The sequence below is a fragment of the Hippoglossus hippoglossus genome, chromosome 1 (genome assembly GCF_009819705.1).
Source record: "Hippoglossus hippoglossus isolate fHipHip1 chromosome 1, fHipHip1.pri, whole genome shotgun sequence".
NCBI lineage: Eukaryota > Metazoa > Chordata > Actinopteri > Pleuronectiformes > Pleuronectidae > Hippoglossus > Hippoglossus hippoglossus.
Window position 1 is genome coordinate 8,640,429 of NC_047151.1, and position 210,935 is coordinate 8,851,363.

The window sequence follows — 210,935 nt, forward strand, 5'->3', positions numbered from 1 at the left end:
TCCTTCAAACATGAAAGAGAACCTGTGGTAGACTTCAGTTGTCATAACAACTCAAAACATGTTTAGTTTGTCCAGTTTGGACTACAGTAAAAAAATTAAATGGCAGCCTCCACAGAGAGGACCCGCTCCTGATGTCAATATAAAGTATTTAAATATAAAGGGCCCATTCTAGGGTAATGAAAACCACAATTCGTACAATTTAGATGAAACACACTAGTAAAAACATCGCTAGGATTATTTCATATTCAACTTCTGTCAATAGATCTCTTTAACTTAAATCTTACACACTGAACCTTTTGTGCTCAGGAGCTACTTCAGATGTATTCCTTCTAATTATGAAGTCCTCCTCAAGAAGTCCTACAATACACGGTTACTTTATTTATTGTTTGTGTGCTGGACATTGTGTGCAGAGCTATTTATTAACAGTCTATGGTGTAGAGTGAAGTTAGAAATCGTTGCGTTCATCCTACCTGGTTTATCTCCAATGAAGATTTCACTGTCAATATTTTGCACACTGCACTTCCCTGGGCCTATAAGATGCCAAGTGTAAAGCCAATACCATGAGCAGTTTGTAAGATATGCGTTCCACATACAGACAGACAGACAGACAGACATTTGTGTAAATCAGATTTACAGTCAGTTACATTGAGATATCCTGCCTCTAACTTGCCCAACATGTCATTATTCTGTATGTATATGAGGGTAATGGACCCTCCTGAAGAAATTGAGCGAGGCTCAATACCAGCAACTGGTCACATGCAGATGCAATAGATCTCACAGAAGTTGATTTAGTTACATACAGTATCTCAACCAGGCCTGTTTCTTTAAGAAAAGACTCCTACAAGCCTGATCTGTCTGATTGTTATGGTTGTCTTTGTGAGAACATCTGTAGTTATTTTAGCTATCTACCTACTTTATCTGGATCTTCTAAAACTAGCATGGACTCCCACATGTGACTCGAGCAAATGCTGGGCTATTTTAACCAGAGAGCCAAGTACCAAACCTGTTTGAGAATGTGCAAACACGCATGCATGCACGCACGCGCACACGCACACGCACACACACACACACACACACACACACATACAAATACACACAAAACACACATGTTTGCTCAGCTATCCTTATTAGGACTTTGAATTGTCTTCCATGCATTGTGGACAACCTAACTGAAACATTTCCCATCCTTGACCATGACCAATTCATGCCTAACCATAACCTTAACTTAACCACAAGTCACACATTAACCCTGACCTTAACCAGGGCCTCAGAAATTAAGGTTCGCCTCATTAGGACCAGGTTTTGGACCCCAAGAGGACTACTGGTCCTGACAAGGTCAGTATTCATGCAAGAAGGAAGGACCTAAAAAAGTAACAAACACAAACACACACACACACACACACACACACACGATCTGACTGAAACACATGCCTCTGGTCTTGTTGAGTACAAACTGATTGAGTCTCTGTCTCCCTCTAGTGGTGAAAGTCTGAATGGACTGAAGGTTCTTACTGTAATCATCTGGTCCAAAGGGTCTCTTTAAACTTTAGTGGAAATATTAATACAATCCAAAAACTTAAAGCCTTAGATATGAAAGTATAATTCAGAATCCAAATGGCAGATTCTTCTAACCATAGCTTTATGTTCTATTGGATTGAATGTGTCTCTGTACGATGTTGCTTGTCAAACAGGTCAAAAAATATTTGTCAAGTTAAATCTTTTAATAAGTTTGATAAATCATGTGATTTTTGGGCAGAACCAGCATAATTAAAAGTTAAAAAGAGCTTTAATTCTTCTACTTTATGTTCCTGGCTCACTTTTACACTAACCTAAGTCTTCTGTCTATAAATACTACAGTCACAATAATATTTTAATACACTAAGTACAGAGTATCTCTCTCCTGGTACAGGTGGTTCACTGCAGCTCTACTGTCCACTGATAACAAATATTCTTCAGTGGACAGCCAACACTACCATCTCTGTGTGTCTTCCATTTCTAGTTGATGATTAATAATTTACAACAGCCTCCATCAATCCACTGAGCTAGTGGTCTGCTCCAGGCCACTTCCTCTCACAAGGACAATGGGGCCATTTCCTGCGGGGTGCAAGGCAAAGCATTACAGAGAGCAAAACAGGCGAGTATTGTGAAGCAGGGACATCATACTATCAGTGTTTCCTGCCCTTGGAATGAAATACACACTTGACCACAGTGAGATTCAGGCTTGTTTGCAGGGATACTGGAGCCAAGTCAGCCAGACACCAGTGCAGACATTCGTTTGACTCCTGCCTACAGGATATCCAGAGACTCTCTCCGGACAGTTGTCTGACTTTGTGAAAATATGGTGTGTTTTAATAGAGACAGAGGGGAAACCTCTAACTTATTCTCATTGAGACAGAACAGCTTTGACACACACACACAAACACACAAAAGGACAGCAGCAAGTCCACATTATGAAAAAGTGAATATTGAATCAGTGCTGAAACCGAGAAGACAGGTAATTTTGGCAGGGTCCCAGTGAGCAACAGTCCCACATGAATCCCACTTTGTTCATTCTGGGCTAATTTTCAAAAATAAAGACGCCGCTGTGCTGAAAAACAATGGCACCATTTATGTTACTGCAGCGCCTGTGTCCACTATTTCTGGAAACTGTGAGGAAGCCAAAACAAGTCAATGACAGGAGTCAAAGATAAAGGGGAGAGTCACAGGTTTGAGAGCAAAAGGTAGATTCAGATGGTCAGGTTTGTGGATAGGAAAGCACTGTCCCAAAATATACATTAGGACCCTCAAGTCACATATGAAAGCCCATGAGGGTCAATAAGGCCTGAAGCTATTTTTAAATGAAGGGCTGTCAGTCCCCACAGATATAATGGCCGACTGTACATAACCAGCAGCAGCTTTACTGGCCTCGTCCCCCTCCATCGCTGTCTCTTTTAACAGGCGCAGACGATGACTGTCACAATGGCCACATTAGAAAGAGCCGTGACATTATGCCTCAGGGCAGGACATAGAATGTGACCTGACCTATCTGAGCCTGTCACAGGCAGCCAAACACACTTAGTTGTTGTTTTAGACGTACATGCTCCACCAGTGAGTATGCTGTGTCATAATCAAGTTTTTAATTTTGAGTGCAGGAGGGGACATGATATATTCACAGTGATGCGCTGGAGACTGTCCTCAATAATAATAGTAATATATATATTTTTTTTTTCAAATCGACCTAGCCTCAGTTATGGGATCTCTCTGAACTTTGCTTGTGCATTAAGCCCCATTGGCACATGTTTTGGAAATAACTATATAAAGAAATAGTTCTTCCCACACACACACACACACACACACACACACACACACACACACACAGAGACACACAGACACACAGACACACACAATTCTTAGGTTTGCCACCAAATGCTTTTAACTCAGGCAACCCACATGCAAATATTTTGTTGCCTATACAGTTTGATTAATCCGTTTTTCATGTTCTGTAAAAGTGAACTGAATATATTAGTGTTGGTGTGAGAAAACAAGCATTTTGAATTAACCTCGGCTCAATATTCTTTTTTGTATTTCCTGATATTTTATGGATCAAACAATCCATTGAGAAAGTGATTTGCAGACTGTAAGTGTAAGTAACCATTCTTTCCAGGTCTTGTCAGTAGGGCCCATGTTTAACTCTCCTTATTTAGGCAAGGTGGAAATGAGATCATTACAGCACACATGACCCAGACCCACATAATCAAAACACTGATACGTCTTTGTCAGTGAATTGTGAGACACAGCCTCAGTCAGAGAGCGAACCGTTGGCTGCAGTGACTCATGGTTTCGTGTTGTAAATCAAGGTGTGGCCTCACAGGTGCTCCAGAGTGACTGTGAGAACAAGGAGCCTTCGTAGTGTCATAACACAAAGTGAATAGAAAACACTTTCAATTATTATAACATACCCACTTTGCAATTTATGTTTTCTTTTCTTGTTCAGCGTTAGTTTATTATATATAAATCTCTGGAAAGAGCTTTGTACTTTGCTCTTCTCCTGCCGGGCTGGACTGTGTTGTGTTGTGTTTGTTGTTGCGTGTTGAACATACTGTGTAGGGCCTAAGTGTTTATTTCAAAGGGCTTTAAAGGGATAGTTCACCCAAAAATGAAAAGTGTTCGCCATTTACTTCAGTTGCATTGGATTTGGCTGCAACGCTGTTTACTCCTGAAACTCCTAAAGCGTTTTGCGGACTCAAACACTTCACCCGCCCCTCCATCGGCACAGTGGTGAGTAGACAATGAGTGGATTTTCATTTTTGGGGTGAACTATCCCTTTAAATACACAGTTGCTGCCAACCTTTGAAGTTGTGCTTTGAGGATTCTCTTTCAAACTCACCACAACATAAACAAAAACAACCTTTTGTGACTCATTACTTACTGACTCGGGCTGGGAGGTTCCCCAGCAGCACAGTGGTGTGTGTGGAGCGCGGAGCAGGGGCAGGGTGGGGTCGGGCTGATGAAGGCGGAGTCTGGGGCTGAGGTGACGCTTCTTTCCCTCAGTTCAGTCCGGAGCGAATCGAGCAGCAGCAGCAGCAGCAGCACCGAGCGGAGCTGGAGGGAAGAGGACACACACACACGCACACACACGCACAGAGGAGACTGATCCGTCCTGAGGAAACACAGCACTGACCTGGGATTTAATACCACCTCTCCGTGTGGTTCGACAGGTAAGATTCACTGGATGTGCGTTTTCCTTTCTCCCAGCGTCTTTAAACGCCTCTACGGAGTCTTTGTCACTGTTGATGTTCCTCCTCGTTTTCCTGTGGTCGTTTCTATCCCGCTTCGCAGAAAGTGTGAATCCTCACCGGGTTCATTCTGAAAGTGTCCAACTCACCTGGCTGTGAGTCGAACCCTCACTAATGTTCCGTCTGTGGTTGAACCGTGTGTGTGGAGTTCATTTCCGCATGCCTCTCCAACTGGCCCCCGCCGCACCGCCGCGCTGCCGCTCCGCGCCGCTCAAAAGTTTGTTTAATGACCGTAAACTCCCATGTTTTTACCCTTCAAACTATCGGACAGATGTTCAGCAGATGTTTGGTCCCCGGTATCGATCACTCGACGTCACTTGTCAATAGAGGGGCCTGCAAGTTTCTGTGCGCGTGCATGTTGGTGCGTCCGCGTGCGAGAGAAGCTCAGGTCCCTTTTTTTTATCAGTGTCGTAAAGAGAGTTTTCCTTTGTTCCAGCTAACGTATAAATATAACAAGTGATTTTAAAGATCACTCGAAGTAAAGTTGAAACAATTATTCCAAACAATAGATTGACAGGACATTAATTGGCTTTTTTCTTCTTCGGGAAACTCGATTTATTGTCATTGTTAAGTTAAAATGCCAGAAAATTACGCTTAAATGTAAAAATGTGCTGTTTTTCCTTATTCATCCATAATTTAGTATATATTTATAAATATCAGATTTACAGAGCGATTTATAAAAAGGTTTTTAAAAACCATACTATACTAGAATGGCAGTAGAATGCATACCTCCACCAAGGCCCAACAGTCTCATGAACTCAATCAAGGAGCGTGGAATTATACGCACCTATAGATATCAGTTTCCTACAATTCTTTAATCAAGATCAGCGAATATTTTCTGAGAAATCAGTGAATAAAACAAAAACACCCTATCTCGTAATTTCCTGGATCCGCCCCCTGACACAAACCCATACCACATCCTTCCACAAAGTTACATGGTAATCCGTCCTGTAGGTTTTGCTCTAGTGTTGCCTGTAAACAAACCGACAGACAGACAGGGGTGAGAACATAACCTCAGAACAGAACTCTGTGTTGCAGCCCTAAATAAGTGAGCTTATTGTGTATGGGGGGGAATGAGGGCTAGTTTTCCTGCACATCTGTAATGCGTGACAGTGAATATGAATCATAGCCCTTCAAATGTTGCTGGGGGTTACTTTAGCTCCCATCCCCTCCCACTCTGCTGTTCCTGCCAGCATTGATGTCTCCAGGTGTTGCCAAATCTTCCATGATGTCATTACCTTTGCAGATGCTCTGGATTTGACAGAACAGTCGAGCCTGCTTTTGTAAACGCAGGGGGACAATTATCTTTTCATCTGATTTCATGAGTAAATCCACTCCAGTCAGCATCCAGGTGCAATGACTTTTATTTAGTTTTTTTTCCTGCAATAAGTAATTTGCTGTGTCCTCTACCGTCAACTTTAACATCCGAAGTCAAAGTCAAATTGGACATGGGGCACATCAGAATTGGAAGTTGAACCGAGCTTCTGCTTCCCTAAACACTGAGTCACTAAACCTAGTGTTTCATTGTTTGAATTATTAGCAAGTCGCACCCTGACAAAGCACCGACAACATCTCCAAACAAGCCTGTGGTGGTTTCGGCGACCAACACGTCCAGCTGAGCTCGGTGAATGTGTGTCAGGTTGAATACGACAGGGCGCCAATACTTTCTGCCAGACAGGCCTCACTGAGCTCACCCCGTGCCATCAAGTAGTCCATCGGCCGACAGCGCCCTGGCTGGAAAGCTGTTCCCATCTGGCCTCAGGGAAGAGGGTGAATGGGTGGTGGGATGGCGGTGAGAGAGAGGGGGGGTGACTTACTGTAGATTTCGCAGCTACAGCTGTGGTTGCGCGCTGATAATCCCCCCCCCCCCCCCCCCCCCCCCCCCCTGCTTAATTCCCTGATACTGTCCTACATTAGCAGAGCAAGAGGCCAGGAGATCCTTCAGTTTATAAATAGGACTACACTTTCAAAAGGGGATTACTGTATGGAATACACCCTAACCTCTTTGTGTGTCTGGAAGTTTTTTCGGTTTCTGTGGATTCACTGTCTTACCTCGCCTCGGACCGGCGTCCAGTGGTGCATGACTGAGTACTTTCCAGGGGCTCGGTTACAGCCACTTGGTGTGCACGTCGTCCGACCTGCTATGTGTTTGTGTATCACCCTTCTATTGTGTTTTACTGTTCCCATGGAGAGGGAGACGCAGAGAGATAATGTTTCCTGTCAGCGACGATAGGGGTCATTGTGGTTTAAGTCAAAGGGAAGGTAGTGTGACGGCATCAAAATCTCGTTGGGGTTAACTTCCAGAGGCTTAGAAGGAAATTTTCATCAGACAACACCGTCCTTAAGCCAAAGCAGATTTATTCAACCCTGCAGCCTCCAAGACACCCGGTGTTTGATTCCTTATGATTATCTCTGACCAGCAAGAAATCAGTTAATTTACTTTTGTAACCTTTGTAAACTGATGTCTTAAGCTTTAATGTATAAAAGTAAACAGAGCAAGTGCAACCAAGCATTAGATTGAGTCTCATTGTTTAAATAATTGGCAGCATTGTCGGAAAATACGCAGTCATGCAAAAGATTTCTGCAGTCACAGACAAAACATAAAATCAGGAGCCTCCAGCAGAGCGCTGTGGCAAAATGCTGAGCAAGTGAAGCTGGCACTGCCCAGCTGAACACTACCCATGGCAGTCACTGGAATTAATTATTTACCTTCAACAGTTCACGTGGCTGGATCAAATGAGGGCAAGAAAACGTCCCTTACTTAAGATGTCGAAGGCCTAACGGATGTTTCCTCCCATCACTCGCACTTTTAAAGGCTGTTTGAAACTCTGCCAGCTTGGTCATTTCAAGTCAGGTCACATCAGTCTAACAGCACACTGGAAGGAGCTGAATCCGTTTGTTTTCTCCATGAATACATTACCATGGATAATTTTTTCATTACCGACGACGTATCCAAGCAGGGATGGAGTGAACTAGATTCCAGCACTGACTCAAAAGAGAATGTTTTCACAGTTGGATGATTTGGCTGAGCAGTACTTCTCAGCATAGTGACTCTGATGAGTCCTGTGGTGTCTGGTTTTTCTTCTTCTTCTCCTCCTCCTCCCTGTCCCTTAATTACACTTCAATCTCTCTATGAGAGATTGAGGAAAGTGGGGACCGCAAGGGTGTGGCTGAAAAATGAGAGTAAATCACCAGGGAAGCTCGACGCAACTTGACGTCAGCCTTTCACAGGAAAGTTAATTTTGCCTGTCGTCACTGTTGAGTGAATAATTTCACAACTCGGTTTTTGTTTGTTTTTCTATGGTTTCTTTGGTTTGGGGGGATGTCATGCTGAGTTGTGCAACACTGGGGCCTGTGAATACTTATCAAAACAGCGGATAATCTGAAAAATGCATGGGCGTTTAAACAATCAAGGCTTATTCTTCCTCTTTCAGCATATGTCCTTAAACTTGGACATTTTAGAGGCGTTTCACCTCAAAATAGCTATATATACATACATCTAAAACAATTGATATGGCTGTTGGCAATACAAGTCACTTAATTTTTAATAAAGCTAGCTTTTCACTCTTATTTTTGTGATTTCCATGTAGAAGAACAAACGGTGAACTTGTCAGCTGAACTCGCTTTATTCTTCAGGGTCCCTGTAGACGTTTGCACTGCTCTCCAAAGCACCCTCCTCCCCGCTCCCTCGTGCCTCTAATCTCCCTGAAAAATTAATCATCTGTCACATCGCCTCAGCGCTCAGCCGCACACCGATGCGTATTGGTGGCGGTTCAAAGTTTTTATTAAAAACTCCTGGTCAGGCCTTAAACAGGGCTTTGGATGCAGTGTTGGCCACCAAACTTGGCCCGTGAACAGGCAGAGCCATCTTGATGTGCCTCAGCGTCTTTGGTGGCATCCAGTGGGGACACTTGAGACCCGGCTTCCTTTTCACTATGACAGTAGTCAATGGGACAATGCGGTCAGTCTTTTCCTCTTTACCCCAAACAAAGTAACACAGAAGCTCTCTGTGCCGTATTTTGGTTCATCCTCTTCCATCATACCATGGAGCATGAAGGGGGGCACATCCTTCTTACTGTAGGTCCAAAGACAAAAACACATTCCTATAAGCATTCTTTACATCGCAAACGCCAAGAATAAAACGTTTCTAATTTTGGATTCAATCGTTTTTCAAAAAAAGACAAAAGTGGAATCTCCACATCCTCTATGATTCACTTTGGATGACAGTATGTGATGTGTGAAGGACAGTTTTGTGAACTTTGTTGTTGTGTATTTTATTGGGATATGCCACACTCTTGTTTTTACTCATTCACTTCTTTATCAGCTTTGTGTAACTTGATCCTGCTCAGTGCTCAGTCACCTCCTCCGAGACAGCTCACATTTCCTTTGATTCACAGCGAGGTCCCACAGAGAGTAAACAGCTTCGTACCAGATTACATTCACAGTACTGCATCCACTGGCCTAATTCAACTCGTATAACAAGTAGCAGCAGTGAATCAAGCGGCCATTATCCATTCTGCTGTTTATTTTATTCATTGGCTGTGGTTGAGTCTGTTATTGGGAATTTTGCTTGATGAGACGAGGAAGGGGGTGCATGCTGTGCTGCATCTGCCACATTAAGACAAACTCAGTTTGTGTGTTGCACAAGTGCACTCCAGCAGTATCTCACTGTCTGTTTCTCTGTGGGCTCTTGGCTTAGCCACGTTGCCATGGTCTGGATTTTATCAACTGCCTGTTACAGTCAATTGACAAATGCTCTCCATTTCTCCCTCGCAACGAGTGAGTGGTTTTATAAAATGTAGAGGTCAAGCTTGTTCCTCATTTTAGTGCATGACGCGATAGAGACAACAAGAGTCTGTCACCATAGTTTCGTAGTCACCATACTTTTGCGTACACAGTTCGTAGGGAGAGTTGTGAAAGTACAGCTTTGCCTAATAAACCTCCCCTCGCTGACCAGACAGCCCCCCAGTGTTTGGTGAGTCAGATAATGTTGACCACCACATCCTGTCACCCATCACAATAAATCCATTAGCTGTGCACCACTTCACATCCTCCCTTATTGATTTTATAACATACCAGCTATCCAGTTAGCCCCCGCTGCCTCCATTGCATCGCCATAACAGCTATTGTTGGACAAGTGGGGGGGGAAGGGACGTGTGGTTTGTGGACCAGAAAGGTTAGTGAGGGTGTTGAGCTGTATCCCAGTGGGGCGGCTGCACCCCATCTATGCAGAGTGAAGATACAGAGAGCACAATGCAACTGTAGAGGCTCAGCTGGCTGCACTGGTCATTTAGGGTGTCGGGAGGATTGGCCTGTGTGAGTGCACGGTGTTGTGTTAAAGCCATGTGGGTGTTTATAGTAAGAGGAGGGTGGGTTGCATGTCAGGGGACATATATGTGACTGTGTGCGTGTGTGTAGGGCTGGGATATGCTGTATGGTAAATAGTCTGTGTCTGGGCAGATGGTGCAGGAAGCTTTTTACAGATGTGTGGAGACATAATCTGCTTTATTTGCATGTCAAACCTAAACATGACATTAGCAAGCCTGTTAGAAATCACAAGCCCCCAGATGGGGTCACATTTCTACGACAAATCCCCAGTGTTCTGATAACTATGGGAGCGTATAATTAACATAAACAAATAAAACCGCCCTGCTGGCAAAAATGTTTTAGCTCAACATTGTGTGAAATATGCTCATATTTTCTTGCTGAGAGTTACATTAGAGAGAAAATTGTTACCACACTCGTGTGACTGTAGATAGGAAGCTACAGCCAGGAGATAGTTTGTTTAACATCAATCTAGGAGCCCATCGGCTAGCGTCTGATGACGGATAAGCCTCTGGGGGCCACTGCCAATATTTTGGGGCTTCCAGTGTAGACAGTGGATGTCTGGGCCCATTCTCTGTTAGCCAGCACTGGTTACAGCTATATGTTTATGAATGCAGATAGATTAAAAAATCGATAGTAAATGCATTTCAGTCAATGTTGCTCTCCACACTGTTTACCTGTTGGCGACCTGCATCTCAAACGTGATTGGTCTAAAAAGCAACCGAAACCAGGAAGTCTCTGGATTCAAAATCATGTCCTTCACCTACAGATTCATATTCAGATGCAGGTAAACTGTGGTTAGCCTAAGGGTTTGAGTGACACATTCTAATTTCCGAACAATGTGACTGTTCAGTTTTTGTAAGGATGACACATATAAATTCTCTATTAATGAGCGTTCGATGTGCTGGTAAGTGCATTTTGTTTATTTTGGAGAGAGCCACACGCGCTGTTTCCATTCCTGCTAAGATAAGATAATGGCAGCTGGCTGTTGCTTAATAGTTACCATACAGACATGAGAGTGACATCCATTTTGTCATTTAGCTCTTGGAAAGAATTCCAGAAAGCATATTTCTCTATAATTTCCAACTATTTCTTTAATTTCGATACCACTTTTGCAAACTTAATCGTCTCAAGCAGGAGTTTAAAAGTCAAGCAGAACAAACGACACAAAGCTGGGGCCGTGTTATTTACACCCCTCCCTGCCAAACAGGCATGCAGCTAAACAACAAATCACTGCAAACACTGCGACGTATATTAGGAGCCGCTCTGGAATACGAGTTCATCTCCAGCCCCCTGGGCCTCTTCCCTGACCTGATTCATTCCTGCTGTGATACAAAGAAGAGCTTAGGCCCACAAAGTCAAAATCTGGCTCGCTGGAATGTTTTTCGTAGCTAGACTTGGTTTGCAGCAGCAGCTAAACTTATTAATTATTTGGAGGATATCCTCAGGAGAATCAAATGTCAGATGTACTGTTGAGCCCCTCTGGCCATAAGGTGTTTTCAGCCTCACCCGCTTTGCTCACCAACACGTTCTGCCGCCACGCCCTTGTTGAGAGCTTGTCACTGCTGGGGAGACACTCCCTGTCTGACATGCCTGTGGGGGGGGGGGGGGGCAGGATAGTCAATCTGTTCTCATGACTGACATCCAACTCATCCATTGTCACAATAGCAATTAACTGCTGGTATCTGTTGGTTTTATTAATTTATGAATGAGTCAGAGAGTTACTTTTAGTGTAGCGTTGAAAGTGTAAAATATTACACTTTTTTTTTCAGCTCAAGATTGACGGTCAAACACAGGACACATTGAATATACTATGTTAGTGTGGAATGTCACACTGGTGTTTCAGCATCAGGCGCTGAACAGTATCCATCCCTGCTTTTCTGTTTCAACCCGCTAACTGGCTGCTTTCACTGATACGCATTCCTGGTTTTACTGAGCAGGGTTTTTATTTTCTTTTTTTGGAAGAAGCCCACTAAAGTCATCCACAGAGACCGTTGCTAAACAAGATAGTGGGAGGTGGCGGGTGTGAGACGTGTGTTTTCCTGAGGTAAAAGGGGTGGCTTCTATGTTACTGCTGCAAATGTGTGTGTGGGTGGATGGAGGAGGGTGGTGGTAATGACGGTGATGGAGCAAAGTACAGCGGGAGTGAAAGGAGGCATCACTCATTAACTGTAAGGGACCAAAGTCCAGTGAGAAGTGCACAATACAAATAGCAGTACTGAGGAGGGATCAGCAGACTGGGACATTAACCTCAATACTGACTTTTACTTTCACCATACTTCACAAAAACAGATGATTTCTATGCTGTTTTTTTTTTTTAAACTTTTCTGTTTAATTATTTTAAGCCAAAACTTTTGATATTTCTTCTTTGCTTGGACTAAGATCACAAGCACTGTGGGTGAGGCGGGGGGGAAATGGGAAATTATGGGAGAACCCAAGAGGGAAGGACATTTAGCAGTAAACAAGTGAGAATGGCTTCAGACATCAGATGGGTCAGCAGATAACCCCCCCCCCCACAGTACAGTGCCTTAGTGGAGTTTCGGTTACCTAGGCGATATGCGGGGCGTGTCGCAGGATTGCAACAGTTGGCTGAACCCGCTGCCTCGCCCAGGAAAACAAAGACTAGCCAAACAGTGTCCCTGATTTACAGAGAGCAGGAAGGTTCTGTGTGGACCCTGTGAATACTGTCTGTTAAAACAAAACGTTCATTCTCCGCATCCACAAGTGGATCAAAAGTATTTTTCAGTCCCGTTTGAAAACACGGAAGTTAAGCTGTGGTGAGCCTGACGCTTGATTTCTCACTGCTATTTGTCTGCCAGTCACTCACCTTCTTGCTGGACAAACCTTACTGCTTGTGTTGAAAACAGGCCACACCTTTTAGTCAGAAGGGAGGGGTTACGCATTGTTCTATTGCGTGCTTGTGAGCATAGTTTCTGTCTGAGGCCTGATGAGTCAGTGTATTATCTGTAAGGTAACATGTAGCTGCAAGCACAGACAGTCCTCTGTGGCCTGGTCCTGCAGGATCTCATGCCAGACTGACTGCAGCTGAAACTCAACTGTGATAGTTAGAGCTAGATGAAGACAAAAGACATGTTGGGACTGAACATCAGGTTCAGGTGAACATATCTTTTGCACATTTGCATATAAGAAGTAAACGGCACTTGGAAGACCAGAGAAAACGTGGCGACAGAGCTGATGATAGACTAATAAGGAACATGTGGTGCACACACTCACACTCACTATTGTCAGTTTCTTCTTCATACAAATTATATGGAAATCAAAGCTCCCTGACGGAGCTACATGATGTGTGCGCGCACATTCTGGTGCCTGGGGGAGAAAAGGTGGGCTGGGCCCACTGAGGGACTGAAACACAACACGAAACAACCTTATGCAAAGCCAGAGGACAAAAAGATGAGGGAGGGGAGATTTTACTGTTGCATCACGAACAGCCCCAGTGAAAGGCACAGAGACAAAGCAGTTCATCTTTACACAGATTCCTGGTCCTTGCCTCCAAACAAATTGTTCAACTCCAATTACAGCACTACTCATTTTGTAAGGCTGTGCCTGTGTGAATTCATTCTATGTGGTTTAAACGTAATTTACGTTTTAACAGCTCGTTTTGTGCCAACATAGATGCTTGACATGCTGGATTTGAGCCTCAACTCGTTTTAGAGAAGATGAGCATAGCTTATTCTAGAGAATCAAACTGTGAGGTATAACCAGCTGTCACACAACAGAGCTTCACGGCTTGAACTATTTTCCCTTTCTTTCGGTTGAATCGTTGACTTTGCTGTGTGTGGAGTGTCGTGGTTCTTCCAGTGCATCTGCAGAAAATGGAAAACGCCCTCTAACGTGTGTACACACACACACACACAAAAGCACAAGGCACCCCAGCAACGTGCTCGGCAAAGACTCCTGTCAGTAACATTCAAACATCTGAAAACACTTGTAGCACATTGAATGCATTGTACCATTAGTCACATGTCATATACAGCAGCAGGCATCTATTACAAATGCAGAGCTTTTTTTGTGATGAAGAGGATTTCTGTGGTTGATGATGTGGAAGATAGAAAATGATTTAATGTGGAGATGGAAAACATCCATGAAACGTCTGACAGTTATTTGGTTGTGTGGAGCTGCAGCCAAGGATCATCTGTTTTTTATGTTTGGTCTCTATTTTAATACAAATATGTGCACAGAGGATACAACATAGTTTATTTAATAATTATCATACTTAATATTTTACATGTTATCTTACATTGTCCTGACAGGAAGTAACAGCCTTTTTCTTAATCTTTTGCACAGTCAGTGTTTGTACAGTCAGTGTCTGGAATTCACATGTTCAAAGCAGATTATTTGACTTGATTATTCTACAGTGATCACTTGGATTTGAAATGATAGAAACATATATTTAAGTTTCAGGCATTTCTCTCTCACACACACACACACACACACACACACACACACACACACACACACTCACAGTAGGTTCCTCACTGGGGTCGAAAACCTGACGAGCAAGTTCCTCAGTGCCATGCGTCAGCAGCAGGCTGCTCCCACGGCTGTATGGGCGGAGGCCTGGGGTGAAAGGTCACCTGGGCTGAGTAGCATTCCTGCCTTACAGCTGTCTCTCCACTCACTTTGCCTTCTCTCCCCTGTGAGTCGCTGCTGCTGCTCTGTGTTGTCATTTTAAGGTCAGGGTGCAGAGGCTGGGGGTTGAAGGGGGTGTAAGTCTGAGCTGATGAGCTGTCATACTACGTAAAAAACAAGTGACAGTTGTGCAAGAGAGTGAAAACCTCACTGGAACCCAATATGTATTAATTCATGAGAAAATGTAGATATGTAGTGAAGCCAATCATTGTCCAATTCTGACTTAAGCTTTTTCTCTTTTTTTTGCAGGTTTTTTTTTGTTGTGGTGAGAACAGGAGGCAAGGATAACCATGGAAAGTAAGTGTATCACTCATATCGTATATCATGTTGCTCCCTTTTCCCTCTTCCTCCTTTTGTTGGTAATTTTATTTGAACAATATAGAAATTTTATGTTGACTTTTGTTGAGATCACCTTCTGTTGATTTTTTTTTTTTAGATCTTTTGTTGAGATCACCTTCTTCTCCAGCTTTTAGAGGAGAGTCGGTTAAATATTTTCTTCATGACCCTTCCGACTTCCAGCTATTGTATTGATGTGTTTATACTGAGGTCACTTCCTTGTCCTCCTTTATTTGGCTTTGAAGAAAAACAGTCGTCCTTCGTTAGAAAATGGGGGAGAAAATTGGAATAAGGATTAATAATGTTGAATTACCCCCAAAATATATTCAAAGCCACCACCGTATCTGGATCACACCTGTTAAAGAAATGACTGTTGAATAATGATTTAGTCCAATAATTCTGACTTCCCACAATTCCTGTCTTTGTGCTTGGTAGTGGGTGATCTTGATGGCATGGTGAAGGTGGCAAAGTGGCAGGACACAATGTATGGCATAGACTCGGGCATCCAGTCCGGAGCCAACACAGTCAAAGACGACGACGATTACACCACCACCAAGCACTACACCATGACCACCACTGTCACCAGTGATCAGCCTGGTAAGTCTTAAAACAAGGGTCAATATGCAGACATATAAATGCATATATATTACACCTTTTGTCAAAATTACACATGGTCTGTTTTATAATGGTCGTCTCACTTCTCCTTAACTGTAGAAACCCAGTACAGTCTAACCAGAGCTCAGCGGGTGCGGGCTGCAATGTTCCCAGAGACGTTGGAAGAAGGCATGACCATCTTGTCGACTCAGACGGACCCTGCCCAGATGACAAACGTCCAGCGGCTGGCAGAGCCCTCCCAGATGCTCAAGACCGCCATCATCCATCTGATCAACTACCAAGATGACGCCGAGCTGGCCACACGCGCTGTGCCCGAGCTCACCAAACTGCTCAACGATGAAGACCAGGTGATGAAGGGAGAATGTCTGAACTCGTGCTCCTGCAGAGGTTTTTCGACAGGACTATTTCTTCCCCTGGCATAGTGAAGACAAGAGTTTAGGAAATGACCGCACCCGGTTTATACTAAGCTAAGCTAACAGACTGTTTGCTGTAGCTTCATGTTCATCAATCCTCTCTTTTCACTCTGCAAGAAAGCTAATGAAAGTAAACAAGAAAGCAAGAATGTAAACCATTAATTAATTATTTCTGAATGAATCATCACATCTATCATAGATTAAAGGAATACTTCCACATTTGAAAGTGGAAGTATTCCTTCAATCAACAACAGATGATGAGTCAATTAATTGTTCACATATTTTTTTTAATTACTTTGGAGTAAAATATTTTGGAGTTTTTTTTTAATTGATTTACACTGAAAATATTATCACGCTATCATTTAAAAAAGGCGGTAACTTAAATTTCCACCAGTAAAAAAATAACTCCTCTTTTCCCCACATCTTTCACCAGGTGGTGGTCGGCAAGGCCGCGCAGATTGTCAACCAGCTTACACGCAAAGAGGCATCTCGCCGCGCGCTGATGCAGTCCCCTCAGATGGTGGCGGCAGTGGTGCGGGCCATGCAAAACACAAGTGACATGGAGACCGCACGGGCCACCGCCAGCATCCTCCACAACCTGTCCCACCAGAGAGAGGGCCTGCTCTCCATCTTCAAGTCTGGAGGCATCCCTGCTCTTGTTCGCATGCTCAGGTGAGCAAATTATATTCTAGATTTCACCTAACCACACTTTGACATTACAGTCATATTTTTTTATATAAATGTTGAATAATGTGCCCTTTGTTTTAGTTGGGGTATGAAAGGGGGCAATGTCGGTTCCATTTTTAGACCCATTTTGCTGAAACTAATCCTTGTTTAAACATGTTACACACAGACCCTGAAGTCATGTTGAATCACTTTCCAGCGCAGCTTCAGTGCTGTTCAGTTGAGGAAGAAAACAAGCACTTCTCACTCACCAGTTTGTACTGACATCTAGTTGATGCAGCAGGCACATTCTTGGGCTACATCCATACCACTACATTTTCGTTTGAATACACATCAACTCTGCTACGGATACGTCTGCCGTCCACACTACTATGGAGTTTAATATCCTTTGTTTGTTTGAAAACTCCAAGGCTGCATTTTTGGTCTGGACGGGCAGAAACGGAGACGTTTGGAAACAATTACGTAGACTCTCACAACCGCTTGCTGATTGGGTCTTTTCAGTCGAGATCACATGACCGCCTTCCTGAAGAAAACAACCAGCAGTAGCCTCGGCTTCCAGTGTAGAACGCAGCATGGAGACTCATGTAGAAAAGAAGAAACTCATGCTAAAGCTAGTTAGTTAGTATCTAACAGTGAGCTTATCCAATGGGGACAGTGTTCATATGTGTGGCTACATGGTGTGCCATTGGTTTTGTGATACACTCTCATCCCACCTGTTTCTCTCCACCAGTTCTCCCATGGAGTCTGTGCTCTTCTACGCCATCACCACGCTCCACAACCTGCTGCTGCACCAGGAGGGAGCTAAGATGGCCGTGCGTCTGGCTGATGGCCTGCAGAGGATGGTTCCCCTGCTGAAGAAGAGCAACCCCAAGTTCCTGGCCATCACCACCGACTGTCTGCAGCTTCTGTCCTACGGCAACCAGGAGAGCAAGGTGTGTGTGGAGTTTGTGAATGTGAAATAGTAGCTGGTACAACAGCTCTTACGTGAGACGTTGAAGTTGTTCTGCTTGTGTGTACACGTTTTGTTGTGGGTGCGGCATGTGAACAGAGTTGTTCAGGTGCTGGAACAGAGAGGGTGTGGTTGTAGTTATTTGTTAAGAGTAGTAAAATGAGAGGATTAACTATCTGTAGTGATAATCTGCCTGGACAAGTCACGGCTTTGCTAAAAGTGGTGCGTTGTGAAACGTAAGGGGTTATTTCACAAAGGGTACCTGGAGATTAAAAAGTAAAAGTTGTTCTCCCGTAATCTGCTCCTTGCATACTCACACAGTTCCTGTGTTTCACAGCTGATCATCCTGGCCAACGGTGGTCCTGAGGGTCTAGTTCACATCATGAGAAACTACAGCTATGAGAAGCTGCTGTGGACCACAAGCCGTGTGCTCAAAGTGCTTTCTGTGTGCCCCAGCAACAAACCCGCCATTGTGGAGGCTGGTATGTGATATGTGTTTTCTCTGTCAGCACACACCTGTGAGTACAAAGCAGTCATACAGGTGTGGCAACTTTTTCTTCCCTGTAAAGTGGCTGTTGGCCTCTTGTCAACCACAGCACAGCATGACAGCACGCTTTATGAGATGTTGCTGAGTTATTCTCTGACCCTGCAGGTGGGATGCAGGCTCTGGGAAACCACCTCACAGGTTCCAGCCAGCGTCTGATGCAAAACTGCCTGTGGACACTCAGGAACCTGTCGGACGCTGCTACCAAGCAGGTACACATTTACTGATCATATTAACTTGTCTTCCTCTTTTTTTTTTTTCAGAATTGTTTTGTTTCCCTTATTTAAAAACACAGAACTGTCTGTAACCACTGTGTTACTGTTTTCAGGAGGGTATGGACAGCCTGCTGCAGGAGCTGGTGGGCCTGCTCAGCTCAGATGACATCAACATGCTAACGTGTGCCACCGGCATCCTGTCTAACCTCACATGCAACAACGCCCACAATAAAACCCTGGTCACCCAGACCAATGGGGTCGAGGCACTGATCCACGCCATACTGCGCGCTGGTGAGAAGGAGGATGTGACCGAACCTGCCGTGTGCGCCCTGCGCCACCTGACTTCACGGCACCAGAATGCCGAGATGGCACAGAATGCTGTGAGGAATCACTACGGCATCCCCGCCATCGTCAAGCTGCTCAACCAGCCCTACTACTGGCCCGTCATCAAGGTAGAGTGAGGGAGGGACAGAGGGCGAAGGGACTAGACTGGAGAAATGTGCTGCTAAAGAGATGATGTGTGGTGGTTTCAGGAAGATGTGGGAAAGGGTGGTAGACTGCAAAGCAGGGCATTTGAGGAAAATTTAAGTGAATGACGTTGAGGAGTCATTGGTTTGTTCCGAAGATGAGAATGGGGGGGAATGGGGAGAAGTGGACAGATGGTCAAAGAGGATGGCAGATAGGGAAGAAAGCCAGAGCCCCAGTCTGCCCAAAAGAGCATGAAGTGCTCATGACAGCAGGAACAGTATGTTTTACAGAACCAGACTTTAGATGGGAAACATGACATTACAAAAATTGTTACATTTATCGACTTCAAGTCTTAAAGTTGTTTGTTAGCTTAGTTTTATTTGTGCACCTGTAACAGTGAACAGTATCGTGATCGTATCTTTGCATCTGCTCCCTATCCAAAGGCTGCGGTCGGCCTGATCCGTAACCTGGCCCTCTGCCCAGAGAACCAGGCCCCTCTGAGGGACGCGGGATCCATCCCCTGCCTCGTCAACCTGCTGCTCAAAGCTCACCAGGACGCGCAGAAACATGGCTCATCTGCCCAGCAGACATACCAGGTACATGACAGGCTAGTGTCAAAGGATGCTTATCATCACTGTGTGCCTTTTAAGAGATACTGCACTTAAATGTGTTTTTTTTTTTTGAGCCGTAAAATGGTTTGTTTTTTGATGAAATACATTAATTCTGGTTTTAAAATCACATGTATTACAAAATAAAGTAACAATCTACATTTAAAGGTTGAACATTGCTCATAATGCCACCTAGTGTTTCAGGGCCAGGGCCGATAGATTCAACCATTTGGTGGCATCTCTATGTCATGACATTTTAATATATTTGAAAAGGTTAACACCCGCAAATCAGAGGTAGGCAGCCCCCACATCACCAACGACTGCTCGTGGGTGGGATTCTGGAAAGCTGCGCTAATTTTTAAAACCTATGCTGAAACTAAACCCGCAAACCAACATGTGGTCCACCAATCAGAGATGTCCCCCATCCTCAGCCAAGGCCTTGGGATGAAATTATAGTTTTAGGGTTAGTGGAAATTAGTAGTTGCGTTTTATTCATATTTCTATTGTGTTCATATTTGTTCTCAGGATGGAGTGAGGATGGAGGAGATTGTTGAGGGCTGCACAGGAGCACTGCACATCCTGGCCAGAGATCCCATCAACAGAGCCGAGATCGCCAACATGCAGACTATTCCGCTCTTTGTGCAGGTAAGACGCCGTCAGTGTCTCGATAGTTAACTTGATTATTTTGGTTTCGTTTTTGAATTAATACAAATTTTCTTCCTCCTCAGCTGCTCTACTCTCCAGTGGACAACGTGAAGCGTGTGGCGGCTGGCATCCTGTGCGAGCTGGCCCTGGACAAACCATCAGCAGAGGTCATCGACAGCGAGGGAGCGTCGGCTCCACTGATGGAGCTGCTGCACTCCAATAACGAGGGCATTGGTAGGACCTCCAGATAATGTGCTGTGATTAGCTTACTGTAATGTAGCATGGAGTCATATTTAAAGTGCTGTTCTCTCTCTAAGTGCAGTTTGCCGGTACTTGCACTGGACATGACTGTGTCCACTTAGTCCTAGTCCCTTTAATTTTTATTTATTACAGGTTATTTAAATATTGACCTGTTTCTTATCTCATTGTTGTTTTTTATCTTACTGTCAATTTCTTGCCAAGTTTTGGACAAGAAGATAAATACAACTCTTGAGTCTGTGCAGTAAATATGAAACCACCCAAAGTTATCTTAGCTTAGCTAGCATAAACATTTAGTTTTTGAAGGGATTAAACCATTTTTGTACACCGCTGAATGTGTCCTGCTCTGTTTCCCCTCAGCTACATACGCTGCAGCTGTGCTCTTCAGAATCTCCGAGGACAAGAACCTTGACTACAAGAAGCGAGTGTCTGTGGAACTCACACACTCTCTGTTCAGACACGACGCCCAGGCCTGGGAGATGGTGAGTGTCTGGCGCCCTCCGCTGATACGAGAGCTCAACCTTAAAAGTTGATTTTGAGACATTTGTTTATTGCCTTTAATTTCTTTTTCAATTATTATATAACAAAAGCAAGACTAAGGATTGTATAGGACTGGACATGAAGTAAAGTAAATTTAAGAAACGGACTCTTTGTAATAAAATATATTCAAAATGATGCTCTGAGGACTATTAATAAGCTTTCTATATACAAGTTGTCGGTTTTATGTGACCTCTGCTCTCTTTTGACCTCTGCAGGCCCACAACAGTGTCCCCATGGAAGCAAACTATACAGATGGTGAGTAATTATGGCTGAAATGTGCACATGCAGCACATTCCTCAGCACTAGGTCACTGCACCACATGGTGTTAACATGCTGTCATGTATTAGCAGGTTGACTCCAGGCTGCTGCTCATTTACCACCATCGTTTGGTCGTCAGACTAGTTAAAATTACTCAGTAACTCAAATTACACAGGCCTACATTACATAGATTTCAGTTCTCCTTGTAACTTTCATTTCCTCCTCAAATCAATCATTACTTTGGCCTCTACCGTCTGTTCAGTTTCACAATTCGTTGCTTTCTTTTTCTCTTGTCACATTTCACCAATTGATCCAAATAGATGTATCACACGTTACTACGTAGCCTGATTCTTTTCTCACTTACCTCAGACTTTTCTTTCATCTTAGAAAAGTTCTTATTCTTTATTCGGTCTTTTTTCTCTCAGCACATCCCAACCTATCCCTCATTGCCAAGTCTGTCTAACAGCTTTTCTCTCCATCAAGCTCCACCCTGGTGTTTCCATATCTGTGTTTGCATCGTTCAGATCTTTCTCTTAATTCCTGTTCTTTCCGTCTCTTGGCTTTTCTCCTTTTATGGCGTTGGTATTTTCTGTCTCCTACTCTGTGCAGCAGGACTCAGAGAAAAGGGATCAGCTTCTCCTCTATGATCAAAATGTTTCAGAGATCTGCCTAAAATGTGTAGAAATGTTGATGTTTTCCAGTCGCATGTTCAGTTTTCTAACAAGCAGTGACCACAGCAGTAAATAAACCCTCAGACTATGCTACGCAGGAAGCTAAATGACATAATCAGTTGGTCCTGTATATAACTTGTGAAAAAACTAATTTTGCTATCTCTTGCAGAGCTGGATGGTGGTTTCCAGGGTTACGGGGGATATCCAGCTGACATGGAAGGCATGGGGGGAAATATGATGCCTGATGAATACGCAAGCACCTTCGAGAGACAGCAGTACCCTTATTAAAGGTCAGCGCATGCTTGGATTGTTCATAACTTTGGTCATAACTTTCTTGATCTTTGTCATTAATGTTACTGAGCACAATGCAAAACCAGAAGCAAAAACAATCCGTAGTTGGTATTTATTATGAGTTTGGTGTGGTGTGATCACATTAGATTGACAGTGACCTGGAAACAAACAAACAGTCCTTTTATTTTTTCCCATTGATTCAAATGCTTTATTCAACAACTAGAATGGGATGGTCAGAGTTCATACCTCCGCCAGGGCCCAACAGTCTCCTTAAATCCAATCAAGCCGCACCACACTGCACTAACTCATCGATATCAGTTTCCTAAATATGCCAGATTTTTTATTTATTCCCTGGATCCTCTTCCTGATCCAGATCTACCCCAACACATACCACACCTTTCCACCGAGTTTCATGGTAATCTGTCTCATGTAATCTTGCTCGCAAACAAACAGACAGGGGTGAAAACATTGGCGGAGGTAATTAGGTGATGTCACATGATGAGGAGGACAAAGGTCTGCTGATAACATAGTAAAATTGAACAATATAACTAACCCTAACCCTTTTTCTTTCTCTCATCTTCTTATAGACGCAGAAGAAAGAGAGAAGTGACAGAGGAGGTGACATTGGACATAATGGGACAAAGAAGAAGAGAATATAGAGATTCCAGTAGAGATGCTTCCCTCTGCTCTCAGCCTGATGTAATATATGCAATTATCACCGAGTATGGACTCATAATCTTAACAGGGCTCTACTTTGTTTTATAGCCTAATTTTTCTGATTATAATTCTGACGATGGCAAAGCTTGTAGGTTTCTGTTAGAGAACCTTCTGAGTGTGTGTGTGTGTGTGTGTGTGTGCAAGTGAGTATGTGTGTGAGAGCGTGTGTGTTTGTGCTTTTGGGTGGGTATTCTATGCCAAAGAGATTTTATTTTGTGACGATAATCATGTAGCTTCCTTTTTTTTTTTCTTTTCTTTTTTTTATAAGAAAAAGAAACAAAAAAAACAGAATAATAGTTGAAAACACTGCCAGAGGTGGCTCAACGTGCTCGGTGCACCTGCTCACCGCTCTTTCTTTCTTTTCTTTTCTTAATGCCTTTGTAACGGACGCTGCTGTCTATGCTGTGGTTTTGACGCTATATTCTGTCAACTTTCTCTGCCGCTGTGACCCAGGAGTCGCAGAAGAGTTGGTTAACACAGAGTCGTTCTTCTTCTCGGGCACTAATTCAGTAGGAGTGAACAAACAGGGGGGGTTGTGGATGTCGTGGATAGATGCGTGAGAGAGCAGTGTAGGGCTGCACCCACTGTGACGTCATCAGCTGAAATGTGGATTATTAAGTCAACAAGATGGTTGTCCGTGTTTTTTATGAATTGTTTCTCATCTTTTATAAGTTATTTACTGGGAAAGGTTCACATTACCAGAATATTAACATACGTTTGATTAGAAACTGAACTTAAAGAGGTGATCTTTTGTGACTATAATGATTAGCAGGACAACAGTGTGGGTAACGTGTTTTTAAAGACTTGTCTAACAGATGAGATAGTGTAGTTGGGGACGGCCCTACAGCTAGAGAAAAAACTACTGACAGGGAAATTTGTCTTTCTACTTAATAAGAGTTTTTACTGAAATTTTGTTTAATAAAAATAAAGGATATATTAAGCATATTATTGTGTCCATGTTTATTAAATGTTCTATCTGTTTCTAGCCTTTGCAGATACACTGCTCCACCGGTGCAACACTCAGGCCTTGGTATTTGTACCTAGTTTGGTCTGTTTCTATCTGTGCAAAACATAATATTTATGAAGCTGAGCTAAATTCAGTTCCTATACTATGCAGCCCCACTTTCTTTCAACCTTGATGCATGGCAAGGAATTTAGCTCCTGATGGAGCTATCTCAGTATAACTGACATAGAACTGGTGCAGACCTGTAGCTCCTCCGCCCACCTCTACTACTACTACTACTACTACCACTACTACTACAGGCCTTTTATTCCCTGTTTATGTCAAAAGGGAAAGAAAAACAGCTTTGCACCTCTGTAAAATTTCAAAAGTTAACATTCAACTCCTCCATCCATTCTCCATTTTTTTATTTTTTTGACTGGATTCTGTTTTTTTTATTTTCCAGACATGTTTCTTGCCAGCTTATCCCACATTCATAACTGGTAACTTCAGATTTGTACGTTATTGACTCCAGCTCTCTCTTTTTCTCTCCAGTTTTCAGATCAGTGTCTTGCAGCTTATTTTACATCAGTCTCTCACTCACTAAACATTAAATCATTTTTTTTGTCTTTTTCATTTGTTGTTTTTCTGCTCTGCATAAAAGACAAACTCTAGTTTGTTCATTTTTCCTATAGTAGCCCAATCTCACTTCAAAGCATTATTAAGCTGGATGTTCGCTTTGCCTTCAAACTATTTAAAGGTTCTTATGTGTCGCTGTCTCTTTCATCTGACATGTTTCAGACAGCAAAATGCAAATAGGGAGACAAATACATTAAGTGTGGATCACTGAAAATTGATAAACCAGCTAAAATGGCACTCAGCAGAACGCACATCTCAACCAAGGCCCAACAGTCTCTTTAGATTTAATCAAGTTGCACCGAGATCCATTAATTGTCCCCTGGAAAATAAGTGAAATGTTTAAAAAAAATGCCCTAACCCGTTAAAGAAAGTGGGGGGGAAAAAAAATCATAGACATGCACCAAAATTGAATGGGTTCTTCTCTGACTCATACCACATCCTTCCACCGAATTTCGTAGTCATCCTTCCAGTAGTCTTTGTGTAATCCTGCTAACTAACAGACAAACTGAGATAAATAGACTTTGGTTTGCATTCCACACAAACAAAACCCTCGGGGAGAGTTCATAGCTGGCAGAATAATAAAATCTGTATAAAACACTGAGGATGACCTCAGTCCCTGACGTCTGGAGACATTATGGACGACTGTGGCTTCAGTGTGTTGTAGTATTCTGGTCAATAATATATTGATTGTTTGCGTTTGCATAGGGACAGTGTGGTTTTATTCAACTTCACCATGTCCATATAGAAAATATATTCACACTTTAACTAAACATCTCATTGGCCAGTGAAAACCGACACATCATGCAGTCACAACATACAGTCATAATAAACGTGAGGCGTGAACCCGACACAAAGGAGAAGATTTGATAACATGTTACTTAAAGATTATTGCTAGAATTCAATATTATAGTATAACTCTGAGTATAGAAAGTGTGTGTGAGACTTTACAACATTATGGGCTTTATTCCATTTGTTCCTTGTGTCTGCTCATTCAGTCGCTCATGTGTTTCATACATGCAACAGAGAAATAATCATCATCGCGGTGAAGAAGTCCCAGGATGTTCAAACTGCCGTCGCCTTATGTGAAAATCTGCTGTTTTCTTCATGCATCTGTCCATTGATGCGTTTTGATGTTGAGCTTCTATCAATATCTTGAAATACCAGAATCCACCTTTCATTCCCTTCACTCATTCCAAAAAAAGAAATTATGCATGAGTCAAGTCATTTTGGAGCGAGACTTCACCTCCTTCCCTCAACCCAATCCGATCACCGATATAATAAAAGAAAAGCTGGTTTGAGGTTTATATATATATATATATACAGTATATATATCCTCAGGTCTCCACTCTCAGAGACACCACCCACTCCGTCCACAGGGCTGAAGAACTGAACTACAGAGGAGCTCCAAGCAGGAGAGAAATCCACGTCCAATCAGCTTTAGATCACGTTATCAAACATGTGCATGGACTGCATGATGTTTTCATCCTGGACAAGAGGAACAAAAATTCGAATTATTTCAATAACTGTGGGTGAAAGTGTAGTTTACATTAGTCACATCCTTAAATGTGTGTGTGATGAATTATTGATATTATTCAAAATTCAATCGACCTTTTGACACGTCTCCAGGAACTCGTCAATGGTGACCACCCCGTCTTTGTTCCTGTCCATTTTCTGAAGAAAAGCAAAACATGATCACTGGAGACTGTATGTGAAGATGGACGACAGAGAAGCCCAAGTGTCGATCGCCACCTGGTGGCTGGCTGCAGTATAGGTCATAAACCCTGCCTCCTCCATGTTAGTGGATGGGACATGGACCAAAGTAAAAAGTCTCAAAACAAATATATTTCTCTCAAAGATGGTTTCAGTTTTTTTTTTTCATCATACTGATGTTTGTTCAAGTTCATTTTAATTTGATGCTATAAAAAGAAAGTGACACATTGACAGCTGAGACCTTGCTACCGTGGCTCCATCCCCTGATTGCTACAGTGCAGATTCTGGTTCCAATATACTTCCTTTCTGGATAGTGGGAGGAAATGGAGATGGGTCGTCCATTTTTATATACTAATATACTATATATACTTCTCTACTAAGTGACACTCTGTGAGTTTTACCTGGAAGAAGATGTCCACATGATCCTTGGGGGCGCAGTCCCTCATGTTGGGGTACGTATAGTTCCCCATCATGTCATAGATGGAGTTCATGATGTCTGTCATCTCCTGCACAAAACAGGGAGAAGAAGGGAAAAGTAAAAACATGAGCTGACAACATGAGACTGTTCACACTAACAAGGGATGGAAGCGGCACCTCTCTGGTGATGCAGCCGTCCTTGTTGAGATCGTACAGATTAAAAGCCCAGTTGAGTTTGTCAATGGTGGAGCCTCTCAAGATGATGGACAGACTGATAACAAAGTCCTGCAGCAGAGACAAGAACAGAAAGAGTTGACAGAGAGCAGGGGAGAATACCAACATCAGCAAAACAACAAAGTAAAAGTGCTTCGGTATAATAGGGAAAATGAGTTCCTGACTGGGAAAAGTCTGCAAAAAGTTTGGTACAGAAGTTGCCGACGTCATCAATTATTAACCAAGAAACATAATTTGAAAATTAGCTCTAAAATAGAAGCTTTTAATGTGAACTTTTTTAATTTCAATTTTTAACTATTTATATGCCTGTTTCACCTGATCCTGTTTCTTTGCACTTCGTTAAAATGCTAATATTGAAAAGAGGTGTCAAGAGGTTGTTTTTTTTTTTTTTCATATTCTGACTTCAAATAACATGAACACACCAAAGTTGACTTCACGTCACAGGAAGTGGGAGCTTCCGAGGAGCACGTGAATGCACACTCATAGTGCACAGGAAAGTGAAAGAGAGAAGAAGAAGACTGTTTATCCACTGGTGGAGACCACATTAGGTTTTAGGACAGTTTCTGATGAGAGAGTGTTTCTCACCTCAAAGTTAACCGCTCCATTGTTGTGGGTGTCGAAAGCTTCAAACAGGAAATGCGCGTACATACTGGAATCTGAAAGGAGGACAAGACAAAGTGAAAAACAAAATATCTCTGTGTTTCTTTGTGGTCTTCACACTTATGTACAATACAGTTGAAGTTGTGTCCTTATTGCCTCAACTGATGAGAAACATAAAACATAATTTTTATATATCATATTTTATATACTGTTTTTATATCATACTTCATAAATTTCCAAATCAATATTTGTGACTTTGCTCATAAATTGTAACAAGGAAACAACAAAAACTGAAGCCACATACGCACATACACACCTAAATTCGAAATTTTAACTTTGGCCCTGCTTGGGGCTGTGAAAGGTTCGTTTTCACTTCACTTTTCTCGATTCAAAAATCTTTCTGTCACTAAAAATACATATTTCCAATCTCGTCTCTGGTAGAGACAACAGTAGGTGACCTTTCCATTGAGTAGAGCTCAAAGTTAAAAGTATGGACTGAAAGTGGGTTATTATCTGATGCAGCGTTTGACTGGACTAAAACCCTGTGGTCATGACAAGTGATGGTAAACTGCACCTCTGGGTTTAATCACACTGAAGGTGAAGTATACAGGATCTCACTTCATGTTGAGATTCCTCAGGTTTGACATATTCATAATATAATTAATGTTTGGAGAAATTGTTGAAGTAGATGGATGTAAGGATGTGAGTCTGACTGACCTCCCTGAGGGAAGAAATGGGAGTAGATGCTTTTAAATGTCTCTTCGTTCACCACACCGCTCGGACACTCCTGTAAGAAAAATCACACACATACATGATGAAAATAGACATGAATCTACTGTATTAAGATATTGTATATTCATATACATGCTTATCCAAGGAAGATCAATAATGCAAAGGAGGCTCGGACTGACGCTCTTGAATCCTCGGTAAAGGACCTGCAGCTCCTTCTTGTTGAAGCTGGTCTGCTGTACAAGACGGTCGAGCCCCTCCGGTCTGTAACGCACTGTTGACAGTTCTCCATCATCAGCTATACTTCCTGCACGGAGGGAGGGATGAATGAAAGAGTTACTCGCTCAGATGCACAAGTATCCTTGAAGACTTGTGTCCTGAGGGAAAAATGTGACAGTGCAGAAAATATAATGAGGAAAAGAAAAAAAAGTGACAAGATATGAAGTTAGTGTGTAAAAGGATGAGGTGCTGTTGTGACTAAATGATTGAATTCATATCAGGGGAATGTGTGTGATATCCGTGTGTGTGATATCCGTGTGTGTGCGTGTGTGTGCGTGTGTGTGTGTGTGTGTGTGTGCGTGTGTGTCCGGACACTTGCTTGGATTGTCTGAAGCGTTGGACCCAGAGCGACAGCAGGGGAGCAGTTTGAGGAGCCGCTGCTTTATGGTCTTTTTATTGGATTTGTATGGAGGATTACCTGTAAACAACCAATCACAGCAGAGATTAGAGGCAGATAGAGCGGCCCACATAGTGGAGACCATGTTAAATGGATGAAACATGAGCCAAACTCCACTCAAATACTTGGAATCACATGTCCAAGCAACTTGGTTCGAGCAAATTAGATTGCTGACCTGGCTTTGAACCAGCGTGACCCGACAGACGAAAACAGTTTGAAGAGCATCAGCATGTGAGGCCCAGAGAAATGACATGTGACTGAAGCTGAGTCTGAGAGGCCAGACACTGTTTTAAATGTTTTATTTAACTAGGTTAACTAGGGAAGGCATGTTTTTTTAAATCCTCAATTTAACCAGTAGGTAATTTGTAATAAAACCTCTCTTCTACAAGGTGGGCCTGCACACTAATTTAGTTGGTTGTAAAATTACATTATTTTAACTGAATCAGTTTAGATCAACAGCAGCTTCTTTACTCTACTAAATTAAATCCAATCCATCCAATATCTGTTGAAATAATTGTGTCTGGTTCAAAGAAGAGGACCGTCTGACCAACACCAGACCAACTTCTATAACATACAGTTTCCTATAAGTGACTAAACCAATGTTTAAATCATTTTATTTCTTTCACACTGGTAGTTTCATATATATTTTTATTATCTTGTTCCAGCTCTTCATTGAAGCTATCTGATCTTTACACCGGGTAGAATAATCAAGCCAGACTCCATGTTTTTATGGATGTGCCACTGACTTAAGTGGAATGGAAATCAAGTGTATCAACACACACACACACACACACACACACACACACACACACACACACACACACACACACATACACACACACACACACACACACACACACACACACACACACACACACACACACACACACACACACACACACACACACACACACACAGAGAAGTGAGTAGTTGTGGTAGAGGAAATGCTGAAAGTGTTTCCGAAAGGTCAAGTGAGTCTAGTTGTGACATCTATAAATGCCAGTGGACCATGGTTGTCTGTCTGTCTGTCTCTGTCTGTTTCTCTGTCTGTCTGTCTGTCTGTCTGTCTGTCTGTCTGTCTCGCTCTCTCTCTGTCTGTATCTCTGTCTGTCTGTCTGTCTCTCTCTCTCTGTCCGTCTCTCTGTCTCTGTCTGTATCTCTGTCTGTCTGTCTGTCTGTCTGTCTCTGTCTGTCCAATGTAAATCAAGCTACATCTGTAATTTCAGATACCATAAAACTAACCATAGCTGACACAGAGCTTCACTTCAAGTTATAATTCAGTTCACCCACTAAATATCACCAACATCATTCTACATTACTTCCCACAGGAACCTGAAAGAAATTTAATAAGTAAAATATTTGTGCAGGTTATATGGAGGAGGATGAGGTGTCTGTATTGATAGTAACTACAGTAAATGACAGGAAAACACCCCATGCTTCATCTGTAACACCTTCCACTTGTTCCCTCTGACCTCTGACCTCTGACCTGACAGTACCCGTTGACCTGTTGACAGTGTGACACTGCAGACATGTCCGCTCATCTTCAACAGGCCATTGTATATCATGTATCTCTGGTCTGTGCTGAACACGTTTGTCTCTGTTTCTTCAGTTTTCCGTCCTCGTCATGTTGCATCTGATGAGCCTCTCTCTCTTCCTCTGGAATCAGTTTGTCGACTCATGTTCTGTGAGTTGTGATGCTCTTCTTTTCCTCTTTTGTCCTTCCTCACAGTTTGAATCCAATCTTGTGTCCATTAGACATTTGCCAGCTAATGACTTGTTCCAGAGCGGCATGTCTTGCCATCTTATGATGGATTACACTCTCTCTTTCCATTTTCATCAAGCTGATGATCCAATAAAACACAAATAAGTTTTCCTTCCCCTTCACCGCTCCTCCTCTCCTCCAGCAGGAGCAGCAGAGCGCAGACACACAAAGTAAAACACAAAGCTTGCCTTCATCCTCTCGCTCGTCTGTTCTCAGACTTCGGCTGCTCCTTAATTCTCTTTGTGCTGTTTCCTGGTGTCTGATGCTTCAGGTTCCTAAAGGCATCTCCATTATGTAGTCTCTCTGAACCAAAGCCTGGCACAGAGACTTTAGATAGACACAAAACAGCCAGAGAACAAAGTCATGTAGATGTGAGTATTGTCTTCATCTCTTGCCTCTAAAGTTTCACCTCCTCGCCTCGTCTCAGATTGATTCCGACTCTCCTCCAGTCATGTCACAGCCTTCAGTTCAGTCAACTCCTCTCGCATCTACAACAACTACAATAACTTCTATATATAAACGTAACTTCATCCAACAAAGTACATTTACACAGTTATTGTACTTAAGAACATTTGTCATGTATCTTTACTTAAGTAGATGTATTTTCAGGTAATTTTCACTTTTAGTCCACTAAATATATCAACAAATATCAGTACTTCAGAGCGGCCAGGTACACATTAGTTTCATATCAATGGATTTGTAAGAAACTGAAACTCAGCCATAATAACGTAGTAGACTGTGGCACTAGGAGCTAGCCTACACTCAGCAAGTACTTTTAATATTTGAAGTATATTTAAAGGCAAGCACTTACTTACTTTTACTCCAGTAGAAAAGTGAATGTGGTACTTTTACTTGAGTGAGCTACATTTTGTCATGTTTAAGAAATAAAGAAATATAATATAATATTTCCTGGACACAAATCACAAATTGAAAAGATATTCAAACAAGATATTGCAATGGATACAGAATTCAAGTCGATCATGAATAGTAACACTTTCAAATATCGATTAAGTAAAGGCTTAAACTTGGTATAATCACAGTTAAAGGAACCGACACTGATGTGAATGAATCAAAACTATATAATTTGCCAAACTAACACTTGGGTTAGGGTTGCAAATAAAAAACTACCTTTTGTTCATTTATTTGTACCTTTACCTGTCAGTTAAATGTTTGAGTACTTCCTCAGCCACTGACAACAGGGAGGGCGTCTCCAGATGTGCATGTGTCCCTCCAGCCACTAGAGGGCAGTGTTGAACCACAGAATTCAATTCTGAATCCAATTCAGAGAAAACATAAACGAGGTATCTCAGTATCTCACTGTGAGAAATAGTGAATTTCCCCCGATGTGTGGATGAATAAAGTTCTATCTAATCTAACAATAAACATGCATCTCAGGTAGATTTAAATATTTATTCAAAACGTAATCTTTGGAATCACATAACCATAACAATAACTTATTATAGTCTAATTATTTTAGAATAAAGCAGCTGCTTCTCCTCTCTTGGCTGGTCCTCACAAATTCAAAGGGCTGTTTGAGGTTTAAGACGAGTGGGTCAATGAGTGTCCGCAAATCTATAGAGAGACGTGCATGTGTGCGTCTTTGTTCTAGTAGTTTATAGTGTATTCCTCACTGACATAACTGGCCGTGGATATTGAGGACACGTCAATCAAACTATCATGGAAAAGCAAACAACGTTCACAGAACCTCACACACACACACACACACACACACACACACACACACACACACACACACACACACACACACGGCACCTCAGCCGTCTGAGACTCAAAATGTAAAACTAAGTAAGAAGATAAAAGAGACAGAAAACAAAGAAAGCTTCCCTGCTGTTTTCTTTCTTTTCCAGCGGACATGTTTCGACGTGACAGAGCACAGGGTGTTGATCACAGACAGTGACGAGCCTGAGGCCAGCAGTGTGACGTGACCTGTTCACACAGAAAACAGGGTGAGGTGTTGTTCTTAGAGACGACGCCGATTATAAACGATGAGCTCAGCTGAAGCATTATTCCATGAAGTGATGTGATTCACATGGGACATGAATGTGTTTCCTCCATATGTTCATAATGTCAGAGTAAAACACAACCAGCTTGTTTAATTCAACTCTATGGAGGCACTTTCTGCTTCTGGGATAACTTAGTGATAATAAGAAAAAAGTAATAAAGAAATATAACCTTCAAAGTGTTCCACAGCACAAAGTGAACAGTGCCCATCTGACTCAACAGTTAATATCCCAGCAGCTCATCCTCAGTTCAGCTCAGGGTCAATCAGGGTGACTTTGATTCAAATCAATGAGTACAAATGCAGCCCTCCAAGGCCGATCGATACACTCTCTCACTCCCCTGCTGTTATAAACACTTTTAGAGTCTCTTTTAGCAAACGACTCCAGCTCAAAGTATCTCAACTGTGGAAGAGTCACTGAGACAAGTTCATAAGAAAACTTGAAGGGCACTCAGGAGGGTGCATTCCTCCGCCAGGGCCTGACAGTCCCCTTATGAAACCACATTTAAATTCACTAAATCCAGATGTTAATTTGAATCTGGAACAAATTGCACACATTCATAAATATCAGACACCTCAATGTGACTTATGTTTTCATCAAGATCCATGAATTATTTTCAGAGAAATTAGCAGTTTTTGTGTAATCCTGCTAACAAACCAACAAACATTCACTCCTTAGCAAAGGGAAAAGAACAAAACATGACTGAAGGGCATTGAAACAGTTCTGAGGGTCACAAGTTTCACAAAGGATTTTAATTATTAAGGATTTTGCAAAGGCCCATAATCAGATTTAGTCTTTTGAAGCCTAAGACATCGCCTTTAAGTTTTTTCCTAACTTGTGAAGTAAAGTCTAATCAATGGGCTTTAGAAATAAAAGTTTAAGAGCTTGAAAACATTGACTTAGAAGATAAAACAAATCACAGTGGAGGGATTAAAGCCTTTGAAAGTGGAAGCTGCATGTATATGCTTTATGCATAATGACTGTTTCTTGGTTTTCTCATTTGGCCTTGTGAAGACAAATCAAAACCTTCTTCCCAAAACTCTGAAAAAGTTTTTTAAAAAGTTTACATTGAAATTGAAATTGGCGATGTTCATTATATTTTTACCCTGCCCTCGCTCTGTGTGTGTGTGTGTGTGTGTGTGTGTGTGTGTGTGTGTGTGTGTGTGTGTGTGTGTGTGTGTGTGTGTGTGTGTGGGAGGTCATGGCAGCTTAAGGAAGGTCATACGGTGCAAAATGAATGTTTGTAAGTTAATATTACTCATGGAGCTGCTTCTGTGCTGACTATAATCCTTCAGAAGGACACGGCTCAGATTATATACAGACATTTTACACACACACACTCACACACACACACAATTGAAGTCACACACTCTTTTTCTTCCTGCTGACAACAGAGAGGGTCCTCACACAGAGACGGACGTCACCTCATAAGTTACGCAGCGTCTTCCTTGATATTTTTGTCACACAACATCTATCTCAATATGACAGCAGTCAACAGACTAAAGCTGTTTCCATTTGGCACCTACAACTTGAAAACTATTAGGCTTTTATTTTGAAATAAGCTAAACATATTGTGTTATTATTCCTGTTAAAAGGACAAGCTAAATAATAAATTATGATCAGAGGTGGTGAAGATTCACGTGTATACTGTTAAGTAAATTAATCTGACAGCTGTAGTTACGTTGTAGATTTAAATTATTGATACAAAATGTAATCGTGTATTTTTATAGATTAAAGAACCAGCACTATGTCAATAATTAATCTTTACCTGCTGTAACATTAAAACAACACTATGTGGGCTACATTTTGCAGAACAACAGCGACCTCTGCTGCCTCAAGAGGCAAGTTTCCTCACTTAACATTGGACTTAAATGGTGTTTTTTTATGTTTTCTAAGTCTTTGAACTGATTTACAGTGTGACATTAATCTACTCCTGAACTCACTGGGCCTGAATGTGGCAGTTAAAGCCACTGACTGTCAGTTAGACACGACTCAGCGGCACCGCACTACATAAAGACATTGTACCAATAAATTAATTATGAAGCTTTTATTTTGAGATAAAATAGTTGCATAATGCTTAAACATTAACGTATCTATAGTTATAATTCAACAATATAACACAAATGATGCTGAAATGTCAAATTCTGCAAAATAAATACTTTTATTTTGGTACATTAAGTACATTTCCATACTAATACTTCCGGTAAATGTTGCAGTATTTTACAGAATGTAGCACTTTTTCTTGAACAGAGTATATGAGCTCGTAGCTGCTGTTACTTTTATGTAAGGGAAAAGATGTGAGCATTTCTCCCAACACTGCACCTGCATGCAAAAACCCTTTCAGTTATAAATGCAGGAGCAGTGGACATGATCCTGAAATGATGATTATACTGTACAAGAGGATATCATCACAGCAAAGAGGAAGACTGTGTCATTACCAGATTAAACTCTAAGCCCCAAATAAGTAAAAACAAAAACATGAACCTTGAAGGAAGCGTTCCAGGAAATTTACCTAATTGCTTCCTTGTTGAGAGTTTAGATAAGAAGACTGTTACCACTGTGTGTATGTGAATGTGAATGTGTATATGTATGTGTATGTGTATGTGTATACAGTATGTGTATGTGTATGTGTATGTGTATGTGTATGTGTATGTGTATGTGTGTATGTGTATGTGTATGTGTATACAGTATGTGTATGTGTATGTGTATGTGTATGTGTATACAGTATGTGTATGTGTATGTGTATGTGTATGTGTGTATGTGTATGTGTATGTGTATGTGTATGTGTATACAGTATGTGTATGTGTATGTGTATGTGTATGTGTGTATGTGTATGTGTATGTGTATGTGTATACAGTATGTGTATGTGTATGTGTATGTGTATGTGTATGTGTATACAGTATGTGTATGTGTATGTGTATGTGTATGTGTATGTGTATGTGTATGTGTATATGCTTGTGTATGTGCATGTGTATGTATGCATGCAAATAGCTGAGCATAAAGACTGTAAACATGGAAACAGTTTGACTGCCTCTGTACAAAAGTAACAAAATCCTCCTGCTCCTGTTTCCAGTCTTAATGCTAAGCTAAGCTAACCGGCTGCTCTTGCTGGCTGATATGAGAATGGTGTCAATCTTCTCAGCCAAAAGAAAATACGTGTCACACTATTCCTATGATTCTCTAATATTACAGTGAGTCTACATGGCTGTAGAAAGTGATGACTGGACAACCAGTATGAATAATGTATGAACACAGCAGAAAAAACAACAAGGTGATTTCAGCAGCTTCACAGCAGAGCAGCTGATAGACCATTTAAAAACCCCTTCTGACAGACCTCCTCACAAACATAGCTATTGGTTCATCAATATACGTTTGACTGTTCGGTCTGTATATGACACACACAGTTGAACAGCACAGTTCTATGCCTCAGGTTGTTGGACACTAAAAAGGTTTGTTTTTGTGAACGCCTCCTAAAGCCTCAGTGTTCATGCACCTGTTCACTGTTTGTTTAACCTGCTGCTGAATGGCCACCACACGCTATTGTGCCGGCAACAACTACAGCCTCCACCCGTCTGTACATCCCTCCCCTTTATGATACTCCACTTTAGAAATGACAGAAAACGCTGTGCTGCTCTTCGTGTAATTTCAAAGGAGTTGTTCTTATTTGGTTATTTTTAATAGAAACGTCTATTTCGGGAAGTTGTCCATGAACCTTACAAAGCACCAAATGTATGTGTGTGTGTGTGTGTGTGTGTGTGTGTGTGTGTGTGTGTGTGTGTGTGTGTGTGTGTGTGTGTGTGTGTGTGTGTGTGTGTGTGTGTGTGTGTGTGTGTGTGTGCCTCACTGATCTAAACACATCATTTTAGATGACAAGAAATGAACAGGACTCTTCTTTTGTTGTGTCTCGTTTCTTCAGGCCTCACCAGTGTATTTATTTGAACTATTCCCATGATGGTAACAGATGACAGTTGTTTTTCTAACAGTTGTTTTTCTAACGTCTTTGTCAAACTCTTCAGCTTTGAACTTGTTTTTTTCCCATTTTCTCACTGCACTAAATTTTTCAGAGCTGACGGCACGAACACAAACACATAAAATACCAATACCAAGATACCAATTTTGATTTATTTGCTGAAATGTTATGGCTGTCACTAATTATTTGTGTCCTCCATCAAGCTCTTGAATTATTTTGCAATCAATCAATTTCTTGTTCAGTCTATAAAATGTCCAGAACCGAGGGCGACATCTTCAAGTCCTAAATTAATCTTTATGTACATTTAGGATTCAAACAGAAATAATAGCAAATCATCAGAGATCATTTAGATTTTTTGTTGAAATTAAAAAATATATAATTTTGAATTTTGAATTTTTTATTAATTAATATTGTTGCCAAATCGCATTTCACATTCAGAGTCATTCATACATTCACTCCTTTAAGTGCCTATGACTTTACACCCAAACTCATGTGTGTGTCTCTGAGTCTCATTCACTTTTGCACATATATTGTTATTTAAAACTTTTTTTAAACACATCTGTAACATCACTGAGATGAAGCTGCTGTTTGGAGCAGCTGCAGTCTTCAGTGTCCACAGTCACACTGAGGGAATGTTGAATTTAAAGTAAACCTGACCTCCCCTGTCACTTTTTATATTTCATATTTTTGACATTATATTTCAATATAATATTGCACAGATAGATTTCAGCTCTTTAAAAAGTTGTGTACATTTACTGGTGTGGCAGCTGACAGAATTAAAACCCTTCAAGTCAAACAGTGTTATCAGTGAGCCTGAGTGGTCTCCTGCTCACAGCAGTTTAACAGATACTCTTGGTTTGTAGGTAACTTTCCTCACAGTGACTGCAGATGTGCAGGTCAGCAAACAGCAAACAGCAAACCAGCCATCAGTTGTGAAGAAGAGACGGGCCGTGTCCTTGCAGCCTGCACCTACCTGTGAGCGGGTCGTGAGATCTGTCCAGCTCTGTGGACTCTGACAAACTCTGATCCTGACTCCGGGATTTCATCTTTTGTTCCGGAGCACCGAGCTGAGCCTGCGGGATCCGTGCGCGCGTGGCAGCCGCAGCTCATCTACCACTTGTCTTCATCACTGCCCCGCAAACTCACTGCTCCTCACGCACCAGCCCGCGTGAGCTGCGGGCACAGCAGCGACACGCGGGGGGAAAGTTGAACAGAGCGCGTCTCTCCGCGTCCCCGGCTCCAAACCTCAGTATCAGTGCGCGCTCACGTCCACAGAGGATCCTGAGGGGTCAAGGTTCACATGTAGGGATGATATTCTGATGCTGACTTCACATCTGTAAACATCAGCTGACAGCTGGAACATCTGTATCTCTGCAGCTGTGAGGGGAAGAGAGAGATGGTGGGGGAGAGAGAGAGAGAGAGAGAGAGAGAGAGAGAGAGAGAGAGAGAGGGAGAGGGAGGGAAGGAAGGAGAGAGAGAGAGAGAGAGAGAGAGAGAGAGAGAGAGAGAGAGAGAGAGGGAGAGGGAGAGGGAGGGAAGGAAGGAGAGAGAGAGAGAGAGAAAGAGAGAAAGAGAGAGAGAGAGAGAGGGGGGAGGGAGGGAGAGAGGGGGGGGACAGAGACAGAGAGAGGAAACCCTAGAGCTGAGAGGATTGATAGAATAAGAGAGAGGGGTGGAACAGACACACAAACACACACACACACACTCTTAGACAGACAGACACAAACAGACACATACTAATACACACACAGAGATGTGTGAGTGACTGTATATATGGGTTTATATACAAGTCTATATATATATATATATATATATATATATATGCTCTGATGTCCTCTGACGGATGGTCTCACCTTGTCTCTGGACTTGGAGCAGGTAGGAAGACATAATACCTGCGGATCAATACCTTGTCTGCTCCACGTCCTTGAGGTGGTTGAGCACAGTTAACTGATGACTCTCATATTTCAGAAAAGATAAGCAGCAAGGCCACGAAAGGAGGCAGAAAAATCATTTAAATAATATAAATAGCCTACCCACAATAATCTGTATAGAGACAGGGGAGGCCACAGGCTGGTTTATGGGATACAAGTTTAAGATTTCAGCAGCTTTGTTTCCCATCAGAAACTTGTGTTTAAAACACCGACATGTCAGACTTTGGAGACGTCATGAAGGATTAAAGTGCGGGAGTAGCTTTTTGATGTTAGGCTATATTTAATTCTTCATTTGAGTACATCTAAGAAGCAGTGGCCTCATTCTACTTTCTCTCCCACTTTCTGGTGATGTTTAATTCTGTTGGATGGACATGAATTTACATACAAGGTTGTTTTCAAAGAAACAAAAAGTCATTCCTAACAGTGCCCCGCCCCCCCCCCCCCAAAAAAAAATTATCTATTGGACTTCGAGATGCTGCAACTTCTTGTAAGAGCTTTTCATGTTGTTTAATGACCCAGACTGATTTTTATTCCTCAAGTTCAAGTTTCTTTGCAAAGAAAATGAGGTTTTCATTAAAATGGAAATGTATCACAAGGTGAAATAACCGGAGGCGGATATAGGAAGATGTGTTATTACATTTCATCGAGTGTATGTGTATCAAATACCACGACAGCTCTTCCATAGCTGTCAACATATTTCGTTCAGAACCAGAAACAACAACGTCTTCAACCAGAAACTCTAAATAAATATGGAGGACACGTCTCCAATTCCTCCCACTTTCCACAAATGAAGTCAAAATATCCCGGAAGCAAACGCTGCCATGTTTCGCATTTGGAGCCAGAGTCTGCGCATCAACGTTCAGGGGATGAAGCCACGCGGTCCCACGGATACACCTCCTTCAATTGTAATAGTTATTAATCTGAGCTGTCAATCATCACGTTTAACCCAACTTTTATAACAGCAAATAACTAATTAAAGCCTCATCAGAAATATGAACATTTGAACAAACATCAGTGTGATAAGAACTACTCAAAAATGGCAGAGACCATCTTTGAAAAAATATATTTGACATGTACTTGATGCTCGGGCTTCACTTTTTCGGAAGCAGAAATGTCGTCCATCTTATTTTCAGGCTATGGTCTTAAACCTACGGAACCAAAAATGTATGTACAAAAGTGCTGGATGAAGTCAGGGATCACAAATGTTGGTAGGATTCATCCTCTAGTGACCATCAATGTCTATATAAAGTTTCAGGGCAATCCCATCCAATAATTTTTGGGAGGCTTCAATCTGAACAAAGAAGTGGAACGACCCACAGACCCATTTATACATCGGACAGTTTAAATTTCTTTAATCCCAATTTAAACCCAAGTCAAACTAAGATGGCACTCATTAGCATATACCTCCACCAAGGCCTAAACTCAATAGATTTTATTTGGAGCTGCTCCAAATTACTCACACTTGTAAATATCAGTCCCCTAAACATGACAAGTTCCTCAAAATCCATGAATTATTCTGTGGGAAATCAAGGAACATTTTTGAAACAGTCCTATATCACGATGTTGATCCTGCATCCGCCCCCTGATCCTGAGCCACACCACATCCGCAGTAATGAGTCGCAGTGGTTTTTGTGTAATGCTACTAACTAAAAGAAAAAGAAACGCAGATGAAAACATAAAATCTCCTTGGCAGAGGTAATAATTATTCAGCTACAAAACCTTTCAGTTTTTCCAACTCAGCCCAGGACAGATACATACATAAGATAAAATCCTACATAACAAGTGTTTTAATGTGCTGACCTTTAAAATTATTCTCAAACTTTCACTCTGGAGTTTAAAAAAATTTAACAAATTTTGCTAAGAAAAGCTGAACTGTGCTCGTTGGGGATAAATGGTGCGGTGAAGCTTCCTTTAAGATGGGCAGACAAGTGAGGGATTACCATGTCCTCCGTCAGGAGACTGATGGAGGAGAAAATATATCTGCTGCTGCTGCTTGGAGGAAGAGCAGGAAGAAGAAGAAAGGAAGAAAGGGAGGAAGAGGAAGCTGGTGAAGTTTAAAATTGAAGATGAGCGTGAAGACAATCTGATAGAAAAATGAAACAGAGGAGAGAGGGAATACAGCGGAGAGGTATTTGAATGGATTACAGCTCACAGTGTTGATGGTGTTTATCTCCCTGCAGGCCGAGAGGTGGAGCCGACAGATAACCAGTAATGAGCTGTGATTGATGCCTGAAGTTATAAACAGTGTGGGGCCATGATCACACAGGTGACAAATAACACACACACACACACACAGATACAGTAGAAGAACCGCAGGTGAGTCGGCACAGGAACACAGAAGATAATATTCAGTTGGAGACATTTTAATGAAAATAGTGCCACACATCCTCAGGAATTTCGTCTCTGCTCGTGTGTATCCTTGGAAAAATGCATTTTCTTCTCTTTTTTTTTTCATTTTGTGCAGACACAGATACAGGCGACGATGCACAGATAAAGAAATGAAGGGGTAAGGGGGTGACGGAGGGAGGGGGGGAGGTTGAGCCAAGACAAAGTAGGCAATCCCCCCTCAAATGAATATTTGATGAGGAGGCTGGTATGCGTAAATGAAACGTTATAAATACACCACATGCATTAATGGATTGTCACACAGTAAAATAGCAGGTCTTGGCTCAGTCTGAGCATCTAAGCTGTTGTCTGCACCGACACACACACACACACACACAAACACATATTGCACAGATTATGTACGGAAGTTGATATACTGCCTTATATTCAGTATAGCCAACAAAAGTAAAAGATTTAGAATAGATTCTTGTCAAGGGATTTAGATCGACCAAATTACGAAGACATTGCATAAAGTAATCTCTGAAAAACACTTTTACGGTAGCACACACACACACATACACAAACACACACACACACACACACACACACACACGCCCACTTCCCATTCCACAGCCATTATTCCCAGTCACATTATAGCACATTATCATCTCTAAAACTGAATTATTGCACAAATATGTTATCATTTTCTTCAGCAAATACACACACACACACACACACACACAAACCCAAGTGAGTGTGTGAGAGAAAGAGAGATACAAAAGCAAAAAGGGGAAAAGGAGAGTAAGGTTGTAATCATGTTTACCGTCTCACTGCTGCTGCGCTGACGGAGGCCACAGGTGGATCTGCATGTCGTCCCATCAACTAGAAATGAATGAACAAGTACTTTTTATTGTTGAGGTCATACAGACACGAGAAGAGGCTCCTTTGCTTTCAACTTCTTCAGGACTTAAAGGTCGAACAAGAAAGGTTGTATTGACACAAACGGGGGGGATTGGTCGGGGAAACGTATTCCTTTTTGTGGCACGTGTCTCAACATTAGAATTTCCTTTCTGTAATCCTCTACCTCTCTCAGCCCATGAGAGGAGGGCCCTGTCGGTGTCTGTTTGAAGAGTGCAGGACCAAGAGATGGCAGATCTGGCTGTTCCCTGTTTGAAATCGGCTGTCGAGGCTTCAAAGCCAAATCTACATGGCAGCTGCTGTCAGCTCTCCGCCTGGACGGAGAGAGCAAGCACCAAGCAGCTCGTGTGGGAGGGTGGAGGAGGCAGAGCGAGCCTCCTGCTGGCTGTGGATGAGGCAAGACGAGGGAAGCTGGGAGTCAGGAGCTGATGGGCAGTGGTTTGGCCACCACTGCAGGCCCCCAGACTGAGAACTGCTCAGTAATGAAGACAGGATTTCTAAATAACTCATATCTCATTTAAATCATTTGCATTTTCATACATATGATCAATTAAAATTCAATGTCTAGGAGTCAAATTTGATTTGTATTGTTCGGTGGCCAAGAGAGCTCAACGCACTGCAAATTAAGAAAACACATGCACAAGGAAACAACACAAATCTTCATCAATTTGACATCACATGCGCTGCAGAAAGTAACAACGCAATGCAAATTCAATGCTTTGTGAAATGATTGAAGACTGCTACTCGTCAGTGGTGATTGAACTTCACAAAGCATTGAACTACAGCCAGGTTCGTCCCTTTTCTGGGTCCCCTGGAAACATTCCCAGTGTCGTTTTTGCAATTTGCAGCACGTTTCTATTTGCATGTGTTGTGACATTTTGCAGATCATGTGTCGTCAAATCGAGCGTTGAACTCTCTCTGCCACCGTAGTATTGTCCATATTCACAAATCACAGTCTGACGTCCAACAGTCTCTACAAGGTGTGACATCCTCTGACCTTAACCTTCGACTAGAGGGAGGGAAGACTTCCAGGGAAACTTTTAACTGGGAGAAAACATGTAGAAGACTGAGAGAGATCTGCCAGTGAGGGACAACTCTCCTTGGATGAGAAGGTGTCATATGATAGAGTACATCAACAAACTAACAATATCTACAACATTCATCAGAAAAGACAGTGTCTAACATACACAGAGAGGTGTATCAAAAAATGTTTTAACTTTTCACTGATTTAAATCAGATTTTAGGGTGAAGTGTTGCTCGCCAACTTCTTCAGTTGACCAATGGCAATTCAGCATCGGTTTAAATCCTTCTGTTTTGTTACCTAATGTGTAACTAACTAGCTTCCAAAAGAGAAGAATGCAAAGACAATGTGGATCTATCTACCTCTATTCCACAGCAATTAGTCCAAAATCAGACCTCAGACCTTCTCCGTCCGGCTGTATTCGCCTCTGATTGAGTTTATTTCATCCCTTCTTCTGACCTCTGCGCGTATTTTTCCCACATCCAAGAGATCGAGTTACTTTGAGCAGCTTCCGACAAACAAAGGGGTTCAGTGTGTGTTGCCTGTGTGCACCTGAGGGAGCAGACATCATTAGTGAGAGGCTGGAGGACAAAGTTTATCAGAGATACAGGCTAATTACTTTCACAACAGGGTGGGGGGGGGTAGATGGAGGAGCAGCCAGTCTGAGGGAAGAGAGCAACAAGATAGTTTCCCACTTTTCTCAGAGCGAAGTCACCTCATCAGCGACCATGACCCCGGCACTGACAGTTCCCATCTACTCACTTAAATATTGAATTTATCGATTCAAATATTTAGTCAAGGTGCACTTGCAGTTAGTGAGGAGCAGAATACTGATTCTAGCTCCTCCCTCAGTTTTACCTGCAGTCTCCCAGTTTGGACGTCCAGACTTCTTTAATGCAGAGTTAACACATAATGTACAGTGAATATAAAGTCATGCACACAGAGAGACCCTCATATTTTCAGTTCCACTTATTCACCCAATAAAGAAATAATGGAAAGCTTTAATTTATTGCTTTTACACAGTATTCATTGAGTCTAGTAATCAAGTATTTTACTGTTATAAAAATATATATAGTCCCACACGTTGCCTTCTTTAAAGGGCCTGTTGTTTTTAGTGATTCAGGCGGATGTCGGCCAGAGTTACGTTGCAAATAACACATGGTCATCAATTCACCAATCACACTGCCCTGACAAATACAACTTCAATGTCAATCAGGGACAGTCTGCAGACAGACCTGAGAGCAGCAGGAGAAAGAGAAAACAAGTGTAGGTGAACCATGACTGTGCAGGAGCTTCTTTTAAAAAAAATTTGAATATACTGTAAGAAGTTCTGCTGTAATAATGTGTTTCCTCTTGTAACATGTGTTCAGGTTGATGTGTTTAGAAGTGTAGAAGAGTACTCAGGCATAAAAACGTTAGTTTGCATTTTGAGAGTAAAGTTGAAATGTCAAGAAAAAAGATGTGTTGCCTTGGTGTCAGATTTGAGACATAATGTTGAAGAGGCAAAAAAACTGTTTTGTGAGGCCACTTTGACCTTTGATCACCCAAATCTAATCAGTTCATCCACTAATGGAAATGAGCATTTGTGCAAAAAATTTGTAAGGATTTCTCTCGAGCCGTTTTTAAGATAACATGTTCATGAGCCAAAAATAACGTTTTGTGACTTTTGACCACAAACATCTTATCAGTTTGTCTCTTAGTCCCTAATTGTGCTCCGGAGATACAGTGTTCAGTGCGGCCAAACTGTGCAAATGTCTTATTCTCTCCCCAAAAATATTCCATCAACTGTTTTAAGCTGCATCACTTCTTAGTCACCAAGTCATAACTCACAGCTCATATTTGCCTCGACAGGAAACGAGAAGTAAAGAAATGATGTAAGACAAACCATTTGTTATCGAAGAGCATATTCATTGAATGATAAGTGGTCTTTCACTTCTGCAGTGCATCAGCGTAGGAGCTCAAACCTCATACTGACACCTGATGTAGCAGAACCTGACTCTGCAACGTCAGCAGAGGATAGTGTGTGTGTGTAGATTGATGAGGACGACTGGTGGTACACTTTGATACAAAGAATGTGAAAGAAAACTTATTTCACACACTTTGATACAAAGAATGTGAAAGAAAACTTATTTTGATGTTACACATATAGGAGTAGGTTTCAAAAAAGGAATCACTCGTAGTGTAGTAGGAAACCAATCTTTATTAAAAAAAAAAAAGACCAGAAACATAAATAACTAACAGGAATTAGAGATGAAGAGAATGAAGAGACTACGCTTAAAGAAATTGCATAATTAAGATCCACTTCCAGTTAAAAACAACAACAAAAAAATCATTTCAAATGTTCTGAATGATAAAAGGAGGAGTTCCAATAGATGTCAGGATCATTTCCTTCACATGCACCAGAAACACCAGCGATAATGGTGACATTAGTTTTCCATCCGACTGGCCACTCACTTCCAAACATTCAGATCAAATTGTTAAAGCTAATTCAGAAAGAACCTGTGTGCTGTACAGTAGTGAATGTTGATCATGGCTTGGTTCAAAAACAAAAAAAAAACAAAAAAAACAAAAACAATAAAAAGGGTTTTAATCACTTCAGAGCATTTGCAACTCAAATGTTCTACCACTCCGCAAAGATGATGATATAGAAACACTTTTGTTGTGCACATGTGGAGAATTGTTAACATTCAAACAGAAACAGAAAGCATTCTTCTGCAGAGGAAACAAACGAATGATCTAATTCAGGAGGATTTACAGTAAGATTCAAATTCAAAAGGCTCATTATCACCTACGCTTAAATCCACAATCTGAAATAATTTCAGGAGAGATGATTAATAAATCATGAACTGTGGCAGCAGGAGTTACTTACAACGTCATCAGTGGCTGAAAAGGTAGAGATGATGATCTGGGTTCGAAAATACTTTTGTTTGAATATTAAATTCAAACCGAATGGGTCTGTTAACAGTCCGGCCAATACTGCAGCTTGCACACCAGGATCCAGTGCAATACGGTTTCCCTAAAGGATCTCACACACACACACACAACCTATCACAAAGGAATTGTGGAAAGTTTTCAGGATGAAGGTGCATCCAGCCTGTCAGTGTGTCCGTCTCTGTTTCCACTGTTCGCTTTACAGGAGACAAGAGGGTGAGAAGTGGAGACGACTGATGGAGAGAACAAGTAAAGATTGTGTAAGTATGTGTACATGTCCACACGCACATTAAATTCACTGTCTGTGTCCATCTGAGGGGTGTGTGTGTGTGTGTGTGTGTGTGTGTGTGTCTCAGGAGATGGTGGAGAACTCTTTGAGCAGGACGTCCTGACTCATTGTGTTCAAAGAGACATTCTTCCTCACATTCAGACTGATGGAGCGAACCTGGGGAGACAGACAGAGACATTTAATACACGTGCAATGTTATCAACCTCTACTCACCACATCCTCTCCACCGTGGACTCTTTCATGACTCATTTTGACTTGTTATGTGCCCACAAATCAATAAAAGGAGCATCAAACCCCTATACTCCCACAATGCACTGCTCTTCATCTTACCAGCTCCTTGAAGAAAGCCGCCTCTTTGGGCTGCTCCGAGTATCTCTCAAACTGGTCCAGACCATCCTGCAGCTTGAGGGTTAGTGTGTCATAGTTGGTTTTAACCACCTCCAACACCTAATGACAACAGAAAGAAATATCTAAACGACTGTGGCATAACTTCCAACTGCACAACACGCACGACTGTCTAATGCATCTTACAGTGAACTCAAACAGTCAAATATAATTAGTGTTTAATACTTTAATAGAACATTTGTATTCATGAGAGATCATATGGAGGGTTGCAATACTGGAGCAACACATCTGGTCCCTCCAACTCACTCGATCAGTGTGTGTGTGTGTGTGTGTGGTATGCACAGGATACTTGCCTGAAGTAAAGTTAGCAGAGAGATAAGGCGTTTGAATCCCTGTCATTTTACCATTCAGTGGGGAAATAGCCCCCGAGCAGAGCTTTCATTATTTTATTAATGGCCCTGCAACACTCCGCACAGCATGAGACACTCGCAGCGAGATGCATGAGCCGCGTCTTGTCATGCTTCCCTGAGCACCGCAAGACACACGCGCACACGTGTCCAGCTCTTATCACTCTACATATTCTCCTCTGGCCCTTGCAGTGTATCTTAGGTGCAGCTAAATCATAATTTTTTTTGATTTATTGACAGAGGATGAAGAAGAGTAAAACATTCTTCATTCTCCCTTTTATTTGACTCTAATAATTATACAGCTCTGCTCAGGAATAAAATGTCTGTTATTTATATTCAACCTCTGATGTACGCTGATGAAAAATTCATACGCATACCTCTCTCTCCCTCTCTCAGTTCTAAATCACCCACCCCCATCTCTCTCTCTCTGTGTGTGGAAATGTGGAGGCAGGTTTGAATCGTAACCTCAACTAATGTGTGTTAAAGTTTGTTGCTCATTAGCAACAAATGGAAAGGAGGGGGGGAAAAGAGAAGCAGAGGGGGTAAAGGAAGAGGAAGCTATGACGAATTGGTTAGAAGCGAGAGATTAAAATAAAGTAAAAGTAAAAAGGAGAATTAAAGAAAAGCCGTCGTCTCTGTTTCAGGCTGTTTCCTCTCTGCATCACCGGGCAGATAGAATTACGTGCACACAGCTGGCATTGTGTGTATCTTGAAGCGTGGATACAAAAGCAGCCTTGTGTGCTGAAGTGTGCTCTGACTCTGATGTTGTATATGCTGTGTCTGACAGACAGACAGACTACAGCAGCCTGTTTTAATGCTGTGTGTTTCTGGAGGCCATCCATCTTCTGGTGTCACTGTCGGGAACGAGCGTGCCGCCGGCGCTTGGCTTGCAGGTGGCTTGTATGTCAAAAGACACGTAATGAAAATGCAAAGTCTGTATCACATTCACTTCATTAAAAAACAAGGATGGAGGGAGGCAGACGGCAGAAAAACAAAAGGCTTAGTGGAAAGTGACAATGTGAACGTGCCTTAAACTGATTTATTCATCATCTCTGCTCGACTTCTCATTGTTCTGCTCTATCGTACAGGTTCAAATCCACAGCCACAAGCTGCTCTGGATAGTTTGACGTAATCAGTGGAATGCAAGAAGCGAGATGAACATTTGATTATTTTATACGTTTTTTTATTTTGTATTATGTGTGTGATTTTGCAGAGTGCAATTCTTTTCTAAATTTTACCTTTACATTTTACATTTTATGAATCTAAAAGTTTCAAAACAACAGATTATTATCATTTAAAGCCATAACAATTATTGTTGCCATTATACCATCTTAATAAATCACACAAATTATATTTGTATAGCCCATATTCACAAATCACAATTTGTCTCATAGAGCTCAACAAGGTGTGATATCCTCTGTCTGTCTCTTTCCTTACTCAACACGAGTAAGTACTTTATAATCATTACCCTCCAAAAGAAAATCAATAGGCATTAATTCAGTGTGAAATTACTGCAGTTTAAGAACATTTTTTTTTTAAATTTGTTTCTTGATCCAAATCACTTAATAATCACTATCTGTCAAAAATGACTTCTATATTTCCTACATATTAAAGCCACAGTGTGATTGGCCGACAATAAAATGAGTACAACCGTTAACAATGAGATATTTGAGTGCTCGACATTTGGTCAAGCAGTGTTCGGTACAATCTTTGTGTAGAGATTGTGTCAGAAGGTTAAGAAAGGTTTTATCACTGAACCACACTGTGGATATGTTTAAATCTTAAAACTCCTGGCTACTGTTTATTCCAGGGATGGAGATCCTCCAGCCTCCCGGCAATTTACAGCCATGACAGAGTTTGATTCTGCTGGCAGGACAAATCATAAACACATAAAATAAACTCAGAAATACAAACAAAATCTCATGAAAGTTATTAACTTTTTCCGCAATAGTAGAAAGAAGTAGACTAATGTTGTTCAGGGACGGGTGTCAGGTCACAGTCAGGGTGAATGAAAGACATATATGTGATATTTAGTATTTATGTGTCATCGCAAAAAGACACTATGGCGACAGAAAAGTTGATGCAGAATGTTGCATTTTCCAAAAGGAAAAGTACAAACTTATTTCTTGTTGTTGAAATAAAAGTTTCCAGTGTCCCTAGTTTGCTAGAATATGGTTACAGTGATGAAAAAGTCCAATCTCAACATCTTTGCAGCTGAAAACCTCCAACTAAACTGAACGAGTTACAGGGACAAACACTCTTGATGAATTCAAAGATCTTCGGTGGAATTAGTGTGTCAACACACAGATTCAACAAGACCACATTGTGACAGACATCGAAAGAAAAGTGCATTCCCTTCTCTCTGGCCCGCGATGAAACAACAGATATGATCAATATTGTCCAACAAGCCATTTTTTTTGTAGGTTTACTGCCATATGGATACGAGGGAGGACTTACTGTATTTGAAACCCATGCATGGCTCAACCAAATGTGAGGATTTACAACAATGTCTCTGGCAAAGACTCTTCTCAAAATCCTGAGTCAGACTGACCCTGACCTGGGAAACCAGCTGCTAATAGTATCATCACACGGGCTGTAAGCAGGTGCAGCCTGTTGCATGTGCAAAACGCAGTAAAACCCAGAACAAATTATTTTTGTTGCATCTGGACTGGATTGAACTTAACTGTGTTGGGCTTGTTGTTGTTTTAATAAAACCTAGAAATTCACACACACACACACACACACACACACACACACACACACACACACACACACACACACACACACACACACACACACACACACACACACACACACACACACACACACACACACACACAACCTTCTGACAACAGGCACCCGGCTGAATTTACGAGGTTCTAGCCCTGGAATTAGAGAGGTTAATCTAACATATGTGTTAAATAATGTAGCATGTCCCTTGAAAGATTGAAACAGCCTGCTATAGGAAAAGGTTTCCCAGCCCTGGGTCATTTGTTCATGCTGCTCTCTGTTTTATTTTAGCACAAAGTGTTAGAAAACAGACCATGTCTTATAGGTAACATAAGATATGATCAAGTTTGTATGGTTTTATCTATGGTTTATATTTTTGGTTATCCTGTCATTAGGTTGTTCATGTTTTTTCTAAATCCTCCTTTACAATAACGCTCTACATGTTAACACTCTGGTGAGGATACTCAAAATATCCAATAACTAAGATGAGTGTATATAAGGAAATAGGGGCATTGGAATACCGGGTTACAGTTTTGCCCCAATGGTTTGCTCGTCTATATCATTGTGGAATGGCCTGGTTAGATGCATTTTAAACCATTTTCTGTTAATACTCAATTTACTGCCAGTATTCAGCAGCTCCATGAAGACTTCTACTAAAGAAACGTGCTGGGACCCACCAACTCTCAAAAACAAAGTCACTTTATCTAATGAGTTAATATCACAAGTGGAAAATCATATAAAAGCACTGGCAGCTCATTGACACTGAAGCCAACTTCTTCCTTCCCTCTTTGTTGTGAATAAATCTAGCAGATAAAAGTGGAGAGGTAATTGGGGAGTTTAATGACCAAATCCATCACTCTCTTATCACCTTGTTAAAAAAAGGGACTCCTGGCGGCTTTCCTTTCCTCTCCGATTTGACATAAATGATAAAGGATCTAAAGTGGCGCTCACAGCACTATCAGTATCGGTTCAGCTTCCCTCCAGTCCACACTCAACTTTTTCTACTAATGATAAAGGAATAACTTCAAGCATTTCAAAAGCTGTCCAGATGCTTAATGAGACACTTCGCACTCTGTGTGTTTTGCAGCGGGACTCCTACTGCGTGCTTCGTTATTTCAACGAGAGCGTCAGAGAAACTGCAACAATGACTGTTCTCTAAATATATACCACAAACATCTATAATCACAATAAATCAAACTGTCTTTTTGGGCTAATGTTTTAAATACACAGTGGGAGGTGAATTCTGTGTGTGTTTAGTAAAAACTGTATCAAATCTGTTGCGTTTCAGTGTCTCCAGAAGTGACAACAACCAAAATGTGTGTGTCAGGAACTGGATTTTTGTATGAGAAGTTTCCTCCCAATTGATTGCAGTGATGAGTTTTAAGATCAGTGGTGTGTGTGTGTGTGTGTGTGTGTGTGTGTGTGTGTGTGTGTGTGTGTGTGTGTGTGTGTGTGTGTGTGTGTGTGTGTGTGTGTGTGTGTGTGTGTGTGTGTGTGTGTGTATCCATGTGTACATGTAAAACAGAGCATCTTGGAAACATGATGTCACAGCTCACTTCACAAATGCCTATTGCTGCTTTGTGTAATGAGCATGTGCCAGAAACAACAACAATAGTGGCTATATAACGGTTTCTCTAGGTTTGGTCAGCACTGCTTTATCTAATTATAAGTTTGCAGCTAGAATTAGCATCACTGCAACACATTAGCAGCATTCACAGGTGCCTTGCCCAATATTACTTATACCACTGCATTCTTCTCTGATATTTAATTGATGTGTCACCAACTACTGGCCTGGCATGCTTGTTTGAGTGTTTGTAGTCATTTCTGTGTTTTTGTCAGGACAGAGATATTTTGTAAAATGAAGGTTGTGTGGACAGAGATTATTTTTTTAAATGGAGTAAAAAAAAAACCTGCTGTATTGCAGACAAGCCCTGAATCGTTCATCTTGGCCACAGAGCTGTTACTACTACTTTTTTTTTTTAAAGTAAAATCTATTGAACTTCCTCTCAAACACTTTGAACTAGTGAGTCTTTTCTTTTTTGTACTAAAAAATGAGATTTACTTTTCAAATGACAGGAGTGAGGTTTCAGGAGAGTTCAGCCCGGATGGCCCTGAGATGTTGGTGAAGTTTATTTTTATTTCCTTGAGTGTAAGTTTGAGTCTGGCATGTTTACCTGTTCCTCTGACAGCTGGGAGATGTGGTTCACGGCAGCGTACGACTCAATCTTGGGGTTAAAATGGTTGACGATGGCCCTTAAAGACAAAAGCACAGGCACTTCTGAAATGATACAGAAATGACTTTGAATACCTTTGATTTTTACTCACTCATTTTTTTGCCATGGATTTTGTGGAACACTTTGTAACCTTGTTTAGATAAGTGCTCTACAAATAAAATAAAAATATTTATTTATTTATATATATATATATATATATACACACACCACTCTACGAAGTGCAAGACTACACATTGGACTGGCTACGGTAGCATTGTAGACTTTCACCCATTTTAATGCTTTCTGGAAAAGCTATATGTGGAGTAAGTTCTTGTTTAGGAGCAAATTAAGAATATAATTCAAAAAAATTATTATAAAAGGTGTTGACCCTTTTTAACTTGATCTTTGACAAGCAATGTTTTAACAGCCTGTTTAACACTAAACTCATTTCTATTCATTCCCATTCCATTCTATCTCGGGGAATTTCAGATGTAAATTCAGATGCAATGTCTTCCAGCATCACCATTCATCTCTCAGAAATAAACAGCTTTATAGCACAAATAAAAGCTGATGCAATAAGCACAGCAGTGAGATGAAATGGCTTATTTAGTCCTGGGTTAGAAAGAGTAATACATCAAATAAATTATAGTGACAAAAATGCAGAGAACTCTCTGTCGTGGTATTTCTGCTGTCATTTCCACATGGAGGATAAAACTAATGGAATAAAAAATGGAATTGGTCCCTTCATTTGAGATGATTTCAACACTGTCTCTCTGGGTTCTTTATACCACTCTACCTTAATTCATTTATTCATCTGTTCATTATTCTTTCCCTCTCCTTCCTGCCTTCCCTGAACCCTTGTGACTGCCGATTTAAACAGTGCAGACGACTCCATCAGGAGACCAGCTGAGTTGCTGAATCCAGGGGGAGTATACCCACTCGCTCGGGTGCCCTCAGGGGCCTCCGAGCCAGGGTGACCTCAGAGGATCATCTTGTCAGAGAAGATGGAGGAGGAGGAGAGAGAGATTATGGGAATAGGAAACTGTCGGAGAGGAACAGTGAGTGTGTGGAGTCCGTTTGGGGTGAAGGAGATAAAGGCTTTAAAATGATCGAGTAGACAAGCCCTGGGACGAAAAAAAAAAAAAAGAAGCAGGCTAGGGATGGAGAAATTATAGTTCCAAAGCCTTTACTTCATTCACTTTATTTTGACCTTCCTCTGACACGTTCTTGTTTGCAATTTTCGTGCAATCCAATTTGACCCTTTTCTCCCTCTTAGTGTACAGTATTTGTAAGCTAAGTGTGTGTGTGTATGTGTTTTTACCTAACATTGACAAGGGCGTGCGTGACTTTGCTGGCTGGCTCTTTCCACTGGCCCGTGTTGGTTGATACTCTCAAAACTAGAAGGCAGAGAATGACAGAAACAAACAGAATCAGATGCATGTGCAGTCACACATGTAGGTTTAAGGCTGCAACTATTGATTATTTTCACTGTCGATTTATCTGACAATTATTATCTCAATTTACCAATTGATTGTTTGCTCCTTCAAAATGCCAGAAAAGTTTCCCAGGGCCCAAGTTTACATTTTCAAATATCTTGTTTGAGCCAAACTAGTTGAATGGTGGTCATGTTACATGTAGGTACTTAAAGGGAAAAAGTCAGGAATACAAATTTGACCTTTAAGGCACCTCAGAGACAGACTTTGGCCTTTGACACACTAAAGAACAGGGAAAACCTGAAAAGCGTAGTATGCACACTTTAAATTCTGCTGGGCTCAGAGTCTGAACTGCTGAAGGTTATTGAAGTAGTGCATCTCTTGAAGCTAAAAGCACCTGTACAGAAAACAGAGCCTATTAATCGCTCTTGGAACAAATAAAAAAATCATCATCTCAGGCCACTCACATCAGCATTTGGCTAATCTGAATTTCCGAAAACATCTGATGCTTGGAGCTCGTCTCTTCACCTTTGCTATTATGTCCATACTAACAATACAGAGCTGTCTTCTTAAAGTTAGCTGAAGACCCACAGTTGGTGGCATGTGACATAGTACTACTAAAGTATAACAGTCTTTCTTACCCATACAGTAGAGGTTGTCGAAGACCTGGTGCATTCGGACGATTTCATAGTACAGCTCGTCGTAGCTGTTGGAGGTGGGCAGGAACGTGTCGCCGTACGTTATGAACATGTTGAATAGGTTCACTACCTGGATGAGGAAACACAAACACATTAAGTGTGAATTTACCTACAACACTTTCACACTCAAAGCGATAAGAACAAAGAGATTTTGATCTGAAACATCAGTAATGTGATTTGAAACTTATTTTGTAACTTATTATTCTTTTTAGAAAATACATTTTAGTATATCAATAATTTTTTATGCCTTAACTAAACATACACTGATCAGCTAAAGCATTAAAACGGGTAACTGGTCTTTATGTTGTGGCTGATCTGTGTAAATTCATGCTCTGACAGATTTTACAAACACAGTGAGTTGTTTTTTTTTCACCTCCTCTACAAAAATGAATAAAGAAAGACTATTTAAACAATTTTAAGTGTTTGATTTCATGTGCACAGCTGGAAGACAAGCTGCACATTTACTTCATCCCGTCGTCTTTCTACAAGACAATACACGCATCTCTGTGAAAACAATCAGCAATGTGGACTTAACTCTGTCAGGCTCTGGTCTGCGTGTGTATGTGTATGTGTGAGTGTGGTGTTTCTCACCAGTAAGGCCAGATGAAAGATGTTGTGCTTGGCCAGCAGTGTGGTCTCATTTGACAGCAGGAACTTCAGCAGGTTGATGAGAGCTGTGCAGGGGCAGATATGTTGGCATTAATGAAATAATCTGAAGAGCTGATAGTCGTCTACCAGCAGAGGCAGGTGGCAGCAGTCTGCTTCCCTCAGTGTGTTTCTTTATTAAGGCAGATAATGGAAACACAGGAGGGGGGGGGGAAACCTTTCAACGCCAAATCAAGTCCCTTCACAAGCTATAATTGAAGAAAACAAAAGAACCAATACGCGACGCACAAAAAAAGGCTTTTAACAACCTCCAACATGAGCTGGCACAACAACACAATGAAGAAGATAAACACATCCGTTTCTTTAATTTGGCTAATTTTTTCTCTCCAGTCCTATTTCAGGGTTTACCATTATCACCACCAGGAGGAGAGGGCCGTGTTATTCAGGGAATTAAGCAGATAATTGGTCTGATTAGAGAAAATGTGTATTCTAATGAGACACGGTGCGATGGGGCCATTACAAGCTGAAACGTTCTCCTATTGTGTGTTGACCAGGCTGAAAGCAAGGCCACTAGGATGGATTGTACTTTCTTTAGAGGCTCATTATCCGGTCTCAATGATGCAATACATTTACACAATAACAGGCCCAACGACTTCAAAAAGAGATTGGTTTAGTTTTGTGAAAGCAGGAACTCTTTACTCAACTGTAGAGGCGATGTTTTTTCAATTAGGTTCTAAACTGTCCCGTCATGAAACCGCGAAAAGACAAGTTATATAATGCTGCTTGAAAATATCTCATAAATAAGTGTAAAATTCAACATCAATCATTACAACGAATTATCACTCATTAATCTGCTGTACCTAACCTAAAGTGAGCTGTCCTTACCTGACCAGAGCTCTCTCCAGGTGTAGTGTAATCGGATTCTGCATTTCTTCTGGTAGCACAGGAGTTTGTGGATGATCTGTACACAGCGCCTGCACAAATAAAAAACATGTGAAACGGTGACAAACAGCGCAGATGTCTGTATAAGACTAGCATTTGAATAATGTGTGAGTGTAATGCGTGTGTGCTCTCACAAGTATAAATCCATGGGGAATTCCTTCATCATATGAGTGACAATAAACTCCACCATCAGGTCTAAACAAAGAGGTACAGGAGAGACAGAGACAGAAAAACAAAGGTTACAGCTGTAAAGCAAAAGCAGACAAAGCTTTCAGCAGGAGTCTGTTGAGGGAAAAACAATTACAGGAAAAAACATTCAAAACCAACAAGTATCTGGAAAATATCTAATGAATAAATATGTAGAAAATATTAATCTTTGACAACGATACAATGCAATTAAGTGTCAATAGCCATAAAGGATTAAAAGTGGGAGGACATATACATGAAACTTAAACTAATTTACAGTATGTCCTCAACTTTAAAATAAAAAGATTTGGTTTCCTGCCAAACCCGTTGCCAGGGGAGACTCAGAAAGCTAATAAGAGGTTATAGTGGACTAACTAGCATTCAAAAATATCAATGATCAGTTATTACCAGTGCACAGAAAACCCCAGTTATAAATCTGCCTCATACCTAGAACAGCACACACCAGCGGCCGTGAAGGGATGCTCTTGTCCACTGGTTTTTTTCTGTGCCTCATGGGCTGAAAAAGATAAATTAGGTAAAAAAAGAACATTTTTGTAGGACTTTACTCACTTACTGGGAATTGTACAGAGCTCTCTGCCACATTTTATCTCTTTATCTGTGGCTTTTATTCAATTATCATGGACGATCATTCAGTTGTTATCATCTGACCAATATTGCATGATAAAGGTGTTTAATAGGTGGCCATAAACCAATAAAGCAACCAATGTGTCTTAATCACATGACTAAAATGATTACAAACAACTATTACACAACAATTTCCATGACAACCAGGAAAATACTGATAATGAAAAGTGTGTGTGTGTGTGTGTGTGTGTGTGTGTGTGTGTGTGTGTGTGAGAGGATACAGTCATAATACAAGTGAGGGACCAGTGTATCAGAATACTGTCAGTATATATTAGCTTTAATTAGTGATAATTTATGGAAGATTAACATTTTTATTGACAGAGTTTAACGCTGACAGCTGAAAGTGTCTGCATATGTTTTATGATTAACTCACCATTCTGTGGAGATTGACTCTGAAGTTCATATTGTCATCATGAAGAAAGGCATCAGCATACTGGTCCTATCACACACACACACAGGTGGATTTAGAACATAGACCGTGTCAATCAAAGACCTGGTTCAGACCTGGTATTGACATCCATCCTGAGTGATCCGATCACAAATGGTCAGCTCTAAGTGGTCTGAACAGACCCACGTGTCCTCACTGCGTCTTGAGATCCGATCACTCAGTCCCACCACATTCGGAGGTGATTATTTGTATATAGAGTGAGGAAGTGACATCTCATCACAAATGTCCACAGTAGACGCATTCAGGACACATTTTAATGTCAGTTGTGAACACACGTGCATGTGTCCTCTTGTGATCAGATCACTCAGGACGGATGTAAATACTGGGTCTCAACAGGGCCACGGACGGATTGTTGGAGAACATGGAAGCATGCGCTGTTCATACCTCTGCTATGCAGGTGAGGATGATTAGGCACAGTCTGGCACTGTTGAGTCTATGCTCATCTGGAAACACAAACATGGGACTCTTAAAAGATTAAAAATATAATAATGTTATACAGTCTGATAACTATTTAGGGGGAAAGAAGAGACAAAGGAGCGGATGTGAAGGTTTCCGTTTACCTTTAGTGTCCTGCATTACAATGGAGGCGTACTTGAGGAAGGTGATGAGGAGGTTGCTGGTCCCCAGGTTGGGATCCAGGGGCAGTTCTGGGTTGTTCATCACTATAAAGGACAAGTACATATAAAACTTCAAACACAATCACTGCAAGTTAAATTCTTACAAATAATCTTTCTACATCTTATGGAGAAAGAGGATTTACTATATATGTGGAATAAACAGAGAGAACATAATTATAATTAAACTGATCTTTAAATCAAAAAATGTACAGGAAGTTTGTCATTTTATAAAAGATATTGTCCCAAAAGCCGTCCCTACAGCCTAATTATACGAATAAACGAGTAAAAAAGTATGCGTTTGTCCCAATACTGCCTTACTGCAGCTTGCTGTGTTGTCTAGACAATCAGGTTCATCCATTTAAAAATCTCTGTACTCTGAATCACACGTTCTGTATCATGGATAAATGATAAGCCATTTCTGTCCCCCTCCACCCCACAGACCCTCATTTATCTCCTTCTTTGTCAGATCACTGCAGGACTGGTGGGAAAGAAGATCTCACACTGTCAGGAAACATATCATCACGCAGGGGAAAAAACATGGAAGGAACAAAGTATATTCCTGACGTGATGCAGGCATGTGTGTGCAACTGTTTCTGGTCCGAGCACAGGACCCGGTAAGTGCTGAGGCTCCCATCACATGTCATAATGCACCCTGCATGTGAAACATTCATCTGTATCTGAAGCTGGAGGTAAATATTTTATATAGAAAATGGCTCTTAGGTTCAAAGCAATGGAGGGAGAACTAGCCAGGGATAGAAACATGCACCTTTAGACAGTTACAGCGTGTGTGCATGCTAAATGACCTGGTCTTGAATGTGCCTGCAACATAACCTGAAGTGAAAGCCATGCACCAGTTTCAGAAATGAGTAAGTACTTGGGCTACAGTAATCATTTTAACATTGAACTGTCATAAAGCCACATTAGAAGTGTGTTTTCAGTGTATCACTTCTTCCATATGAACTTAAAATCGAGTGAATACTTGAAAAGGTGGTGCTGGTGTAGGTGTACTGTATGTGTGTGAGTTTCTGCTCAAGGCAGCAATGAAAGGGAGTTGCCATATTCGGAGGGGTTATCAAAAATGTATGTACACTGTTAGGATTAAATAAGAGCAAAGAGAAGAGACCCTAGTTGCCATAAGTTTTAAAGAGCCTCGACTCCCTTTAACCTCTCTTAGGGTAGATAGTTCCATTTTGCTCACAGTTGAGGAGGACATATAAAACATTTGTGATCACACAGAGCAGATGGGCTAAAGCTCTCCTCCTCAACAAAGCTCTGTTGTCACCCCAAAAATATATAAACATTAGTTAATGTCACAGACATGACATGCATGTTTTCTGAGTCTGACCGTCAGAGTTAAAATATTAAAAAAAATAATGGATTACTGTCTAGGGAGGGCGGCGTTGTGCCGAGTGGGGATGTCGGTGTCATTGGAGTAGGGGTGGTAGGTGTGGTTGGGATGTCAATCTCAGGGTGGCTCTGTTGAAAAAAAAAAAAAAAAAGAACACACATGAAATGTAATAGTCGATAACTGACCCTTCTATCCTGTCACAAACTGAAATAACAAAACAGGTTGTACAGCAGAAACAAACAAAGGACAGAGAGAATGGAGCAGCAGGCCTGTGCAATAAATCACATTCTTTGGTACAATATTGTTCATCCACAGATGTAGGTGGGAAATTTGCATGAAGGCCACAAAATGAAACACAGAGGAGAGTGAATGTGACACATCAGGATAATTCTGGACAGGAGTTGAAAGATCATGGGTACTATGACAAGTTACATCTGGAAAAACAAGGCCTCAATTTGCACCGTCAATACTTTGTCAAATTATTGTTCATATCGCACAGCCCTCTTAGTAGTGCAAAATAATTACACAGAAGTTAACATTAATCATTGATGCTCACTGATCTTAACGGCCTTGACAGCAGCACAGTTGTTTAGTGACTTAGAATGAGGGGGTAAGTTCTGCGTGTGATATTAAAACAACATCTGACCTGGCTACACCTTAGAGTGAGTTGCTCAGCAGTAAATGTGTATGAATGTCACTGTGCGGATCAATAAAGACAGTGATGAAGTGGTTTTCACCTTTCAAGAGACACTGATACCAACACAGTATCAACTCTACTGCTGACACTGAGTATCTACTGATAAAATAGTGCATTTAACAGTCAGAAGAATCAAGGTCTGTCTCCTCCTTTCTAACCACTGTCCAGGGTTTTATATCTTTATTTGATGTCAGTTCACATTGCAGATGTCATGATTGGCAGTAGATTAGAAGGCAAAGGAATACAAAACCTTTTAAGATTAAGATTTTAATATTCCAAAAAGCATTGAGAAATGCTTTTGCCAAATATCAGGATAATCTTAAATTGAGTGTTTTGATGTCTGGCCAATTATAATTAGTAGAGTATGAAGACCTTTAACAAGCATGTAAATGCTCTTATTTTGGAAAATCTATTGTGAGAAAAACATACATTTTCCCCAGGTGAAACTTTATTTTGGGTAACAACAGAGGTGAAGAGACTTAGGGAAATGATCTCTAACTGGGCCTCTATCCATGTTTTTAACAACAGTAAAAACAGGGGAGAAAGAGTAAAAGCAGAGCATCTTACCTGAGCTAATACAGTGATGAAGTTGCGGTTAAGGTGCACGGCTTCATACAGTGCCAGCAGAATCGCCTCATTTGTCCTGAGATGAGAGAAGTTGATGAAGTCAAATCGTCACATAAGATTGGACTGAGCTGTTAAAATCATTCAAGGCTTTGGTCCAGTCATGTGTCAGCAGGTCACTTTAATTTTCTGTGTCATTAGCTAAAGCATAATGTGTGTAGCTACTAATAAATCATCTAAAAAAGTTCCTATGCATTCAATTTAAATTTTGATAAATATACTGCAGTGAAATTAAAAATGTAAAACAACAGTGAGTCTCATTTACGGATACAAATATTACCACGACTCATTTTTCAATAAATTACAGTAAAATCTAAAGAAATGGAGCAGAAATTTAACAACAAACTTTTAAGTGAGTGTGTGCTAGTCTTATCTGTTCTAGATTTCTTTCTAGATTTTTCTGGGGGGGTTTCTGGAGAAATCAGAAATTAAAATGATTCTGCAGTATTTAACATCTAAAAACAACTTGTATGAAGCCTGGTCAGCCAGAAGGATTTTCTGTGACCTATGACACCACCTTTCACCCCTTCAATTCTGAGTCAAGATCATCTGTGAATTTGCTAGTTCATCAAAATGGATCACATGAAGACGAAAATAGCCAGTGGTGAATACGTTCTTAACATTTTTTTAAAGTGCCAAAATGTATTTGCTTTTGATGGCCACAAGCCAGGCACATTATCACAGAGGAAACACACCGACAGCTGCAGCAGCACAGGGAGGACAAGGAGGCCATAACCCATTCCATGTGAGTATCTGTGTATGTAGCTCGTGTGTTTCATCACAGGTGAACAGGTCATAACGTGTCCGGGTAGATCCGGTACAGAACGGGACTCTGGCCTGTCCCTCTCAAGAACTTTATATTAATAATATAATAATATTTTCTATAACACCACATTGCCTTGATCAACATGTGAAAATGTTACACCAACAAATGCTGAAGTTATGCTTGGACCAATCAAATTAGAATCTATACTGTAACAGTTACCGATTTCTCTAAGTATTCTTCAAAAACATTCAAAACACACAATTTATATTCCCCACTGTGGTATTAAATTCATTCAAACTTTGATTTACTGTAAGACATTGCATGACAAAACAGCAGGCAAAAAGAAAACACTGTGGTTTTAATGGATCCTCAGTCAAAGTGTAGAAAACGATGCAATTACGTTTGACTGATGGGTAGGAACTAAAATCACTTTGCACTTACTGCACAGAGAGTTTCTCATCGGCGTCTGCTATAAACATGCTGCCCACCTATAGACAACACAACGATGGATTTATCAGTAAAAGACAGCAAAACATCCACATACAAGGCATCATATGAAACTCTTAAAATACAAAATAAAAGATCAAAATTGACGAAATATAGATCAATTTAAGAAACAAACAAAAAGAGCTTACCATACTGGTTAGTGTAGAGAAGAAACCACCCTGGTTGTCCTCCTCCTTATCTTTGTACTGCCTGAAAGGTGGAGAAAAAGACGAGGGACATAAAGGAAAGGAAAAAAAAAAGGAAGAGAATGAAAAATCGAAGACAGGAAGGGCCACAAAACAGCAGAGGCAGAGACATTTTCACTTAAACACAGAACTTGTAACCTAACACACAATCATTTACCTAACATCTCCTCCCTGCTATTCATTATCTGCGGGGCATTCGGTTTATACACAAAAACAATGAACTGTACAAAGCTGTCATCCATCACTGTGACTCGTCTGTCTACACACATGCAGACAGACCAGACCTTCTTCACAAACAGCATTTTTATTTTCCAAATCTTGCCTCGTCCAAAATACATTAACGACCGCCAAAGAAAACTGTCAGATATAAATAACTAAAAGAATAAAAAGCCTGTTGTTTTTTCCAGGAGAATAGAAATAGAACATTTGTGGGAGACATCAAACCAAACTGCTGACGCCAGTGGCCTCCGAACACAATGCAGTGGATCATTAAAAAACAACACTTGGACAGATTTAGCTCTCACCTGTTATATTCTGTCAGAGCGTGGTGGACAACCATCCCCATTCCCTGAGAAATAAAACACATGCGGGGGTTCAATCAAACCTGTGACAATGTACTTGAAGTGGAAGCCAGCGCCTACATCAGATCAGCTATATTCTTATTCTGCAGGTAAGAAGATACGGTGACAACATACTTACATCCAGTGTTGGCTCATCGTCAACGATGGACAGCTTCACAATGTATGGATTCACGGACTAACAGAGAAATCAGAGAGTTTTATACCTGTTAAATATCTGGCACTCATTTCATAATCATTTATCATCAACCCACTTTACCACTGGTCCAAAAACCATTAACATCCACTAACGTCTGGCTTTTGTCTGCAGTGAGAATGCATACAATCGGCATTCACTCCCGGGTCAAATGACTCTGCAGTAAAAGCACAGGCTTTCATTGGCTTATTTCACTTGACAGGAAGGTGACAGCGCCTCTTTTGATGGTGTATTCGTGATGTCCAAAACAGAAAGGCAAGCTTATCTACTGGCAGTGGGAAAGGAGTTATTAGCTTTTTTTAAAGGCAATGAATGTTGCAACAGATTTCAGCCTAGCACATAAGTAAATGCAAAGACTGCATTTTGAGTTGTTGCCCAGATTGCTTATTTACAGTATGAGGTTACATCCACACACGTCCACATCCACAGGCTACATGTTTTGTTTGAAAACAGCCTTTTCATACTAAAACTATCTCGGCCCACACAAACGTTCTAGCTCCACATCAGATATAATCCCTCTCAATACTAACCCGCCTAAAAACGTATATCATGTGACTATTTCCGTTCACTAGGCATGTTCGTGCCGGTGTAAACAGGAAGTAGATTGTCTTATCTGCAGTTGATTGCTTAGTAAAATAAAATAAAAAGCAATATGAGGGATTTCTTTTCTTTGAGGGAAGACGAGGTGGAACTGATACTGCACCATCAGTGTTTATTCTGCAGCTAACAACAATTGTATTGCACCACTCTGCTGCCCAAAAGGCTAAATATCATATAAACAAGTTCAGTCACCTAGTCATCACATGTGTATAATACATAGACTGTATGTACACACCTCATATTTCCTGTAGTTGACCAGAAGGGCCAGAAGCACCACAGCATCATAACCATGCTGCCCTCTACTGGAGACATCAGACAAAATCTGAGGAGAACAGAGAGGAAAGATTGTTTATAATAATACAAATAAAAACTCCAGAAAAAAGAATGACACACAGTCGTCCACTCATCACTTACTTGTAGAATGGCTTCAAAGATGCTGTTGATCATCACATATTCCAGTATGGTGTTCTGACTGATATTGTCTGTTACCTGTGGACAGATTTCAAATATTCTGTCGTGTTTTGTAGGACAACAAACTTTTCCCGAAGCTCATCAGGTTATAAATCCTCTATTCTCACCGTCACCAGACACAGAAGCAGTTTGAGACAAAGGCTCTTGAGACTCTCTGAGCCGTCGCCACACAGAAGACTGTCCAGTCTCTCCATCAGGTCCTACAGGAGACACACAAGAAAATGATTTTCCTTTTATCATCAATCTCATTCACTCCTTTCTTCCACTCCCACGTTGTTTTCTTCACATACTTTCATCCTTTGCTCAGCCTTGTCGAACCCCATGAGCATATTGATGATATCAAAGCCAGACGTCGATTTGTTCTTCTGATGAACCCCTCGGAAAAGTGCACACAGAGTCTGCGGATAGAGGATAGAAGAGCACAAAAATGTGAATAAATTCCAATCACTCAGATCAGATGAGTCAAGGTTCATTTGACTACAGTTACAGTCTTGTTATCATCCTTAAGGGCAGAGCTCCAGACCAACTTTTTACTGGGAGCACTGAAGCCCCTTACTGAAAATGTTAGGAGCACAAGCAGAATATTTAGGGGCGGGCACACCTTAAAATCGACCTGCAACGCAATTTTTAACATTTCCCCCCATAAATAGACAACTCATAGAAATTACAATGTGCTGTTCACATTGTCACATGTTAATTGAAATGGTGCCTTTTTTGAATCAGAAAATTTAATGTAAAGATAAGGTATGTGGTCAGTAACCTTCCTGTCATTATAGGAATCTGTGATGGGAAGACGGTCAAAAATCTAGGTGACCCCCCCCAGGAGCTGTGATTACCTGCAGGGCGTTGACCACTTTGATCTGATGCTCCTCACCCAGAGCCTGAACACAGTGGTGGAACAGGGAGTTGATGTTGTCTTGAATTCGCTGAACTTCTTCCCCATCGACACTCTCCAACTTAGTCTCAAGGTACTCAAGGTTCACCTAGAACATGACAGAAGGACACAAAAGAACCATGAGAGAGTTCCTGTTATGCCACAAACATTTCTCCTCAAGTATCTTTCTCTTTCTTTTACCTTCATAAGAAACAGCTCATCCCAGAAGCGAGGGTTGTTTTTGGCTGGATCCTCTTTCTAAATCAGAGCAGACAGGACACTGCTTACACTTGAACGTGACTTTATTTCTCAAAACATTTACCACTGACTTTCTTTTATTGTGATACTCACAGCAAAAATCTCATCATACATCAGCACCACCTTCTCTTTCAAGGGTTTTTTAGAGGACGACGTCCTTCTCAGCAACCCGGCCTTCTTCTCCACCTGAGACATGACTGAGTCTGAAAACAGACACAATGAGTGAGAAAAGTACTAATCCAAAGCAAGTTCAAATACCATCACACTTCGAGGCACATTCATTCCTAAGGATGTTAATCTTTATAAAATAGGTCAAGATTAAATACTTTAGTATAAATTTAAATAAATAAATATATTCCTGAAACATGGTCACTGTGGTAGCAAAGGCTATTAAAGCAGGAGTTAATATCGTATTTGAGCCGTGGAGTAGCTGCAAATACAGTTGTTTGCAGAGAGAGGACACAGTATAAGGAATTCAATTCAATTCAATATGAACAATATCGCCTGTGTACATAACGATATCTCAGCAACGACTCAGAAACCAAAAAACTTTCCGGAGGTCTTCTTGATGACATTACATATATTAACTTTACATTACATGTATACAATTTTACCAACTTTGACTGTTATAATGACTCATAATGAACATTTTCAACAAGATCTGTGACAGTGCAAAACAATAGTGTGATGATTTGACACAGAATGACTCAGTGGTGTAACGCTGTATTCTATTATTAATAATAATAATGAAACATTCACACCGCCTCTATACACCTACGGACACCTTACAATATATCATTAGTAAACACATAGAATTAAAGCCGAGGTTTAAATCGGGTTAGGAGGCAAAGACCCCCAGGAGATGGACAACAGATTTAACTGTATGACATAGAGATAAAAGCTGCACAGACGATATTTGCCACAGGGATCAACTCTGTTAGTTTGGGTTGTTTCATAGGATTTGTTGGTGATTTCTCTGTTTTGCCTGCTCCAGGATCAGAGGGTCACCTCAGCCGTGAAGCCACATTATCAAGTAGCTCAGTGACAGTGATCGAGAGGTTTTCTGTCACTGATTACATTAACTTGTGGCCTGTGCCATTGAGCCTCTGTGTCAGTCTGCTGTTCACAGCTGGACTCTCCTGTCATGACGGACCTGAGACACAAAGCGAGTCATTCTGCTGTGTAATCTTAATGGTAAACATCTGTCACAACCACTGTTTAAACAGCTACTTTCAGAACTATTCTCCTGGCTTCGCTCAGACTAGCACACACTGGGTCTGTACTGGGCTGGTCGAGATGTAACACTTCAAATCACTGACATGTTGAGCAGTGGACAGTAAACATGAAGGTCACGTTAGCAGAGAAAAACAACATTTGAATGCTGTGAGTAGCTCTGTTAGATTTACTGAATAAAACCAGCTGACATTAGTTAAAGCCGATGGCACATGATACGACCTGCTAGCTAGCTAGCTAGCATGAGCTAACAGAACCCATCGTTACCTCCCGGGGTTTCACCGGTAAACAGCAGAATGTTCCCTTTCACAAACACGTGTTGTTGTTCAGTCGACACCAGATAAACACTCAGTGTGTTTATCAGCAGTTTGGTCTCCACACGGAAAAACACCGTCACGTTCAGTCCCTCCAGCTAAAGCTACAGCTACAGCTAACTAGCTAACGCCTGTCAGACACTGATTTCTGGTTAGCTGTCAAATGTGTGGCTGCGGTCACTGACAACATGGATGTGTTAGATTGTTCAAACAGGTCCCAGTTCAGTGGAGAGTGTTTTCATTCTTACCTCAATGGAAGAATTCAAATGTGTGAATCCTTGTGACAACACTAGCCTCTGTTAGCATACTGCTGCTGCCCGTGGCCCCCTGCTGCTCAGCCACAGATAATACACACACGTTCTCTCTGACACACAACAAATCTCATTTCAACCACATCATTTTTTTTTCAATATAATAATAATAATAATAATGTGATATGACTAATCATCCAAATTATGCATCCACACTTTTCTAAATGAAATAATTTAATAGTGTAGAATAAAAGTACCAAATAAGGAAATATAATCCTATAATACTATTTATAATTTAAGATACATAAGATACACACCTCACTTGACAAAGTCCATAAAATAATGTATTGAAAATGATAATAATAAGTAGAAGAAGAAGATTAGATTTGCCTGTTGATGCCTTTTAATAATGTATATATTAACGAAATGAATTAAATATCAAACAGCTTGATTTATCAACCGTGTGACATTCTGTGAGATGATGTCAAAAGTATCCACATGTTACGTAATAAAATAATTCACTGATTCATGAGTATAATAGTATCAAATAAGAAAATAAAGTCCTTGTGTTAATATTTATCATTTAAGATACATTATGACAAAATCCTTCTTAAACTAAAGAATTATAATATTTGCTTAAAACCTGAGAGAAAAGAACAATAGTAGTGGCTGCTAAATGTGGACTGGTCCTGCTATCATAGATATGTGATTAGATTTCTGTTCACAACTAAAAAAAATCCAAGACAAATAGAAAACAGGAGTATTGAAAGGTTTGATTGATGGTAAAGCAGATAGAAACAGAGTTATAGGAGATTCATGAGTGACTACAACCTGCAGGCAGGTCTCGCAGCGTGAAGAGCAGCGTGAGCCATGATTCATGTAGGGCCGGGGATTAGAACAATATGGACAATTTCCATCAATAGCAACATATCAAAAGTTCACTATATATCGATATATGGCCCATGCACGGTGTATGCACAGTCAGGAGGTATAACACATCATCTTTAAATGAACTTTTTTATCTTGATCAAACTTTTGGCCAAGATTCGTGTAGTTTTCTCTAAATCTCCTGGTTTTCAAATGTCTCTCGCCCTGTGTCAATTTTCTTTTTTAAAGAGAATGACTTCAGACTGTATCTTTGTTATTATTGTCTCTCCTTCATTGGCAGCTCATGCAGACCTTAATCAATATGTCCCCGCAACAGTCTGAGCATCAGCATGAGTAGTTTCATCTGTAATCTGTGGATCTGAATACACTGAGTGCTGCGTCTGTATCTCCATGGAGACACAGGCCTCAAGTGATTAGACGGTTTGTGTGTCATCATGCAGTTAAATGTCTCGTCATTTACGGGGGAGAGTTTTGGGATTCTGTCTAGAATCGCTGGCGGATGTTTGACAGCAGCGCGCCTCAAAGCAAAGTGTTGTGCACTTTGTGTTCCCATTAACACTGGTGATTGAAAACTGGTTGATTCCAGCAGAGAAGAATGATAGTGATAAACCATCTGCGTCCTGTCGAGGAGGCTGAACATCTGCCGGTGCAATGTTTTCCTCTAATGTAGAGAAAATCATCAGGGCAGAGCTGGGTATACAAAATGCTGCCGAGACATGAATTATGGAGGGGCTGCACACATGGAAGTGATTGAAGAGTCCCTTGTCTCTGTAATATGTGGCCACTTGTTGCTGATTTGAAGCACACAGAAAATAACCAGGATTTCTGTTTGAGCTGCTCCTCCTCACAAATGCGCACATGAGTCACCTTCAATTTTATTCAGGAAATCAAAATGACGGAGCTTAATCTCATCCCAGATACTCCTTTTTCTAGGAGCTTGAGTTTTAATGGTAGTTTTCTGGCATTTACATGATCAAACGCAGACAGTAAGCTAGAAGAGTCATCCAGATACAAAATCACATGCTTTTTATCTACAGCAGATTGTTGATTCACATTTGTCGACGTCTGTGAACAAGAATTATTGTCTACATTTCTGTTCTCTGCACTTAGCTCATACTGTAAAGTGCCTGATGGTTTTAGCTTCAGTTTAAAGCAACAGTTGATGTTTGCCTGTTTTGACCTTGTGCCTTCCCGGGTAAATTAACTTAACTACCAGGGGTGCAATATTTCTGCTACAGACTACGCAGAGCGCCTCAATTTCCGGAATAAATGAGACGAGCTTTGCTTTTATTGTGTCATTAGACAGAGAGGGAAATGAGAGGAGGCAGGAGAGGGGAAGAAGAACAGAGTATAATGAGAGAGAAGTAAAAACAGAGGAATAGCAGTGTGGGCAGGAGTGAGAGGGAACATTAATGTGTTACACACGAACCATCTTTACATACAAACAAACACGCACAGTCTGAACATTCACCTGCCAGGTTGAGGTTTATTTGAACCTTTCTCTGAGTGTAACATTTGCTTATGCTTGTGAATAACGTGATACACTCAGAACTTAAACAGGAAAACACGTCAGACCCAAAGAGCATAGGCCTATACCATGAGGAATGTATGATCCTGCTGGTGAAACCTAAACAGTTAAAGTCAGAACGGTTCGATAGCTCTGTCGCTGTGCACGGTCCCGTTCCACTACATTTCACACTGCAGCACTAACTTTAACTCAACTTGTGACCAACACCAGACAAATACATATGTCTGTATTTATAACTGTCTGCATACAGTAAGTACAACAGTAGTAATACAATCTTTGTGTGCACTAACCTGAAGCTATTTCACATAACACAAGCACCCTTTACGTTTACGATTTTACGATCTTTACGATAAAACTCCCGACCTTCCTTAAGTTCTGTTTCTTAAATGCATGTAATTGCACTTTCGGTGAGAGTTATGACAAAGAGGAAGTGGCCCTGCGAGATATGATTTCTCCCTGATGTGCACTTTGTTGTGATTTATGTCTCCCTGATGTGCATACTCTGAGTTTGAGAACGTAAACGCTTCCTTAGAAGTTCCTCAAATGAAACACATCAGTGCAGCTCTTCTCCAACATCACACTTCATCACCCGAACATTTACAGCCATTTCGCCGTCACTGTAGAATTAGGATCAACGCTGGGCACTAAATCAAAGACATTAAAATATTAACAGACAAATAGTTTTAGTTTCTCTTCATTTTTTCACTTGACAAACTGAAATAGCCTGTGAATTATCTCTGTGATGGTGTCACTACTTGTTTCTTATAACTCCAGAGACTTTAGTTGATGCAAAACATAAACAGTTTTATCTGAGAATGGCAGAAAAATGGAAATACTCATTCCTGAAATCTGTACATGGATATAGAGAATTCATATTAGAAATGTAAAATGATACCAGGAAGTGTTTATTTGTTTCTTTGGAGCAACAGCTGATAACAGTAGGTGGACACCTACAGGCTGTACACTGTGTGTTTGGAAGGAGGTGACTGCAACAGCATCATCTGTGGTCGTAAGCCTGTTCAGGGCCTGAGGTTTCATGTATGAGCAGTTGGAGTTGGATCGAGATCCTCATACTTGCTATTGCTATATCCTCAAATAGATGATAGAGTAAGAAGAACAAGTTCTCTAACAAATTCAGAAAAGACCATGGAAGGACAACAACTAGATTCTTAAAATGCTGGGAAAGGAAGACAATAGAGTGCTGAATCAGTTGTGCTGGAAATTGGTCAATAAACGAGGTTCTGAGACAAGTTGTCTTTTTAAGTTTATTTGCAAAAGCTTTCTGCAGAAAGGATCACACAGGCAAGGTGGATATAGCGAGTGAGATGAAAAATTGAAGTGTCTGTGCCCATATTTAAGTGACTCTGTGTGGGTTACGCCCTGACCAAAAACACACAGGGGGGGGTGAATGTATTGTTCTGAGTCTGGAACATATAGTCTGTAAAGGCGTGACTTATGGGCTGCATCCTAAATGTGTTGGAGAGGAAATGTGTCATGTGTGGCAAAGGTGCTTGTCAGTCAGCTGAGTTCCTCGAACAAAGGATAAACAGAGTTCAACCAGAGTACAGCAATAGGTCACCATAGAGTTCAGGTGACCTCAGGATCAACTTCTGCAAGACATGAATAGACAATGTCGAGCTGCACCCCAGATGGAAATGTCTGCTATAAGCATAAGTAGTTATTAAGTAAAGGAAGTAGTTATTAAGTAGATTTCCATTACACACCATGATCCAGAAGGACAACAAAGAGTGTCTGTCAATGTCGGAGTCGCTCAGTGTTTCCGGCAGCTGGGAGTCTCACCCACAGCTCCGCAGCTACACTGTGACACAGTGAGCGCAGTAAATGCCTGAATAGAGAGTGTGATAGTTGGCAGGTGGGATGTATGTGTGACGCAGACTGGTGTGGAGGGTTGTGGATGGAGCACAGTGTCAAAGAGATTCTCACCTACTGCTGCTCGTCCTCCTCACTTTGTAGGTTTGAAAAATGAAGAAGTGTTTGATTCAGACAGGAGTAGACGGCCCAAACATAAGGACTCAGGGCACAAACCATGGCCTGTGTGGTTTTGTGGTTATTACAGAATGAATGGAATGAATTTATGTAGCACTTTTCTGGTCATAACACTCACTCAAACTGCTTTGTGGTACAAGTCGTATTCTGTCACACATTATTTTACATACCGCCAGGAATTTTCAGTGGGGTTCAGGATATTTGCGGACTGGAGAAGGCGGAGATTGAACCAGTAGAATTCTGGTTAGTGGACAACCCGCTCTACCTCCTTTGCCACAGGCCACCACGTTCAGCAAAACTGACAATAAAGCATTTGCATGCAAGGATAAAAATATCTTTCCAGGTCAGTCATACACACACTGGGCCACACTTTGCTGTGCCGCAATGACAGAACTGTTAGATGCGTTCTCAAGCTGCACCAGCTGTGACATGTTCTTCACAACACATAGTTTAAGAAGGAGAAGGAGGAAACTAACAGTATCCTGAGTGAATGTGAGAATCCAATCAAGGCCTCAGAGCACTGGTCTGCAATCTGCCCTCGAGAGGCTCCTTGTGTTCCCATTCTCTTCTCAGTGGAGCTGTTTCTTTTTTCTTCCAGGACTGATGTAGACCTGGATCAACAGGAGGAAGCAATTTACCACCCAGCTAGAAGCGCAGAGTAGCAGCATGTGTCTGTGCCTTCAGGGGGAGATCTGAGGAGCTCCGGGACAGCCTGCAGCACAGCCTCCAGCCTGTCTTCACACAGCTTCACTTCCCTGACGGGTCACAACAGCCACACTGCAGAGAGGTGTCACTGCACAGAGGTGAGAGGTAGAGTCGAGTCACATGCGGCGCATCACTCGTCCGTGTGTGATGAGGCATGAATGCAGCTGTTTACCACCGGCACTCCACTCCACACATCAAGCTCTGTTCCCTTACGCCTTCTTGTTCAAGAAGACTCACTTTGAGAACTGGTCTCAGCTGGGCCTTTAGACTGAAAATAATGCTTTGCAAACATTTTGGGTATATGTTCTGTGTTTTTGAAGCCTGACCCCAGACTAGGAAGCAAAGTAAGGTTATCTCAGCCTCTGCACACACTTTTTTTTTTAATCTTTGCTGTATTTGTTTCCAGGTCCTTTAAAAGTGTTTGGTAAATGGACTCTATTAACAGCATGTAGCGTTCTTGTAGTCTCAAAGTGCTTTACAGTACAAATCACATCCACACACACACTCATTTAGCACATCTATACATAGCGCTTTTTCTATCAACCATCATTGACACCCTGGTGACACTGCCGTCAGGGGCATGTGAGCGTTTGCTGTCTTGCCCAAGGACACTTTGGCACGCAGACTGGAACCTTCAGGTTAGTGGATGACCCTCTCTACCTCACTCCTACTTTGACTCCCAGCCAGTCGGACCATCTCTCCACCACACTCTCACCCTGTCTCCAGGCTCTTCTTTACTGTGACTATCAAAATAAATGCAGAAGGTAAAAACAAGGTATTCAACCTTATGATGGCAATTTAAGGTACAATTATTCAATGTAAGTGAAGTAGTCACACTGTTAGTATTGCTTGCTGTATTTAAAGGACCCCATATTGTCCTCAAATGTCTGATTTTTAACATGTGTATCCACAGAGGGGATTCATCCATGGGATTTTTAACGGTCACAGCTACAGAGGAGCAGAGGGAACCCTTAAAAAAACCTCAAGTTCCAGTTTTCCCATTATTTCCATTAGTTGAAGGATAGGTTTACATATTTCAAAGCTGAACATAACAGTATAGGTAACCCTGCTGACATTGGAACATAGTTTGCCTGCTGTAACAAATGTATTAAGATATCTCTTCTTCAGTAATACAATCCAGTCAGACAAATCTAGTGGGCAAAATGTTGCTTCCCTTACTTCCCTCCACCATATTTCTGTTTATTGTTCATAAGTGCACCTGACATTTGTTGTAAGATTGGGAAAATTAACATGAACCTAAACTTAGAGTCAATGTTAAAAATGACCAAAACCCAGAAACACTACTGATCAACAAACTCATCAGGTGTGTGGTCATAACAAAGACACAGTCTTTTAAAGTGAAAATGTATCTTTTTATTTGTACCATACATTAATTATCAAGGGCAGAAACTAACCAAATCAAAAAATATATATCAAACAATGATTTTTTCTACAGGGTTTGGAGAAGGTACAAGTCACCATTCAAACTCAATCAGAGCAGTTTCTGGAATCAACTGTAACAAAATGGAAATGTACAAAAATAATAACAGAGCTTCAGCTGTATTTAGTCAGACTTTACAGATTTGCTACCTAATTGCTGCCAACTGAACTTAATGTTAAGCTGGTTTAAGAAGATGTGTATGATTGATGGTTTCAAACAGTTGGTTATGAGAATTCACAGAAATGAAGATGATTTAGACAAATATTAAATTAAATAAAAATCTCTGTTTCAGCCAGTGACAAAACATGAAATCAACTGGTTAAATGAGCACGTTTACTTGACATCAGTATGCAAAACTGGGATGATCAGAAAGTGAAAAAATCACTTCCTGTATAGACTAAAAACATGAATGAATTTCTGCCAAAATAAATTAGAAAAAGAAAGAAAAAAAAAATCAGCGGAAACGGTAAAACCGTCTCTCCATGGTGCCACTGTACCCCCTGGGGATTTTTGTAATTTAATTTACATAAGTTTTAAAAAAGAGGGAGGAGGAAAGAGAGCAGATGGAAGATAGAGGGGACGGGTTCATGAGTGTTTTTTCTCCTTTTTCCTATTTTTGTTTTCTTTACATTAGATCGGGATGGCTTTAGGTAAATCTAAGTAAGAATACATTTTATTACAGTCAGACAGAACTTTGCTACTACCTTAAATATACAAGCACAAATACACAAAAATTCAAATCTCCAAAAACGGAACAGAAGACAAAATAAAAACATCCACACTAAATTATTTCTCTTTTATAAACATAAAAGATAAAAACAATATATTTTAGGGGGGGAGGGATAAAAGTCCTGTGTTGCTCCTTGGTCTGTAGCTTTTCAGTATTGGTAGAAAATAAAAAAGTAACAATTGAAATGAAGGCGTTTAATACAAATTAAAAAACATTCTAGGGAAATATATACTGTATAAAAACTCTTAAAATGTGTAACTGTGTGTGTCTGTGTGCGTGTGTATTCGCATGTGTTGTAAATGATCTGTTTGAAAGACTGCATTTACTGTAGTCCAATCAGAGATGGCTTGGGCACTGCGGGACAAAATCCTTCAATTGTCATGTTTATTTGGGCGTGTGTGTGTATGCGATGTTTCCCTCGTGCCACATTGAAGGTGTCCTACTCGTGTGTGAATGTCAATGGTTTTAGAGACGGATTCTAAATTCTGGTCCATCTGCTTTAGCAAAAGCCACAAAGAAGCTCACACTGCCTCTTTTCTCTCCTCACGCGTACACTCACACACATTCGCATACACACTTATACTCTATTAACAAACAGTACGAGTGACATGCGCGTCAACAGAGCGGACCAGAACTGAGAGACATGTTTAGAGAAACGGGTGGACAAGTCATCCCTAAGCAACTCTCCACCATCGCCAAAGCCCCACTGCCCTGAATCCCCTGCACCCCGCCCCTTCCTATATGTAAAACTTCAGCGTGGAGAGGTCAGTGTGCACAGTTCTTCCCTGGATTTAACCGCCACTCCTGCTTGGCCACATCTACCAGGTCACTGTCCAAACAGAAAATAAGCAAGAGCAGATGAGACGTTTTGTGTATGAGATGAGGAAAGGGAGATGGAGGTGGGACACAGTGCCTAAATATTAAAAACTTGTAAAACTCCCTCTGGCACAGGAGGACAGAACGAGCTCCCTTGGGCTACCTGTGTGTGTGTAAGTGTGTGTGTTGAATCTGAGCTCTACAGTGATGTCTCGGTTGGTGAGCAGACGATGGACTGTTGCTGTTGCACTCGTGGCTGTTGGGGGCGGGGCGGGGTGGGGGCCGAGGAGTGACAGACAAGGGCTTGTGTTGAGGTTGCGGGGCTCTGGGGCTCTACTGCGATGCCTGTGAGGTGGGGTTGTCGCTCTTGCTCTCCTGGCTGGATGGGGCCTTGTTGTTCCAGGGCGAGTTGGAGCCCAGCGCCGGGGAGTTGTTGAAGCTGTCCTCGTCGTCGATGCCATTGGCCGCGTCGAACTGCGTATTCTCCAGCCGCGTGATCAGACGCTCGTCCTCATCCCCGAACTCGCCTCCCATCAGAGTGGGTTCTCCCACCACCATCACATCCTGCAGGGATAAAGTTAGTGAGTTATTTGAGTGTGGAGGTATGGTGCAACAAATATCATGACAAAAAGGGGGTGAACTGATGTTTTTCGTGTAAATTGTTTGTTTGTTTGTTTGTTTATACTGACTGTGCCTTTGTCTTCATTGTGTAGTTTCTGCCAGGAAATTGACCAACTGTTAGACCTTCATAATAACAGTCGTATTTATTCCTAAATAACTTGTCACACTTCATTCCAATCAAGTTATCTCCATTATCTTACTTATATAATAACTATTTTTGTTAAATAGTAAGTCCAAGTGGGACTACTTGTTATAGGCAATGTACATACAAAGCATTGCATTACATACTGTGTGTCCCACTTTCAACCCAGCAACAACTCTATTTATGTTGTCATTTTGTTTCAATGTGACATGAGAATTTCCCTCACTAAACCAATGAAGCAGTGTTTCAGTGAATAGCAGAGAGCTGACACTAGATGGTAGTGAAGTACTCACTGGGACTTGGCTGGACAGAGGGAAGCCGCTGCCAGGGCTCTTCTTTTTGTTGTTGTTGTTGTTATTAGTTCCTCCTCCTCCGCTGATGGTGCTGCCCCCTGACATCTTGCGCTTCCGCCGTTTGTTAGGGGCCTGTCTCGATGGCTCAGCTGCGGGGGAGAGAAAAAGAGTGACTTACAAAATACATATAGGCAAAACTGTTTGGGTCTGCGTGTCAGTGTGTGTGGTTCACCTACCGGGTGGTGCTACCATCCTCTGCCACTTCTGGAAGAGGCAAGTCTTGAGGCAGTCTCTGGGGCTGAGGCTGTATGTCTTGTGTCTGGACATCAGCTCCTGCATGGGCTCAAGGATCACACACAGCTGGAGGAGGGAACAGAGAGAGGCAGCAGGTTAAAGGTTGCACATTGTTTAAGATCACAAGATATGCTCTAACTGATTTGGTCTTGATACTATTGGCTGGTGTTCTAAACAAATGACATCACCAGTGGATCTTGAAATCCTCAGGTAAGAAAAATAAATGTTCATTTGTATTTCTATCAATCTCCTGTGGACCTGAGTTGTTGGTGAATGCGTTTAAACTGTGTAGGACTCCAGGCGCAGACGTGCAAACAGTATTTTGACAGCTAGTACCTGTTTGGCACTGAGGCGTGTGTCATCGTAGCTTCTGATTTCTGGATGTTTCAGACTTTAAATAAACACAGTTTGAGGCCCGTGTCTGAATCCCACTTTGAGCAGCAGCCTAAACTTTTACTTAAACTACTGACTGAACTGGGTTTACCACCAACACTGCTGAACTGGCCAGTAGATTTAATAGGCATCACAGACAGAGGTAAAATGGTTTTACAATTGTAAGACTTAGGTTCAGTGTCTGTGCTGAATGAACCCGAAAGAAATTATGCCAGGTGTCTTTCATGGTCAGGAAAACAAACAATACAATATGAATATCAGTAACATGTTCAAATGTAATGTTAAAAACCGAGGCTGTGCATAATAGCTATGCAGGTGGGTGACAAACATGAAATCTACTTTGGACATTTGAGTCAGGTACTGCTGTAGTTTGAAAGCCTATAATGATAAGAGATATTTAGTCAAAGCCGTTACTAAATGATGACTGGACCATGATACAAACACAATGAAAAGAAAAACATTCAAGTAGCATAGTTATTCTTAAGTTAAAATGTTGAATGTGTGCTCAACTTACTCGGAGGTAGTTAAGGGTGGAGTTCGACAGGCCACATCTTGTTATATTTTTGGACAGCTGGTCCAGCATCTGTGGGTCCTGGGCCTGGGAAATTAATTAAAAACAGTTATAAAAACACTGGCATTTCTTTCCTGGGGACTTACCCTAACCACTTCTTGACCAATCTCCGAGCCCTCTGGCCCTGACAAATTAGCTCTATCTTCCGTTCACCGTTTACAGTCTTACTAGTTTCTTTAACACAAGCTGAAAGTTTCTCCACACAAAAAAACAGCAATACTTTTTGTAGGTGTTTTAGGTCTAGAAAACATTTTGGCTCATTTCTTTTAACCAGCTAATAGCCAATGCATTTCCCTCAATGTGTTCCGCCTACTCAAACGTGATGAGTCAAACTCGAAACAGAAACCAGAGGGCTACCGGCCCCAGAATCAAAGTCTCTCACCTGCAGATTCAGCAGATTCACATGCATAATCGGTTTATAAAGATTAGTACTTGAATGACCCGTACCTAACCATAACCAATGTCGCAAAAATCGGCCATTTCCCAATGTGGGACATGGGACACAGCTCTTGTTCCCAATTCACTGGTCTTTAGTCTGAACTTCGTCCCCAAATGTAGCCTACGACAGACACAGTTCATGTGTGCCAGTGTGCATTCACTCACATGCATGGCCAGTATACTGCGGGGGATGAGTTCACGGTGTTGTCTGATGCTGAAGTGCCACGTCTTTATCCTCATCATGTCGTCAAACATGAACTCCAGATACAAGCGCCCCTCTACACACACCTAAAGAAGGGCAAAGCACTGTGGTCAGTAAAAAGCAGGTGAGCAGAAAAATCGGAACAAGGAACAGGACATGCTGCACTTCTATTGAGAGATTTAGTTACAGTTAGAAGTTACAACTGAACACGTGGACATAGAGTATTGTATCAACATCCCCTTTAAATCTGAAACCAGCAAGATTTTTCTCATTACAGAGACAGATTATTTGTCATGACTGTTATGTGTCTAATCCCTGTGCATGGACAAATACACACCTGTGTGAACATGGGCTTTCCATTCTGAGTGACCATGGTGCACTGATCACAATCGAGGGAGACAAAGTTATTGTGGAAGGATTCCTTGGGATGTTTCAGCACGTAGTAGAGTTCAGTGGCACCGCCCTCAAATATACTCCGGAAGTACCGTGGAATCAACGTCCGGCCAATTGCTGGTGAAGAGGGAGAAACAAGGTGTATGAGAAAAGTAATTTGGCACAAAACACAGTCCATTCATGACTAAAGGTATGATATGCAACAGGGACAGAAAGACTATATGTTGCTGTGACTTTGCTTCTTACTGTAACGTTTGGGTCCATCCTCCAGACAGAAAGTAATGGTCAACATGGCATCATCTTCAAAGAACTCTGTAGTAAATGCGTCCCACCACAGGTTATCACACTCCTACAGGAAGAAGAGGGGACAAACAATCAGTCACCAACACCATCTGGATTGTGTGTGTGTATAACATGTGGCTGTGTGTGCCTACTAACCTCTGTCCAGTTCTGTAGCCGTTTGTTAAGTTCAAATATTCTGTAGTCTGTCTGGTTGCCATATGGTGTGTGCCTCCTGTTCGACCATGGAAAGACAGGGGAGGAAGAGGAGGAATCAAAAGCAGGACAGCATTTAGCTTTTGGCAAACACTGAAGTGAAATAAAGAAAACATTCTGATCACTATATGGTTATTGCTCTCAAGGCTTTTGTACTTTTAGGGCTGTTTCAGCACTTAGTCGAGCCTTGTCGCGGACTAAACTAAAAAGATAAGAACACAACTTCCCACGACCTTATCTATACTTGTGTAATTATTGCGGTTTTCACACCGGCTGGAGATAGGGGGGGATAATGTAGCTCTTACCCTATTCCTGGCTCCAGGTATGTGGGAGGATACATTGGGGTGGGACTGGAGAAACAAGAGACAAGGAGATTATTACACTCAGCTGTAGATCTAATATGCACTGCTTCCGGAGCCTGTCCATCTTTATGACCCTGGGACGTGAGCCAAGCAAGGAGCAAATTAGATGATACAAGGAGACAGTAAATAGAAACACTTCTCAAATACACATACATCAACTGTCGCTGATTTGCTTACTGCAAAGACAAGCTGTGAAATATTGCGCACAAGTCTGTAGTCACAAGCCTTAACCATACCAAGCCATGCAAGTCCAGTTAAATCAATTTCAGCATTAAATATAAGTCTCACGCAGCCGGTCTACAATTTTTTACTTTGTCCTTCAAGCTCAACAAGCATTTACCTGGATAATGGGCGGTGTTAATAGTAGGAGATCAAAACTAAACAGGCTATGGGAGCCACTTTTCACCAACCTTTGCTAAAATATCACCAATAAACCTTCCTGCACCAACAGGCACAAACAACATCTGTCTAAACTATTCACTGAAAGTTTGACATGAGAAACAGCTCCTAAAACGTGAGATTCATCTCAACATCTTCAGGGTTTTTTCATGATCTGCTGAACAAATACAGTCACTCTCAGTTTACAAAACCAACTCCATCTAAACCACTTCCTATAGTTTGTTGACTGGTCAGCCAACCAGATACCAAGCTGATTATCAGTGAGTCTTTTCCAGACACACATCTTGTTGCAGAAACAGAGCTCATGCAATAAGACCAACATGTGTAGAAGACAGAACAATAACTTGTTTAAATGGATACCAATACTCCAATTTAAACCTGAATAAGACAACAAGCTGAAGAAGACACTTTCATGTAACCAGCATTTTCTGATTCTAAGATCATTGATAATCAATATTCTCAACTCAGCAATAATCGAATTAAGACATGGGGAGTATTCTGACATATTGTCATATTATGTAGACATGTATGTATTAATCGCATTATTCAAGTTTTCACGGCATTTTGCAACATCATCATACAGCAGTTACAAACTGCTAGATGACATATGCTCTGGGTGATGGAAAAATTTAAAGGAGTGGTAGCTTTTGCTAAATTAGAAAGAAAACACCCAAAATGGTAAGTGTAGCATCATAAATTAAACTATTTCAGGTTGGATTTTTAAAACTGACAGAATCATGGTGGATGTAATGCCTTAGTGGACATAATGAAGTGAGTCATAATCGGGCTATGCTATGTAACACGTAAATAGACATATTAATGAAATATTCTATTGGCAACTCATGTAAACACCTTAATCAAAATAATGTCTTATTCTAAATAAGGTTGGAATATTGGTGTCAGTGAGCTCCTCATCTAGAGCAGACTCTGAAACACAGCAAACAGACAAGCAACTCACCCCACGTCTCTGTCCAGCATGGTGCCGGGGTGGAAAGGGGGGAAAGTGCTACCGTTGGGGGGCTCCTTGGGGGAGTACAGCTTGAATGACTTGGAGGAACAGCCTGGAAGACAGAATATGAGACAGAACATGAATTTCAATGTTTATGTTAATGTTATCGCTTGAGAGGTTACTAAAAAAGGGTAATAAAAATGACAGATTACACCTAAGAAAACCTAACCGGTGTGAGAGCTTAAGTAGACATAATAGGATTACACTTCCAAATATAAGAAAAACATCTATAGTGATGCACAGATTTAATGACTGACACTGCAAATATTTAACATTTAAAGAAAACCAGCTCGCTTTGAGCTGTAAATAAAGATCGAAATTATAAGATAAAAAGAAGGAACGAGTGTGGCAGTACAGGTGCCAAAACTTGCTACACTCCCAGGTGATACTTTTAGGGTTAGTTGTTTATTTGTGGAGTGAAACCTACACAAACTGACTGTATTATGTGACGGATGGAGGCAAAAACAGCCTAAACAAGCCAGTATGGCCCTGTTTCAGTTGGCTGCACTCACTTACTGGTCATCCCAGTACACCAATCTTGTCAAATGAAGACCCAAAATTATTAGCCAATCATTATTTAAAAAAAAAAAACTATGAAATACCAAACCACGAAAGACCAATTCAGACTCCATTCACACAAAGAGCACTGATGAATCTCTCTCACACTCAATCACCATCACACACAGCTCCATCCCTTGTTGTACTCTAATTGCCCAGCTCTCCCATAAAGGCCATCCACGCATAGCAGTCTCTAGGTCACGACCCCGGCCGTCACCATGGTGAAGCCCCGCCTCATTTATGTCTCCCCGTCTTGTCTCTGCATATTAAACATATCTGCGTGTGTGTTTAAGGGAGATGTATATCTGGAGATATACAAAGAGGGAAAGGCTTACATTGTATTAAAGGGATGTTTTTACACAGGGGAAATTGAGACTTGAAAGCACAGCAGTGATGGGAAGTATATTTAAGATATATGTTTAGACAATTTTAGAAACATTTCAGATGTATCCGGATCTCCATGTTTGGGTTGGATTCCACCCAGCACAACATTGAACTGGGAGGAGACACACATAAAGCTGGTGTTCATAAAGCACTCCTCCTAGCAGCAGTTATGACCCTTCTAGTTTATAGACTAGTTGGTTTCTACTGTGTGTGTCAAAGCAGCCACATAAGCCTGTTATAGTCCATACAAACCTTGAGGTAAAATAAACGGTAAGAGAAGTTTTTATTGAATAGCAAAGACAATCAGAGCCGCATTTGCTCCTGTGTGCATGGAAAGTACCCTGCCTTCACTTTGTGGGAAACAAACAAGTTGTTTACTGTGCATCAACACTACACTATGGGCTGGATGCAGCACCAGAGGAAAACAAATGGGGTTGATAAATAAATAAATAATCGATGGTTATGTGTCCATTAGTTGTTGAGAGCTCCATTAGCTCCTCTCCTCTCCTGTTAGCGGTTAATGACAGGCAGTCCCAATCACATCAACTGGACTCCACTTCCTCCACTGGGAATCATGTTCCCCTCTTCCCTCTCAGTACACTGTACACATGCACACATTATACATGCACACATCCTCCTGGCTTTGAGATATGCTCGACGAACCTTCAGAGCCAATCTCCACCTCTGACGTTCAGAGATGGAAGCTTAAAAAGACACCAGATCTCATTCAAACACACGATGTCCACCAAGCATTATATGATCTGATCGGAATAAGAATAACCTGTCGTGTTTGGGAGCTCTGCCACCATGGCTGTGAGGGGGACGAGTCAACTATCCGAAGGGGATGCAGGCTAGAGCTAGGTTTTAATCACGCATTGACCCGTGTTAGAAAACTTTTATAAACAAAATACGACTTCGATGTGGAGTTGTTATATATAACTACACTTTAAATGACATTTAAAGCACCCGTGAAGCTCATACGCGTAAAAATCAAAGCACATTTAACGAGGAGTTGGCTGGTTACAAAGGCAATTAGAAAGGCAACAAGCGCATAATGCTAACACTTAGCTTGTAGCAAAGCTAAACCTAAAACAGGTGATCCAGGAGCTTCGCTTAAAACATAAACATGCACCGATTTAAAAAACAACCGACAGCCATGTAAACACAGACAAAGCACCATGACTGACCCCATATCCAACCTCCGAAACACCGACACTACACTGGCTCTTAGGCCGAGCTAGCGTTAGCGAGCCACTGCACAGTTAGTAGCCCGTTAGCCTTCTTGCTAACGCCTTAGCGTTAAATCCCCTTTCAACGCGAAAGCACCGACACAAGAGGAGAAAGTCCCCCAGCGGCGGCCCCGGAGCCACGGCCACTGCCTCCAGCAGCTGGCCGGTGGGCTCAAAGTGCGTGTGTGTGCGGGGGAAAGCGACTCTTTTACCTGCGAAGAAGTCCGGTCAGAAAAATTGGTGTTTACAGATCCGTGATGATGGACCGTGTGTACGCTCCGTGCGTAAAGACGGAGAGGCCCGCTGGACGGCGGTTGGCTGGACGCGACGCACCGACACAATACGTCCCGCTGAAGGGGATCAATTAAAAACTGAGACGGAACACGGCCTGGATCACGGGAGTCGCTCGGTTATGTTTTGTCCCGCATGAGGCCTTGTCAGTGGGCTGAAGCCTGCTGTGGGTTTACATACGGACCCCGATGAGCCCTTTGTTCACGGGAGGACATGAACAATAGCTGTGGGCCCTCCTCCTCCTCCTCTCCCTCCGCAATGCATTTACTCCTCTCTCCTCTGCCCAGCACCGCCAGCCGCCCTCTCTGTCCCCACTACTCCTCCCCCACTAATGCACAACTGCACATAAAGCTTGTCTGCTAAGCATTTTCCCCTCTTCCTTCCTCCTCCCTGCATCCCATCATTTCCCTGTAACTGACACAGATGAGAATTGGCCAAACGCAGCCGAGTGGAGACGTATGTGTGTGTATGTGTGTGTGTATGTATGGATGTGTGTGTGTGTGCAGAAACAACGATCATGCTGCCTGCAAAGTGCTTTTCATGTTAGCCTAATTAGAGCACATCAGCTTGCTGCAAACAGCTGAAGTCAGACAGTGACAGCCTGGTCACAGTCAAATGCTAAATATACAACACACACACTCACATATATATACACACACACACACACACACACTCACACACATTTGTTTTACACTGTGCCCTTTTTACAGTATTTTATTTAAATGTGCTTATTGCTTGTACTGCATTGCTGGGCTGACCAGTCCTGATCCTATAATCTAAACCTAATTATAACGCATAACTCTAAAATCAAGTCTAGACCCTCAATCAGCCCTTTGAAAGTGGGTCGGAAAGTGAGGACAAGGCCAAAATGTTCTTACTTTCCCAAAATGTCCGCAGGTCTAGGCTAAAAATGTTCCTCCCCAGGATATCTGTACAAGTACAAGTACACACACACGCACACACACACACACACACACACACAAACTTCAGAGGACATTGACTTACATTGATTTACTCCAACCTTAATCCTAGTTACTACTTGCCTAACCCTAACTCCTAACCCTAAAACATGTTTTCACCTGGGACTTGATTTTTGTCTCTTTAAGGAAGACAAGTCCCCATAATGTGACTGCTTGAACAGATTTAGATCCCCACTACATAATACCTGGACCCACCCCCCCACGCACACACACACACACGCACACACGCACACGCACACACCACTGATCAGAGCCTAAAATTAGACACAAGTAAATTAAGATCCTATAAATGAATTTTCATGTAAGGACAACACACTGGGGTTGTTTACATGTAATCGTGTTTTTGAGTTTGTACACTGAATCTGTCTCCAGGGCAGGCCAGTAAATCCAATATCACTGAGAATCTCTGCCTCTGTCCCTCTCTATCTCTCTCCTCTACACACACACACACGCATGCACGCACGCACACACACACACACTCAGGAAGCACTAAGCCAAAAGGAGAATCCGATAGGCCTCTAAATCTGCTTAAATCGCCTCAAATTATAATCAGATATTCAGATCACAGCCAGCAAGGACTCACCCATATGTCCAAAGTTGGGATATAAAAAGAACAAGTAGTATTAGGTCAAGTCAGGAGCTTCACAGATATTTATGCAAGTGCACTTTAGAATATTTGCTAATTTGTTATTGTCATTCAAGGAGGGAACTGACTCCAGCATTGTTGACTGGTGATCCTCCACTTAGGTTGAAAAATACTTCCCTCTCTAACACAGAGGCAGGTACCTTCCCCTGCTGGTGGTTATTTAAAGATGTGGAAGCCACCAGTATGAACATAGTCCAGATTTATACACTACCCTTGTACAGAGGGAGTGAAAACACAATGTTTCATAAATGATGTATTCACTAATTAAGCTGCTCTCGTGAGCCGCTCTGTGGAAACAGTAACCTGGCTTTCACAGAGGCTTTCACTGGAGCAGATCGGTAATGTTATTACAACATAATTCAACATAATGTTAGGTGCACAATTTAAACCACCGTGACCCATAGTTATATGGTGTATGCTCAAGACCTGTTCTAATTCAAAAAAATATCTAGTTCCCAGGGATTGTAATGAGGATCATAATCTGAAACATCGCAAAACAAAATGCGTTTTATCAATGTGAAATGATGATTGAATCTAGTATAACAAATTGTGGCCCAGAGCATTTCAAGAATCAGCTCCACTGGGTGTGACATTTAAGAATCAGGATATTGGGAGCATGATATGATTTGGGAATTATGATGTACTGTATTGCAAAAATGTACGATACATTTCTGATTAACCTGTATTGAAATATGTCCCCAGTTTGACCATATATTTACAATTTTTTACAGAAAAAAAGGAAAGAAAAACATGTAAAAAGAAAAAACTGTCATATGCATTTGTTCATTTTTTTACTGGACCACACTAACAATGAAAACAGCAATGACTAGAATGTCACTGAGTAGAGCACATACCTCCGCCAAGGCCCAACAGTCCCCTTACATTCAATCAAGCAGCACCAAATTTCACTCAGTCATAGATATCAGTTCCCTAAATGTGCCCGATTTTCTCATCAAGATCCATGAAGTATTCCCTGTGGAAATGTAAAAAAAGTGGCCTGTTGCTCTAAAATTCCTAGATATTTCTACTTATATATATATATATTGTTGTTTTTATGTCCGATGCACCAACCACACCAAGTCAATTTCCTGTATGTGAAAATATACTTGGCCAATAAAATAATAATTCTGATTCTGATTCTGATGCACCTGATCTGGATCTGCAACAAAATGTAATGAACCATGCTGCATCCATCCTTCCTTTTTGTGTAATGCTGCTGACCAACAAACAGACAGATGATATGCACTCTCTGAGCATAACTTCCTTACGTGTGCAAAATGAAGATTTCAGCCCAAATGTGGACCTCTTCACAGACTCTGATGTGTGAAATCTGGAGTATGGTGAAGTGCTATGTCTCTAGGAGCCAGACATGTAGAGAGGATAAGCTGCTCCGAGGCATGTCTCTCACCCGACCAGCAACAAAGATGGTGATGGGAGTTTATATATATTGGTTTGACCATAGTAAGCCTGTGGCATGAGCACTTCACTGCTCACAAGGCTCCTGTCAGTCTTTTTGCAGCATCTTTGTGTGTCCAGCACCAGGGGGAGGTGTAGTCAGTGGTAGCTTAGAGTGTCTGTTGTGGGTGACTTATGTGGATTTGCCTATCTTACATTCTCTGGCCCCTGTAGCCATGGCAACACGAGCAGTCAATGTTGTCACAACGTGAGAGAGAGAGGCTAAGAATCATCCATGGAAGTGGACACACAAGGGTTAATCCTGTGTGTGTGTGTGTGTGTGTGTGTGTGTGTGTGTGTGAGTGTGAGTGTGTCTCCAAAGCTCACCCATTGAAATGGTACATGACAGGGTTAATCCCCAGTGCACGTGTGTGTGTGTGTGTGTGTGTGCGTGTGTGTGAGCGATTGTGATGGGGTGATTGAGAGGAGGTGGGGGTGGGAGGTGTATCAGGATAAGGCTTGGAGGGCTTACACACACCGTCTCTTTTGCTCTCTGGCATAGGGCAGGCCTTATCTTCAACCAGCACCGCGGCCAGCCTCACACTCACACACACAGACACACACACACACACACAGACACACCTAGCTGCCTAACCTTCACGTCACCAGCACGGTGCCTCATTTCCTCACTTGCAGTCACACATTCACACCTAAAGCCATAAGTCCATGTATAATATGTGATTAAAGCCGGAGTGTGCAGTGCCTGAATAAACTCCCTTAAATGCACAGTGGGTTTTTTTCACTAAGCTTACACTTAAACCTACAAGTGCGACTTGTTAAGTTCACCTTTGTCAAAGTCAGTTAAAAAACGCGAAGGGCCGAACTTGTACAGCATTTCTCTGCAACAAACAGCAAGATACCTCAGAAAGACATTTTCTTTTTTTCCCTGCTGTTTTTGTTGTTGCTTGACCTCTGTTTTTTTTTGGTTGATGAATCAGGTACAGTATGAGAAAGACAAAAAAGGAAAAGGTCAGCGAGATAAACTTACCGTCCCCGAGTTTTAGCTGTTCTGACATCGCCATTTTGTCACCTACAAATGCACTTTCACAGCCAAACACTGCTCTGACTCACAGGCTGGGTCTCTGTTTTCATGCCTGTTCCCCGCTCTGATATCTCCCATGTCCAGACTGTCAGGCTCAGGGGCACGAGGAGGGGGGAGGAAGATGCCTACGGTCTGTGTGTGTGTGTGTGTGTGTGTGTGTGTGTGTGTGCGTGTTCATGTGCAAATGTGTGCAGCGGGCCACTTCCACTCACTAGTCAACAGGAAACCGAACGGCACACACATCTGCCAGAGTTCTGATAACAACCGTCCCAGACGCCCTCCCCTCGAGAAGAGTCTTCAACACTGATCTGAGAACAGTGTTGGTACGACTGCAGAAAAGTCCCTAATTGAACTGATCCAAGCTCAACCACAAGAGCTCACTTTTTAATGACAGTGACATCAGCTGAGTGTTATTTCTCCCCCCCAAACAGGGAAAAAACAAAGCCACTCCTGTTTTCATTGATTAGATTCACATTTCTCTCCCCCAGTGTAATGTTTCATAGCTTGTACCACTTGATAGTATTTGTCAATATGACAGCTTGGCCCGCTCCTTGATAAGAAAGCTGCCCACACATCCACTCAGTGATCACTGTCAGACAGATTTTATACGTTTGGTAGCTCAGCGTCTTTGCTCCGTTAGTGGATCAGATGGAAGGACACAGATCTATCTGCCTGATTCAGCTCCGAGGAACGATCCAACTCACAAGCTGTCACTTTCTTGGAGGCATCAGCTTTAATTTAAAGAGAACGGGCCAGCAGTAGCTCAGTCAGAGTCACAGACAATTGTTTGATGTGGAACCTTAATTTACTTGAGTACTTCCATTTTACTTTATACCTTTAGTTGTATTCATCACAGAGGCAATATTTTACCTTATATACACTCCACCACATTTAACTGGCAGCTGCATAGCTACTTGTGCAACAAATGCAACACTACGAAATGAGAATTGAACTCAGTAGAGCAGTGTTTCTCAAATCCATGGCACACAGATTCATCCATTAAAATGATTGATGTATGGGTATTGTGCTTTGACATGGTGAAAATATATTTTTTTGTCTCATATCTTTCTAAGACAATATTTTTGTAGTTTTCTTTCACGTAACTATATGTAGAATTCATTCCAAGTGGGTCCCTGCAATATGTATGATTACAAATCTTGGAGGGGGGTCCTTGACTGAGAAATAATTGAGAACCCCTGCAATAGGGCACATACCTTTACCAAGGTCCAACAGTCCTTTCCTTATATCCTTATACAAATTACTTTGCTTAGCTTCACATTGATGGAAGTTACACAGTTTTTGTTACCATACAGTAGCTGAAAAAATACAACCACCAGAAACCACATTATCATTTTATTTTGATCGGCACAAAATTGCACACACTCATCAGTATCAGTCCTCTAAATATCAATTCCAGAGTCCTTCCCCTGATCCAGACCTGCACCAAAATTGAAAGGGTCCTTCCACCAAGTTTAGTTGTAATCCCTCCAGCAACTTGCAAACTAACAGACAAACAAACGGATGGAAACAGAACCTTCTTGGCTGAGGTAACAATCTTCTGTAAAAGTATTTTTACCTCAGTTAACAACATGAAAAAGCTACTTACAAGTTAATTACTGATAGGATCAATTTGATGATATATCACTGCCCCACAAAGAAAAACTGCTCTAACTGCATTTGTAGTCAAAACAGTCACGAGCAGATAAAACTACAGAGACCAACTCAGGTAAAGTTAGCTGACGAGAGACAGTCATCACCAACATCTTTCCCATTTGATTTGTTGTCCCACTTTAACAAGGATGCAGCTGGCTCCAGTCATGGCGAGTGAAAATAACTCAACTAAATAGAGATAATGATCTCCGTCAATGATTTGTCATTATAAAGTAATGAGTCTAAAAGTACATTAAATTAAGGTATCACTTCATGTGTTTTCACCCTGAAAACTTAAAACCCCTTTTCTTCCAACTTCATATTATCTTTGAAAGCAATGCTCTCTGCCATCGTGGGACAGTAAAACCACAAGACGATGTTAATGTGTCCGTCAGTGTTGTTCCCTCTGTGTTTATTCCATGGAATTTAGTCCTTGAAGACTCCACTGTTTGATATATGGACATAGGAAAACAATATGGAAAACAAAAGAAAGTGAAATGTGAAAAAGACAACAGACATTTATTGCTATAGGGACAGGAGAAAAGGAAAGCAAATGATTCTATGAAATGTACAAAGTTTACAATAAAATGTATGTTTTAACAAAGCTGGTGAGAGTGGTTATCCCTTTTATTTTCTTAGTGTTGAATCTTTTTACGAATATAACAGCACTTTGATTAATTCTGAACCATCATTGACTAATGACTGACTAATTTGTTTTCGCATCTTCAAAACCAGGAGAAATATTTTATAATAATAAATTGATACTTGTCACCTTGACGTCCTGTCAAACATGAAGTTGAAAATTGAATTTGGCACTGTGGGCTGTCATGGAGGAGGCGTATCCATCTTGGCTGATATTTACAACTGCAAACACTGCTCTCATGGCCTGTTTGACTCGTTTTACAATTACTTTATTAACAAGCCATCAATTGATTGAAAGCCATAACGACTACCTAATGGATTGCATTGATTTATTATTGTTTTAATATCCGGATTAGTCAAACACACAAATTCCTGTAAGGTTGCTTGAGCCATAAATATTTCTCCATAGATTTTTCAGAAAATGTAGTAAATTAACATACTGTCACTTTTGTGGTTAAAAAATCTATATATACAGTGATAAAGGATTATATTTCAACAATACATTGACTACCATAGTGAATAATAAAAAATATATAATATACCATCACACTCACAGGGGCTCTTTTTATGCATAATGCTTTCTTATAGGCTACTTTAAGTATTTTATTTACAACCTTAGTTTAAGGGCTTTTACTTGCAGTTAGGTATTTTTGACAGTATTGTATTAATACTTTTACTCAAGAATCTAAACTGCACAACTCAACCATTAGAGTTTTTAATAAGCAAATAAAATAACAACTTTACATAAAACAATGCCAATCTCAGCTGTTGTGCAAATGTGGATTCGAAGTTAAAGTTTATGCAAATGATGCTGTTGTAATTCAACAGAGGAGCATCAACATAGAAGGGACCCACAATCAGAGGTAGTCCTTTGACGGCAGCGTCCTCTTGTGGCCGCAGTGTGTTAGTGTGTTTGTTTTCATCCTGTCTATCAGTATTTGCTCACTGGGTGAATTCCCTACTCAGGGTTTTCTCTGGCAGGCGAACACAGGCTCACTGCAACAAGGGAACTTCAGAGGGCCAGAGCATCACATGTTGTTATAACAGGCTGATGGCTGAAGGGATTAAATAAAAGAGAAGGCTGGTATGTGTCAGTGTGTCATTAATACATGTGTGTGTATCATAAGTGTTTCTCAAAAATCCACATTATAGCAACTCTTAATCATTATTATTATTAATATTACTATATATATATATATATATATCAATATGATTATGCTTCAGATTTTTCCCCTCATGCTGGCATTTTACAGGTGGCTGAGTGTGTGAGATTTTGTGTATGTGTGTGTGTGTGTGTGTGTGTGTGTGTGTGTGTGTGTGGCGGCTGGTGTCTGCTGACAGCTGTGTGAGGGGGAGATGACAGTGCCCTGATGCTGCGTTCTCTGTTCTCTGGGAGCCATTTTGTCTGTCTCTGATCTCAGAGTCAGGTCTGCCCCCCCCACACATCCATCCCTCCACCCCCCCAGCCAATCACGTCACCGCTCAGCCTTGCAGAAAACATAAAAACACAGTCTGATCACTCTCTCACTCTCTGTCTCACCCACACTCCCTCCCTCACTCACTCACTCCTACTCCTCCTGCGCTCCTACAGTGCTCATCTCCCACTTGCCTCTCTCTCTCTCTACACCCCCCCGTCACCTCACGTACGTTTCTCCTGTTTTCTCTTCCTCCCCACCTCCTCTTCTCCTCCTCTCTTAATCCACATCTTTCCTCAGTATCATCTCTCCCTCGCTCTCTCTTTCTCTCTCTCTCTCTCGCTCTCTCCTCCCCTCCGTCACACCCTCCTCCTCTTCAGGCTCCCTTGTGTTGTGCAACCCGCTTCTAAACAGCTCAGCCTTTGTGCGTTTTTGTCTGTTGCCATTTCAGCCGGAGCTGCAGTCTTTACTCATTTTCTTCCAATCAGGGACACCATGTGACTCTCTGCATGAGAGGGCACAGTCCCTTCCCCCTTCTCTCCTCCCTCTCTCTCCTTCTCCCTCGCCTCCTCCCTCCTCAATCTAGCCAGCCAGCCAGCCAGCCAGGGAACATACGCTAGCAATCAGAGGAGTCAAAGAGAAAGAGGGAGTGAGAGGAGGGAGGGAGGAAGAGAGGATAGAAGTGAAAGAGTGAGTAAGTGGGGGTGTAATGTGAGGTCTGGGTAGGTCAGCGCAGAAAGTGATTGACCACAAAGCACGAAACATCTGTATCTTCAGAGAGCTTAATGTACAGCAACGTCTTTTTGTTAATGTATCGCTGATGAGAGAGAGAACACACACACACACACACACACACACACACACACACACACACACACACACACACACACACTTTATGTCATCCACATGTTGGAGCACATGCTGTGTGCGTGTACGTCCACACACACACAAACCCGGAGCCCACACAAGAAGGGGGAGGATCCCTCTGTGTTGAACACGCCTCTGGAATGTAAACAAGCGAGAGCGACTTAAGAGAGAGTGACTCTGAAGTCTCACATTTTCTATTCTATTTTCTTTGACAGCCAGTCAGAGCAGCATCCCCTGACTCTCTCTGACTAAATGTATAAAGACAGCGGAGGGAGATAACCTGGCAGTAAATGTACCAGCATCACTGCAGGGTCAAGCTTTGGGTTCATCTGAAGTTGACTTAAGTGAATGGAAGTGATGGTTCCATATTTGGAGGCAGTGTTTACATTGGGTTTTAGTGACCTCATGTTGTGTACGTGTGAGTGCAAGTATTGTTTAAGGCCCGCAGACTGAAACACTTGTACCGCAGCAGGTCTTTGTGAAAGTTAAAAACATACTTGTGTGGTCTTTTTTACAGTTTGACAAAATCTGTGTTGAAATCTCCAACAAAGCCAGAGAAACCAGCAGTTGAGAAAGATCAAAAGGAACTCAATTTCAAGAGGAGCAAGTCTGATCTGCTTTTTTACTGTAAATGGAGAAAAGAAACCAAGCAGACAAACGGAGAGAAGAGAGAGAACAATATGAGAGCAAAAGTGGAGTGCAGAACAGTGTGGTCATATGTCTTTTTGGAAATTTCCATGACCACGTTGATTAAGTATGCAATCTGACCGCAAGATAGCTCAGGCCCGGTTCTAAACAAACGCTCCCGCCTCTGCAGGCTTGTTTAACGGCTGAGGTGGCAGCGTTTGCCTTCGTAGCATTGGGCGCTGCGTAGAGATTGAAAACACACACACACTTGTGTGAGTGCAGTCACAGTGAACAGAGGTACATCATGTTTCCCTTTGCCATTGTGTGCTCCATCCATGCTGTGTGCATTCACAGAAATACAGCACACACAGATCATGTGGTGCGTCTAGAGTTTGTCCTTGCCGATACCAGATCCATCTAGTTTGATATCACACACACACACACACACACACACACACACACACACACACACACACACACACACACACACACACACACACACACACACACACACACACACACACCTTCTTCAGTCCTGTGTCATTCCATCATCCACTCGTCAGTCTAGAAAGCTTTAGCTTGTGTTTTAGCCCAGCATGAGTTGGCATTGTCTCTTAATTTGTTCCTCTGAAACTTTCTGCCCACAAAACAATCTGCCATTTTAAGACTTTCCAAACCGCAAAAACATGGGACCACTTAGTGCTTCCATCTTTCTAATGATTAAAGGCGAGATTGGCATTGGGGGAAATCTGATCCTCGATGCGTGGTTGGCTGAATTTCTCTATCCACATCCCGGCCGTTTGAGGGTCGACCACAGCGGCCACTGTGGGCTGGTAGGCAGTGGAGAGGAGAGGAGGCCACGTCAGGGTGAAACAGCACCACACACACACACACACACACACACACAGTGAACTCTATCACACTTCCTTCCTCCTCTCCTGCTCCTGAATAAAGTATGGCAGCAGATTCTGAGTACATCTATCATGATTATGAATGCATTCTCAGCTATAGGATTATATTTTATGTTCTACACATCCTATCAGAAGTGCAACATAAATCGCTGTAACACTTAATAATATATCGCCTGAAGCTCAGCGGCGCAGGGTTTATTTCTAGACCTTGATTCCTCTTTTTCTTTCCTCCTCTATCTGATTAAAGTCAATAAAATAAGAAGAATTATCTGTTTGCTGTCAGGCGCTCAACACCCAAACACACAACTGGTCGGCGGCTGCGGGGAGTTCCTCGGCTCTTGCAGAAGTGGAACACCTCTCAATATGGTGGTCTAATATGACGGATATTAGTCCCTACAGGTTGCTCCCTGTGGCTCTGCTCCCAGAAGCCCCCGCGGCTGTTACTCAACTTTAACCAGTTTTATTAAAGGTTCAGTGTGTAAGATTTAGGTGAAAGGGATCTATTGGCATAAAATTTATATAAAATAATCCGAGTGATGTTTTCACTAGTGAGTTTCATCTAAATTGTGCAAATTGTTGCTTTCTTTACCCCAGAATGTGCCCTTATATTTAAATACTTCATATTTACATCTGGAACGGGTCCTCTCTACGGAGGTTACCATGTTTTTTTAACACCTTTTGAGTTTTTATAACAACTGTAGGCTACCACAGGTTCTCTCTCATGTTTGGAGGGTGAGGGGTATTCAGCTGCAACATGCAACTTCACCACTAGATGTCACTAATTCCTAAACACTGAACCTTTAAGAAGGACGACAAGACAAAACCTTGACCCCTAAGTAGTTTTGTCATCATCATGTTGCCAATTTGCTTTCACATTAGGCAAGAAATGAAGCCAGGTTGACTGTCTGATATCTCTTCCTCCTCCTGAAAACCGCAGCGGGTCAAAGAAATGTAATGCAAAGGTCTCTGCTGTTCTACCTCTCAGGTGTGCATTCACTGACCTCCTGCAGGATCCCAAGAAGAAAGGAGTATTGGGTAAAAGAAAATCGAAAAGCTCGTTATAAATATCTGTCACGCTTGAGGAACAGTGAGAGTTACGTCTTAAGGGATGTTAAACGCATATACCACTGACACTCAAACAAATGTAGTGATGCACATTTCCACTGTGATATTTGTGACAAAAACTGCTTCAACACGTGAATAGGAAGCATCACCATCCTCATTAAGCTCCCCATTCATCCTAAATGATGACACTCCTGTGTGAGCTGTGAAATATTAAATGTTCATTAATAACTCTCATGTGGGAAGAGGTGCAGAATCAATCATGCAAGCTTCTGATCGGAGCCGATGATCTTTGCCCTTTAAATGTCACACTTTGATCCTTCTTTTTCTGCAGGAGAGGATCGTCAGACTTCCTCAGGATGACCACTGTGGTTCGGTGAGTGCAACATCTGTGCCGACCTTAAAAGAACTGCTGTGAGCCAGAAATCAGCAGCAGCAGAAACTACGAGAACAAAAACAAACTGGCGGAGGGAGAGATGAAGTAGCATTAGTGGTGCCATAGCAACAACTTCATGCACAGATGTCTGCGCCACCAGTGAAAGATCTTTTTCCTCCTCAAACTCAACAACAAACTGTGAAGAGCAGAGAGTAAATGAAAAAGTGAGAATGGAACAAGAAAACTACATGTTGATCCATCTATTCTGCTTTTTCTTTGCTCTCCGTCCTCTCAGCTATCACAGAGGGCAACCTCCCATGAGCCTTTGCAAACAGAACCCCAGGGCCCCAGGGCACCTCTCTCCCTGTCTCTCTCTCTCTCTGCCCCAGTCACGCCACAGCAGCGGCTGCACTCACTGACCAAAATACCACAACAACAACAACGACCAGAAAAAGTCAGAGACTGGCAACAGCAGCAGGAGCAGCAGGGCTGTTGTTAACGGCAACCATCACCAGGACAGCTACTTACCGGGACACGCGCAGCCGCCCACGGACATCTTCTCACATGTCTGGTGTGAATCCGATCAGAACGATGGTGGCGGTGGCTCTGTTATCCCTGCTCTCTTCCTCTCCTCTTTCTCGCCAGTCACTGCTGCCGCCACTGAGGCTGCTCACATGAGCGTCTGTTATCCCCACGGTTCACACACACAGGCACACACAGACACATACACACCACCAGGGAGCAAATAGAGAGAGAGGGGGGGGGGGAGGGAGAGAGGGAGGGAGAAGAGAGTGACGACAAGGGAGAAAAAGGGGAAGAAGAGGTTAAAAAAAAAAGAGCGCACACACAAAGGATCGGATTCTCTCAGTTGTACTGTAGCTGTGCACTGTGAATCACACAGTCTGTGTAAGCGCGCGTGTGTGTGTGCGTGTGTGTAACAGAGTGAGGAGAATTCTGCTCCTGCCTCTGCTCTGCCCTCACCCTCATCAGTCCTGCAAATTACAGCTCAGGTGGGAGGAGAGAGGGAGAAAGGGAGGAAGGGAAAGGGAGGGAATGAGAGGCTGAGTGCTTGAGAGAGAGAGAGAGAGAGAGAGAGAGAGAGAGAGAGAGAGAGAGAGAGAGAGAGAGAGTGTGCGAGAGAGAGAGAGGACTGTCAAAGTGACCTGAGAGGCAGATTTGAGAGAATAACAACCATGTGATGTGGGTCCTTTTTTCCCCCTTTAAATATGTAGAGGCTGTTTTTCTACCACTGCTGCGCCAATGACACACACACACACACACACACACACACACACAGTCTGAGTGGCTTGTTACCATCCAGGGAAGGTCTGCTACATGGCAGGGGAGGGCAGGGGGAGAGGAAAAAGGGGGGAGGAAAAAGGGAGGAGGAGAGAGGAGGAGAGAGGAGGGGGCGATTGACGTGCCTCGGCTCTCGCTCTCTCTCTCCGTCGTCTCCTTTTCTCGCCCAGTCATTCTCTCGCTCCGTTAGTCTTTCTGTCTGCAGTATGTCACACTGTGTTGCTCTCTCGCTTCACTCATCTTCCTGTCTACTCAGCCATTTATCTCCCCTGCTCTCCCTCCCTCCCTCACTGTCTCTCCCTCTGTCCTTATTACTCTTTCTTCCGCTCCACCTTTCCCTCCCACTGTCTCCATCTCACTCTCATCTTTCTTCCATCACTATGTCATTTGTCTTTCCCCGTTTGATGCACAAATTTGTGTGTCTGGGTGTGTGGATGAAAGAGGGGGAATAGTTAGATCCAGGTTATATACAGTACACGCCGACACCTGAAGAATAAGTGGTGATATTTTACATCAATTACCATGAAAAGATCAAAATCAACAATGAACCCAATAATAAGGACTCCTAGTATAGTACACATCAGTCACTCACACTGTTGCACTGGGCATCATGTTCCTTCATTACTTTGAACATGGACGATGTTATCTGTTAGGAGTCAGACCCACCTACACAAATGGGTTTGAAGCCAAAGCAGAAAATGGTAGAGTTAAAGAAGACATTAGTATCTTAATGCAGTGGTGGATCTAGGATATTTCTAAATCAGGGGCCATAAAGTGGCTACAATTTACACTTTAAATGGACAATTTTTTGTCTAACATCCATGTCCTGATTCAGTAAGGTGTACATTTAAGTCATTCCTTGTTTACTGTTACCATTTAAACCTTCGATTCAAAGCCACTCATCATTGAGTATATTTTGAAAAGAATTACTTGTTAGAGCACATTGTGTACTTCAAAAAAGCTTAGAAAATAAATATGTATTGTTTGTGAGTGACTGGTCTATGTTTGTTTGTTCAGTTTTTTTTTTAAAGATTACTGACAAGACAGGGGCACTTTCAGGGCCAGAATTCGGCTGGGGTCAGTGCCCCCTGGCCCCATTCCTGGATCCGTCCCTGTTTGAATGGACATTAAATCAACTTTGTGGCTAAGTGCAATATACAGGATATGGGCAAGTTGGAGAGTAGCATATTGGGAGACAGACATATTATAGATGTTGGTGTTTTCATTAGATTGTTTGACAGTAAGAAAAGTATAATAATGATATTGACAGCTTTATCCTTTAAATTATTGGTTTTCCAAATCGGGGGTCAGTACCTGGTACCCACGTGGATTGAGACCTTAATGTGTTGACGCACAGCTTGTTTGGTTGTTTTGTACACGTGGCATGCTTCATTAAAAAAGGTGTCACAAAGTCAGACAAAATGTAACAAAAACACACCACATCCCTCAGGCTCAAAAATGATGCACACACCTCTTATTAGTCTCACACTTAAGTAGACTATTGGGGCTACTCACAGCGGCAGTCACTGAAAAAGCTCCAACATGACCCTCGTGTCTCGACGCTAAGCTACCACCAACAGCTCACTCTATACGATGCTGCAGGAAGTAGTTGCACATCTCCCCCAAGAAGTCCCCAAAAGTTTATTATCACACACTGCAACACAAATTCTGCTCATTCAGGGATTTGAGAAATCCTATCAAAGGTCATGACCCCAACCAAGCCAACTGCTTGCATATACATCACAGTACACACATGCACATGTCTGAGACAGAAAGCTATGTGTACAAATATTTCTATGTGTAACCTCTGTATATGCAGTTTCCCTCCAAAATGACATTGCGGTTTTGTCAGATCAGCTTCTCTCTTAACATGCAAAGAGGAACACAAGTCTGGATAGATCGCCTCCCCCACATATTTCTACTTCCCTTTTTTTTTTTAAAGACACTTGCTCTTTGTCTCCCTCTCTCTCTTCCTCACCCTCTGTCTCATTACGAGAGTGTTAAGCCAATCAGAGAGGGGAAGAAAGAGCAGCAGAAGGAGGGAGATGGAGAGAGAAGAGAGACGGAGAGGTTGCGAGAGGAAGAGGGCAGAGATGTAGGGAGTGGGAGGGATGGAGAGAGAGAGAGAGAGAGAGAGAGAGAGAGAGAGAGAGAGAGAGAGGGGGGAAAAGAGAGGGTAATGGATGGATGGATGGATGGAAGGAGGGGGGAGGGAGGGGAGGGAGGGAAGAGAGAATAAATAGCTCTGGCGCACTCGTCCCCCATTACCCCGGGAGGGCACTGTCGCCATGGCAATGTGGCAGAAAAAAGGATAGCACAAGCATGATGAGCTTACACACACACACACAGACACACACTTATACATGAAAACTGTGATTCACACATACAGAATATCTGCCCACATTAACAGTTTCATAGAGGCAGTTTTGACAAGTTCATACTTTCAAGCCGATGTGTGCACAAAGCAGAGTCTTACACCTCACCATAATTATTTATATACGAGCGTGCGGGTGCATGTGCACACACACATGAACATTAACAGTTTGCGGAAAGTCAAAACCCACATAAAAACAGATAACGGAGGCACAGAAAGCCGTGGAGGGAGATTAAAGTAAAAAGACAGACGGTATAAACACAAACAAAACAAGGAGGTGAAGAAAAAGGAGTTAGGATAAGAAAAGTGAAGAAGGAGCACATTAAGAACAGGAAAGCAAATGCTGGCATATTTCAAGTTTTCTTCCTGTCAGATTAAGTTGTTCTCTCTTTCTTCCGTCCTTGACCCTTCAAGTATTTATCTATAAAACAGCGTAATAAACCTGATTAAATTGATGTATTTCAAGGAATCCCATTTCATTTGTGTAGTCCATATTCACATATCAATTTCCTCATAGGGCTTAACAATCTGTGCAAACCATTGACTAGGGTGACGAAAAACTACCCAAACATCTTTTTTAAAGGGGGAAAAAAAAAACTGAAACCTCAGGGAGTGACCCAAGATAGGGGTCACATCGATGTCATGTGTAACAGAGGTTCTTCTATAAAATAAAAAAATATTTAAAACATTCAAGTCATAAATAGATTGATGCATCAGGACATTATAACGTTGCTGTGGATAATGTGTGGCAGTGGCTAATTATGCACTCATCAGTTACACCAACATTAGCTCCCATTTAAAATCATTTCTGGCTCCACGTGATGTACGTTGGTCAAATGTTCACCTCCTTTATGCTCTGGTTTAGTCTCTACTAACTCCAGAGGGAAATATCTGATTCTGTAGCTGCCAATGCTCCACTGTGTCCAGCAGCTTGTTGCTCACTGCGTTTCTCTGCTGTACAGGTGGTGTACAGTGGGTTTATCAGTTAATTGGCAGATGAGAGCAGCAAGACTGAATCATTACAGTAAAGTGGTAGTCTGTAAAAAGACAGAAGCTAAAATGCACGGTGTTAGGTGATCACACCACGAGATTCACACTATATATAACCGGATGTCAGTATATCTGCTAAGCAACTGATGTTTAGCAGATTTACCAGCTTACTAAAGTAAGCATGATAATATTCACTAATTTTGCAGATATTTGGTCACAAAAACTGAAGTAATGGACAAATTGATATTTGAACGTGATGATTGTATTAATGAAAAGTTAAGTGATTCAGGCAGGTAATACAATTGATCACAAGGAAACAGTAATGTTTGTGCCAGATTTGTGTTATGATCAATCCAATAGAGGATACTTCACTCAAAACCACAAATGTGAACCTTGTGTTGGTGCTTAAGGAAAAATCTGAGTATCAGTAAATTCAGCAGGATATATCCTCCTGGGAACATGAATGTCTAAACTATATTTCGTTGCCTGTAGATGTTGAAATATTTCAATCTGGACCAGTAGTGGACCGACAAAATGGCTAACAATCCTGCTGCTAGCATCTAATTCCACAAACGCCCGAGAGTCTGACCTATAAAATCTTCACTGCAGATAAACCAGGTAGGAGGAACACAAACTTCACCCTACATCATAGACTGTATATAAAAAGCTCAGGGCACAATATCCAACACAAGCAGGTTTAGAAAGGGCACTGCTCTAGCGGTTGAAAATGTTAATGAGGCGGATTTTTCGTCTAAGTGTGTTTCACAATTTGATTATTCCCACAGTATCAAGCCTATCAGATGTAAATTACAGCTCCTGCTGAACTTGCACCACGTCTCTGAGACCTGGAGGAACAATGTGATTTGGTTCATCAGGTTGGACCCGTTTGTCCTGCACAGAGTTCATGTTTCTGCTCATTGATGTTGAAGGACAAAATAACTATGCCTGCTACAAACAAGCCTGTTGTCGATAACGTAAGCTCCAGAAAATTAGGAACTAGTGTAGAACACACAGCTAAGAGAATGGTTCCATAGAGTGCAACAAATAACCTAAAGTGAGTAGGCCGAGTTTAAAAATGGCTTTAGCGGCACTCCTGTGCATTTGTTGCTGCACACTTGAAAAGTTGTTTGGACTGTTAATCAGCTCAAGAAATCTTGTGTGCATCCAGCCTGAGGGCAGAGAATGAAATAGGTTGTTCTCAGCCAGCCAGCTCTCTGTGAACTCTTATGTAAGGAAGAATCTGCATCCTGTTTCTCTCGGCTGCATTATTGATGCAGGCTTCTGTTACCACGCTGAGTGTGTGTGTTTGTGAACGTGTACACCTGTAAGTCACTACACCATCCGCTGGAATATCTCTCACCTCTGCCGTTGTGTAGGAAGGGTGGTCTCCTCCACCTGAAGTCTTGTCACTCTTTCTTCTCCTCTTTGCATGCTCCCTTGTTCCTTCTTCACCTCTGTTCTTTTTTCCCCCCCTGTATTAAACTAAGTCCCCTCTCTCTCTTTTCTCTCAGGCTTTCATTTCTCACTAGCAGATGTTCTCTGCACCATGTGGGAGGGCATTCCTCATCTCCGCTGTGAAAGAAAAAGAAAAAGACATACTTGAAGCAGAGAGAAATCAAACAAGGTCGACGGCAACACAACTCTGTAACGGCTCCGCTCTTGTGCGCGCTGCGTTCCTCTGTAGAGACGGTGTCAAGTTAAAGATCAGAGTGCTATTGCTTTTTTGTAACACAACGTTCCCATCATTATGCAATATGTGAAAGGTCATAGAAGTGCATAAACACACAAGCACTAAGCAGCCAAGATAGACTCAAAGTTATATAGAAAAATGCTCACATATACAAACACAAATAGCAGCAAGTGGTGGGGGCAGAGAGAGTGAAGCATATACCCGAAGACCTCATGGGTTCTTTAAAAATTCAAACATGCCAAAAGAGCACCATGGGAGTCATCCTGCAGGTCAAGAGTGAGGCCGGGATGAGAGGCAGACGGGAGGTGGGACATGAAAGGAAAGCGGGACAGAGACGGGGTTTTTTCTTCCTCTTCTCTTGTCCCCAGGAAAGGGAGTAAAGTCTGGCACACTAAAACTGAGTGGTAGAGTGAATTTTTCATTTCCTGCCAAAAAACGTGGCCCGAGCTGAAGAAGTACGGAGTGTGGGTTAAGTGTGTGTCTGTTTGTGCGTGTGGGGCCGTGTACTGACATGGTGGTTGGATGCTGGATGCTGCATTAAGTTGACCCACTTACAGGGACACCCACCCCCCACACACACACACACACACACACACACACATACATAGCTCTGCACACCCCTGAAGACACCTCACCCGCCGCAGACTGGAGGACACTTTGGCCCCATTTTATACAGTAATGTGCTTCGAGAGTGGAGTGAGATGAGGTGGGAGGTGGTGGTGCTGCATGTGTGTGTGTGTGTGTGTGTGCGCGCGCGCGCCAGTGTTAAGACTCTTGCAGTGCCTGTTTAGAAACTGACTGTTTGCTTGGCCTGTGTTAATGCTCCTGAGCTACTTCAGAATTATTCATTAGTGAGTCCTCCTGGAACAGTTCTATAATGTACTGTCACTTTTTATTATTTGTATGCTGCACATGAGACAGACATTATAGATGTTGCAACAGTAGAGAAGAAGATATGTAATTAAAAGAAACAAAAAGACTCGAAGGAATGGGGTAGATGCATGGTGGGGAAGATGAACATGGGAAGTATACACCAGGTGACCCTTTGGATCAAAATAAATCAAAGGGACTACGTGGTGCCTTGGCTGTCTTTGCACATCTTTCCCTCCCCAGTAATCTAGTATCCCCATTGACTCGATGTACCACCATGACATTCAGCAAAAAGGTCAACTCCTGGCTGGTATTCACGAGATAAGAGGCCAGGCACATCTACGGTCCTCCGCAGAAAAACTTGTGAGATAACACGAGATAATGCCACACAAATGAAGCTCTGTTTCATTCATGTATGAATATCTGATTGGCCTCCACTGTGAATAGGTGGCTCGCATGGAGCAATCAGCTCACTGGGAATGAACTCATTCACAACTTTTTAAAATAACAGCGCGTATGGAACTAATTAGGTGATACAGATATATCACCATCTAGTGGAGAGAATAAATAACAGCAGATATATTTGCAGAGTTTGCTGAACATAATATGTCCACTTGTCCACAGTAAATTATGACACAGGAGACATTTCAACTCTCAATATATCAAAGGATGTCATCAGTCTGCATCTACAATTGTCTGGGCTGCTTTACGAGTGTTATAATTTCAAGCACCTTCCTCCATCGAAGGGCCAAGGCTCTTTTGAGTGACGCGTCAACAGCTAGTACATTAAAGAAAAGAAAAGGAAAACAAAAAGTGTGAGGCACGACAGGTCTAATACACATTATCATCATCTGCACCTATGAAGCAAAACATTTGCATACGAGACGGCTCACACGCAGCAAGGCTCTGTTCAGATGAAAAAGGATGAACAAAGCCCACCTACTACTATCTCCAATAATGACTACAAAAAGTGGATTAATTAATGATTGTGGATTAAAAAGTTCATTATAATTTGTTAATTACAGAGCCTTAGAGGTGCCGGGAGTATATGTTGTTATTTTTAGGCAGAGCCAGGTCAGCAGTTTCCAGAGAGACCGGAGAGACCATTAACAAAAGATTTACGTCAATTAGATTTTTAATTTGCTCTAGTGTGATTTGTTTTTTTGTATTTTATTGAAAACCTTTTTTTAGAGGTTTAAAAACGCTACTGATCAGCCTCGCCTGGTTAAGATGAGGCTATAAAATGGCATAGTATGATGTGTGTCTTCCATGTTAGACTGGTCTGACCGGATTCAGCTCTAAGACACACTCCAGCAGAAATGATTTACTTTGGAGAGAACAACTTCAGCATCACTGCACAATTGGAATCGGGGTAGTTTAACGGCTAGAGCAGTCCGGGGGAAGAGAGGAAAACACTTGGCTGCTGTGCTGAATATGTTAATGTAATCAACCATCCAAAGATCATCATATAATTTTTCCGTGGATCATGAGGTTTGGTGCTGCTGCGGGTCTTCATCAGCTGGAGAGAGAAACGCAACCACTGGTTCAGACATCCGTATTTATTATTCAGGTGTATAGAATAATTATTCTCCATATATCAGGAAACAGTGTGGAGCTGCACAGGAGGAAGTGAGAAAAAAACATGATTTGTTATGAATCAGCCCTGCTTCTGATTCATGTGATTGCAGAGTCACGCAGGGTTTCGGCAATACAGTAAGTCATGTGAACACGACCAATAAACGCATTCAAATGTGTTCAATCATAATGATCTAGTGCACGGTACAAATGCCTTCTGAGGCCAGAGCACATTTAAATTCATGTGAGGACTTCAAACTGGGCCTCGCTGGGCGCCATTTCTCACCAAGGGTCTGGCGCCATTGTTAGACCCCAACAGCAAGGCGGCGAGTACACACGTTAATCAGGAACGTCAACACATCAATATTGCAATGTCTGAGCATGCAGGTAATCTCTGTCTGATCTGGGGATGAGGCAGACCCCAGGAAGCAGAAACGCTCTCTGCTCGGCCATACAACGCCACTTCAGAGATTGACTTGCCACTGACTGTTCTGCATAAGATACTAAGATACTGATGCAGGCTCTCAGCAGTGGGAGATAATGTAGCACCTGGGAGCATTTAACAGCTTTACACAGCGTAACTTCCAATTTCAAGATAACTCCCAGTTACACTGTTGGTGCCGTTTCTATTAAAGCCTCCTGCCATAAAGGGAAAAAAACTGATTCACACAAATCATTAAATTCATAATGTGTTAGACACTCCGAGCAGAGCATCTGTCTGCTATTACCATTATTTTCCTGCATTTTTAATAAACGGAAAAAACATGGAGGGCCGTTTTAGCCTACAGATGCGTTCTTGTAAAATCTGCTTCTACTCAATCAATTTGTACCAGGAATTTCTTTTTAATGACTTCATTTTTAAATTAAATTTTTCTATCTATTCATTTTCCACTTTTAACAAACGCAGAATCGGCAGACATAAGAAAGGAAAAGGTCGAAGAAACATCCCCCTTCCAAAGAAAAAATATCATGGTCATGATACATTATTTTCTGCATTGAGTTGGATTTTTTTTAAATATATATATTTCATAGTATGGGAAAATCGCACTCTTATATAAAGCCCGAGGTGATGCCATGTGGCTGCTCAGCTTGTAGTTCAGTCACTTGGACGTTAGGTGTCACTTTTGAGCCAAATATTTTTACAAAAATTATATTCTGGGAATTTAGGATTTCTGGAAATATGTTCAAAAAGAGATCGCTTTAGATCCAAAACTTTGCATTCTAGGCATATTCCCTGAATACTCTATTTTCTATTTAACTTCTAGTGCGCTTTACACTTTGTAATATTCATTTCTATTCTTTTTTCACTCCTGTTTAGATTTAATACTCTATTGTCTTATTCACTGTATTATATATTGTGTATTGCAATCAAGGTGCAAGTTGGCATCTCCTCTTATCTCACATCTCCATATGTATTTTGTCTTATTGTGTTAAAATCAATTAAAGTAAAGTAGAAGAAATAAAAATGTAAAAACCCTTTGTATAAATTCTTAGTTATGTGACTAAACACCAGTGACATGATATGAAAAAAGCCCAGTGTTAAGCATGTGTTGATTATCTCAAAAGAAATGGAAAAACTAATTAAATTAAACACATAATAAGAACACAAACAGCCGCTTCGTTGATCAGTGTCTTTGCAGTAAAATAATAAGTTTTAAAGATTAAAGCGTTAACGATAGATGTAGCTGACCTTGGATCAGATTAATATCCCTCTCCTCACTTTCCATCGTGGGTCTGGTGGTTACACACTGATCCTGGGTCGGTGTCTCTCCCCCACGTGCTTCCAGCCGGGGACCACGTGTCTCCGTCCGGCCTGCCAGGGGACCATGTGGTGCAGCAAGATGGCGGCGCGGTGGATGGGGAGAGAAGCGGAATTAAACGCCGACGGCAGCGACTTCCTGACCCACAGCTTTCACCACGAGGTACCGGGTCACTGTCTTTATCTGCTTGGGTTTCCTGATCACCGCGCGCGGGCGGGTTTGGGCGACAGGAAGTGGGTCACCGGCGCAGGCGAAGGCCACATGTGCGCCGGGCGACACGTGGCTGAATGAGGGTGGTTAGCAGAGCTCAGGCCGGTGATCGGGAGGTTTGGAGGGTGTCAGGACAGAAACACATGAATAATGATTTGGTTCACATCATCGGGTCTGTGTCCATGTCCCACATCACGCCCAGGACAGAGAATGATCGTGTTAGAGCTGACAGGGAGCGGTCATTAGCCTCGGGAGTACACCGTGTTCACATCCGGCCGCTGCCTCTGTCCTGATCACTAGTCTGACCACCTCCCGAGTCACTGCTCTTTCTTTACCCTCCTGCCTCTGCTGTCCCCAGTTTCATCTTAGTTTGTCTACAGGCTGGTCAACCGATCTACTGCTTTACTGTCACGTGAAGACATGTAACTGTCCCAGGTCAGGTCCTCTGAGCTCCACTTTCTCTGCAGCAGGGATGCTCAGGTTGTGACAGCTGAGGCCTGTTGAAGCGCGCCCCCCCCCCCCTGTCTCCTGCACACCTCTGTCCTAATAAACTTTACATGAACTCTCTTCTTACTTTACTTAGAAATGGACTTGAAGCCTCGCATTGCAAACTTTAAAAAAAATAGTTAGACTCTTTGATGGTGTCAGTTTTTATCCTGATCTTTACAGACTAAACACTTGTGGCTCATGTTTAGATGTTATGTCCCTGAGGCAGTTGTATTAATTGATTTAAATACAATAGAAGAGCTGCAGTAAGTAAATTGATCAATTCGTCGACTACTGTGACAATCAAATAATACATTTTCTAAGGTAGAATGACACTGTCGCTGCTTTGTCGTACGTGACAGTAAAATAATAATAAATACTAATAATTTTTTATAATTTTTTATCATTGATAACTAAAATGTCACTAAGTAGAGGACATACCTCCACCAACAGTTCCCTCACTAGCACCAAATTGCACACATATAGATGTCAGCCCCTAAATATGATTTGATTTTGCTTTTAAATCAAGATTCACAAATTATTTTCTAATGAATCAATAAAATCTCACAATGTTAAAGAAAGTGAAATAAATTCCTGCATTTCCCCGACCCATACTGCATCCTTCCACCAAGTTCCGTGATAATCTGTCCTGTAGTTTTTGCGTAATCTTAATTAAAAACTAACTACAGGTCAATACCACACACTGCAATTGTTACTATTTTGCAATAGTCATGCGCTTTTAAAATACACAAACAGTTATAATTAAACTACCAGAACACGTTCATGGTGCACTGGTTTTATAGTATTGCAGATGTATGTGTATATGTCCAAATAGGTCTGCAGCTGAGTTTTAGTGATGAACGGAGGAGTGGAGAGATGAAAAATTCAACAGCAGCAGTTCTGATAATAAATTGATATTTAAAATAAAAATCCCTGGTTCCAGTCTGTCCAATGTGTGTCTAGTACTTAGTGATAGTAAACTCAATACATTTGAGTTTGGCCCTGTGAGTATAACAAATTATGACATTTTAATATGTCAATGTAGGCTGTAAGTGATTTTGATCTGTTTTATTTTTACCTTCTGGCCCTTTACCAAATAAAAAAAAAAAAAACTTGATAAACCTAAATAGTTTATCAAGGGAAAAAAAGAATTGATGCATTACAGTTGTTTGGTACCTTTTATATTTGTTGACAGGCTAATTTAGGAGTTTATCTCAGCGGCAGGGTCTCAAACATGAAGTAAACCTCAGCCTCACTAGTTTTTTTATGGCTGTGTTTGCAGCATGTTCAGGGAGCTTTTCCTGTTTATGCTGAGAAAGTTAATTTTCAAGCTCATTGCGTCCTGTGCCTCAGTCTGTGCTCCCACCCAGAAGAAGGAGTGTGTTGTAAAACTGCAGGAGGTAAAAATAGACAGGATCATTGTGCGTGCACATTCTTTATTGTACACAACGTGGGTTTTGATGTCGTTTTTTCTGTTTGTGTCTCTGCAGTCGCTCCTGAGCAGAGGTGATGTTGATGTCATGGACTCACAGTCCTGTACGGATCACTCCATCCTGTCCATTTTTGAGGACCCCACAGTCACAACAGAGGTCAGTGTTAAACCTTTTAAATCTGAACGACTCCCCATCATCAGTGTTCAGACGTGCAAAACACATGTCAGAGTTTTGATAGAGTTAAATAAATCAGTACATTTGGACTGCGCTGGGTCTTCACAGGATAAGAGTGGAGTGGAGGAAGAGAGCGAGTCCCTGCTGTCGGCCCTAACTGAGATGCTGGACAGCGTGGGGGATGACGAGGGGACTCTGTCTCCCTTCGATGTTCTGCCTGACACTAAGCTCCTCTCCCACCAGAGGTGCCGGGACAACCCAGTGGTGAGTACACACACTGGAGCAACAAATTAAAAGACATATCTGTTGATCTAGTGCTTCATGAACATGAGCATTAGTCTGAGACGACTCAACACCATCTTTAATGTGTCTGGTAAAAGACATTTTGTCAGGACTACTATGGTGTATGATAACATAACATTTTATCCCGATTTTCCTATCGCCAACAAAAGCCCCCGATCGGAGCCAAATTGGCATTCGGTCGTCAGTCAATAATCGCTGTGTGAGAGACACAATGCGAGAGGCCCAACGTCACATCTCCCTCTAGATTTCTAGCAGGAAAAATATGCAGGCGAATCGCAGCTTATACAGCAAATCAGAGTGCAGGACGGGATAAATGATGTAAATGTAATGGTGAGGTGCCCCCTGACTTAGGAATATTGCTTTTGTGCAAAGTATAGAAATAAAAGTAGTAGAAGGCTAAGTTCTTGTATGAGTCACAAATAGTGTGTTATTTTCAGATATTAAAAGCAGGGTTGGTAATATGTTTCTGATACAGTTTTTATATTCTTTGTTGGAATCCTCTTCATCTCCTGATAGCCATCTATACATAAAGTTGTCTGAAGAAAAAGTTGCTGTCTGTGGCCCTCGCAGGACTGTGATAAACCCAACCAATCATTTCACTCAGGCCAAACGAAATGATTGGCTCGCGTACCGTTCTAATAAATAAAAGAATGGTTCATTAATCGTAATCGAGGAAACAGTTTGAAATAATCATGATATTTATTTGGAGTCATTTGTAGCCCATCATGATCACATAAAGGCAAGTTGTGTAATATGAACCGCGCAGGGATCCATAGACTTGGAATCTTGTGCAACATGAACTTGGTATTATTTAGATAACTGGACATGCTGAATAGAGACATTGACTTTTCTGGTTCTCAAAGCTTGGAAACTAAAGATTTAAACTTTCCCCTCCTTCTCTTTAGGTCATATCACTCAGACCCACAGCAAGACCCACATCACCAAAGGTAACCTTCTCTATAAAGACGGATGGAAAAAAGGAAGATGAGAGCAATATTCAGCTGCTCACACATCAAAGTCAAATATCGTTAAAGTCCAAGTCAAAAGCAGAGAATGAAGTCGAGATCTTCACCTCCACGTCTTTGGTCAACCTGGTGAGGCTCATGCACCCCTACTGTCTGAAGCTGTACGTGGAGGAGGGGAGTAAAGAGAGGAAAGACCACACGCTGTTCTCCCAAGAGGAGGTGTGGCGGTACGAGAGGCCCACCGAAGGGAGCGATGAAGAGATAAATGTGGTGTCTGACGATGAGGAACCTGTGAAAGGGGAGAGAGGGGAGAAAAGAGAGGATGGGACACTCCTGAAGAGTGTGTTGCTGAATGGAAAGAGAGCACCACCATCCAGAGAGAGGAAAAGAGTGAGCTTTGGCCCAGTTCAAGTGACTTCTTTTAAGGAACCAGTGGAAATGGGACTGATTGAGACAAATCTAACAAGTGGGAACACAAGTGAGACTGTGTCGGTTCCATTAAAAAGCAGTAAAGCACTTGGAAACTTAGCAGGATCGACACTTGAACCTCAGACAGCAGCGTCTGCAGAAATGAACAGTGACAAGGCAAACGTCGTGCCACCTAAAGGTGAGACGAAGGCCAAATCACTGAGCCTCCAACAGTACAGACAGCTGCGCCAGAAGAGACAGCCCCTGGTGGAGAAACAGGGAAGCAACACAACTAAGTGGCCCTCTGTTTCTGAGCCCCCCAAGGAGTTGACCCCCATCTTCAATTTACATGGACAAAGTCAAAGCACCTGTGGACCAAAGACCAGAAGCAGCACTGATCATCTGCATAAACCTGGCTTCAAGACTGTGTCCCATCATGCATCTCTGTCGAAGAGGCCCTCGGAGGCAAAACCATCCTCTCATCTACATCACAGAGGATTAAAGCGCCCGAGACCTGAATCCAAAACCATCTCGCCTGCCAGTCCACTGCCAGACAACACGACTCACCCAAATGGGAAGGTGCCTGAAAGCACAAGAAGTCCAGCAAAGAAACCAACATTGATTAGTATTGATCCCCCCAATCCTGTCTTCGTTACCCTGCGGGTTAGCCAAACAGCACCACCATCCACTGCCCCCTCCTCCTCAGAGTCCAAAGTGGAGTTCCACAGCACCGACTCCGACCTCCACTGCACCACACACAAAAGCCAAAAAGAATCCTCAGCAGCACCTCTTCAAAGACAGCCATCCTCTTCAGAGCCAAAGCCCCGGGTGTTGTTCTTAAGCCAGGACGGCACCGCGCGGCTTCAGGAATTTAAAAACAACTTTACCCAGATCGTTTCAGATCTCTCCTCTGCACCTCTATCACTGTGTCCTCAAACAACACAAACCGAACCTGCCTCAGAGTGCCACACACCACAGCCACCAACACCCGGTCCGACTAAACAAACCGAGCTGGAACCAAAGACTCCTCAGGCACCAAGTGAAGACACGGAGAGGCAAATAACGTGTCCTTCCTTCACGCCACACTCCGCTCTGCCACCCTCTCAAATAGATGTTCTCACACCGATAAAGAAGAAGGTACCAGAGATATCCCAGAGTACCTCTTCTCCAGAGGAAACTCCACCCTCGCCTCAGGTTGGCTGCAGAGCGCAGAGTGCAGCTTCCGACTCAGGTAAACCATAAGAGATGTGGTCAGCAAATCCGGCACAATAAATAATAGATAATAAAAAAATTTTTAAAGTTTATATATATGTAGCACCTTTCAAAACACAGTTACAAGCTCTTTTACAGGGGAAAATACAAAAATGAAGGCAAACAATAGGAAACCTATAGGAGTGTGCAATTTGAAGATCACACAGCAATAGAGCACAGATTCAGGCCTTAAAAGTCAGCAGTAAAATCCTAAAATGGCACTAAAGCTATGAATTAAGCTGCTGCATTGAGTAAATATTACTGTTGTTCCTCTACTTCAGTGATTGAAGCCCCTGATGTGACCAGTCTGCTGGAACAGTTCGAGGAAACACAAGGTGAGTGATCAGATGACTGGTGCACTTTATTTAGATGCTGATAAACCGTCGTTTAACCTCTTTTAATTCTTCCTGCTCCAGCTAAAGAGGACAGAGTTTGTGAGAAGGAGCCCGATCTCATCAGCACTACTCCACCTTCCAACCTGCCAACAGATGGATGCATGCAGCCGGACAGAAACCCGCCTGTAGGACCAAAATCCAGATTACTCCCGACCCCCTCTGTGGAAGCACTTGAACCTTTAAGTAATTCTGAATCCTCCAGGACTCTGAAACCCCTCAGGAATCAGCCACAACTCCAGACCTCGGAGCGCGTGGACATCCCAGAGCCCCTCGGCACTGAAATCATCCTTAGCACTCAGGAGCAGCCTGCAAGACGCAAAAATCCTCCATCTAAGGCCATTCAGATCATAGATCCCCGTCCTCTACGGTCCAGGAAGACTCACATCAGCACTTCAGAGGCCCCTGCCGCTCACACCTCCCTTCACATGTATTTAATTGTATGCTCTGATCACGATTACTGTGGCTCTGTGGATCCTTTAGTAACAAGTGCTGCTCAGCCTAACAGAGTTAGGCCCTCTTCACTCAAGGATATTTCTGAAATAACTCATGAATTGCAGGTGACTCCTCTCAACTCAGGTGCTGCTGCTGAATCAAAAACACAGACCTCGACTGGACAAACAAAACCGGTGTGGCAGCATCACTCTGAGCAACACACCACCAGTTCAGAAACAAACCCATCCACAGACACAGCTCTGCAGTTTTCAGATGGTGGTGCAAGTGAAGAGCAGGCGGACCCATACACCCTCCCTACACCTCCACCCAGTCCTCCTGACAGAGGAAGGGACAAGAGGAGGTATATGAGACGATCACCCCATTCTGACTCCAGCTCCAGCTCATGTCGCTCCTCCTCCTCCTCCTCCTCGTCTTCCTCCTCCAGCTCTGCGTCGCGCTCTCCAAAGAGACAGAGGTAATCATCCTCTGTTAACCACGCTCATTGTTGCTCTCTTATTTGTCATCTGTGCATCATTCCCAATTCTCAATTCTCAGGCTCCATCACAGGCGTTCCGAGAGCAGTTCGTGTTCATCGTCCCCCTGCCGATCCATTTCTCACTCACCGCCTCGCCGCTACAGGCTGTCTTACTCCAGATCGAGATGCAGCAGGTCAAGATCTAGATCGTGGTCCCAGTCCAGGTCCCCATCCAGATCCCGATCACCATCCCTGCAGATTTGCCGTAGGCAGTGGAAAGATGTTTACAGGTTAGTTAATGTAATTGTAATTTTATTGTCGTCTGATATGCAGGTGTTTTCTGTCTCTTTCTGTCTTTAATTATGGATGCACCTTTGTGATCTTGTTTTTCCCCTCCCACCTTCATCACTGCAGCAGCAGAGAGTCCAGGAGTCTGAGGAGGGAGCACGAGATCAGAATCCAGAAACTTAAAGCCATAGTGAGTAAAAGATTACACTTAGTGTTGTTTTTACCTAGATAAGCAATGAATGGTGAGTGATTGTAAAGCTCTCCAACAGGACGAGCGCAGGGTGGTGTACGTCGGCCGTATCCGCAGGTCGATGACACAGGAAGAACTGAGAGAGCGCTTCTCTCAGTTAGGAGAGGTGGAGTGTGTGTCGCTTCACTTCAGAGAAAGAGGGTACGTATAGAATTCAAAACATGTCTCTATTGTCTTCACTGTTACTTGTGTATTTTTCTATCTTTTATCACTATATCAGTATTTCAATCGTGCACCTTTGGTTCCCATAGCGACCACTACGGCTTCGTCACATTCTACAACATGGAAGCTGCCTTTGCAGCCATTGAGAACGGCGGCAAACTACGGAAGCCTGATGAGCTGCCGTTTGACATCTGCTTCGGTGGAAGAAGACAGTTCTGTAATTCAAACTACTCTGATCTAGGTGAGACAAACAAGTACATCACTACACTGAAGAAAACAGTTTCCTTTATGTCTTTGCACAACTATTCCTGCCCATTCACAGGGATTTTTAGTGAACAGCATCAGAGGAACCATAATATATGTTGCAGGGGACTTCACAGGCTTTATCATAGTTTTTTGTCACGTCCACATACACATACATGCATGGTCAGGAACCACATGAACACCCTCAGGCTACAGCCACACTACTACATTTTAGTTGAAAAATAAAAAGCACTGTTTCTACGTTGGCGCCTGACGTCCTGGCGAGTTTTTGAGCGCCTAAAACAGTTAAGTTGGGAAAAACCGGCAACCAACGCTCTGGACCATCGTCGATCAGGACAACAGCTCATTCATCACAACAGCAACAATAACTGATTCTCCACTTCGGGGTTCTGTGTAGCACCTCAGAATGTACAGATGCTTTGAACACTTCAGTGACAGTGTCAACAAAACCTAAACATTTGTTTTAGCACCCCCCCTATTCTGAGCCTGTAAATGTCCCTCTCTTCCTCAGACGCGAACAGAGACGCAGACCCGTCTCCTGCCAAGAGCAGGTTTGAGGACCTGGACTTTGACTCGTTGCTGAAACAGGCCCAGAAAGGATTGAAGAGGTAGCAGAGCACCGAGCCCAGGATGTGCCGACGACAAAAAGAACGTGTTTTTTTTTTTTCATGAACCTCAGAGCTTTTCAGAGCTTTTTCTTATGTAGCAAACCTTCATATGTTACTGTTGTTTTTTATGTTGTGACTCTAATATGCATGCTGGTTTTATCAATGCAGTAAATATGCACTCTTAATTTGAAATCATGTGTTAATGGAACAAGTTAAAGTCTTTCATGCATTCCATAACACTGATAAAGTTTTGTATATATATAAAAGAATAAAGTTTGTTTCTTGAAGAGCTACAAGTAAACTTTCTTTAAAGCGGCATCCGTCCTGAGAGAACCAAACAGAAGTGAACAGTTCGTCCGGTCACACCTGGTATTTATGAGTCCTGAATGTGTGACTTGTGATCAGATGTCACTTCCCACATTTATATGTATAATATCATACTTAATACTTTATGTAGTTGTTCTTACTCGTCGGAGTTTACAGATGGTTTGATGACAATGTTTGTGTGTTGGCACGAGCAAGAGAGACACGAGTCAGAAGGGGCTGAAGGAATCTCGTGCAGCTGTTGAAGAAAGATTTGACCAATTTAAGAAAAGTATCGGCCATTATGTGGTGATCAGTGTTGATGTAGCCACAAACAAATCAATGTATGGTCACTGAGAAGAGTAAAAATACATTTGATTCAAAGTGAAACTAGCAGGTCAGAGATGTCAGCTGAGTGGGCGGTCCTTCATATATGTCCCAGGATGCATTTGTGTCCACACAACGAAAATAATGTGGCCACATGCATTGAAGAAGAAGAATTTTGATGTGTTCAGACCTGAACTTGTGATTGAGTCACTCAGGATGGATGTTAATACCAGGTCTGAACAGGGTCTCCGACTTGTGATTTGAAGGAAAGGCATGAGAGTAGTTTATCACACATTGAATTTCGCAGTCCCAGTCAGGACCATTTCAAAGTACTTCGGTGGTCCCAGCTTAAAGGGCCCTACTCTGATCGAAACCAGAAACACGCCAGTCAAGAAAACATGATACCAAACCACATTATTTCAATAATCAAATGATCCATAGTGTGCATTCACATAAATAATAGTAAAGTTAAAGTGCAAACCATATCTCAGCTTTTGGCAGGAAGTCAGTGACAGAAGGCCTTGTTAGGGGGTTTCTGACCACAGTGTCGTAGACTCCTGCAGTCTTTCATAGAGTTTAACAAAAATTGTCATTGCTGTTGGTTAATGTAATCAGCTGTTGTGGGGGGGCTCTTAACTCTGCACCTTAGCCCCTGCTGCATGGGACAATAACTTATAATAATAACAATAAATCCACCCCTTCATTGCCCTTCATCCCTCTGTGTGCAAGTACCCACATAAAAGTAGTCACAATACTCATATTTCCAAATCTACAAAGAGTCTCAAATATCAGTTAGGCACAATACTACCGGTACAGTAGGGATATAACTTTTCTGATATAACAAGTCTGGTTACTTTTATACTGCTCCACGCGAAACACTCCCTCTCGGCCCCTTCACTCTCCCAACATGGGAGATTCTATGTGAGCTGAGCGTCAAACCACACACCCAAAAAAGCCTGCTCTATTCTTTGTCCATACAACCAGACTCTCTGTTAACTTCTGCTTGCTTAACCCCAGTTTCCAACTATATGGCCAGGTCCATGGTCCTCTCCTTAATCCACTCTGATGAAGAGATAAGATTCCTCTGTTTTGCATATAAAATGCTAGTCTTTCTGTAATCATTTTTCCAATTACTTTTCCAATGTGATGTCAGTGCTAATGGCCTATAGTTCATTTGATTTGATGGATCGTTCCCGGGTTTCCTGATAGGAACAATCTCTGCTTCTCTCCAACCAACTGGCAAATTCCCATACTTTATTGCACAAACCTAACTATGTACAGACCTATGATGCTACAATACCTAACTGCTTTAGCATTGCATAACTGATTTCACCCTTCCCTGGAGATGTTAGGCCACATCTATTTATTGCTTTCCACATTTCTTCCAAAGTGAATGGAGCATCCATTGTCAGTATTGTCCCTTCTCTCAAGATTTCCAGGATAAGCTGATCATCAGTCAAGTAATCAGAACTATGGATTTGAATAAATGCTTTCGCTATCATCTCTGCCTTCTCTTCATCAGACAATAATGCATCCTCCCACATCTTTGGTACTGGATACTGCCATTCCCTTCTGATTCCCCTCATGCTCCTTATCATGCCCCAAACATCTCCCAATTTTATTACAAAAAGATGGCCGATGTTGCCTTTTTGCTTTTCGTACTATTTTCCTAACCCTTGCATGCACTTGTTTCTACTTAGTTAAATTATGCATAGTAGGAGTTCTTCTTAAGATCCTCAGAGCTTTCAAACAACAAACAGAAAATGCCTCCATACTGCTCCTGTGGTGTCATCCAAGTGTCTTTAAAACCCGACAAATCCAAAACAGCATCAGGTACACCATGTTTTTAGGCTCCTACTTACTGCTGTCGAGAGCAAGTTACTGCTGCAGTTACTAGGTGGAGGATATCAGAGGAAATTTAGGCTAAAAACATGGTGTATATTATGCCGATTGGAGTTGAATTTAAATGTCGGGGCTAACAGGACATTGTCAGTTTTTTTTTCTGTTGTTTTTTACGTCTTAAGTAGTGGTCGCCATTTACTTTGGCTGCAACGCTGTCTACCAGTGAAAAAATCTTTTGTGGACTCAAACACCCACCCCTCTATCGGCAAAGTGGTGAGTAGATAATGAGTGAATTTTCATTTTGGGTGAACTATCCATTTAAGGCCACTGCTGACATCCTGCTTCAGTTGCTTGATCTGTTCCCAGTCTTCTGCTTCTTCTTCTTCTTTCGGTTTATTGGCGGGTGGAAACCAACATCAAGGTGCATTACCGCCATCTACTGAGTTGGTGCACCATTCCTGGAATACTAGGTTGATGTGTAGAGTGGACGAAGCAAGCCCCTATTCCATCTCAATGTTCTAAAAATCTACTAAATAAAATGTTGTTCCTTAAGATCCAGCAAAGATCATCATTCCACATTAATCTTCTTCTTATTATCTCTTCTTTATTGGCGGGGGGAAACCAACGCCAAGGTGCATTACCGCCATCTACTGTGACAACTGTACCTCCATATCAGAGCCTGACTATGAGAGACAAGGTGCTACATTTGACAGGTGTCGTGTTTAAGAGTGTGTTCAAACCCCAACGCAGAGACAGAACACAGAGCACTACGCAGAATGGAAAGTTCAAGGGTGTTTATTGTCCGATCAAAGATGGCACAAGGTTGAGATGAGGAAGCGGAGAGCGAATGATTTCGCTCGCAGGATTTTACGATTCATTTTCAGGATTTAGTATGATATATTATTTCATATGCAAATATTGACGTAGTCTCTTTGGCTGGGTGTCAATATCTGGTTTCCTCAGTGCGATACATTCTGTCATTCTTCCAGGTGTTCCTTGTATCTCTGAAGGATTCCTCCACCTCATCATAATTAAAAAGGATTTGCTGCCGATGGTTTGTTTCAGTATTAACTGCAGACCTCTGTGGCTTGGCAGCCTTACGTCTGGGAGCCCAGTCTTCTTCTGTGTCAGTCTTGAATGAGAGCTTATCTACTCCCTGCTTAGCAGCAAAACTTGAATCCTGGCAGTGAGCATCCTGCTCAACCCTGAAGCTCAAAACTTTCTGTTGCTTTTGCTCTTCTTCTGTCGGAGCCCTGATTTTATTCCGAAGGTCACTCTTCAGGTGCCGCTGCTTCACTGTGGGGATCAGAGCCTGTGAAGATGTCTGTCTCTTCCATCCTTGTGTGTATCTTTCCTTATCAGCTTGTAGCTCAGTCACCACCTCCATGGGGTTGGTAGTTTTAGAGTCCCTGTGCATCATCCTCTGCTTGTACAGGGGTGTTCTAGGTCTTCTTTTCCTATTGATGAGCTGTTCATTCAGGGATTTCTCTTTTTCCAACTGTTGTTGGGTCTCCAGCAGATCATTACAGGCCTGGATTCTCCACTCTCGTTCATTTTGAGCGTTGTCCCTCTCGTTGTTCAACAGGTCTTTCAGATGTCTGACCTCTTTTTGAAGGCCCTGGTACTCATTCATGTTGTACCAATATCTTTCTCTCTTTCTCCGTTCAGAGGTCCACTTGTATCGTGACATGGTGGGACAACTTTCTTCCTGTGGTTGAACCAGGCTGAATCGTGACATGGTGGCAGAACTTGCTCTTTCTTCCAGGGGTTGAATCAGGTTGAATTAGCAGTAATCTTGCTGTTTGATTTTGCTGTAAGCTGTAAGATCTTCAGAATGATCAAAGCTGGTTTATTGGCAATGATTATAGTCAAGAGCTGCATGACACATCAAAGCAACAGAATGTCTTTAATCTTAGAACATTCAATTCGTCTATGATTTTTTTGCATTGTTTACATTCTAAATCACAATCTGTGATTCAAATTTAAACATAAGAGATTATAATATTTAAAACATGGTTAATTGATCCTAAAGTGATTGACAGGCCGAGCACACAATTACACACCGTTTCTATCAATGATCAATTGAAATGTTGATGTCACACCTTGTTTTGCTGAGATCAGCTTCTTGTTCAGCGACTCTACACAAGAGGCGTCGCAGCTCTAGTTTTTACTTGTCCATCTCAAACAAGTGTGATGCATAAAAATACACATCCATATATTTACACCTCAACTCTCTGTGCACTGAGCTCTGAGTGATGCCAAAGTGCAGATGACCTACAGTCAGCACAGTATCTGAAGGCATCCTGTACAGACAGAGATGAAGCACTAACTAACTTTAAGCTTTTCCCCCTTTTAGTTCATAATATGTATTTGATCATTATTATCTAATATTATATTTAGTTATTTATCTTTACAGTACTGCTCAGCACTTGTAGAAATAATGCCATGAACAGTTTGTATTTATCAGTCATGGAAAAAACCTAAATGTAATTAATAGACCACCAGCTCTCCTCTGCACGCATTTTAAAAATACGTGTTCAGTGTTTCTGTCTCTTCAAATGATCCCACTGACCCCATGATGCTGAGATCATGGCTCTGTGGGCCCAGATCATCTGATGGGGAACTCCATGTATTGATTTCGCCTGTGTGTTTGTGTGTGTGTATTGCCCACTTCCAACTGATACTACAAACATTCTGACATCTAGTGTTCACAGACCAATCAGACAAAGACATTTTCACATCTTTTAAAGAATTTAGTTGCAACGCTCACCGAAGGTTTGGCTCCAAAGGGCCCACCGGAGCCTCCAGGTGGCTCGAAATTAAGTCCTCCACAAATCTGGAATATGTCATGATAATGACCACCTCTCCATCCACATCCACCGACTCAAACACGTCACCCAACCCTCCATCGGTATATAGTGGTGAGGAGATAATGAGCGAATTTCCATTTTGGGGTGAACTATCCCTTTAAGCCATAGGGACAAGGGCCCTTTAAGACGGTCACCCGGTAGTCAGAGCGTCTATGGAGCACGTTCAGTCAACTTGCGCCGTGACGTGAGGTGAACTTCAGTCCTCTCGCAACAGGAGCTGCTTCTTCTACAGCTTTTACACCAACACACTGTTTGTGCGCAGGCGCGAGAGGACGGCGCAATAAGAGGGAATCAAATAAAAGGACACGAGTGTCAGTGGCACTGTGTCACAACCAGGAGCTGCTGGATACACACTCTGAACTATTGTCAGTGAACCATGGCGACATCCAGCAGAGCCAGGAGCCAGGAGGGACGCTTCATCTCCGGAGTGGTGGAAGGTGAGCAAGCCCGGGACCAGGGGCCCCGACCTGGCCCCCCTGACCCCCCTGCTACAGCCATGTAAACAGGCTACCTGCTCCAACCGCCACACGGTGTAAATGCAGCCTGGCTGTCGCTCGTGATCACCTGTAACACATCATCTTGTGGGGAATAACTTGACCTTTGCTTGATGCAGGTTTTTATGGGCGACCGTGGACTATGGAGCAAAGAACCGAGCTCTTTAAAAGGTGTGTGAGTATAACTGCACAGATGAAAGTGTCTTTTTAGCGTCATTCTACGTGTTGTCATTTGTTGGTGTTCATGTTCACTTTCAAGATTAGAAAAGATTAAATGAATTCCTTTGCTCACTGTGATCAGATCCTCCCCGATCCAGTAGCTTAGTTTGAGGTTTCACTTTTAAAATCACTGTGTGGAAAACTCCTCACCATCACTTCTGTCCACATGACACCTGACACACTGTTGCTGTGTGGTGGGGCTTCACAGGGAGCAGAAGTGGGGTCTGAACACGTACCTGTACGCCCCCAAGGACGACTACAAACACAGGATGTACTGGAGAGACATGTACTCTGCGGAGGAGGCCGGTGGGTTTATTCCCTCACATGTTCACACTGAAATCACATGTGTTTTTTACATATAGTTATTTCATCCTTCTTATTGTTTGTGCTCTCAGACGCCTTACTCTTCCACCCTGCCAACTTCAATTTAAAAAAAAAAAAGGTTATTCTTCGCACTTAGTTTATTATCCTATCAGAAGCCTTTGTACCAACCACACACTATGGACTCTGCTGTGGCCAGGATCCACCGTCCAGTTGATAATAACAATGATATTAATAATAATAAACTGTATCTTTTATCCCTTTTCAAAACACAGTTACAAATTGCTTCACAATAAGCAAGACAACAATTGTGTGAGAAATAAATGAAAATGTAAATAAAAAAACACCCTTTCTCTCAATGTTCAGGAAAGTGAAATTATTCCTGGATCTGCCTCCTGATCTGGATTTGCACCAAATTTTACTGGCTTCTTCCTTAGCTTCGGTTTTATCGGTTTTATTCTTTTTGTGTAATCTTGCTTACAAAAAAAATTAAACAAATATACAAACCAACCAACCAACAAAACGACAGGGGTGGAAACATGTCCTCCTTGGTAGAGGTAAAAACAGCCAACACCACACTGAGCTCAGGTAGTATTTGTATCTCGAAGAACATCTGAATTCCTCTTTTATGATTTGTGTAGAATCAGTGCAAATACAAATTGAACCAAAACAACAAATTAAAAGACACATAGGAGTGTTCACATTTTGTATCCGTGTCTCATTCTGAGTCTTCAGTATCTGCTCAGAGACGGTGTTTTAATAGCTCAGGTTGGTCTGTCTCTGTTGGTTGATTAGATGTTATCAGTACTGTTACAGACTGAAGGGCAGTGAAGATGACTTGAAGTTTGACCTATTAAAACTATCATGTCTCCGATGACTCTTGAGTGCAGACGCTATCAGCGGACATTGGGCAAATCAAAACAAATCATCCATCCATCCATTATCTTTACTGGACCTATGCACATTGAAGGGCAGGGACGTCCCAGAACAGAGGCAAACTGCCAAATATAACTGTTGCAATCACTGAAGAGAAATGAATTTTTGACGAAAGTGGTCTGAAGGCTGAACTAAAGTCAATCTAGAGTCGGAGTACCCAGAGAAATATGTGTATAATAATATATTATTCAAATAAATATAATTATCTTTATTCTAGAGCTTGGTCTTTCAGAGCAGGACATATTGATTTGATGTTCGGATTTTGTAATACTTTCATTCAAAACCATTTACGCGCACTGAAATACCCCCTGCTTGTGCTTTGATTTGCTCTGCTTGTGCTCACACTGTGCGCTTGTGCTCAGATATTTTGTTGCTCAGACAGATTTCCTGCTTGAGCTCTTCTCCTCGGGCTCACGCTGCTCCTGTGCACATCTGAAACATCTGCTCTGGGATTTCTCCTCTGCTCTTGGATTTTTTTTCTTCTGCTCTTGGATTTTTCTTGGAGTCTGTCAAAATTCCCCAACCAATAGATTTTGACAAATGAAATTGTCCCACCCTTATTGTCGTTATGGAAGTGAATGAACCAGATTAACGTAACCGCCTGTACGGGACCTTCTAAGATTTCTTGTGCTGTTATGGCCGTTTTGTTTGGACGCTGCACAAAGCATTAAGCTAAAGTTTCCAACATAGGACCATGTGAGCTGGGAGCTGTTTAATGCTCATTAATCCAAACCCTTGAACTTGTTCATTTTAACTTCCTCATCAACATGTTTTGTTCTTTTCCCCAGAACAACTCGTGGCCTTGATTTCAGCAGCGAAGCAGCACGGCGTCGATTTCATCTACGCAATCTCTCCAGGTCTGGATATTACTTTTTCCAACCCCAAAGAGGTCGCTGCCCTGAAGAGGAAATTAGATCAGGTAGGACTTTGTATGCGGAGAGACAGAGGGTGGAGCACGAGAGATAATTTAATCTCAGCTGTATTAAGTTTTATGGCTCTCTGAGGGTTTGTTTCAACACCACATTACTTTGTATGAAACAGGCAGCAGTAAAATAGAAACATCTCGTGTGCAGCAAGTAGGTCAACAGGCATCTGATGGCCCTGACACCGCTGCAGGTAATGGGTTTAATTCCCAGTGGAATGACCCTTTTGAGGAAACTTTGTGCACAAGCAAAGAAATATCTCCAGCAGGTGAAGCTAATATTTAGACTCTAGCTGACCCTGTTTGTTCAAGTGTTTAAATAAATTATTGATGATCATCAAGCAGTTTTTTTTGTTTTTCGGCAGGTGAAGGAGTTTGGCTGCAGGTCCTTCTCTTTGCTGTTTGACGACATTGAGACTGAGATGTGTCCGGCCGATAAAGAGGCGTTCAGCTCCTTCGCCCACGCTCAGGTGGCCGTCACTAATGAGGTGTACCAGCACCTGGGGGAACCCGACACCTTCCTCTTCTGTCCGACAGGTCAGAGAGTGGAGCTGCATAAAAACGACACTGAAGGGAACATGAATACATTATATTTACAGTCAGTTTAAAAACAACCAGAAAGTTAAAACATTTTCTGATACTTATACTTGTATCAAACCAGTGCTCCTGTGTACTACCACTTACATGTATGTCCAAATTGATAGTTTCGTGGTAATTGGTCCAGTAGTTTTTGTGTAATCCTGCAAACTAACAGACAAACACAGATGAAAACATAACCTTCTTGGTGGAGTTAACAATGTTAAACATGTTTGTCACTTTAAGTTACATTTTTGTCACAGTTCCTTTATTGAATATTCTGTTGTGTATCCCCAGATTACTGTGCAAGATTCTGCAAGCCCAATGTGTCCCAGTCGTCTTACCTGCGCACTGTGGGAGAGAAGCTGCTGCCTGGTGTGGACATACTGTGGACTGGTAAGCTCACACTGAACCACAGCCTCATAGCCTGACAGGTGCAATCACTGTTATAGTTTTAAAAATGTATATTTCATTAGCAGACTTTTATTTATGCCCTTTCTTTTTATTATTTAGGTCCTAAAGTGGTGTCTCACAAAATCTCAGTTGAGTCCATAGAAGAGGTGTCTTCTGTCCTGAAGAGGGCGCCAGTCATCTGGGACAACATCCACGCAAACGATTACGACCCCCAAAGAATTTTCCTTGGGCCCTTTAAGGTGAATATATGCCTGCCAACACTGGCATTAGTAAAAGATGGTCTTATAAGAATGTGCCCCGGTCCAGCCCCTGGATCAGTTTCCTAACACATTCATTAAATATTGTCCTCTGTGAAAAGGACCGACCCACTGAGCTGATTCCCAAACTGAGAGGAGTGCTCACCAATCCTAACTGCGAGTTCTACCCGAACTTTGTGGCTATCCACACTTTGGCGACATGGTGCAAAGCAACTGCTGATGAAGGACCCAGGGATGTGAAAATGGGTCAGTGTGAAAGTTTGACACAAAGTACAAACCTAAAAAACAAGCCTGTGCAGTGTCTCACTGTCCCTGATCTTCATCAGCAGGCGATGAGGAGCAGGACCCCTGCTACAGCCCCAACAAAGCCCTGACCCTGGCCCTCACTGACTGGCTGCAGGAGTTCCTGAGCACGGATCAACCTGGAGGTAGAGTCTCATGACAGAACACGTCTCAGTAAACTTTACACAGTTAAATGTGTTGTTACGATTGTTGAGGAATTTTTGCCCATCCTCACACATGACTGTATATGCCTGTCTAAATTCCACAGAGACCTTCTCTCTCTATGCAGTACCCACGGTCAGGTTATAGATAAAGGGCCAACCAGCAGTACATTGTGGTATCTACTCTTAGGGACTTTCATGTCTAGCTCAGATGTGCCAGACAGAGAAGCACCAACTTCAACTCTCACCAACTTTAACTCTTTTGCGTATTTCACCAGTGGCAAGACGTAAAGACACAATGTGATTTAGGAATGCATATTTAGACTTCCAATAGGATGGGAACACCTACATGTAACATAGAAAGTGACAGCAATTCTATGGTTCCCTTCACATTCTTTCAGGCCCGTGTTGTCCTCCAGCTCGTCTGAAGAAGGACTCAACGGAGGAGGAGCCCATGCAGACAGACAAGGGAGACCGCTCCTATGTTCCTGGACCTGGAGAGAACCCACTGTACACAGCAGAACCTCTGACCCTGGACGACCTGAAGCTGCTGTCAGACCTCTTCTACCTGCCGTACGAGCACGGGAGCACAGCCAGGACCATGCTACAGCAGCTGGACTGGCTCACGAACAACAGCCGCGCTGCTACTGCAGAGACAGACCAGGTAATGCTGTGTGTATCTGCAGTATTCTTTAAAATGCAAATGATGGGTTGCACATGCTTTTTCACACAACTCCCGGTGTTTTCCAGACAGCGGAGTGGTGCTCACGAGCGCAGCAGTTTGATGACATGTGTGAAGCGGTGGTGCAGATGTTTAACCGCCTGTCAAACGCCCCCAACCGCAGCATTCTGTACGACCTCTACAACTTCATCTGTGACATTAAGAGTGGAGTCGGCCTGGCCCGAGCCTATGTGAAAACACTGGGTGAGAAAATGGAAGTCTTCTAATGATGATCAAACTACACAGGCTGGTGGATACCAGCCTGGTCAGAGAAAAAGCTCCTGTAGGTATAAAGTATTCAAAAGACAAGAGGATCAAATCTGTCCTACTCCATCTACACGCACTTACTCAGATCACTGGCAGGAGGTGGTATAGGACTTCCTCCTGTTCACAGCAAATTTGCTTGTATGGAGCATGTCATGGTGCAGAAGAAAGATACTCAGCTGTTGAAGTGTTGATTTGATCAGTGATCTAAAGCCATTTTCAGAGCATGCAGGAAGCAGAACATAACGGACAAATTCCGCCGCGGAAATCAAATGTTTGTATCTACAGCACATCGACACCAGCGTTGATTCTTATCACCAAAAAAGTAGATTTTTTCAGTGTCTTCTACATGTGTGGCTCCACTTTTATCTTTTTTGTTTTTTTAAGTTTTGCATGTTCCTCTTGCATTCTCACATGGGCTCACTGAGACATTTTGCAGCATTTTACTGGAGAGACTGGGAGAAAAACTCAGGAGAATGTTCTGTTCCACTGAATCGGACATATGTGTTCTCGAATACAACCTAAGAGAAGTTTCGGGAGAATCTTCAGAGTTCAGTGGAAGCCTGAAAGCAGCTTTAGAGAAATCTGTAAATAACATGCACAATGATGTATTAGGCCTGTCAGTTTTAGCATTAGCCCCTGTCTAAATCTGCACCGTTTATTAGGTTTCTAATAACTTTATATCAGATATATGAAATGTGTCGCCAGTCCTATAAAAACCAATGTCTATAACAAGAAGCATTCCTTTCATCAGGGTTCCCTCATGAACCCAGAACACGTAAATGTCCCATGCACGTGTCACACTTTGTGCTCCAGGCAGAAACTGTACTCAGGCAGGAATGTTTGAGATTAAAACGACAGGACAGAAAGGTTAGCAAGAAACGTGGACTGAAGGTGGTGGCTACTGGTCATTGACTTCCAAATGTGATTATACCAAAATGAAAAGCGTTGTTTCTGCTTTCCATAGGAGGACGGGGGCGACCCTCCGCCCAGCTTATGAATGACGACCCTGAACCCTGGGACTTCAGAGGAGGACTCTCTGGAGAGTTCCAGGTAATCAAACAGAATCAAAACAGATTCATTCATTATTCAAACTAAATATGCCATTTTCCCATTAAATAAACCATGATAATTGTCAATAATGGGTCGATACAACTAGTAAATATTGTTATTGTTATCTAAGATTTCTGAATGTTTGTCTTCATTAATATGAACATACTGTACACTTGCACTGACAGAGAATGCTGCCTGGACACGGTAACAGGGACCTGTTCAGACATCCTCCCATGACGGCAGTATACTGCATACGACCATGCTGCCCTGAGGACAAGGTAAAGAAGGCAGATCCTCAGACGTCCTGATGCATTTTGGTTAAAATTCCGCAGTTATGTTGCATAGTTTTGTTTCCTGTCTTAGGTGGAGGTGCAGAGGATTTTCAGAGAGATGCAGAAAGCTGAAGAGGGCAACGTTCCCCCGAAGGCACAGCCACCACTTATCTGTGATAGGTTAGAAATAATCAATTACTCTAATCGCTGACTCTATCCTGAGAATTGATGTATTAATACCATCTTAACCCCTGCTCTGCCTCACGGCAGCTTGTCAACAGGTGACATCTCCCCTTCCCCTCAGTGTGCTCTCGTCCTGGAGGATGAGATCGGCATGTGCGGTTACGCACTGGCACTCACTGATGCCAAATCAGCTGCAGCCAAGATTCAGGTGAGCTAATGTGCAAGAATCATTTTCCAGAACATGAGCCAACGGAAAAAATGCAATCTTATTTCATTGTATGTTTTCTCCAACCTCTAGAGGGCAACAAGTGACTCAGTGTTTGAGGAATTCCCATCCGTGATCACTGTGCAAATGCTGCCTCGGGTCACTGACCCCTCTCCAGCCAAGCGTATGATTGGTCAGCTATTGTCCTCCATCAGGAGCACTGGTAGGTCCAGGCCGTGCACAATGCCTGTGATTATTCTGAGATGTGCCTCATCTCCAAGTTTAATAGGCTGCATAACAGTTGTACACATGCCAACAGTAGATGTTATATATACAGTCTATGCAGACAATATGTGCCTTTTTATTTAACAGTCAATGTAATATCTGTGTATACCCTGCATGTGTCGGTGGTGATCCAGACAAAGAAAGTAATAACTGCTGTAACTGTAATACTGATCCAGTGTAAAGCTGAAGCTTCTGTTATTTTTACACATCTTAAATACAATCCATGCGACTCGTTTTTGGATAGTTTGAACTTTTTTCTTTATATTTCATCCAAAAAAGATAAAATCTCAAACACCATCTTGTTTTCCCTCTCAGGTTCCAGAGGAGCGTTCTGTGAGTTGAGGCACAGCGATCGGAGGAGGCTCGACTTCTACACTAAACTGGGCTCCTTCAAACCCGTTAAAGTGGCCGGTCTTTCTCAAGACATCCTCGCCATGGCAACAAGCCTGTGAACAAAGCCGCTCACCGATATTTTACTCAGGTTTGAACTGTTGAGATCAAACTGTTGTGTGAATAATCACTGAGTTAAATTTGTCTTACAAACTCTTGTATGATTAAAAGTGGAATGCAAAATGAATGATTTTTGTAGCCATGAAAATTGTCAAAAGTATAGTGATTGTGATTTAGAGAAAATAGTTTTAACTGAAAATAATAAACATTTTAATATCATATGGTGTGTTTACAACGTTTTCATTCTTAAACAGCGGAAACTGTGTATAGTGTTCACTTCTTATCAGGTAAAAGTATCATTATTAGTTTTCCATTTTCTCAATTTGTTACGCAGACTACCATGTTTTGTAATTTTTATATTTATTACATAAATGTAATTACTGCCCCAAGTCTGAATGGTCAGGGTGAAAACATTACACATTATTTACCTAACACATGTAACCTGCTACTGTTAGAGAGCAAAGACATTAATAACAGACTGTAAAAGTCCCAAAACGCAAACAGAGAGGGTTGTTTGCACCAGTGGAGAACAGTGAGTATTAGAGCTGGGCCTTCACATCAATTCACCTGTTTCGTGCCTTCTGTCCTAGTCATAAGGTCAAATAACTCTTTCTCTATTTAGACAATGACAAAGAACAATCTGATCTGTTTGGGTTTTAGGACATTAACCCTTTGTTAACTATTTAGTGAGATTAAACGTAACATTTAAAATGTAGATTTGTTTGGCCTCCTCTGAAGGACAAGAAGGCCCTGAGCAATTTTCCACTAGTGTGCACGTATAAATTCAACACAAAACAAGCAGGAAGGAGCAGTTGCTGCACATTAGCAGTTCAAAACCCTGAATAAGTTAGAACCTAATAATGTGACAACAGCTTAAAAGGAATTTTCCATGTGTTATGTTTGAAAAGACCCCAAATGAAAACTAATCAAATTATTTTGAAGGAATTTGTACAAGAATGAGGTGTCCCTAGCTTTGTGACCCATATGACCAGTTGATCACTATAAACAGTTTGCACTGTAAATCAAACAGGTGTCTGTAGGTGGTACACACAAACATAACAAGTCGCTTAAAGAAAAGAAGACATTTTAATATGTATTTTCAGATGATACAAAATGAATATATTAATTGTTTATCTTTGTATAAAGTCGCTGGTTTTTCAGTCTACTGGCTTAAAAAGCTGATAATATTCAGTTTATTAAAATGTGAGTGAACAAATGAGCAGGACCTGCCCAGAATAATTTATCATGTTTAACAGAGCAGAGGTTTCTATAATGACAATGATAATGGCTGTACCCATTAATATATAAATCAATACAAAATTAATAAGAGAAACGTCAGTGTCTTAAAAGGTCAAAGTAAAATACAAAAGCAACGAATAAGCTCAATATTTCAAGTCATTTAAGGACATTCATTTCTATTTGTTTTGGAACATGCTGTTTCACCTTGTTCCCCTGAGTGTTTAGCCACCAGCAGAGTTCAGCTGCAGTGGAGGAGGTCCACATTGATCTGGTGTATGACAGAAACATAAGCAAACCTTTCTATGTCAGAAGTGTCTCATCAAACCAGGAGGTTTAATGCAGGACTCACAAGTATGTGTTGAAATATTTTATGGCAATGCTGTGGGTGGGGCACTTGTTGGCGATCTGCATTGTGGTTTTGTTGCTACATGTTTATTGTGCTGTGTGTGGTTGTGTAGCCCTAAACTTTTTATGTGGCAGTGAAGGCACCAGCCAATCAAATCAGTTTAATACTGTTTGTATGTTAATGTTAATTCAAAGAGGCAGAGGCAGCTGGTGACCCTGGTGTACCTTCATCTGGTTGTAGATTTTATTTGCACTTACTTCTCTTTAGCATTGTATTGATAACTAGCATAGCATGTTAGCATGAAAGCTAACTATGTTGTGTGTCTCAAGAATGAAATTGTGATTGTTGATGATCGCGACGGCACAAAATATTGGGCAAACCCACCGACAAGCATTAACACATCGAATATGTGTGAGTCCTGCGGAACTCCATGTTGAGACTGTATTATTTAATAAGGAAGCCGATATCCACCAGTGAAACAAAACAAGATGCTAAATCAAATGAGATTAAAAAGTATAAAATATAAAATAGTAAGGTGAAATTATGGGACACTCATTAATTTGGGATATGAACTTGTTATTTTGAGATAGTAAGTCATTATATTGAGGTTTCTCATTATAATGATTTATACGATTTTTTCAACTAAGTGGCAGAAATAGGCTTCCATAATTTTACCTGCACTGACTTAAGTTAGTTTAAAATCTTATTTGGTGGTGACTGGTGTGTGCTGACAGTCACTGCTGTCTAACATCAGTCACATACAGGTCTGCAGCTTATTTGTTCTCCCCTGGCTGTGTGGCTTTCTCCTGCACTTTTATCTTCTGTTGCACCTCTCAGTCATCATGTAATGTAATTATGAAATATAAACGTTTGTGTCATAAGGTATTGCACAGTAGAACCGAGATGAGAATGTATACTTAAAACTTAAAACAACAGTGTTGCATATAAATAGTTCAGTTCTTTAACATCTGAGACATGAAGGACCCCTGCAGAGTTTGCCTACAGGAACATGTGCACCTTCAGCCCTGTCGCTTTCAAATAAACTCAAGCCCTTCATACTTCACGTCCCCGATCTTTGTCTCGGGCATCAGCACACGGCCGTCAAGTGTGAGCGCGATGATGTAGGTGGCGATCCTGCCCGCATCCTCCTCTGACTTTAGGGCCAGAATGATCTGATCGTCTGTGTCTGGAACAAATTTAAAGGAGGAGAAGCCATGGGTGGGGTTGAGCGGTCCGACGTGCCGTACGCTTATGTAGCTGAAGTCTGCAGGGCAGGACAGCAGGAGGTTGGTGGCACGCCGCTCGTCTGCGATCTCTTCGTAGTGCTCGTGGCTAGCACGGCGAGGGAGGAAGAACCAGCGCTGGAGACGCTCGCTCCAAGATGCTGATTCGTGGATAAGGTAGCCTGTAGAAGTGAGAAGCAACAGAATGAATAGGAGTTGATTGTGTGTAATTGAAAGCTATTATTTTCTCTCGGCTTTCAAAGTTTTGTTAAGACAACTTGCTAAAAACTGTAGATAGTGTCTTTAAAATAAGATGGGTTCTATATGATATGTAATTTTTGTTAACAACCAAGCAGGTTGTCGCTGATATCGAGACAGCAGTAAATCAACTGGATGATATTTTTTCTCTTAAAGTAGAACAAAACTGCACACTTTTTTTTGTCACTCTGCATTACATCATGCATTACTTGGAAATATAAAATGGACTGAAAGGTTCCTGACCATTAGTGAATTGGTCTTTCAATACTAGGATAGATGGGACTATGAAGAGGAAACCTAAACAATCTGTCAGCACCTGGTGGTTGGATCCCTGCTGCACTCCGCAGGGCATTGTAGTGTGGTACCCAATTCTCATGCTCCACGTCGCCATGGTAGCCAACAACTTTCACCCACTCTGGGTTGTTGTTGACAACTTCTCCAGAGGTCGTGGTCCACTCCTTCCCCAGGCCACCAACGTACAGGTGCTCGTCCTTCACTGCCAGCCATTCTGCCTTGAACCCTGCACACACAGGAAAAATAAAGATCTGTGAGGAGGCATGTGGATCACCGCGGAAATTACCGTCAACATTTTAAAGTTATTTTTCCCAGTTAAGGAAAGCTTAACTTGCTTGTCGTTCAGTTGTAAGCTGTGTACCAAATTTATGCTGCTGAAGAAAAGCAATACTCTAGATGTCAACTGGAAACTGACCTTTGGACACTGACCCATCGCCGTCAGTTAATATTACCCAGGGAATAGCCTGGTTTCCCTCGATCCTGTACACCACACCTGTACGGTCATCTACAGTGTACAGGTGCCCGTTAAATGCCACAAGCTCTGACAGCTCCATTCCTGCAGCAGGATATAGTAAAATGAAATTAGATCACTCACACATTGATTTGAACACATAAACATATACCCAGAATATAGCTTATAAATTTACAAGACCATATACCTCGTCCTTTCTCAGCCAGATGACTCTCCAGGGTGACGGTCTCAGCGTCCCACTCCACCTGCAGTCTGTCTGCGCTCTCTGAAACTGTCAGATATCCTCTTTTCATGTAGCTGAACCACGTCTGAGCCTTAGAGCTACGAGATGCTGTGTCCAGGTCTGCGATCACACCTATGCGGTACCGGATGCCGTTCCTTGTCTTCTCGGGTGGACTTAACGGATAAGTGTCATTGTAAGGCTTTTCCCTTTTCTGACGGCCAGCAAGGCTACGGCCAGTTTGTCTGTTAGCGTCCCTGAAGATGTCTTCCTGACCCTCTCTGTACAGTTCCAAACTGTGAGCCCTGTTGCGATAGTAACCTCTGGTAGGAGTGTCTCTGTCCCCTACTGTCAGGTGCAGATACACAATAAGCACTAATCCCAGCAGGGTCGCCACAGTGATCGCCCGCCATTTTGGGTGAAAGCGTGAGTCGGAGGTGGCAGCTTGTGTCATGGACGCCAAGGCCAGAGGGAGGCCTCGGACGGCAACACCGAAGGAGGTCATGGAAGAGTTGTCTTCATTCTCGACATCAGGCGTAGACTTGGGCTGATGACTATCATGGCCTGGATCCAGAAAAAACAAGGGAGAAAAAGATCAGGAAAAAGGCATGGATGTGGTTTTAAGAGAGAGAGAACTGCATCTCATTTAATTCATTTAGATAACAGCTAAGTTAAACCATAAACCCTAAAATCATTTTTACAGTACTACAATCTCACTGATACTGCTTATCAATGTGGTACTTTAATGGTATTCTAATTGGTTCTTTATTCATTTTAAGAGAAAAAACAAGTTTGTTACACAATGCTGCATGGTTGATTACACTTCTACACACTACTTTGACATTAGCCTGGAATGTTAATGAGCATTAAAGCAACACTATACAACTTTTGTACCTTAAAAAAACAGCTTCAAATTTAGTTTGATAGAAAACTGACTTGAGAATGGTGCCACTTTCGTTCCCACTCAACACACGTCTGTGACCTCCTGCGAGAATTCGTAACTGACTGATAAATGAGCTTAGATTGCCAGAATCCGACCCAGCAAGTTCAAGAGTAATGCGGTCAGTTCAAAAAGACTTTGAAGTAATTAAAAACTAGCATTTATCGCCGATATTCAGTGAGGAAACTTTTAAAATATTCTAAACAGAGTTGGTGTATTTGTTACAGCAACAGCTCTTCTGGTTCGGGAAGCTGGGGATCATGGGTAATATCCACCATTCACTTGTATTTCAGTTCAGTGAGTTGGACTAGAGTCAGAGCTCAACACATTGATTGGCTTTGATTTTTTTCCACATGAAAACGATTTAATGACTCTGGACATGGAGCCCAACAGAATGATCACTGTGTGGCTGCAGAGGGCGCTGTTGCTCAGTAAGGGTTTCTGTACGTAGAGTTGCTTTAAGTTGGTTGTGATTCTCATGTGCACCCTGAATGACAGACACACAGAGAGGGCAGGATAAAGAGACCTGAGGCCAATACAGACAGCGTGTTCACACTCTCCCTGGTTCCATGGCGCCTTTTTAAAGAGCCTGCTTTTTTTTATTAGGTGTTCATTTACCATAGTTTGTGATGTAAAAAGGCAGAGGCAGCTATAACATTAGGTAGCTAGACACCCCTGACTTTCAAGAATATATGCATTTGGGTTATTAACTGTCTATTTACCTTTCACACTCTCTACCCACTACACTAAACAGTTCCACACAGCTGCTGGGCTCTCCTGGTTTTCATTTTCCTCTTCAGCGCCACACTTAGCTCATACAGGGCCTCTACCTGCAGGGCTCCTCTGTCAGTTTGTTTGAGGTGCAGGCTCCACTCTCAGGTCAGATCCACTGTCAGGACTGGAAATGCACACAAAAGAGGAGCCCTGCAGGCAGACACTCCAATTTCTCTCTTTGAAATCCAACTGACAGAAATCCAGAGTAGCAACGGAGAAGTAAGATCCCTGAAAATAGGCTCTTGTTTATTGTTCTCTCTTCACAACAGGGCTTTGTTGTGATGTTCAAGCAGAACCTCTTAATATGCAAACTGAGTAGGAAGCCGGGTCGTCATAGTTCCACAGGATGATAAATGAACCTTGCTCTATTTGGATTTTGATGCTAAATTATTTGTCCTACTTAGGTACAAAAATGTTCTGTAGATATTATAACTGCATGTTATTAGTGTAGGAAGAAAATTACCAAACATTTGACTTCCTCATGGTGTGATATCAGAGTTGAGACCAAGATGTTTTACTTAAGTATCAGTTTGACACCTCACATGTCGGTTGGAGTCTTGTGTAATGAATAATTTGTTTGAAGCCTGAATCCAGGAGAAGCAAAAGTCCAAATCTAAAAGCGTGCTGAACAAATGCAGAAATTCACAAACTCACACTAATATACTAACATGTGAACTTTGGTTTGGTCTGTTTAAAGGAGATGTCGTCTACATTCACTTGAGTTACAAACAGGCTCTTCAAAATACTTCAGGTTTATGTAATAGGGCTGGGATGACACGCCATCAGACGCCCTGCCCACTGAAATACGAGAGACATGCTTGTTTTGGGAGACTCTGAACACCAAGGTAACCCTCAACCTTTGTGTCGTCAAGGGCAACCGACTGGTACAGTAACTGTGTTCCGGTGTTGGCATAGGTTGAGCTCCCCTGTAGTGAGCCACAGAATACGGTGTTTTCAAGTTTAAATAATTTTACAGACAAAACATAGTATCCTTTTTAAAACACATCATCAAACATGACCTCTCTTGTTGTAAGGAAAAAAAAGAAACTAACATGAAGCATATGGATTGACCATATGGCCAAAACATTTACCATAATAAAAAATATCAATATCTGTCAATAATAATAAGTTTAAAGACTGAACCTGATACTGACATGAGAATTTTAAACTATTCTTCATACGTAGAAAATAACAAACTCATTCTAAACAGTAAAGCGTTATATATTAGATTTATATTGAACTTGTGCTTTATTGATATTTAAGAAATTATAGTGATATTCTCAAACTGAAATGCAGCATGGTTTAAAAAATAAACAATTTCCCTCAAAAGGTGAACCACTTCCTCAGCAATTACACATGATTGTTTGAGCTTGAAACATATGGCTGCAACATAACGTGACATGAAGACAGTACTATAGTTAATGCAATCCTAATCTTGAGCAATACTACAGTAAATAAGTTACACATTGATGGTGGAGCTGAAGCAATATGTATTGGGTTTGGCAGAGCACTTATGTTATACCACAGATCAATGTTCCCAATTTAGCAAACCAAAAAATAAATGTCACAACTGCATCAGTAAAAAAAGGATCAAGACAGAGAAAAGAATGCTCTAAAATGTGAGTGGACTCGGACGGTTGTCATTTAGTATTAATGAAGTGGAACACACAATCTGACATCACATACTTCCCCCCCTGTCTGCCTCTTCATCGGGAAGTTCAGCCTCATCAGTTAACAAGCAATCTATGTAACACGCATGTCAAACACACAATGCCCTTATTGTCACTATTGAAAGCCTGGCCCATACACCCCCCCACCCCTGTCTGTATGAAGACTGTCAGTATTCACCCTTCCTTCGCCTCTTCTCCCCCGAACTCGCTGTGACCATGGCGCCGCTCTGCTGTGATCGCATCCCATAATGAACTCCGCGTCCCTGTGTCTCCGTCCCACATCAATGATCTACACCTCAGCCCCCTCCTCTTATCTCCAGTGTGCGTGCAACTGGAAGTCACAACAAGAATAAGTCAGCCCGCTTCTTGTGTCTTCACCACGAGCCCAGGCGAACTCAGAGGATGAACAGATCCCACAACAGGTAGTTGAGTAACTCACCTCAGGCTTTGACCAGTGACGTTACACGCCTGTTTTTTTCCGGGCGGAGAGTTTACTAAACAAACTGAACACGCTGTTCCCATCCGGCCCTTTCCTTTTCTCACTCATCCCATTAAGAACTCCACGTCCCAGCAGCCCTCTCTCTGTCCCACATGAAGAACTGGTCTATGTCTCAACCAGTCTCCTCCCAAGTTCTCTCCATTACAGCAGCTCAAGTTTCTCAACTGGATGAGTTACGCTGAAATCGAAGGCCATGGCAGTAACTTGACCTCGTTGAGATATTAGTTACTAATGATGTCTTTCTGATTCCACAGCTCGTACCGCTGCTCCCTGTGTGTGACCCACAGCCACGAAGGCAGGGACCCAACAAACTTTGACCGGCTGCTGCTTCACAAACACAACAAGTTTAAACCTGAGGACTATTCACCACTTTCCTCTGGTTGAAGTTAAAGCATTCAACTCCGACACACTTGTGAATAAGACCGTTAGCGAATCATTAACGGGAAATACAAACACGCCGGTTCCTGTTTCGGGATGTTAGCCGTGCGGCTAACACCAGCTAGCAACTCGAGCCTGCTAGCGCTAACCTTTGACAGGCTAGCGGCGCTAACGCTGTTAGCAGTTAGCCGAAGTGACAGTTTATCCGGGTCGTCCCTTGGTGTCGTGTGGAGGCTTCGTGCTCACCTGGTGGAGAGGCTCCTCTGCTCGGCTCCACTGATGGACCGGTGATGTCGGCGGCTTCTCTCCGTTAGCTCCTCCTGCCTGGAGACTGTGGACTGTATGAGCCGTGTGGACCCGATCAGCTGATGTCGCTGTCTAAAGCTACTGAATATACAGTGAAAATACACACTGTCAAAAGCTATACCCGATTAGAATGCACCTCAGCAGCAGCAAAGCACGCATCACATATATCTCACTAAGCTCTGACTCATCTAACTGTGCAATACTCATTTTCCATCTGTGAAAATTCAATATATCTTAAGTGCAATCCTGAAACAAACTCTGCTCACACTGTATAATATGTATGGCATGCATTACACACACACAGTTATATTATATTATTAGATATGTATTACTTTTACTGATGTTTCTATTTTTACCATCCATTGCTGAATGCAGCAGATGGTCACACACGCTGAATCTGGTTCTGCTGGAGGCTTCTTCTGTTTTTTCTTCCCACAGTCGCCAAGTCTTTGTTCATTGTAGGAACTGTTGGGTCTCTGTAATAACAATCTAAGGAGCCTTGAGATAGTGCATGAGGAATGTTGTGATTTGTTGCAATACAAATAACATTGAATTTAATTGAACTTGTTGCTGTAACAAAACTTTCCCCTGAATGGGATGATTACAGGATGGTCTTATTTTAGCATAGCAGAGGCAGAGCCACTCTATAACCAATAGTGAACTACTGCTAACTAAGTTCATAACTAAGAGAAATGTTTAGGGTAATCTTACTTTCTCTGAGAAGAACAGGGAACGAGCCCTTAGGCCATGACCCTATCACCCTACCCGTCAATGGTCCCTATGGTTCCAGTCTGCTGTTTATTATTACACAAACCTGAAATAATGGTTCCAGTGATGAAAAATGATCCCCACTATGTCTTATCTGTCAAAAAAGTCATTAAACATCAGAGTCTTCATTTTTATGACACGCACAGCTTTTTAAAATAAAGATAATGAAGCTATAATAAGAGGAAACAGTTCTGTATATCTATATTTGGAGATGATATGTAACATGTGACTAGTTTATACATTAAAAAAATAGTACATCAAATACATAAACAACTGCCAACACATAAGTTCACAAATAAAACATTTATTGTGATAATTCTCAATCTACAGTGATGATTAACAGAACATTGTATAAACAATGATGCAGACGATTAATAAAGATGCTAGAATGAGGGCAGGACGTAACAATGTGCATCAGTTATTCACATTTTTTTTGATATGTCTGTTTTAACATCAGTATTCTGCTACTTCATTAATGTAAAATAAAAAGTGCAAATATATAGTTTTCTTTATCAATATTTAACCATTTGTGGATGACACATTAAATGTCCCTGCGTAACATATCATCACTGTGGAGGCTGCAGTAAAAAGCTTCATTCACTTTGTAGGGTTTGTCATTAAGCTGTGATTGTCCTTTCTGAGGACTTCAAGTCGTGGTGCAGATTGTCACTGTTTACAAGTGAATACCAGCAGGTTTATCAGTTGTATGATTGGCTACATTCACCATCCTTGAAGTGATTCAGCTTGAGGCACACAATGTCTTTACTATGTGTTAATGTGGTTGGGACACATTGAGCCTATTTAGGACATTTTCTGAGCACAGTAACTACCGTGAACAAAGTTCAGCAAAAACAATGAAACTAGACGTTCAAAACGATCTGTACCGCATTAGTCTTAATCATTCAAAGAGGATAGATTGTACATTGTACATCAGTGCGGGATAATTAAATAATGCATATTATTATATATTATTGGTGGGTGGTGGGTGTGTGTTCATTCAGAGGTATGTTAATATTAGATGATGGATCGAAGACACCTCAGCTCTTTCCCATCATCTTCAAGAGAAGCTGGAAAGAATTAAGAAATTAAAACACATCTGGTTGTTCTCAGACTATTACAAATCTTTGAAGACTATAATACTTTTATAGTTATATTTGTTGAAAAGTTGTTTTCAGGATAATATTCTTATATCAGAATATTTCTTATGGTTCAAGGTGGTACATGTATACCTTACATAAATAATACAGTTAATGATCAGAGAAAAGTAGACATCCTGGAAAACATCATTGACATTCATATTGACTTAGAGGTCAAATTATTTGGGTGTCGAGTGCTTGTTTACCTTTGTTAGGTGATACTCCCCATCTACCAGCTGCTCAATGATATCGAAGTGGTCCGTGTTTGGCACATCCTCCATGGTCACATTCAGTCCTGACGCCTCTAAAGTCTTTAGGGCAGAAAGTCACAGAGGTCATGACAGGAAGAAGTGAGGAGATACATACACATATATCAAACATACCATTTTAAACATGCTAACTTGATGTTTATTCAAACATCAAATCAAACACAATTTGTCACTTTGTTGATCAGCAGGAACCCTTAACTTCAACTGAGACTTTAATAATTTGTACCAGTGAAAAAAGGAAATAACTCTAACAAAAGGATTTAGGGTTTAAAAATGACAAAGGAGTAAAATAATACGTGGCTATATGTGTGATACAATATGTGTGATAAAGTCACCCTTAATTCCTATGTAATATTTGTTCTACTATCCTAGAAATAATCTATCCTAATTATATATTATTCCATTTATCAGTAGTAAAAATATTAACAGCCCTTAATAATAAGGCACTTTATACTCCAGTATATTCTCTAACAGCAGCACTGACTTTGTAGTATTCTTCTGATTGCTTGCGAAACTCCGGCGAGTCGTTCTCAGCGACGGCCACAACAATGTGACAACTGGAGGACGAGAGTTTGAGCTGAGGGACCAGCTTGCTGGGGCTGTTCCTGACCGCCACCTCCCTGCACACAGGAGACACCCGGGGGACAGAGGAGTCAGACACTGACTGGCACGACGGAGCAGCAGAGGACACACACACACACACACACACATACACACACACACACACACACACACACACACACACACACACACACACACACACACACACACACACACACAGTCTAGTTGCACACAATCCTTTCCACATAACTGTCATGGCATTTATGGGTGCACACATAGAAATTATGGATTGCTGCAGGGTTTCTAAAACTTATCTCGAGTATGATCCAATTTTTAGATCTGAAATTTTCCAATAACTAAGCAGCTACATTTCTCAAGTTTTTTAAATATGAATTAAAATGGGCTCAAAATGTAGTTTCCTGAAAAGATTATACGCGTCATAGTTACTTTTTTCTTTTAATACAAAACGAGTAAAATATTCACATTACACTTGCTACTAAGAAGTATCTAACAAAGAAATGTGTATATATATATATATATATATATATATATATATATGGCACCATGCAGTGTCCAGGTTGACAAACTCTAGATTACTAAGAGTAATCTGGGTAAGTAGGAAAGGGCATGATGCGTTTACATGTTGTTAAAGTCTGATTACTGTAAAACCCTAGTCTATCTGGTCAGTAATCAGATTATACCCTTGCACCAATGTAGCATTGCACACTGTCGCACTCAAGATGGCTATAAAACAAGTATCAAAACCGATGGAGCAGAAACGCAGATATAAACCTTTCACACATTCCTTGTCAAAACCTGGTCCCTACATTTCCCACGATGCAACTCGACAGCTGACGGTTCAGTCAGAGAATTGAGAGTGTTATGCTAGCAGTGGCTGATCTAGCACTGAGCTGCATGCCACCATGAAGAGCAGGATACAGAGGTCTGGTAAAATCAGTGATATCACATGTAGCAACGTGTTTGACTTCACGAGGCTCCTTCTGGACCCACAACGGGCTTCATAAAACCAAAGGAAGTGCAGTGTTGAATTTGGTGTAATGTGGACACTAGATACGTTAAAAATTAATATACAAATGAACAGGTGACCAGCGCTGTGTGGCAGCAGCGACTGGGACTCATTAACTTTTAGTGACATTGTCAATCACAACAACAGCGTGTTCACTAAAACAACAGACAAATAGCCCATTCCAAACAGGCAAGTTTAGATCAGGCACTTTGCACTAGTACATGTTATTGCACTAAACGTTGCCATCTACATACTCTGTCATCTTCAGAGGCTCGTTGACGTAGGTGGACAGGATGGGCAGGAGGTCGTAGATGCCACTGACCAAGAAAGCCCCTGGAAGATAATTATGAAAACAGTTAAAAACAGTAAATTGATAATGCAGCATGTGTCTCAACCTTGTATTTCTGTTTCCTTCCATTTAATTGTGGTGCTAATTGTAATAAGGTCAAGCATTGTCTACCGTATGTGTCACTCATCCCAGTTCACCTGGTCGTACTCACCTTTGATCTGAGGGGTGATGCTGTACTGTGACCAGTCAGTGGAGAGGACCATTGCAGCCAGGTGGGCCCCAGCAGAGTGTCCACACAGGTACAGACCACTGAGACAGATCAGATCAGAGATTTCATAAAACACAAACTGCAACACAGAGGATTTATGATGGAAATGGTGACATTTTGGCTCTGTGTGAATGAAAGAAGAAGGGATAGAACAAATTGTATGATAGCATGATGCATTAAAACAATCTTAATTCAAACTGGGTGATGGTAACAGGGGAAAACCATTAAAAAGGTACCTGATGTGAGAGTACTGCTGAATGACGGACACAACACTCTTGCGTACTTGAGACACCATCAGGTCCATGTTACCTGAAAAGGAAAAGTAAGGCCACAGGCAGAGAGTTGACATTATCAGTTTATCCTCCTTAAATATTCCGTCTTTCCCTGAGAACAGAAACAAACTTTATCAGAAATGAAAAGATTCTACCTTTGGGGGCGATGTCGTAGCCAACGGCAACCACCACCACACCTTTATCGACGAGTGGAACAGCCATGAATCCTGACTCCTCCTTACTGTGCACAAAACATCAGCATGAAAAAGGGTTAGTGTACATCTATGTTAGAGTCAGAGGTTTCTGAAAGTGGAACACTGTACCTGAGAAACTGCCAGTAGCCGCCATGTATGTAAATAACAAGAGGGACATCTGGAACAGAGGGAATGACGCCTGTTAGTTCTCATGCTTGACATTAACTTCTAAATACTTGAAGATGATGGAGTGAGGTTTCCGTGTCATGACAGCCACTCCTGTCCGTACCCAAAGAGTTGGTTTTGGGTATGTAGACGTCCAGTTTCTCTCCATCTCCCTCCCCATATGGCACGTTGAGTAAAGTTTGAGCCAGACCACGGGCTCGCTGTGTACCTGAACAGCACGTGGTATCAAAGCACAACATTATCAACATATGTACAATGAGACTATGTACATATTTGTCTTTTGCTACATTGTCTATACTCTATACTGTCTATACTGAAAGCCATCACTTTTTATACTTCTCTGCGTTTTAGATTATTGGAGGCAATGTTGCAAATTATTCTGAGTAACAGTGGATTTAAGAATGATCTTTCCACCAATGTGATTCAAGTTTTTTGATTTTTACCTCTGCCAAGAAGGTTATTCTTTTTTTTTGTATATTTGTTGCCAGGATTACAGACAAACTACCAGAGTGATTTTCACCAAACTTGCTGGAGGGATGAGGCGTGAGAAGAACTAATTAAAATTTTTAGTGAGGATGCAGAATAAGTCCCAGATCCTGGATTTTTCCCCTGATGTTCTTTTTCTATGTTTTAAGAAAAATAATCATTCAGGTAATCAGACTTTTTTATATTCTATATGCTTTTATATTTCTACTAGAATGTATTTTATCTTTATAATTTTGTACTATTTCTAGAACTAGACAACCATATGTAGGATTATGAACTTGGCAGAGATATGTGCTCAACTGAATGTCATTGTAGTTAGTTATTATATTCACCTCAGCATTTTTCTATGCCTTTGTTTTATCCAGAAACACTTTTCCATTAGTTGATTACTGTGCTGACTGATAATGAACAGAAACATCCCTGATAAAACTCTGGCTGGGGAGCTTTGTTGTATGTTGCATCTCTCAGACATCTCCCTGCAGTCAGACCTCTAATAAGGACTTAAGATACCTTCCAAAACTACTGAATGTATTCAAATTTGTATATAAATTTACATCTAGCATGACGATGGTATAACAACTACTGATTTATTTTATTTGCTAATGGAAGAGGAAACATATTTTGGCTGTTTCCAGTTTCTCCTTTGAAGTTGTGACAACAAAAGCTGGCACAGTATGCTCACTAAATTCAACATGAACCCAAATATGTCGCTCTGTGTGGACTATGTACAGGTGTAGGAGCTTGTATTCTGCTATTTCTTAAAAAATAAAACAAAATTTGAAGTTGTTATAGAAATCTTCACAAAATCAATCTGTCATTTGTATAGTTTTAACATCAGAGGCATATCGTCACAGTCTAAATTGTATATTACATACATATAGCGAATACAAGTAGCCTGGGTTATATGTTTCACAGCCTCCAGTGTCCTAATGGGACGACATCAACAGAGATACACATCCTCACAGGGATACAACATTTGACACGACACCTGTGTTTGCTCCTACACTGCTTGTTTTTCTCTGTATTTTTGGTGAATCCGCCTCTAATGTCAAACAACACACCGACCTTCCTTCACAGCCTTGACGTGAGCCTTGACCACGTCGTCCGCAGACATCCTGTGCGACCAGCGGCTGGGTGCAAGCTGCCGCTCCAGCTCCTGTCACACCGACACACTACAGTCAGCCGGGCGGCCATGAAAGAGCTGGGGACACCCACCACCGTGAGCCGCTGAAACGGGCTACAGCGCCCCCTAGTGCTCATATTTAAACCACTGCTTTGGTGAGGGGATAATCCCTTACTGCTTTAAATGACTTCCCTTATTTAGCTGTCAGGTAGGAATAGTGAAACAAGGGAAGCTTAAGAATACAAACAGTTATAGAAGCCTGTTGTACACACACTGATCCCACAAGGGGAGACCAAAGGAAAATACCACTCAATAGTGTAAACACTTACATCTTTCGTCATCTCAGTCCAGTGCGGCATTGTTTTAACGCTTGAAGTGGCTTAAATCACCAGGAGTGTGCTGACAGATACAACCACCCAACTGTGCTCGGTGCCTGGCGGAGCTGCTGCTGCTGCTGCTGGTGGTGCTGGTGGTTTGACTGAGCACCTGGACCTTAAACTTTGCACAGTAAACCCTGCAGCACAGTGCACATACTGAGTAGAGCAAGTGACAGAAAACTCCACCCACCACCAGCTCTTTCTGTCTGGAGCTGCTCGCTTCATTCAAAACTCTTTTACTGAATAAACACAAGTTACTCGTTTGCCCCCTGCCACGGGAGACGCGCAGGTGCAGTGGCCTGTGTGCGAGTCCCTAAGCGTCCGGAGGCTGGTCGGACTTAGTGGATCATATTTCATCGTCTCCAGTGCCACCTCCAACGTAGCCCCCTGTAACGTTGCTTTGTTTTTGGTCTGAATCCCAACTTGGGGTAATTTGTCCTCTAAAGTGCACAGAGCCAGGAGTCCACCGAGGTGATGGTAATGATCCTCCCGCAGGTTCACCTACGGAAACCTTGTTACGACTTTTACTTACTCTAAAATAAGTTTGATCGTCTTCTCGGCGCTCCGCCAGGGGCGGGGCCAAACCGAGGAACTCACTAAACCATCCAATCGGTAGTAGCGACGGGGGGACACACCCCCGTTACTGGGCAGGTTGTTAACAGATCGTAAAACACCTCTTTGAAGATTCTCAGTCATCCAGGTCATGGTAACTTCAGGAGTTGCACAAGTGCACACAGGCAACTGGACTTACTTGTATTTTGTTTTCAAGAAACACAGGTAAGTCCAGTTGCTTGTGCACTTGTACAACTCTTGAGGATTTAAAACATCATACATCAACATCATTTTCAGCATAACATGTTGAATTATAGCTATTTAACTCAGACAGAATGAAACATGGAACCTCACAAAAAACTGCATCATAATAGATTAATGGAAGAGTTTACCCACAAGTGAAATAGCCATGTACTTCTCCTTCTCTTACTGAGCACCCAAGGGCCTGTCATCCATGAGAAAGTTCATGATGTGACGTAAACTGACCGACGGCCGCCAAGTTGTTTTTTTAATGCTCAAATTATTATAATTTCTCAAATGTTCTTATTGAAAAAGGCCATGGGCAGCCCTTCACAAAAACAGAAAAATAAAAACATCCACAAACCTTCACATGTCAGGATGACTTTATATACAGCAATGAGGTTTAACATTGGAAAATGCACATAGGTGTTATATCAGGAATATTTTTTGTGTTCACTCACACACTTCATTTGGTTCCTGGTATGTGACACAACAAAATGTACAGTGAAAGCTCAGCAAAGTCCTGTTTATTAACAGATACTGAGGTTTGAAGAGGGGCCCTTTGTCAAAATCAAAGACTTTCCCAACTATGAAAAGTAAAATCGTCTGCTGAGAAAATAGCCTACACACATGAACACTATAGTTTTGCACATATCAATTATTCTGCCAACACGCATGAACACGTATACCAGACATTATACTTTTTCGTGTGTGTGTGATGGTGCCCACTAACACAACACATGGAGGGTAACTGTGGTAAATTACCCAGCCATTACCCAATAGCCAGTTGACTATACAACAGAATGAGGAAATAGCAAAATCTGATTGATTCATATGTTGGATGTTGCATGTTAATTAATGTGCATTACCTCCGTAAAACAAACAAACATAATCATATTCAACTATTTTTACTGTGCAATACATTTCTACCCGTGCAATTCAATGACTATATTCTGCACACTGTATATAGATAGATAGACAGATAGATAGACAGATAGATAGACAGATAGATAGATAGATAGATAGATAGATAGATAGATAGATAGATAGATAGATAGATAGATAGATAGATAGATAGATAGATAGATAGATAGAAGGATAGAAGGATAGAAGGATAGATAGATAGATAAAAGGATAGAAGGATAGATAGAAGGATAGATAGATAGATAAAAGGATCGAAGGATAGATAGAAGGATAGAAGGATAGATAGATAGATAAAAGGATAGATAGAAGGATAGAAGGATAGATAGATAGATAAAAGGATAGAAGGATAGATAGAAGGATAGATAGATAGATAAAAGGATAGATAGAAGGATAGAAGGATAGATAGATAGATAAAAGGATAGAAGGATAGATAGAAGGATAGATAGATAGATAGATAGATAGATAGATAGATAGATAGATGGATAGATGGATAGATAGATAGATGGATAGGAAATTTAGGCATCCAGTAGACAAATTTATTTGTATTTTTTTTATTTGCTTGTGTTCCTTCCTTGTTTATTTCTTCTAATGTCTGTTGTTTGATTGTCATCTTTGCTGCTGCATCACAGCAAATCTCCCTGTTGAGATCTAATACAGGCCTGTCTCTGATACTGCATTGTGTTGTAAAGACACAGACAATGGCGGTTAATGGGTGTCCTCCACATGCACAGTAATGTTGTGTCTTCATATGTGAGGATGTTTTGATGTCAGTATAATGTTCTCGGGAACGAGCGCTGCAACTGTTCGCTTCAAATCACACAGAGATCCAAACACAAGCGCGTGTCCAGTACTCTGTGCTCGGATTGGTCGACTGTGGTACCATCACGCTGCTAACACACATCTGATTGGTTGTAAAGGCACGTTACTTTCCCCGCCATGGGTGGAAGTAGACCCGCCCCTTCCTCCCTCTGATTGGCTTACACGCATTGTTCCCCTAATCCTAACCAATCAAAAAACCTTCCTGCATAAAACAACCGCTGATAGTTGCAGGCGCGCCACATTCAACTTATTGTTTCTGAGCTGCTGCTTCTGAGAGAATATAACAACAATACTACTCTTATTTTCTTCTTAGCATCTTTATTGATATTTAAACGTTTAATAGAAATGGACTGTGTGGATTTCCAGAGAGTTCTTCCAAACTCACCGAGGAAAGCCCGGGGACAGATTCAGGTTCGTGTCACTCTAACGTTGTTGTGTAAAACATGTCAACATGTAGCCAAATTAACATCGTTTGAATTAGGAACAAACAGGGCACGATGCTAATGTTAACGTCACTGTGCATGTGAATGAATACGGTGCTTGCAGACCCACCGACCTGAACTGTCTGTGCTGTTTTCTGCAGATCATCTTCGGACCCATGTTTTCAGGCAAAAGGTGAGTTACCCATTCACAACGTTAAAACACCAGGTGTCGGTACATGTGCAGCTGGCGGCTCGTTTTATATTCAAACCTTTAGAGTAAAGTGAAAACAATACAGACCGCGCAGACTTCCCCATCCCGCCAAATCTGCTTTGTTTAAACTACTCCCATCACTGGAAGCAATACGAAGCGTCTGTTGTAACGTGTGCAGCTCGTGCACTTTCTATATTAGCACCTACGTTTTAAATGTCACTTCACACTGATTCTGTACTTCATACTTAACATGTTACAAAATGTTGATTTGTAAAACTACAGTAGAATGAAACCAGTGTCGGAGATCCACTGTCACATAGCTGCACTGATGTATGTTGTGTTTGCATGAACAAAATATATGGATGGGTTTTTACTGAAGTTCAAAAAATGATTGTCATTTACTTTGTAGCACTGAGCTGATGAGGAGAGTGCGCCGCTTCCAGATAGCTCAGTACAACTGCCTGGTGATTAAATATGCCAAAGACCAACGATACAGTGACACAGGCATGGCTACACACGACAAGTAAGTTTTTATTTCACTAAGTTGTTCACATGTACAGACATTCATGTTAAAATAAAGTCTATAGGAAAGAAGCCCTCTTACTAAAAATGTGAGACTACATTTGTTTGCACATACCTAGTTACAAATGATGGAACAAAGAGGAGAGAGGAAAATCGTGCAAGAGTTTAGATCCAAAAGATATTAATCAATTTATAGGGGTGGGTTCCTATAATGAAAAAGTACAGCGTTTCCCTCTTTTTCTAAAGTTAAATTTGGATAGAAAAAAAGGAGACAAAATTGGATTGTCTCTCACTTGAGCAAAACCTGACCACTAGTGGTGAGATTATGTAGCTTCTTATGATCTATTATTCATATTTATAAAAGCAGAAAGTAATGTGTGAAACCTTTATCCACAATTATCTCACCTTTTATCCTGTCCATCTTTTAGAAGCACAATGGAGGCTGTACCAGCCAACAGTCTGGGGGATGTGAGGTCTCTGGCACTGAAAGTCTGTGTCATTGGAGTTGATGAAGGACAGTTTGTAAGTATATGAACTCTACATTTTCCGCTTTCTTTTTTGGGCTTAGACATTTCCCCTCCAGGATGAACACAACGTGTATTATTGTGGACTTGTGAAAAGTTCTAATTTAGAGGAACCGTGTGTTTCACAAATTCTTTGTCTTAACACATTTGAGTGTCAGGAGGTCGCCCACTAAATCTGTGATTTTTAAAAAAAAAAATTTTATGTTCTTGTAGTTTCCAGACACGGTGGATTTTTGTGAGGAGATGGCCAATTTAGGAAAGACAATCATTGTAGCTGCCTTGGATGGAACTTTCCAGAGAAAGGTAAGTTTTCCTGTTTGTCTCTCCCCCTCAGCGTGATGCTGGTTCTTATTAACAAACAGGCACTGTGTGGATGCTCAAGGGTCAGACAGAGTATCACGATGGGTTTAGACACAACAAAATGCCAAACATTTTTGAGGATGTACTGCGAACAATCTGCATGCGCAGCTCCTCAACTCTTTCAATGTGCTCATTATTTCACACTATAGTGTCTCTTCTGTCCTTGTAATGTAATTATACCTGACTGTTTTCCTGCTGTTTTGTGCATTCCTGCAGCCATTTGGAAACATCCTGAATCTCGTCCCTCTGGCAGAGAGCGTGGTGAAGCTCCACGCTGTCTGCATGCAGTGTTACAAAGAAGCTGCCTACACCAAGAGGATAGGATCAGAGAAGGAGGTGAGGAGGCAATCTTGCATCAATAAACTGAACAATATTTGGGCCCTTTTCAGACCTGCTGTAACCGTTTGATTTGGATGATCCAATTACAGGTGGACAGCTTAATGGGATAGTTCACCCAAAACTTAAAATTCACTCATTATCTACACACCACTTTGCCACTTTTGGAGTCTCGGGGGGTAAAACACGTTGCAGCCAAATCCAATACAATTTAAGTAAATGGTAACCAATTCTTCAAATTTTTTTTCCCCAAATGGGTTTTTATTTCATTGCAAACTGCAGCACATTGATTTGACAACAGACACTTGTGTATAGTCAGACTGTGTAAAACAACACAATTAGGCCTTTGTGAACAGAAATGATGTTTGTTCATACATACAGCAGGGAAGTGAGATCTGACCTCAAATACTCACTTGAGATGCATTCAGGACACATTTTAAAAACCAGATGTGAACAGACAAACTTTAAGTTTCCATCTTATGATTAGATCTCTCTACCAAATGTCAATACCAGGTCTGAACAGGGCCTTTTATTTAAAGGGAAGTTTTTTTTTTTATTATCTGAAATACCTGACCATGTATATTTTCAATTAATATCTAAAGTGATTATATTTTACTTTTAATTCTTTTTTTAGTTTTATAGGTCAAATAATTACTGAGCATTATTGAGATAGTGTGTCTCTGCCACAAACCTCCCCACATTTAAGTGAAGAGCAGGTCGATTTGGTGCATTTCCAGACAATGTGAAAAAGAAAGATGCCTCTTCCATCTTTCAATATTTTTCCTAACGGGACATTTATTGTTTGTTTGTGCCGTAGGTGGAAGTGATCGGCGGAGCAGACAAATATCTGGCGGTGTGTAGAAGGTGTTACGGGGGTCTAATGGAGGAAAAAGAGAACAGCACTCCCTTCAGGAATGAAACTCCACAACATCCCTCAGGAAAAATCATAGACTGTGGAGTTCCCCGGAAACCTTTCTCCTCTCTCCATCTCTGAACGCTAAAACCAGACATGTAGCACAAGATCTGGGGAGAGTTGAGGAATTGAACAATTAATTTGTGTGTGCGTATATGCAAGAGCATTGGACAAAACTTACATTTTTTAAAACTGACATACTTTAAAATGATTGGCATTTGTTGGTATTTTAGGTATCTTGGTGCGTGTACAGTGGTATTGAGTTTTATCAGCTCAGTTTGTTTCTTATGTATTTGGTGTCAAACAGTGTTGACCTACTTTTTCTGTGTTTTATTACTTTATTGATGGGGATGTGCACTTGAAAAACGTGGGGAAAAAATGCATGAACCAGCTAATATTTCACTGACGTAGGCTTCACTACAATAGAATCAACATCTGAAATATTTATGCAATTTAACCTTCTTTAACTAGAGGTTTCCTGGTGACTAAAGTTATAATTTATTTTATCTTAAAAATGTATGTGCTGCCATCATTTATTATGAATTTGTGGAAAAGTCTGTTTCACTATATATGGCTGACCAGGAGCAGTACAACAGTAAAATTTATGGTTTCGAAACAGTTGAAATGCTCTTCTACACAAATTTATTAAAAGTAAGTGTTTTGACTGTTTCCCTTCAGTGATGTGTAATCCAAAGCCCTCACATGCTACAGAGGACCAAAATAACCTGTTAAAATCCTGGAAGGCTGTACTATATATAACCTGTAGTAGAGATAAAGTCAAAAATATTTGTCTATGGTCTCACTATGTCCGAACATCCTGTGAGTGATTTTATTCTATAAACAAAATGATTTGAAGAAAGTCATGCTCCTTACACCAACAGATAATGGCAACATCACAACTTCGGTGATTAAGAAAAACCCAGAAGGGACTTTGAGAGTGCGTAGCTGCACCTTGGTTAAACACTGTATCCTGCCATATTGGAGAAAGGGATACAGAATTCCTGGATCAGCCTGATTATCCGGATTCTCTCAAAAATGTAAGGTTTATCTTGGGTCATGTTTCTCCCCTCTACAAACTTTCATGGAAAAACACTTCAGTAGTTTTTACATAATCCTGACAGAGGCTAACAAATGGCCGCTCTTTGGAGGAGGTGTCGTATCAAGCTGAGATCATGTGAATAATAAGACAAGTTCCTGTCTTCTCACATCTATATTTAGTTACAATATAACTAAATCTACAAAAAAATCAACAGTTAACTTGGCAAGCTCATTGTAAATTTAATGTGGGCTCATGAGTCAACATCCTCATTACCATTACAATAGTGTGCAGGAAGATGCTGGAGACAGAAAGTCCAAAGGAACAATTTTTTAAAATTCATGATCAGTTGAGTTATTCAATACGAGCAGTGGTCTAACATTAATACAAGTTTTCACACAATAGTTTTAACTTGATTTTCCAGAGCATGAAATCAAGCAAAAGAAAATCACTCGAGTGCAGCTGTTTAACTGAAATATAACAGTGTCAGTATTTGATCACGGGACAGTTTGCTCTCATTCACTTTCATTTCCCCAAAAAAACTTGAGTTCAGTTTTCTCCTTCAGATACAAAAGACAAATCATCAGCAGTGTTAATCATACATTGTGGGTTCAGTGGGTTATGCACTGCAGGTGGGTCAAAACATATAATCAGTTTTTTTAATGATTGCAAATGACAATGTCAAGTTTGATGAATATAATCACATTCAATTTGTGGTATAGCATCAGATATATGGTCTCAGACAATGGTGTCATGTCTGAAGTCAGCCTACACCTCCACAACAACCTTGGAACAATAAAAGAAACTGATCTCAGGCCAATTATTATCTGTCACTTCAACTGAGCTACGACAGCCGGAAGGCGGTTGAGGTGTCAAACTGATAAACACCACTGAGTGGCACAAAGGAAACCAGGACAGCTGTGTGATTCTCACTGTCGCAGGCTAAAGTGTTAATCTGTCATCTTCAAAGACACACACGCTGCAGTCTGCCTCCAACAGCTCGGACTAGGTGTGTAAACAGGACATATCATGTCACTGAGACCTTGGAGCAGGTGTGAGGTCAAACTACTCATACAGAAGAAGAAGAAGCATTGTTACTAGTGGTTAATGAATGACTTCAGAAATAGGACATGCTCAGTGGATAAACTTGTTCAATAAGTGCATGGTTATCTACATTCCCCTCCCTCCTCACTATCTGAACGTTAGCTGCAGGTTTAAAGAGCAACGTTGACTACGCACGTCCAATGAATGACTCTGCAGTTTGGCAAGTTTAACACATTAAGGCCATTAAAGCCATCGTCACAGCTCAGGAAATGGGGGGTTTCCAACGTTGTTTTCCTGTCATCATCAACCTGAAGATTGTTTTTAAACCAGTATCAGTTGAGATGGTGAACACTAATGTTTTTACTGCAGTACAAAGATTATTTAACCCCTAAAACTTTGTTTCAAAAGGTGTTTTATGGTGATATGGCTAACTGCAAAATCCAACCATAGCCCACAATCACAGGACATTTGGCTTTATAAAGGTTGTTTCCCACTGTACTATTTAATTTTACATCCTAAACTATTAACAGCCTCGAGATACTCTAACTGCACTGAGGGGGAAAATAAATCCACTAAACTAAATAAGAAAGTAAATCGCACATACAACCGTAAAAATGGCAGCTTTGCATAGCGACAATTATGTACAAATGCACATTCTCAGGTTCCAACAGAGAGTAAGGTGTAAACACATTACGTGCTTTTTTTCTTCCACTCTGACTGGAGCTTCATAAAGTCACATGATGTGACCTTTGACCTCCCGGGTACATTCCATCATCCCTCTCCCCTTCAGGATCGGCCCATTTGAGGTAAGAGTTGCATCTTTGCACAGAGGTCTAAAGATAGATTGCTTAATCATCGTCAGCACTAATCTCGACACTCCTGTCTGACGTATCAAGATCCGACCGCAGACCGTTGGAAGTAAACCGCAGTGTCCCACATCTGTGACTCGCAGTTGCACTGCTCAGGTTCTCACATCTGAGAACAACAAATTTAATAAATCAAACGTAAAACCACATCAATATGATACAGCTCCGTGTCTGTGCAGTGCAAATCCAATCACTCTATCCACAGATGAGTGGGGACACCACCTCGCCCGCGTCAGCTCCCTTTGCCTCAGTAGTTGGGTGGCTGGTAGCCCACGTCTCCTTGCGGCTGAGGGTTCGAGGCGAAGGGAGGCGGCTGGTGCATGTCGGGCATGCTGCTGGGATAGGCTGCGTAACTGGTAGGGGTGTAGGTGGTGGGGTTGTAGGTGGTGGGGGGGTAGGTCGGAGGGTAAGCGGTGTGGTGATCTGATGGCGGCTCTGCGTGGTTCGGGAGGGTAACTTCAGTGACACCACGGCGGAAACGAACCAGCCCGTAGTAGGCTAGGATTCCCTGCACAGTGAGATGAGAAATGTAAAGGTCAGTCCAGGTCCATTGAAAGATTATGCATCGTTTTGATAAATCACTTTGACTTCACACTAATGCTGAGGATGTTTTAAAAATTTGGACAATAGGGTAATCTTTTTCTTGTTCATCTATTATTGGAAGAGTGCAAAAGCTACAGAGCATGGAAGTCTATGGCTCAACTTTAAAACAGTCTCTTGCAATAAAATGTCTCTGCTGACACAAAAGAGTCAAACGTTAGACGTCCCTTCCAGCACTTAAACGCACCAACCTGGAGAACCTTGTACCATCAGTGACTTCAGCTGTGTTACCAGGCAAAGGTTTGACATTAAACACAACACAATAAGTAGGGCTGCAACAATTCATCAGCGATCGACTCATAAATTCATCACCAACTATTTTGATTTTCAATTAATTGGTTTAGGTGTTGTCTTTTTTTTAAGAAAAATTCAAAATTGTCTGATTTCAGCTTTATAAATGTGAATATTTTCTGGTTTCTTTTCTCCTCTGTTGACAGTAAAGTGAATATCTTGGGTTTGTGGACATCTTAGGGTTTCCAGAAATTGTTGTGGACCACACAACGAAAATAATCAACAGATTAATCAATGATAAAAATAATAATTAATTTCAGCCCTAAATGTCACAATCTCAAGCAGGTTTTAGGTGAGTTTCCTGCAAGAACTGCAGTTAATGGCAGCTTTAAATGAGTAATAATAATAATGAATTATATTTATGTGGCACCTTTCATGCCACTCAAAGTGCTTCACAAAAAGGTAAAAGCATAAAATCAGTTAGACGTGCATGAAACAATAAAAAAAAAAAAATATAATAAAAGAATAAAAGACAGAGAGTCACTGCAAAACCAGAGACAATAAAATGATATGACCAATAAAATAGGATCGAGTCCACTAAGGTTGGTAGAACAGTCTGGTAAAACACAAGGTTCCTGGTGTCAGGGAAAGCCAGAGTGATTGTTGTGAGTTGATCCTTAGCAGAGTCTGATTGTCAGGTACGCAGTGGGAGAGGGTTCCATAGTTTTGGGGCATCGGCACTTAAGACTGATTCAGCAAGTTTAACCTCTGTCAACACCTGAGAGATCAGCGTTAAGTTTGTCTGTTCGCACGTGGTATTACAACACGTCCTGAATGTGTCTCCTGTGACCACTTATGATCAAGTCTCTCGTCACCGCTCTATATGCAAATAATCACATATGTCATAAGTGGTCATTAAGACCAAATTACATTGTTTTAAACCAGTCTGAGTTTAATGATGCGTCCGATGTAAGTGTTTGCATGTGTCTGTGTGACGCTAGAGCGAGCGAGAGAGAGGAGTCAGGAGGGGCTGAATGAATGAATGCACAGCTCGGATTTTACCCATTTAAGAAAAGTGTCAATGTGGTGATCAGTGTCGATATTATGGCTACAAACAAATCAATGTATGGACACTGAGAAGAGTTAAAATACATTTATACTGTAGCGGGTCAGAGACTTCAGCTGAGGAGATGGTTCTTCATATGTGGCCCGGGACGTTTTTGCATTCACACTTGAAAAATAATGTGGCCACATATGTCCCAGCAGGAAGCCAGTCTGAACAGGGTGTTTGCCATTCTGACTATGTTTGATGCCATTTCACTAAGAGCTTTAAAATCCAATGAAAGAACATTGAAACCGATCCTATAGGATACAGGCAGCCGGTGTAGAGAGGTGAGTACTGGAGTGATATGGTCAGTAGTACTGTCTTGGGGAGGCCAGTTAGCAGGACGTTACAGTAATCTAATCATGAGAAGATAAAGGCATGAGTCAGTTTGATACAGATAAAGCTTAACTCCCGAGGTAATTCTAAGTTGGAAATTGGCGGCTTTGTAATATTATCAACATGGTTTTTGAAGCTAAGGTCTGAGTCAAGAGTAACCCAGAGACCTTTCACTGCTGGATACACTTGTGAGGCAGGATTACCCAGATGATTAATGGTTTTCTCTCTTTTCAAAATGGATCTTATCAGAAAAAGTTTGGTTTTATCTTCATTGGAGGTAAAACTGAAGCTAATTTATAAACTTCATTGGCAAAAAGCACCACTAGTTATCTCCTAAGTGTCAGATCTTAGTCCGGGCAACAATCATATTATTAAACTTCTTACTCCAGCTGTCGCTCAGTGTTGAAGTGACATGGTAACATTTCAGCTGTTTTAATAAAAACACAGACAGTCCTGCTCACCCAGGTGGCGATGGAGAAGAATGAGAAGGCAATGGTGGCGTGTGCAGCATCGCGGGGGATACCGCTGTCATCATGAGTGCGACCCCACTGATTGGCCAACAGGCAGAAACACACGAACCACAGGAAGGCCCACACCCCTAGAAAACACAGAGATGACGCAGAATGAATGATCATTTTTCCACACTGTGTGAAACAACATCACAAGCACTGAAAATGATATGAAAATTAATTCAACTACACAAAGGAAGAAAAACGTCGACAGAACAAAAAGGTCTCTCCTGTCACCATCTGCTCGAATGACCACAAGCTGTTTCACAAACTACCACTTCTTTGTTTTCCTTGATGAATGGATGACTGTGATTTGCCTGTTTGCATTTTAGCAGAATCTGTGAGGTTGTTCTACCCCCCCCCCCCCCCACCCCCCCCCCCACCCTGCTGCTTGCTCCTCTACTGTACGCTTCGAGGAATAATAGGCCCTACATTTTGTGTTATGTCAGGAACACAGGCAGGCGGTCTGTCCCACATTACACCAACAATCAGAGGCTTTCTGTACGAAGAGGCTCACATTTACAGTAAATGAGAAAAGTAAAACTCAGATGGGGAACTTATGAGGAGAAACAACCATTCAGAGGCTTAAGAACGGTTAATAATGCTGTGGAGAAAAAAATGGGATTAGAAGATACTGCCCTCTCATGACTTTCATCCTTTAAAAGCTTCTCTGGGGTAAAATCAACATTTGCGTCTCTCACACAAATAAAAACTGAGTGTCCTGAGAATATTTTACTACCAGCCACTGTGTCTGCAAGCCCTTTTTAGTACTACCACCATGCTTACTTCTATTATTTCTGCACTAAGAAGCATTTTCTTTTAGACATAGTCATCTTAAGTGTGGGTAACACATTATCAAACATTTGGCAATAGGCTTTCAGCATACATAGATTAACAGTGCCTTTTAGTTTTAGTTTTAAAATGGCATTTACAAGGGAAACCATCTCTATCCAGACGAGCTTTCACCAATGCCAGGAAAGGTAAATGTATTTGTAAAGCACATATCATACTACTGGCAACTCAAATTGCTTAATAAAGTACAACCAAAAGCAAGCAAGCAGAGACAATCCAAGGACACACAATAAAGCAAATAAATAAACAAACTTTCAGACATCTTAGTAGTAACAATAATAACAATAACAATAATAATTATAATAATTATAAAAATGTAAGTCTTGTGATTACACTTATGATTACAAGGTGTTTATAGTCTCAGATCTTCTGGTATTTTAGCATAGTGGTTAATAGCAGCTTTGTCGTATTTAGTCTTAACCCTCAGAACAGCCAATAATTGCAAACCAGTTGACCTAAGTGGTCTACAACATTTATACTGGTTCAGGAGATCAAACAAATATTTTTAACCTAGGTCGTTCAGTGATTTATAAACCAGCAGAATCATTTTAAAGTCAATTCTTTCAGAGATAGGAAACCAGTGAGGTGATCTGAGAACTGGTCAAGCTTATTTTGGTTCTTCATACGGCAGCAGTATTCTGGTACGGCTGGAGCTGTCCGACCTGCAAACCATTGCAGCAATCCAGCCTGCTGGAGATAAATGGAATTACAAATTTCTACAGATTGAGTTTTGACATCAAGTCTATGATCCCTGCCATATTTCTGAGATGGGAGAAGTCTGATTTTGTTATTGAGCTAATGTGATTTCTGAAATTAGGGTTTGAATTGAGGATAACAACATGGTGTCAAGCTTGATTTTAGATTTTTCAATGACAGGCTGTTAAAGTCAGGAGAGAGTCTGAGTATTTCTTCCAGCAACAAAGAGAATAACTTCGATTTGTCCTCATTTAACTGCAGTAAATTTTGAAGCATCCAGGTATTAACGTGTTTCATGCACTTTAATAAGGAATTCAATGAGCTATAGTTGTTTGGTGGCCCAGTGTTTCATCTGCATACATGTGATAAGAAATCATACCATCTTGAATCATATTGGCTAATTGAGGCGTATTAAGATTGAACAACAGAGGTCTAAGAATCGACCCTTGCGGCACTCCACACGTTATTGGGAGACGCTCTGATAGGCATCTAGCACATAATACAAAGTAGTCTCTGTCATGGATGTAGGACTTGAACCAGTTCAGGACACATTCAGAAAGACCCACACAGTGCGCCAGTCTGTTTTTTAATACACTGTGATCAACTGTATCAAAAGCAACAAGGAGGTTTAGTAGCACGAGGACAGAGATTGAAGTCATTCAAAACCTTGATAAGAGCAGTCTCATACTGTGGTGGGGTCAAAATACAGACTGGCAAATGTCTTTACAGAAAGAAATGACTTAAAACAGCATTGTCAATGATTTTAGTGATAGGTGACCGGTTTAGTATGGGCCTATTATTACTCAGAACGGAAGGATGCAGATTTTATTTTTTTTAAAGGGTTTACTGACTGAGGCTTTCATGGCTTTCCGGGAAAACTCCTGATAGTAAAGAACTATTGACTATCTGCAGCACATCTGTTGTCAGGCAACAAAACCTTGGAGAAATCTGCGGGCAGCAGATCAAGACAGTACAGGAGGATTTAAGATGTGAAACAATCTCTTCTAGTGATACAAGTTTTATGGCATCAAAATGAGGCATTTTACAAGACTTTCTAGTTGTTTGCTAACCTTACTAGAGGCGTATTCAGACATGAACAATGTTTGCCTTTCACATATAATGAACGCAGCAGGAGATGCATTCACAACAACAGGAAAATGTCTGGAACATTTAGATGAGGTGTGGCACCAGAGTAGCGCGAGCAGGAGGCAGGACATGACCTATACATTTAGCTGGGAAAACACAGGGTTTTCATTTACAACACATCAAAACCAGCATCTGCTCTTCTCATCAAAATCTGTTGAATCTTAACATCCTTCTAAGTTGTGTTCTTTGTCTGCGTCTTCTACGTTTATGGCACCTTTTTCATCGTGAAATTGGTTTTATTTTCAGTTTTGCATTTATCTCGTGTTCAAAACATCATAATTTTTACTGGGGGGCGGGCAGGAAAAGTTCGGGAAATTGTCCGGAGCAACTAACTTCGACATTTGTGTTCTCACATACAGATCCTCCAGAAAATGTAAGGAAAATGTCTTAAGTGCGTGTCTGAAAGCAGCTTAGGTAAGGTCAGGTGTGTACTAACTTCACAAGATGCAAGCTGTAAAACCAAAACAATGAGCTAAAAGAAGCTAAAACAGTGCACAGCTGTAAGTTACTGCAGAATTGGTAATCATTTCATGAAGGCTTGTCACTATGAGTGGCACCTTTCAGACGACACATGGTAATTTGATCCATTGCTAATATAAAAATAGAGATTATGCTAGTTTTGAGTAGTTTTAATGTTAGTTTTAAACAATAGAGTTTTTGCTCACCTGAGAATCCCAGGTCGGCCATGACAGCGTACTTCCTCTCCTGTGCATTGCTCATGAAAGGCAAGTAAACATCTAACACCAGGAAGGCCACGCAGGCCAGGAAGGCCATCACCCCAATGGCAACAGCATACTGACATGCCGAGTTATTCTGGTTGAACATGCACTTTGCCTCGGCACTTAGGGGACTGTTGATGTATCCCTCTGTTGTGATGCAGCCAAACACCACCATGGCAAATATCTACATCCAAACACAGAGAGGAGGAAGGTGGCAATTAATGTAATGTGAAGGAATATGAGATTTATTTCAAATTTTTAAACCATCAATGATTTGCAAAGACTCAACTATCTCAGTTAGAGGTGCATTTCGCAGTTTACTTCAAGTTTATCCATTAACTTCTCACTGCATACCGTACATTATTCCTCACCAAATGTTAAAACTAAATGTTTTGAGTCTGAATTACAGCCTTTCAGGCAACTATATGTTTCCTGAACAATATGAAAATCTACAATCAGACTTATCAAACAGATAATCGACTTTATTTTGTGTCAAGCTCACATCATTGTCCTCATTTCAGTTCAAGGAATGATTTGGTAAACTCTTCCTTGGTGGTGCATTCACAGACACCTGGACATTTGGAATTTGAGTCTGCTTTCAAAAGACTTTGCAATCAAGACAACAGCCGCCCAAATGGAAAACAAAAGAGGGCGATCTAAACATTAATATCCTTAAAATGAATCACAACATGACAAAATAAGCAAACCTCCCCAGGTTTAGTTTGTGTCTACTTTGAGTAACATTTAGAGAAGACATAACTATAGTCATCAGACTAAAATTATGTGAGAAAATATTCTGTCAACAACAGAATCCGGTTGATTATGCGAAACAGCTTCATTGCAGATAAACCAGATAGGATGAACGTAAAGTTTTCTAACTTCACTCTGCACCATAGACTGTTTATAAAAAGCTTTGCACACAACATCCAACACACAAACAATTGTAGAAGTATATTGTAGAACTGTTTGAGGAGGAGTCACTAATGATGAGGAATAATTCTGAAGTAACGCAATAACACAGACAGCACATTCCAAACAGGCAGTTTGGAATGGAAAACAATTTCACAAACACCTGTATCCATTTCTACTTTAAATCCAACATAGAGTATTAAGCAACGTCGCCCACAGTCTTTTCTTGTTGCTGACTCTTGAAACACCCTCAAGTTCTCGTTTTCAGAAATCGAAGAGCGTTAACTGCTGCCAGGTCCCTCTGAGCGTCCCGTGGTCTGTTACTGTCTGCTCTGGTTACCCACCTAACCATGTGACCTACTTCTGAGTGCAGCTGCCTGCCATGTGATTCTGGAGATGCCACCACGTCCCTAACAACACTCATAATGAGATCTGGGAGGAGGATAGACAGGGACTGTTTAACGCGTGGGAAGGAGGCGAGGCCGTAATCCTGCGAGACAAAAGGTAAATGGACTTGAGCAGGAGAGACGTTGAGGGACGTGAACACGGGGACTTCCAAAACACGAGACAAAAGTGAGATGGGGACTGTTAGAGGAGCAGATGGATGTCGCTTGACATAAATACACAGATGGAAAGTGTTGAGTGACAGATGTCAAATAAACGACTAAATGTCCCATGTGAACAAAAAGTATATTGTTTCGGTTAATGTTACGAATCTCTGCCTGAAATAATGGTGTCTTGTATTTACACATAAACTAAAACCACCAGATCTGCATTTACTACAGTCAAGATAGCTGAAGAATATGAGATGCCTATTCCTAGAACAAGACTCTTCCTTGTTCTGGGAACGGGTGTGGTGCATTGTGGGACATGTAGGCGGGGTTACAGAGCAAACAAAGTTTTCTTTTACTGAAGGTGCTTGGTCAATGAAGCAAGAATAAAAGCACCAGAGATGGATGGCATACGAGGCGAATATTTGATGGGTTGGACACAGCTGCAAAGTATGTGTGTGTGTGTATATATATGTGCTTGTATGTGTGTGTGTAAAAGAGAGAGAGAGAGGGAGAAAGAGAGACCCACACACAAACACATTCTCCAAGAGTAAGAGAGGGTCAGCGAGGGAAGGTATCACCAGACTCTGTTTACTAGAGACAGATATCTAATCTCTCTTTAATACACACACACACACACACACACACTCACACACACACACACACACACACACACACACACCCGTGCATGCATATAAACAACTGTTGTGGCAACCGAGGGCACATTCTGTCCTCAGTCTTTATCCACCCCAGTGTTCAGGTTAAGCCGTGTTTTTCCCTCACTCTGACCCTGCAGAACTTTAGCCAGAGGCCTAAAAAATGGTTTACGCCTCAAGAGAAGACCTGTAAATCAACCGTCCTCACAGCGATCCTCCTGTAACAAAATGAAAGCAGTAAAACTCCCATTAAATGAGGTTCCTAATAGTTTCATTTCACCAAGGAGGCAGCCAAGGACAGATAGTCTAATCCTTCAGTGTGTGAGCTCAGAAACACGCAGAGCCTCACTATATGTGATGCCACAACCTGTCTGGCTGAGTTTCATTTTACACATAGCATATCAATGTCCTCACCACATAATATAAATTTGTGCCATTTGATTTACCTAGCAACAGGTGATCCGCCGTGTGCAGAATCTTCCCCTGGGACGTGGGTACCCCTCTCTATGCAAATACCACTTCTAACTAACATGTCTATATTCATTTTGAAAACATTAAATTATAAAATTATAAACAACTGACTTTACAAGAGTCATAATATAAAGTCAATAAAAAAGTTAACTGCTGCTTGGAAGCACAGCAACAGAGTAAAGACAACAATGGATTATTATACAGCCTTTATTCAACTGGTAAGCCTCCAGTGTGTGTGTGTTCCTGTGCTTATATATTTGTGACAGTTTTTTTATTTTATTTTAAGCAAATGAGGACATTTTGGGAAAGTGAGGACATTTTGACCAGTCCTCACTTTTTCAATAGGCTGTTTGAGGGTTAAGACTGTGTTTTAGGGTTAGAATTAGGTTTAGGTTTATGTAAAGCATTTAGTCTGGATGGTTAAGGTCAGGGTAAGGGGCTAGGGAATGTATTGTGCTAATGAGGGCCCTCACAGATAGAAGTAGAGACTTGTGTGTGTGTGTGTGTGTGTGTGTGTTTCCTGTCTTTTGTCTTCTGACAACAGCAGTGTTGACCTGTGCTGTCACCGAGCTGCTGTCATACACCAGCTGCACGCAACATGACGCCCCCCGTGGAGACGCTGCAGATAGTAGCCCGTTGTTCTGGCCAACACGGATCAAAATAAACATGTGTATAAATGCTGTATATGTATAAATGATACATATATAAATATATTTATATATGATGTATCCGCTCCACAGAGTCAGTCAGAGGGCTCCTCGCCAAACGCACCTGTTCCCAGGCCACGTTGAATGTCCCCTTCCTCCCCTCACACCGCGGAACACATGAACACACTCCCTCCTCCAGCGGCAGCGGCACTCACCCAGCTCAGCAGCCGCACTATGGTCTGCGGCTGTCGGACAAACTTGTTCAAGTCGAAGCCTCCTCCTGCGAGCGAAGCCCCGTACACAGTTGCACCGCCCGCGTCTTCCATGTCTCTCCCGGTTCAGCGGCAGTTCCTCCGGAGCCCACAGTGTGCTCTGACCTGGCCTCACAGCACGGCACGACACGACACGGCACGGCGGCTGAACTGGAACTAAAGTGAGCTGAGACAGAGTCGCTGCTGTCGCCACCTCCTGCAGACGAGGACGCGTCGAGCCAGTGGGACAGGAGCTGCGCGCCAGCGGCTGCGCGTCAGAGGGGCGGATATCAGCAGCCAGGGGACACGGTCATGTTCGATTCCACTCAATTCAGTTTTATTTGAATAAATCACAACATTCATTTTCTTTAAGAACTTTATTTCGTATTTGGCTCCAGTTTCTGTCCCACAACCCTGAAAGGCTCAGTGTGTGGAATCTAGGGACATCTAGTGGTGAAGTTGTATGTTTCAGCTGAATACCCCTCACCTCACCCTCCCTTCCAAACATGAGAAGAGAGAAAGAGAACCTGTGGTAGCCTTCAGTTGTGATAAAAACCCAAAAGGTGTTTAGTTTGTCTAGTTTGGAAGACTGTAAAAAACATGGTGACCTCCATAGAGAGGACTCGCTCCAGATGTAAATGTAAAGTATTTAAATATAAAGGGCCCATTCTAGGGTAAAGGAAACAACAATTTGTACAGTTTAGATGAAACTCACTAGTAAAAACATCGCTATAGGATTATTTTATATTCAATTGATACCAATAGATCCCTTTCACCTAAATCTTACACACTGAACCTTTAAAGGATAAGCGCTATAGATGATGCATGGATGGATGGATGGGCTTTACAAAGAAAGGTTGAGACTATACAATATTAAAGAAACCCAACAGTTCACACAAAGAGCAAGCACTGTCAGCAGCCAAACCCAATACAATTGAAGTAAATGGTGACCACTTCTTTAAACGCAAAAAAAGAACAGAAAAAAATAAATAAAATGCCTCCATACTGCTCCTGTGGTGTCATCCAAACATGGGTTCGGCTGCAAAGCTGTTTACCCCTGAAACTCCAAAAGTGTTTTGTAGACTCAAACACATCACCCACCCCTCCATCGGCATAGTGGTGAGTAGATAATGAATGAATTTTAATTTTGGGGGGGAACTATCCCTTTAACAGGAAGGAATCTTCAACATAACAAGACTCATGTGGGTGACCATGTGCCTCGACCGGTTGGCGGAAGTGGGGGAGAGAGGAGAGGTGGTTGGGAAGGAGGGGGGCAGATGAGGGGAGAGATCATTTGGCGGAGCCAGTTTCCGTCCATCATAAGGCAAACATGTGGAGACAAACAAGCAATCACACTCACTGTTGGAGCCATCATATAGTTTTTGTTCGTTTGATTTCATTTTTGAGCAGTACTCTGGTGACCATATGTATTAACAGAACATTGCCAAAGGAAGTGCATATAGCTAAGATCAAGTGTGGAGTATGTGGCGTGTGGTTACATTGTGTTAAACTGAAATTGCTAATGGAAACTGGACTGTGATTAACTGAAGTACAGACTGCTTCTTACCTGTGTGAAGGTGAATACAATAATGAGGATTAGCAACGTTAACAGTGTTGTGATGTCAATAAATGGGTCCCAACCTAACCCAAATCTACCTACCTATGTTTTGGACTGTTGGTGAATGTGTGGTAAACATGTAAACTCCACACAGAAAGACGACGTTCGGGAATTTTAAACCCGGAAACCTTCTCACTGTGAGGCAACAGTGCTAACCCCCGCGTTGCCCTTGTTTAAAGATAAACAATATAAATGTTGGTACATTGAGCAGACATGAAGCATCACGAGCAGGGGTTTATTTAACCACAGCAGTGTGATTATATGGAGCAAATGACAAGTCCTCAGGGCGCCTCAAACGTTTCATCCTCCAACGTCTTCTTCTGTTCTGCAATTTAGGGCCATTCATCTGCAGAGGCCTCAGATGTCTGAAGAGTGCAGGAGACATGAGACTTTGATTTGTTTATGTAACTGACATGACTGGCTGATGGATTTCATTGGTTAATCTGGTCTCACCTGATCAAATTCACCCCCTCTGGCTGATCTCACCACACCTGCATCCTCACCGTACTCACGCAGATCCTAAGAGAAGAGAGCACTGTCATGGTTTAAAACATAAAACACAACGGAAATAGAACACTATGCTGTGAAAATTGCTCTTGTGGGAGTAAATGAATGGTTGAAGCTTTGAATGATGCAGATACAAAAAGAGTGACGAACCAGCTCGCCTTCGTAGGCAACTACCCTTCTCTCCATCTCCAGACCCCTATCTCCAGAAGCAAATGAGAAGGATCAACACCAGAAAAAAACAGAACTCTAAAATGTTGGAGAAATCTGTGATCTTACTGTACACCACTCCAATACAACAGACGGACACCAGGAGAATCAAAGCTGTGAAACAACCAAAGACAACTGCCACTACATAGACAGGGGGACGGTTCAGCACTGGAGGAGCAGGAAGAAGAAGAATTAACGCAGTAATCACTGGTGACAAAGATGTTTTACATTAATGAATCAACTGTACCTTCTTTATCCAAATATTGCTCCCAACTGCTTATTGCAGTAGTGTTGTCAAAGCTGTCAGACACTTGGCAGTGATACGTCCCAGCGCTGCTCCTCCCCACAGACAGCAGGAGTATTGACTGTTCTGGCGGCTGGTCGACCACGTAGTAGAAACTTCCTTTGTCATGGAGAAGGGTTTTGTTGAGGAACCACTGGTAACGTGGATGAGATCCCTTTGCCACCTTGCAGTACAACCTCAGGCCAATCACAGCAAAGTTTTCTCCAATGTCGGAGTCGTAGTGCATGGTCACAGGCCCGCCAACTGAGACTGAAGGACACATCATAGATTTGATAATTACTAAAAAGTCATCTGTATCATAGCTTCATGTCTGCGATTTCAAACAATGCCATCATACCAACTTCCAAGGGCACCCACTGACTGTGAGCAACCTGGGCTCCGTTGTCCGCGTTGCACTGGAGCTCTCCCGAGTACTGATCCAAGACAAGTGGTAACTTAAATATGGCCCTCCTGTTATCACTCGTCACATTGGCAACCAGCTCTGTCCTGTTGTAGAGTGAAAAGGTGACAGGCAGGGTCCCAATCGTCGACTCACATGTGACCACAGCAGAGTAGTTGTAGGAATCCTCCTTCAGCACAGTGAAGGAGATATCAGGGGCTGACACCACATCTGAGGGAGCAGGACGTGAGAGGATGTTTTCTTCTTCATAGTCGCTATAGTTATACGGTATAAAGCTAAATAGTAGATCGACTGTGATTTCAACATCAGGACTTGTGGAGGTTGAGAAGACTGTTTGGTTGTAGTAGTTGGTAGCCATGCATGTGTAATAGCCGATGTTTTCTGAAGTGGTTCTGAGGAAGACACCGATTATTATTATTTCAGTAAAATGCAGATTGCATCAAATCATTTATTTAAACCAAACTTGCTTGAAAAAATTAGCATTTTAACAAACATCAGTGTTATTAGAACTACCTAAAATAACAAAAAACATCTTTGTGAAAAAAAAATTGCCTTTGCAGTTTGGTCAATGTCGACTAACATGGATGAGGCAGGGTTTATGACCTATACAGTATATCAGCCAGCAACCAGCGGGAGATCTAGAGGCTTTGGCTTCACTTTTGGGGAGCAGTCCTGTCGTCCATCTTCATATACATATATCCACAAGCTACTCAAAATCACCATAGCAACCACAGGGCAACATCCCACCAACCACTTGGTACCTCCCAAAAATAGTTTAGAAGAGTGATCAAATAATCAAATACATTTTTCTGACTGCTCACAACAACATGGACAGTGTCACAGCAACCACTCGGGGACACAGCAGCAGCTGTCCATGGAGTGTACGAATGGGTTTTCCACTGACCTGGAGATGAAGAGACTGTTATCTGAGAGATGAAGACTAGGAGACGGAGAGATGGGCTGACCATTCTGCTGCCATTTATAGGACACGTGGTTTCCAGCAGTAATTTCACAGAGCAGCTCCAGATTCTCGTCCTCCGACAACTCTACTTGACCTGAACCAACAAAAATCTGTGCCTCCTTTACTCCCTCTGCAGGACAAGCACAGCAGCACAATGAGATCAAGCTCTTATTTCAAATCAACTCTAATAGTTATTTTAAAAACTGTGTTGACCGATATCGTAACTGTCATCTGCTGCCATTTTCAGGTCAAAATTTCCACTCCAAATAATACTAATAATATGCCTCAACTGTACAGTTTTCACCTTACACCTTGTATCAACATGCCTTTTGAGCAGTGCTGGAGGAGATAGACAAACATTTGGCTTAAGTCAAATGATTATTTTCTCTGTGTATAGTTATTTATGTTAATGTTATGTTAAATCATATTAATGTTAAATTTTACATTTTACGTTATTATTGTTGCATTAATGCTGCTTTTGCTGTTGTTACAATATTTATTGTCTCTATTTACATGCTTATATTTTTCTATATTTTTAGGCTATACGTTTAAATATGTATATATGTATATGTATTTATAGATATATATGACGTTTTTTTAAAGTATTAAAATAACTTCTACTTTTTTAGCTTAGCCTATTCCCTAATGCAACATTCACTACATCATTACTGTATATTTTAATACAACAATAATACAGACTATCAAATATAATTTTTAAAATAATGGTGCAGATGATGCAACTGAAAACCATCGTAGTGTCTGAATCAATTTCATTTGTTTTTCTTCACCAGTGATACATGTGAACATGTAATGTAATGCAGTGTACAGTGTACAGTACAGATATTTTCTGATATGTGTAGTGGAGTTAAAGTGAACAGTAACCAAAAATAAATCTACTTATGTAAAGTAAACATACATGAAAAATGTACTGAAGTACAGTAACTTGTTACATCCCACTACTCTTTTTGAGAAATGTGTTTCTCACTGTGTTGAGTGTTGACACACCTTAATGTGCACAGTGATCTCAGGTAACAAATAGACTCACCAACCACCCTCAGGTGGTGTGTTCTGCTGACAGTGGGCATGGTGTGAGAGTTGTTCTGTGCTCTGGCCAAACACTCCAGGTTGCCCTCATGGGACAGTTTGATGAGCAGGGTGAAGGTTCCAGCTTCCCCAGACAGGGAGGTAGACTCACCCAACCGCTTGTCATTATCCTTGCTAGAAGAGGTCAATAGTAAAAGGGTTTTATATTAATTTTAATACAGTGGTTCATTTTGGAATACAGTATTATTACTCACTTGTATAACTGCAGCAGGACAGATTCATTCTTTGGGTGGTTTGGCATTACACATTTGAATACTACAATTTCTCCCAGCAAAGCCTCTGAAGGGCCAAACAGCTGTGGAATCCCCAGAAATGTCTGATCTATTAAAAACAAATAAACAAATCAAAATTTCACAAACACTCAAATGCTTTATAGGGTTCTAAACTCATATTTTCTATTAATTGACTGTGCACACAGAATCCATAAAACTAACTTACTGCTGTCCGTTCTGCAGTAGCATAACCCTGCAGAGAGGAAGAAGAAATAAAGAAAATGCTAAAGTCTCAAACTGAGATACTGTATTGCGTACTGTTGTGTGGTTTGTGTTAGCTCACCCAGCGTGACCACGAGGAGGGAAGCAAACATTCTCAAAGAAAAATGACTGACTTTCATACAACTACTGACTTCCAACATGATTTTGCTACACTGTAGTGCATCAGGTTTTTCCAGTTTTTAACCGAGGGTTTACGCACCGTGGATAAACACACGCACACACACACACACACTTAGAAACATGTGCGAATAACTGATAGCAATACACTACCCCTCCCTCCTCTCATGTCTTAACTGTTAAACTGTTCTATTTTGAACTAGAAACACGGCATTGCGATTGAATGTGTCCGCCAACCAAGGCAGTTACAGTCTAGATGCACTTTTTCCCAGGTTCATATGAGGTCAGACCGACAGTGACCTTTGACCTTTAGTCACTGAAATTTCATCAGTTCATCTATGAGGCCAAATGATAACTGTTTGAAGGTCCTCAAAGGCAGACTTGGGATATCATGTGCAAGAGGCCAAAACATGTTTGTGAGGCCACTGTGACCTTTGACCTTTGAAGTGAACTTTTGTGCCAAATTTGAGAGGAATCTCTTGAGGCGTTCAGAAGATGTGTTCACGGGGCAAAAAATAGTTTTCTGAGGTCGCAGTGACCTTGATCTTTGATGTCAGGTCATCCTTGAGTCCAAGAGAATGTTTGGGCCAGATGTAATGAAATTCATTATGTGTGTATCTGAAACATCACGTTCACAAGAACATGATGTCACGTGACCTCTGACCTTTGATCAACAAAATCTAATCAGTTCATCGTTGAGTCCAAATGAGCAATTGTATCAAATTTGAAATATTTCCCTCAAGGCTATCTTGAGATATGATGTTCACAAGAATGGGACACACAACCCAAAAACATAATGCCTCATGCCGCTGGCTGTCGCCGGTGCAGATGCATAAAAATGTGAATATTAAGCCTGACTCATTTTGAAGTGATGTAGTCAAGCATTCATTTTGTTTCACTGGTTTCATAAAAACACAACAACATTTAGAAGTAAACCTTTTATTGGAATAAAAAAAACGTGACAGTATTCAGTGGTTATGCTGAAAAACAGAATCTCTCTCTGTGTTTTTAACTGAATGTTCTACCAGTCTCTTATAAGTAACTTTACAGGTCGGGAAAAGTATCAAATGCAGTAAAGAACAAGTTGCAATATTCAAATGAAATATTTGCATGAAGTGATGGATGTGATGATTTGAGAGGTGCGGGATCTTCATGCTGTGTCATACTGTGATCTCTATGGTCTGAAACAGGGAGACACAAATAATTATATCATTATATTAGTACCTGGTCTGTTTGTCATAACACAAAGTTGTTTTTATCTTAATGCTCCTGAGGGAGAGGATTGAAAGAATTGCTCCATTAAAAGCTAAAAAAATTAAAAAATTGTGGTGCTCTTAAAACGTCTTAATTGAATAATGCTTTATTTCATGGGTCCATATATACAAAATCAGGAGAATAGTCGATTGGGATAAATAGTCAGAAATGTTTAACTGTTTAAATGTTAAATGTTCTCTCAATTAAATTAAAATGTTTCAGTATATGAAAACCAAACACATAAAATAACTTCAAAATCTTCACTTTAGTGTGAATTTCTTAGACCTGTTGAGAAGAGTCAGTTCACTGATTTAAAATCATTGTGTTTATGTGCTGTCGTGACAGCCTGTATACCTGACTCAGGACACAGTCAGTCTGCAGAGGAGATCCCGACCTGCTTGTCTCCCGACTGGGACGAGGGTGCAGTCAGAGGAAGTGGATCTGAACTGACATGAGAAGGTACAAACATGGTTTATCGGGTTGGTTTTAATCACAGAAACGGTAAACTTTCTAAGGTCCATTGGGATAAAGCTTACTTGGTCGCAGCAATGTGGGCATGAGCTGAAAAAGAAGTCAGAGGTGGAGATATAGGGATATTTTAAATAGTGAATTATATAGTGAAAATGGTGTATAGAGAATGTATCCTTCACACATACACACACACACCTTGGTTGTGGTCAAACATCCTGTAAACACAGGCCACACCAACTGCCAACATGAGCAAAAGGAAGCAGCAGAACGCTATGGTGATGATCTCTGTCGGGTTCATGAAAGCCTCTGTGAAGGAGAAGGGACATGAACAGTGAGCCATGACGTACTGTGGTGTCAGCATGGGAGTCATTTAAATATACAACATGTGCTGTTTACTTGGTGCTGTTTCAGTGGAAGATGTTGCTGGAGGCATGGAGTTAAGGATCCTATCTGATTGAAAGTAAAAAATATATGATAGAGTGCAGAGGCCCCCCACACAGAAGGCATTTATGAAAAGACATGCATTATAGGAATAGTTTGACATTTGGGGTTATATCCTATTTTGCCATCTTGTCAAGAGCTAGATGAGAAAACCGATGCTTCCCTCGTGTGTGTGGTATGTTACACTACAGTCTTATTACTTTCATTTGAGTTATGATCTTCTTACCTGTGACTCGGACCAGCACATCTCCACTCTCCACCCAGGGCCCGGAGTCATCATAGCTGTTCCTGACCCTGCAGCGGTAATACCCAGACTCCTCTGAGGTGAGCTTAGTGAGGACGAGTGTCTGTCTACGGTTGGCGAGGGCAACGTGAGTCAGGTCATCCTGAGACTGGACGTCCAGATTTGTCTCAGAGGGAAGGACAGAGTTATTCAAGAGCCAGGAGATTTGAGGAAAGGTTCCTCTGCTGACCACACACCTCAGCCTGGCGGCGGAAGGCTTGGAGTCGGCTCTGTAGAGATATTCCACCTCCGCTGTCACGTCGCCTCCAACTGGGACTGAGTGAACGTGGAGGAGAGAAGAACATTCATGAGGAGGACGGAAATTAGAGGAAGGGAATGACAGACACATCACACATCTCCTTCACATGTCTGTATAGCTCATACCCACTTCCAGAGTCACAGGTTCACTCATCAACTCCTGCATCTCAGTTTTCACCCAGCATCGCGCCACGCCCATGTCCATCCCGGGTACCATGGCAACAAGGAACCAGACAGTGAGGGATTCGTTCGCTGTGAGGGATCCCACCTCTTTGTCATCTACTGAGAGAGAAAAGTTGACCGGATGGCTCCCTCTGGTTGACCAGCAGGTTATGTTGCCTTGGTAACCGTCTCCCTCTTTGAAGATGGAGAAGGAGATGTTTGGCTTTGATACATAAGCTGGTGGAGGCAAAACGACAATCAATCAAATTTTATTTGTATAGCCCATATTCACAAATCACAATTTGTCTCATAGGGCTTTAACAAGGTGTGACATCCTCTGTTCTTAACCCTCAACAAGAGTCAGGAAAAACTACCAAAAAATAACTTTTAATCATGACTGTATGGCCAAAAGTATGTGGACAGCGATTGTATACTTATTATTTACATGTTGTTTATCATAGTTTGGGCAACGCTTTATATCCAATGAAGCTTTCTCTTAATGCTACAGATATTTTAGACTATAACAGAGGTTCCTTTCCTGTTTCATCATGGCATTGCTCTCATGAATCCAGGTCCATGAAGAAAAGTTTTTTCTTTAGTATGGTGTGGTAACTGGCTGCACTGGGCCTTGACCTCAACTCCATACAACTCCTTTGGGATGAACTGGACTGTGAGGGAGACAGTTTCACCCAACTTCAGTCCTGAATGGGAAATACATTCCTGCAGCCAGGTTCAACACTTTTTTACAGAAGTCCTCCCTTGAAAAGTGAGCCATACTTTGGCAGTATTTTGAATCCACATGATTTTGGAAAAAAGATGATTCTCAATTGTCCATATAGTTATGGCCACAAAGTGTATTTTCAAAAAGAAGTTATGCAATAACTTTGGTCTAAAGGCTCCATGTGGTAATAAAACTCTGCCCTTTGTTGTGGCTGCATGGTTAAGACAGTTGTGTTTCCATTTAAACTACAGTGACAATGCTAACATGCTAATACAGTCTTAACCATTATCACATTTGGGTTCAGCATGTTGGCATACTTCTGTTTGCCATCAGTGCTAATCACGAAGCTCAATCGAGGCTGATGGGAATGTTGGAGCTATTTGGTCATAAAGCAAATTAAAATTAAGTTCAAATTAATAATTGTAATGACCATCGACCAACATGGTTAAAAACTACCATGAACCAGAATGACCCTCAGAAGAGCTCATACCTCCGCCAAGGCAGAACATAATCATTTTTTGTCATAAAACCTTTTCCTAAACAGTGGAAAATAGAGATTTTATTGCATATAATAAGAAAAGAAAAAAATTCAGAATCGTCCCAGGCCCAGACCCCATCCTTCCACCCAGTACTAAGTCGTCTATATCCTCTGTTACCTTAATATTTCTGTAGATATGTACCTTTGACTGTCACCTTGACCTCGGTGCTGCTTGAAAACCTTGTGTTGTCCTGAACCATGGACCAGGCCATGCAGGAGTAGTGCCCAGCATGCTCTGGAGTGGCCTGCTCCATCACCAGCTCATTACCAGTGAGGTGGAAAAGAGGAGAGGTAGAAGATGTTAGTGCCTTCCTGTTGAAAAACCAGGTGTAGGACAGGTGGGAGCCCCTTGTGACGTTGCATTTTAGGATGATGCGTGACCCCTCGTATGCGACTGGGGGGAAAGGTTCAGCGGTCACTCTGGTATTTGATGCTGGAACTATAGATGAGAGGGAATGGCAGATGGTTAGGGAGGAAAGGAAGAAGTTACATTTGGGAATATTTCTTCTTTCTAACAACGAATGTGTGGTACTCACTGACAACACTCAGCGTGATGATGTTGCTGACTCCTGTGCCTCCTTCAGTCGTTGCCTTGCAGTGGTACGACCCCTCTGATGTTGCAGCGACCTTCAGGAAGAATGGTGCAGATTGGTCTCCTTGGAGATCGATGCCTGTGGCGATTGGGATACCACCATCTCTCATCAGCTGGTAGGTGACTGGTGGAGAGGAGTCAGGTGCAGTACATCGGAAAGCCACCCTCGAGTTGAGGTAGGCCATGTGAGGGCCGGTCAGAACTGGGCGAGGAGAAACTGATCCACCTAAAGAAAGATATGAAGTAGTAGAAATAGTTTGGCTATAGACCTCTGAAATACCTGTAACACATTTTAATAAAATAAATGACAAGTAAAGTCACTGAAGCATTTTTATTAGACCTACAATTACCAAGCTTCTGAACCACTATGGTTATTGTACATAAAGACAAATAAAAGATCTCAGAAAACTGAGCTCAATATCTCAAGCACTTACTTATCTTGATGAACAAACTTGCCAGAGCTGAAACAAAATCAACAACATGTTGCAGTAATAATATTAGAATATTAATATTAAATTATTTATTTTTGTTGTAATTTTAAATAAAACTTACCCAAAAGAGGCAACAAATAAAGAGTCTGTAGATTCTTCATAACACTGCTGAGTATTTATCTTTGACATGGTTTCTCTAGCTTGGTTGTGTATAAGTGTATCTGCATGCGTGACTCTGTGTGTGTTTGCGTGTGTGTGTCAGGGTTAGGGGTGTTACACATGTGTTGCTAATAGATAACATATTAGGCCGCGTATTTGGCATCATTTTAACGATCTGTGCGATGCACAATAACAACAACACAAATAGTCGTTTTTTTGGAAAGCACAAACCACACAGGTTTTAATGAGCATTGTATCTGAAAAACATTCACACAAAGTGACACTTAAGAACATTTTACAATTTTACAACCTTTGTTTATACTCAAGAAAAGATTGAGGGACAACCCTAAATTACAATGACATCAAGTTAAATTACAGAGACAGCAAAAGAGGAGGAAAAAAGCAACAACAACAACAACAACGGGGACATACTGATAAACTATTTCAAGTAAAAGCCAGTAAACAAAAAAAACTTAAAACTACAGCAATTAGGATTATAATCGCAGTTCTTTATATTAGGTCTTCATACATTTACACTGAAAAACATACCCAGTATATAAATTGTATAAAACAAGCTTGAAGGGATAGTTCACCCAAAAATGAAAATTCACTCGTTATTTACTCACCACTATGCCGATGAAGGGGTGGGTGAAGTGTTTGAGTCCACTTAACACTTTTGGAGTTTCAGGGGTAAACAGCTTTGCAGCCGAAACCATGTTTTTAGCCTAAATGTCCTCTGTTATCCTCCTTGGGAGGAAGTGGTCACCAGTTACTTTTATTGTATTTGACCCTAACCCCACCCCTCCATCAGCACAGTGGTGAGAAGATAATGAGTGAATTTTCATTTTGGGTGAACTATCCCTTTAACACACAACCACAATGACAAAAGTATAAAAATTCACGTACATACTGCAGTTAAATTGAGCATTCATTCAAAAGACAACTGTGGCATTTGCAGGAAAATATAATTACTACACTTCTTATATTTGTAAATAATATCACTATAAAAGTAAGACTTCATGAGTTTTTTTACTTTTTATATACAGGCAGCTCCAGTCTGTGGTTGGAAGAGGGAATTTTTTTAATGGGAGTCTGTGGACAGAAAGGCCTGACAACTTGAGCCCTTGAATCAGCTTCTATGTGAGGCGATGGGGGGGGTCTCTCCTGCGACTGGGGGCGGCGTCCTCTCCGATGGCGCTGGCGGAACCCACTCTGCGGTTGTCCCTCTGACGTCTGAGCACTGTGGTGTGCTGTTTCACCAGGAAACGCTTATCTGAGCTACTCTGTGAGGGAGACACGTACACATTTACACACGCACAGTAGAGAAGCTCAACATAAATATTGACCCCAAATTAATTATGCTGTGTGACTAAAATATGTCCTATTTTCATTCTGTGTCTAATTTCAAGGTATGTAAGTTGTTTGGTGACATGTGTCTTACCATGACCAGCATGTCTTTCAGTCTCTCGATGGCCTTCTGATTGGCTCGACCCCGTGACACATAGGACGTTAAGATTATACTGAGGGAACACAATGTGTTTCATGTTACATTCAAAGAGTAAAGTACTGCACATCTACATTCAACACTGCTTCTACTCATTGATGATCACCACATGATACTGAACACACGGTGCTTCTACTGTTGTTCCTTCACCCTAAGGCTGAAACAGCGTCACAGTAAAATGTACTTTTGAAAAAAAATGTATCTGGGAAAATTCATGAAACTGCAAATACAGAGCTGGAGTTTAGCTTCCACACTTACATTTCAGCGAGTATGAGTGGCAGGGCGAAGGCCTCAGAGGCCAGGTAGCGGAGAGTGCTCTGTGCCAGGCTGGGCAGACTATTCACACAAACTCCTGTCACATTAAACACTGTTTCTCCATTTCCAGATGGACCACAGGAGGACCTGGAGAGGAAACAGTAATGTGTAACAGAGAAACAGAAATAAATCTTATGTTCTCTCTAACAATAACTGTCAAAATGCAAGATATCAGAGTTGCAGTAGGAACAGTACGCATTGTCTTGTCGGTAGAGGTTGAAGCCCACTGCGGATGCAGCCATGATGAGACCGAGCAGCAACATGAAGTGGAATAAAACCGAGGACGTGGAGGCTCGAAACATGCGGTGCTCGGCAACACAGCATCGCAACACTGTGAACTGGAGACAGAGTTAGAAAGAGACACATGGACATCACTGGACAAATACAACACAGCAGAGCAACGGACCTTAAATTAGGACAAATAGAGATATGGACACAGCGTGATATGTATATATATATATATATATATGTATATATATATATATATATTTAACTGAACAGCTCATGTGTAGTGTAACTGTTCTGTTCCAGACCTTTTTGATGTAGAACGTGGCCACCAGTGTGACAGTTCCTATCAGAGGCAGCAGAGGGCAGTAGTAGATGCCCACCCAGGACACAGTCTGACTGTACACCAGATCCAACACATTGAAAGGGATCAAGAAGAGTTGTTTCCCCCAACAACCGGGCCAGCAAGGATGTGGGGTACTTCTCATGCAACAAACTGTCAAACAGAGGGAAGATATAAGCTTCATGAGCCCAGCGGGGGAAGAATCATCCCAGGCCTGATGTGAATTCAAGTTAAAGAAACACTTCGCATGCATTTCCATTCAAACAACAGACATAGACAGAGAGAGATTGCTGATTTGAGCAAACCCACTTCCTGGGGTAGCTAAACAGAAAGGTGTTGCAGAAGGTGGCGAGGAAATTGAAAATACACAGCTTGTACATCTCTCTGCCAAACTGGTTCTCCCTGCACGGATGCTGCTGCTGCTGCAAAAAACACAAATGAAACACACATAATCATGAAGTGTAGATAGCATTACTTTAATTATGCCTCATTACAGCGCCATCAGGAGGACTTTGAAAATCTCTCAACTTACCTGCTGACGCTCTGTTGTGGCGTTGAAAGAGTAATATAAGTAGATCCCCAGTGAGGCCAGCTTCAAGAAGATGCTCCTGAAGAGAAGACAGTGTGAATCTATGCAGGTGCATGTGTCTGTGTATGCAATAGGTTTTCATGTGTTTGCATCTCTGTGCTTACCTCACAAGTGTGGCGTTAACCTGCGTGGTGAAAGAGTAATCTTCAAAAGACGAGATCTTACGGAAGATGTGGGGGAGGAGCAGGTTGACAAAGGTGATGGTGATGGGAGGAAGATACTGGAGGAACAGACTGGACAACCAGTTGTGCCCACTCTGAGAAACACACATGAATCAGACAGCTGTTCACCCAATCCAGGACATGCAGCGACAGATCCAGTCGTATTGAGTGTTAAGGTCTTACCGCAGACAGTGATTTCGTTATGGCATAGAAGATGAGGTAGAAGGCTGCACCCAGCAGAGACAGAACGACCATGTTTAAGAAGAACCTGAGCAGGTAGAGACGGATCCTTTGTCCAAAAGTCCTCTGAGCCACTCGCAGGGAGAAGCTCTGCTCCTCCAGGAAGAGCTGAGGACACACAGACACAGAGACTTTTATAAACCAAAGTTTGACTGTTTCAACACAAAGACACACCTTAATATCACAATTGCAGTAAACAAGAATAATATTATAATAACTGTGCACAACTTACCTTTAGATCATTTAATTTAGGAACATTTTAAATATTATTCTATTATGACTGTGTTTTTATGTTATAAGAATTGCCATAAGAATAAAGTTATTATTATTGTTATTATTATTATTATAGCCACTTATTCCTAAATTTAAACCAAACATACTAGGACACACTAGAAGTCCCCATCTAAAATAATAATAACTTTATTTAGCACATCTCCCTCAGACAATATTACTGCTTTCCTTCATGGAGGTGAACGTTTTAAGTGTCATTTACCTCATTGACCATTTCTCTCAATGAAGCATGCACATGTGTACGTATACATGAAGGCGGATGCGAGGTCGCTGGAAAACCTCAAATCTACCAGCCTCATTTGTTAGCAACAATTTTAACATGAATAACTTGTATTTGACCACAGTCATAATCATCTTAAACAGTTACAATAGTTACAATAGTTTGAGTTGTGTATGTTCATCCAGGTCTGATTTTTATTTATGAAGGTTTAGACTCTGTTGCCGGTTTATTTGATACCCTTCATTAAAAAACATCAGATACAGCAGCCCTTCATTTATACAACTTCAGATTTTGTTGAAACCTGGTTTAGAGTCGTTGGTTCAACGTAATGGTAATTGTGAATGCTGAGCTTTGTGTTGAATAGTATTGAGTTGTACTGAGCAGTGTTTCAGATATTACAGCCTGGGTAGGTATGAACGTTTTTTTACATAGTATCTGGTCAAAGAGCACAATATATGAAGAGATGACATCATGTGTGCAGGCACTCCACGTCCGTCCAGGCACCTTGAGATCGTTCCTGATGAAGCTGCGTTTGAGAGTCGCTGCATCGGGGTGCTGGATGGTGAAGGGCCAACCACAGAAGACCTTATAGCTCACAATCGTACTGTAACGCCTCCCGAGCATCCACCTGTGCTTGAAGCCAACTGTTGTTCTATTAGAGAGATATGCAGGGGTGACACATCAACCAACTGCTTGTAAGATGCAAGGAAAATAACAACTGACGGTTTTTCTTTGCCGTGTTGTCACAGTCGACTGACCTGCGGACCACCATGATGAGACTGAGGAAGAGGATGGTGAGGATCCCAGCAAAGTAAAGCAGGGGTGTATTCAAGCACGGAAAATTCAGGGATCCACGGGTATAAAAAGCAAAGAAGACCGGAGAACGATCCACGAAGCCCTGAAAAGAGGAGAGGAGAAAGATGAATAGGACACACACAAGTATACACACACCCATATACTGTATATATATATATATATATATTGACACACAAACACACGAACAAATGCACACACACTCTTACCGATCCCTGGAAGAAATCTAAAACGGAATCATCGCCTCCGAACTTCAAAGGTTCTGTAAAACACAAACAATCATCAGTGTATTTTGGGAAGTCTGTATCGTGTTGTGTAAGATTTGCTGTGATCTGACATTACATGTGACTCACCACTGCTGTTGCCTCTGCCATAAAACGTTGAAGGCCCAAGAATAAATCCCCCGATAAGAGCACAGTGAAGTATGTTCAAGTAAATCAAGTATCTGAGGAAAACAAAGTAGGCCTTCACGCCAACTCCAAACCTGCCTGGGAACACATCAACACTCAGAATTTAATTCTGCAATAACATCAAAGTGCATGGTGAGATGATTTGGTTTCTATATTACAACACACTAGCTTCTGTGAGATGTCGATACAAGCCCATAGACCACAGGCCTTCCTTACCTTCAATGGAACGAAGAGTTGGCTGCCATGGCAACAGGCCAGACAGAGCTCCTCCCATCTGCACCCACACCTTCTTCCTGTTGATGCTCTGGCTCCGCCTCCAGGACTCCCAAAAACCAATGTTGCTGATTTGCATCTTCCTCCTGACCCTAATCAACAGCATAGACATTATATACCATTAATTCCCCACATCTTAACATCTCGGACCACCTAGCCGAATCAAAACAAAAGGTTTAGAGGTACACCTCACTGATTCTAGTATTAAAATACATTACGTTGTAGAGGTGTGAAAGACCCATGTGTTTACCAGTGTAATGACAGATGCTTTATGGGAATTGTTGTGTTTTTAAGCTAGATCCTTACTCGGAATAATAAATCTGTGCATTTTGGCCTTGACTGTACATTTTGATCATTCTTCTTTTCTTATCTGTTTTCCAAATCTTTTAAAATCCCATTATTAATCAGTGGGATACCCTTTGAATTCATCAATACAAATATGATGACAGAGTGTGAGTCTGCTTTAGGAAAAATAAATTCAAAATTGAGTTGAACTAAATCGAGAGGACATATCGATTTTCTTTTGCATGTGAATTACTCATAAATTTTCTACATTTAGGCCCTATGTATTGAAATACAATGATATGAGAGGGAAGTATAACTGAATTGGCCACCAAGCATTTACATTTGCAGCCTTTCACTTGAATTCAAAAATGTATTTTATTGATGCACAGGCCAAAAAGATTGCAAACAATTGTTTGTTGCAGACACACATGATAGAATATTGTAGTATAATGAATGAACTGATTAGGGACTCTTGTTTAATTTAACCAAGGAAAGCATATGCAGTAAGCAGATGTGACCAGCTTTTCCACTTAAAATAAGATTGAGAAGAAGCAGGGGGGAGGAGGATATAAAAAGCTCTCCCACCTGGCTTGTCGCTTCGCCTGAATACACATGGGCAGGTTCCGAAGTGGCTGCATTGACACCTTGTCTCTGGATCCTCTGGACAGGTGGCCATTGCGGAGCCTCTCCCTCGGCTCTGTGCTGCCCTGGTAGGCCTCGCAGGCTTCCAAAGAATCCTGTCTGCTCAGCCCAGGTCGTGAAGCCTGGATGCTGGGCAGCTGATCAAATATCTCTGTCTGGTAGTACTCACAGGAGTCCACCGACAGCGTTGAGTGAGTGCTCTCATCTGTGGTGAGAATGACAGAAGGGATTTTCTGACTTAAATAAACAGTGACACTCATACATGTGTGTTTTCACTGAGCTCAGCTTTTGTTACAGATACTTTTCATTGTTTTGTAAATGAAATGCTGGAAAATGGCAGAAAAGTAAGATGTTTAACAGAAACTGCAGCAAATCCTCACCTTAGATCAGATAGAACCAACAATCAACAACCATTTCTGCTGGAAACATACAGTAATTAAAAGTATTACCTCTGCCAAGGAGGTTATGTTTTCATCTGCATTTGTTTGTTTGTTTGTTCACAGGATCAGACAAGAATTTCTGGACAGATCACCACAAAACTTGGTGGAAGGAGGTCAGGGAAGAACACATTCAATTTTGGTGTGGATCCAGATGAGGAGGCTGATCCAGTAATTTCTTTCACTTATATTTGACACAACCAGACGTTTTTGAACATTTCCATTGATTTCTCATAGAGTATCTCTTGAATCTTGATGAATAAAGTCAGGCATATTTAGGGGACTGACATTCATGAGTGTGTCAAATTTGGTGCAAATCCAACTAAAATCTGGATCTAGTGAATTTGAATAGTGAATGTGGTTCCATTGTTGGGCCATGGCGGCTGAATCCATTCTAGAGTGTCATTCAAATTCCAGTTATTTTCTGTTAATTGACAGATTGATTTATTGACTAGATGTTTCAGTTGCTGTATGTTTGATTTAGTTATACCAAATAAACTTAACCAATGGAGACAATACTATGTGTCGACTTGCTTTCCTTTTTGGTTTTATGCTTCCTCTATTCATTATAACAGTGTTGCAGAGGAACCCTGGGGTGCAGGACATCGAAATAAAAGTAGATAAAATCGTGGATCAGTGCATTCTTTTCTGATGATTGATGTGTCATCAAAACATCTGAGCACAATTAAAACACTAGAATATAAACATCCTTATTTGCATGAATTAGACCTGAGCAGGGTCTTGATATTTAGCACAGATGGTTTTCAGCATCATTCGTCCCTCTTGTCCCACATTGTGGAAGCTGTCTGTGGGACTTCAGCTGGTCTCCCCTCAAATTAAATTAAAAAAACAGCATGCCACATTGTTTGCATGTAGTTTTAGATGTGGCTGTACTAAACATAGACCAGCAACTTATACTATTCACACAACAACAAAGTGATGGTGTCTCTTTGCTTCGTTTAGCTGTAACTCCATGCAAATGTGCGATATATATATTTTTGTTTAACTCTGGTTTATCCCACACACATTCACAAATACAGGGACAGTGTTGAGCAAGATGTCCTCTCTCACCCAAACACACAGAGATGATCACTTAAGAATGGATTATAAATAAGGAAGATACAAATTCGAAATAAAGAGGTGAGTTTATAATGTTTTCTGTTACCTGATAAGAGTCTCATGAAGTTGACAGAGTGGTCCTCCTCCATTTTTCTCCCTGAACTTCCTCTTTAACAGCAAATACCCACTTTTCTCACTTCAACTCGACACACATCACCGCCCAACTTATTCTAAATTCACTTCCGCAATCTGCACCAAAATATCCTGCTGTCTGCCCTCCCACCTCAACATCTCACTAATGTGAAGACCCTCACCCTGAGCAGCTGACACGGAGTCTGTTATTCCTCCAGCCCTGTTGGTGTGGCTCACTTTGAGGCAGATGTTAGATCTGTCCACACATTGGTTAACTGAGACTGTGGCTGATTTGACAGTTCACAGGAAATCACGTTACAGGATGTCGACAAAAACGCCCCACTGTCGGCACGATAAGAAGTATCCACACATGCAACTGAGAAATTATATTGACTGAGAAAATGTGGAGGACCATGTTTAACTAAGTGAGGCTGAGGTTTGGATCAAGACTGGATCCAATCCACATCAGATGAATTTAACTGTTTCACAGACGATGCAGCAGTGGCAGAGCTATTATTTTTCTACCTTTGAGCAAAGCCACACATCGTTGAATATATTTTGAATATTGTTCCTTGTTCCACCACATTGTGTACTTCAGTGTCATATAAAAAAAATACAGTTTACTTTGTACAGCATTTCATCATTTGGAAACTGCGTTTGAATCTAATGTACAGGAGGATGCCAGAAAGAGGCTCTTTCCACCCACTTTCTTCCCCACAAGGACATTTGAGGTTTCCAGTCAGAACCATTTACAAAGAAACATGAGCATGGGTGTGATTCGGCGCTACTTTGACAAGCTTGGTTTCAATTCTACTGAAACTTTCCTTTTCAAAGTGGGGAGACTGTTGAGAAGAATACAATTTATCTTTACCTGCTTGTATTTTTCCGCTCAGGCCAAGCACACACACTGGACATGCAGTAGTACATAAAGAATTCAGATTCTGCTACTTCAGTTAAATCTTAAGGTAAAAATACATAACTACAAACAAAAATACTGCATTCAGACTTTTACTTACAGTACAACTGCAGAGTTATTTGCAGAAAATGTATTTAAAGTATCAGCCCAGCATGAAAGATACCAGGACACTGAAACTGAAGCAGACAAATAGAAGTAATGTTTATTTTGATTTGTTCGTTTGCAGGATTGTGCAAAAACTACAGGAGGGATTACCATGCAACTCGATGTGTCAGGAAAGAACACATCAAATTGTTGGTGTGATAGGGACCGATATTCATGAGTGTGTGTGTGTGTGTGTGTGTGTGTGTGTGTGTGTGTGTGTGTGTGTGTGTGTGTGTGTGTGTGTGTGTGTGTGTGTGTGTGTGTGTGTATGTGTGTGTACGTGTGATATTTTGTGCAGATCCAAAATCCGCATTCAGTGAATTTAAACGTGGTCTCATGAGGGAACCGTTGGGCCTTGGAGGAGGCCTGCACTGTCGTGAGTGACATTCTAGTTCATATATGTGCTTTTCCTTCTGTGACATGTCAAAATGAGTGCAAAGGGCCTTATAGTGTGTCCACTCTATCCATGAGTCTACTTGAAGCTGGTCACTCATACAGATTCATCTATATATTATAGAGGCAGCCTGGGTGTGGTCAGATGTGTGCAGGTGAGTCATTCGAGGTCCCAGGTACTAAGGTAGTAGTCTGTATTCACTTCTGGGGCTTTGGCTCCTGTCCCCGTTGGAATGTGTCTTCTGTTACTCCACTCATGGGTCTGGTTAAGTCTGTGTGGACAATAGAAGATTATAGAAGATAATGTAACGCACATTGAAGGGTTAAAGGTCTCTAAGAAGTATGTTTAGACTTATTTCTGCATTGTTGGAGTAGAAGAACAAGTCTGGAAGGACGTCAAGCCTCAATAGGACTGTGCCACGAGTACCACATTTGTAGGGGTGTCAAATAAACGCTACCTCACTCTCACTATATGATGCTGCTGGTAAAAATCGTTCCTTTATTTGAGAGTGCAACTAATATTTACATTCTGAGAGTGACTGTGCCATGTGACCGACACCTCGGCTCTCGGCGTGGCTGCTGTAGTTATAAATAACCCGGACGCCCCTCTGAGAAAATGGTTTGTCCCGCTCTCTCCGGCCGAGCGTGCACTCTATTGTGACAAAGTTACCGAGAGTTGAGTGAATCAGCCGAACTGGTGAGTGGACCGTGTTTACCTGTTTGTGCTCGAGCTGTTTGACTCCGTTCAGCTTCCGCTCGATTTAATAACACCACACCTGTACGGTCACCGCGGAGGTCCGCGTGTATGAGCTCCGCGAAGCTCGTGAGACAGGTTGACAAGTCCGCTGTGTCTGCTGCCGCTGGTCGTCAGTGAGTGGTTGGAAAAGTGGTTAGAAGAATAGAGAAGTGTTTGAAAGTGTTGAACCGCGTCAGTCTGTTGTGTGTCTCTGAGTTCACACTGTGTTCACAGTTTAAAGTCTGCAGAGGTTGTTCTACTTTCATTGTTTCGGTTGAGTGAGCTTCTGTTGTCGCTTGTGCAAGGAGAAACACACACACACACACACACACACACACACACACACTTGTCTCTCTACAGTTTTTAGGACACTCATTTGCGTAATGCATCCCCTACTCCCTTACCATAACCTTAACCATCACAAGCATTGCCTAACCCTAACCCTAAAACCAAGTCTTAACCCTCAAACTAACTATCTATCTATCTTGTCCTCACAATGATGGTATTGAACCAAAATTGGCCCTCATAACTATAGAAAGACATGCACGCACATACATAAACACGTACATAGATGTGTTTCTATATATATGTTTGGGAGTATGTTTGTATGTATAGGTATGTGTTTGAATGTATGTAAGTATATATATGAATGTATACATGTTTATATATATATACGTGTGTGTGTTTTATTTTGGGCCTATCTATATAACTGTATAAATACATAGATATAAATATATTTCTGTGTCATAGCACACACATTTCCAGTGTCAGGGATGTTGGCAGCAGTGAACCTATAATTTGATGTGCGGTTTTTCTGAACGAAGGCAGAGTGGCATGCAGGGTTATGGCCCTCAGTAACACTGCAGTTGTGCACGTGTATACCTAATAGAGACAGCAGAGTTGTTTTAATTGGAAACAGCTCTCCTCTTGCTTGCTCTTATTTCTCCTCTGTTAGTGCTCGGTTTTGAGCTGTTTTCTCTGCCCGCTCTTTTCTTCCTTTGCACTAAAGCATTGACTTCCAGGTTTTTGTCTCTCTTCCTCCTCTCTCTGTCACAGCCACATTTCCCAGGGATTCAACTGTGATGCTTATCTGAAAAGATCGGGGTACTGAAATACTCGCCTCAGTGCCGTGTGTGTTTACTGTGGCTCGGTGCCTCCCTGATCCCTTTGTTGGCTTTTGTCAGCACAGTTGGGAACTGTTTGCCTTGCAGTTGTTGAGAGCTGTCCGGGGTGGACAGATTCTTGCACACCTATATGCTTTGACTTTATATCTACTGATAACCGCCCTCTCTTTTGTCAACGCTGCCTCACTTCACATGGGATGTTAGCCGGTGTTATCTTTGCGACTTGAATATACTACCCTGCTAGACATCTTGCAGCTCTACAGTGATTTTGTCCCAAAGTCCATATTTCCTCTTTTGAAGCAAAAAGAAGCTCTCCAATGAACTTGTAAGTGACCCAACTTAAACCCACACAGAAACACACTGTAGTCTGTTGTCCCCTGCTTTGTTTCTCAGCATATTTTATTTTGGCAGTCATGCAGCTCAACTCTGACCCCCGGTCCAGCTCTGTTGAGCGTTTGTCCCCCTCCCACAATCTCATCCCCTGCCTGTACAGTCTCAGAGGACTGCCTCAGTTTTAGTAATCTAATATTCAGACATCAAGATAAGACACAAAGCACGGCTGAACACTCACTCTCATATAGAGAAGGACTTGGGACTCCAGGTTTTCTGTTTTGCGTAAAGATTTTGCACAAAAAAGAGATTCACTTAAAAGAATAAATGGGCTAGAAAACAGGCACTAAAGGAAATTGTAATTTGACCTTTGAGTCCTCGGGTGATGAGAAAAGAAGAAGCAGATGTGTGCAGTAGTTTGTTCAGTATAAGAAGGCCTGAAAAGATTGAGCTCAAGAGAAGGATTAAGGTTCATGGTGGCAGAATGACATTTTTAAGTCATGTAGTCAGCATGTTGGCTGGTGTTCAGAGCTGCGCCCTGCTTTATGTACGCTGCTGATATCATATACACTCAGGACCAGAACCAGAAAGCCCTCCGCCCTGAGTAAAAAATCCAGGTGTCTGGTGTCTAAAACACACACACACAATGATGCATGTATAATCATTACAACATGCTCTCACTGTCTGTTGCTATTCCGTCAGTACACTCTGCACACTCGCAGTAAACAGAAACATCCAGTTTGTACCTGTGACGTAGCGGATGCCTTTATCTTGGGTTTCTTGCAGTGACTATGAGTGGATACAGTCCTGTGTGAAACTGGTGTCTGGGAAAAACTGAGCTGGTTAGTGGTGACGCAACAGATCAGTTTAAAGGGGATTTTTCTGATAAACCCAGAATGAGACACTTTCATATGCAGTTTGAAGGTTAGTTGACTGGTGAACTCTGCATTTAGTTTAGCTGTTTGATCACTTGGTTTTTGTGGTATCAAGAAGCAGGACGTACAGGGGAAACACCTGCAGCACTGGAGGTACAATCGTTGCTCCTTGGCTGTAAAATACAAAGTTTCTTGTTGTTGTCCTTCTATTAACAAGCTCAACATTCAATCTGAAGAGATACAAGATTACGTTTTCTGTTGTGGGTGCATGCAAACAGGAAGTGTTTACAGGATTTATTGAAACCTAAGCAGAGATTAAAAATTGTTATGTACTTAGACCAGTTATCCATCTCATGAAAAATGCTAATTGCATGTTTCAGGCTTTTTAGAGAAGCTGCCAATTGATATCTCTAGATATCCAGTTCAGACTAATTCAGCCTTTTAGCAGACAGTGCTACTTAACAGTAAATGGTCATCATTCAATACCGTTGTTTATTGTCTCTCTAAATAATTGATTATGCTGAAATACTCATAGAAGTTTTTGAAGTTTATTTTAAATTATTTCACATTATTGGGACAGTGCTCATTGATCAACAGAGAAAATACTGTAGATGAGCCAGAGTTAGCTGTATAGGCAAATTTTCATCTATCGTCCTCGTCGCCAGTTCTCATTAGGCGTGAAAGTTTTTTGTCGCAGCTTTGATCCCAAAGAGAAGAATTTACAGCTTTAGATAGTGTTTTTTTTAGGTTTTATTAGTCACTAATGAATATCTGGATTTAATTGACCAGAATGCCAAACACTCAACTAGTGCCTTGTTTTATGGCTTGTGTGATCATGTTTTAAAACCTCAGGACACGTCCTCACTGGGGCTTTGATGAAAGGTTTATATGCAGTTGTTGCTCATAACTGTGGGCAGATTTTTGGAGCAAAGTTCAGGTCATTAAAAACGCACACAAACACAAGAAGTAGCACGCTTCCTCGAAATCGTCCATATGACACAACGAATGTCACAATGCATTGCCCTGTCTCTGTCTATAAATATTCATTTCACTGGTGACACTGCACCATCTGACTCTGACCACAGTCCCCATCACAAGCGGTGCCACAGTGGATTCTGGAAAGAATTACGGAATTCCTCATGACACGACAACTTCACGACAAAAATGGACACCTCAATTACAGTAAATGCCACTGAATGTTAACTGCATGAAAAAAGATACATAAAGTGTTAAACAGAGCTTTTCTTTCATGCGAGGGTTGTTGGTTATTATACATTTTTATCTTTACTAAGATAAAGGTTGCATATTAGTATAAAGTGTAAACAGGACCTCAGGCTGGAAGTGCCACAGTCTATTGTCATGTATACACTCCTACATTTCCTCATAACACTGTTTAAAATGCTGTGCAAGACAAGCAGTGACATGACCAGAGTGTTGAAATTCCAAGGAAGTCAGCTTGACGTGTTTTTTTTCCTTCTTCCTCTAACTCGCTCATCGCCCTGCCTTTTTCCCCGCCTCTCTCAGGTAGAGAAAACACCATGGTGGGAGTGGAGTGCCGCTCTGAGCAGGTGAGAGTGTGATCCCTCAGAGATTCGTGACTGACGCCCGCACAGATCAGTACTGTCTGGGAGGGGGGACAAGAAGAAGAATGGCCCGAAACGCTAACTTGGACCTGAACCACCCTCTCATGGAAGCTGGATTGGAGTAAGTGTCAAAGTTCGCGTCTGGCCTGTTTTTCCCGTTTTCTGTTTAGTTTGGCTAATGTCAGCTGTCTGCTTATCTCGCGCTGCTTGAGAAGGCCGAGAGAAAAGCAGACCGTGAACGAGAGGGCGGGTCAGAAGGGAAACTGTCCCAAAGGTTTTCTTTTCATACCTAAGTGACCAACTTCCACACCATTGTCTTCAGAGAAAAGACTCACATGTTTGTATGTGTGTGTTTACAGTTGGCCCCTCTGTGAGTGAATGTTTCCATTTGAAAACAGGATTGATTGGGTTGTTTGGTTGCTGTTTCCTCCCATGAGATTGTTTACGCCATTGTGTTTGATCTGTAGTGTATCTGTAGTGTTGTCAGTGACTCACAGTAAACAGAGCAGCGTGGATCTGTATTGAAGTGCCTTTTTGAATTTAGATGAGCCCCTATCCTCCTATTTCCTGTCATGGCATCAGTCTTCATGTCCGTTTGTCCTCCCGTCAGGAGTCCAGTGGATGAGGAAGGGGTTCATGACTCATTCAACCAGCTGATAGAAGAGCAGAGCCAGAGTGAAGGACTGTCTGATGCCTACGAGCTACAGGAGCTGCAGAGACAACTGGACGACGAGGGTCGAGGTACTGTGCGTTTTTAACAGAGCACACAGATGCATGTCTGCATGTCAAGCATGTCAAGAGCTGGATTTATATAAGAGCTGTGTGTTATGTGATTATAATGTGAATAAAACATATAAGATGGGTGGGTTCAGACAGCTGGTCTCATTTTGGATCGTGGTCAGCAATGTCCTCTGATTCATTCCTCCGACATTGACAAATCTAATAAGACTAATTTCTATCTCTCCCTATCTTCCTTTAAAAAAAACAAAAACATTCATCCTCTCATTTCCAGGTTGAAGGTACAGTTTGTGAACATCGATTAGGCTGTTGGTAAACACTGTTTGGTTTTTGCTTTGTCAGCAAACAAAAGGGTCACAAATGTTAACATAATAAGATCCAATCAGGGATTAGAGAGGATTCACATTCACATGGATTTGATACTGGATTTGAATTAGCTAAAAATGCTGTCAAACCGTGTCCCTACATAAGATAAGATATTTGGAAATTTGTTGATAGTCGTATTGGGATTTGGTTTAAATATTTAAGTACTAAATGTTTTGAGTAAAATAAAGATTTTAGATCACCATGGTCATATTTTTGTGTCTAAATATCATCTGAAAATACCTGTGGTCATTCTCAATAAATATTTCTCAGCAGTAGCAATACTTGTCATCTTTATTTCTTCTTTTTCTTTTTATTCCACAGATATTGTGCCCTACCTGTCCAACCCTGGACATGATCTTAGGGAAAGGAGGCAAAGAGGAAGAGAGGTTGAATGGGCAGATGATGAAGACAGAGACCCTGGGGAACGCTGGTCCTCGGCCACCATGAAGATCCTGTCGTCCATGCCCAGTCGCACCATCGGTGGGTCCTGCAGAAATGAACACATTATGCAGAGAGAGGATGATACATACAAACAGATATGTATATATACGTGTGTATTACTGCTGTTTATTTAGATCTATTGTGCATGTGAGTGAATACCTGACAAAGAAATTTGTCTAAGTGAGTCTTTTGATTTGATAATCATTTTTGATTTGATACTAATTATTTCAAATTGAGTGCAAATTCTCTTGGCATATCAGACTATAAGGGTCAAAGTTGCTTATTAACAAAAACAAACAGTTCATTATTTTTGTAAAACAGCTATTCTTTTTTGACTCAGCAGCAGTGATGCAGCCTAAAGTTACAGGGTGGTACAGTATACGAGTTGCAGGACTTTTTTTGATTGAAATATCACCTGTTTGGACATTTCCTTACATTTCCTGGAGGGACTGTATGTGAGAACACAAATGTCGGAGTCACTAGCTCTGCAACTTTTCCTGCCAGTCCCCAAGAAATATGTCTGAGTAAGACCATTTGAGAATACAGCAGGAAAATGTCCAGAGAATTCATAGTGAGTGAGTGGCCGTTTTGATTACGTCTCTAATGTGCAATGGACACAAAACTAATTAAAACAAAGAGAATACAAACATCTCATTGAAGACATTCAACAACCAATGAAAATGTCTAAAAATCGCTTTAAATATCTCAAGCTCATTGATAGTTGGTTAAAACGTCTACCGGCTCAGACGTATTGAAGCTCATTCAAAGCTCAGCAAAAAGTGTCTGCTGGGAACGAGGCTGCTTATCATAGTTCCTGAAAAAATTTACATACACTACCGTTCAAAAGTTTGGGGTCACCCAGACAATTTCGTGTTTTCCATGAAAACTCACACTTTTATTTATCAAATGAGTTGACTATAGAAAATATAGTCAAGACATTGACAAGGTTAGAAATAATGATTTTTATTTGAAATATTAATTTTGTTCTTCAAACTTTGCTTTCGTCAAAGAATGCTCCATTTGCAGCAATTACAGCATTGCAGACCTTTGGCATTCTAGCTGTTAATTTGTTGAGCTAATCTGTAGAAATTTCACCCCACGCTTCCTGAAGCACCTCCCACAAGTTGGATTGGCTTGATGGGCACTTCTTGCGTACCATACGGTCAAGCTGCTCCCACAACAGCTCAATGGGGTTGAGATCTGGTGACTGCGCTGGCCACTCCATTACAGACAGCATACCAGCTGCCTGCTTCTTCCCTAAATAGTTCTTGCATAATGTGGAGGTGTGCTTTGGGTCATTGTCCTGTTGTAGGAGGAAATTGGCTCCAATCAAGCGCTGTCCACAGGGTATGGCATGGCGTTGCAAAATGGAGTGATAGCCTTCCTTATTAAAATCCCTTTTACCTTGTACAAATCTCCCACTTTACCAGCACCAAAGCAGCCCCAGACCATCACATTACCTCCACCATGCTTGACAGATGGCGTCAGGCACTCTTCCAGCATCTTTTCACCTGTTCTGCGTCTCACAAATGTTCTTCTGTGTGATCCAAACACCTCAAACTTTGATTCGTCTGTCCATAACACTTTTTTCCAATCTTCCTCTGTCCAATGTCTGTGTTCTTTTGCCCATATCAATCTTTTCTTTTTATTGGCCAGTCTCAGATATGGCTTTTTCTTTGCCACTCTGCCTAGAAGGCCAGCATCCCGGAGTCGCCTCTTCACTGTAGACGTTGACACTGGCGTTTTGCGGGTACCATTTAAAGAAGCTGCCAGTTGAGGACCTGTGAGGCGTCTATTTCTCAAACTAGAGACTCTAATATACTTGTCTTCTTGCTGAGTTGTGCACCGGGGCCTCCCACTTCTCTTTCTACTCTGGTTAGAGCCCGTTTGTGCTGTTCTCTGAAGGGAGTAGTACACACCGTTGTAGGAAATTTTCAGTTTCTTCGCAATTTCTCGCATGGAATAGCCTTCATTTCTAAGAACAAGAATAGACTGGCGAGTTTCACATGAAAGTTCTCTTTTTCTGGCCATTTTGAGAGTATAATCGAACCCACAAATGTGATGCTCCAGATACTCAACTAGCTCAAAGGAAGGCCAGTTTTATAGCTTCTCTCACCAGCAAAACAGTTTTCAGCTGTGCTAACATAATTGCACAAGGGTTTTCAAGGGTTTTCTAATCATCCATTAGTCTTCTAAGGCGATTAGCAAACACAATGTACCATTAGAACACTGGAGTGATAGTTGCTGGAAATGGGCCTCTATACACCTATGTAGATATTTCATTAAAAACCAGACGTTTCCACCTAGAATAGTCATTTACCACATTAACAATGTATAGAGTGTATTTCTGATTAATTTCATGTTATCTTCATTGAAAAAAACAGTGCTTTTCTTTGAAAAATAAGGAAATTTCTAAGTGACCCCAAACTTTTGAACGGTAGTGTATCTGCCATAAAAAGTCTCATTGTATAGGTACTAATGCTGTATGTGACTAGATCTTTGAAAGTGATTTATAGTTCTTTACTTAAACACCACAGTAACGTACTGTGTCTCAGCCTCAGTGTAACATTAACATTTAACCCAGTTGCAGTAGTGACATGCTGCACACGTTGAGCTGTAAAAACAGACTCGTTTCGGTCGAGCAGAGTTTCATGGGGAAGCAGTTTGTGTGCAACCTTCCTGTCAGCATCTGGGGCAAGTCAGGTGCTCCATAGCTGCAGTCCGATTTCTTCAGCTGTGCCACACATGATATATATTTGCTGGTTTGACTTTCAACATCAGAAATGGAAGAGTGAGAGATAACTGTTCATGTTTCAGTGCTACCCCTCTGTTCTCAGCCAAGTCTACATGGTAAAGTGTGCTCCCTGGTCAAAATAGTTTTCCTGTTTAAATATACTGCGTCACTCTAAACAACTTTGTTGTGTCATCTGAAAACATTTTCAAATGAAAATTACCCACACAAGCATTTTGGCTCCGGGTCAGTTTTAATCCCCATCAATACCATAATGCCCCAAAACAGCCTGACATATCAGTGAAGAATACATTGTGACAGCAATGACCCAATCAGCAAACGGCTGTAGTGTTTACATCATTGTCTCTCAACATCTCCGCCTCTGCTTGTCCAGACTAAAACGCTGCTCCAGAGTTTTCAAACTAAAAAGGGTACAGCAGCATTTCCATTCTTCTCCGTAGTGGCTCTAAAGCTCCAGAGTCGTGTGGACACCAGGCGAACCCGTAGCAGAATTGATGCATTTGCAAACGCAAACCTAGTCATGTGGATGTAGCCATTAGTGCTGATGCATATCTGGCACATTTTTGTCATGATGTGGTCATTACATTCCAAACTGCGGAAAGACAAGAGATAGAGATGACAAATCCTGAAGCAATGTTTGCTGAACTCAGTTAAATTTAAGTCTTTGTCTGCAACAAGTGGCAAAACAATTCCCAATTGTCCCAGTGCCTTAAATGATGCTGATCCCATCTCTGACTCATCTGATCCCGTCTCTGACCATCAGGCCGCAGCAGGGGAGCCATCATTTCTCAGTATTACAACAGGACCATGCAGCTGCGGAGACGCAAGCAGAGCCGACCCGCCATCCGGGACTTCTCACGCTCTGCCAGGCCGAGCATACGAGGCTACGGCATGGAGGACAGCACTGACGCAGAGGGTGCAGACGGTGAGGAGGTTCACTGGCTACAATTCAATTGTTCAGACGAATATTTACTGTGTTTGTGTGTAGCGTCACTTCACTTATCACACTCTCTATGTCTGTATGTTTTACAGTGACTAAAAGGGAACGTTTGGTGAACAACCTGCAGAACCTTTCTGTTAACGACAGAGTGAGGATGCTCCGAGCGATGCCGCTCAGTGTGGCTGAGAAGAGTGAACTCAGGTTCAAAAGATCTTTGTTCTCATAATTCATTTTTAGATTAAATGTGTTTTTTGGTCTAAATCCCTCTTGTCACCTCTGTCTACAGGAGGTTAGCATTACAAAAGGAGAGACCCACATTTTCTGGAAGTCAGATCCCCTGTTGTAGTCGACTCAAATATTACATCATAATAGTAAGTTACACCACCAGCAATATTTGTCTGTCTTTTACTTCCTGTATTTAATCAAATCTATTGTACTCTTGTGCTATGACAAGTTCACTATATACATTTTCCCACTGTCTCTCCCCAGGCCGTGAGACAGAGCTGGTACAGCTGGCTCTCCTTCCTGCACTCCCTCCAGCTGTGGCAAGTGGCGCTCAAGAGAGTGAGCGGGCGCTTTGGCACAGGAGTTCTCTCATACTTCCTGTTCCTTAAGACCCTACTCTTCTTCAACCTCTTCCTGTTCCTAGTGATGGGTGCGTTCATGGTGCTGCCTCAGGCAGTGCATCCTCCAGTTCTACCGTCTGACAGACGCTCCTTCTCTGGACTGGAGCTCCTCACTGGAGCAGTAAGTAGGGTTCTGTGGTGACATATTGTTTCAAAACCTCTCTCACGCTACGAATCCCCAGACATACTTGATGTGTGTTTATAAGCTATAAATCAATATGATGAGATCCCAATAACAAGACATCTTCTGTTCTTACTGATTAATACAACAGTACTAGGGCCATATGAAGAAAAATGAAAAAAGTATAATATTACAAGATTAAAGAAGAAAAAGACAAGGCTCCATTCCTTCTGCCTTCTGGATCTAAAATCTTGATTGCCAAACTCATTGTTTCTTGAGAAATATCCCACAGATCTGCCACTGACCACTACCAAATATTTCCTTCTCCACAAAATAGGCAATTTCCTCCATGTCTTTTAGTTCTGATACTTGTGCTGCTGATGAGCCAAGTATTTTGTTATTTGTGAAATCAGCATTTACAGTATATGTCCTAAAACATGTCTGGAGCGGATCTTTTGGTCTAGAAATATGTCAGTAAGGTAATTAATCATGTTCATTTGATGATTTTAAACGTCACTAGTTATGATAATGAAAGGCTGTGTGTCCATGTCATTTTGTCTCAGGGCTATTTCTCCGACACAGTGATGTACTATGGGTACTACTGTAACTACACCATACGTGGACACTGCAGGGATGATGGTGGAGGGCAGAATATCTCTGTGTCCAATGGAACCACGCTGGACTGCGTGACCAAGCATCTGTCCTACAACATGCCTCTTGCATACTTCTTCACCATAGTACTGGCCTTCTTCATCACATGTATCATCCTCGTGTACAGGTATGGAGTGGTCTTTAAGAGAAGTGTAAACTCTAAACACAAACTACATCAACATCATAGGGTGTAAATTGGAAAAATATCCACTTCCGACTTGCTTTGAATGACACATCTGTTGCATACTTTTAATGTGCAACTTCCCAACAGCATGTCCAAGTCGTTTGGTCAGAGCTTCAGAATCGACAAATCTCACAGTATCCTGGCTGTGAAGGTTTTATGCTCCTGGGACTTTAAGGTCATCAAGAAAACATCCGTCAAACTCATGTCGGAGAATATCTGCACCCAGCTCAAGGTAAATGGTACACACACACACACACACACTAACACACACACACACACACACACACACACACACACACACACACACTAACACACACACACACACACACACACACACACACACACACACACTAACACACACACACACACACACACACACAAAACTCTGATTGTATTCATTATGATGGTTGTGCCGTCACCTAGCGATAGCCACGCCCACCATCAAGCCTTAACGAAATGCATAAGTGTGAGTCTAATGTCAGGTCAATGCTCAAAATGGTCCCCACAGAGATATAGGTACAAGTACACAAACACATCCTTTCCTCACTTTGTTTTCCTCTCTGTCACAAGACTTACAGGAATGTGATGATCTAAAGCATTCTTCTCTGTCCCTCCCTTAAAATATCCTTCTCCTCTCTCTCTCCCGTTCCTTCTCCTCTCTCTCCAGGAGCTGTTAGCGGAGGTGAACCATAAACATGTCAAGAACACTTTGTGCCAGAAGCTGTGGAGACTGATGGTCCACTGCCTAGCGTGGGCTATCTGCATAGCAAGCACCATTGCCTGTGTGATCGGCATTTTCTTCTTCTCTCAATTCATGCACCAGGTGAGGCACTTTCACCAGTTCGTCCCTTGGTAACTGAACATCAACTCACTGGGAATAAAAAGGACTGTAAACACTTTCTGTCAGTAACAGTTCCAACAGTTCATTGTTGCTCAAAGAGAAGAACTCCCTGCTGTTACTTGTCACCATCGCTGTTCCTCATTTATAATACTGTATTATCTGTAGCCAGGTGTCTGATTGCACAGTCGACAATCTGCTTTCTGTTTACACTGGCACACGCACGCCCAGTTTACGTGATTGGCCACATGATACACATTTTCAGTTGCACATTAATCTTCATTCATTTCAAATCATTTTGTTACTGTTTCTGGACTGAACGCAGTCCTGGTCTGTTAAAGTGGAGATGTAATATGACCGATACAAAGCTAAATCACTCTTGTGGACGGAGACCGTTTTTCTATTGACGTAGCCTGAGACAGCTGTGAAGTAAATGGCATCTTTAATGAACAACCTCAGTATATTTTCATCCCTGTCTGCAAAGCACAAAAAGTAGCAGACAGAGTTCCATGAAACTTGGATGTGGTGTGGGTCACGGAAGGATGTGGGTCACGGAAGAACCCATTACATTCTGTTGCTGAGCATTTTTCAACATCTTCCCCATTTCCCAGGGAATAATTCATGATTCTTGATGGAAAATATCTGGCATATTTAGAGATTGAAATTAAGGGGAATGTTGGTCGTTGTTGGGGTTAAGATCTCCATTGAGTGTCATTCTATTTATTTATTTGAAAATTGCTGCCTTGCTGGTGCCTCCTAGTGGCGGTATCGAAAAGATGCTGAACGGAAATTGAGGGAACAACCTGCAGTAACACTGAAGAAAAGACATCATCCAAATTTTCAGTTTTTGCCTCTTATCCCCACAGGACCTCCAGAATAGAGCTCATAGCCCACCCAAGAACCACTTGTTGGATGAGGCCAGCCTGCTGGCTCTGCCCGTGGTGGTGTCACTCATCAACCTGCTGATGCCCGGCTTGTTCAACCTCGCAGCCTGGATGGAGGACTATCAGTCACCTTCTGTGTGCACATATGTCGCCATCGGCAGGTACAACAGGGAAACTATATGGAAAAGCACAGAGTTAAATTTGAGGTGTAAGAAAATGCAGAGCTGTTAAGCAGTTTTCAGACATGTACTCTGGAAAATGTCTGAATTATTGGGTCTGGACTCTTATTGGGTCTGGACTCTCTGGATAAAAGAGTTTCACAAGTCAACCTGCCCACTTGTTTGCGGTGAATCCTCTGGATAACCTTGTGCTGTGTTCTCATGGACATTTCTAGAGTTTTTACTCGGGGGGGACTGGAGGGGTACCTCAGGAGAATGTCCGCAGTACCGGGCTCGGACATTTCTGTTTTCATATACAGCCTCTCTGGATAATGTCAGGAGATTATCTGAAGTTCAGTGCATGTTTGAAAGCAGTTTTTGATGTCATTGTCAAAATGTATTTTGCTGTCTGTGTTTTTTAGGAACTTGATGTTAAAAGTGAGTGTTCTTATCGTCCTCTGTTACCACTGGCTGGGTCGGGTGGCCAATGACTCTCATATGGTAATATTAATGATTAGACACCATTCTCACTGTCACACTTTTTTGCTCAAAGCTGCATCAAGGAATATTTGTCTCATCTTATTGTTTGAGTTTCTGTTTCAGTGTGTTACTTAATGACTGATTCTGACTCTGTCTTGACACATCAGTGCTGGGAGAGTTTTGTCGGCCAGGAGCTTTATCGCTTCCTGCTGATGGACTTCATCTTCACTCTGCTGGACACATTGTTAGGAGAGTTTCTGTGGAGGTGGGTCAATGCATCAATAAGCTCTTTGTATTTATTTCTCTTCCTCTATCTAATCTGTTGCTATTAGAGCCTCCACGTTATGGGATTTACTGCTCACTGTACTCTGACTTCAATTTACAACTTCTTTTATATCCCACTTTTTTTGTCAACATTTGATCAAAAAGTTGACATTGGCTCTAATTTACAGTGACTCATCCTATTTATTTAATTATGATCTTATCTATTTTATCCCTCTATTTTTCTCTGCTCATGGTACTTTGAGATACTCTGCCTGTCTGGTGTTATTGTTAAGAAAAGTGCTATATAGATAAAGTTATTGTATTTTACTACTGAATAAAATACATTTATGTATTGTCATTCTCATGGTTTTAAAATCATTTTTTATCAATAACTTATGGGAAAGTAAAACTTGCACTTAAAATGTCTCTGTAGTTATTTCTCTGTTGATTTCTGTTTCTACTTCTTTGCTCCTGATCTCTGCAGGTTGTTTTCTACGAAGGTGCTGAAAAGGAAGAGGAAACCAGTTTTTGATATCGCCAGGAATGTCCTTGACCTCATCTATGGACAGACTTTAGCCTGGTACGAAACCTACAGTTAAGATGTTCGCACAGTAGAGCTGAGTGAAGTCAAACTGTTTCTGTGCAATGATGACGAACGTTGTGTTTTTCAGGTTGGGAGTTCTCTTCACTCCTCTCCTGCCTGCAGTGCAGATTCTCAAACTCCTGCTGCTCTTCTACATTAAAAAGGTATTGGACTAAAAGATTTCAATTAAAAAGCACAAAATAAAAACTGAAATTTCCAAAAGATCAAAAAGTTTTGGATTGTTCAGTATTTTAATCAGATTTTAAATATTGTGGTTGAAATTATTATCAGTAGTAATTTGCCTTCAGAAACTCCCGTACCCTTTTAAAACTCTAGATCTGTCATTGAACTGAATGTGTATTTATTTAATATATTAGTATCATGCCCATACACTATATGTTGTTTACACATATAAAATTCCATCTTAACCTTGGAGTAAGGCTGGGCAATATCGAAACTTTTTTGTTTTAAAGGGTTTTTTAAAAAGACACGAACAAACGTTGACATTACTCAATTACAGCTTAGGCCCTTGGTTTTGCTGTGTAGCAAAAGGCTAACAAGATTTCGGTTAGTTCAGTTAATACTTTCCCCAATGCATGCATTCACAAACTGTTGGGTTATTAGGACACGTAGGCTACAGGGCTTAAGTTTTACTTTGTGTTTGTTTGAATCACTCTAAAGTTTAGGAGACACAGATTTTAAAAAAGTAATCATAGATTAACTTGTTTTAAGCAATATTGACCATATTATTGTCAATGCTTGGTAACCAGCACCGAAGCAAAACTAAAATAACTAAATTACTAACTCAATCTCAAAGAATAGTTTTCCAAATTTTTTTTTAAAGAAGTGAAAGGAGAGGAGCAGTTGTGATGTTACTTGATACAACATTGCAGGTTTTGTTAGTGTACCCTTAGGCTGTAAATGGGTGTTGGGGGTATTTCCTGTAGGTTTTGTTATCAAGCAAGTGTAACGTCTCTGTTGCCCACACAAACACCTCAGACTCACAAAAGCTAAACACTTAGCTCCCACACAGTTCACACACAACACGAGAGGTAACGTGACGCGCACAGCCAGGAAATCAGTGTTAAATTGACCAGAACGATGTGATTGTCAGTTTGTGTGAAGCGCGACAGAGACGAGGAGACACACACACACACACACACACACACACACACACACACACACACACACACACACACACACACACACACACACACACACACGCACACGCACATGCAGGAGTGAATTGAAGTAATATCGCCCAGCCCTACCTTGGAGTCAGTTTGACAACAAAATCTCTGTTGTCCTTTAGTTGTGTCAGATTTCAGTTGGGATGAAAGCGAGGACCTCTGACCTCAGCCTTTTGTTGTTGTTGTTGTTTTCCCACAGAGCAGTGTGATGATGAACTGTCAGAATCCTAGGAAACCATACAGAGTCAGCCAGATGACCACCATCTTCATCACCCTCCTCTGCTTCCCCTCCTTCCTCGGTGCCTCTGTGTGTGTCACGTACACCATGTGGAGGTACTCACACTACAGACACTACATTCATTTATATCAACTCACTGTGGACTCATATTTAACCCACTTAAACATTAATAGCACCGCTTCATCTAAATATTAGGTCACGTGAAAACAAAGTGTGCTCACTCATCTCATTGAAGCCACAGTGTTGTTTTATTGGGGACTCTAACCTATAATGCAGTAGCCGTTCAGCTCCACTTTTGCCATAATTCAATACAATCTACTCTAACACGTCACTGTGTTGTCCAACCGAACTGCAGTTCTGGTAGATTATGTTGTAACATTAACACTGTATGTATACCCTTTATCTCACAATCACTGTGACTGAGCTTTAGACAATTGTTACTGTTACTTAAGCCGTTTTCAGACATGGACTGTCAGGACAATTGGGTCCGCACATTTTCCAGAGTTTGCCTTTCACATATGAAGAAGGCAGCAGGAGATAGTGCGGGTCAGACGTGTTGAGAACAACAGGAAAATGTCCACAACATTCAGACGAGGGGGGGCGTCTGTGTAGAGCATGCAGGAGGAAGGACATGATGCATAAATTCACTTTACGTTTACGACGTTGCGTTTCATTTCATCTTGCTGCACTCTCACGTGAGCCCACTACCTCGGACATTCCTTAGGCATTTACTTGGGGGCTGGCAATAAAATTCTTGGAAAATGTCTGGAGCAACTTACTCAGACATTTGCATTGTCACATGCAGCCCTTCTGGATCATTTCAGGAGAATGTCTGGAGTTCAGTGCGTGTCTTGAAGCAGCACAAGATTCCAGAGTTGTGAAATCTCACTGCACTATAAACTGTAGTGCAGTGTTTTGAAATCTGATTGAACCTTAAAAATTCATGATTTTATGAATTGCGTTGTTCTAGATTTTAGTTGAAATAAACACCAACAGTGTTTGAGCCAATGCAGTTTTCAGTCTGAAACTCTGTAACCCCAACCATGCCACATTCACAAACTAGTCTGACCATGAAATGGCCACTAAATAAGGTGCTCTGTGTAGTAAATAGGGAGTCATTTATAAGTGCTTATTGTTGCCATGTAATTGATGATACACAGTGAGGTGTTTTATCACACACATATCAAGGTCACTAACCACAGATTAAAAACGGGGCTCTTTGATCATTATTCATTTTTTTGATTAGTTTAATCCAAAGAATCATTCTGCAACATGCTGTACATTCTCTACCTACAGTTTAAAAGTCTCTCGCAAAGATTTAAAACACTGGTTAAGTCATGCATCATAACTTTGTTTGAGGTTTTCCTGGTCATGACATAATTCTCCTCAATTGCAGGGGATTAACTGAATGAATAGCGCTGTGTGTCTGTCCCTCTGAAGGTTATTTTTGTGGGCTGAGAATTGAGACTTTCCTAAGTACAATCTCCACATGTCTCTTTTGTCCTCAGTATCGAGCCGTCCTCGTCCTGCGGTCCATTCCGTGGACTCAAAACGATGTTCCAGGCGGGGAAACGCTGGGTGGAAGAACTGGAAAAAGATAATCCCAATTTGTCTGTTCTGGCCAGGGCTCACTCTTACTTGGTGGAAAACCCTTTCTTCCTGTTTGTGGGGGCAGGAATCTTTCTGTGAGCACACACACACACACACACACACACACACACACACACACACACACACACACACACACACACACACACACACACACACACACACAGCTGCAGCAGCTCTGGTGTGTTTAATACATTATCAAACTGTATTATTAACTACATTATCATAGAAATCAGTGTTCTCTAGCGCTGGTTGTTCTGCTCTAATCGACTCTATCCTTTGTGTCCCTCAGGATCGTCATCTACTTCCATAGTCAGGTGGTGGATGGTCAAAGGAAGATCATCAGTTTACTACAGGAGCAGATAGAAAATGTAAGACGCGTCAAGTCAGATTTATTTCTGTAGCATGTTTAAAACAACAGGAGCTGAGCCAGAGTGGTTTACAATCATAGGGAAGAAGAAATGATACAAGTATGGATTAAAAGAAAGTAAAAACAGAGAAAGATGTAAATGAAAAAAAAGTAGGTTTTTAAATTGAAATAATATTAATTATATTATGAATATGATTTTAAGCTAAAGAAATTTTGAATTAGCAACTCTTCCAGAATTTAGGGGCCACAACAGAGAAGCTCAATCTCAAGAAAGCAGGGATTGAAAGGGGTTTTTAAGAGGACGATCTAATTGACCTGGCAGCAGAGTTTGACATCAGGAGATCAGTGATATAATGAGGGGCAAGGCCACTGAGAGCTTTGTAGACAAAAAGACAGCGCCTACATAATTTAGATCTCATTATGTTAAAATATAAAGATATTTATAAAACAGACTCAAGTGAAAAATGTTTTCCTCGTTTTGACACGTCTGATTTTTGTCTTCATTGTCTCTGTTCAGGAGGGAGAGGATAAAAAGTTTCTCATCACTCGCCTCCAGTCCATCCATGAGCAGAAACGAACGCCCACTCAAAGACTCTCAAGTCAGGTGAGTCTGTGATGCTCCTTTGTTTGTCTTTACTTTAGCGTCTCGTCTTCACTCGTGTCTGAAGCTTTTACTTACTGGTGGTTTTGTTTCTTTTCCAGGGCTCTTCATGTTGAAGCAGCTCTGAAAACTCATCACTGACTGAGGTCTGGAAAAATCTTCCACCTATGGGAATATAACTGGAATATCATCAGAAAGGAGCAGCAAGAAATACAGCCAAAATCAAATATATTATACGTTTGGTAGTTTTTAAATTTGGAAGTATTTTTACTGGCTGCAGTATTTTAGAGGACAAACAAACAAATCAAAACCACCAGACGAAATATAGCTGTCTGATTCCTTAGCAGAACAGAACAACCATTAGCTGTGCATGACTGCCGACAGAAAGGATGACTGCTGAAGAGGAACTGAGAACTGAGGCAGCACATTAGAGGAAGAGAACTGGACACCTGTGTTTGCAGTTGTTTTTAAGTTTTAAAAATCAAACTGAGAACCTGTATAGTTATGAAAATCTTGAAACTGATATCGTCAGTTCAAAAAGATTTCATTCATCTCTTGTAGAAGCACTTTCATACTGACTGTGAATATTTTCTATCCTTTTGATTTTATAAATAACGTTTTGTCAGTGTCCATGTTGTAGGTAAACTTGTTGTTTTGGGTGTGAGGAACTAAAACTGTAAATGTTTTTTATGAATTTGTTTTTTTAGGGTGATAACTGCAACTGTATTGTCATACTTTTTTAATTAAATTATCTTTTATGATATTGGTGTGTATTTGCATTTTTTGTCAAGTGTGGGCACTGCTACAGCCCAAGAAATGATTAGTTACAAACTCAGTCTTAAAAACCGTATGAACATGATATGTACTGTTAGCATACAGGATTTCTTTTTTTTTACAAACATGCAAATAAAAAAAATTATTGAGACGTTACACTAACTGTACGTTAAATAAAATATATTTTCAGTTGAAAAATAAATACACAAGCACCTTGAAGTAGCCTGAAGGAGAATATTAGAGTAATACTTAAATCTGTGTACCTTTTATTTGTAAATATTACCCATTAAATTAGTTTTTCAAAATGAGAAAAAGCAGCATATTTGGTGGATGGTAGAAACAGCAGCACTGAAGATGGATTTGTGATTGTGATTTTGAGAGATGACAGAAGAGAGCACCAAATCCCCACAACAACAAACCCATCCCATCGAAAATCATCAGACTATTTCAGATTATAACCACAAGTCTCATCTGCATATACACATCATGTATTTACATTACACACACACACACACACACACACACTGTACCCAGCTTTCATTGTATCTGTGTACACCTCACAATAATGGCATAGATATGTGTTTAAAACTCATGAGGCACTTGAGAGTTTTTGGAGTGGCTCAGTTTTTAAAATGCTGAGTTAATTTTGTTTGTAGTTTGGAAGAACTGACAGTTTTCTCATCGGTTTTCTTTGCGTCTTCCATTTATGCCCATTCCCTCGTCTCTGCAGAGTGGCTTCACTCAGTTCCCATTATTTAGAATTCCCAGCAGCCTCCTGGGGTCCATGCCCTGCTGCTGAGCCATCTTCTGCACATCGAAGCCCATGTGCTTCAGGAACTGGATCACGCTCATCTCCTGTCCCGTCACCTGGTCCCGGATGGTCGGGCAGGTCGGGTTACAGTGAGGCCACGGGCAGCTGTCAATCAGATGCCGGGGGCAACCCCTCATGGGCGGGGTCTTGTGCCTTTGTTGGCTGTGGTTGCCATGGCTGCCGTTGATGTTGAGGTTGTCCTGGAGGCTGCGGTCCCAGCAGTGGAGGGCGCGAGGCAGGGAGGTGCCCTTCACCTGAATGTCCATCCAGTAACTGGGGGGGGGGTCACAGCGATGGAGGGTCAAAGGTCGACGAGACAGACTCAGAAGAAACAGGAGATACTTTGATGTTTGACAATTTCAACTCTCGCCCTCAAAATGCTGTAGAAATCATACATATTATCACTGTATGAAATGTTTTTACACTTAATTGTATAAGTACCTCTGCCAAGATTTCACCCCTGTCCGTATGTTTGCTTTTTTTTTTTAAGCAAGATTACACAAAAAGTACTGGACGGATTTCCATGACACTTGGTAGAAGGATGCAGTATGCATGTATGTATATTTTGGGAACTGATATCTATGGGTGTGTATGTTTGGCCTTGGCAGCAGTATGTTTTCTACTGAGTGACATTCTGGCTCCTTGATTCTGACAGACGTAGACTTAACCATCCTTTTTTCTACAGATAGTGTTTCATTTCAATTTTATTAAAAAATAATTAACTAAAATATTTTTACAGATGTTGCATTATAATGTATTAGTATGACAATTACTATGAGTATGAGTACACACCACTTGTTGACATCACAAAAGCTGTATGTTTACCTTGGCACAAATTGCCCATTTGACAGCATTTGCAGTTCATATAGTTTATTTCTATAGTATATTTTATATTTATTATATATTTTATATTTTATTATATAGGGATAAGTTAAGTATTAACAGTTCTCCATTCATTAATCTGACATGCTGTGTGTATAGAATCAATAACCGAATGGTATTATACTTTTATTCACTCACCTTCTGGTTATGAGCTCATGAGACAAGCAGGCCGGAGCAAACATCGCCCTGCCAATCAAAACGCAGAACCACACATTTAACAAAAGCACCTTTATTGAATGTTCTCCTCTTTGTAAATATGTGTGTGTTTGTGTATCTGGGTGTGTTTGTGTGTCAGTCTTACGGTACGTCCCGCAGCGTGCTCCTCAGCTCCTGCCCCAGGGTCTCTATGTACCTCCACTGGCCCTCGTGGACGGGTTGTCCCGTCAGGTGGATGTTGTCCACAGTCAGCTGGGCCTCATCAAACAGCCACTGCACCACGAACACTGGGCCTGGACAGGAGAGAGGACGTCTCCGCAGGTCAGACTTTCTACAACTCACCAGCCTTTGTCTTTAATGTCTGCGTCAGCCTTATGGAGAAGTTCAGGGTGATTGCTCACTCACTTTTTAACGAGGGGTAAACTTTATATCCAAAGAAACAGTTCCACTCCTCTCCAACATGGGCCTGTCTGCAGCTTTCAGGCACCAGTCCGCCCCAGTACCTGCACAAGCACAAAGTATCACTACATGTATCCTGACCTCCTGTGTCCCTCCACCAGTCTGCCCATCCATCACCATCTCTGCCTTACCTGACACCTCTCTTTATGGCCTCAGTGGGGGCACAGCTGATGGTGTCCAGGCACTCTGTGAATTTGTACTGTTTGTTGTCCAGGAACCATCCGGAGTCAGCCAGGCCCCTCACCTGCACCCCGGTGTAGCCCTGTGACTGCAGCTGCTCAGCAACATGGTCCACGTTCAGCAGGACCCCTGTGCCGCCCGCACTAGTGACGGGAGGAGTCAGGTTAGACTGAGGTCGGAGAGGTGCACCTGAGCAGTTATCTTTGGTAACAACACACACTCACACGCACACACACACACACACACACACACACACACACACACACACACACACTCACACACACACACACACACACCCACACACACACACACACACACACACACACACACACACACACACACACAGTTCGTCCAGGACTGACCTGCTTCCTGCCAGAAGAAGAACCTTGGCGTTGTCCAGACCTTTTGTCAGCAGCTCATTCACCACCTCCTTAATGATCAGTGACCCCATGAACGCATAGTCACCTGTCAGTAAAAATATTAGGTATTTATCAGCTTATGATCAAAAATCAATAATTAGTAATGTAACGTAGGATTTCTCACTCAGCTGAAAACGTATTATGTGTGTGTTATGTTATTCATTGGTAACCAAAAAACACTTTATAATATGATATTTCAGTAAGTAAGTTATGGAGGAAGTTCAAAAGGATGTCTGACATAGATAAATTGGATTTGTTTGATCTCTAACTCTTCTATTCATTTGCCCCTTTCCTCTGCCTTGTCATTTCCAAGACATTGATCATTCTTTCTATAAATATCTACAACCAGAGCCACACAAGCTCACACACTGAGTCACGTGTCCTCTCATTTACTGTGTCTTACTGTGATGTGTCTTTGGGGTGGCTCCGCTCCACACGTCACTGGAGCAGTATGGGATGAACCTGCAGGAGAGAGACAGCGACACAGACGATGTGGAATCAGATATAAAGTCAGAGCAGATTTTTTTTGACTGCAGATGGTGAAACATAACACAGCTGTATAGACAGTAGACAAATAAATAGTACAAGTGTGTTAGAAGATACAAAATATAGGACTGTGGATGACAGTCATTGTGTATCTGTCATTTTCTGACAATAATAAGTTGCTGCTACAACAAAACTACATTTTGATGTGTGGAAGGTTGATGAATAACAAAATCACCACCAGTAGAGTTACAATTATTAATATTGAACATAAACCATTAACAGTTCAAATTGAGTAAAAGCAAAGAAATGGTAGCTGTACTACCACGTCTTTACCAAGGTAAACACTTGCTCCCTAGTAAAGTCCCTTTCACAGGCCAAAATTATTGATGCATTCACTTTTTAAAGTTTTTTAAATACAATATTCCCTCTGTCCAATAATAATTCCGTAACCACTCTTCTATTTATTCAAATCATATAGCTCTGTAGTGTAGCACAGTGATCACAATGTTCACATATGAGTTTCGCAAATTGGAAATAGTCATATAAATAGTCATATAAAGCACCAGTATGTGAAAAAATGAAAATAATACATGAACATAAACACTTTACGTTAATATTGGCCAATATTATGACAGACATGTGATACTTTCTCATGTATGTGCACCCAACACTCCTATCACTGAAGTAAGTGGAGAAAACTTGATTAGTTGAGAAAACTAAGCAGAACACAGGAGAGTATTAATTCTAAACTGAAGAGGAGAAGTGAGCTCTTACACCATGTTGGCGTTCCACCAGTGCGGGTTTTCCTCTGGCTGGGGAGACAGAATTCCCGTTCCTGTGAAAAACACATGAGATCTAACATTTAATTTTACTTTCTGCACAAATGTCCTCATCACAGACTCAAAACCCCAGAGTAACTGAAAAAGAGGTTCAAATGCTTCAGGCTACTTGTTAAAATTCACAGACCTTGATGTGTGTGTGACTGTGTTTTTGTGTGTGTGTGTGTGTGTGTGTGTGTGTGTGTGTGTGTGTGTGTGTGTGTGTTTGTGTGCATGTGTTTGTGTGTGTGTTTCCCTGTGGTAAACAAGTCATTAAGTTTCTCTGCTCTGGTCAGCAATTACATGCAGCCATTGAAGAGCTGTGCGGCTGCTGCCCTGGCCACCAGTGTAAAGTGTACACAGAGAGGGAGCTGGAGGCCAGGAGTCATAAACAAACAAGGGGTACCCTGATGGACGGAGGGAAAAGAACCAGAGAGTCTGACTTTAAAAGATTAACGCAAACTCAGCTTAAAAGGAAACATAAATAGGTCTATGAATCTCTTTCATTCAGGGGAAGTTTCTTTTTTCCAGAGGAAGGCAAAAGGCCTGCGGGGGCTGTGAGGAGATTTTTCAAAAGCTGCACAAATGTGTAACACTTTCATGTGTGTTTGTGCATATGACACAGAGTGCAATGATTATGCAGAAAATAATGTGTTTGCTTCGTTACCTGTTCTGGTTTGTGGCCACTCGGTGGAGCTCATCAGTCTCCTCATGGTCTCATACCTACTGACACAGGTCTGCCTGTTGAAACAGTACCATCCACCTGACCAACACACACACACACACACACACACACACACACACACACACACACACACACACACACACACACACACACACACACACACACACACACACACACACACACACACACACACACACACACACACACACACACAGAAGCTTGTTAACAGGATAGGGACAGTTGTCTGTCACTGTGTTGAGCACTGTCTGTTGTTCAGTATCGGCTTTAATTCTCACCCTCTAAGAACAGCAGCCACCTCTTGCTTCCTTTCGACTCCTTGATGTAGTACCTGCACGAGAACACCACAACAAGTCACTGAGTGTGTGTGACATATACAGAAAAAGCACAACACAAGTGCTGCGATTGGGATGCTACGTTTGATGCTGACAAGAAAGATTTGGGCTCTGATCACTTCACTAAACATCTCCGCAGGATCCTGTTTCACCTCTGAGCTCTAATTGCTGATTAAAAAAACATGAGAAGAGGAAAGTTATAATGCTGTTGGCAGAACACACACTCACAGCAATGACAGCTTGGGTGAGATAATGGATCCTCCTATTCACACTATCACAATGGTTCATTTGATTCATGATTTAAATGTACAATAGTTAAAACATAATTGGGAACCCAGGGTTTGATTTAAAAAGTAATATTAGTCTCTTTGTTACTGATGAAGAGGAATACTGAGGTGCAAGTGATGCACAATGCATTTGTATAAGATCACACTGACTATACAAAAACAAAGTACTCATTGAATGGGCCCATAGGTACTCCAACCATTGGCACAACATTTGGGACTCTACACCCCAATAATACCCCTCTTGCCCCTTCTTGCAGTGATGGGCCAGTTTATTTTGAAGTAATTTCCTCCTTGTTGTATTGTAGCTGCTTGGAATAACAACAGAAATCTGTCAAAGCTACACTGACTTCAATAATGTGCGAATGTCTGAAGAGAGAAGATTGCGTTACGCATAAGTCTGTGGCTTTGGTCGCACTGTGCGCATCCATCTAGTGGACTATACCGCAATTATTTAAGGATCTTTAATGATTAACGTCAAAAACTTCTTTAGTTCTCAATCCATGTTTGTGTTTTAAATATTAGACCTAACAGCTTTGGTCCATCCGTAACAGAAGTCATCTCTGCAGGGAAGAAAAGCGCAGAAAGCGCACATGATCCCTCTCACGCAGTCTGTAGCTCAGTGGCAGTGCGCACTGAGCGCTCTGTCTCTCTCTCTCTCTCTCTGATCTGAGCTTTTGATCCTTTGTGGTCACAGCCTGAGGGACACGGGAACGAAGGGCAGTGAACTGAGTGACACAGGTGGGATGTTTGGTGCAAAGAAGCGCAACTAAGTTTCTGGGTAACGCCTCCGTAGGTTTATCCCCCAAAAATCTCCAGATAGGCTACAATGACAGCTGACAGGCATTTTAAATAACACTTATGTTTTAGGTTTAGACACTTACCCTGCAGGCGACCCATCATTGCACGTCACAGACGCATTCTTCAAAAAGTGCAGCTTCATGTCTTGCTCCAGTTTCTGCGCAGAGCACGGGTACAGCGACTGCGCCAAGTTCTTAATCTGCACCATGAAGTTATCCATGTTCCCCTCCACGGCAGTAAAGTCTAAAGGGAAGCTCTCTGCTCCTTCCGCCCGCTCCCTGTACGCATGAGCCGGCTGCTGCTGCTGAAGCTGCTGCTGCTGCTGAAGCTGCTGTTGCTGCTGAAGCTGCTGCTGCTGCTGCACCCGCCGAGTTTGCGCTCGGCCGCCCCGCACTCTCCTCGCCTCCACCGGTGCGCTCAAGTGGAGGAGGAGCAGCAGGAGGCTGCAGGAGCGCACCGCGGACAGACCGGCAAAGCCTCTCGCTACACAACGGCCCTGCATCTCTATTACTGGAAAATATCTCTCGAGTGTGTGCGAGGGGTCTGGATCAAACACAGCATGTCCTAATGTAGAGGTGGGGAGTTGTTTGAAAACGCACGGACGCCTCTTGGAAACGATCGCTCACGCAAGGTGTGCTGAAAGACGGCAGGTCAAAGTTCTCCATGGTGCCTCAACGTGTTGACAGCTGTTTTTTGTTTTTGTTAATTAACCCCAAATTAAGCTCCTGCATCATTTCAAGTCCCAAAATTGTCTGCGCCTCATCCAGTATGAATGCGTCATTACGCGCGCGTAAATCCGTCATTAACCCCCGCTTCACCAGCGCAGTGACGACCTGTTGACTCTGGGTTCTGGTCCTCACGAGCAGCGGAGGAAGAAGGGTCTTTATTTGGAGCGCCCCCCCCCCTTCAACAACCCTCCTCCCTGCCCCGTGCTTCTCACTCTCGCGGGCCAATCGTTATTATTGTTGGCTGATGCTCCTGGCGGGGCGTCGGTCTCTCACCAAGAGTGCGCGTATGCCTGGAACGCCCCTCCGCTCGGTTCGCTCACACACTCGATCCCTTTGATGTTGGGTTCATCATATGACCACGCTGCCTTTGAAGTGTCGCTGCTGGACAGAAGGATCCGCTGCAGACACAGACAAACATGATCAGGCGCATGTTTTGCGGTTTTCTGGTGGAATGTGCCCAAAAAGGAAATCCGCATTGTGGCTTTTGTTTGTGGTTGGCAAAGATATGTTTATAGGAATGAGTTGCGTGTCCTTATACAAGTTGTGGTAGTGTGCCGACACATGGAATTAACTATGTAGGCTATTGATTATCATCTCTCTCTTTCTTTTTCTCTATTTGAGTTTCACACACACACACACACACACACACACACACACACACACACACACACACACACACACAAACACACACACACACACACACACACACATAAATTTTTACATGGCTTGACTGAGACTGTGTAAATAGATTATGTCCCCACATGAGTAATATCTGGCCCACACACACTCACAGAAACGCACACATGAACACACACACGCGGACACACACACACACACACACACACACACACACACACACACACACACACACACACACACAAAATCAATAAATCAATGAAGTATCATTAAATCAATGAAGTATCTCATTAGAGTCATTATTTTCCGTGCGGCGATATCACTGAACCTTCTGTATGACAGTAGAAGTTCGATAATGTTTTCATCAGATAATACACTGGTCCGTCCACATGCCATGTTTGGTAAAACATTTCCAGACAATTTGTCTTTTGAAGTTAATTTGCCTCATCCTCATCTAAGGCCTTATTAGTGTATTCGAAACAACAAAACACATTATGAAGAAGAACTCGAATGGTTCTGATTGAAGCCATAAAAGATCTTAACCACTTTCAGCATCCACTTAAATTGGACATTTAGCAACATGCTGCCATTAAAAGTTTGTTGACGGACTCTCTATTTAATATGCATATCTGTTTGCCATTCATTGCTCTGTGATCAAAGTCTGTTTTTGTAAAAACGTGTAGAACATTATAAACTCCCAGCACAGATGCCTTCATGTGCTTGAATTTCATTCAGGCAAATTTTTGAAGTTCCTATCCTGCTGAGTGAGGAAGGAAACAGATTGTTTGTTTGTTTGTTTATTCAGACGGCGGCTATTTCCCCCCAGAACTGAGAGCTGTATTCACATCTCTCTCACTCTCTCTCTCACTCCAAGGTGGACTTGTGCATGTGAGGTGGTCGATCGGTCAGCTGCAGGCGCTCTGAAGCTCAGGCCTCACACCTCTCCATCTGTTGGCACCATGTGTCCTGTTGTCTGTCCGCTCTGATTCCAGCTTTGATCTGATTGGAATCTTTCTGAGGGAAAACAGCCACGATTCTGTACATTTCTTTAAAGGTTGCCTGTCGAGCTGCATATGGCACATCATGTATGAAGTCATCCATATGGGGAACAGATTGGAGATGTTGTTGGCCAGTTTACAGACAGGATCTATCTTTTCTGTCTTGTGTGGGTCAATGTGCGTGAAGGCTTGTTTAGCCAGATTAGCGTGACTACATATATATATATATATATATATATAGAGAGAGAGAGAGAGAGAGAGAGAGAGAGAGAGAGAGAAAAAATCATATATATATATATATGTTAAACTTTTCATCATGAATTAGTTAACTGGACATAGACCAATTTTTTTACATTGATCACAGTCTCCAAAATTATTCTTTTAAAAATAAATAGTAAATAGTTTTCCTTCCTTGGATTGTTAATTTTTTTAATTTTATTGTTGTTTTATTGTTTTTATCCTCTTGTTAAGTAACTTTGTAACTAAGAAAAGTGACATACAAATAAAGATGATGATGATGATTATTATTATTATTGATTGCATGTGAAATCAATGCCTCATCTTACTCCCCTAGAAACATTTTTTTGAATCCATAAAATGTAAGTGAACTGACCCTTTAAATCATTGTACCGGTTTGGAGTCAATAAAGTTTTTTCAAACAAACACTGTGACGTCACGGCACACAATGGCAGCCAGCGGTACAGCTGTGACGATCCTCACTCCAAATGGGAGACGAGAAGCATTTAAAGTGTCTCCAAACACACCGTTACTGAAGGTAACTCGTGTTTACTGCACGTTTCACGTTGTCTGACATTAAAACGTGGTTAAAGTCTGTTCTTTAGTTTCCCAGCGCGCGAACTGTTCTCCTCTGAGCTAGCTTGTTCGGCTAGCAGCAGTTAGCCAGTGACAGATCAGTTTCTGATGAAACCACAACACGTAGCTGCGTTGTGTGATGTACGTTGCTTTGTGTCACCCTCAGGTGCTGGAGGACGTGTGCAGAAAACATGGATTTAACCCGGACGATCACGGTTTGAAGTGAGTGAGGCTGACAGTGGGTTAGTGTAGCTGTCAGAGTGCTGGTACATGAGCTGAATGAGTCCTAGCCTCCAGTCTTCAGTGTGTAATGGACTGGTTGCCTCTTAAAGCTGTATTTCCTGGTTTATATACGTCCACAGCTGCTGTCACAGTCATGACGTGAACAAACACTTAACTTTATGTCCCTGGTGACAGTAAAAATATGTCTCTGTGAAAATGAAACGTTTCTTGTAACCAGATGACCACATTCGTAGTGTTTGTAGTGTAGAGCATGATCAGGCCTAACATTCAGACTGCTTGATTATAGGTAATACTATTGTTTTCTATGTATATTAGCAGCTTATGTGCAATATCCTTTTTTTATATAAGGAAGCCAACGTGTTTTATTCCTTGTCAATAGACTGTGTTATTTTGCTTCATAGCCATGACTGTAAAACAATCCAGTACGTTTTACCTGTTTAAATATCTCTAAGGCAGTGATAGATACGTTATTAAGATGTTAAACCACATGTGTGAACTGAATCAGGTTTAGTATCTCATGTGTGAGATGTTAAGTTTGATAAGTTAACAGCAGTGAACAATAATATGTGAACTCACGTGGCTGCTGATATTTAACCAGTCAAATATATTGTTTTATTGTTTAATAAGCTGTAGGGCCCTGTCTCAAATTATTAGGGCAATTAATTTTGATTTGATTGGTAAGTTAGGTAACAGTACATTATAGTGTAAAGTATGTCAAAGTGTACTTGGACAGGTTAGCAACAGGAAAAAAAACAGACAAACGTGCCTCAAAACATTTAATTTGCAAAGGTGAGATACAACTCAGGACATAGTTTATAAACCTCAAGTCAAACAAAATGCAAAATGTGTTTCTTATTTTTAATGCACTGACCTAACTTGCTCTCAGTGCCTGGATCCTTTTTCTTTTCTTTTTTTTAAGCTTTCAGCAGCTCTAGATGAGAGATATTTGGTTCTTCTGATTATCAAAAAGCAAAAAAAGTATTATATAGTGATGCTCACATATTTCACCTCTGTCATCATCCTACGACAGGTTTCAGAGGACTGTTATCGACCTGACGGTGCCGTTGAGGTTTGCCAACCTGCCCAATAATGCTAAATTGGAAATGGTTACAAGTACAAGGAAACAACCTGCAGCCGAAAGCCAGGTTAGTTCCAATATAATG

The 210,935-nt window shown here is 41.7% G+C and overlaps 17 protein-coding genes across 38 annotated transcripts in view; 6 read left to right on the forward strand and 11 right to left on the reverse strand.

Annotated features, from left to right (window-relative positions):
* Nucleotides 1–4,385: 4,385 nt before the first annotated feature.
* jupa (junction plakoglobin a) lies at nt 4,386–38,151 on the forward strand. 3 transcript variants are annotated; one of them, XM_034600212.1, is made up of 17 exons: nt 4,521–4,697; nt 5,196–5,200; nt 15,003–15,047; nt 15,522–15,683; nt 15,801–16,048; nt 16,548–16,786; nt 17,529–17,730; nt 18,085–18,229; nt 18,400–18,503; nt 18,620–18,958; nt 19,418–19,570; nt 20,108–20,227; nt 20,311–20,461; nt 20,846–20,967; nt 21,241–21,280; nt 22,124–22,244; nt 22,833–23,241. In XM_034600212.1, the coding sequence occupies exons 3-16, from the start codon at nt 15,041–15,043 to the stop codon at nt 22,240–22,242; spliced, it is 2,151 nt and encodes a 716-aa protein (XP_034456103.1). In that variant the 5' UTR covers nt 4,521–4,697; nt 5,196–5,200; nt 15,003–15,040; the 3' UTR covers nt 22,243–22,244; nt 22,833–23,241. The 3 variants fall into 3 exon arrangements, 2 of the variants coding, with proteins under 2 accessions (XP_034456111.1, XP_034456103.1); XR_004615424.1 differs by lacking the exon at nt 5,196–5,200 and adding an exon at nt 38,130–38,151 and having other exon boundaries at nt 4,549–4,697; nt 15,000–15,047; nt 22,833–23,077; XM_034600220.1 differs by lacking the exon at nt 5,196–5,200 and having other exon boundaries at nt 4,386–4,697; nt 15,000–15,047; nt 22,833–23,907.
* LOC117770781 (Kv channel-interacting protein 2-like) lies at nt 25,658–38,055 on the reverse strand. Its single transcript, XM_034600493.1, has 9 exons — nt 37,634–38,055; nt 28,830–28,928; nt 28,414–28,538; nt 28,220–28,289; nt 27,488–27,558; nt 26,846–26,953; nt 26,653–26,757; nt 26,150–26,212; nt 25,658–26,026 (listed from the first exon to the last, which is right to left on the reverse strand). Exons 1-9 carry the CDS (start codon nt 37,704–37,706, stop codon nt 25,979–25,981), a joined length of 762 nt encoding a protein of 253 aa, XP_034456384.1. The 5' UTR covers nt 37,707–38,055; the 3' UTR covers nt 25,658–25,978.
* Nucleotides 38,152–45,037: 6,886 nt separating the features above from the next.
* Nucleotides 45,038–66,362, reverse strand: armh3 (armadillo like helical domain containing 3). 2 transcript variants are annotated; one of them, XR_004615425.1, is made up of 27 exons: nt 66,245–66,342; nt 64,543–64,652; nt 64,393–64,449; nt 64,154–64,300; nt 63,608–63,715; nt 63,425–63,517; nt 63,261–63,335; nt 63,082–63,168; nt 62,172–62,228; nt 61,997–62,040; nt 61,416–61,476; nt 61,222–61,268; nt 59,958–60,033; nt 58,728–58,821; nt 57,289–57,390; nt 57,113–57,171; nt 56,654–56,719; nt 56,083–56,152; nt 55,584–55,644; nt 55,393–55,481; nt 54,493–54,575; nt 53,845–53,971; nt 53,092–53,167; nt 51,732–51,810; nt 46,406–46,522; nt 46,089–46,231; nt 45,038–46,048 (listed from the first exon to the last, which is right to left on the reverse strand). XR_004615425.1 is itself a non-coding variant. In XM_034600236.1 (26 exons), the coding sequence occupies exons 2-26, from the start codon at nt 64,642–64,644 to the stop codon at nt 46,139–46,141; spliced, it is 2,070 nt and encodes a 689-aa protein (XP_034456127.1). In that variant the 5' UTR covers nt 64,645–64,652; nt 66,245–66,362; the 3' UTR covers nt 45,038–46,138. The 2 variants fall into 2 exon arrangements, 1 of the variants encoding a protein (XP_034456127.1); XM_034600236.1 differs by having other exon boundaries at nt 45,038–46,231; nt 66,245–66,362.
* Nucleotides 66,363–72,733: 6,371 nt separating this feature from the next.
* Nucleotides 72,734–105,399, reverse strand: ldb1b (LIM-domain binding 1b). 8 transcript variants are annotated; one of them, XM_034581292.1, is made up of 14 exons: nt 104,598–105,399; nt 100,133–100,344; nt 94,638–94,791; nt 79,924–80,026; nt 78,510–78,554; nt 78,148–78,223; nt 77,956–78,058; nt 77,654–77,826; nt 77,280–77,402; nt 76,620–76,703; nt 75,655–75,778; nt 75,419–75,567; nt 75,052–75,078; nt 73,198–74,926 (listed from the first exon to the last, which is right to left on the reverse strand). In XM_034581292.1, exons 3-14 carry the CDS (start codon nt 94,663–94,665, stop codon nt 74,696–74,698), a joined length of 1,266 nt encoding a protein of 421 aa, XP_034437183.1. In that variant the 5' UTR covers nt 94,666–94,791; nt 100,133–100,344; nt 104,598–105,399; the 3' UTR covers nt 73,198–74,695. The 8 variants fall into 8 exon arrangements, with proteins under 8 accessions (XP_034437215.1, XP_034437183.1, XP_034437207.1 ...); XM_034581316.1 differs by lacking the exon at nt 75,052–75,078 and having other exon boundaries at nt 104,598–105,355; XM_034581324.1 differs by lacking the exons at nt 94,638–94,791; nt 100,133–100,344; nt 104,598–105,399 and adding an exon at nt 82,358–82,946 and having other exon boundaries at nt 72,734–74,926.
* On the forward strand, nt 104,641–113,064 carry LOC117759224 (peroxisome proliferator-activated receptor gamma coactivator-related protein 1-like). 2 transcript variants are annotated; one of them, XM_034581260.1, is made up of 11 exons: nt 104,641–104,829; nt 106,854–106,952; nt 107,079–107,234; nt 108,179–109,877; nt 110,179–110,232; nt 110,314–111,199; nt 111,280–111,489; nt 111,614–111,677; nt 111,757–111,878; nt 111,989–112,140; nt 112,675–113,064. In XM_034581260.1, the coding sequence occupies exons 1-11, from the start codon at nt 104,734–104,736 to the stop codon at nt 112,773–112,775; spliced, it is 3,639 nt and encodes a 1,212-aa protein (XP_034437151.1). In that variant the 5' UTR covers nt 104,641–104,733; the 3' UTR covers nt 112,776–113,064. The 2 variants fall into 2 exon arrangements, with proteins under 2 accessions (XP_034437151.1, XP_034437143.1); XM_034581252.1 differs by having other exon boundaries at nt 104,702–104,829; nt 111,617–111,677.
* A 2,449-nt stretch (nt 113,065–115,513) lies between these two features.
* LOC117763005 lies at nt 115,514–117,054 on the reverse strand. The gene is made up of 2 exons (XM_034587826.1): nt 116,992–117,054; nt 115,514–116,943 (listed from the first exon to the last, which is right to left on the reverse strand). The coding sequence occupies exon 2, from the start codon at nt 116,931–116,933 to the stop codon at nt 116,187–116,189; it is 747 nt and encodes a 248-aa protein (XP_034443717.1). The 5' UTR covers nt 116,934–116,943; nt 116,992–117,054; the 3' UTR covers nt 115,514–116,186.
* A 1,245-nt stretch (nt 117,055–118,299) lies between these two features.
* ogal (O-GlcNAcase like) lies at nt 118,300–126,277 on the forward strand. Of its 2 annotated transcripts, none has more exons than XM_034595150.1 (17): nt 118,300–118,550; nt 118,727–118,778; nt 119,035–119,132; nt 120,872–121,002; nt 121,371–121,542; nt 121,879–121,977; nt 122,095–122,234; nt 122,354–122,498; nt 122,579–122,680; nt 123,097–123,359; nt 123,446–123,620; nt 124,648–124,733; nt 124,919–125,011; nt 125,097–125,185; nt 125,276–125,396; nt 125,487–125,616; nt 125,994–126,277. In XM_034595150.1, exons 1-17 carry the CDS (start codon nt 118,490–118,492, stop codon nt 126,128–126,130), a joined length of 2,094 nt encoding a protein of 697 aa, XP_034451041.1. In that variant the 5' UTR covers nt 118,300–118,489; the 3' UTR covers nt 126,131–126,277. The 2 variants fall into 2 exon arrangements, with proteins under 2 accessions (XP_034451041.1, XP_034451050.1); XM_034595159.1 differs by having other exon boundaries at nt 122,582–122,680.
* Nucleotides 126,278–127,195: 918 nt separating this feature from the next.
* cant1b (calcium activated nucleotidase 1b) lies at nt 127,196–134,837 on the reverse strand. Of its 3 annotated transcripts, none has more exons than XM_034592881.1 (5): nt 134,688–134,837; nt 130,148–130,744; nt 129,904–130,044; nt 129,511–129,714; nt 127,196–129,118 (listed from the first exon to the last, which is right to left on the reverse strand). In XM_034592881.1, the coding sequence occupies exons 2-5, from the start codon at nt 130,683–130,685 to the stop codon at nt 128,748–128,750; spliced, it is 1,254 nt and encodes a 417-aa protein (XP_034448772.1). In that variant the 5' UTR covers nt 130,686–130,744; nt 134,688–134,837; the 3' UTR covers nt 127,196–128,747. The 3 variants fall into 3 exon arrangements, with proteins under 3 accessions (XP_034448772.1, XP_034448780.1, XP_034448765.1); XM_034592889.1 differs by lacking the exon at nt 134,688–134,837 and adding an exon at nt 134,004–134,537; XM_034592874.1 differs by lacking the exon at nt 134,688–134,837 and adding an exon at nt 133,743–133,935.
* A 966-nt stretch (nt 134,838–135,803) lies between these two features.
* On the reverse strand, nt 135,804–141,965 carry afmid (arylformamidase). The gene is made up of 11 exons (XM_034612281.1): nt 141,656–141,965; nt 141,269–141,359; nt 139,821–139,925; nt 139,661–139,709; nt 139,493–139,578; nt 139,302–139,374; nt 139,009–139,106; nt 138,763–138,841; nt 137,405–137,540; nt 136,858–136,962; nt 135,804–136,582 (listed from the first exon to the last, which is right to left on the reverse strand). Exons 1-11 carry the CDS (start codon nt 141,683–141,685, stop codon nt 136,553–136,555), a joined length of 882 nt encoding a protein of 293 aa, XP_034468172.1. The 5' UTR covers nt 141,686–141,965; the 3' UTR covers nt 135,804–136,552.
* Nucleotides 141,966–144,443: 2,478 nt separating this feature from the next.
* On the forward strand, nt 144,444–180,432 carry tk1 (thymidine kinase 1, soluble). Of its 3 annotated transcripts, none has more exons than XR_004616639.1 (9): nt 144,444–144,649; nt 144,822–144,853; nt 145,281–145,394; nt 145,822–145,915; nt 146,131–146,220; nt 146,494–146,613; nt 147,431–147,649; nt 152,286–152,297; nt 171,249–171,567. XR_004616639.1 is itself a non-coding variant. In XM_034612569.1 (8 exons), exons 1-7 carry the CDS (start codon nt 144,584–144,586, stop codon nt 147,605–147,607), a joined length of 693 nt encoding a protein of 230 aa, XP_034468460.1. In that variant the 5' UTR covers nt 144,444–144,583; the 3' UTR covers nt 147,608–147,649; nt 180,400–180,432. The 3 variants fall into 3 exon arrangements, 1 of the variants encoding a protein (XP_034468460.1); XR_004616645.1 differs by lacking the exon at nt 171,249–171,567 and adding an exon at nt 159,744–159,770 and having other exon boundaries at nt 152,286–152,299; XM_034612569.1 differs by lacking the exons at nt 152,286–152,297; nt 171,249–171,567 and adding an exon at nt 180,400–180,432.
* Nucleotides 148,790–160,409, reverse strand: syngr2b (synaptogyrin 2b). Its single transcript, XM_034612412.1, has 4 exons — nt 160,116–160,409; nt 156,613–156,850; nt 153,206–153,342; nt 148,790–150,980 (listed from the first exon to the last, which is right to left on the reverse strand). Exons 1-4 carry the CDS (start codon nt 160,224–160,226, stop codon nt 150,720–150,722), a joined length of 747 nt encoding a protein of 248 aa, XP_034468303.1. The 5' UTR covers nt 160,227–160,409; the 3' UTR covers nt 148,790–150,719.
* Nucleotides 161,565–165,964, reverse strand: si:dkey-93h22.7 (platelet endothelial cell adhesion molecule). Of its 2 annotated transcripts, none has more exons than XM_034611802.1 (12): nt 165,808–165,964; nt 165,691–165,717; nt 165,447–165,573; nt 165,194–165,366; nt 164,092–164,242; nt 163,475–163,579; nt 163,125–163,399; nt 162,731–163,036; nt 162,553–162,651; nt 162,427–162,476; nt 162,223–162,288; nt 161,565–162,134 (listed from the first exon to the last, which is right to left on the reverse strand). In XM_034611802.1, the coding sequence occupies exons 1-12, from the start codon at nt 165,884–165,886 to the stop codon at nt 162,102–162,104; spliced, it is 1,491 nt and encodes a 496-aa protein (XP_034467693.1). In that variant the 5' UTR covers nt 165,887–165,964; the 3' UTR covers nt 161,565–162,101. The 2 variants fall into 2 exon arrangements, with proteins under 2 accessions (XP_034467693.1, XP_034467609.1); XM_034611718.1 differs by having other exon boundaries at nt 164,092–164,278; nt 165,808–165,963.
* LOC117777241 (Fc receptor-like protein 5) lies at nt 166,752–171,283 on the reverse strand. 4 transcript variants are annotated; one of them, XM_034612169.1, is made up of 11 exons: nt 171,136–171,283; nt 171,018–171,044; nt 170,528–170,809; nt 170,134–170,259; nt 168,697–168,969; nt 168,256–168,588; nt 167,985–168,038; nt 167,784–167,894; nt 167,654–167,678; nt 167,472–167,563; nt 166,752–167,044 (listed from the first exon to the last, which is right to left on the reverse strand). In XM_034612169.1, the coding sequence occupies exons 1-10, from the start codon at nt 171,173–171,175 to the stop codon at nt 167,488–167,490; spliced, it is 1,347 nt and encodes a 448-aa protein (XP_034468060.1). In that variant the 5' UTR covers nt 171,176–171,283; the 3' UTR covers nt 166,752–167,044; nt 167,472–167,487. The 4 variants fall into 4 exon arrangements, with proteins under 4 accessions (XP_034468060.1, XP_034467819.1, XP_034467972.1 ...); XM_034611928.1 differs by having other exon boundaries at nt 170,134–170,430; XM_034612005.1 differs by lacking the exon at nt 166,752–167,044 and adding an exon at nt 167,087–167,418 and having other exon boundaries at nt 167,455–167,563; nt 170,134–170,430.
* tmc8 (transmembrane channel-like 8) lies at nt 171,778–179,386 on the reverse strand. The gene is given in 17 exon segments (XM_034611599.1): nt 171,778–172,456; nt 172,615–172,693; nt 172,936–173,079; nt 173,188–173,330; nt 173,526–173,666; nt 173,668–173,713; nt 173,870–173,973; nt 174,093–174,168; nt 174,254–174,405; nt 174,494–174,658; nt 175,566–175,713; nt 175,820–175,959; nt 176,084–176,136; nt 176,228–176,362; nt 176,501–176,649; nt 177,428–177,689; nt 179,087–179,386. Coding segments are annotated over 17 exon segments (2,127 nt in total). The 5' UTR covers nt 179,130–179,386; the 3' UTR covers nt 171,778–172,309.
* A 723-nt stretch (nt 180,433–181,155) lies between the features above and the next one.
* tmc6b (transmembrane channel-like 6b) lies at nt 181,156–200,328 on the forward strand. 2 transcript variants are annotated; one of them, XM_034586183.1, is made up of 21 exons: nt 181,156–181,262; nt 185,155–185,334; nt 185,824–185,954; nt 186,639–186,797; nt 190,274–190,435; nt 190,543–190,651; nt 190,737–190,821; nt 190,940–191,197; nt 191,761–191,975; nt 192,120–192,264; nt 192,700–192,855; nt 193,737–193,915; nt 194,335–194,413; nt 194,551–194,657; nt 195,141–195,236; nt 195,328–195,403; nt 196,629–196,762; nt 198,176–198,352; nt 198,568–198,646; nt 199,163–199,249; nt 199,348–200,328. In XM_034586183.1, the coding sequence occupies exons 2-21, from the start codon at nt 185,279–185,281 to the stop codon at nt 199,360–199,362; spliced, it is 2,505 nt and encodes an 834-aa protein (XP_034442074.1). In that variant the 5' UTR covers nt 181,156–181,262; nt 185,155–185,278; the 3' UTR covers nt 199,363–200,328. The 2 variants fall into 2 exon arrangements, with proteins under 2 accessions (XP_034442074.1, XP_034442083.1); XM_034586192.1 differs by having other exon boundaries at nt 194,560–194,657; nt 199,348–200,007.
* notum1b (notum, palmitoleoyl-protein carboxylesterase b) lies at nt 199,839–207,195 on the reverse strand. The gene is made up of 11 exons (XM_034586218.1): nt 206,438–207,195; nt 205,213–205,265; nt 204,899–204,994; nt 204,188–204,248; nt 203,331–203,389; nt 202,871–202,973; nt 202,460–202,651; nt 202,275–202,372; nt 202,015–202,162; nt 201,852–201,899; nt 199,839–201,104 (listed from the first exon to the last, which is right to left on the reverse strand). The coding sequence occupies exons 1-11, from the start codon at nt 206,854–206,856 to the stop codon at nt 200,762–200,764; spliced, it is 1,620 nt and encodes a 539-aa protein (XP_034442109.1). The 5' UTR covers nt 206,857–207,195; the 3' UTR covers nt 199,839–200,761.
* A 2,191-nt stretch (nt 207,196–209,386) lies between these two features.
* Nucleotides 209,387–210,935, forward strand: part of aspscr1 (ASPSCR1 tether for SLC2A4, UBX domain containing) — a 19,491-nt gene continuing 17,942 nt past the window's right edge. Inside the window, exons 1-3 of the mRNA XM_034586205.1 lie at nt 209,387–209,491; nt 209,696–209,751; nt 210,803–210,917. Coding sequence (XP_034442096.1) covers nt 209,402–209,491; nt 209,696–209,751; nt 210,803–210,917 — 261 coding nt within the window. The 5' untranslated portion in view covers nt 209,387–209,401. The remainder of the gene's footprint in view (nt 209,492–209,695; nt 209,752–210,802; nt 210,918–210,935) is intronic.

Bases quoted from the DNA above. Each gene is read 5' to 3' on its own strand.
- jupa (XM_034600220.1), top strand. The intron at 20,228-20,310 runs GTAAGACGCCGT...CTTCCTCCTCAG, and splicing joins CTATTCCGCTCTTTGTGCAG to CTGCTCTACTCTCCAGTGGA. The intron at 20,462-20,845 runs GTAGGACCTCCA...GTTTCCCCTCAG, and splicing joins CTCCAATAACGAGGGCATTG to CTACATACGCTGCAGCTGTG.
- LOC117770781 (XM_034600493.1), bottom strand. From the start codon at position 37,706: ATGAAATCCCGGAGTCAGGATCAGAGTTTGTCAGAGTCCACAGAGCTG. The intron at 27,559-28,219 runs GTCAGTCAGACT...TCCTCCTTTCAG, and splicing joins CCATTTCTTCCCTCAGGGAG to ATTCCAGTATGTACGCGCAT. The intron at 26,954-27,487 runs GTGAGAAACACT...TCTCTGCTGCAG, and splicing joins ATGGAGCGGTTAACTTTGAG to GACTTTGTTATCAGTCTGTC.
- armh3 (XM_034600236.1), bottom strand. From the start codon at position 64,644: ATGTCTCAGGTGGAGAAGAAGGCCGGGTTGCTGAGAAGGACGTCGTCC. The intron at 55,645-56,082 runs GTATGAGGCAGA...CTCTTTGTTTAG, and splicing joins GCTGGTGTGTGCTGTTCTAG to ACCTGATGGTGGAGTTTATT. The intron at 55,482-55,583 runs GTGAGAGCACAC...TTATTTGTGCAG, and splicing joins TTCCCCATGGATTTATACTT to GCGCTGTGTACAGATCATCC.
- ldb1b (XM_034581274.1), bottom strand. From the start codon at position 86,539: ATGGCGATGTCAGAACAGCTAAAACTCGGGGACG. The intron at 77,403-77,653 runs GTGTGTATTTGT...GCCCTTCTTTAG, and splicing joins GAAAGCCCATGTTCACACAG to GTGTGTGTAGAGGGGCGCTT. The intron at 75,079-75,418 runs GTGAGTACTTCA...ATTTCCTGGCAG, and splicing joins CTCTGTCCAGCCAAGTCCCA to AAACTACACAATGAAGACAA.
- LOC117759224 (XM_034581260.1), top strand. From the start codon at position 104,734: ATGTGGTGCAGCAAGATGGCGGCGCGGTGGATGGGGAGAGAAGCGGAA. The intron at 106,953-107,078 runs GTCAGTGTTAAA...GGGTCTTCACAG, and splicing joins ACCCCACAGTCACAACAGAG to GATAAGAGTGGAGTGGAGGA. The intron at 111,879-111,988 runs GTACGTATAGAA...TGGTTCCCATAG, and splicing joins CTTCACTTCAGAGAAAGAGG to CGACCACTACGGCTTCGTCA.
- LOC117763005 (XM_034587826.1), bottom strand. From the start codon at position 116,933: ATGTCACGATACAAGTGGACCTCTGAACGGAGAAAGAGAGAAAGATAT.
- ogal (XM_034595150.1), top strand. From the start codon at position 118,490: ATGGCGACATCCAGCAGAGCCAGGAGCCAGGAGGGACGCTTCATCTCC. The intron at 119,133-120,871 runs GTGGGTTTATTC...TCTTTTCCCCAG, and splicing joins GTACTCTGCGGAGGAGGCCG to AACAACTCGTGGCCTTGATT. The intron at 121,978-122,094 runs GTAAGCTCACAC...TTTATTATTTAG, and splicing joins TGTGGACATACTGTGGACTG to GTCCTAAAGTGGTGTCTCAC.
- cant1b (XM_034592874.1), bottom strand. From the start codon at position 133,806: ATGCGATCACAGCAGAGCGGCGCCATGGTCACAGCGAGTTCGGGGGAG. The intron at 130,745-133,742 runs GTGAATACTGAC...TTCTGGATCCAG, and splicing joins GGAGAAGAGGCGAAGGAAGG to GCCATGATAGTCATCAGCCC. The intron at 129,119-129,510 runs GTGCTGACAGAT...TCACTTCTACAG, and splicing joins AGCAGGGATCCAACCACCAG to GCTACCTTATCCACGAATCA.
- afmid (XM_034612281.1), bottom strand. From the start codon at position 141,685: ATGCCGCACTGGACTGAGATGACGAAAGAT. The intron at 141,360-141,655 runs GTAAGTGTTTAC...TCGGTGTGACAG, and splicing joins GGACTGAGATGACGAAAGAT to GAGCTGGAGCGGCAGCTTGC. The intron at 139,375-139,492 runs GTAGAATCTTTT...TTTCCTTTTCAG, and splicing joins CTACGACATCGCCCCCAAAG to GTAACATGGACCTGATGGTG.
- tk1 (XM_034612569.1), top strand. From the start codon at position 144,584: ATGGACTGTGTGGATTTCCAGAGAGTTCTTCCAAACTCACCGAGGAAA. The intron at 144,650-144,821 runs GTTCGTGTCACT...TGTTTTCTGCAG, and splicing joins AAGCCCGGGGACAGATTCAG to ATCATCTTCGGACCCATGTT. The intron at 144,854-145,280 runs GTGAGTTACCCA...TTTACTTTGTAG, and splicing joins CCCATGTTTTCAGGCAAAAG to CACTGAGCTGATGAGGAGAG.
- syngr2b (XM_034612412.1), bottom strand. From the start codon at position 160,226: ATGGAAGACGCGGGCGGTGCAACTGTGTACGGGGCTTCGCTCGCAGGA. The intron at 156,851-160,115 runs GTGAGTGCCGCT...GTTTGGATGTAG, and splicing joins TAGTGCGGCTGCTGAGCTGG to ATATTTGCCATGGTGGTGTT. The intron at 150,981-153,205 runs GTGAGCAGGACT...CTCACTGTGCAG, and splicing joins TCTTCTCCATCGCCACCTGG to GGAATCCTAGCCTACTACGG.
- si:dkey-93h22.7 (XM_034611718.1), bottom strand. From the start codon at position 165,886: ATGTTGGAAGTCAGTAGTTGTATGAAAGTCAGTCATTTTTCTTTGAGA. The intron at 165,718-165,807 runs GTGAGCTAACAC...TCCTCTCTGCAG, and splicing joins CCTCCTCGTGGTCACGCTGG to GGTTATGCTACTGCAGAACG. The intron at 162,652-162,730 runs GTACAGTTGATT...CTGCTCCTCCAG, and splicing joins GCAATATTTGGATAAAGAAG to TGCTGAACCGTCCCCCTGTC.
- LOC117777241 (XM_034611928.1), bottom strand. From the start codon at position 171,175: ATGAAGAATCTACAGACTCTTTATTTGTTGCCTCTTTTGG. The intron at 168,589-168,696 runs GTATGAGCTATA...ACGTTCACTCAG, and splicing joins ACCTGTGACTCTGGAAGTGG to TCCCAGTTGGAGGCGACGTG. The intron at 168,039-168,255 runs GTAAGAAGATCA...ACTTTCAATCAG, and splicing joins TGTGCTGGTCCGAGTCACAG to ATAGGATCCTTAACTCCATG.
- tmc6b (XM_034586183.1), top strand. From the start codon at position 185,279: ATGGCCCGAAACGCTAACTTGGACCTGAACCACCCTCTCATGGAAGCT. The intron at 194,414-194,550 runs GTAATATTAATG...GACTCTGTCTTG, and splicing joins TGGCCAATGACTCTCATATG to ACACATCAGTGCTGGGAGAG. The intron at 194,658-195,140 runs GTGGGTCAATGC...TGATCTCTGCAG, and splicing joins TTAGGAGAGTTTCTGTGGAG to GTTGTTTTCTACGAAGGTGC.
- notum1b (XM_034586218.1), bottom strand. From the start codon at position 206,856: ATGCAGGGCCGTTGTGTAGCGAGAGGCTTTGCCGGTCTGTCCGCGGTG. The intron at 202,652-202,870 runs GTCAGTCCTGGA...TCCCGTCACTAG, and splicing joins CTTCTTCTGGCAGGAAGCAG to TGCGGGCGGCACAGGGGTCC. The intron at 202,163-202,274 runs GTGAGTGAGCAA...TCTCCTGTCCAG, and splicing joins AGTTTACCCCTCGTTAAAAA to GCCCAGTGTTCGTGGTGCAG.